This window comes from Biomphalaria glabrata, chromosome 7 (genome assembly GCF_947242115.1).
Source record: "Biomphalaria glabrata chromosome 7, xgBioGlab47.1, whole genome shotgun sequence".
In the NCBI taxonomy this organism is placed as follows: Eukaryota; Metazoa; Mollusca; class Gastropoda; family Planorbidae; genus Biomphalaria; species Biomphalaria glabrata.
This window is the reverse complement of record NC_074717.1, coordinates 11,009,410-11,275,437: the sequence shown is the minus strand read 5'-3', so window position 1 is coordinate 11,275,437 and position 266,028 is coordinate 11,009,410. Positions and strand designations below refer to the sequence as shown.

At 34.5% G+C, this 266,028-nt stretch overlaps 11 protein-coding genes and 1 long non-coding RNA gene across 31 annotated transcripts; 6 read left to right on the top strand and 6 right to left on the bottom strand.

Moving 5' to 3' along the window:
- The first annotated feature begins 9,804 nt into the window (after positions 1–9,804).
- Positions 9,805–37,989, top strand: LOC106075673 (b(0,+)-type amino acid transporter 1-like). Of its 2 annotated transcripts, XM_056035099.1 has the most exons (14): positions 9,805–10,042; positions 14,633–14,764; positions 19,803–20,014; positions 20,718–20,819; positions 25,886–26,125; positions 26,984–27,109; positions 28,023–28,122; positions 31,244–31,288; positions 32,387–32,510; positions 33,311–33,414; positions 33,912–34,008; positions 34,568–34,717; positions 35,620–35,788; positions 37,859–37,989. In XM_056035099.1, coding segments are annotated over exons 2-14 (1,536 nt in total). In that variant the 5' UTR covers positions 9,805–10,042; positions 14,633–14,762; the 3' UTR covers positions 37,924–37,989. The 2 variants fall into 2 exon arrangements, with proteins under 2 accessions (XP_055891074.1, XP_055891075.1); XM_056035100.1 differs by lacking the exon at positions 9,805–10,042 and having other exon boundaries at positions 14,528–14,764.
- A 543-nt stretch (positions 37,990–38,532) lies between these two features.
- LOC106062210 (translin-associated factor X-interacting protein 1-like) lies at positions 38,533–63,930 on the bottom strand. Its single transcript, XM_056035097.1, has 16 exons — positions 63,784–63,930; positions 61,507–61,603; positions 60,522–60,761; positions 60,043–60,177; positions 49,401–49,470; positions 46,890–46,990; positions 46,104–46,279; positions 45,594–45,705; positions 44,622–44,683; positions 42,939–43,028; positions 42,002–42,164; positions 41,761–41,889; positions 40,842–41,012; positions 40,131–40,388; positions 39,625–39,731; positions 38,533–38,921 (listed from the first exon to the last, which is right to left on the bottom strand). Exons 1-16 carry the CDS (start codon positions 63,813–63,815, stop codon positions 38,726–38,728), a joined length of 2,139 nt encoding a protein of 712 aa, XP_055891072.1. The 5' UTR covers positions 63,816–63,930; the 3' UTR covers positions 38,533–38,725.
- LOC106058950 (chitotriosidase-1-like) lies at positions 51,581–59,676 on the top strand. The gene is made up of 2 exons (XM_056035098.1): positions 51,581–51,754; positions 55,575–59,676. Exons 1-2 carry the CDS (start codon positions 51,752–51,754, stop codon positions 57,483–57,485), a joined length of 1,914 nt encoding a protein of 637 aa, XP_055891073.1. The 5' UTR covers positions 51,581–51,751; the 3' UTR covers positions 57,486–59,676.
- A 2,512-nt stretch (positions 63,931–66,442) lies between the features above and the next one.
- LOC106056892 (paraplegin-like) lies at positions 66,443–88,098 on the bottom strand. 7 transcript variants are annotated; one of them, XM_056034297.1, is made up of 21 exons: positions 87,998–88,098; positions 83,242–83,397; positions 82,876–83,070; positions 82,338–82,437; positions 81,621–81,746; positions 81,119–81,261; positions 80,900–80,992; positions 80,541–80,668; positions 79,429–79,555; positions 78,823–78,972; positions 77,473–77,617; positions 77,179–77,284; positions 76,869–76,995; positions 76,140–76,302; positions 75,248–75,358; positions 74,185–74,300; positions 73,406–73,489; positions 72,831–72,903; positions 70,356–70,513; positions 69,434–69,511; positions 66,443–67,136 (listed from the first exon to the last, which is right to left on the bottom strand). In XM_056034297.1, exons 3-21 carry the CDS (start codon positions 83,068–83,070, stop codon positions 66,972–66,974), a joined length of 2,388 nt encoding a protein of 795 aa, XP_055890272.1. In that variant the 5' UTR covers positions 83,242–83,397; positions 87,998–88,098; the 3' UTR covers positions 66,443–66,971. The 7 variants fall into 7 exon arrangements, with proteins under 7 accessions (XP_055890272.1, XP_055890275.1, XP_055890273.1 ...); XM_056034300.1 differs by lacking the exon at positions 87,998–88,098 and adding an exon at positions 87,487–87,619; XM_056034298.1 differs by lacking the exon at positions 87,998–88,098 and adding an exon at positions 87,340–87,474.
- Positions 87,501–104,805, top strand: LOC106056900 (ankyrin repeat domain-containing protein 11-like). Of its 3 annotated transcripts, none has more exons than XM_013213816.2 (14): positions 87,501–87,635; positions 89,676–89,880; positions 90,517–90,607; positions 91,570–91,752; positions 91,931–92,122; positions 92,484–92,626; positions 92,759–92,960; positions 94,087–95,886; positions 96,830–97,062; positions 99,203–99,331; positions 99,513–99,611; positions 100,409–100,552; positions 100,662–100,757; positions 101,277–104,805. In XM_013213816.2, the coding sequence occupies exons 2-14, from the start codon at positions 89,851–89,853 to the stop codon at positions 101,457–101,459; spliced, it is 3,525 nt and encodes a 1,174-aa protein (XP_013069270.2). In that variant the 5' UTR covers positions 87,501–87,635; positions 89,676–89,850; the 3' UTR covers positions 101,460–104,805. The 3 variants fall into 3 exon arrangements, with proteins under 3 accessions (XP_013069270.2, XP_013069272.2, XP_013069269.2); XM_013213818.2 differs by lacking the exon at positions 87,501–87,635 and adding an exon at positions 87,897–88,032 and having other exon boundaries at positions 91,958–92,122; XM_013213815.2 differs by lacking the exon at positions 87,501–87,635 and adding an exon at positions 87,897–88,032.
- Positions 104,806–107,213: 2,408 nt separating this feature from the next.
- LOC106056899 (ran-binding protein 9-like) lies at positions 107,214–118,814 on the bottom strand. The gene is made up of 12 exons (XM_013213814.2): positions 118,598–118,814; positions 116,294–116,405; positions 115,566–115,618; positions 114,417–114,584; positions 114,286–114,308; positions 114,074–114,175; positions 113,894–113,976; positions 113,302–113,414; positions 112,231–112,980; positions 111,073–111,224; positions 109,630–109,741; positions 107,214–108,888 (listed from the first exon to the last, which is right to left on the bottom strand). The coding sequence occupies exons 1-12, from the start codon at positions 118,794–118,796 to the stop codon at positions 108,758–108,760; spliced, it is 1,998 nt and encodes a 665-aa protein (XP_013069268.1). The 5' UTR covers positions 118,797–118,814; the 3' UTR covers positions 107,214–108,757.
- A 14,792-nt stretch (positions 118,815–133,606) lies between these two features.
- LOC129927182 (uncharacterized) lies at positions 133,607–143,092 on the bottom strand. The gene is made up of 4 exons (XM_056034523.1): positions 142,838–143,092; positions 138,754–138,822; positions 134,496–134,585; positions 133,607–134,252 (listed from the first exon to the last, which is right to left on the bottom strand). The coding sequence occupies exons 1-4, from the start codon at positions 143,081–143,083 to the stop codon at positions 134,157–134,159; spliced, it is 501 nt and encodes a 166-aa protein (XP_055890498.1). The 5' UTR covers positions 143,084–143,092; the 3' UTR covers positions 133,607–134,156.
- Positions 143,093–144,371: 1,279 nt separating this feature from the next.
- Positions 144,372–146,019, bottom strand: LOC129927333 (uncharacterized). Its single transcript, XM_056035865.1, has 2 exons — positions 145,641–146,019; positions 144,372–145,518 (listed from the first exon to the last, which is right to left on the bottom strand). Exon 2 carries the CDS (start codon positions 145,515–145,517, stop codon positions 144,372–144,374), a length of 1,146 nt encoding a protein of 381 aa, XP_055891840.1. The 5' UTR covers position 145,518; positions 145,641–146,019.
- A 15,367-nt stretch (positions 146,020–161,386) lies between these two features.
- On the top strand, positions 161,387–164,541 carry LOC129927107 (uncharacterized). The gene is made up of 2 exons (XR_008778758.1): positions 161,387–161,695; positions 164,006–164,541. It is a non-coding gene; the product is annotated as an uncharacterized LOC129927107 (long non-coding RNA).
- Positions 164,542–167,943: 3,402 nt separating this feature from the next.
- Positions 167,944–191,772, bottom strand: LOC106069520 (ankyrin repeat domain-containing protein 50-like). 5 transcript variants are annotated; one of them, XM_056035971.1, is made up of 4 exons: positions 191,652–191,772; positions 183,803–183,932; positions 183,303–183,441; positions 167,944–171,950 (listed from the first exon to the last, which is right to left on the bottom strand). In XM_056035971.1, exon 4 carries the CDS (start codon positions 171,923–171,925, stop codon positions 170,474–170,476), a length of 1,452 nt encoding a protein of 483 aa, XP_055891946.1. In that variant the 5' UTR covers positions 171,926–171,950; positions 183,303–183,441; positions 183,803–183,932; positions 191,652–191,772; the 3' UTR covers positions 167,944–170,473. The 5 variants fall into 5 exon arrangements, with proteins under 5 accessions (XP_055891946.1, XP_055891944.1, XP_055891945.1 ...); XM_056035969.1 differs by lacking the exon at positions 183,303–183,441; XM_056035970.1 differs by lacking the exons at positions 183,303–183,441; positions 183,803–183,932.
- Positions 191,773–200,623: 8,851 nt separating this feature from the next.
- LOC106056891 (xanthine dehydrogenase/oxidase-like) lies at positions 200,624–227,206 on the top strand. Its single transcript, XM_056035096.1, has 37 exons — positions 200,624–200,881; positions 201,695–201,777; positions 202,314–202,371; positions 202,874–202,970; positions 203,657–203,765; positions 204,514–204,640; positions 205,089–205,150; positions 205,514–205,597; positions 205,823–205,885; positions 206,257–206,401; positions 206,605–206,678; positions 208,227–208,320; positions 208,843–208,919; positions 209,094–209,187; positions 211,359–211,471; positions 212,065–212,246; positions 212,843–213,008; positions 213,359–213,527; positions 214,010–214,182; positions 214,281–214,400; positions 214,713–214,931; positions 216,139–216,202; positions 216,698–216,767; positions 217,947–218,034; positions 218,424–218,510; positions 219,240–219,431; positions 219,800–219,945; positions 220,074–220,155; positions 220,370–220,465; positions 220,640–220,768; positions 221,431–221,499; positions 221,846–221,898; positions 222,018–222,132; positions 223,826–223,912; positions 224,543–224,710; positions 224,798–224,965; positions 225,586–227,206. Exons 2-37 carry the CDS (start codon positions 201,730–201,732, stop codon positions 225,637–225,639), a joined length of 3,942 nt encoding a protein of 1,313 aa, XP_055891071.1. The 5' UTR covers positions 200,624–200,881; positions 201,695–201,729; the 3' UTR covers positions 225,640–227,206.
- A 3,561-nt stretch (positions 227,207–230,767) lies between these two features.
- LOC106056890 (xanthine dehydrogenase/oxidase-like) lies at positions 230,768–265,818 on the top strand. 7 transcript variants are annotated; one of them, XM_056035092.1, is made up of 38 exons: positions 230,791–230,884; positions 232,090–232,376; positions 234,549–234,625; positions 237,363–237,420; positions 238,371–238,467; positions 238,712–238,820; positions 239,300–239,426; positions 240,324–240,385; positions 242,385–242,477; positions 243,642–243,704; positions 244,010–244,154; positions 244,386–244,459; positions 244,631–244,724; positions 246,003–246,079; positions 246,332–246,425; positions 246,566–246,678; positions 248,082–248,263; positions 248,397–248,562; positions 248,961–249,150; positions 249,253–249,425; positions 249,527–249,646; positions 250,018–250,236; positions 251,340–251,403; positions 252,217–252,286; positions 252,475–252,562; positions 252,815–252,901; positions 253,666–253,857; positions 254,338–254,483; positions 255,208–255,289; positions 256,319–256,414; positions 256,887–257,015; positions 257,219–257,287; positions 257,846–257,898; positions 259,288–259,402; positions 260,612–260,698; positions 261,836–262,003; positions 263,571–263,738; positions 264,875–265,818. In XM_056035092.1, exons 3-38 carry the CDS (start codon positions 234,578–234,580, stop codon positions 264,926–264,928), a joined length of 3,972 nt encoding a protein of 1,323 aa, XP_055891067.1. In that variant the 5' UTR covers positions 230,791–230,884; positions 232,090–232,376; positions 234,549–234,577; the 3' UTR covers positions 264,929–265,818. The 7 variants fall into 7 exon arrangements, with proteins under 7 accessions (XP_055891066.1, XP_055891067.1, XP_055891068.1 ...); XM_056035095.1 differs by lacking the exon at positions 230,791–230,884 and adding an exon at positions 230,916–231,003; XM_056035091.1 differs by lacking the exon at positions 232,090–232,376 and having other exon boundaries at positions 230,768–230,884.
- Positions 265,819–266,028: the final 210 nt, after the last annotated feature.

Sequence of the window (266,028 nt, the reverse complement as noted above, 5' to 3'; positions counted from 1 at the left end):
TCTTCAAACGTCTTTTAATATTCCAATTGCGGACATTTTTCAACAAAACATTAAATTAAGTCACAAATTTCTATTTCATTTCAATACAATTAGTTGAAAATAGTTGACAGCAAAAGAATGCAGATTTTTACAGGTAATTGACTAAATCGTTCCCATTAGGAAGCATCAGAACCATCCTTGGCACTAGCCAAGAAGAAAAATCCCCTTAAATATTCAAGTTTATCATTCGACTGAAACACTGTAACTTTTCCTTCATCTTGGCTAGAGCTTCTTTTACAGAAAAATGAAATAAAATCATTATCTTCAAAATCTCAATGACACTTATTTACTTTCCGAGTCTAGAAAATTTGCATTAATTAGATGTGAGATTTCTATAATATTTTATGCCCAAAGAATGTCGTCATTTGTTAAACAGTGACTATTGGCTGGCATCCTGATATTATGGTGCTAGCTACACATTCCATAGATTCGATTAAAACATTGTTTTGAATCAGAGCAGTGCTCATATACATACATGCAGCTGGTAAGATATCACGTTTTCCTTAATATATTAAGTATGATATAGCATTTTAAACCTTTTTATAGAATTACATTAAAAAAATTAAAATAAGTTTAGACCAAATGAAAAAAAGAAGTATATAAATCTATTTATTACTTGTGAATAACATGTTCTATTTGGCCACTGTCGTTTACTTTTTTAAATGTCAGTTATTCACAAAGTACATTTTTTTACTTGGGTTTCACTCCCCTAGCGGGTGTCACCCGGTGCGGGCCGCATCCCCCTAGTGATACCACTGACTTTACCTAATAGCCTGTGTTTGTTACTATTAATACTGAATAGTTGTAAAAATGGTTTATTTTTGTGAAAAAACTGCTTGCATAGTTGATTTTTAAAATAAAATTTTATTACTTTCAGAAAAGAAAAAAGTAGCCGTTGCATCAGAACTTTGAAAGGTCTAAAATATCATGATGTCGGATTTTCAATATCTTTTCTAGTTTACGAGATCTAAACGGGACGGACGGACGGACAGACATTCCACACAAAACTAATAGCGTCTTTTCCCCTTTCGGGGGCCGCTAAAAAAATATTCGTAAAAGTTTCAGAAATGGCTAACTCTTTAAATTGGTAGTGTAAAATAGTGTTAAATACTACCTCCCCCCCCCCATTCCTGAATTTTTTTTTAAATGGGCCCTCGATAGAAAAAAAGTTGCCCACCCCTGGTTTAATATGTTGATTTGTATGAGATTTATATTGAATCGTTATGTGCAAATGTTAACAGTATGAACAGCAATGAATGTTACAGTGAAGTGCATCCCTTTATTTATCTTATATCACAGTGTTTCCCAAACTGTGTTCCGCGGAACCCTAGTGTTCCGCGTAGCCTGAATAGGTGTTCCACAAACTACTGAAATTATTAACTTGTAGGCTAACATGTGATTTAATTTCTGTAAAAAAATTAAGCAAAGTGTTCCGCTAAATACTCAGAATGTGCGAAGTGTGTGTATAAAATAGATAGCACTGAATAATGTATGTGTGTGTGTTTTAGAAAATGTTCCCATCTAAAAAGATAATAATTACGCCCTGCGGATGTCCATGTGCTAATCTAGTCGTGCATGTTAATGTCTGCTAAGTCATTGGTTTTCCTGGTTGATACAGGCAAGTCAGGAAATAAAGAGCACTTTTACGAATTCGACTTAGTATATGGAATATGTGTCTTTTCGAGTATTTTATTAGGTTGTATATTTTTTTATATTTGTATTTGTAAATATTTAAGTTTTAACTTAAAATGACTTTGACCAAATTTTAGTATATCACAACCAGGAGATACAACTAACTTACAAAGTGCTCAAAATGTCTTCTGAATCGTAAAAGTTCTATAGAAAGTGATTGTACACAATACACATTAACATGTAGACTTTCACCCAGATTTACTGTAATCAGAGATGAGTTAAATTTTTCGTTTTGTTGTATTAAATCAAACCAAATTCATTAAAAAAGCTATTTAGCTAATAAACTAATATCTTTAAATTATATATTTAACTTAATTCAGCATTTTTTCTACTAATTAATTCAAATTAACAATTCTTAGCTTAGGACTATTTTGTCTCACTAATCCTTATAATTTATTAGATCTAGATTAGATCTAGTCTATATTTATTATTATTTTTAATATCCTTAGATTTTAGATCTAGTCTGTCTAGTGTTAGACTTAGACTTTAATTAAGGCTTTAGATCTACTAATCATCTACTAATACTACTAATAATAACTAATAGTAATATTCTATGTAGTTAGTTATACACGTAAATATATTGATCTAGAATTAGATCTATAATCTAGATCTAGTCTAGGTCCACATTTTGAATTTAATAAACCATTTGATTTGATTTAATTGTCATTGTAAACTAGCTTTCACTTTAGATTTAGACTTAACTTAGGCATTGTAAACCTTAAACTAGATTTAGACTAGACTCCTTTAAAAACTAAAATCAAGAACAGTCATCATGAAATTGCTCTGGCTATTTATCCTAATAATCACCAAATGCACACTAGCTGAACACAGAACTAGATCTACCTTTGTCAACACTAAACTTAAAAAGGAAACAACAGTCATAATCAATCATCACACTTTAGAACAATGCAACTTCAAAAATAACCTAACATACACATCTATAACATTAAAGAAGATTACCCATCACAAATGGAAGTTCTCAATCAGACACAGCAGAAATAAATACCTATCACTGTTAATATTAATGGCAGGAGATGTAGAGTCAAATCCAGGGCCTAGATCTAAAGATAGATGCAACATCTGCAAAAAAATATGCACCCTGAAACAGAAAGCCATTCAATGTGACACCTGCGATGAATGGTACCATGCATCATGTCTCCATATGAATACACCTGTGTATTATGCCTTAGGCAACAAAGACGCATCATGGCACTGTGTACCGTGTGGGTTACCTCAGTTTACATCAGGACTGTTTGATTCCTTTGATGCGGACACTTCTAACCCATACAACATCCTAAACACCATCCCGAACCAAACTCACCAACCACTAGCCAGATCCACTCCTGTTAAACCTAAATCTACTAAAATTAATACAACAGCCTCACTAAACAAACCTACTAAAGAAGTAATACCAAAATACCTTAAAACCTTAGTTATAAATTTTCAAAGCATTAGGAACAAAACAGCAGACTTAGAAATTGTATTAGAATGTGAGAAACCAGACATAATTGCAGGAACAGAAACTTGGCTGCATCCTGAAATTTATAATGCAGAAATTTTCAATAGTAATTATGAAATTTTTAGAAAAGATAGGGCTGATAATCATGGAGGAGTTCTTTTAGCAATAAAAAACACTCTTATAGCAGAAGAAATTACCTTACCTAACTCAAAAAATGTAGAATCAACATTTTGTAAAATTAATACCACCTCAACATCCCTAATAATAGGCAGCATTTACAGACCACCAAATTCTAGTTTAGAATACATGCAGGAACTATGTAATCAGATTACTACACTTAAAGAGACAAATAAAAATGCAGTTTTTTGGATTATGGGTGATTTCAACCTACCTGATATAAATTGGAAAACACTAACCATAGATAAACACCAAAACCTTAAGGACATAAATGAGCTTTTCATAGAAACTTTACACAACCTAAGTTTAGATCAAATCATTAAAAAGCCAACTAGATTAAACAACACATTAGATCTCTTCTTAACCAACAGACCTGGATTAGTAGTTGATTATGAAATTATCCCTGGTCTATCAGACCATGAGATCATAAAAATACACAGTCAGATAAAAGCAGTAGCCAATACAAAACCCAAAAGAAAAATCTTACTCTGGAATAAATGTAACCTAACACAACTACACCAAGCTGCACTAAACTTTCAACAAACATTCTTATTAGAAAAAGACATTAACCAACCAGTCGATGACCTCTGGAATTTCATTAAAAACCATCTTAAAAGCATAATAGAAAATCATATACCAACTAAATACACATCAAACAAAATAAATAAATGCTGGTTTAATAATAGACTAAAGAAGCTTTGTAAACAGAAGGAAAACCTATATAGAAAATTTAAAGAAACTAATGCAGAAAGAGTTTACAAAAAGTATATAAAAATTAAACACTTAACCCAAAAAGTAAGCAGACAGCTGCAGAGTGAATACATAAACAATGTAATATCTAAAGATAACAACAAAAACCTATGGTCATACATTAAGTCTAAGAAAATGGAAACAACAGGCGTAGCGCCATTAAAAGATGAACATAACATAATACATAATGATAATGAAACTAAAGCAAACATTCTAAACAAATACTTTGCATCAGCATTCTCAGCCCCAGGAGACAAAGACATATTACTGAATTTGAACCAAGTAGACAACATAGAAGATATAGTAGTACAAGAAAATGGAATTCAAAAACTATTAGCCAACACCAAACCAAATAAAGCTTCTGGACCTGATGGTATTCCAGCTAGATTACTCAAAGAACTAAGTAATGAGCTAGCCCCAGTGTTCAAAATACTCTTTCAGGCTTCACTTAACCAGGGCAGAGTACCAAAGGACTGGAAAGAAGCTAATGTCACCCCCCTATTTAAAAAAGGAGAAAAATCTGACCCAGGGAACTACAGACCAGTATCACTTACCAGCATCACATGTAAAATCCTAGAACACATAATATGTAGCAACATCATAAACCACTTAGACAAACATAATGTCCTCACACCATACCAACATGGCTTTAGGAAATATAGATCATGTGAAACACAACTAATAGGACTAATTGATGATTTTTCAAAAGGTTTAGATAATAGTGAACAAATAGATGCTATCTTACTAGATTTTTCTAAGGCTTTTGACAAAGTTCACCACCATAGTTTGCTTAAAAAATTAAAATATTTCGGCATTAATGGTCCACTGCATCAGTGGATTAAAGACTTTCTGATAGGGAGAGAACAAACTGAAATAATAAATGGCTCTAAATCAACACCGATAACAGTAAACTCAGGTGTACCTCAAGGTACAGTCTTGGGTCCACTACTATTTTTAATTTACATAAATGATTTACCAAATTGCATTAGTTCAGGAACAAAAGTCAGATTATTTGCAGACGATTGCATAATATATAGAACAATAAAAACAACACAAGACACAGATATTTTACAAAGAGAATTAGATGAATTACAGAAATGGGAATCAAATTGGAGCATGTCTTTCCACCCAGAAAAATGTCAGTTGTTAAGAGTAACAAAAAAACTAAAACAAATTAATTCCACTTATCTTATTCATGGCAAACCAGTATCACAGACTAAAAACGCAAAATACCTAGGTGTTATAATAAATGAAAAACTATCATGGAATCCACATATTGATGAAACTACAAAAAAATCAAACAAAGCATTAGGATTTATTAAAAGAAATTTCTATAAATCAAATAAGAACATAAAACTAAAATGTTACTTAACCTTGGTTAGGCCAATAATAGAATATGCATCCTCCGTTTGGGACCCCTCAACTCAAGAAAACATTAAGAAACTGGAACAGACACAAAATAGAGCAGTGAGATTCATAACAAACGAATATTCACATTTGACTAGAGTAACACCTTTAGTAAAATCACTAAATTTAGAAAGCCTTCAGGACAGAAGGCTCAAAAGTAAAGTAGCAATCATACATAAAACACTGAACCATAATCTTCAAATACAAAAACAAAATTTAATAAAATACTCTGAAAGACACAAAGATAAAGGCACATTCCTCGTCCCATATGCTAGGACAAATTTGTACAAATACTCCTTCTTCCCTAGTGCTATTAGAGCATGGAATGGGTTGCCTGAGCTAGCCAGGAAAACCAGTGACTTGGCAGAATTTAAGTCATTGGTTAATATGCATGACTAAATGCATGACGCGTAGGACGTAATCATCTTCTTTTTTGAAGTAACGTCTGTATTATATAAGATAAGATAAATCAAAATATAAAATGCTACAATGTATTATTAATTATACGAGGGGGGAAGGTGGCTTATAGTGACATTTCTTGAGATTTCATTGAACAAACTAGTTCGGAACCGACCATGTTAAGTCAGTTTGTAATAGTGATCCCTTAGCACAGCACCAAGATACATCACTCGTAAATAAACACACCCAGTTCGCCTATATAAGGTTGATCAAAGCTAAGAAGGTATAAAGCCTGTAAAAAAAAATAATTCACCAGCCCTTGTCGCGTCTCTAATTACCAACCAACCTTGTTTTGGCAAGATCTTTGGTCAGGACATGCCTATTTGTATTTTTTAGACACTTTTTTATGCATGTAAATGTAAATGTACAGAAATAAGGCCAGAAACGTGATCACTAGATACTACACTGGTAGTGCAAGGGACGTCACTCCTGTCTTCGCTCGTGTCTGTCCCCTGAACAATATTTCTGACAATAATGTCTAGCATCGCAGTGATATAAAATACTAGGTAAAGTGCCCGTCTTTACAAGAATGTTAAATTATACAATATACATACAGTAAAATACTTAATAACTGAATTTAAAAAATTAAATATAAAAAAAAACAAGTAACATAGATAATTATATATGCATAAGATAGGATAACGATATAGATGCACATACAAATCACATATTTAAATATAAGAAAAACATACCACATACTTGTGACACATAGCAAAGCTGATATTAAGCGTAGTTGTATCAATTAGTTTGGATCAGTCATATAATTAAAATGTGTAATGTAGACTAACAGCTCTAATCAGTGCGATTAGAAATATTTTTAAATATTGTTTTTCATGCTTTTAGCTTTCTCAATATGCTATGATCCTATCACTTGTCTGAACCTATTGGAAAAGGGTAGGGTGAGAAAGAAGGAGGTATCTGTCGTGCACATCTGGAGTTGCTTCTTTGCGTGATGTTTTCTTTTCTGCACCATAGTGATTTGTGCGCTAGTTCCTAAGGACGCGCTATATTGGTGTCATTGCTCTGTTTGTTTTTGCTGGATAACAGGCCTTTATATGGAGCTCTGTTGTTGTTTTCTTCCCTAGTGTTAGGGACGCAGGCTTGTGACTCTGCTGGAGTCAAGCCTGATTTGTAGGCTTTGTTATGGTATGGACCCTACTTTGCTATCATTCATGGCATTGGGTTGTGGGCTTCGCGAGCCCTGATTGAAATGAGCTTATCAATTTTGAATAAATGGAATAATGTGTACTTGACCTTCTAAATGCTATTGGTATTTATTCATCATTCATGTCATATTACATCATCTATTCATTAAACTGATGTACTTTAACTCTTGTTGTTAACTGATATAGATTAACTTATCTTTATTACTTGTTTGTATAATTATCTAACATGTTGACTAATAAAATGTCAGGTGTGCCCGGGCAGACGAGCCACGGCAAAATTACAACCCCGACAGGAAGTTAATAATCAGCGTTGAGGTGGGGAGCCCTGGTAATTATATCATACCCTAGATAGACCTGTAAACCTACTTCAACAGTATCTTGGTGGTCGCTTTTTAAATGCATTTTTTTTACATGAACGACATGCTCCTCATGAACAGTCACCTCAGCCTCCTCAAGCCAATACACCAACCACTGTGCCAGCGAATTGCTTATGAAAATAGGTTTTATAGTTATCTATTAAAACGGGGACCTCAAAGTTTAAAGGGGGCTAATTTAACTTATACCACCACATCAGCCAATTGCATTTTTCCCTTGTTCAAGATACCAAACAAAATGATAATTACCAATAGTATATTAACTAATTGGTTAAATGTTAAAATTGATTCTTGTTTTGTCAGGTAAAAGAAATAATTGTGCAAAATTTCAGCTTGATCCGAGACTAAGTGTCGGAGAAATAACGTGTACAACCTTTTACCAGACAGACAGACAGAGTGAGTTGATATAAATTTTGCAAAATTAAACAACATAATTATTCAAAATAATTAATAAAATTTCCTTCATTATAAGCTTTGTTTTGTTAAGTATTTGTTACAAATATTTTACTTGTTTAAAATTCCTCCTATTCAATGCACGTTTGTGGACGTGTAGGGGCAGGGGTTAATTGCGAGAAGGTTTCCGTGCTGCCTCGAGCTCTCTAGATAGCTATCCTAGCAGTTTATACCACTCGGACACATCATTATACTATTTAAAGGCACATTTCTTATTTCATATGCTAGGACAAAGTCATACAAGAGCTCCTTCTTTATTACTGCCGTTAGAGCATGGAACGAGTTGCTTCAATCATTCGAAAAAAACAACGAATTAGTAGTGTTTAAGTCACTAATTAACATGTATGACTAGGTCTACACATGAAATGCATAGGACGTCTTTTGAACTCACGTCTGTATTTTATTGGAAATTTTCATGATAAACAACGACCAACAGACTTTACTTTTATCAACTAATGTCATGTACCCATTAGAGCTGGGTGGTAAAAAGCCCAGTCTTCACCAGGATTCGACCCCCGGTTCGGAAGCCAAGCACTTTACCACTAAGCCACCGCGCCTCCGATTTTTAGACCAGCACTAAAGTAAAAGGCGGTGAGCAGTTATGCTGGACAAATGACATCCTCGTTACCGTTGGTCATAGAAACATCATCTGTGCCCATACAACGCAAGGTGTGAAAGGGTTCCTTTACCTTTGTTATCATCTCTTTCGCTTTTAAAACAAAGTAAAGTTTATTATTTAGATGGAAGTTATATTTCTATAAAACGTCCTTGAGAATATTTACTTTATCTATTCATTTTATAATCATTTCACAATCTCTCTCCACTTCACTCATTCATTTTTTTTATTAGGTTCCTTACAACGCCTTCTTCTCCATCCTCACCCCATTTTTCCATATCGCTTTCCCTTCTTTTTCTATGTTACTATGCTTAGATAATGAAAACCGGATCTTAAAACTAGAAAAGAAACGGTGAGATAACTGTGTTTAAAGTACGAACATCTCCAAAGCCACTCCAACCTACACTTTTGTTTTGCTCCCCATGACATGTACACCAACTCTTCTTTGACATTTACGGGCCTTTAATATATACTTCATCTTTTTATCGTGTCAAACATTTAAAATCTTTATATCATCCCGTCTTTGGTAGCAGCCTTTCACAATTAGGGCCTACTAACAGCCTTAGTTTTCGCAGTGAGGCATTATGGGTAAGAATGAGGCGAAGACGGGATATTGAATTTGGGAATAATTAACCGTTAGGAAGACAACAAGGAATGGACGGGCCTGTTCGTGAAAGAGACTCGAATAATCCTGGCAAAATATTTCACAGATCATGTGTGGTGCACTAACGGTTCCAATTGTCTATTGGGTAGGTCTAATAGATCTATTAGGGGAGTCATTGTGCTGGTTTTACAACACCCTCATTCACTCTTTCTCTCCATAATTATTTTCCTCGCTCCGATAGTATTATTCATTTTGCTCATTTGTATTACCCTCTCCAGATTAAACTTTCAAAAACTATCAGAAAATGTTATATTTGGTATCGATATATAGGAGAATGCGTGCTCTTTTTACACAGCACAAATTTATGTTTATAAATCTAAAAATCCATTAAGTTTAATGTGTTCAAATCAACGTTGGCATCGACAATTAGGAGAGAGAGTTAATCGTCGGCTGTACATCATCTGTCCCGCGGTCAATTGTCTTTCAAACCGGTTTTCTAATTCTCTCTCTCTCTCTCTCTCTCTGCTCTTGTTACCTTTCAGGTCTATGCCCTTCTTAATATAACCCTGTCACGTCCTGGTCCCCCCTGGTGTTAGTCTAGTCAAAACTGTGTGTGCGTGTTTATATGAGAGTCGAAGTGGTATGACGAAGGGAAGTGGCTAAAGTTGACTTCCCTCAAAAGAAAAGGCTGTGAATAATGTATTAGCCATGGATATCAACACATAGATCTACTAGTAGTCTGCATGAACGATACTAATACTTCTAGACCTATACGCTCGATTTGGTTACTATAGCATTGTTTACATCTTGGAGGACATGGACATTTTAACATTGTTTTATTTCAAGGTAAATTTACTAATGTGACAAAAATGTATCTTTTGTTAAACAAAAAAAAAAAAACAACAACAGCTAAATGCATTGAGCTCATTGCCTTATTCTTATGTCTTTATGTCCCCGATAGCTACAGAGTTTCAGAAAATAACATCATTGTGGAGTGGTTCTTCGTAAACATGTTTATCATAAACTTGAATCAACTTACAGAAGTACATGTATTGCGATGGCAAGAAAATATTTTTAAAATATAAAGAACCTTTCAATGTATCTTTTTTTTAACCGACGAAACAAAATATATATATAGATATTCATGTGGTCAATGTTTTTAATAATTTAATATTTTATTAGTTAATAGTTAAAAAAAAGATCAAGGATGTCCTAATGAAGAATGTTTATTATTTTTTTTTATTAATAAAGAGAAGGATAGATCAAACATGTCACATAAATTTATGTTTCCTAATGTTCTAATTGATTTGGTCTTATACTTTAAGAATGTTAATTTTAGCCAAGTATGTGTTGTTCCAACATCATTATTTGTCATATATGTAGAATGTCACCTTCACCTTTCCCTTAATATGTTGGATCGTTGGGGCACCATAAAGATCTGTTGACCATCTTTCTCCATGACAGAAAATAATGTTCTTTTCTAAAGGAACGACTGAAAACAAGTCAAGTCTAATAAGATTTAAGGTGGTCGAGTTGTTAGGTGTTTGGCTTCAAGTTTGAACACTGGTGAAGAATTTTTAATTTATATTTATAGATCATCTCCCAAGTGATACTTTCATTTCTGGGGGGAACAATTTGATCATTTTTCTGAACACTTGAAGACCTTGTTGAAGACTCTAGTTTATGTAATCTGTCATAAAAACTGCTTGATTTTTATGAAAAAAAATATACTTTAGAAACCAAAAGTATTACGTCCTAGGACTAACTTTATGCACAATTGCAGGGGATAGCGGAGGTCTTCGAAACCCGACCTCAGTAAAGAGACTCAAGCCAATGAAACATGTATTGGTTACATAAATTTTAAATACGTCTATTCGAGTTACACTCTCACGGAGGAATCTAAATAAACATGCCAAAAAACGGTTCTAATAATTTTCCTAGAAATTTTACTATTGTTGCATATCGTTTAGAAAAGAATTAATAGCTCGTTGAAAGGGAGTAAACTCTAGTTGGACCGTTATCATTTTTCAAAGTATAAAAAAATAAAATAATTGGGCTATAAATTTGATTAGAAAAAAAAAAGGCGTACTCAGCCTTAGTGCATCGATAACTGAGTTGTTTATTAAATTACATAAGTTACTTAAAGTTTATTGATAGATTATCTGAGATGTGTTTATATATTTTATTTTTAAATCTAATATAGATAACGTCTAGATTCTAGACCTAGCAGTTGATCTAGATCTAGAATCGATCTTATGAGTTATAAATCAGAAGTCTAGATCTAGTACTATATATCTAAATAATGAAAGTATCAATAAATCATGGGCGTAGCCAGGGGGGGGTTGGGGTTCAAACCCCCCCCCGAAATGAAATCCCCCCCCCCCCCCGAGGGGGGGGGAATCGGAATTTAGTGACTGATTTTTTGCTTTGATTTTGTTTATTTTAGGTGAGATTTTAATACTAAACCATCACTTGCCCCAGCACAACCAAAGGGGTTTTGAGTTTAAAACCCCCTACCAGGGGTTTTTTAGTTTAAAACCCCCTACAAGGGGGGGTTCGAGTTTTAAAAACCCCTTCCAGTGGGGGTTCGAGTTTAAAACCCCTACCAGAGGAGTTCGAGTTTAAAACCCCCTACCAGGGGTTTTAAGTTTAAAAACCCCTACCAGGGGTTTTGAGTTTTAAACCCCCTACCTGGGGTTTTGCAGTTAACTTCCCCTCTTCTATAAAACAAAACAAAAAAAAATGCAAACAAAAATCCCCTAATTCCAAGAGCACAGTTAAGAAAGATTTTGATTATAAAACCCCCTCTAAAATTTACGATAAACCCCCTCTTCAACATAAAAAAAAAAACTAATTACGCACTCAAAATGTTATGAGCGTAGCTAAATGCTCAGTTTTGAGTTTAAATCCCACTTCAGCGGGGTTTGAAGGTAAAAAATACCTCTTTAATAATAAAAACAAAGCAAATTATACACTCAAAATGTTATGAGTGTAGTCAAAGGGAATTTGAGTTTAAACTCCCCTCCAGTGGAGTTTGAAGCTAAAAAGTACCTCTTCAATATAAATAAAAGCAAATTACTCACTCTTAAATCTATGAGCGTAGCCAAAGGGGTTTTGAGTTTAAACCCCCCGCCAGGGGGGTTTGAGATTAAAAAATACATCTTCAGTGTAAGAAAAAAAGCAAATTACGCACTCAAAATGCTATGAGCGTTGCCAAAAGGGGTTTTGAGTTTAAACCCCCATTCAGAGGGGTTTGATGTTAAAAATACCTCTTCAATATAAAAAAAAAAAAAGCAAATTACACAATCCAATCCAATCGGGGGTTTTGAGTTTAAACCCCTCTTCTACAGATGGCTTTTTTTTTAGTTTAAAACCCCCTCCAGATGGTTTTGAGTTTAAGATTCCCCTACAGAGCATTTTGAGGTGGAAAACCCCCAACAGATTATTTTGACGATAAAACTTCTCTTTTCGATATAAAATCTAAAGCAAACTACAGTCACTTAATTCCAAGAGCGTATTCAAGAGAGGTTACACATTTTTACCAGTGGCAGGGCTCCATTAATAAACTGCTGTGAATAGTCATCTGCCGAAATTGAAAAACACTAAATGAGGCTCAACAAAGATGGCTAAGACAGATTTTAGGAGTCAGTTATATAGATCGTGTCTAAATCAAAGAAATCCTATGCCGAACTGGTAGTCGACCCCTTAGTAAGATTGTGAGAGAGCGACGCATGAGGTTTGCGGGACATGTTCTCTGACAAAATGAATTACGCATAAGAAGAGTTGCAATGATATCCTAGTACAACTTGACGCCACTCATTCATGGAGATCCTCATGGCAGGTGGGAAGAGGCTTCAGACATTACCAGTGACAGATTTTTATGGATACAGCTTGACGGCAAATGCGCCGAACGGCGCGGTAGGGTCTAAGTCAGTAAGAATAGCACATTAGGTTTTTAAAATAAAACTTTTTAATAGCAGGAAAATGCAGTGTAGATACCTCAGAATATGGCTTTCAATACCAGAAATAGTGCTTGGCGGCGGGGCTTCGCCCCGCGATGGGGAGCTCCTAGCGCTCACCCAGACCACCTTGCTAGTAATGTCGGCGAGTCTACACTTTTATGGAAACAGCTTGACGGCAAATGCGCCGAACGGCGCGGGAGGATCTAAGTCAGTAAGAATAGCACATTAGGATTCTAAAATAGAAATTTTTAATAGCAGGAAAATGCACTGTAGATACCTTAGAATATGCATTTTGTTGGCTTTCAATATCAGAAATAGTGCTTGGCGGTGGGGCTTCGCCCCGCGCTGGGGAGCTCCTAGCGCTCCCCCAGACCCCATTGCTAGTAATGTCGGGGAATCTACAATTTTTCCACTAACTCCAGGAAGAACCTATTCTAGGGCACATTAAACGTCTTCCGAAAGAATGGAGGGTCAGAATGTAATAAAGATTATGTACACACACACACATAAATACATATGAAAACAAAATTTCAACGAGGGGGGTGGGGGGGGGGAAATCCACCCCCCCATAACCCCCCCCCCTAAAAAAAAACCTGGCTACGCCCATGCAATAAATAATTGCTCAATTATACACGCCCGCTGGCCTAATTGGTGGTATCGTTACTACAAGTAGCTGACAGTGTCAAAATCACAAGTTCGATACCCAGTTTGAGCTAATGAACATTTTAATCATTTTTTTTTATATTTTTTTAAATTTGTATAATGGAGGTATTGTCTTTTTTTTTAATGTACTTTGTGAATGTTTTTCTTGTCTCAATAAGAAAAAAAAACATTTGTATACTAACAACATATCGAAAACTGGAGTCGTACAAAGAAACTCAAAGCAAGCTTCACCATTCAGAATAGCTTGATTTCGTTCTTGTCTTGCTATTTCATTGAGTGTCAACAAATCGTCCCATCATTTCTCGTTTCATTGTCTCTCGGGGGCCAATAAACGAACTCATCTGCGTTCGTCTGCTGTCTTCAAGTCTTATTTCAAAGTTGTAAATTGTTCATTTTATGATGCTGAGTGAAGAGTCAAAGCTCTGTCACGTGTCTCTTACTAAACTATATAAGTCAAGTAGTTTGATCAGTCTAGGCTCGAATGAAAAATAAATGACCAAGGTTAAGGACGTATGTAGACATTCATCGGGAATTCATTTGATATGTACTCGTTATTGACCACCCATTTAAAAACAAATCAAATCAGCAACCACATACACGCGTCTCAACTATTCTGTCTTATTATTTAATAGCTTTTCTCTGAGCTTACATTTAGAAATGTGGTTAAATTTAGTTTTTTAATTTTCTTTATAATGTTTGTTAACAGTAAGTTGAGTAAGAAGAAAAAAAGAATACAAAAGTGCTATATCTAACTGGACTGATCTTGTCTAAGTCTAAATGCCGAAACAATTTATACGATTTTGATTACCAGGATAATGTTTTTAAGGAGAAAAAACACGGACCATAAATTCAAGTGGTGGTAGGGCATACACTTGACATATATTGTCAGAGAAAACATAAAGAAACAAGAGAACTGAAGAAATAAGAGAATTATTTTGTAAATGTAAGTATTTATTTTTTACTACAATGTTTATAGCAACTCACTCTGTACACGTTATTTCTCCCACACCCAATTTTGGATCAAGTTGAACAATTTTCACAACTATTTAGTTAATTAACAATTAATTAGTTAATTAACTATTAGTTATTTTGTTTGGTTCGAACAAGGGAAAAAATTGTACTTGACTTATGTGGTGATATAAGCTTAATTAGTCCCCTTTATAGGTTATTTCTTCAAAGTTTGAAAATAACAATAGGTAACTATAAACCTTGTATCTTTATAAACACTTCAATAGCTCATTGGTTAGTGTGTCGGATTGAGCAGGCATAAGCCCAGAGTTCGAATTCAGGTCGTTCACCCCTTCCCTTTTTTTATAAATGCTTTTAAAAAAAAGCGATTACGTTAGCATTCAAACAGACTGCCCCTTCTCCCCCCCCCTCCCTTTTGCCAACTGGTCCAGACAAGTGATAGGATCATAGCGTAGTGAGAAAGCACAAAGCATGAAATAGCGCTAAATAAAAACAATTGTTAAAAATATTTATAAACGCTCAGATTTACGCTTGTTAGTCTAGATCTATTAAAAATATAATTAGCCTACATTACTGATCTAAACTAATAGATACAACTACGCTTGATTTAAGCTTTTTTTTTTGCAAAAAACTTTATATATATATATATATATATATATATATATATATATATATATATATATATATATATATATATATATATATATATATATATATATATATATATATATTATTTCCTAGTCTAATTAGGCCTATCTTTTTGAATGAGAGCATCAGTTGGGTTTGATCCGTTCTCAAGGTTATTTAACCTGTTCATTTGTTTCTATTTCTATTTTGAATTGGATTCTACGGTGTACTGGAAACTGCATTAAAATCACACAAATAATGTTTTTTGGTTTTTACAATGTGTAAGTCATCCAACTTTCCGTATTCCATACACCGGATACAGCCAAAAGTGTGCTACTTATAGATTAGCCTCCATTTTATGAAAACCTCCATTTGTTTATTTTTCGACTATTTGTTTTCTAAATGTTAGATATTAGAGAGTTTCGTTTCGGGCGGAAAAAAAACTATAGAGAGAACTAGCTTTTTTTGGTGTATCCGGTGTATAGAACTAAAGGAAGTGTTCATACTCTAAGGAATACGATGATTTGTGTGTGTGCACTTTTTAGTTCTGCATACTTAAATTTTCTAAGCCTTCGTAGCACAAAATAATTTCAACATGAGGCTTTCACTCTATGACTTACAACTTATTTCAGAACCAATGGGCCACTAACTAGCAGTTATAACGAGAATTCATACGAAGATCCGTTGCTACGCTTGGAGATATTTTTGAAATTATTGCTCAATTTTTTTTTAAATTTACATCTAGATGGCAACAGTTTTAACATTGTTTAGTTTACCCCCACTAATTTTTCTTTCTATACAAAATAATCAAGGTTGCTTTTGTAAATAGACTACGAGCGACATGCTGTATCTCTGATAGAAAGGAAACATATACAGAATGGAAATAATAATAACGGTTGCCTTTGTAAAGATAGTAAGGAAACATTCACAACAAAAATAAACATAGAGTTTATATCTTGTTAAATATAAATCTCTTTTTCATTCAGTTAGTTGGATGTCAAGTACTGGTCCACCTGAAACATAATCAAAAACACCGAGAATTCGTGCCACTCCCCCCTTCCTAACTACACACACACGCACACAATGGGTTAGCGGCGTTAAAAAAAATAATTTACCTACTCCACGGTTGTCATTGATCCGAATCAATGGTTTATTTATCTTTTCTATAAGCCTTGTTATTATAACATTATATTATTATTGGCATACATTAGCATATCACACACTAAAATCTGTTTCTGTAAAAAGAAAAAAAAAACTGTAGATTCATGATACATAAAGCTCCTTTGCAGATCTGAAAGAATTACTCTCCATGACTTGAAAACAAAAAAAAGTTTTGTTTTTACTTTGTTTTCTTGACATAACAGGAAGACGCCCACTTGGACCTCATTCACCAAATCGTAAATAAACAACATTTAGCTACGGGATTCTCTATCTCTTCTATACAAATTACGATCTAATTTTTTTAATACACAATGGCTATCACGTGACAGTTTATTCCGTTGTTTTATCAATATTATCACGTGACTCAATGTTGTTTATTTACGATTGATGAATGAGGTCCACTGTATCCACATCTAATTCAAACCTATAGTTTATGAACATTTGTCCACATATTAGGCCCAGCTTATAAAGATGGGTAATTGCTAACTTTCGACAAAGTTTTTAGCTAAGCCCCTGAACATTAGTCCACAAGGCAGGGGCGGACTGGCATATGGGCAGTTGAGCAAATGCCCGGTGGGCCGGTACCCAAATGGGCCGGTGGGGCCTCTGAAATGGCCGCACGGATGCCACTATGGCAAATATCAAATTGTTAAAGGTTTTATAATATTCTCTTATAAAAAGGCTCTCTGGGCGTCGGGTTTAAAAAGAAATATTTCACAGACTCTACAGTGTAATATTATTTTAATTTAACACATTTGCCGAAATAATGTAATTATTCGTAGACAGTGCTATTAGTAAGCTTCATCCTTTTAGGGCCTACGTACTTAGCGATTAAAAAACAATATAAGTCCTATATTTCTTATAAAGATATAGAGTTTACTACTGTATTCATTCATATCGATACATTATCAAACTTAAAATAATGATTTTGAGGACAGGTAGTCTTTGTAATTGATGCCCATCATATGATATAGAATTTGTGGGTCGGATTGTATAGAAATGCCCGGGCCGATTTTGACAACCAGTCCGCCCAGGTCCCCCACCTCCTTCTCAGACATCTAGACATACATGTCTATCATTAGAGCCAGCATTGTTCTCAGCGACACATATCTACAAAGCACGCGTGACTAAACCGGGCTTCAGGTCATTGTATGTGGATACTTGCGGTATTCTGACCCATTTCTATAAACCAAACAATCTAAGATCCTTACATAGGACTAGTTTAAACACAGTCTGGTCAAAGTATTGCGAAATAATAGTATTTAGCTAAAGTGGAACAACTTGCTCTTACTACAATAAAAGTAAGAAAGCATACAGATAGAACTAAGAATACAGTTAGAACTACATAGCAATATTTTAAGTTCACTTATATCATGGTAACTTATTGATTTCTTTTGTAATTTAGGCCTACTAATGAAAACAAAAAGGTAACGTTGCATCTACAAAAACACATTCAATTACATTGACGAGTTAAAAATTCTAGGATTTTAAGCTGCCCCCCCCCCCCGAAAGGGGAAAAACGCTTTTAGTTTTCTGTGGACTGTCTGTTCGTCTGTCCGTCTGTCCATCCGTCCGTCCCGTTAAGATCTCAGAAACTAGAAGAGAAAATGAAATTCGGACATCATGATATTTTAGATCATTCAAAGTTCTGATGCAACGGCTACCTTTTTTCTTTTCCGAAAGTGAACAATCTAATTTTTTTAATTATATATGCAAGCAGATTTTTCAAAAATTACAACTCTTTTCAATGAAAAACTTCAGGGAAGGTAACTTGTTTTTAAAAGGGTCATGGACTTATTCATTAATAAATCAAGCTTCATTCATAGATTCGCTCATTGGTACAAAAAATTTGCATCTAAGGTCACAATGATAAAAGTGTCAATGGATCATTATAGAATATATTTTCCATTTATTAACTAACTCATTGAATAGAATACTGATTCAAATGCTTTTTTTAAAAAAAGAATATTGATACGAGCTTCGTTTTAGTTATAAGTTAAAAAAATAACGAATTACTTTTATAGCGCCTAGTTTTGACATATTCTCATTATAGGGGCCTACACTTTACAGTCTAAATAACACTAAATATAGCCCAGATCTAGATATATTTATAATATTAATATATATTATTATATATATTATATTATAAATGTATTAATGATTTGAACAAAATTTTAATTATTAAGGCAATAACTTATCTTCTGACAGCTTAGTGGTGCAGATTTATTTATTATGTAAACAATAGTAGCCACATTAAGAAATGAATCGCATACGAACGGCATAGTACACCTTAATAATAATAATAATAATAATAAGGCTAGTCTTCGAGTCCGAAGATCAGTGAGGTATGCAGTATTTGCCGTGGCTGCGCAGTCCCAGCTGTGACCTACATATTTTGCCAGATCAGGGCAAGCATAACCATTGTCCGCAGGTGGTCGATTTAGATTTTCTTTTCGCCATCTGCGTTTGTCCTCGGCAGCAGATTTTCTTTTGGTCTCAAATGTGTATCCCGCGGCCTTCGTGAGTGACCTCCAGCTGTCTCGTTCTGAGGCCGCATGCAACCAGGTACTCTCTTCTATGTCAGCCAAGGAAAGTTGACGCCTAAGCTGGTCTTTGAAGCGTTTCCGTGGGGCGTCTCTGTTACGTCGACCACCTTTTAGCTCACCAAAAAAGACTGCCTTTGGCATACGTTCGTCTCCCATACGGGATATGTCCCTACTCAGCGTAACTGTCGGATCAAAAGAAGTCCCTCTATACTGTCCATACCGGCGTTCGCAAGGACATCGTTGTTTGTAGTGCGGTCTTGCCACCGTATGTCCATGATGGAGCGCAAGCATCTTTGGTGAAAGCGCTCAAGAAGTCTTAGATGTTTCCTGTATAGTGTCCATGCCTCAGAGCCATACAGAAGGGTTGAGAAAACCACCGCCTGGTAGACACTGATTTTTGTAGGCAGGTGGAGCGATCTGTTCCGCCAAACTCTCGCCTGAAGGCGTCCAAAAGCTCTACTGGCCCTGGCCAGACGGTTATCAACTTCCCTTGAAAGTAAGGCGTCATTTGACACTATACTACCTTGTTTATTATTTGTGTTTATTATCATTAAGCGTATAGGTACCGGTTTGCAATTTTTTTATAATACGCTTAAACTTTAACGACTCGTTACTATTTAAAATTTGGTTTTATTTATTAGACTTGGTATATGAACTAATTCTTTGAATTGTCTTTAGGCCAAAGTCAAAGTTTGTTTTGAAGCCTGTGGTAGCACCAATATCAGACACGCAGAATGGGGAGTGCGACGGTGCTGCAGATTCTCAAATCGTTAAAGATGTGCCTTTGCCTGACGATGGTTTGGTGACAGAGCTAGATGAGAATGCTGTGGAGTTAAAGCGGGACCTTGGTCTTGGAGGAGGAATCTCATTCATTGTAGGATGCATTGTGGGTACGTGTTTCATTTTGATCTGGGCAACTCACTGAATTCGTTGACCTTGTCAAACCTATTTGGTATGTTTTCTGGCGCCCTAGCGCCTAGCACTCTTAAGTTAAAAAGAAAGTTCTTTGGCTTTTACAATTTTTTTTTGCTTTTTGAAATCAAGTCGAAAGTAAACTGTCTTTTAATATAATATACATATTTATAAACATTTATATAAAGCTACTTCTAATCGGTACTTTTATAAAATATATTTAAATTGTCTTAAGATACAAATAGGCCATTTAATGGTCAAGTATACATTACTTTCAATCTTGTTGACGTGTTTCACAGGAACGCTGTTAAAAAGGTAATTAAAGACCTAAAACTAAAATGTTTATGTACATGTCTAAACATATTGATGATATCATACGTACTAAAACTAAATAGTCCTAAACGTAATTTACCTGTTAACGTAGTTTTTAAAATGATTAAAACCAAAGTGCTATAATGACCGTCACGTGGTAAGTTCGAGCAGCCTTTCAAGAGACAATCGTTTTAAGTACAGAAAATGCACGTTTTATTAAATATTTCTCTTATTAGTAGCTTCACATTCTCTCCATCGGATACATAGTCTATTTATATATTGACCACAAGGTATGAAAATCTCAAATAATAAACTGTCCGCTTTTTTTTTTCGCTTTAAAATTATTGTTCTTTTTTTCTTCATCTTTAGGTTCAGGTATATTCGTATCGCCAAAAGGTGTTCTAGATGGAACTGGATCAGTCGGACTAAGTCTTGTAGTTTGGGCAGGCAGTGGTCTCATTTCTTTGATGGGTAAGTACATTGACTTTAAAACATAGAAGACGCTGCTTTTCAATCCTTTTTTTATACATTTACCTATCCCTTAGTCTGTTGGACCGTTGGGGCACCATGCAAGAATTGTCGACCGTCTTTCTCCATTCCTCTCTGTCTTTTGCCTAAATTAGAAAATATTGGAATGGCAGGCCCGTCCATTCTTTTATGTGTTTTCCCATCACTTTCTCTGTCTGCCTCTTTTTTCTTTTTCCTGGTAATTTTCCCTGAAGGAAGGTCTTTGCGATCCCCGAAGACCGTGTAATATGGCCAAATGGCCATAGATTTTTAGCTTGCGTTTTTTTAACGATAGTTAGCAGGTCATCGTGGGGTCCAATTGCTGTAGTAATCCTGTTTCTAATTCTTTGGTTTGTGATGCGGGCTTTAAATGTAATACCTAGAATCTTTCTGTAGCATTTCAGTTTCATTGCTGGATCCTCCTCTCTAGCTTTGCAGTCATCGTCCACGACTAGCAAGCATATAAGAATGTGACCATGACCAGGGAGCGCATCAGTCTCATAAGCTTTTCAATCCAGTAATGGTTTAATACTAGTATCTGTTACTTATGTCCCGCTTCTCTCAGACCTTCAAAAAAGAATGGGCTAACTATTAGCTGGAAGAAACAAACCTGCTATATATACAACAACAACCTCCATCCTCACTGAAGAAGAAAACAAATTAAAAGACACACATGAATTCTGGGATATATAAAGTTAGAAATATAGAATTGATTCCTCTTATTACTTTTTGTAATTCTGTTTTTTCTCTCCCACTTGCCATTCTCGGATCAAGTGAAAATTTTGCACAATCATTCAAGTCGATGATAATACTTGAATCAGTGAAAGAAAACATTAACCAATTAATTAAACAATTAGTGGTAGTTATTTTTTTTATATATAAAAGGGAGCTTATTCCTGCAGTCTTAAAATATATGGCTTAAGCGGTTCTTCCCCTTATATAACATTTGTTTTTAAAACAAGATTTTTAGCGGCCCCCGAAAGGGGAAAAGACGCTATTAGTTTTGTGCGAAATGTCTGTCCGTCTGTCCGTCCGTCCAGTTTAGATCTCGTAAACTAGAAAAGATATTGAAAATCCGACATCACAATATTTTAGACCATTCAAAGTTCTGATGCAACGGCTACTTTTTTTTTTTTCTGAAAGCGAAAAATCTCATTTTTAAAATCAGTTATGCAAGAAGTTTTTTAAAGAGAAAAAGCTAATTAGTGTGCATTATAAGTTAGACCTAATTTAAAATGAATAGTAGAATAGTAATCTTATAAACTTCATTTTTCTAAAAAAAAAAAAAAAAAAAAAAAAAAAAAAAAAAAAAAAAAAAATCATTGAGCCTTTTCAAAACAATTAGATCAATTATAAGACATCAGTTAGGCCAGGGGAGGCGCGGTGGCTGAGCGGTAAAGCGCTTGGCTTCCGACCCGGGGGTCCCGGGTTCGAATCCTGGTGAAGACTGGGATTTTCAACTTTGGAATCTTTGGGCGCCTCTAGTCCACTGAGCTCTAATGGGTACCTGACATTAGTTGGGGAAAAGTATAGGCGGTTGGTCGTTGTGCTGGCTACATGACACCCTCGCTAACCGTAGGCCACAAAAACAGATGAACTTTACATTATCTGCCCTATAGACCACAAGGTCTAAAAGGGGAACTAGTTAGGCCAGGTTCACATCTAACTTTACATTTACTTACACCTATCCTTTGATCTGCTGGACCGTTGGGGCACTACACAAGATCTGTTAACCTTCTTTCTCCATTCTTATCTCTCATTTGTCTTTGAAATAGGCCTAATTTCATTTTGATGCTCTTTCTGAAAATATTGAAGCCTGCCTGGGTGGACCACTTCGGGGGCCGATTTTGAGTTGTGTTTCCATACAAACTGTCTTTTGTAACCTTGTTTTTTATTAATTTACTTGTTTTCGTCTTAATTGTGGATGTCTCTGTTCCGGATACTTGTTTTCTACAGTTCCCTTCACTCCTTGCCATGTGGCCAACCAGACAAGATATTCTTGTATTATTATTCTCGTATTATTATTTCATAGCTATGCTATTTACTTTACCTCTCCGACGAATCTAAGCCATGACATTGTCCTAGTACTACTTTACATTGTAAGGCCTAGTTAGACTTTAGAGCCTAAGTAGCTCTACACCTAATTTATAACTGACACTGACAATAGCATTTGTGAAAACAACATTCTGAAGTTGTGTACACTTGGGGGGAAAAAAAACAACAAGATAAGAAACTTGACTAATTTTGAAGCCAGAAACGTAAACTCTCGATCATGTTACGAAGAATTATGGTTCCTTGATTTATGATTCTAGGTATCCTCCTTGTCTCTGCTGATGGAGTGGTTACACCTACTTAAATGTAGGCTAAGGTGAAGGTCTAGTATTTTTTTTTTTTGTTCGTTACTTCTTGACCCAGTTTTTTTTAGGGTCTCTAAGTACGCAATGAAATTTTTTGACCGCTAGTAAGAATAATCAACTAAAGGTATTTTAGTCAAATAAAGACACAAAGAGTTTAAATTAACTTTAACATAAGGATGGTTAATATATAATTAAATGAGAGAGAGAGAGAGAGAGAGAGAGAGAGAGAGAGAGAGAGAGCTCGGTGATCATATGATATGCGTTTGGTTTGTCGAGACGAAGGACCGAGTTCTAATTACATGTGTCAACGTCTCTGGTCACCCTTTAGAAGATTTTCGAGTTTCTATCGGGATGATACTGTGACGGACAGAAAACTTTCAACTCAACAAATAATAGAAATAATAGTGATAACACTGTTTAGATAGCTACAAAATGACAATTATCTATGTTCTTCATTCCACTTGTATCAAGATGATAGCCTTAGGTAATCGAGGCCCTAGGCTGCTGCCTAGGTTACCTATGCCTAAGGCAGGCCCTGATGATAGGATAACAAGATGGAAACACCTGCCAAGAAAATAAACTGTAAAAATTGACTTGAAGGAAATAAATTGTTCCCTCAAATCAAACAGAAAATGTTCATATACACAAAGAAAAAAATATTATTAACCTATTCGGGGCCTGGTGGCTGAGTGGTAAAGTGCCCTACCGATCTCAAGGGGTATCTTTTTTTTAAAACCATTTCACACTTGTGAATGTGTGATGGGCTCCGAACCATAAGGCGACACGTTCAGATCCCAATTTACAATGCCATAGGGCACTAGGATTTATAGGAGTTCACCCAACTCCACTGATATTTGTTGGGAAAGTAAGCCTACAGAGGCTCAGTGGTTGTGATGGCCACATGTCACCCTCGCTCTCTACTTGCCATGAAACAAATGTGCTATGTTACAACTTTTGTTCACATTTTATCGATATCTTGATATAGTTTGCTTTTTATTTAAATTTCGGAATGCATGTGTTGTCCATCAATATCAATACCTTGGCTCCATCATATCCAACAAGCCCCTACTGGATAAAGACATAAACAACAGGATAGTCAAGGCAATTGCCACCATGTCACGGTTTTGCAGAAAAGAGTCTGGGACAACATATTGTTTACTAACAGTACTAAAGCCCTAGTCTACAGGACCTGTGTGCTGAGCACCTTGCTATACGGAAGTGAAACATGGTCAACCTACTCATGGCAGGAAAAAAAAGCTGAATGTCTTCCACCTCCGATGCCTAGGGCGGATCTTTAAAATAAGGTGGCAAGATAAGATAATCCAATGAGGAAGTGCTACGAAGAGCAGGGTGCCAGGACATCCGCTCTGTTATCAGCAGCAGACGCCTTGGCTGGCTTGGCCACGTTCGTAGAATGCCAGTAGGTCGACTTCCACAGGACATCCTGTATGGCGATCTAATAGAAGGCAGGAGAGCCGCTTGTCGCCCACCTTTACGTTATACGGATGTATGCAAACGCGACATGAAGCTCTTCAAAATCGACACTAACAGCTGGGAAGAGGCGGCACTGGATAGATCCACATGGAGAGAGAGCATAAAGGAAGGGTCACGGATTGCAGATGTCATACACAACAGCAGCAGAAAGAAGGGTGAAAAAGCAACGTCGCCTGGTGATTACATATGCCCAACCTGGGATCGCAGCTGTGTATCAAGGATTGGCCTCTTTAGTTGCAAAGGGAAAAGATCGTCTCTCGAGACGTAAAATGCCATAGACTATCAAAATTCAATATTCGGAATATATGTGTTGTCTATCAATAGTCAATAATATAATCACTTTTATTTTTTTAGTTTTACAAATAAGCATCAATAAAATACGGGCTCAAATCCAGGTGAAGACTGAGATTTTGAACTCAGGGATTTTACGGTGCCCTTTAGTCCACCCAACTCTATTGGGTACTTGAAATTAGTTGGGGAAAAGTAAAGATGGTTGATCGTTGTACTGAACGCATTACGTTCTTGTTAACAGTAGGCGACAGAAACAGAGGATCTTTATCATCATCTGCCCCAAAAAGATCGCAAGGTCAGAAAGGGGTACGTTTTCTAGTTCATTGTAGACCTACATATTGTAAACGTTTGTCATGTATGTTTAAATAGCAAAAAATAATAATAATAATAATAGTAATAATAACAATCTTTATCATCCATAAAGAAATTAGTCGTACACATTGGCGAAGCTAGGGATTAGCCATTATTTGGGGGCCGAGGGGCTTGATCTCTTTAGGGACCCTACATTTTGACATTCGACATCATGACATAAGATAATGACGTAATACTTCATATTTCGAACACTCATTTCTCCCTCCCCCCCCCCCCCTCAAATTGAATAGTATTTGATGATTCAATTGCCAGAAGAACGAACGAGTTTCTGGGTCTCTTTGTCTTTGTAATCGGTGTCTTCTGTCCCATGTGTGATGGTACGGCTATTATAGCTTTAGCATTTTGTGCTCTAGTTTCTTCGATCGCTTCACAAACGAAGTCCGCGTGCATACTTGATAGCATAAGATTTAAATGATTGTCTAAAATATTCGATACTCTCCCCTTTTTATTCAAATGTTGAAATTTGGCATGAACCTAATCATTGATTTCTTGTGGTACTTAATGTTGTATCCACAGGGTCTCTGTGTTACTGTGAACTGGGAACAATGATTCCCAAGTCAGGGGCGGAGTACTCTTACCTGCGGAAGGCTTATGGTGATTACTTGGGCTTTTTATACGTCTGGGTGGCAATCATCCTGATGAGGCCCGCCTCCTTGGCCATCATGTCTTTGACTTTTGGCACCTACTTTTCTACGTTGTTTGAAATCTGTGGACCACCGGAACTTCCGGCCAAAATTGCTGCTATAGTCTGCCTCCGTAAGTTTATATATAAGTATATATATTTAGGCTACATTTCTAATACAAGTCGAAATATAGATTTTACACTTTATAATTCTATACAAATTTAAACAAAACGGTAGCTAATTTATATATCCGTCTATAGAAAATTTATCAAAATTGTGCTTTATATCAGTTTAACTTAGTTATATAATTTTAATACAATTTAAAAAGTAAAATATATTAAGTTTGTATTTCATAAATTAAAAACTATTTTTTAAAAATCTCATTGTTCTTATATAGTTTCTAGTCTAAGAAGAATGAAGATATTCATTTTATAGATTTAAACAAAACAAAGAAATAATATACATTTTAAAAATGAAATTCCTACTTTATATTCAAATAATAAAGCCATTGAAAAGATAGACATTCATTGTTATTAGCGTCTTGCTCTATCCATTGGGCTTACCAGCTATACTACTATGTGGGAAATTTTAACTTGAAATAAATGATTCAATGTTTCTGTCTTTTGACATAGACTTGTGAGTGTGAAGAAAGTTTGAGCTGATTGGAGGATTTGAAAATAACACGGACTTTGTGAACTACGTTAGAATATTTGTACAAAATTGTAATGGACGTCTAAGTTTCAGAGATTTTCAGAAATGAAGCTTATTACGTCCTAGCCCAAACCTCCCGCAGGACGGTTTGTCATGGCTGCTGGTGGGGTTCTAGCCCGGGACCATCCTTCGTATTGACAGTCCATAGCGCATACCACGAGTGACCACAACACGACCAGGCAGCAATATCTAAATAACAGTAACATTTTTTTACTAGAATAAGTGTACGTTTGCAAATAATAAGACAAGATGATAAGAATGTTTCTATTCCGATCCCCAGTTACTATCATGTTGTTAAACTGCTACAGTACACAACTCTCTGCACGAGTTCAAGTGATCACAACTATTGCCAAGGTGTCCGCTCTATTTGTTATCATTATAGGCGGACTCTATAGAATAGGTGTTGGTAAGTTTAATAGTATTTAGTTTTACATTGTATATCTGTGATGCTAAATTTTACATTGTACATCTGTGATGCTTAATTTTACATTGTACATCTGTGATGCTTAATTTTACATTGTACATCTGTGATGCTTAATTTTACATTGTACATCTGTGATGCTAAATTTTACATTGTACATCTGTGATGCTTAATTTTACATTGTACATCTGTGATGCTAAATTTTACATTGAACATCTGTGATGCTTAATTTTACATTGTACATCTGTGATGCTTAATTTTACATTGTACATCTGTGATGCTTAATTTTACATTGTACATCTGTGATGCTTAATTTTACATTGTACATCTGTGATGCTTAATTTTACATTGTACATCTGTGATGCTTAATTTTACATTGTACATCTGTGATGCTTAATTTTACATTGTACATCTGTGATGCTTAATTTTACATTGTACATCTGTGATGCTTAATTTTACATTGTACATCTGTGATGTTGGCGCGATGTAAAGTAAAGTTCCCTATTTAGATCTAGAGATCTATGGAGCAGAGAATGTAAAGGTCATCTGTAAACGAGGGTGTCACAACGACCAAACACCTTTACTTTTCCCCAACTAATGTCAGGTACCCATTATAACTGGGTGTACTCAGAGGCGCCCTAGATATCCCGAAAGTAAATATCCCAGTCCTCAACAGGATTCGAACCCGGAACGCCGGTTCAGAAGCCAAGCACTTTACCACTCAGCCATCACAGGTGTACAATGTAAAATTTAACATTGATGAGTTTTCTAAGGATGTGGCAGGTCTGCACAATACGGCCTTCAAGAATCTACTTGTTTATGTTCTTGGCCTCAACGATGACAGTATTATTGATATTAGTTTTTTTTATATTAATTGTATATCTAATTGTTTGGTCAGGTCATACCGAGGTTGTGTCCACTGGTTTTGATGGCTCAGCATCAGACCCATCCACTATTGCTTTGTCTTTCTATGACGCTCTCTGGGCGTACGACGGTTGGTATGTAACTGATATAAACCTAGTGTATATAAACATACATATATAGAATTTTACATGATTAATTAGGGTGTAAACATTTTTATGGATTTTTAAAGATTTAATGACAACGAATCTTAGCCTTTCCTATATCCTCACTCCATTATTACACAAAGCATTCTTTAATTTGGTTATATTGGTTTACCTATTCTTTTTAAAGTTTTTCTGTAATTAAACAATAAGTTGGCATGGATATATTAGGGTTGAGCCTAATCAATTAATGCTACCGTAATAATACTTTGATGAGGACCCCTTGAGAAGATGGTGACTGATATTTAATCATAATGTAATAGCCTATGCCGTGAACTTCAAATTGCTGTCTCAAAGAAATTAATGATGACTGCCTGGTCGTGAGGTTTGCGCGCTGGACTGTCGTTCAGATTTATCGATGGTCCAGGGTTCAAACCCTGCCCGCTCCCATTCCCCGTCGTCCTGCGGGAGGTTTGGACTAGGAAGTAATCATCTTCAACTTTGAAGGAACATCGGAAACATGTAAAACATTTTACTACAAACAGACAACACAAGTACCTGACGTGATGCTATGTACCAAACATCATCACTGGTCTCTGGGAACAAAACAAAGAAAAATGAAGACTGGTTAGAAGCAAGTCCGCCAGAAATGAAAATTGCCACTAGAAACAAGAGAGTAGCCATGCTAAACTACAAGAAGGAGCCCACCCCAAGCACCTTACAGATCTACTCGAAACGATGCCCAAAGAATAACAAGACAGTACGCAAACAAATACTGGCAGGACCTATGTGAAAACATCCAATCTTGTGCCGACTGTGGTAACATCAGATAACTATATGAGGGCATGAAAAAAGCCTGTGGACCTCAGAGCAGCAAGTGTGCCCCACTCAAGTCAAAAGATAGCTCAATCACCAGTGATCGTGCACTGCAAATGGAGCGATGGGTAGAGCACTATGCAGAACTTTACCAGATTGAAAATGCCATCTCGCCAACTGCTTTGTCTAACTTCCCACCACTTTCAGTTTTGAGCGAATTAGACGAAACACCCTCTGTAAAGGAACTGAGCACAGCCACGTGAAAGCACCCGGAGGAGATGATATTCCTACAGAAGCCATTCAGGCTGGAAAGCATGCCCTAATCAAGCCACTCCATGAACTGCTACGTTTGTGCTGGGAGCAAGGAATAGTCCCCCAGGAATGGAAGAATGCCAACATAGTAACAATTTACACAAATAAAGGCGACCGCTCCGATTGTAATATTTATAGAGGCATCTCACTTCTTAGCATAGTTGGGAAGGCTTATGCCTGAGTATTACTGAAGCGGCTGCAGATCTTGGCAGAACGAGTTTACACAGAATCGCAGTGTGGCTTTAGGGTCGGTAGATCTACAACAGATATGATCTTCTCCCTGCGGCAGCTACTGGAGAAAAGCAGAGAACAAAGGCAGTCCCTCTTTATAGTTTTTATTGACTTGACCAAGGCGTTTGACCTTGTCAGCAGAACCGGCTTGTTTGCCGCATTACAGAGAATCGGCTGTCCAAACAAGCTACGGAAACTAGTGTCAGCTTTTCATGAAAATATGCAGGGCACCGTACAGTTTGACAGTTCCGCCTCTAGGCCATTCTCCATCAAGAGCGGAGTAAAACAAGGATGTGTTCTGGCTCCAACACTATTTGGCATCTTCTTTTCACTTGTACTCATCAGTGCTTTTAAATCCCTGGAAAATGGAGTATATATCCACAGTAGATCCGATGGAAAGCTATTTAACATGGCACGCCTTAAAGCTAAAACAAAGAGACGGCGTATCTTGATTAGGGAACTGCTGTTCGTCGATAATGCCGCACTGATATCTTATTCACAAGAAGGATTGCAGAGGCTTGTGAATGCTCTGGCAGCTGCTTGTCTAGAGTTTATCCTTACAATAAGCCTCTCCAAGACCGAAATCCTGGTACAAGATGTCAGAAATACCAGTGATACATATTGGAAATCACACGCTTACGGTGGTGCAGGAATTTACATATTTGGGAACAACAATAGCCAGCAACCTAGATTTAGACACTGAGCTGACAAAAAGAATAGGAAAGGCTTCTGCAGCAATGGCAAAACTCTCCAAGCGTGTGTGGGAAAATACCAAATTGACTACAGCAACAAAAATCCTGGTCTGCCTGCGTTCTTCTTTATGGCAGTGAGAGTTGGGCAACTTACATGCGCCAAGAACATAGATTAAATAGCTTCCACCTGCCTGCTACGCATAATGTGCATATCCTGGAGGGATCGTGTCACCAACCAAGAAGTTTTGAAACGAATCAATATGCACAGCATCTATGCGCTCCTTCAACAGAGAAGACTACGTTGGCTCGGTCATGTCACTCGCATGCCAGATGGAAGAATCCCTAAAGACATCCTATACGCTGAGCTTGCAGAAGGATTCAGACCCAAAGGCAACCCAAGACTAACCTACAGAGATGTCTGCAAGCAAGACATGAGAGCCACGGGCATTGACCAAAGTATGTGGGAGGAGATAGCCCAAGACCTGACAGCATGGAGACATGAGAGCCACGGTCATCGACCAAAGTATGTGAGAGGAGATAGCCCAAGACCTGACAGCATGGAGACAGACTGTACGTGATGGTACGAACTTCGCCGAATGCAAAAGAAACGAAGCTGCGTCAGTCAAGAGCAAGAAAAAGAAGCAGCCCTGTCAGCTAGCCCTAGAACAGATGCATATACATGCACGAGCTGTGGCAAACTATGCTGCTCCTGAATTGGCTTGATCAGTCACGCCAGATTCTGCTCCATCTCAAGACGTCACCAAAGACAGTGACTTATCTGGGCGCATCCATTGTCTTCCGAGACAGACGGAGCCATATATAATTAGTCTTGTCAGGCCCTAATTATGCGTCATCTTCAATTTACACAGACATACAGTCAAATAGATAAAGAGTCGGTTGCTTAGACAAGCAGAAAATCAGACAATCAGACAAATAGTCAAATAGATAAATCATTCAGACAAGCAAACAGACAGGCAAATAGGATGATGGACTGATGTGAAGTAGGTCTAATGAAAGGATAGCTTAAGGAATAACATTATTTTGGATTACTTTGTATTCTACAGGAATAACTTAAATTTTGTTACAGAGGAACTGAAAAACCCATCCAAGTAAGATTCTATTTTATGTTGTTATCATTTTGATTACAATAAGCCTACGTTACTTTACACATTTGTAAGTACAACTTGGAGTGAAAACTTACTGAAACGTGTGCATTTAGCCACGTGATTCTCTATCTCTTCTATACAAATTACGTAATACACAATGGCTATCACGTGACAGTTTTTTTTTCGTTGTTTTATTAATATTATCACGTGGCTAAATGTTGTTTGTTTACGATTTGTGAATGAGGTCCATTTACGAGAGAAAATGTATTTTCTCTAACAGGAGAATGAGGGTATCGTTTTGTTTTAAAAAATTTAAAGTTTTTCTGTTTTTGCTCATGCAAAGTTTTATATCTGGTTTTGTTTTGCCTTTAGACTTTAGAATGTGTGTCAGTAGTTATCACTAAACAATATATATACTGTGGTTCTCAGTAATTCTCACGTCTAAGAGACATCATGATTGTTGAAACGATGGTTCATGACAGTCTGACAGACACATCCATACTCCCGCTTACACCTAAACAAACAGTGCTTGATGTCCCAAAATAAAAGAAACATAAAGCACAGACACATTAATATTTATTGTAATTAAAGGTTCACACTAAGATCCGTGTACAGTTCCAGGATGATCGTAGCACTGCGTGAAATTAAAAATATGGTGTAAACTTAAACTAGTGTATAAACCAAGTAGATGAATGTTACATACAATGTTCTTGTCTACCGATTTAATAATATAAGAGTAGGTGTTTAAAGAAGAATTTTATATTTCTCTCTCTCTCTCTTTCCCCCCTCTCTTTCTCTCTCTCTCTCTCTCTCTCTCTCTCTCTCTCTCTCACACACACACACACACACATCCCTGTCACACACACATAATGATAAACATGCACAGTCTCTCCCTCTTACTTTCTGTCCCTTACTATCTCTCCCCTACCTGCCCCTCTATTTCTCATATCAACTTATTTAATTGTATATCCGATCTGTTGATTTAGCAATGTGGAAGTCTTTTTGTCTCAATTTGAAATCGATGTATATCAAAGTATCTGAGTAGCAAATCAATGCCTAGAATTGTTTGTGACAAAAAGAGTTCTTGTTGTGCCGTTTCAGAAATTTGCCCAGAGCAAACATTATCAGTATACTTATTGTTATCATCATCTACTGTCTCACTAACATCGGTTATCTGACAGCGATGACAAAGTCAGAGTTGTTGGCGTCTGATGCTGTAGCTGTGGTGAGTTACTAAACCTAATCATCCTTTTGTCTATCAGTCGTCTGTCTCGTCATGTTTTTCATAGGCTTACATTTAGTCTTTTCGTATTCAGATTCAGTATCCAAACTTTAACACTTCTATTTCTGTTTTTTGTTACTTTTTTTTTTTGACCCTGAACTAATTAAACAGCGTTCCATGCAATCTTGTTTATGAGCTTTTAATAATAAAGTTGCAGAGAGCTTTTAACAGTTTTTCGAATAGTTAGTCGCATAGTATTTATGTGAACTCATTTAGTTTACAATACAGTTGACTCTTGATAGCCCGAGACTTCATAATCCGACACACTTAGTAATACGACGCAGCGCCGACATAAATTCCTGTAATTAATCTATACTGAGGTAATTCTATATTTTTATGATGTAGGTAGACTGAATTGTAATTTAGTACAGTTTGTGAAAGCTGAAATCTTGTTTTGTATTTTTAGATCAACATTTAAAAAAAAATTTTTTGTCTGTTGTTTATTTTATCCTCTTGAAAGTCAAAGAGCAAATCTTATTTCAACATAAACATAATGTTCTTGACTCTTACGGTCAAATTCTTTGAAGTACAGCTAACCTTTGGATAATCTGACGTTTTCGGCAATCCGACACTCTCCCGATCCCCGTCGGCTATCAAGAGCCATCTGTATTTATTTTGACATTTATTTGTGTGTTTAAAAAAATATCAGTAAGTTAGAACTTTGAGCAATGAGTATTCTCCCTGTGGCATATATAAAACTGAAATGTTTGATTCCCATTCTTTTCATTGATTTTGGGGTGCAGCTGTGGGGTGACCGAGTGTTAATGGCAGCTTCCATAATCATGCCTTTGTCTGTGATGGTTTCAACACTAGGCTCAACCAACGCCACGGCATTCTCTGGTGGAAGGTGAGTCCTGGTTTTAAAACAGACAACATTCACTAGATACATTAATTATTGGTATACAAATGACTATGTTTATGTCATTTAAATTTATCTGTTAATTATAGGCCTATTATTTATGAGTTTTTTTTTTCACTTATAGCATTATTGAAGCTATGCAAATGTATAGCGGAGACCATTAATTTTTATATTTAATTCTTAATTGTAAGTCCTTTAACTCTGTGTTTTCTTTATTAATGAATTTCTAGTAAATGTTTTATGTTTGAGATGAAAGAAAATGCTTGTTAATAACAAAAAGTTATTTCAAATATTTAGCCTACATTATGATCCTAAGAAAGGCTATAAGATGGTATACTGTTAATGAATTTAAATATTTATCTTTCGTAATAAAAATCTAATTGGTTTCTCCTAAAACATTATTGCTATAATCCTTAATTAAGAGCTATATATTTGTGTGTGTCCATTAACAGTTACAATTGAAATATCACCAATATTTTCAACAGGTCGACATTTGCAGCAGCTCGAGATGGTAATTTCCCTGAAGTTCTGAGCTTTATCCATGTGAAACAACTCACACCATTGACTTCTATGGTTTTTACAGTAAGTTCCTGTGTGTGTAACATTTTAAAGTACTGGCATAACCAAAGTAGGAGGCATGGTGGCTGAGCAGTAAAGCGTTTGCTTCTGAACTGGGGATCCCAGGTTTAAATCCTGGTGAAGACTGTGATTTTTTATTTCGGGATCATTGGGTGCCTCTGAGTCCACCTAGCTCTAATGGGTACCTGATATTAATTGGGGAAATATAAAGGCAGTTGGTCATTGTGCTGGCCACATGACACCCTTGTTAACAGTGGGCTGCAGAAACAGATGACCTTTACATCATCTGTTCCATAGATCGCAAGGTCTGAAACGGGAACTTTACTTTATTACCGAAGTAACCTGAAAGTATAGCATTTTCTTCATAGTTATAACATATTTTATTTCTATTCTTGTTTTTGGACTTCAATGGTATTTAAGTTCCTTACTTTTAAGTATGAAAATGTAGGATTATAACATAATCTGTACAAGTGTCAGTACAAGTATTAGTCAATTTAGTGAATTGAGTGTGTCCAATTAATATTTTCAATCATATTCCATGCTATATTGTTCTCTTCCACAGCTTCTGATTGGTATAATCTTTGTTTTAGTTGGTGACATTGCAAGTCTTATAGATTTCTTCAGTTTTGCAGCTTGGGTCTTCTATGGACTAACATTTTCTACAGTCATATTTTTTCGCTGGAAAAGACCTAATGACGATCGACCATACAGGGTAGATTACATGGATAGTCTATTTTCAAATTAATTTACCTGCCAGCGAGAATATTGAGAATGTTTGATATATTGGCTCACGTTTTCGTAAAATATATTACTTAATTATGTCAGATAAAAAATTAAATAAGTACTAGGCCATTTTAAATTTTAAACAAAATATTTTAAAAATCCTTTTAAAAAACAAGTATCTAAGGGAAAGAACTGCACCCTTAAAACTATATTTCTCAATATGTAGAAGTTATTTCCCTTATTCAATGACATACTTAATAATAAATTACCAATAATTAATTAACAAATTGGTTGATTTGTTGATTGTTAGTCGCATTTTGATAGATGCAATAAATAATTATTTGAAGTTTCAACTTGATCCAAGAATGGGTGTGATAGAAATAATGAGTACAAACTTTTTACCAGACAGACAAGAGTTAGTTGATATAAGCTATGTAAAACACTCAGGTATCTTAAAGTTACTTTCAATCTTTTTATCAATGTTGCAACAATTGAACTGGATACAATCAACTGGCACAAAGCCAAGATACTGAAGACCATTACATAGGTTTTATCACCTGTAACTCTTTTGTCTTCTTCCATCTGTTTTTTTTTTGGTGCAGTCTTTAAATTTATATTATTTTAGGATTTTTATGTAAAAACAATTTCCTTTGACTTTATATGTCTAGATAGTGTTCTAATGTAAGCATTTATTTAAAATAAAGAAACAATCTATTTGAGAAGAAATATTAAAATATTAATCAAAATTACTTTTAGAAAATGACATGTTACATGTTCATATGAAAAATGTATGGTTATCTCCACATTATAACGAACTAAACTATATTTTTAAAAAAAGATAATATATTACAGGTAATTAAAATTTAAAGACATTAAACTTTTCATCACCAGGTGCCAATATTTATCCCAGTCATTATGGTCCTCATTTCCATATATCTGATTATTGCACCAATTATTCAAGACCCTAGAATAGAGTTCCTTTATGCTGCAATATTTATTGTAGGAGGAACAGTTTTTTATGTTCCTTTTGTGCATTTTAAACTTCAGATTCCAGGCTTTGGTGAGTAATTCAATAATAGTGTCTTTTTTTTTCTCAATATCATCAATATAATTAATATACGTATGATAGAGCTAGCTAAATTATTTGACTCAAAATAATTTTTTTGAAAGTGCTCCATAATAGATATGAAGATAAAGCACCACTGATGAATCTCTCGTAAAAATGTAATTACTGTTACGTTTTGCTTACAAAAAGAAGTGACTGCAAGAAGTGACTACATAGTGAGTAGTTCTGAAATGAGAGTAGCATGGTGATATGATAGATGTAAAGTGGCTATATGGTGATGTGATAGATGGAAAGTGGATATTTGGTGATGTGATAGATGGAAAGTGGATATTTGGTGATGTGATAGATAAAAAGTGGATATTTGGTGATGTGATAGATGGAAAGTGGCTAAATGTTGATGTGATAGATGGAAAGTGGATATTTTGTGATGTGATAGATGGAAAGTGGATATTTGGTGATGTGATTTATGGAAAGTGGATATTTGGTGATGTGATAGATGGAAAGTGGAAATTTTGTGATGTGATAGATGGAAAGTGGATATTTGGTGATGTGATAGATGGAAAGTGGATATTTGGTGATGTGATAGATGGAAAGTGGATATATGGTGATGTGATAGATGGAAAGTGGCTATATGGTGTGTGATAGATGGAAAGTGGCTATATGGTGCTGTGATAGATGGAAAGTGGCTATATGGTGATGTGATACATGGAAAGTGGATATTTGGTGATGTGATAGATGGAAAGTGGATATATGGTGATGTGATAGATGGAAAGTGGATATTTGGTGATGTGATAGATGGAAAGTGGATATTTGGTGATGTGATAGATGGAAAGTGGCTAAATGTTGATGTGATAGATGGAAAGTGGCTATATGGTGATGTGATAGATGGAAAGTGGATATTTGGTGATGTGATAGATGGAAAGTGGATATATGGTGATGTGATAGATGAAAAGTGGATATTTGGTGATGTGATAGATGGAGAGTGGATATTTGGTGATGTGATAGATGGAAAGTGGCTAAATGTTGATGTGATAGATGGAAAGTGGCTATATGGTGATGTGATAGATGGAAAGTGGCTATATGGTGATGTGATAGATGGAAAGTGGCTATATGGTGATGTGATAGATGGAAAGTGGATATTTGGTGATGTGATAGATGGAAAGTGGATATTTGGTGATGTGATAGATGGAAAGTGGCTATATGGTGATGTGATAGATGGAAATTGGCTATATGGTGATGTGATAGATGGAAAGTGGCTATATGGTGATGTGATAGATGGAAAGTGGATATTTGGTGATGTGGTAGATGTAAAATGGCTATACATTTCTAATGGTTGTAAGATTTAATGAAAATACCTGTATCTAAAAGCATGCTTTATTTCAGAAGAAAGATATATAGTTTTTGTTAATTTAATCTCATTTTCCTTTTAAAAATATATTTAATATGCATATTTTATTTCTAAAAAAAGATTATATTTTTGAGTTTGTGGAGTGTAAGGTCTTTGGTAAACACACTGTTGAAAATCTGGAACAGTATTTACTTATTCTGAGAGTGTTACAAGCATACACTTCTTATTCACAACAATTCTGCCAGCTATATTAAATGCAAAAAAAAAATATTTTAAAAAAATACTTAAAAGATTCTGAAATGCAGAAATAATGATTATTTCTCTCTTTTTGTGGAGGCCCCTTGCTTGTGAAAGCCCCGCCTGCCATCCATTTAATCTGGCCCTGAGCTTAGAGTTAGAGTAGGTAGATGATAAGTAGAAGGATCCATCTTGTTTCTCCCTGTTTACAACATTCACTTTTATTTCTTTTGTATTAGCATTCCATCCTTCAAATAAATGATTTCTAAAACTTTGGACTAGAGTCTAGATCTGGAATGCTGACACAGTTGTTAGTTGATTTATACAGAGTAGGATGTTGTGAGTGGTTATTAGGAATAACTACTAGAATTAATGATTTTACATTCATTATAATAATCACAAACGTTTTGCCACATTTTTCTGTCTTGAAAAAAAGATTACAAAATTCTTCAAGTTGTCTATATGTTTGTGTATTTCAGATTATTTCTCAACTTTCTTGCAGCTGGTATTTGAAGTTGTGCCTCCCAGTAAATATGTTGACTGATTCTTTCTTGATATATTTATTTATATGTTTAGAAATGTAAATAAAGTTTCATACCAAATACATTTAGCCAATTTTTTCTTCAACTTAATATTATCAATTGTGTAAATTAGTTGACAAATAATTATCAGTTATCTCTCTAACTTATATTTTATTATTCCAAAAAATAATTGTTCTCATATTTTTGTTACTTTCTGTTAGGTAAATGCACAGTAAAGATTTAAAAAAAAAGAGAATTTATTTAAAATTATTATATCATTCATACTCAACTTTTATTGATTTAAATAAAATAAACTGACATATTAAATTATATAATTCATCTACCATTAATGAATTCATCATCATCATCATCAAACTCCATTTGAGTAAGGGCTTCAGAGGCTTAAATCCTCTTTTGCAAAAGCCCTGGACAGAAACCCTGCTGTCTTGCATGCATGTCACCATACAGGTCGAGAATTTTTGTTTTCCCAGACCTGTCGAGACGGAGATCAGCAAGTCTGGGGCAGTCAAACAGAGTATGAGGCACATTGTGATATATTTCAAGTTTTACTTGTCATTCTAAAAAGAATTCCATATGTACTTCTGAGCCATAGATTACAGTCAAAAGAAATATAAACAATTATTTTTATTACATTTTTAAAACTTTATTTGTAGTACACATTTTCTTGCTCAGTCATGCTCTGTGCACTCTAAACCACTCCCTTTTTCAAATATGTATTACATTAATGTTTCAACAATATTAATTAATTAAACCTAAGACATTCAATTCCTTGCTACATTTCAATCAGTCAATAGTAACATTCTGTTACTTCCTGCCCAGTCTTGTAATATTTCCATTTATCAAACGCTCAAGAAGAATGGACTGGTCTACAGGGTTCACATCTTTTAAGCCATCTTTGGTATTGTGAAAAGCCCAGGCTAAGTACTCTTGTATTTTGTCATGAGTGATCTCTGGGTCAACTATAGAGATTGCCCTCATCAAGTCATCAACCGAGACAGTGCTTAAATTTAAAAAAAAAAAAAAGAAAAATGCAATAACAATGATATTTTTATAGATTATTAGAATCACAGATGGTGAAAAGTGAATGTAAATCAAAGTCACAGTTAGGTCTTCAGAGATGTGAAATTTTGCTATTTTCATAAATCTTCAGACTCAAAGATATTCACCTAAATAATGCAACCTTTTATATTATAACAATAACATGAACTAGACAAATCATTATAGCTTGAGGCAAAACATGCTAGATTTACACAATGGTATGTCTAATGATAAATTTAGGTGATAATACATCCTATAAGTCATTTAGGTGATAATATGTCCTTAAAGCAATTTAGGTGATGATATATCCTATAAGTCATTTAGGTAATAATATGTCCTATAAGCCATTTTAAGGTATACTGATGTATGCAAACATGACATGAAGCTCTTCAAAATTGACACTAACAGCTTGGAAAAAGTGGCACTGAATAGATCCACATGGAGAGCGAGCATAAAGTAAGGGTCCCAGATAGCAGATGATGCCATACACAACAGTAGTAGAAAGAAGGGTGAAATAGCTATGGCATCTGGTGATTACAGATGCCCAGCCTGTGAACGCAGCTGTGTATTAAAGGTTGGCCTTTTTAGTCACACAAGAGGTTGCAAAGGGAAAAGATCATCTCTTGAGATTTAAAATGCCACAGAAATGAAGTAACATTTAGTACCTGTTGGCTTCCAACTGTTCCTTAATATCATTGATGTACTGCTCCTTTTTAGTCTTTAAAAATGTTTTGACTTCATCCAGGAATGGTCCTGTCTTACCCTCATCATCCTAGTTAATAACAAAACAAATAATGTTTGAATAAAAAAATAAAAGAACATTTTTATATGAAAAACAAAATTCAAGGGTAATAATTAATTCTATCATACTTGTCATTTCATCTATTTCTGTTTCTTTGGCCAATGGTTAACAAGTATGTTATGTGGCCAGCACAATAACCAACTGCCTTTACTTTCCTCAACTAATGTCAAATACCCAGGGGTGTCTTTAAAATCCCAAAATTCACCAAGTTTTGAAATCAAGATTCCTTTGGGTTGGCAATCAAACACTACTCAGCCACCACACCCAGGGAAGTTATTTCAACTTTGAATAACACAGGCAGTAATAACTTGTAATTAGCTGCATAAGACATAAGAATTGAATTAATGGATTAGGAATCTCAATCCTCACCTCAGTAAACAAACTCTTATAGTCTAAAGGCATTTCATCTGTGATCTCTAGTTCAACATTAGCAGCTTTAAACATGGTCATCTCCGCAGAAGAGTCATCCTCATTGTCACCTGACAAATGGAAAAACTCACGCAGGCATTTTTTGAAGTCCTCAGAGCCCAATGTTCCAACATTACCCAGCTCATTGTCCAGTTTGGTCATCTGAGTTAGCAGACCATGAATGGTCAAGAGTTGACTGTGAAATATTTCCTCATCAGCCTAAAATGTTTGCAAAAGCTCTTATTTTCAATTTAATATATACACTAATACAATGTCAATTAAACTGCAAATGGAGAGAGAGACTATTTAAGACTGTTTCTTATTAAAAGAAAATCAATAATAACTTTTAAAAGTTATTTATTTATTTAAATAGTTGAAAACTTCTTGATTAAAATTAAATATTTTTAATAATAAAATGTTCATTCAAAATATAGGCCTACTATAATATTGAATCTATTTATCTTAACCATCTTTATTCACATTAAATTAAATCAGGAAATATAAGAAAAGTTTGCTTTAAATTTTTCTGTCATTTAGAATACTATTACAGAAACAAGAAATTGGCTTATAATAAGATGAAAAAAAAAATTGTAATGTGAAACTGAAAGAGAGGTTTTCATGAATGTATAGTATAGTATTACAGTATAAGTCTATAGATTCTTTATCATTTACCTCTCCATTTAATACTCTGCCAAAGAGACCAATGACATCATCATGAGCAAATCTTTGACATGCATCATGAAGATTGTAGCCCCACTCAATCACAATTTGTTCCAAGGGGAAGCGAGTCTTCAGATAATCAAACAAAAACTCTCCCATGTTTTGACGTGTACCATCTGTTCTCTATCAAAATTGGTTAAAAAATATGAATTATACGTCAGTATATGCAGAGCTAAGTCTAATCAATAGATAAGCATTAATAATAGTTTTATAGGAGTTTTTCAACCACCATTTTCCTAATTAAAGAATCTTTATGTGTACATATTTAATGATAAAGACTGATAATTTGGGCTTTTATATAACAATGTTAGTATTCTTGCAGTAACATTTTGCAAACTAACACTTCTCATTTGTATTTTATTGTTTTTATTTTTGTTTCTGCCATTTTTCTAATTAGTTTCTATTTTATTGTTATTTTTATTTCTGCCATTTTTCTTATTAGTTTAATAAAGTTATTGACATGGTGGGATTGTAAAACAAAAATATCTCTACCATTTCAGTAGGTTTCTTTTATTGTTTATTGTTAGGCGCTTCCATAGATTCTCATGTACATAAACCAAATAGAAGTAACACTCAACATAATATGTAATCCAATAACACCAGCGAAAGGCCGAACAATCAATATAGGTTAGTCGGCGCTGATACTGAATGTCGAATCGTTGAATGTCAGCTAACTCTCTACATTTATCAAAGGCTTCCTATCTCTAATGCATTCTGGAAGTAGTCTGTTTATGTCAGCTGATATTTTGTTCTGTCTAAAACCTATTCTTATTTTTACTAGTCACGCCATTGTCGATAAGTCAAAACGTCCCCTATTTCTAAAAAATAATAAGAATTTTTTAATGATAATTTGCTAAAAAGAAACTGTTACCTCTGCATCTTTAACAGATTTTGTCCTCCAGATGTCTCTGACCAGCAGAGCTGTGTCTCTTTTACTTAGCCTTCTATTTCTGACTGGTTGGTCATGTCTTAAGTAGATTGGTACTTCTGCTCCAGTGCCCTATAAATCATATTCATGTTTATTCACTTATGTCTATTGAGGTACTATATGATTAGCTAGCACAGAAAGCAATATCTGTAAAAAGATTCATTAATTTTTAAAAAATTACTACCTGGGGATCAAAATAGTCAGCACCAACAGTATCCACAAAACCACCAACTTGTATTTCATTCAAGAGAACATCCACTAGCTCTGTACTACGTTTACCTTCTGAGAGTTGTTGCCAGCGTACACTGCCACCTTGGACATAATCAGCACATTTATCCCAATGTGGTCTGCAAATAAATGAAATCTGGTCATTATATTGGAACCTAAAAAACTTGCATTCAGAAAATATTTAGTTTCATATCTTCATGTTTTAAATACATTTTTTTAACCTGAAAAATAACATTGTCATTGTCGTTGTTCATTTATAACAACCTGACTTAAAGCAACATTATCTCAGAGATTCTTAAACTAATACCAAAATCAAATTTCTATACCCAACCAGTCATTATTCTTAAACTCATACCAAAATCAAATTTCTATACCAAACCAGTCAATATTCTTTAGCTGAGAGATTGTGATATAATTTTTTTTTTAATTTATAATACATTGTCTTCAAAATGTATTTATAATAAATTGTCTCCAAAATGTCTGAGTAAAAAACAAATGTATTACTTGAGAAAAATATTAATTTATTGTACACTACATAAACATCCACTTTACCATACTCCCACTAACTTCTGCTAAGAAAGCGTAAAAGGTTCAACACTTAGAAATTGTAAACATTCCTATTCTATGACCCAAAATTCCCTACAAAGTTGCAAGTTATGATGAAAGGGATGGACCACTTGAAGATTAAAAGTTACAACAGAGAAATAGTAAATATTTGAAAATATAGTGACAAGGTTATTTTAGTCTTCACTCCCTGATTCCATCCCAATATATCTCTCACAGTTTGTACAATGATCAGAAAAGAAAATTTAAAATGAAAATATTAAAAGCTCAGACCATTTTGATGCATAAATATATATATGAGTATAATAAAACCACTATGGTAAAGTTACCTAGGTGTTGAACTTCTCTTTAGTGTTTCTAGCTCTATATAAAACTCATCTCTCTTCTGTGTCACTTGTTTCTGTACATCCAGCAGGGCACTTAGAAATGAAAAGATGGACAGGAAAAAACAATGAACAGGTCAGAGATATGAGTTCCAAATGTTGCATAATTATGTAGCATATTAAGAAAGTTTGTAAATGATAAAGATAGTCATATATTGTCAAAAAAAGAGTGAAATATTTAGTTTTGATAATATCATTTGATATGATTGATATTTTTCAACACTTTAATAAGAAAATATTATTAAATTATTTAAAAAAAAACAAAGCTTATATTAAGCAAAATTGTATCAATTAGTTTGGATCAGTCATGCAATTAAATTTTTAATTGATCTAGGTTAACAATAAAAAGCATTTATAAAAAAAAAAAGGAAGGGGGAACGACCTGAATTTGAACTCATAGCTCAAGCCTCCTCAAGCCAACATAGTAACATAGAAGATTGTATAGTTATGTATTGTTTCTTATAGTCTCATCATATTTCATGTTTGTGTTCACTAAGACACAGATGATGACCTATAAAAGGGACTAATTCAGTTTATACCACTACTTCAGTCAAGTACAGTTTCTTTCCCTTGTTCAAGAAAAAATAATAATTACCAATAGCTAATTAATTAATAGGTAAATTTTCTTTATTGATTCTTGTGTTGTGAGGTAAAAGAAATAATTGTACAAATTTTCAGCTTGATCCCATTTTGGGTGTCGGAGAAATAACTTTTTACCAGACTGCCAGACATAGTGAGTTGATGTAAGTTTTGTTTTTAAAAAAATGCTTATTTTTTACATGTACGATAAAAATAATTATAATTATAAATAAATATAACTATCAAGATACTACAGAAGGATTCTATGCATCAACTATAACAACTACATCCCAAATGAGGAAATCTAAACAGGATCACAATGGCAACTGGATCACAAGATGACCTTCTGACCATTTTCCAAAAACACTAGCTAAGACTGTACAGCCATATCACAAGATCCACAGGGCTTGCAAAGACGTTTCTGAAGAGAACAGTTCCAGATAAAAGAAGGAGAGGCAGACAAAAAGTGATGGGGAAACAACATCCAAAAATTGGACAGGCCTATCAATGAAAGAGACTCTCAATCTGGCCAAAAGACAGATAGGAATGGAGAGAGAAAATCAACAGATCAAAAAGATCAAGGGACAGATGAAAATGAAGATGAGAGTATAACATTGCCAAGTTAAAAAGGCAAACAAATCTAAATATAAAATATGAACAATGATCCTGAAAAATTTTAATGTTCCTGAGTGATTTTCATTAGATCTTTAAAATATTTTTAAGGCTAATAATTTAGTTGTTTGCATACACAGTATACAATTTATATATATATATAAAAAAGATTTTCAAATGATGAAGTTCATTGATAAATTTTATAGTTGTGATAGGAAGTGTGACAGTGCACATCTTGAGAGAAATAAAATACAAACTAAAAAGAAATAAAGAACAGTTAGAGTTCCTCTTTGTTTTTAAATGTCTATCATTTCTCAGCTCACAGATCACTCTATAAGATGACTTTTCTTTCCTGTGTAAACAACACAAGAGCCCTTATACGCTACCTAATGTGAGACCTGGTACAGAAAGAACATGAATCTATCTACATCTACTTACTTGTACTCAGCTTGCATTTTTCTAAAATCTTGTTGAGATAACTCATATTTTTCTTCAAGTTCCTGTTTTAAAAAATGAATTTTCAATAAATTGTCTTTTTTCTTTCACTAATTATTAAAAAACTGTAAATACAAAATTATCTTCGTTTTTTTAAAGAAATTCTGTAACATATAAGATAAAATATCAACATAGTTTTGTTCCATAGGAGGCGCAGTGGCTGAGCAGTAAAGCGCTTGGCTTCTGAAGTGAGGGTCATGGGTTCGAATCCTGTTGAAGACTGGGATTTTTAATTTTGGAATCTTTGAGTGCTAGTCCACCCAGCTCAAATGGGTCCCTGACATTAGTTGGGGAAAAGTAAAGGTGGTTGGTTGTAGTGCTGACACCCTCGTTAACCGTAGACCAAAGAAACAGATGACCTTTGCATCATCAGCCCTATAGGCCACAAGGTCTGAAAGGGGAACTTTACTTTTTTTTTGTGTTCTATATAAATGACATCAAGGGCAAGCATAAAGAAGGGTTTGAGGATTGCAGATGATGAACACATCAAAAGTAGATGAAAATGTTGAAAATGCAGCAGTGTCTGGTGATTACACATGCATAAGCTGTGACCATGGTTGTGTATCAATGTTTGGTCTCTTTAGTGACAAGGAAAGTTGCATAGGGGGAGTATAGTATCAGAAGATGTTTGTTTGTAAAATGTTGACATGTTTCAAATGTTCATTCATATTTGAAGATAAATTCATCCTAGCCCAAACCTCCCACAGGATGACGGGGAGATGGCAGCAAGCAGGATAAAAATCTGGGACCATCAATACCATCCAAATGACAGTCCAGAGAGCACACCACACTATCAGGCACAGGTAAATGACATTTAAATGAAAATTTTCACATTACTTGTACAATAAAAGAAGAAATATTTTTTTTACAGCATAAATAATTTCAGTGTTAACCATTTAAAAATAGAATAACAACCTTAAATTTTGCTTCAAGCATTTCAAAATCTCTCCTGGGTATAACATCTCCATAATTGGCAATCATTTCATTCAGCCTCTTTGTAGCAGCAGTTTCTGCTTCTCGAGATTTTCTGTTGAGAAAAAACTCTTCAATGAACTTACTGGTACCATATTTCAGGCATAGGATTTTACTGGTTACTCATCTTAAAAGTAATTAATTAGCAAAACAAAACCTTATCTAAAATATAATAAAATTGTAAAAAAATACTTGCAAATATTACTCAAACTTCTTTTTTAAAAATGGTTAAATGAGTATAAAATCCTATGTAAAAGTTGTGAAAAAGTTTAAAGCCATGAAAATGGAATTGATTTCTTTACATGGCATCTGATAAGTAAGTATGACTGAATGCACAGATCAGCAGAGTACAAACTATCAAGCCAGGCACAGCAACGAGATAATGGAACACTATCAGTCAGATAGGGGTTGATTACAAATACAATTAATAATATATAGAAACATTACACTCACTGTAAAGCTATTTTCATAATGACAGGATCCTCTTCAGTGTCCTGATTCATCAGAGCTGCATTCTTGGAAGCAATGTAATCCTCTTGTTGGTATCTCAAATCATTGACATCTGCTACCAGAAGTTTGCGAGCATCACATTCATCTCTATACTTTTTGTATTCCTCTTCAAGTTTTTTCTGTCAGTGGATAAGATTAGATGAGAAACATACTTTGTACAGTATGGCATTTATAGTATTCTGCGGCTAATCATTCAAGCATAAGTTTTAATATTTTAATAGTTATAGAAAAAGAAATAAAAAATAATAAAAATAAATAAATAGTAAATAGATCATTTCTATCAAAATTATATTTGGAAAGAGTAATACATAAGCAAAATTCTAAGGATTAGATTTATACTTGATAGGCACCAAGCTATATGAGATATGGAACCCTTTATAAGTCAATATATTACATGTAAGTGCCTTATATGATTTTTAGTTACCTAATGCAATTCAGAAGTAAATATAGAAAGTGAAATAATACATCTTTAGCTTTAAATCACTACTATTCGTAACAACATCACTGTAACAATATTCTAGGTGCCCCCAAAAAGTGGGGTCTCTAAGTTATATCCTCTGTAGCCATTAATGTAAATCCTGCACTGACTATACTTTTGGAACAACTGCTGTAATGAAACCAGTTAAAGGACAGAATTTCTAAATATGAATTTTAATAAATCACTTCAAATGTGTATCTAAATGTAATCACTTCAGATCTAGCAGGTTAATATTTTCTAATTAAATGTACCTTTAAATTGTTCACTTGCTCTTTTAAATCTTCTTGCTCAACCATTAGATTTGATATCTGGCCATACAATTTTCTGTTCTCTTTCTTTAAATCAGAAATTTCTAAAATAATTAAAGATTGTTATTTTTTTTAAATATCTGTTTTTGATCAAAGAAAATAGAAAAGCAAAAAATAAAAAAGCTATATGAATTGTCTCAAAAACTACCAAATTCAATAGAGAAACAATGTAGTCCCAATAAAAAAATTTTTTGCAATGTGTAAAAGTACTTAGTCAATGAAACACTACATTGTTTAAGTTTGATTATAATTAAATATTTTTCTATTACATATTATTTTTTCAAATTAAATTTCAAAACAAAAGCGTATAGAAAATTGTTCAAGAACTCATTTCTAGTTTTGTTTAAGGTAAAAATTGGGAACAGCTATTAGAGGAGGATCTTAGGAGCGCCTAGTAAGTAAATAAAGGTTTTGTTTATACGTTTGTGTCTGGCTGGGGTGAGATATTGGTAGGGTAGGAAGTTATACAATACAATTATGTCCCCTCATTTAATATTGGCATGTTTTGTTGTGTACGATGTTCTTTAAGAGTTGTACATACTTGACAAACCTCTCGCAGGATGGCGGGGATGGCGACGGGCAGTGTACCAACTACTTTCCTTGCCAGTGAGGGGGAAATGGCGCCTGAGTTGATCTTTATACCGCTTAAGAGGGGCACCTCAGTTACGCCGTACTCCCTTAAGCTCGCCAAAAAAAGATCGCCTTAGGTATGTGTTCGACCCAGCGCAGATGTGGAATGTTGTGTTTCTATACTGTTCACAACAGCCTTCATCAGAAAAAGATTATTTGATAGGTAGTCCTGCCAGCGTATGCCCATTATGCAGTAGGGGGCACCTTTGATTGAAGCATTTTAGGAACCTTAGACGCCTTCTATAGAACATCCAGGTCTTATAGCCAAACAAAAGTTTGAAAAGTGAGGTGAGAACCACTGTTGGAAGACATAGATTTGTGTAGGCTACTGGAGCGACTTATTCCACCACACTCTGGCTTGGAGGCGTGCTTAAGCGCTACTTGCCTTAGCAGACGGTTATCAACTTCTCTTGAAAATGATGCATTATTGGATACTGAGCTTACCAGAGATGTAAAATGGTCTACAACGTTGAGATAGTGTCCTTTCACGGTGACCGTTGGGGCTGAGTAGGTTTTACTGGGTGACTTCTGAAACAGGACTTCCATTTGTTCATGATTTATTGTTAACCCAAAGGAAGTGGCACGTATACACTAATTTGTAAACGGCAAGCTGGGGATCATGTTCAGTGTGAGCAAGTCAGGCGCAATCATTGGAATAGAGAAGCTATGTGACGACCACCTCTTTTATTTTATTGTGGGACAATGGACGCCCAAGGTTGAACACATTGCGATCTGAGGGAACCTGTCTTAGATGCCTTCGTGCAGTCTCAATGGCGCAATGCATACGGCACTTGCTTAGGGTCCTGAATAATGCAGTAAGGATTGATTTGAAAATAGTTATGCCTTGTCGTAGGTTAAGTCGATCTTCTGGGGGAATGTAAAGTCTTTCGGGGAAAAAAAAGGAGGGAACTTCAGCTTCAACTAGCTTCGATTTATGTTGCCCTAGATTGCATTGTTTCAGATGCTTTCTTGATATTTCCGTCCCCACAGCATGCGCCAGTTTTGACGCGCTATTCATTTGGTAAGAATTTCTGCACTCCTCTGATAACTAAGACTTGTTTCTCCTTTTTTAAAGTTCTCTGAGAAATATAAATCCAAGATTTTTCGAAATACCCAGATATCATATTGTGAAACTGTACAAAAGAAATGTTAAGAAGAAAATTACCCAGCTAAATCCTAAATATAATACATCCTTGTAACAATCTTTTTTTTTCCTCTGGTGTCACACTCTTTATTTCAACCAGTCTTAAACTACAAGGCAAGGAAGGGTATCGTGAACTGTTTGTGAACTGTTTGTTGAGAAGTAGAAGGGTTTTGTCAACTATCCTACTGAAAAGAAAGTGACGATGCGAAAAAAAAACTTACACAGCACACTCCCACACATAAGCCACAGCTTAGGGAAGTAGAATAGATCTGGCATATCTACATTGACTAACATACCCTGCCTGCTGACTATCGAAACATGGAGATTAAAAATACATTGAAAACTTTTTAATTTTTTAATGTTGCAGTTTATTTGCTTTCTAAGGGAGATGATGTCGTAGGGGTAGGGTGGGTCTATTTGTCAACCTTAGCAACAAATACACCAGAGAATAGCGATATTATTGTACATTGCATACAACGGGTTATCTAATGAAAAAAAAAATCTAAAATTATATAATTGCCTAAATCACAAGTCGAGTATATTTTAAATATGTAAAAGTACGTTATTTAAAAGTATTTAAAAATCAAAATAACGCTCGATGCAGAAATGTTTCAACAACATTGTCAAGTTTTAAGCCAGAGCTAGAATAGTTAGATTCAAGAACAAAAACTCTGCCTTACCTCCTTTTTCATCTTCTCTTATAGCCATGATCTTCAGGTCACATTCCTCGGACATGGTCACTAGCATTTGCTGCAAAATATACAAGTCAAAGCATTAGCAATGTTATTTTGGATGTCTGCAGAAAAGAAACGGTAGGCCGCTGATCACACATGGGTCGAGAGGTACCCGTAGGCCTCGGTTCAAGAATATGATCGTATGTGAACCTCCTTCAAAAGTAATTAACGACTAACTTTCAACAGCCCTTCTTCTTCTTAATCCTGGGCACTCCCAGGGGAGCATAGGACTGCAAGCACACCTCTCCACTGAACTCGGTTCTGAGCAGCTTTCTTCATCTGCTCCCATGCCATTCCAGCATCCTCAGCTTCACTAACGGCTGACCTCTTTCAAGTTTGCTTGGGTCTGCCCACTTTCCTCTTTCCTTGCGGATTCCAATCAAGTGCCTTGCAAAATTGGTAGTTGGTTTTCGTATAGTGTGTCCTATCCAGCTCCACTTTCGCTTTTGTTATCTTTCAACGCCTTTGTGGAGCCCTATTCATCGAGTGTCCGGACTTAATGAACCCTCTTCACGCTATGGTTGCCACGACACTGGTATGCGCTTCGGACTGTCATCACTGTGATCGAAACTGCAGGAGGCTAAAACTAGGTCGTAATAATCTTCAGTCCTGAAGGAACGAAACAAACATTTGGAACAGAGCCTTACAGAGGGAGATGACAAAGTCTTGTATAGATATATGCATATAAAACACTGAACCATGATTTACAAATACAAAAAAAAAATAATAGAAAGATCATACCGACACAAAGATAAAGGAACATTTCATTTTCCATATGCTAGGAGAAATTCGTACATATGCTACTTGGGTTGCCTGAATCAGACAGAAAAATAAACGACTTGGCAGAGTTTAAATCGATAATTAACATGTAACTTACAATCTTCGGGCTCGTCGACAAGCCCTGTTAATATTATTATAAGATAGATCTACAATATTTTTGCGCACAATTAATACTGATTTAATTAATCAATTATTATTAAATAATAATATATTCATAATGTGTATTTTTATTTTAAAATACTTTCTGATACGGTATATTCTATTCTATGACGCTAGTTTCTTTCCTTCGTTTAACATGTCGACTTGTTTATTGCTTCATATTGACATGACAGCCAAAGGATTCGACTCCCATTGCAAACATTACTTTAGAATCTTGTAGATCTGATTTACAAATCTATAATTATCTATATTCACATATCTGGTGGAAACACAATAAGATTATAAGGTAAAATAAAAATACAAGTGAGCCAAATTTGTCGATCGAATGGAGCTGGCCAGTTTTGATATGGCACCAAAACATTTAGGTAGTGTTGCCTATAGATATCTTCTAAAGCGCCGCTTTAATATGTTCCACAGTTCAGTATCAAATGCGGAGTTCTTATGATGTAAATAAAATGATGCATGTTAAATAGAAATACTTTAATTTTCTGTTTTTAGTCTTTGCATTAAGGTCAATGTGTAAGAGTATGTGTTTGTACTTTGCAATCGCGTTTTGTGTAAAGCTATTCATGAGGCATTAATGCTTATAGTAAAAAGTTGCTTAGATGTGAATAAATTAACGATAGCTTGACCAAAGCTATTAAATGAGATTGAAAGATTACACTACATTAAAAAGGTGATGAGACCGCTAAAAAAAAGTGTCAAGACTAGAATGCATGAACGAATGAATAACTATTAAGGACAAGAGCATTATAAAAAGATAGTGTCGAAAACATCAAACGAGATGGATTTAAAAATCACTCTCAAATCGCGAGATCTGACTCAAGTCTTCAACTTGAAAGATAATGTCAATAAAACATCCATTTACATTACACGCAAACTCCATCGGTTGAGACCTTTATACGCTGAGCGTCCTTTTAATACAAATATATACTCTATAAAATATTGATAAGTCTATCTGTGCCTTCTCTTCTATTGAAGCTGTGTCAATATTGAAAGTAAAAGAAAAAAAAACTAAAATAATGCTCCATGAACTCCTGTTTGCTGTTCAGTGTTCATGAACCCACAGTTTTGATACCAAGGTGTGATTGGCGAGGGGGGGGGTGGGGAGGGAAAAGGTGATGGGTTTGGGCTCCTTCCCCCTCATTTAATTCATACATACATTAGAGAGGAGTGGATAGGCTTCAAGAGTCAGTGTAAACGTGTCGGTGGTCTGGAGGAGAGCTCAGTGCACTTGGGTTTATTAAATAGCTTGTTTTCTATGCTGAAGTGAGACGTTTGAGTTTCTGGGTCACGCCAAGCTCACCAATAGACTGGATAATTATTTCAATAGATTAAGTAGAGTACACTAGATTAGAATGGTAAGTTATTTTCTTGTGTACGTTGTTAAAATGCTTAATAGCATAACGAGAAGAATGAATAAACAATAAATACAATATTTCTTTTTTTTTTTCTCTTTTGGACCACGCGTTATTTCGCACACGAGTTTAAAAACAAAGTTATTTCTGTATTTGAACAGTTTTAAAACTTGCAACACAAAAAAAAAGCGCTTACGTGGTAAAGAATGTGCTAGACATCCATCAAAGCCGTAGACACGTCAACGGTTTATTGTTAAGTTGATCTTTTTTTTTTATTTAAAAGCCATGAGCTATCCAACTTTTTAAATAATAATAATAAAGGCGAATGTTTTCGGACCGAGGACAAGGAAGAGTGAAGATTTTACATTTCTACCCAGCAGTGACCTACATATTGTGTTGTCTTGGATGGTTGTTTTTCTTTTTCACTATGACATGATTTTTTTGTCTTACGTCAAATACAGGAGCAAAACCTGGACTTGTAAGCTACATTCATCGATTTCACAAAGACATTTGACTGAGTGAGTCGCGATGGCTTGTGGAGAATTCTATCTCGGCTCGGATGCCCTCCAGATTCATCGCCATTCTGAAGCAATTGCATGAGGGTCAAAAGAGTCTAATCAGATATAATGGTATTGGTATCTGTCAGCTCATTGTTCTATTGAGAATGGTGTGGTCCAGGGCTGTATGCTTTTTCCGACACTCGTTGCAATATTCTTTGGAGCAATGATAAAAAAAATCAATGTTTTGTTTATAAAGCAGAGGTTCTCATCAAACTTTTATATGGCTCTGAGACCTGGGTTCTCTATCGAAGGGATTTAAGACTCCTTCGAACCATCAAAGGTGCCTTCGCTTCATAATTGGTATACACTGGCAAGACTACATTACAAATAACTGTTCTGATGGAGGTCGGTGTGGACAGTATAGAAGCACTAATTACCATTGACAGCTGCGCTGGGTCGGACACAACCGGCATGGCAGACAACCGCATACCAAAGGCGATCTTCTTTGACGAGCTTAAAGGAAGACGGCGTAACAGAGTAGCCCCCCGTAAGCGCTATCAAGATCAACCTAGGCGCCATTTCGCTCTCGCTAGCATAGAGGGAAGTAGCTGGCAGCAGATATCATCTAAAAGAAAAAGTTGGAGAGCTCTCACAAAGGCTGCTGGAAGACTGGAAAAAAAACTTAAATAGACCGCCAGCGGACAATAGCTTTGTCTGCACGAGATGCGGGAAAATATGCAGGTCGCAACTGGGTTTGCGTAGTCATGTGAAACACTGCACTCATTCTTAATCTTCGGAATCGAAGACATTACCATTATTATTACTATTATGACAAGTCTATAGCATAGACGTACATCAGCACTTAGTCAGTGATGGCAATGCCTTTGCCTGCTCACTGAGCAAGGGTTTTAATCCCTGTCAATAGTGGATTTTTGGATACGAAATTTTAGGATGGTCACGTGTCCACCCAAATCAACACTTGGCATCAGTTAGCAAAAAAGTTAACCATCGTTCTGGGCACTTGATACCTTTGTAGACTAATGGTCCAAGTGCACCCGCTAAATAGAGCAGAGGATCAAAATCAAAAGTGATTCATCCATTAGTTAGCTCTACATCTCAATAGAAACAAGTAAAGTTAACCTTTTAGACCTTGTGGTACATCTATTTCAATGGGCAATGCTAATGTGGCCAGCACAATCTCATTCCCTTTCCCCAACTGTCAGGTATCCATTACAGTTTGTTGGATTCAATCAATCTTCACCGAGATTTTAATTCGTGATCCCACGGTTTGGAAGTCAAGCTCTTTACCTCGCAGCCACAACGTGAAGATGTTCTTCTAGTTTTTCTTGATGGTGCTATTCAAATCTAATTGAAACATATTTGGCTAGCTCAGGTTACATTTACTTACGAATGTGTTACTCTACTTTGATTATCGGTGCCCCCCCCTCCCCAAAGATCATGAACGTAATTCGTTCAGTTCCTAAAATTAATGGGCAGAGTAGCGCCAACTTTAAAACATTCAAACACAGAAGAGTAGTTAAAGTAAAGTTCCCCGTTCAGACCTTGCGACGTATAGGGCAGATGATGTTTCTATGACCAACGGTTAACGAGCAGATTGTCATGTGGCTAGCACAACGACCAACAGCACTTTACGTTCCCCAACTAAAGTCAAATACCCATTAGATTTAAGTGAATTCACGGGCGCCCTAAAAATCGCGAGATTTAAAATCCCAGCCTTCACCGAGATACAAACCTAAAACCCCAGGTTTGGAAGCCAAGCGCTTAACCATTCAGCCACAGTGAGGGGAAGATATTCTATGAACTCGGGGAAACGAGCACTTGTTTAGCGGTTACACTTTTACTGTCATGAGATTTCAAAGAAGAACAAAGCGGTATAAATATGCCAGATAATGAAAGTATTTTTGATAGAGTTAACCTATCAGAGGACAGTGACTGGATTCTCTCTCTGTGGCATTTTACGTCTCGAGAGACGATCTTTTCTTTTTGCAACTTCTTGTGTGACTAAAGAGGCCAATCCTTGATACACAGCTGCGATCGCAGGTTGGGCATATATAATCACCAGGCGCCGTTGCATTTCCACCCTTCTTTCTGCTTCTGTTGTGTATGACATCTGCAATCTGTGACCCTTCCTTTATGCTCTCTCTCCATGTGGATCTGTCCAGTGCCACCTCTTCCCAGTTGCCAGTGTCGATTTTGAAGAGCTTCATGTCGCGTTTGCATACATCCGTATAACGTAAAAGTGGGCGACCAGCAACTCTCCTGACTTCTATTAGATCGCCATACAGGATGTCCTGTGGAAGTCGACCTACTGGCATTCTACGAACGTGGCAACGCCAGCCAAGGCGTCTGCTGCTGATAACAGAGCGGATGTCCTGGCATCCTGCTCTTTGTAGCACTTCCTCATTGGTTATCTTATCTTGCCACCTTATTTTAAAGATCCGCCTTAGGCATCGGAGGTGGAAGACATTCAGTTTTTTGTCCTGCCATGAGTAGGTTGACCATGTTTCACTTCCGTACAGCAAGGTGCTCAACACACAGGTCCGGTAGACTAGGGCTTTAGTACTGCTAGTCAGCAATATGTTGACCCAAACTCTTTTCTCCAACCGTGACATGGTGGCCATTGCCTTGGCTATCCTGTTGTTTATGTCTTTATCCAGTAGAGTGTTGTTGGATATGATGGAGCCAAGGTAACAAAAGTGATCAACAATTTCTAGTGGTTGGCCATTAATGCTTACTTGAGGTGCAGTGTTTGTGTTTCAGCTACAGTCCCTGGTTGACAAACTATCTGCTGCTTGCCAGAAGTTCGGCTTAAACATCAGTCAAAGCAAGACTAAGATACTTGTCCAAAACACAAACACAAGTGACTGGATTACTCTGTACCTTATTCTATAGCAAGACTGGGGAAAAGGGGACACTCAGAGGCACTAAAAAAGTTTTGATAACGGTTCTCCAGGAGCCTTATTTAAATAGAAGCTCGCTTTGAGAATTTAGATAAAGTGTCAAGATTTCGAGGGCGTGGCGGCGTCTAAAAGTTAAACAAGTATGGGGATCGAAACAATGAGAGTTAGGCTACATGTAGATAAAATTGATTGCAGTGGAGCTTAACTTTTACCTGTATGAGAACCCTGTGAATTTGCGCCTAAAATATATTTACGAGTGGAACCAAGCTTTTGGGGCTTCATTCTGCAAAGTGAGCAGTAGTTTCGGATGGCCGAATAGCGCCGGATATGGTCCGCATGCCTTAATTTTGTCATTATTGTTTTATTGCATGTAACTTGAAAATTGTCTAATTATTTCCACAGAGTAGCACATACCTTGTCCTTGTGATTCTCATTGTGTGTGCTTACACAACTGAGGCAACTCAATCCAGTTTCTGCAATATCAAGGCCTCTGGACTATATGCAGATCCCAAAGACTGTTCCAAGTTTTACAGTTGTCTAGACTCTATCACATTCCAGCTCCTATGTCCTACGGGACTCTACTTCAATGAAGTTCACAAAGTCTGCGACTGGCCAGTCAATGTACAGTGTCCTAAGGCACCCCAAGTCGATTCAACTACAACAGTCACCAGCGTTTTTAGTTCATCTGTATTGCTTTCAGCGTTGACAACACTACCCGAGAGGTCTACTAGGACCGATGCAGACGTCACTGTAAGCTGGACAGCTCCCACCACAGATACAATAACATCTTCTTCCTTATATACCAACATAGGAAGCGTTTCAACTGCAGCTCAAACTATCAACTACACAAAGACTGCACATGGCGATCAAGCAGTCACAACCACCATGTCTGGACTAATTGTCCCCTCGCTAATATTCTGCAGCGACAAAAGAGACAGCCTATACGCAGACCCTATGGACTGTGGTGGATTTTACCAATGCCACAGAGGCTACACATATCATTTCCAATGTGGCCAGGGGCTTCTATTCAATGCACTGTATCAATACTGCGATTGGCCTTACAACGTGAAATGCGGGAAACAGCAGACGGGGCAGTCTGAGACACGCGTAGAAACAAACTTTCAATACTCGAGCAGCACCGTGAGAACAGGGCCATGGTCAACTTCGTCAGCACCTAGGGCGTCAGGGAGCTCGTCCCCCGGATGTGGAAAAATTGTCTGCTATGTCTCCAACTGGTCTAAATATAGATTTGGAGACGGCAAATTCACTGTGGATAACGTCAACCCCAACCTGTGCACTCATGTTATTTATAGCTTTGTCAAACTCAGTGGCAACAGATTAGTGCCTATAGAACTCACTGATGAGCCCAGTGAAGGGGATGTTGGCAACTTTGCTAGAATAACACGACTGAAGATGCTGAACCCCAAACTCAAAGTTCTTCTAGCCGTTGGTGGTTGGTCTTCCTCTTCGACAGACTTTTCTCTTATGGCATCCTCTAAGGAAAGCAGAGAAGAATTTGTAACAACAATAGTGCAGTTCTTGAGACAGAGAAACTTCGATGGTTTAGACTTTGATTGGGAGTACCCAGCAAATGAAGCTGAAAAAGAACTTCTCACTCTTCTGTGTGAGAAAATTCGAAACGCTTTCGAATTGGAGAGTCAAGGCGAAAGTCGACTTTTGTTGACAGTGGCTGTGTCGGCAGGTAAATGGACCATTGATACTGCCTACAATATTCCCAGGATGTCCACAGCTGTAGATTTCTTCAACCTCATGACCTATGACCTGCACGGTCCATGGGAACAGAAAACAGGACACCACAGTCCCCTTCTGCCAGGAAGCTGGGAACAAAGCTACGAAGCCTACCTCAACATCGATTGGGTGGTCAAGTACTGGGTCAGCCAAGGGGCACCCAAAGCCAAGCTGGTCATTGGCTCTCCCCTGTACGGAAGAACATTTACACTAGCCGACATGAGCAACACGGGGGTAATGTCCCCTACATTTGGTGGCGGAAGCCCCGGGCCATATACCAATGAAGCGGGCTTTCTGTCTTACTACGAAGTATGTCAGAGACGAGGCGGACAAGCACACGAGTATGTCATAGAAAGTCAAAAAGCTCCATACATGGTCTATGGGAATCAATGGATAGGCTACGACAACCAGGTCAGTCTGAGAGAGAAGGTCAGATACATCAGACAGAATAACTATGGAGGCATCATGTTATGGGAGCTATCTTTCGACGATTTTAACGGCTCGTTTTGTCGAGAAGGAAAGTTTCCATTGTTGACTGCTATAAACGACGAATGCTATAACTAACATTTTCCTTTACTAGCACAATTTTGTTTAAGAATTTACTTAAAATTGTTTTATATCATTTTAACATAATGGCATGTCAACATTGTTGTTTTTTCTCGGAAAAAGTGTTTCATGGATAATTATTAATCGTTTTGTAAACATGTACCCTCTTTCTTGAGATAGTAGGCCAAATGGAGATGCAACCGGATTCCCTTTTTATCCAGAAAAGAAGTCAGGGAGAGGGCTGTAGGTTCCAGCAGCGGGGCCTTTTTCTCGTAGTAAAAAGTGGTTGGACGGGTGGATACTGAAGTGTTTTCTGGCAATATGATGGGACTATTCATCCTGATAAAAAAAAAGTCGTAGGTCAAATTAAGTAGGCCTTTAATACAGAAGGAGGCAGCCGTAAGGTAATCTTTGTAGTAAGTAAGACGTCTTGCAGCGTCACTTTTTTGTTTCTGACACACAAAACCATCAACCTACAACAGTCAAGTAAAACTTCTAATATTCTGTCACAAGAAAATCTAGAAGAATCGCGGTCACGATATCGGAGACGTTTTGAAACGTCTTCTTCGAAAGATTTGGATTCAATACTGTTGCAGACACCTCTCATATCTTAAAAAGTCCTCATAAGAAGATGAAGTGACGTCTCATACTTAGAATATTTTAGTTTTAAACTTGTGATGATATTATCATTTTACTTGATTAAGATTTAATTTGTTTGGCTTGATAAATGTAGGCCTAGTGCAAGTATTACACTTTATTGAAAATTGTATTTCTATGATACAATTTAACATTATTGAGATTATTGAATTAAAGTATTCAAGTTCATTCACCAAATGGTTCCACATGTGCTTATTTTAGTGACAATCTCATATTAAGCTTGAGTGCAATAAAAGATTAGATAAATCCAATCATGACATCTGACATTTACACACATTCAGTAGAACTAAAAGCTTCTTTCTAATTATGGTTGGCGGTAAAAAAACAAACAAAAGTAATAAATTGAGGCCAGTAAACATTAGTAGAAAACACCAAAGTGTGGTGAGTGGACAGAAAAATATAGAAGTGCAGATCTCAGAGAGGAAGTGGAGATGGATTGGTCACACCCTTAGAAAAGATACCAGCAACAGAGCTAGGCAGGCCTAGAGTGGAACCCCCAAACAAAAGTAATAAATTGAGGCCAGTAAACATTAGTAGAAAACACCAAAGTGTGGTGAGTGGACAGAAAAATATAGAAGTGCAGATCTCAGAGAGGAAGTGGAGATGGATTGGTCACACCCTTAGAAAAGATACCAGCAACAGAGCTAGGCAAGCCTAGAGTGGAACCCCCAGGGAACAAGACGCAGAGGAAGACCAAAAAGAACATGGTGACTTAGTGTACTTGAAGAAGCAGAGAAGACCGGAAACAGCTGGGAAACCATAAAAAAACTAGCAAGAGACCATGGAGAGTGGCGTGTTTTTGTCGAGGCCCTATGTTCCATGAGGAGCTCAAAGGAGTGATGATGATGATGAGTAAACAATAGGAATGGAATGATAAACAGAAAGACAACTTCACGCAATTAAAAGCTTAAACACAACCCAGTGACTAATTAGACATTTTACTTGTTAAATAATACAGACAACAACCACACACAAAACAAGGTTACAAAAGACAGTTTGTGTGGAAACACAAACTCAAAATCGGCCCCCGAAGAGGTCCACCCAGGCAGGCTTCAATATTTTCAGAAAGAACATCCAAATGAAATTATATCAAAGACAAATGAGAGATAAGAATGGAGAAAGAAGGTAAACAGATCTTGTGTAGTGCCCCAACGGTCCCGCAAATCAAAGGATAGGTGTAAGTGAATGTAAAGTTAGATGTGAACCTGGCCTAACTAGTTCCCCTTTTAGACCTTGTGGTCTATAGGGCAGATGATGTAAAGTTCATCTGTTTTTGTGGCCTACGGTTAGCGAGGGTGTCATGTAGCCAGCACAACGACCAACCGCCTATACTTTTCCCCAACTAATGTCAGGTACCTATTAGAGATGAGTGGACTCAGAGGCGCCCAAACATTCCAAAGTTGAAAATCCCAGTCTTCACCAGGATTCAAACCCGGGACCCCCGGTTCGGAAGCCAAGCGCTTTACCGCTCAGCCACCGCGCCTCCCCTGGCCTAACTGATGTCTTATAATTGATCTAATTGTTTTGAAAAGGCTCAATCTCTTATTCAAATCCTCAAATAAAATTTAAAAAAAAAAAAAAAAAAAAAAATTTCCGCTAAAAAAAAAAATGTTCATAAAATTGAAGTTTATTTTAAATTAGGTCTAACTTATAATGCATACTAATTAGCTTTTTCTCTTTAAAAAACTGCTTGCATAACTGATTTTAAAAATTAGATTTTTTGCTTTCAGAAAAAAAAAAGTAGCCGTTGCATCAGAACTTTGAATGGTCTAAAATATTGTGATGTCGGATTTTCAATATCTTTTCTAGTTTATGAGATCTAAACGGGACGGATGGACAGACGGTCAGACATTTCGCACAAAACTAATAGCGTCTTTTCCCCTTTCGGGGGCCGCTAAAAAAACAAACATTCACTCACTTTGAGAGGTTCCAGCTGTCTAATTTGTTGTCTCTGGTGTGCTAACATCATTTCATATTCATTTTTTATAGTTGATAACAAAGGTCTGTATGTTTTAAAGTCTTCAATCAGGTATTCAAATACCTCACGATGTGCCTGTTAAGTTTAAAAAACAAAGTGCTTTAAAATTATAAATTTTCATAGCACTTTTTTTTTTAGCTTTTTCAAAATATGAATGAAGAGCACATATTTTATGTCACTAACTGCATGTCTAAAACAAATTGTAAAACTAAAGAAAGCTTGAATTTTTTTATTGAATGATAATTACTTACAAAAAGCTTTATATTATTAAAGGTAAAAAAAAACAACAGATGATTAAATTTATTATAAAAATATTTTTTTATACTATGTTATAAATTGCTAAAATAATCAAAGTGTTAAATGTAAAGTCTCCCCACCAATTACAGAATCAAAATAAAGAAAGTTTAATTTGTATTTACTTGGAGTCGGAGCTCGCTAGGTTGAACATCTGTCACACCCAGAGCTTGTAGTTCTTTCTTCAAGAAGGTCTCAAGCTGCTCCAGAAATCTGGGTTTTGGAGTGATCTTCCCCTTTTCATCTTCTTTTACCAACATCAGGTTTTTATTTTTGTTGAGCACAGCCACAGTTGTGGATGTGGCTAGACTGCTGGCATGTGCTGGCCATGTGTCTAGCTCCCCAGCTTGGGTATCTACATAGGGCTATATAAAAAATCAATAGAATATTATCTTGAATGATAAGAAATATGTTGTTGCTACTAGTATCTAGTTAGCAGGGATACTTATGTGAATGTTTTATAATAAACATATATATATATATTACATCATCTGTTGGTCTTTAAGGTGGTCGACATAACAGAGGTGCCCCACTGAAATGCTTTAAAGACCAGCTTAGGCCCCAACTTGCCTTAGCTGACATAGAAGAGAGCACCTGGCTGCTTGCGCCTCAGAACAAAACAGCTGGAGGTCACTCACAAAGGCTGTGGGATGGGATACACATTTGAGACCAAAAGAAAATCTGCTGCAGAGACAGACAGCGAAAAGAAAATCTTAATCGACCACCGGCGGACAATGGTTATGCTTGACATTGATGTGGCAAAATAAGTAGGTCACAGCTGGGGCTGTATAGCCACGGGAAATACTGCATTCATCCTCGTACTCAAAGACAAGACTTATTATTACATATTATTAAATATTATATAGTTAAATTAATATAATATATATATTAAAGTATATGAATTTAAAACTGTTATTTCTTGAACAGTTTAAGTACCCTTTCCAGACCTTGCAATCTTAGTGTGGATGATGTAAAGATGTTGAAGTTCAGTAACTATTTTATTTATTTTCATTGATGATTAAATATCTTATAGTTTTATAATTTACTTATGATTCACTTTTTTTTTTACATTTAACTCTTTAATATCCTATACATCATATGTTGGCTTACTTTTAGTGCTCTTGGAGAAGGTAATGCATGCAGTTTGCCATTGACCCTGTAAGATGGTCCTTCAAGTCTTTCTAAAAGATAAGGAGTGCTTGTAGAGCTGTACAACAGAAAACAAATTAACAAATAATGATATAACCATTGTATACCATGTAGTTAAGCCAAGAGAATGATAATGAAAACATGTGTCCAAATCTGACCTAAATTAAGGATTAAATGACCAGTCAGTGGATTTGATGGTTTTTATTATGTAAACATTAAAATTAAATAAAGAACATGTATTCTCCACCTCAAAAATGTTATTAGCTTGATAAATATGCTCTTATATATATGTATTGAGCTTGGCATTTTACACATTAACAAACGATAAGAAGAAGCTGGATGAAGAGCGCTTTATATTTTTATTCATAAAAAAAAATGATGCATTCATTTTAGATGACTAATATTGTCAAATATTGTAATATTTTTTTCCTTCACTGGAAAAACCTAAATAGGTTCCAGATTAAGGGGATTTTTCTAGACCCATGATGCATCAGCCAATCATATCCCATATATCATGTTTCTAAGGAAACACATGTGTTTCACTTCTTTTCTGTCAAATAAACCAAAGTAAAATAAATGAGAGGTGAGTGATCAAAGTTATGATTAAAAAATAGTTACATAGACAGTCACACACAAAAATCTTAAAATAAATAGAATATTCACAAGACAAGACATTTTGACCAGGATCAATAATGAAATAATTGTTAACCATCTTCACTATCATCCTCGGGCACGACATGGCCTAAATTTTGACGATGTGCAAAAACTCAAAACTCACTATCATCCACCTAAAAGCTCAGTAGGCCTATGCCTGAAATGATGTAATTGATCAGTAATCCTTGTCCATCAGTAGCATACTCTGTCAACTTAAAAAGAGGGAGGCAAATGTAGTGTATGATTACATTTTTTTTTTGGAAACCAAGATGAGAGAGTAAAATAAGAGATCTAGAATCTTGATCTACTTGGAATGGAAAAATCAATCAGCCTGTTAAACAGGTAGCTGTCTGTCAATTGCATTTAGATCTACCTCTAGATAATATATACACATATGACTATAATAGGAATAGTAGCTATGAATAAATGACTTCTGTCTAAAAGTAGATGTAGTCCATCCTGTCCTGGTCCAAATTAGAGTTTACATCAAGATCGCATATCATCTTTTTTTAAGTAACGTCTGTATTATATAAGATCTAACAGAAAATTACATGAATTTAAAAAATAACACTTTTAAAATATGATTTATTGATATGAGTGGTCCATGTTAAAAGCTGCATATCATCTAGAAAAACTAGAAAATGATTACAGTGATAGTGAAATGGAGGTTGACTACGACGATCATCTAGATCTAGATGAAATCAGTACAGTTACAGTAAATGAAGACATTATAATGACTAGGCCCTATATCTACATCTGTACCAGCACCAGGCCCATCGAAGGAAGGAGGGGTCTACATGCTTTGAAGACTGCCATACCAAGAAAGAATTTAGGAAATATTCAATTAAAGATACTACTACATTTAAAAAGTTTTAATACCAGTAGTTTGTTTTTGTTCATGCTTGTGTAAAGTGTAATTTTTCCTCAGGAGCCAAGGGGAGTAGGAAATTAAGAGCAGGAAACTGAGAGTTCAAGGGGTTAATAAACTTTTATAGGAGAGTGGAAGTATAGTTGTTTACTATAGAATAATTTACTATATAATATATATATTACCTTTACTATTTTAGCATTCAAAGTGGCCGGGGGTCGATCTCCACTTACTTAATACTTAATTCGTTATAAAGATTTAATCTAGATCTGTTGTAGGCCTACTCATCTACTAATCACTCATGTACTCTACATTATAGTATATCATTATAGATCTATAATTTTGTATCATCTATCAATTTTATGATCTAATTTTTCTATGTTAATAATTAATAGTATTAATATATGATGTATGATCTAATCTAATCTACTAGACTCGAAATAAGAGTAGATCTATTCTATGTAGTCTAGTATAAACTTATAATAAACTACAGACTATACTATAGACGTATAGACGACAGTATAAATTATAAATTAATAATAATGATAAATAATGTTGTTTATGATTGTTTTAATACTATTATTATTATACATTATAGTTATAGTATTAAGTAAAAGAACCTAGATCTAGATCGAGACTAGTCTAGTGACAGTCTATAATATTCTAGTCTCGTAAACTAATACCAAAATGTTAAGTTGAGCTAGATTTTCTATTACCCAGATAATGGTGGGAGCCTTGCTAAAGCCATTCATTGATAGACGTGCTTAAAATGTAACCATTCTCATATTGTTTACACGAAAAACCCGACTGCCATATTGTTTTGCTATGGTAACTTGAATCGAATCACTCCAATCATTTGAGTACTCTGTTGCACTGACATATATGTAATGAAATAGGTCGAGTAGATGTAGAAGTCTAGATTAGATTTGATTAGATTTGTTTTTCTATAATTTATATCCATGTCTAATATAGATCTATCTAATAGGTCTTGTTTTTTGTCAAAGTGTAAAATTTTCGATGCAACTATGTAGATCTAATAGTCTAATAAATAGGCCTACGATAAAACTATAACAAGTAATCAAGGGCCAGGAAATTTATGAAAGCTTAACCTTAACCCATACACTTAGGCCACTCGTTAAAGTATTTCTGTGGCATTTTACGTCTCGAGAGACGATCTTTTCCCTTTGCAACTTCTTGTGTGACTAAAGAAGCCAATCCTTGATACACAGCTGCGATCGTCGGTTGGGCATATCTAATCACCAGGCGCCGTTGCATTTTCACCCTTCTTTCTGCTTCTGTTGTGTATGACATCTGCAATCCGTGACCCTTCCTTTATGCTCTCTCTCCATGTGGATCTATCCAGAGCCACCTCTTCCCAGCTGCCAGTGTCGATTTTGAAGAGCTTAATGTCGCGTTTACGTATAACGTAAAAGTGGGCGACCAGCGGCTCTCCTGACTTCTATTAGATCGCCATACAGGATGTCCTGTGGAAGTCGACCTACTGGCATTCTACGAACGTGGCCAAACCAGCCAAGGCGTCTGCTGCTGATAACAGAGTGGATGTCATGGCTCCCTGCTCTTTGTAGCACTCCCTCATTGGTTATCTTATCTTGCCACCTTATTTTAAAGATCCGCCTTAGGCATCGGAGGTGGAAGACATTCAGCTTTTTTTCCTGCCATGAGTAGGTTGACCATATTATGTTTCACTTCCGTATAGCAAGGTGCTCAACACACAGGTCCGGTAGACTAGGGCTTTAGTACTGTTAGTCAGCAATATGTTGTCCCAGACTCTTTTCTGCAACCTTGACATGGTGGCCATTGCCTTGGCTATCCTGTTGTTTATGTCTTTATCCAGTAGAGTGTTGTTGGATATGATATATGGAGCCAAGGTAAATAAAGTGATCAACAATTTCCATCGAAAAAGGGGGGGGGGAGGCGGACGAATTTTAGTATAGAATTCACACAAATTGTATACGAATTTATTACTTATGTCAATAATATATACTAATTGTTTATATTTCAACCTATTTTTAGATTATTTCGCCCCCCCCCCCTTCTCTAGTATGTTGGCATCAATCTCGCGGCGGTCCAATTTATTTGTAGAAATCACAGCTTGCTAACAGAATCAATTAAATGTTTTAAATGTTTTGGATGTTCCTTCAGAGTTGAAGATAGTTTACTTCCTAGTCCAAACCTCCCGAAGGACGACGGGGGATGGGAGCGGGAAGGGTTTGAACCCTCGACCGTCGATAAATCCGAACGACAGTCCAGCGCGCAAACCGCACGACCAGGCAGCCATCTATATCTATATGATTTAAACTTGTTATTGATTTGGGCCGATGGGGGGGGGGCATATACCTCTACTGCCCTTCCCACCTAAACCCTTTGAGTTTGTGGGGGGGGGGGGGAGGGGGGGCGGTCCTACTTTTATGAAGAAATTATAGTTTGTGAACAAAATTAGTTGAATATCTATATAATAAAAACTACGTTTGGAACTCGCTCACCATCAAAAACAAAATTAAGACTGATCTGTCCAAAACATATTTAGATTAGTTTGCCCTTTTAACTTTTTTTTTCTTCTTTTTTTTTTTTTTTGGTCATATTTTCATGACATTATTATATGTTTGTTAATAACACTATATACATTTATTATAAATTCCAGGCCCAGGTATTAAATTGTTAGTCTCTTTAAAAAAAATCTCTTTTTTTAGAGTATTCTAAGTGTCCATTTAAGTCTTTTTTATGTTGACATTTATTCACATCCTGTCTTAGCAGCTTTTCCTAGCTAAAGCCTATGTTGCAATGTTAGCAAGGTATAACACTTTTAGATTTTAGGCATCACTTTTGGGGAGCTTGTGACGTGAAACAAAAAAATTGTCATACTTATTGACTTTCAATCATTTCAGAAGGCCATTCAAAATGAAGCATTGTTGTCCAAAGACTGTCCTTATTAATATATTGACAGCACCATTCAGGTTTTTTCTTGTTGATGCTGCCTGTTGAACACAAGGTTGTTGTTTTTTGTGATTGAAATGTAAAAATAATGTAGATTTTGATACTCCCAGCTCATTCACACAACTCCATTTCCCTACTCCTCTGAGAAAGCTTTTCTTGTTTACAAGTTGTTACATTTATAAAAATTCTATTTACAATTTTAAAACTCATGAGAATATTAGAAAGACTTCATGACACTATAGTTCATTACATTGCTATTGCAGCCGTGTAAAGTTTCAAAACCAATACATGTGCCTAGCTTATCATCAGATTTTAAAAGAACTAAAGCATCTGGCTGTTCAAAACGATTGTCAACAGATTATTTTTTTCTTTTACAATTTTTGTTAATATTGAAAAAAAAAAAGACTCTTTAGTTTAAAAAATCAGTGGAGCTCTCATTTATTTCAAATTATATATTCACAATAGTACAGATATGACTTTAAAAAAACTTTCTTTCCAAATATCACTATTCAAACCACATAAAATCTGTAACAATGAAAAACATCAACTATGTCAAAGCTATCAAAAATAATTCATAAAATAACATTCATATGCACACTTCTAATAACAGGTATTAAATTAACTTCTTCCTACTAAAATATGAATGCCCTAGTTAAAATAACTTTTTTTTTTCTATCTACAGCTAACAATTTTAATTTTCAGAAGTATTTGTTGAAACAGTCACAAAGAAAATAAGGTGTCTAATTATTTAGATAAACAGCTCAAGAACAAGCAGTCATATCACATTCAATACAATAAATCAGAATAATGATCTCTACTTTTTATTTACAGAAAAATATTTTAATACCAAGTATAATCTTTCAATGCTTAAATTGTATTTAAACAAACAAATTTCTTTATCATTTAAAACAACAAATTGAACATCATTTATCTATTTCACTCTTTGCATTCACTGTTGTTGGTACCCGGTATTGTTGTTATTTGAAGAGCCTGGCATTATTCCTTCCCAACCATGTGGCTCAATTACATTTTTCTTCCCATGTATAGGTGGACCTAACAGCTTCAGGATATCTTCATAGGTCAAAACTTCCTTTTCTAAAAGAGTTGTGGCAAGCTGAGGAAGTGGAAATAATAAATATCTAATGCAAATAATAGTAATAAAAATTACATTTGAAATATACATTACTAACTAAATGTTATAATTTCTAAACTATCAAAGCTATTATATCCCAGTAAAACTTAGAGTAAGGAGATAAAAGTAAAAAGCATTTATTTCTGGAAGGGACAAGTCTATGAAGAGTTAGTGGATAGATGCTTATACTGAAATGGTAAATAAGAATAATAAGAATATTAGTAAGAACAGGGTTAAAATAATAATATTTTGATTTACTAAATTGAACCTCCAGCTTTTTCCAAATAAAACTTTGAATTTATATGTATTCACTAGTTGTTTTAAAATACTCAGAAAAATGTACAGGTTTTCAAAAACTAAAATTTGTAGATGATAGAGTATTCTGAGTCCACCAGGTTGGTAGATAAAGTGATACATACATATATTAGACATAAATGAATAGCAGCACCAGGGACCAAGTTTTTAAGAGAGAAAGTAGTGAATTAAAATGTTATGAAAATAAGGGAATGCGCCAACCGAGGCTCAAACCTGTGACTCTGGATTCGACACCACTGCCTAGCGATAACGCACTAAGCGAAATTAACCTCTAGACCATCGGAATGTAAAAAAAACATTTTTCTGATCCAGAGTCATTTTGCCCGTATGCAAATTACTACCCCAGTGGTCAAAAGTCACAAGCCCTAGCTAGCACCTCCCCCACCTCGCAGCATCCATTCATTAACAACTTCAATAGAGCTGACACAGACAGCCATTAGGCATTCTATATTTAGATAAAGTGAGCAAGACCTTTTAAGCTCTACAAATGCTACAGAATGTTGAGTAAATGCACAAGTCAAGGCAGTGAGGTAAACATCAGAAAATATGAACATGTTAATAAGAGGACAACTTTTTCAGTGCCAGTAATTTTAATACCTAGGAACACGGCGGGCCTTGCAAACTGCGGTGCCCCTCTTACAATAATAACTATTACTATTAATTAAATTATTATATCAACATTGCATAGGAAGCAATAGGTGCCAGAGGGTTAATTTGAGTTATGTCAATTGTACAATATGCTAACTATGTTAACCCTTTCTTTAAGTCCTACATCTTTAAAGCCATGACTGATATATGCTAAATGATGGGTATTAAATGACTGAAATGGGGTGAAGGGCAATATAATCCAGGCATCAGAGAATAAATATGCCAAGTAGCTTATTTAAGGTCTCACACAATATGGTCATTTAATGAGAATCCCAATGAATCAAACAGCCCTGAAAGCAGACGAGCCATGAGATACTCAGAATATATGTCAAAAGGGAAAGCCATAACTATGATGGAAAAAAAAACAGTTTTGACATTTGTCTTATGCTTTATTAGGCATCATACTTAGTAAATTACTGACGACTTCACATTCCTGTAACACACACACAGTCAGGGTCGGTCTTAGGCCACTGCAACCTATGAGGTCGCAGTGGGCCTCACACTTTCATAGGCCCTGTGCTAATTCTAGGTGTAATTATTGATTGCAAAAAATATACGAAAAATTCCTGAATTTATTAAAACATCCTGAAAACTCATAAAAATCTCCTGAAAAATAGACAAAATTGTCATTTGTGGGTGTCATTCATTGCGGAAAACACCAATCCGACGCATGATAAAAGAAAAAAGGCATTGTCAACTTTCATGTAATAATAAGTAATAATCTGGCAAATTTTCACCTTAATCGGAAGTTCCAATACCTAATTTGCTTTTATAGTCACTGATATCTAAATATGCCAGAGGTTGCAAGGTTCGTAAAGTAAAGTTAATTTGATGGCAATTTTGTACTTGAATAAAATTCAAAGTCGAATTTTTTTTTGTAATACAAACTCCTTATTTTCAATTATTATCCTTATTCCCACCCAGGCTAGGCCCTGCAAATGTTAGGACTGGCCCTGCACCAAATAAAAGAATGAAGTAAAATAAGTTTATGTAAATTATAAGATGGGACTAAGAACCTCGTCAAGAAAGCATAATGTTGAATAAAGATAAAAAGATATAGAGGGGGCTTCACAAAACAATGAGTACTTACCTTATGACACAATATTTATTGTATTGATGATTGCAGTGTATAATTTAAGTACTGGTACCCATAGTATGAAATACATGTTCAAGTTTATTTGGTTTCATTGTTTTATCACCTTTGAAATGTGATATCATCAAATATCCAAGACTCTGAAAGTCATTGGATTAAGTCCACTAACAACTATACATAGTCAACACATCTGCTATTAGGACAGAGCTATGCTATAATTTACCTTATGTAATTTTTCTTTATGCTCTTGTAAAACTGCCTGAGTATGAAGAAAGGCACGAGTTACCAGCATTCTAGCTTCCTGATCAAAATAGACCAAACATTTACATCAAATATGCAAACATCATCATTAAAAGCTTGACTAATATATTTTCTTAAATATATATATATTTAAATATATATAATATATATATATATATTGCAAACAAAACTTGTTTAATTTGTTTTTCTAGTTTTTTATATAAACTAAAGCATTTATCTTATAAATTATAGACATAATTACATTCTACGCACTTCAATTGTAAATCTAGTCATGCAGGTTAATCAGTGACTTATGAAGGACTTATTTTTAAGGACTTTGTAGTCAAAATGGGAGAATGTGAGGTTGAATTTTAATGGATACAAGGATTTGTCTATTCAAGATTGTTTCTGACTTCACTTAGCTTTTGCTAGAAAATAGAAGTTGATCGTTGTGCTGGCCAAATAATATTGTTTATAGATGTTGGCCATGGACTCTACTTCACTGGACCCATAAAAGGAACCATGTAAATAGATCTTTTGCAAAATAATGACAGTATTAATTCTTGAATGTTTGTTTACTGGTTGAGTTCTAATAGACAATAGTTCAACAGGCAAGTGTATCTAGGAGGTTAATGAAAGTGATATGCAAAAGCATTGTGTGGTTGGCACAATGACATGCTGCATTTGGTGTCAGATAACCATTTAGAGCTAGGTGAATTTAAAAACTTTGTAGATCAACAACCTCAAGAAATGTCACATGTTCTATTATACTACCACTATTTATAATTATTTGTCTCCTAGGTTAGGTTTAAATAAAAAGTAAAATTTGTGTTCATTTCTTTTACTTTTCAAGGATACATTTTTATTGCCATGGCAAACACTATATCTACTAACAGTCAAGTTACCTCATCAATGGTCGCAGCTAATCTTTGGCTGTATGGTTTCAAACCTGGATTTTCTTCATTGGAAGGGAATGACAAATGACCTATTTTGGGACTCATGCCAAATGATTTAATCTGATCATACGCCATTTTTGTAACTCTCTGTAAATCATCATGGGCACCTAAGTAACAATACATTTAAATTTCAAAGAAAAAAAGATAATCCATGGATAGAGATACATCAGCCACAAAGTATAAAATGTACATAATGAACATAACATAATAATATCCTGTATTATAATATTGAAAATGAAAAATAGATTGCTGTTAACTTTCTTTGCATATATTTCTAGAGCAGAGGTTCTCAACTTTTTTTCCTGGGACACCTTTAAACAGTCAAAACGTGCCCATGGACCCCTAAGTGAAAAAAGTTTCATAAATGCATAGTACATAAGTTAATATAACATGAGTTACAAATAATTTTTAAAAAAGACATTTTGTTGAAGGATTGTTTGAGATCATAAATTTGTTTTAAATAAAATTGTAAAAAAACTAATGACTTGGATGATGTTTTGGGGGAGCTAATCACAACATCCTGAAAAAGACCTATACCAGTTACATAAGACCTGTCCTAGAATATGGTGCCACAGCATGGGGCTCAGCAGCCCAAACCAACCTAAGAAAAATAGACAAGGTTCAAAAATATTGGTCTAAGGATAATGACAGGAGCAATAAAAACAACACCCATAACAGCTATGGAGGAAATCGCTGCCCTGATCTCTCTGGATGAAAGAAGAGAAATAAAAATCCTTTCCCAATTCACTAAATTGGAAACCTTGGAGAGGCACCCAGTCAGAACAAAAATCCACTAAAAACCGTCTCAAAAGGACCAATTTCATACAGGAATCTCTAAACCTAAAAAAGAAACACCAGCTTGAAAAAATAACTCTGGAATCCACGATACATCATAATGAATCTCCACCCTGGGACAAAAGCTCTCTTCCTACTATAAGAGACCATATTGAAAATATAACCAAAAAGAAAAGGGCTACATTCCAACAGAGCTCAAGGAAATAGTGAACTGCTTTCTACTAACTCATTATCCTAGCAATCAGTAGATCAGAGTGTGCACGGATGGCTCATCCCATAAAGCCATCACAAATGGAGGAGCTGGAATACTCATTGAATGGCCAGATGGAGAAAAACTAGAAAAAAACATTGCAACTGGAGAGCTCTCTGACAGACACAGAGCAGAAATGGAAGCTCTAGCATTAGCTGCTACCATGCTAGCAAATCATCCAAGTACCCCAAACAGTCAGATTGTCTTTCTAACCAATGTTAAAATGACCCTCCAAAGCTTGCAAAACTCTGATTCCTCTTATATAAAAATTCTCAGGACAGCACTTACAAAGCTCAACAACAACAACAAAAAACTGTTACTGAATGGATACCAGCTCATATACAACTAGAAGGAAATGAGAAGGCTGACACACTTGCCAAGAGTTAGGGAACAAACAATTAAACTCTGCACTCTATCCAGAAGAAATGAATAAACTAATAGTAAATAAAATAAATGAGAAATGGACAAGCTCTCATCCAAACCACAAGAAAGATGATGCTTATTATAAGCTATCCCGACAAGATCAACGTCTAATCTTTCGACTTAGGACCGGACACAACAGAATGCGACAACATATGTACCGGAAGCTCAAAATTGGAACCAGTGAAATCTGCCCATGTGGAGTGTCACCTGAGAATGCCGACCATGTCCTCCAAAACTGCTCTCTTTACTAAGAGGCCAGCACAAGACACTGGCCCCAAAAACACCCCAATAGATAGAAAGAATACTATATGGAGAGCTCCCTGATTTGGAAACCACTGCACAGTTCATCTCATGTATTGATCTGAACGCTCCGCAATAAAAATGAGAACGAAGAAGAAGAAGGATGATGTTGAAATTTTATTAAAGTATTTATGTTTAGCTTAATATTTGTAAGTAGCAAACGCAAATCTTTACAAGCAAAAATTTCTAGTCAAATTCTTTCATCTGTGGAGAGGTTCATATTGGCACTGAATCCACATTGTACTAAATAAGAAGGGAAAGCAGTCAACAGCTTCTGTATAATGACCCATAATGCAGGATATAAAATTAGAATCTGTTTTTCTAACCAGAATATGTGGTCTCCTTGTTCAAACATTGGTCTAAGTTCCTCAGTTGTGAATATTTCAATAGGCTGCTCCTGTATTTAAATCTTTTGTTTAGGTCATCATAGACATACAAAACAGTATTAAGGGGTGAGATGATTATTATTAAATTATCCATTAGGATGAACTCTCTTTTAGTGGACAAGTTATTTTAATAGTATACAATTTCATATTTCTGTGGATCCTCAATGATCATCTCATGGACCCCAGTATGAGAACCACTGCTCTAGAGCAACATAACACTCATTCTGTATATCTGACTTAATAAACAAGAACTTCTGTTACTTCCCTTACCTGTTGACACGTGGTTAAAAATAAGACTTTCAGCAGCTCGACCCCCTAGAGCCATACACATTCTTTCAAACAGCTAAGGAATGGAAACAAAAAGAGTTTAAAGAGTCATTTACTAGCAATGTGCCTACCATTTCACTACCAAAGTCTCTATCTAAAACTTGGCATAGCAATTTTTTAAAATCTTAATTTTTTTTCTATTTACAAACAAAACTAATGCACTATTTTTTTAATTTATTTTTTTGTGTAGGCCATTTGGGCTACTCTCATAAAACCCTTCAAATAACAAAAAAAAAGAACAATAATGATCTAAAAGTTGATATCTTTGTATAAAAAGCATGTTTACTACAATTCACTGTGACTGGTAAAAAATTGTTTACTCGAATAAGAGAATTGAAATGTAGCATACAAATAATAGAGATCCTTTCAATGAAAATTTCTATTTAAAAAAATTATATTTTAAGATAATTTTAATTTTTAAAAAACCCTCATCTACCTTGACACTCCTGGCTATTAACCAAGAAACAATAAAATAAAAAATAAACAATAAAAAAAAAAAAGTATCAAACAATATTTACTTCTTCTTGAGAATATAGTTTTTGATCTGAAGGTAGATACTGTGCAAATCCCAATACACTGTTGGTTCTTGGGATTATTGAAATCTAAAAATATATAAATGTATGATATGCTATATATATGTTGTCAGTGGTTTGACAATTATTATTATGGTTTTCAATGGATATAAATATGAGTTATCATGAAAGATAAATAATTAAAGCAAGCATAAAAAATTGTCATTTTTTAATATATTTAAGAGTTAATATATTTTAGAACTCAAAGACAGTGATAATAAAAAAAAAACATGCATTTTTTTTTAAAACTGCTAATAATAAATAAGCTTTTAATCAAACAAGTTTGGGCTGGCTCTAATTATTAAACTTGATAAAAAGTGAGACAATGAATTTCTTTAGTTTATCTTTATCTCTTGGTTTATCCCGGGTATGCCATTCTGCCTCAACGTGGCACTCGGGTGGAAATGATTACTTGAGGCTAAATGAATAGCAAAACAAAACTCATGTGGGAGTGTCCAAGGGAATGCAAGAGCTTTCCCATTGCACAGTGAGGAGTTGAAAGAGAGCTTCCACGCCCCTGTCGATAATCCATGCACGCTCCTCAAGGGCAGGGGTTCCCGGTGTGCTCGGCCTTCTGCCATGCATTCTAGTCCATGCGCCATGTTTTACATAGACATTGACTTGGACCTCTTCCAGATGGAACGGTTTGTTCAAGCAGGCTTACACGCCTAGAGTTCAAAGAGCTTTCGGCTCAACTCTTTTCACAATCACAAGGGTTATCTTACTCTTAATAAAGCATCTGTGTACTTAAGCATCCATCCAACCAGAGCATGGCCAGATTCATGGTAAGCAACCACTTTCTTTTCTGTAGGGGACAAAAGTCTGGTTTTCTTTTCTACTCCTACAAAAAAAAAAAGACACAACACATCAATGTCAGTTTTATGTCTGTTTTCTTTTATACTTGTATAAAAAGAAAGATGCAATGTGTAAATGTAAGAACTAGGTCTATTATCTAGTTGTAAAAAACAAAGATCCTACACTAACTGGAAATGCTTAAATATTAAATAATTGTTGTCTAATGTTAATGGCTGATAATATAAGTGAAAGACAAACAACCCAAAAGTCATGTGGGGAGCAGTTTTTAATAAAATTTTATAAAATTAAGCTCTTCAGTTAAAAAATGGGACCACAAGGTCTGAACGGGGAACTTTACTGTACTTTTAGTTAAAAAAACATAAAACAATTAAAATAATTTTTCATCAAACTGATTTCTTGATTTATATTGGTTCCTTGGACAGAATTTGGAATTTAATGTTTAAAAAAGAAAAATTTCTAAAATATTTTTTTTTAAACACAAAGCTTATATCAAGTCAAGTACAATTTCTTTCCCTTGTTTGATACCAAACAAATAATTAACTACCAATAGTTGTAAAACCTCAATTGCTACAGAAACGTCAAACTTCAAACATAAAAAACTTTAAACAAAAGTGATAAACTAATTTTTTTTTTTATTGATTCTTATTTTGTGAGGTACAAGAAATAATTGTGCAAAATTTCAACTTGATCCGAGATTGGGTGTGGGAGAAATAACATGTAAAACTTTTTACCAGACAAACTAACAGAGTGAGTTAATATAAGTTATGTAAAAAGGTACAGCACTGGAAGAAATGAAACTTAAAGTTATTTTAAGAATTAAACTTAGCTGGATCTAAAAAGGAGGTAAGAAGCGGAGGATAAATATATATATGTATATTTATATATATATATATATTGTTAAAGAAATGTTATTTAATAAACACTTAATGTTTAAAAAAAAACTAAGAATAATTAAAGGAGAAAAACAATTACCTGCTATAACCCTTTCTACAGCATATTCAAAATTGTGTTTATCTACAAACAGGCTCTTTTCCCTTGCAGCATGAATGGCAGCTTCATTACAGATGTTGTTAATGTCAGCACCTTAAACATGAAAGTTTACTGTAGCTACCACAAGGCCATTCAAAAAGCGTAATGTTTTAGTAAATAATAAAGTTCTTGATACTGTATTGCTAATATGCACAGTAGATATTTTGTTGATTTATTTTAAGAAAAACATTTTAAATGGATTAGGGTTTTCAAGATATTTAGGAGCTAAATCAAACTAATAAGTACAAGTTTAAAACCATTAACCAACCCAATAACACACAAAAAAGAGAGTATTCTATGAATCAGACATTTCAAGAATTTGTAAGATCAATGTTTGTAACATTTTCAGACCTGATCAACATTTTAAAGTGTTGTAAAAGAAATGCATTGGAGCAATCCACCTAACTTTTAAACAGCCCAAATAGTTTGAATGCTGGGATACATTCCTAAAAGCTTATCAAGCCTAAGAGTTCACAAAACACCTGAAATGGGCCATGATGGAGGCTGTCCAGGTCTGAAAAAAATATTAAAACTCAATGCTTTACCCATTACCCAATTCTATTTTGCAGAATTCAAGTCAAACTTTGACTCATGGCTTCAGCAGAAAAAAGCTCTAGGAACTTTCACAAGGGAGACTAAAATCTCACTCAAATTAAGTTAGATGATAATGATGAGGTATATTAGTCTGTAGGGGAAATTTTGAAATTTCCATTTTGAATTAAGCTTTTCTGGTCTAAGAAGGTAGTGTTATGATTTTATTTCATTCAATTATGTTGTATGAACATTTTTCCATACCTTTTCTATTACATTCAAATAAAGAGAAAAAATTACCAACCACTCATTCCAGGAGTGAGTCTGGATAAAGCTTTGGCATAGGCTTCAGCAGGCTGAGCTAATTTCAACTTGTTTAAATACACAGTAAATATTTCCTCTCTTTCCTTTAGTGTCGGTAGATCAATCATAATGTGACGATCAAACCGACCAGGACGAAGTAATGCCTAAAATAATACAAATATTATCTTTTCCTTTCAATTTGCAATAATAAAAATATAAAATAAAAATAATCATGTTTAGTAATTGGTGTATTTCCTAGTTTAATCCTTATAGGAAACATGACATCAAATTATGAGCTGTTTCTAAAAATTAATTATCCATGATGTCATATGTCTAATAATGTCAGCCTCCACATTTTAATAGGTTTAAGGTATTAGATGATGTGGACATCATGATCTATACAGGATGCAATTTAGAACATAACAGTAGCAAGTGAATTAGTATTCAGATTGTTATAATATGAACAGTTTTTAGAGCAGTTTTCAGTGTTTTAATACTGACAAAAATAAAATAACAATTTAGATACATGATCCTATAGACTGAGTCCAGACTTGCATTGTAGAGTAAAATAAAACTTAGAGGGGACCTAAATTTAAGACCTATGGGTCATGAACTCTTTAATCTACCATTTTGCCATCCCATTGCTTGTAATAATATACAAGCTACTGGGTCAGTACTATAAAACATCACAAATCCAACACAACACAGTAAAGCAGCACAGATAACATACTTTGTCCAGAATATCAGCTCTGTTAGTGGCAGCCAACATGATAACTCCTTCCTGGGTTTCAATGCCATCCATTTCCACCAGAAGTTGATTCAATGTATGCTCATCCTCACCCCCAGCACTGGCAGAACTGAGAGTTTTAAAAGAAATCATTGAAATACTAGAAGTGAAGCATTTGCTATATTCTTCTACAAACCCTAAAAGAGGTGTTAGATAAAAGTGATGCAACACTAAGCATTCTCATTATCTTTTTTTTCTATGTTTATCTCAGACAGAACATGGCACACATGGTAAATTAAATGCAAACACTAACCCTCCTCTGCTACGCCCAATGGCATCAATTTCATCAATGTAGATGATACATGGAGCTTTATTTCTGGCCTCTTTAAAGAGATTTCTGACTCGTGCAGCACCAACACCTAAATACATAGAATGATTAATTGTAATGTATAAATTATGTTTAATATAAGCTATACATTTCTATATAAACAGCAAAATTAATGTTATACAAAATTAACCTTTTTATTTATCAAATTTAAAATCATTAAAAAATTTCCAACTGTATATGTTGCAAAAGCTAAAATGCACACACAGAGTTTATGTTTACCTCCAATCATTTCAACAAATTCTGAGCCAGCCATGGCTAAAAAGGGTACTTTGGCTTCTGAGGCGAGTGCCCTAGCCAGTAGTGTCTTTCCACATCCAGGTGGACCAAGAAGTAATGCTCCTCGGGGAGTTTTTGCTCCAAGATTCTGGTCAAATTAAAAAAACAAGTGTTATATAAATAGGACGACAGTGTCAACCCCAATAATTAACAGAAGAGATTTATTCAATAAAATAGTCTTTTAATATCATTTGACTTTTCTGTCCTAAAACTAAATTATGTGTTTGATAAAGAGACATATATGCACTTTGTGATGATGAGATGGTAATGGTAAAATATGTTATTGGACTACATGCATCAAATAAATCATGTTCTACTTAGTGTTGAAACTCATATATTACAAACAACTGTATACCAAAGTGCATATACAGCTCAATGTGAAAGACAAAGAGATTTCAGCGTAAATGAGTCACTAAATAAAACAAACAAACTTTGGCATGATGGATGGGTTAATATTTGTTTGAGCCATGGTTTATGATATTACAAGCAATCGATTGAATAAAAATTTGCAATTGCAAATTCAATGGTAGTCTAAGTTTAAATCTTGGGGCAATACTTAAATTTTCTTTTTTTTTCCCTCATGATTTGAAACAAATAAGCTTTTTGAATTGGTGATTTTTATGCATGGCAGAAAAATTATTAATAGCTAACTTATCGGTGTATCTGATGTACAGCTAATTTTTAAAGAGTATATGATAATTTGTGTACCCTTTTAACAATGCAGAATCAAATTTTCTAAACGCTTCCATCTCAAGCACAAAATAATTTCAATACGAACGAAGCATTAGACTTTCCCTCTATGGCTTGTTAAAAAAGAAGTAGCAGTAATAAAAGGGATTAATATGAAGATTAGCTGCCATTAAAATATTGTTACAAATATAGCTCAATTCTTTATATTTAGATGGCAATCATATAGTTCAATTTAGTGTCCTTGACATTGTTTAGTCTATCATGTTTTTTAAATCCAATAGATAAAAATCTGTGTTTGATTTAAAATATGCTACTAATGTGAAGCAAATTCTTTTTTTGTCTGAGAACTTAAGCAACATTAATTAAAATATGTTGTCAATTTTAGCCTACTTAGAAAGAAGCATGGATAATTATAAAATAAACAATATTATCTAATTTATATTGTATATTATATAAGCTATTTCAAAGCACATCAAATAACCCCAAATATTTCTCCAGAGTTACACCTGCCATGCTTTTAATTTCTAAATACGTTAATAGAATTTCCCAATTTTCTGTTAACACTACTACTATGTGTATAGAGAGCACAATAAAAAGACAAACCTTGAATCTCTGTGGGTTGGTCAGATAGTCCACAAACTCCATCAGTTCAATTTTGGCTTCCTTCAGCCCAGCTACATCTTTGAAAGTCACCGCTTTTGAACCTTTAGAAGCAATATCAACACGTGTAAACTTGGCTTGTCTAATACCACCCTATAATACACAATTTAAAATGAAATTAACACATGGCAATGTGGTATACACTAATCATCAATTTAAGATACACTATGTTAAGAGTAAGAGAAATGCAGAAATTACTCTACAAACAGTCAAAATAAGTCATAAGTTACACCAAGTAAAATTGGTAAATAATCTTAAAGGTCAGAAATTATTATTTGCTTATATTCATTTTCCTTAACCTTTTAAATATAAAATTATCTTATTTACTTGAAAGATAAACCTTTATATTATTAATTTTACTTAATAAGTCAAAGGAGTTAATGACTGAATGTCTTTAAATTAATGCTAGAATGATTTTTAGAAAATCATCCCACAGAAAAAATCTTGATAAAAAAAAATACTATTACAACATAATTAAATGGTTTTATTTGAAAGCCTGAAAAAAAAAAAGACTTATTTTTAAGACATAAAGGATCATAAAAGACATACAGATAAAAAGTCCATCATGTCTGGCACATTTCCATCCTTGCCTTTCATCATGGAAGTGAAAATTTGACGAATGAAGAGGAACAAAACTAGACCAATGGCTAGTTGTAATGCCAACATCACCCAGGAGCTGAGGAAAGATTATTGTTTTAAAGCATGCATGAAAATCAATAAAAACTAGTAATCAAATTAAGTAACGGTAATAAAACAAAACTAAAGGTAAGTAAATAGAACTAGTAGTAAAAACATCATAGACCACACAACAACTCATCGAAGACATTTTTAAGCAACTAGCACCAAACAACTTTATTAATAAACTACAAGCCTTTATATAGAACCTAGAGCTACATGTCCCTATCATTCATTTAAATATAAACAACCAGACCTCTAACAAACCATGTAATCAACAACTCTATTAGTCCAGCCGCTTAGTCTGTCATGAATAGTCCAGCCGGTTAGTCTGTCATGAATAGTTCCCCCTACAGGTCACTAAGGTCAAACAGTATACATAGATTTTCATGTCTATCATCAATAATGTTTTTTAAATCAATTTATTTATTCACATAGAAATCTTAAATGAGATTCAGAAAGAAAAAGAAAATTTTTATGTTGTAAGAAACAAAATTAAAATGTAGTAAAAATCTCCCTTCACAAGCAAAGATCAACAAGCATTTAAATTTTTGTTTTTACTGAAGTGGATAAGGAATTCATTTTTTGCTATAAAAACAGATTACATTTGGATCACAGTTAGCTGAGCCTATTCCAATTTAATTTACAACTGCCCTGAGCTTTCGGCATGTCTTTTTTTCTAAGCTTACACATTGAACAATTTTTAACTCAATAGTTCCATGGCAAAATAAAATCAATTTTGAGTCTTTTTTTTTCACAGGTAAAAATTTTAATTTCATTTTCAATAAAAATAAACAACTAGCTTAACTTTTTAGTTTGTAAATGTTAAGACCACTTGCTACAATAAGCATCATATTACCTTATGTTAAATATTAATGTTTGAATCTTAAACTGTATCACCATGCATCAAATGATTCAAGGATATAGGTAAACAATTACGAATGCAATAATATTATTTTATTGATTTAACAACAAAACATCCTTACTTAGAGTAGCCATATCTGATTGGTATTCTGTCATTCAGGGGCATGTTAAGATCATCTTCCACTTGCCTAATTTTCTCCTCAAAATTAAAACCTTTAGGAATTTTTATTAAAAATCGTCCTCGTGCTGGCTGAAAAAAAGGTGCATATAGGTAAGGTTACTTATAATAATAATAAGGCTTTTCATTGAGTTTGAGATTAAAGAGGAGAGTGGTATTTTAAGTCGTTACTTATAATAGAAAAAATATATTGTAATATTTATATATTTGAACAGGGGAGTTAAAACTATGTAATTCAATGGGCGTTTTTTAAATAGTAAATCCAATCATTCTATTTCTACTTATAGTTAATAATTTGTATACCTGTCCTTTAATTATAGCACCTTCATGAACTTCAATAATTGCAATATCCTCTTCACCTTCTTTAGCAGCAAAATGAATATAAATGCTTTTGACCTTTGTGAAATTGAAGAAAAAAATAAAAATAATTTCAGTTCAAACATAAGTTACTTACTCTTTCTGTAAAACTATTAAAAACTATTTTAAAGAGAAATCAGATTTTTTAAATATTCAGTTTATTACCTCCCCTTTAAGTAAAATGTTATGATAAAATTCACTCCAAGAGATATATTTGATATTAGAACTCTGGTCATTGCTGCTAGGGGAAAGAATCCAAGCAAGGACTAAGACAGATATGAAGGTGAACAAGGAACGCATCAGCTCCACTGAAAGACAAAAAATATATATATTTTTTTACAATATTTACAGTCATGTTGTACCTGGCATCAAAGATTGAAAGAATGAAACATTTTAAACAGAATGTTGCTTATCACTTTCATAAATTAAGTGCATCCTGAAAATTATGAACTAATCATTTGATTAATCTAAAACTTTGCTTTTAAAATTGATACATCTTCAGAACTTTGGCATAGATTATAGTACAGTAATTTTAATGCATAGTTTCAAGCAATCAATAGATAAATATAGTGTTTTTTTTTCTGAATGTTTGCTTAGAATCAGATCTAAAAACAATTTCTATTATTTCAATCAATCAGATTTGTTTAAAATTTACAGCAAAACTCACTTTTCTTTCTTGCTTCCTCTTCTTCATCATCTGGCTTCTCTTGCCTATTTGCCTTGTCAGATTCATCTTTGTTTTCTTTTTTCTGGTTTTCATTCTCAGATGATGAATAAAGATATTTGTTTATATCTGCAACACAAACCTTTCAGTTTTATAAATGTTTCAACTCAATTAATAGAAGCTTAGTTCCAGCAATGGTTATTGTAAGGGCATCAGCTATTTTTATTTGACAAACAAAGAGATGTTCCTAAAAATAATGCAGATTGTTCACCATGATTCATTAATAAGGAATATCCTTTAAGATATCGCTGATAGGGGCAGGTATGATGACAGTGATTGTGTTATTTCTTTGTACTATTTAAGTATGAAAAAGAGTTATATCCCTTTGTTTATTTCTTGAGGCGCCCACAAATTCGAATTCAGGTAGTCACTTTTTTTTAAATATAAATACATTTAAAAAACGATCACCCAGATAATCTGCTCTTTCTAACCTACCCCTTTCCAACTGGTCCAGACAAGTGATAGGATCATAGCGTATTGAGAAAGCTAAAAGCATGAAATTGAGCACAACAATTGGTAAAAATATTTCTAATCGCAGATTTATTAATGTTAGTCTAGATCTATTACAAATTTAATTACACGACTGATCCAAACTAATTGATACATTTAATATAAGTTGTTGTTTTTTAAAGTATTTTTTTGTATTTTGCTTGTTAATACCTGCATTTATCCAACTGAAATGTACATTCGATGGAAATCTATTTGATTTGATCAAATAATATGAAAGCACTTGAATATATTTCTTTAATGCTGGCAATATCTGTGAAAACATGTTAAGTTGATGAAAACATTGTTCAGTAATTCAAACCTTACTGAGGAAAATATATATAAATCTTTTATTTCAAAGTTAAACTTGTGCTTCCATTAATAACATGCAGGCATGTTAACATAGTTTTGTGGACTAGGCTGAAGTTTTCAGCACATGTATCATGTATCAAAAAGAAAATTCAATTATATTTACATTGATGAAAAGGAAACTAAACTGAAGGGTTTGCAAGTTAAGACAATTTGTAAGAAAAATATTAATAGAGCCCCCTCCTAATTAAATATTTGAATAAAAACTGATTTTCAAACAATGAACTTTTAATTTCGAATAATTAGATGGATTAACTAATAATATTTTATTGGCTGTTGTTTTGTTCATTATAACAGGACAAAACAGTTTGTGAATATGGTGCTGAATGAAAATAAGATAAACCTTAGATTCTGGCCTCTGTGTTAGTACCAGCTGTGACTGTACTGTAGTTAGTTGCGAAATCAGTGTCTTAGATAGCTTCTTTTTTAAATATCTGTTATGAATACACTCCTCCACTAAATGTCGATGGTGTAGTAAATTTATAACCTTCTTTATCAAACATTCAGGCCTTAGGGTTTTACAGAGTAGTTTATCCATCTGTAAGTAAAAGACTACATTTTCAAAAATGGGTTTTGATTTTTCTTAATTAGATTTAAAATATAAACATAACAAACACTGGAAAGATTGTGTGTTAATCAATATTGAATAGCTTGGAAATGGCAAGAGTTTGAATGCTATAGAGTTTGTTTAAACTTATTTTAAAGATACCTCTGCTTTACTCCTTTCACAAAAGAATCCAAAAGAAAAGCCCCTTTCCACAATTTACTGCTCTCCACTTACAAACTATTTGGCCTTTTTATCTTTGCTTTGTCTACTCTTCCATGAAACAGTCTGAGAGGACCATCCCTTCCAAAATTTAAAACCCTGAGTTTATGATAAATGAAGATGTAATAATAATAATAATAATAATAATAAGATAACATAATTTTATTAATGTAAACAAATGTAAACAGTTGTTAACCTAAGCATTACTACTATAACAATACATGCAAAAACATGTGCCTTCAGCTTTAAAAACATTAGAACAAAACAAAAATATTGTTTATTTTTACTGTTTACTATGCCATTATAAAAAAAAGGAATGGACATTCAGTTTCATAATTCGTACATGTACAAATTGTGAGTCTACATGCCGAAGAATTTAAAAAAAAAACACTATTGTATTCAGCCTTAAAAATTTATTGAAATGAAACAATGAAAAAAAAAGATCAATTTTGGAACATTGACAGCTGGTAATTTTCAAATGTGAAAAGTGGTAAGGTAAAATAAGATAAAATTATTAGTTATCTAAGTCTTAATTCTAATGTACTTATTAGATATACTGTTTATACTGTTATAACTTTGTCCTGCACATCCACATCCACATAGTACAGAAAGTGCACACTATCTTGTGCACTATTCTAGAAGGAACAAGATGCAATGTTGCAATGAAGTTCCCCCCCCCCCCCCAAATATGGAAGATGACAAGTAAAGGAACTGTGAGTTAAAAGCTGATCTTTATGTGTGTTTGTCTAGATATACTTTCAAATTCATTGTATAATTAAACATCCTCATCTTTTCTAACTCCCATTCATTGAGTTATTTGGCTTAGCTTCACAGCAATACTGTGACAATGATCTAAATCAAGTAAAGTAGTAGAAGTCTAGGTTCCTACTACTTTTTCTAGTATTCTACACAATTATATGAATATTAGACTCATACACATAAAAATGAATTAATCATCATCATCATCATCAAACTCCATTTGAGAGAGGGCTTGAGAGGCTCAAATCCTGTCTTGCAAAAGCCCTGGACAGAAACCCTGCTGTCTTGCGTAGTGCATGTGCATATATGTCGCTATACAGGTTGAGAATTTTTGGTTTCCCAGACCTTTCGAGACGGAGATCTGCAAGTCTGGGACAGTCAAACAGAATATGAGGCATGGTTTCCTCTTCCTCCCCGCAGCGGGGGCACAGTGAATCAAAATTTGGCCATAGCCGTGAGAAATATGAGCCAACAGGACAATGGCCTGTCCTGCACTGCGCTATAATAGCTTGCTCAGGCCTGGACAGCCTCCACCACGGGGAAGTGCAGTCAGGGCGACTCATGCGCTCCTAGACTCCACGGGCTTTTGGGGAATAGTCCCAGCACTCAAACCACTTTTTCATTACTGTTTTTTGAATTGTAATAATGTTTATATTTTAGGATTAAAGATTAAAGCTCTAATTTTATTACATCACTTCCTGACAAGTAGTTTTCACAAAACAACAACAATGATGTAATATTATAAAGGATTTTAATTTCTCTTCTTTCATCCAGAGAAATCAGGGCAGCGGTTTCCTCCATAGCTCTTATGGGTGTTGTTTTGATTGCTTCTGTCATTATCCTTAGACCAATATTTTGAACCTTGTCTATTTTTCTTAGGTTGGTTTGGGCTGCTGAGCCCCATGCTGTGGCACAATATTCTAGTACAGGTCTTACATAACTGGTATAGGTCTTTTTCAGGATGTTGTGATTAGCTCCCCAATCTGTGCCAGCTAATTTTTTCAAGAGGGATAGTCTCTGGATGCCTTTACTCTGTGTTTTATCTATTTGGTTTTTCCAGGTTAGTCTCGGGTCATAGGTGACTCCAAGATAAGTAGGGCTGTCATTTTTTTCTAAAGCTTCCTTATCTAATGTTAATGTTAATGTTAGATGTTTTTGTGGGGTTTTTTTAGAGTTGAGTAGTACTCGAAATAACTATATCTAGATTGTAGGAAGTTAATAATTATAAATATAAAATTATTATAAAATGACTAGATCTAGAAGTAGTAGAAGTAATCTAAGTAGATCTAGAATAGATTCTAGATCTAGTTCAGTAGTTGAAAGTGGTTAGCCCTATTAATAATACCACTAATATTAGTACATATTACTAATTAATATTGAGAGTCTTGTAACTACTAATAGTGTCGTACGAACAGTACACTCTATACTCTATATAGAGACTATTGTCACTATTATAAATTCTAAGACATAACAAAGTTCAGTGATTTGAGTGATAACTTCATGATCATCCAACATCAATCAGTCTTAAAATTAGTGTCAATGGTCATTAGAATTGATATATTTAATATATTATATATATATATATATTTATATATATATTATTATTATAAATTATATTAATATTATAATTAAAGGTCTGGTGACTCATCTACTCTAAGTTAACTCTGTCTCTAGATCTAGATTCTAGAAAGACTCTAGAGATTCAGTCTAAAGTCTAAGATTGACTAGATTACTCCGACTCTTAGTCATATCTTAGAGTAGAGTATTCTAGACTGTCTAGATCTAGATCTAGTAGATGTAGAACTTTTTCTAGAGGCTAGAATGCCTACATCTAATCATCTAGTTATATAGATCTAGAGTCTAGACTAGAGAGTCTACTAGAGTATTCTATAGTGTAGAGGAGGGGTTCTAAACCTGTGGACCCCCTTGGGCGATTTACCAGGGTCGCCTAAGACCATCAGAAAAATATATTTTTCTTCTAGAAAACATGACATTCTACACATTTTTTAAAAAGTTATTCACTTTTTTTAAAAACTATAATTGTAATTCGAGGATAGATGTTGAGAAACAACTGAATCTAAATCATTTCAAACACTATAATGTTGCTGCATAAACATTGCAATATAATAGATTCTATATTATTTCAATTATTTATAGGGTGAAAATTTACAAGAAGCACATTCGTTTATAATTAGCAATATGCCATCATGTTGATGAAGGAAATATTTCCATTATGGAACAAACCTTGAAAATTGATATTGAACAAAAGAACGTTAAGAAAAGAAAATATATCAATTGAAAATTTCTTACAATTTTGTTTTACTTAAATAGTTAAAGCAGGAATTGAAAAAAACGCATCATTTGTAATGAAGTTGTAATGAGTCAATAAGGCTGTACAAACTGAAACATCATTTTGTTAACAAACATCCCAGCTTTGCCTACAAGGACAAACAGTATTATAGTATTAAAGATGACAAGAAAGCCAGGATATACAAATGATGGCAGTTTTAAATATGAGTTCTTTCTTTATAAGCCTATTGAAACGTCTACTACAGCACTTTTATGTATTAGACAAAATAGTTCATTCCTGTAAAAAAATAAAATCTTGTCCAAAAATATTTGTAGTTTCTGCAAAGATGCTGGTCAAAGTATTCTTGGTTGTTGGTTAGGGTGTTCACTTTTGGTACAGAATGAATCAGCCAAAAATAATCGGAACTTACTATTTAATTCATCTACGAACATAGTAATTTCCACATGAAAACTATGTTAGCCCTGAATTTTGTGAATATAATATTTATATTATTAATTATTATTCAGACTAGCCTAGAATCAGAGAATGACTCTAGAAATTTAATATTTTATAAAATAATGATAAATAATGTTAATAATATTGTTAACAATGTTACAGTTAATTAAGTTACTGAGTTATGAACTGTACTGTTATGTCACATTACTGTATTAGTTACTATTAGTCTGTAAGTCCTAGATCTAGAATCTAGATCTATATATATATCGACTATCGTATCTAAATTCTAAATCTAGAGTTAGAGTTTAAAGTTAGAGAATAGAGTTTCAATAGAGTAGAAACTACTTACTAGACTCGAGTCTATTAGAGTTATTAGTAATATTAGTAGTATTAGTATTAGTTATTAGTATTACTAGGAATCTAGTCTCTAGTCAGTCTAGTAACTCTAGATCTAGTATTAGTTACTTAAGTTATCAGAATTGAAGTTATTTATATTGTTCAGAGTTTTAATTAACTTTCGGTAACTAATTCCTAACTTTTTGTGATCTACTAGACTAGATCTAGATATTGTTAAATTCTAGACTAGATTTATTGTTGCATAATCCTAAATCTGGACATTCTGCTTGTAGATGTAAGTTCAATGACAATAACAAGAAATAATGATATTTTAATTTTGAAGTTACCTGTCTTGGTTTATTTTTAGTTTAGAAAAAAAATGTCATCCACTCGATACAAGCGTTACATATGGCAAGGAAGCGGCATTCTTTCGTTCGTTCCACCAATCAAATTCGACATTAGATTCTGTTTTAGTCTATGAGATAGTCTTTAAAAGGTGGGTATCATAAACTAATGAATTTATCATTGTTTTGTGCACTTCTTAGCATTGTGACATATTTTACAATGTGTATACGTTGTGCAGGGATTCGAAAATATGCATGAAGTTAAGATTGTGCTGATATATTCATCTTGAAAATTCGCTGAAATCGGGAAAGTTCGCGGATGTCACTTCCACAATGGCGGCCATGCTTGTATTGAAACTGTAGCAGTGAAAGCCGATCCAATTGTTTTCGAAATGGATGTGGATATAATTACAAATGTTGATGAAATTCAATATCCCATGTTGTGTGTTGTATGCATTACTAAGTCTCTAATATCACAGTAAATGTGTTAAACTTTCGGGTCAAAACTACTTACACTCTTGATTAGATCCATGACTATTCATTATTGTGGTAAGAAACTGAATATAGGTCATGACCCTATTTAGGCTATTACTGTACTATCACATAAGATAAGTTACTATGCTAGTATGCTACTTGGCTAGTACACAGATCGATCTGGATTTGTATATATCTTTATTATACTTGTAATGTACATCTACATCTAGCACCAGTCAATAGTCTTCTACTACTTCTAGAATAGATATTAAACACATTTAATTATCTGATTCCAATACCCCTAATAAGGCCTAATAACTAATTAATGGTAAAGTAGTAATCTTAGTGTCTTAGACGACTTACTATGACTTAGTATCACTTTGACTTTAAAACTTTATCAGTAATGATAGTAATCTGAGTAATGTCCACTAAGTCTACTAATGATTATTAATGATACTTATCAGTAGCTAATGATTATGATGTTATGAATTGTAATATAATGAGTAATGAATGCAGTCAAAAAACTAGCAAAGTCTCAGAACTGAGAAAAGTGAAAACTCAACAAGTCTTGATACTATTGATAGCTAGACTGTATATATATAGTTATAGATCTAGATTTTCACTTATTTAGTTTTTCTGTATCTAGTAAAATCTAGAATCTAGTTACATTTAGATTTTAGATCTAGAAATGACCTCTTTCAGTTGCAAAATGAGATGAAATGAATTCCTGGGCATTATAAATAAGCTAGTGAAGTGTTTAGTCCAAACAATGTTACCCAGACAGCTGTTCCCCCACTCCACACAGCTGATGTGTCCACCGCCCAAAGGAATAGCATGTGCTGATGGAGTTTGCTATCAGCTTGGGTTGTAACACTGTCACTGTGTGCTGCCTAAATGTTGCGGCTCCTAATTTTTCCATAGGGTTGACTCCTGCATCCTTACCGTATATGGCAGAAGAGGTATTTAAGAGTTTTCCTTCTCCTATCATCCTATGTGGGTTGCCCGCCATGGGGAAGCTTACTGGTTTAGCACCAGTTACTCGCTTTTGAGTCACATTGACTATGATTGACCTTTCTCATGTCTGTGATAATAGCTCCTTCAGGCTAGATATGGACTTGTTGTCAGAGGCTATTTGAGAAGCATGCCATTGGAAGCATTAGAGTGCAAGTTATTATAATCCATTTCCACTTCTGGCAAATACAATCTTATGAATCTTATGTCTTGTGGAACCTAGATCTAGATAGTAAACTACTATACAGGCCTAGGAAAGGTTCAGTCTTATGTTAATACTTTTGACTAAGGAGAATGTATAAAATAATAACATATAATTTTAATGAAATGGTCTTTGTTGACACATGACATGGGATGTAGGTTAGCCAAGATAATTGACTTGAATCAAAAAGAAATTTAAACTAAAATCAGACCAGTTAAAGAATATTGCTGGATCCATTGCACTGTTTTTAAATTTATGTGTATTCGTTGTGCAGGGATTCGAAAATATGCATGAAGTTAAGATTGTGCATACATTTTAATACTTATAAAAATAACATTTTTGGAATAATCAAAAACAAGTATAAAGACGTTTATAAAATAATTATTTATTGGTTAAATCTTGTTTATTTATCATAAAGAAATAAAAGGGAAATTTATACTTAGAATGCTTTTATAAATTTATACAAGTAAGCTGAAATGTACCAAAAGAATTTTTTTTTTTCCAGATTGAACGAATTTTGCAACATGACACTACTAATGAATGTTAAATTGTATAGTCTTTGCATCAATCCACCGGAAACCTAATGTTTTCCAGCATTCAACCCTTTTTGTTTTGTCTGTTGTTTTGTAATATATACTACCCATCGCCATTACTGAATTCAAAGGGTAGGACAAGTGGAAATGTCAGAGAAAAAATCCCCACCTCACAAGGTGAGTTTAAAACTGGTAGTACAAAGAAAAAATCAGAAGCCATTTTTAGCGGCTCCCGAATGGGGAAAAGAGCTATTTTATTTATATTAGTTTTGTGTGATCTTTTTCATTCATAACTCTAGCTTCATTGGTGTATTCACTTATTGATATAAAAAAAATAGCATTTTTTAAAAAAATCTCCCAAAATTTATTACATAGTGGTTCGTGCAGTGGGATGCCTTTTGTTTACACAGAGGGCTATGTTAGTCTCAAATCTCTTTTTTTTTTTTTAGCTGCTCTTATAAGATGAATAGGGGGCTTTTAGTTTCGTGCTGTCTGTCTGAAAAAAAATTGAAAAGCCGATTTCTCCTTTTAACAGTATAATTAAAAATAAACTAGAAAGTTAATTATTGATAATAATTTTTTTTTTTTTTTTTTGGATCAAAAACACCCCAAAATAATTATTTGAAATTTAATTTCTTTAGATACTAAAAAAAAACATGGCATAAAATTCCTTGTCCATTGGCAGATACAGTGGGGGCTGTCTCTGAGTTTGTGTGATAAGGCAAACTCTATTCAATCTTATTTTTTAACAGTTACTTCTAAAAGCAATATAATTAATTCTTAATTTTTAAATATTTTTTCTTTTCAAATTAGGACAAATCTGCCTTGAGCAAACTTGTACCAAACGATGGCAAATTAAACAAAAGGAAAGTTGTGCCTCCAACATCTCCCACAGAAGAGGATGGTAAGTGAATAAATATATATAGCAGATTAAAAACTAGCCCTTCTTTTATTGTGTGGAGATGTTTAAATTTTTTTTTTTTTAATTGAAAATAAAAACCTTTTTAATATAAAATGTATTGGGTTTTCTTCTTTTTTCTCATTTTTATGTTGGAGCGTTCAGATGACTAAATTAATACATGAGATGAACTGCACAATGGTTTCCAAATCAGGGAACTCTCCATATAGTTTTCTTTCTATTGGGCTGTTTTGGTGCCAGTGTCTTGTAGGAACCACCAGTTCGCTTGTGTGGGCTCCTTCAGTTGGGGGGGGGGGGAGAGCCCGGCCCCCTACCTGTGCAACGGGATTCCACAGTCAGGATGCCACACCTATTAGAATCATTACTAAACTCCTACATAGTTGAGGTTGCGTGTCAATGTATTATGTGCCAGGAGGCCCATTGACTCTGACTTCAGCATGATTTTCTTTTTGAGTGTGCTCCCATAGCCTTTGATCACCCAAGATCATCTGCATGGCAGCAGGTGTTTATTTTTGGAGTTTTCTCTCCTAGATGAACTGCTATCCCTAGCTAAAGAGCTTCATCTACCCAGGTTTAGAGTTAGGAATGATATATTAGTAAATATTGTAACCACAGGAATACTCCACCTCATCCTCCATGACTGCAAACCAGTTGGTCTGTGGCTGTTTATTTGGTATTCACAGCTAACCCTTAAATCTAAGAGTCCTTCCCCCATCCGCCACCTGTGGAAGCACTTGGTAGAAGGTGGTAGCTCCCCTAAGTTGTATTGAGTGATTTCATTTCTCATTGTGAAAATGTTTTCTATAAAAGGGAAAAATACATTTATTTAGAATAAACGTGTGAAAAAAAAACTTTTAATAGTTTGCCATTAAGTGTATCACTTTTTTTGTCGCCAATTAATGTTTTCTCTATATTTTTGTATTATTATTATTATTATTTTTACACAGCGGAGAAAAAAGCTCAACAACAGGTAAAACGTAAGCGTCTAACTATGCCAGAAGGATCACCTGAACATGTGGGGATAGGGTCTCCTCGTGGTGCTGGCAGTGTTTCTCGTCTCAATGTGCCTCTGTCTGAGAGACAACAGATGGCGCTCTTAATGAGAATGCAAGATGAGTCCACTGTAGGAGGTAATTAAAAAAAAATATTGATAAATCAAATTCCCAACAGTGTTATATTAAAGATATGTTTTATTAAATAAACTTTTTTTTTTCTGAAGCAAGATGATTGGTTAATGTCTGTACTTTCTACCTATTTATTATTAAATGAATTTGTGACATTAAATTTAACAAGTAAAAACTGCTTCAGATGCATCACCCAAGTCTCCTTCTTCAGGAGGTCAGGTTAGCTCTACAAAGCGCACTCCCGCTGACAAGAAAGTCAATAAAAGAAATGAGCGTGGAGAGGCTCCCTTACATATGGCTGCCAAAAAAGGTGACTATAAGCAAACAAAGCGTTTGATAAAAGCTGGAGCCAGTGTCAATATGAAAGACTATGCAGGTAGGCAAGACAGTAGAATTTTTTGTTTCATAGTTAAATACATTTTGAACTTATTTACTTATGCCTATTCTATTTTTCTATTTTTAAAAAAATCTGTTTATGTCCTTGTGAGATACAGTGCTCTTTTTCTGAAGCTGTTCCCTTATTTTCCCAGCAGTCATAGCTGCTTCCTCTTTTTCCTTTCTCTACCATAACTTCTCAAGCCATTTCTCTTCTGCCATCTCAAGATGGAAACATTTTATTTTTAATCCATTTTTTGGATTTTTTTAAAATATAAACTTTAAAAGTGAAAAACATGACATTAATTAATATCTCATAATTTAAATATCATTATAAAGCCTATGTTTTTCTTCTATCGTAGGCTGGACAGCTCTACATGAAGCATGTAATTCTGGCAACTTGCGAGTTGCTCGTTGTTTGCTGAAAGCTGGTGCAGATGTAAATGTTCAAGGTTTTGATGATGACACCCCATTACATGATGCCTCAAGCAATGGACATAAAAAGGTATTACATTTCAAAGAGGGGAATATAGTGTCTAAGTTACTAAAAATTAAGGGCTACTGCACATTTCATTATTATAACTTTCAGAATCTCTGATTATAAATTTCATGTAAATATAACTTTTTTTATTCTTAGCTTGTCCAGCTGTTACTTAGCCATGGGGCCAATCCCCATCAACCAAACCTTAAAGGCAAAACTGCCATAAATGTGGCTTCCAACAGTGAAATAGAGGCCCTCTTGAAAGGAACAAGCAGTTACAGTGATATTGAAACTGAGGACTCGTCTTCGGATAGTAATACTTCTAGTAAAGATGATGATCGCAATAACCTTGATGATGGTATATTATTTTTGCTGTTGTTGTTTTTTTTGTTGATTTTTTTTTTTCAAAGTCTGTTGTTTTTTTTTTAAATTTATTTATTTAAATTGAGACAAGCAATAATGATTTTAATTTAAATAGGGTACAGTTTGTTTTTTTTTATTCTCAGCTTAATTTTGATAAGTTACTATATTTAAAGTAGGTTTCTGGTTCTTGCATGTGATCCTAACTTTTAGTAGTCTTCCAGTAGAACTGTATATCTCATGAATGGCTTAGTTGAACCAGTGATGGGCAAACATTTTTTTTAGAGGGGGTCAAAACTACAAGTAAACATTTTGGTGGGCCTTAAACAAAATTTGATTACAAAAAAATACAGCGAGTGAGTAAAGACATGTTTATAAAATCAAAATAAATGCTATGTGATTTATGATGCTTCAAGTAATTTTTGTAACTATACTTCATAATTTGATTGAAATGGGGCATAGAGTAATTGTAAAACTAATTTGTAAACATTTAGAAATAATTGAAATGGTAATTAAAGTGTAGTTTAATTCTAGCCTGTTAGTTTTGTTTCATTATTTCACATGCCACATTAAATGGCACTCTGGAAATAGCTTAATCTTTTTCCATTGCACTGAATTTTGAAATCTTTTCAATTCACCAATAAAGTCTCCTCTAGTTATCTCGAAAATTCATAAGCTTATCAGCATTCAGTGAATTTAACCTTGTGAAAAGAGACAATCATTTTTAGTCAACTAATTGCATTAAATAACTTGTCAACAAATTTATTTTTTTTAGATCAACTCTTATTAAAAACTTGAATCTATACTCTGTGAGTTATTTTTTATTATTATTATAAACTATTTAATGATTGAACCTTTTAAGGGCAAAGTTGGCCTGTCGGATGTAGTTTGCCCATCACTGCATTAAAATATAATTAGAAAGGATACTTCATATTCATAATTTTATAATAAAAATTTAAATGAAAAAAGGTTTGTATGTTTTATAGTATACTTTAGAAGGTTTAAGTAGTACAATTTTCAAATTAGAAAATTTAGCGTATCCATAGTTTATTGGTGGAACTAACTCATTTTACAGTTCAAGACAATGTTTCTGTAACAAAAATTTTTTTTACATTTTTCTACAGAGTTTAAACCACATGGTACACCAAATAAGCAAGACCTTGCTGGTCCACTCCCTTCAATATCTTCTACTGTTGGATGTTCTACCTCTCTTAGTGTGGTAGGAAACTCCTATGTAAGGCGGCAGCATGTTCCTCCCTCACCTGATAAATTAGCTGCCTCTACTCGGCTGCTTATGAAATTACAGACCAAAAAATCTTCAAATGTGGACGATCAACCCAAGACAGAGTGGGATGTCTTGACGGTTGACCCTGGCTGTGAGGTGTCTTCAGAAAGTGATTCTAATTCATCTAGACTTTTGTTTGATCGGCAAAAGCCTCCAAAATTAGAAGACACTAAACTGATACAGTCAACATCCCTTCGAATTGGTAGAGCTCATGTTATGGATGATGGTTGCCCTGATTCAACAGTCACACCGCAAGGTGCTTCGGTGTCAACTTTTATTCCTTTAGAAAGAACTGTTACTGAACCATTTACGCCACGTGGGATTGATAATTTAACTACTAACAGTGATGGTGAAGAACTTTGTGATGTGTTTTCTAGTACTCAAAGCGGTAACCCTAAAACCTCAAATATTTTCAATAGCACATCTCTCTGCTCAAACTTAAGTCACCCTAGTGACACCAGCAAGCAAATTTCTCTGCAGACATGTCAGCCACCTCGGCCGCAGCTACATTCATCTCTTTCAGTGCAGCAACAGCATTCTCAGCAACACATTCCTGGCCAAAATGTCACACATATAGGGTCTCGGCACAGTTCAAAGTTACCAAATGCAACACAGACATTACCCAGCTCAAGTATTGGCTTGGACCAATCAGGTGTTTCATCTTCATTTCAACCTTCGTCCACATCATCACATTCTCAGCGTATGGGAACATCTTGTCAGTTTTCTTTAGTGTCATCATCGTCTTCTTTGCCATCTTCATCATTATCATCCTCTACAGTATTGGGCTCTGGATTACCCCATCATCCACTGCACTCTTCAGCATATCAGACAGGTCACAGCACAGTTTTAGCTCCCTCCAGCAGTTCACATGTGTCGTCAGACTCTAGACCAGGGACAGTTCCTACCTCTCTACCATTCCAACCTTTCTCAGCAAGAGGAAACAAAGGTGGTGGTAGCATTGTGACTGGTCTAAGTGACAGGGCTATCGCAGCCTCAGGAAGTGCAGTTGTCTCATTGGTGTCAACAATGCCATCTGCCAGTCACATCACCTCCATGGAGCTTAGCAGGGGGGCTCGCTTGGAAGAAAAATCAGACACTAGCAGCTGTGATTCTCCCCTTAGGGTTGACCAAGATGATTCTAATCCTGTTTCTTCTGAACAGGGCAGTAGACCTTCAACCCCCAAAGTTCCTCCACTCAAAATCATCATGCCACCCAAAGTTGGTGGGCCTTCTGCTAATGTTTCAAAACCTTTAACCAAACCAGCACTTCCATATGTGGTGAATCCCATCACAGAAAGCGAAGGCTGGGATGTCTCAGATGAAGGGGAACAAAGAGCATTACAGAGTTGTTCCCTTACATCTAATCAGGATGGTGGGGATGTCTCAACTTCTCGACCTTCTTCTAGATCTGGTGCTGGAGTTTCCTCATCAGATGTGAAAAATGAACAAAATGCTAGGAATTTAGACAATGATGAGACAGCATCTCGTGAAAGTGATCTGCGTGCTGAACAGACAGACGGATCAGGTGGTAAATCAGATGAAGGCAAGGAGAAGAGGCCAACCCGTACACTACGCTCACATACAGCTATGATGCAGCAACAGCAAAAGGCTGAGAGACCCTCAGAAAAAGAAAAAAATGGTAAGTACTTAGAGCAAGATTCCCAAGGGAACCCTGAATCATAGCAAAGTCCTGGATAGTTTTTTTTATTTAACACATTTATTCCTATTGCAATAGAATGCTGTGTTAACAGTTAACTCTTTATAAGGTACAATGTTGTTTGAACAGGAAGAGCTAGTCTACTCTTAGTTTTGTACAGAACGAAAAAATACTCTCAACTTTTTTTCTACAAATTTCTGCTAATGAGCATTTTCTGTCTGCCCTAAAGTTATTAAAGTAGAAATTTGAAACTAGATTTTTTGTTCTATTTTTAATTTTCTGTTGTTTTTTTAAGTTATCTCTCATCTTTATTTTTCTTGAGCTATAGAGCTCAATACTATAGCACATTTGAGGATTCTTTTAATTATATACTGAAGTAACTCAATATTAAGTTGATTGGAGTTAAATCCTTTCAAACTTAATCGGCAGAAAAATAACATAGATGTCCAAAACTTTGAACAGAATTTCAAATAAACAAAATATAAACTTAATTAATATTAGTACAATTTCTCTGATAATAATATAGCTTGACTGACTTGAAGAATTGATCTAAACTTCAATATTTTTCCTTGTCTTTCTTTTTTATATTATAGTATCTTGAAAAGACCTTTCCATAAATATTCATTTTTACTCTTTATTTTTGAATATTCTTTTCAATATTTGTAGTGTATCTGTTGTCAAAAAAGTAGGTCTTGACTTGAACATTCATTGAGAACATTTATTTCAGTGTGACAAATGAAATGTGTATTGTGCTTTATTGTATAATATTACATATACAATTTTATTAGTAACTTTAAAAGCTTAAATTTTAATTTTTATTGAGTCGGTAAAGTTTTGAAACTTCATTTGTTGCTGAAAAAATTCCAAATACACACATGGCTTGCTGAAACTTTAACATATTTTCTGTATGTATTGTTATCTTTAGGTGGTACAGATGTTAAAGAAGAGGTGGATAATTGCAGTACAACACGGTCACAAAAGGGAGATGAAATTGCTGCTGATGACTCAAGTTTCCCACCAAGAAAAAGAAAGTTGCGAAATAAAACAGAACAGCAGACTCATTTGGTTTCAACTGGTAACACAACATCATCAAAAACAAATCAACCATTGGAAAAACCACCAAACCCTTATGAAACATATCTGAATCTTCGGAGAAGGGTAACTCTCAATGCCATTTTTATCTTTACTAAGCACTATTAACGTTTTCTAATCAAAATAAAATCTTTATAGTCTTTATAGTTGCCTCCCAGGCGTGCCACTATTTTAAGATATAGCTGCCTCTTTTTATCAATCTACACCTATTAGTCATCGTTCATTACTACAAACTATCCTCGTCGGTCATAACTTCTACACATTAAATTCTCAAGTCACATCTACATCCTATTAAATCACATAAAATCTACACCTAGATCTAGATATCAAACACATGTACAACTCAATATTCATTATTATAGGCTTAAAAATATAATTTATTAAATATCAACCAGTGTTTAAACCAAAGGTTCCTATTTCCGGTTAGAATTTCCTGTTTGAAAAATCCTTCCCATACCCTAAGAGGAGGTAACTCTGAATTTAAAAATTCTTTACAAAATAAACATTTTGAAAAAAAATATTAAAAAAAAAAACATCTCAGACTAATAAATAAATAAACTTTAAAAAATAGAATGATATGACTTAGTTAAAAAAAAATATATTAGTATTTGTTTTTTTTTTTTTTTCATTCTAAAGATATTAAAAGTATATATTTTTAACGGCCTCCGAAAGGGGAAAAGACGCTATTAGATTTCGCAAACTAGAAGAGAAAATGAAAATCAGACATCATGATAATTTAGATCATTCAAAGTTCTGATGCAACAGCTACTTTTTCTTTTCCGAAAGTGAAACATCTAATTTTTTAAATTATATATATATGCAAGAAGATTTTTCAAAAAATTACACCACTTTTCAATGAAAAACTTCAGGGGAGGTAACTTTTTTAAAAAGGTCATGGACTTCTTCATTAATAATTCAAGCTTCATTCATAGATTTGCGCATTGGTACAAAAAATTTGCATCTAAGGTCACAATGGTAATCAATGGATCATTATAAAATATATTTTCCATTTATTTACTAACTCATTGAATAGAATGCTAATACAAATGTTGTTCTTAAAAAAAATTTGATACGAACCTCGTTTTAGTTATAAGTTTAAAAAATAACAAACTACTTTTATAGCGCGCAGTTTTGACATATCCTCATTATAGGGACTTACACTTAACAGTCTAAAAAAGACTAAATAGAGCCCAGATCTAGATATATTTATAATATATTATTATAAATGTAATGATAATTTATTGAAAATTTTAAGTATTAACGCAATAACTTATCTTCTGACAGCTTAGGGGTGCAGTTTTTTTTGTTATGTAAACAATAGTATCACATAAAGAGATGAATTGGATTAGAACAGGATAGTACATCATTACTCCATTACCCGGTAACAAAAGGCCTACTATCCAAGATCAAAACATTGGCCTAGGTCAAGTAATTTTAAGATTAAACGTGTAAATTCATACGAGTTCTGGTCTAGATATAGTAGATTCTGTATCAAGATTCTATATCTAATTCTAGATCTAGTTCTAGACCTAGACTTAGATCTTGAATCTAGATTTAGATCTAAAACTAGGTCTAGATCTAGCTAGATCTTTGTCTATTTTGTATGACAAATGACAATGGGGATATTAATTTTTATTAGCGAGGGGAAAGTCTTGTTGTTCACAATTGTAGCTTAAAGTAGGTCAAGAATTTTTTTTTCGTGTTGCCAATTTATCTAATTTTGTTAGAAGAATAAATCTTTTTTAGTTTCTCTTTATTACATGTAACATGTTATTAATTTTGAATGTATGAATAAGGTTAATAATTATTATTTAAAAAAATATAAGTGTACGCTAAAGAAATATATGGAGATGCTGTAGCTGAGGGGTAAAGCACTTGGAACTGGAAGTCCTGTGTTCGAATCCTTATGAAGACTCTAGGTGGACCACTTCGGGGGCTGATTTTAAGTTAGTGTTTCCACTCAAACTGTCTTTGTAACCATGTTTTAACTAAGACATATCATTCTATTTTTCAGTTGGGGCAGGGCTTATACAATCGGGCTACCAACCTGTTCGTTTTAAAAACTAATAAATAGCGATACACATCTAGTTTTCATTTTCAAAAACTTCCAATTTTCAAACCTTTCTTTCATAATAATAAGATAATCCTAAGTGATAACTCTATCAAAGATGGGTTTTCAGAACTAATTATTTCCTTCCCTCTTCAGATAGCTTCACGGCACCGGACACTTTGTAATGTTGCACCCAAACCTCCAACTGGTTTTAAAGATTTTTTAATGGTCAACTGTACTTATATTTTACAAGGCAATTCTACAAGTACTTTGTCAGTTCCAATGGTAAGTTTTTGTGTAGAACCTTTTCTCTTATGGCTTATCTAGATAGCTATAAACCTAGAAAGATTAACATTTGAAAATATTTTAAATAATATATTGTTCAATTTATATTAATTTAAAAACAAAATGAGAAAAAAAAATCTCTTTCAAGAAAACAAACACTAATTAGCATATTTGTTAATAGCTACCTCCACCTAATCTGGTCACTGAGCCTATGAGAGAATTTTTCATACAACAAGAAAAAGAAAGATACAGATTAAGGCTGCAGCATGTAATTGAAAGAGTAAGTCTATTCTAATTTATTTTCCTTTATAATTCTGTTAAACCATTTTTGTATTCCTCTATATGAAAATTCTGGTTAAAAATTCTTCTTTACTATCATCATATCTTAACAACATTATCATCAAATTCCATGTAAGGGGTGGGGGCTTGAGAGGCTCTAAGAGCAAGTGGCTTCCCAAACTTAATCATACAGAATATATATGGCAATTTTTGGGATAGTCAAAAAGGATTATGAGAAACTGTTACCTTTTCAAAGGATGCAAATTTGGCCTGAACCATGTGAAGTACAAACCAGTTGGACTGTGGTCTGCCCTGCATTGTGCTTTAATGATCAGGTCTGGTTGTGGGTCAGTCTTGGCCCTCCTTTGTTCCCAGACTCACTTTCTGTCATTGGTCCCATTTCATAAAAGAATTTAGTAGAAAGGCTTTTATGGTAATGTCATTGTATGTTTTTTGTGTTTTATAAATTTAAAGTGTCCTTTTCCTATGCACATGTGTATATGCTATATATACCATTTTTGAAGCAATGTAAATAAGGAACTATGTGCTATAAAATAGCTATTTGGTATCCAGATAATCCATAACTAAAACATGGCCGTGCTGCTAGAGCCATGGCCAATCAAACATTACCATTCAGTGTTTGTACAATAAGTAGTCAAAAAAGATCTTCATTTTTGTCCTGCAGAATCTGCTAACGATAATGGTCTTATAATTAAACAAGATAATTAGATATGTTTTAACCAGAGCTTAAAATATAATTTGTATTTTTTGTTCAATGTTTTCTGTCTTTTTCACTAGGAAAAACTGATGTTGTCCATTGAACAAGAGATTCTGAGGGAACATGGCCGTGCTGCTAGAGCCATGGCCAATCAAACATTACCATTCAGTGTTTGTACAATTTTAAGAGAAGAAGAAATCTATAACCAGCAGGAATTAGAACAAGTAGATAAAAATATTTATCTTTGTAAACTATTATCAAGCTAATTTAGCAATTATTAAAAGTGTAATAATTTCATTTATCTTTATTATTTTAATTAATTTTTTTTTTCAGGTTGAAGACAGAGATAAAAATGTCCGGTCTCGATACAATGGTCGGCAGTTTCTTTCTTGGCTACAAGATGTGGATGATAAATATGAAAAAATTAAGGTATGTGTATTAATTTTAAATTGGAATGTTTATAGCCAGTCTTGAAAGTAATTGCTGCTTCTTCCTGAGTTTGAACCTTAACTCATACAAGTTTATTTGTGAGAGAACATTTTTAAGTAGAAAAGATAGGGTTTACTTTTTCAAAATGAGAATTTTTTTTATTTTTTTTTATAAGATGCCAACTAAGACAATGGATTTTTCTTTTTTTACTCATGCTGTTCCTCTGCTTTTATTAGATCTAGTCTGTATTTACATCATTTAAATTAAGTAGTGCTTTCAAGACATTTTTGTTTCTCTTTTAATCTAGATCTATTTAAATGTGACTCTCAGAGAAATATTTACAAATGAAACAAGAACATTTAACTTAATTACTAACACCTCAATCGAAAATACATAAAACACAAAAAAAAATATTGAAGGCACATAACCCTTCTTTATCTAAATTCTTTTCATTTGTATCAATTTTTTTTTTTTAAATAACTGTAAAATAAATGAGCAATGGTTTTTACTTTGTTTTAGCAACTTCTTCTGCTGCGTCACCACCACGAGGCAGAATCTCTGTATGCTGTTCAGAAACTAGACTGGGAATGGAAGCTGAAAGAGTGTGGGCTGTGTGACCACAAAAACACTCCAGTTATTGATGACCTCCATGTACCTATGGTGACAGTTAGCGATGAGTTTGAACTCCTACCCAACTCCTAACCCAGGCCTTTTGTTTTCTTCTTGTTGTTGTTTTTTTCTGGTTTGGTTTTCTTGTTGTTTATCATCATGTTAAAACAATTTTTTCATGGACTTGTATTTTATTCTTTTAGCAGGAAGGGCTTTCAATGAGAGATTGTATTTTTTTGTAGCTGATGTTGTGTTTGCTTGTAGCAGATGTTTTGTTTGCTTGTGCAGTGAATGTAGAATTTTTTTTTTTTCATTAAGGAGCTAACTTAGAACTTTTGACACTATAAGCAAAATGACTAAATAAATGTCATGTGACCAAAATAATATGCTAGAGCTTTATATTTGTTGTTATAAGCTACACTTTGAGGATTTACAATCTAACCTTGCTAGGCCACTTCACACAGTTTTCTTGCAGAACTTAAAAGGAACTATATATGTTGACAAAGTCATGACTAGTCATGAGTTTTTGGTATATAGAATTTGGTGGAACCATATTGTCATTTGTATTTGCTTTATAGAATTTGTTTGATCCACATCATTCAGATTTTGTACAAATTAAAAAGATTTGCTTGGAAAAGTGTGAGCGTGTGATTTACTGTAATTGCTAACAACATTAATTTGGAAAAGGGGGGGGGGTATACAAGTTGTAAAGACTCCATTGAAGCTCTAGATATTTTCTTTAGACTGACATTTCTGAGTGATGGTGTATGGATTGAATTTTTGTTTTAATGTCAACTATATGTATAATCTTTTTATGGGCATTAGCAGCACTAGTACAGTTCCAAAAGATGATAATGACAAAGGATATTGAAACATAGTTTATATTTAAATCTTATTAGAGATGATTGTTAGCAGTCATTTAATTATTCCTTATGTGCATATTTTATTGGAAATCCAGCCAATTAATAAAAGTTACTTACATTAAAAAAATGTATAAGCCCAAATATGTACACTCTCTAATTTTATGAATGTTGGCTTTTTAGCTACTAGACTAGTCTAATAATTGGCTGTATGTTATTGAATTCTAAGCCTTTAGTCTCAACCTAGATCTGACTCTACCAATAGCTGAGTTTGACAGCCCTCATGTTTTAATCTTGTTTCATATTGTTTATGCTTGTACATACATCCTTGACCAATTAGCCAAAGCTAGATCTTCTACTTAACCTTTTACCTATCAGTGATATATTTTCAACTCAAATTATTGTCATTTAGATATTTTTTTTTTTTTACAATGTTGTTGTTGTTAAGGAAAAAAATTAGGACAAAAAGTTTTTTAATATTTGAGAGCATAAACAGATGTATTTAGAATCAGCAGGAAGACAATACATTTTTTTAAATGTATTTTTATTGTATGTATAATGTGTAATAGACAGTGATATTTTTGCTGAACTAGCAGGTGTAAAAGCTATTTACAATTATGATCTTTTGAATTGATTTAATCTGAAGAAATTTTTTTGAAGTTCTAAATAGTCGTAGGTTTTGAATTTTCCACCATTTTTTTTTTTTTGTTTTTTTGCTGGAGGTATTGGCTACAGAATCTTTAGACCTTATATTCAAACAAGCATACAAGTCCAATAGAGGCTTCAAATCAGGGCTTAGTATCGAATGTCTCCAATGAAAATAATTTCACAATGGGTCTGTGTACATGTTGTAATAATATTTTTTTAATGAGCAAATTCCTTGTGTATGATTGTAAACAATTTAGCTATGTAAGTTGTCATAAAAAATGATGACTTTTAACAAAAGTGTCTAGTGGCTGCAGTCTTGTAACCCAATGTTCACTCATGTTCTTGTCTGTCTCTACCAGTTTCACATTCACCAGTGCTCATGGCTTTGTTGTTGCCGCCATTTTTTGTTTTGTTTATAATACAAAGATGTATATAATTTTCATGATTTACATTTTATATGTATATTTGTGTGAATGTCTTTGTATATATATTATATATATACATACTTTATATTGAAATATGTATAAATATATAATCTCTATATATTTATATATATATCTGATATGTAAAGTAGTGGCTTGTTGCTTTGATTGATTTACCTCAAATTTATAGATATAAAAGAAATATTTTTCTATTTAACACGTTGAAAAAAAACAACAAAAAAAAAATGTTTCATTCACAAGTCACTCTTTTTCTCTCATCATTAGTTGTATTATTTGTTTGTTATCAGGAGTCCTTTTTGTAACAATTTATTGTTGAAGTGTTGTATGAACATTGTTTTCTAGATATTCTCTACACTTGTCTTGGGAGTTTTCAGTAAAAATCACACTTTTTGCCATTTTGTCAGTCCCCTTTGTTTTGTTTTCAAAGCAAATGTGCTACTTTGTTTTCACCCTCTCCCCTTCTTGTCTTACCCTTTCAAATCACTTCTTTATCATCTCTTCATCAGTATGGCTCAGTACTTTCTTGTGTGCATTAGAAATTAAAAGATTTGGGATAAAGTGGATTTCTTGAGACCAAAAGCTTCTGTTGTTAGTTAAGTGTTTTTAAATTGTCATTCATTTAGTAATTATTGTTGTCCAATTAATTGGTGGGTTTGTGTGTGTGTGCTGTATTATTTGAAAGCACTGTCCCATTTTGAACTTTAATTATTGGTAATTTTCATTAAATAGACAATAAACTTGTGATTAATTTTTTTTTTAATTTAGAGTTCATTGCTCATAGTTCTTCATGGGAAACATTATCATTATTAACTTTTTTTTATTGATTTTAAATTTATCTTTTGTTTAACTTCTTTTATTGTTTCAATAAGCTTTAAAAAAAGAACATTGGATTTTAATTTTAAACATCTTGAAAACTGTCAATTTCTTTTGGTGTGCTGTAAACATTATTAGTATTAAAACATGCTCTGCCTATTAGGGGCAAAAAATAAGCCTAAAATGTTTCATCTGTTTATTTTGTTTAACCACTTGTGAACTCAGTAGAGCTTGTTTTTTTGTTCATTATTATTATTTTGCTTTAATAATTTTTGATGATTTAAAATCAGTTGTACAAGCTTTTAAATAGATTTTCTCAACCAAATTGTGTGTGCGGTTTCAGTAACTTGAGAGAGTTGTGACCTTCATTTGTCATATGTTTCATATCATTTTGTTATTAGTTTCCACTGCCAATTCTGGTTCACCACATCATGACATACAGTGTTGTACAGTGTCAACCAATGACTTATGTTTGTGTTAGATTCTAATTTTGTTGACTTCTTACTTGATGTACAGATTAGTGTGTGAGTGTGTGCAAGGCTTATTGGAATAGTCAACAATTTGATGTCTCTTTGTTGCTACTAATTCAATGTGTCCAGTAAATCTAGAGTAAACCAAACAAACAAAAAAATAAATATATTCATGTGCTTTTATGTAGAACTTGACTTTCTTTGAGATCTTGGTTTCATTTTTTTTTTTTTTTGTGTTGGTCAATACTTTTTGTTTAAAGAACATTTGTTACTATTTATATATTTATAAGGCATTGCCCTTCATTGCCAAGGTTAAGGAAGACAATGCAGACCAGTTATTTTGTCACATCTAATGTAGAAATAACCAGTGGACCTCAACAGTTTCTTTTTTTACCATTTCATCTCATTTTTCCTATGTCATCTCAAGAAGTTTCTGACCTTACTCTATCTGTATTAGTTCTTGCGCATATAAATAATTTTTTTTAAAAAGCTAATTTTTTTCCCTTCTTAGCAATGCCAGAAATGGTTCAAGGCAAGGTTACTTGCACAATGCTATATCTGCTTGTGACACCTATGCAGCCCCATTATTGTGTACTGGCATAATTTGTAAAAGTGTTTTTGGATCCTTAAATGCTTCCTATAAGGCAACCAAGTTTCAAGAGATACAAAATGGATGTGAGAATGATTTATAGATATGGATCAGAGATGCATTTGAACATGAGTTCCCCCCCCCCCCTCAATAGGTAGTCAAGCAATTAGTGTGCCACCCAACTACACCTTGCACACTATCAAATAACAGGTTTTTGCGTAGTCTTTAATTTCATTTTTTATGGGGGTAGACTAGAAAGTATGTAACATCAGGAATACAAATGTCCAGTCTAGCTAGTTGGTGTACTTAATTAGAAGACTTTCAATATAAGAATTACCAGTTATCAACTGCTTAAACACAGGGTAATTATAATTAAAAAAGTCTGAAATAATATTGATCAAATATGTTGAAATCAACTTTACAAGACTAATTTTTTTAAGCATCCTTTAGCAGTTTAAATGGTCAAACATCAGTTCAAATTTACATATTAATCACCTACAATTTCTGTTTGATGAATGTCTGCAAACCAAGTTAAAAGTAAAGTACCCATGTCTAGAGTAGTTTATGCTATTCGGACACATATACGCTCAAATTTGAAAGTTTGACCTTGACAGTGCATTATTTTACAATGGTTCGACATAGAAAAGAAAATGAAATATCAAAATCTTCTTTACTTTAAAGAGAATAAGGATGACTACTTAAATTAGTACCCCTTACCTATATTTGTTATATTTAAGGTTAAATAGGCCGTGTGTTTTCATTTAATTCGGACAAATTTGACCCACATTATTTGATTCCTGACACCATATTTTATTTCGGGCAGTCTCTATATTTAGGCATCAATAAACAATTCTATATTAACATCAACTAAATTTTAAGATCCCCGGCATAGCCCCTCACATTAAATCATAAAAGATGTTTTCAAATTATGAACAAATACATACACAAAAAATAAACATATGAACACACTTATTCTACCTAAATTTGGTCACTGGGATACCGACTTTTTATGTTTGCATGATTAGATGTGTGTTGAATGTTGGTGTTTTTGGTTTATTAATTTAATAAATTTCTAATACAGATGAAATTTTGTAGTATAGTACAGGTAAGGATATTCTCTCTATATAATTCTAGATCTATCTAGTAGGTCTAGATCTAAGCATTTAACTTCATTCAATGTACCAAGCTCACTCCAAACATTTGCCCAATATAAAAAAAAAAAAAAAAAAACAAATATAAGGTTGTTAACATTGATGTCCAAAACTGGCTGTCTGAAATAAATTTTGGTAAGAAATCTTAATTTAATTCGGACACCCTATTAATTTTTTTTTCTATGGAATCAAACAACTTGGCTTATGAATCAAATCAGCTCCAAAAACAGAATTAATATTGCCGGATTCATTAGTATAGACTTAGCCAATCAAAAAAATATAGTCTTAACCCTAGGAAGAGGTAAAGTCATCCTGGTAACAGGAAAAAACAACAACCTGACTAACAAATTAAAAATTCGTTTTTCTTACATAAAAAGACAGCTAAATGGAAGGAAATTGGGTCAGAATCATTGGAAAACGGACGTGCACATTATACAGTCTGAATTCATGCAATGTCCGAATTAAAAAAAACTACTCTATAGGTCAGACAATATAAAATATAAATGTACATGTTTCTATGGCTGACAGTAAATGAGTGTTGTGGTTAACACAACCAATGACTTTACTTTTTTCAACTGTCATAACACGACCAATGGCTTTACTTTTTTCAATGATGTCAGGTACCCATTAAAGGTAGGTAAACTCAGGGGAGCCCTTAAAAATCACTGCTATTCCAACCAGGGACCCCTTGGTTCAGATCCCATGTGCTTTATCACTATGAAACTATGCTCCCTACGTTAAAAGTAATAGCACAAATATATTTTTTTTATTACTGCAATAAAGAGGCATGAAATCATGCACAGGACATTTAGTAAATCACAGTTCACAAAGTTTTATTAGTTAATTGGTGATAGCCAATGACAAAGCAAACACTGTACTGAAATCATCTTTTAATAAGAATTTCTGATGTATGAATACAAACTTGACCACCCTGCCACTTGTGTTGACTAAAGGCAGCACTAAAGAAATTACAGAATATCATAATAGATATTAGGGGAGTGCAAGTCTACAGCAGCAAGCACACTCCTGGGACAAAGCCACATGAAGAGTGGTAGATGAAGACTTTTATTATGCTGTCTTGAAGTTTGTTGTCAAACTCAATACTGCTTAACGGTCAAAGTATGTTCAGTTTTAATTCAGTTGTTTCAGCTCATTCAACAACTTCAGTTTTGTCTCATCTGAAATCATTACATTAACTGTAACATAAAAAACATTACAAATAGTACAGAGACAATTTGATTCAAAGAAAAAAATCAATGCACTATTTATTCAAGGTATCTTGTGAATTGTTAATACAAAGTGTAGAGTAGAATAAAGATTATGTCACACCTTATAGTCCAGTGGTAAATTCATACAAAATCAGTTCACAATGGCAAATAATCCACCGAGAATTTTCTTTAAACTTGTCAGAAAAAAGTGTTAAACATGCACACATTCAAAATCTATCACATTTCATCACATTGCCACAGCAACAACTATTCTATGGCTCAAAACTGAGTCAATATTACAAAAAAAAACCTGCAAGTCAAAGTACCACTAGGGAGGAAAACACAAATTCATATATGAACCAATATGTTACGAGTCAATGTTATAATGACACAGACTGAAGTTAAGTATTGAATGTGTCTTTAGATTCATTATAAACATTTCCAAAATTACATATATACAATCAGTTGATTTTAAATCTCTAGGTATTGTAATCACCAGACTAAATAATTGTAGGCAAGAAAACTAAAATCTAACAAAATTTGACTCTAAATTACTATGTAGAGAAATTTCTGCATGCATTTAACTATTGGAATGTACAGAAGTTCTTTTTTTTTTTTTTGTTTGCTGTTTTTTATATTGAAAAGTCAGAGAAAACAAAAATTATAGCAGCATTTTTGAGTTTAAAAAAAAAAGACTTGAGAAAATGGTAGGTCATACTAAACTATTTATAGTTTTTTTTTACTGAATGCTAAGATGGCATCAACTCCGTAGTCCTGAATAATATTTCAATACACAAATCTGAAGATCCATAGAATAGAGTTCTAGCAGTCAGTGTTTGTACAATTTCTTACACAAAAAAATGGTATGAGGTTTCATGCTAATAATATTGTACATAATTTTAAATTTTACTTATAAGTCATCCTCTAAGAGATTTTCAAAACTTAATGACAAGATCGCCACATGCATAATCATTATAATTTGTATAGCAACATTGACAATAAACTCACACAAATATTTCATAGAATGTCCACAGAATGGAGAAAATGCACATTAATTCTCAGTAAATAATAATGGAAGTTATTGAAAAAGTTTCTTGCAAACAAAAATATGTCATTACAAACTGCATAATAAAATGCTACCAGAAGTGGATGAGGTATGAATGACCATAAGGGAGCCACTTGTGACACTCTATAGACATAGATTCAGGGTTAGTGAAGATAATCCGACACACTGGCAAATGCACAGGCTCCAATCCCTGACTTCGACATAAGGCGCATACACTGATTTGTATGTCCGATGGTCAGTTCTAATGGTGGCTGTTTCGATAAACCTTTTGATTCTGCCAAGCAAGAAAGAAGTAGTTTTTGTTAAGAATTTAAGATAAAAAGACATGAATTTATTTTTAAGAGGTACCTAAAAGTACCTAAAAAGGGCGGAATAGTAGAGGGATAATAAGTTTTGAAGAAACTAACTTTACTAGTTTATTTTAAAAAGATGGTGGATCTTCACTCATCAGAGAACTGGTAATATGGATTACCACAACATTTACTCACCAAATGTTTTTTGTTGCTGTTTTTTTAACATAAAAAAAGCTTTTATTATGAATGCCCCTTCACATGTCAAGTAGTTTGTGGAACTACTTGGAGAGTCAGGTTTCAGACTAGGATACAGCAATTCTGAACTCATCCCAAAAATAATTTGGGAAACTCTATCATGGGTTTAAATTTCAGGAATCACTTAGACATGAATCATTCAGGCCAGGTTGAGAAGTATTAACAAAATTTAAGTAATTTAGAATCTATATGACCAGCTACAATAGCAGTATGTTTTAAACAATGCACTCGAAAAGTAAATAGGTTAAATTTTCATATTTTTTCATCCACCGCAAATGGGAGAATTAGTGATGAGTGAATGGGGCCCTTGCGCATAGAATTAGATATTGCATCATTTTATCAATTTTTTCACTTTTGAATCTTGACCCTAAGTGTTAACCAACCAACAAGAGTAACAAAAGTAATTCTATGTTTTGTTTAAATATAAATGCACATAAAGAGGCCAAATGATAGAGACAGATACTAACCTAAAATAGCACTATTAAGTGCTGCACAGACAGGTTCTCGTTTGACTGGTAAAAGTTGACTGCCTATGGGACTGTTCCATGGATCAGAGTAAGCCAACAAACTGAATGCATCCTTTACACACAATGAAAAAAATATTTTTTAAATAAATTTAATCTAATAGTAAAATATCATGTTCATCCATCAAATCTTGATGAAATTTGGCATAATGCTTAAAATCAAACGCCCTGAGGATTGTTAGAACCCCCTCCCCCAAACTAAATTCCCTAAAATGTAAAGTGTAAATTAAAAAAAGTAAAAGTTAATATTGGCACAAATAATCCTTAGATCTAGAGGAGGTCATAGAATATTTTTCAACCATTTTTCCATAAAAGTGTCTTAAATTCTCTAAAATGATCAGACCTTAGAAGGGAAAATCCAGTTTCAGATCAATTTTAATTTACACATCCAGCACAGCCAAACAGGTTTTGTTTAGGGGTCCACAGTGTTCTTAATATGTTTTGTAAAATGTTTTACATGTTTCGGATGTTTCTTCATAGTTGAAGATAATTACTTCCTAGTCCAAACCTCCCGCAGGAGGTTTCGGATGTTTCTTCATAGTTGAAGATAATTACTTCCTAGTCCAAACCTCCTGCAGGACGACGGGGGATGGGAGCGGGCAGGGTTTGAACCCTGGACCATCGATAAATCTGAATGACAGTCCAGCGCGCAAACCGCACGACCAGGCAGCCATCCAATAAACCGGGTCCACAGTGTTTTTAATAAACAATTTCATAAAAAGTTTTAAAAAATAAAAAAATAAAGTTATAAAATTTGGCTTCTGCTGTAATTTAAAAAAAAAAAAAAAGGGGGGGGGGGGGGTCCTTGTTTCAATTCTGAGTGGTGACTGGTCGACCAGGATTTTGAATTTTGGGATTTTTAGGACACCCCTGAGTAGCTCTAATGAGTACCTGACATTAGTTTGGAAAAGTAAAGTAGGTTGGTTGTTATGCTTGCCAAATAACACCCTTGTTAACAATTGGCCATAGAAACCAATGACTTTTATATCATCTGCCCTACATACCGCAAGGTCTGAAAGGGGTACTACATCTAATTATTATCCTATAATATTTTATTTTGATGAAAATCTGGTTTCAACTGGTATGAACAGAAAATAGACCTGTGCTGAGGCATAGACCAAAAAGGGCTTGGCAAATTTGAAAATGGACAAGACTAGCTTTACTTTCAAAATGACATTAGCCCAAATTCTCTATACATTTATTGCATGTGCCCATAATTTGTTCAAATTATTAAAATCTAGAAAGGCCTACATGTGGAAAAATATAACAATTAATGATGATCTTTGATTTTACTTTTAGAATCCTCCCAGGCAACACTGGGTATTTCAGCTAGTATACATAAAATATTTGTTTCTCCATGTACACAGAAATAATAGAAGAATGAACCTGTAATGCTTTCTTGTTGTTTTCATTTTTTCCAAATTCTTTACGTAAACGCTGGCTCATCATTTTCAGCTCCCTACCAAATGCCAACATTTTCTCAATGGCAGCTTCATTACCACCACACATTTGGCGTCGATGAGATGGCACATCAATGTCTGAGTAAGCAGGTTACAAAAAGTAGATACACATCATTAGTCAAGTGGAACTCCACTTAAAATGTCATTTCAAAGTTACAATCAGCTTGTATATACACAAAGTTGAGTTTTATATAGCAGAAATGATCAAAAAAGTAATTATTGTAGTTGGACTGGAATGGATTTGTGCAAATGACCAAACCATCATTATGAAAAAAAATTATAACTAAGATTAATTTTTTACATTTTTCTTTAAATACATCTATAGTACTCTTGTACATTGGCTATGATTCATTTTAGTAATCGTTACAAAATATTTTTTTGAGAAAATATTGTAAACATATTTACACACCCAGTATTAGCCAATGCTCAAAACTTGCACAAAATAAAAACTTAAATTTATTTTTTATTCTTTTATCTCACAATTTTTCTAAATAATCACTGATAACAAAAATAATCTATGCCAAGGTTTGGAAAAGGAAAACTTACCAAAGATCTACCTCTATAATTAGTACAAAAGTATTATAGGTATACAATTATGTCAATATAATATATATATATACAATTGTGCAAAAGTATTATAATAACCAACAAATCACCATTGACACCAAGTATTTTCTAAAATAGCAACCTAATCAATCATAACAAACAATAGTAATAAAAATCTTATTCTCATGTTCAAACTTTTTTCACATTTATTTATATTAGGAATTATATATTTTGTGTTTGAAAGTAATGGGGATGCAGACTTAGCCCCCCCCCCCCCCCCAAGCAGCTTTTCCGACACAGATAAATGGCAACAAGTATTGCTATCAGTTGGAAAAAAATTGTAGCCAAAATATTTATTAAAGTAAAATGGCTGATGGTCTTCAAAAAAAAAAAAAATACAATAAAAATTCAATAAATAACAATAAGTTATGTTAATAACAAATATAATAGATAGATAGATATACAGTAAAGTACAGTAATAGTAAGAGAGATTGCTTTCAAAATATAAGTGAATTATAGAAAAAAAATTTAATCTTACCCATATCCTCATCATCATCATGAACCGAGTTGCCATTTATGTGAGAGGTTCCATTAGAGTGTGGACTATGATTGTCACCTTCATCAGATAAATCCATCTCCTCTGAGTCAATAAGTTTGGACAGCCCTGGACCACCATTGATTGCTATGTGATCTGTGTTGGTTAATGTGTTGCTGGAGTTCAGCAAGTTCTCTCCAGAGTGACCACAGTTTAAAGAATGGTTGTTTTGTAAACCACTGCCACCATCACTGCTGTTGTTGTAGCTGCTGTTATGATAGTGGTGCTGCTGCAAGTTCTGGTAAGAGGATGGACTTTGGTGACCCTGGTTTTTACCCACTGACCGACTGGGGCTGTTGCTAATGGTGCCCCCACGTTGATGGTGATAGGGTTGCTGCTGTGTCTGCTGATGATAGCTTTGGTTATAGTGGAGTGAGTGAGGGTGTTGAGAAGATGGTGGTGTCATTGCCCTGACGTGGGGATGAGGACTGTGAGCAGGACTGGAACGGTTGCTACCGTCACTGCTATGGTAGGACTTAGGGCTGCGGCTTTGAGTCACATTTCCATTTGAATGAGTAAAACTGGACAAGCCACCTCTAACTTCACTGTCTGTGCCATTCACCATTTCCACAAACTGACGACATTTGAGCATAAACAAGAGATCAGGCTTGGCATCTAATAGATTAGGGTACAAAGCTTGTGTTGTTTCTATGGCTTCTCCCATTCTTCCTTCTAAGACTAACTTTTGTATACCTGGTATTTAAATCAAAAACAAAAAGCAAAGTTAAGAATCATGAATTTTAGCCCCTTCACCTAAATTCTTTTCTGTAAAAAAAAAATATACATTTGACAAATTGTGCTGATAGCCCACAAAGCAGATTTCCAAACAAGTATAATACAAATATATTTAATAACAATCCGTACCCTGGTGCATTATTTTCATTTCATTGCTATGATATTAGTACTTGAGTTCAGATTTCTTTTCTCCAATTTAAAAGTACTTGAAATTTCTACTACATCACAATATGACAATTCTGTAGGCTACCACCACAAATAATTTTTGTCCATACATACGTTGTCTATTCTTTATAGATTCAATAGTTTCCACAATAGGCTGATCGGTAGATTTTGAAAAAGCTTCTGCAGCAGAACAGTACCCATGGTGAACAAGATATGTTGAAACAATTCTGAAAGGTTAAGTTTTCATTGTCATGAACTAGTTTTTAATGTCTTAAAAGAAAGAATAATATGGTCCAATTAGCATTCAAATCAATTTCCAATCCACTTTATGTAATAATTCTAAAAAAAAATTATCTTAAAAATCTTAAAGACCAAAAAAAAAACAAAAAAACTAGCCAAATAAAACCTGAAGCATAGTTTAAGTTTAATTTATAAACACAAAACTAGGTTATTTAGTACCAGCCATAGTTATTTGTGTTTCAGCCTCTAAGCATTGTTGTGAAAAAACTTTTGTTTATTAAAACTACAATACACTGATATAGAAATTCTTGTTTCAAAGTAACACGAATTACAATATTAAATTTCCCTTCCCTTTCACACACACACAAAAAGGAACATTTTATAAATGAACTATTTGACTTTACTTGTAGCAAAAAATACTGTCTTGGTGTCTAACATTTATATTTCAGTCATATGTAGAACTCACCTGTGCAGTGCTGATTGGAACTCCCCCTTACGATCTGAGACAGGAAACCTTTCAATTGTAAGTTTAGTTTTATGTTTCCACTCCTGTGTACAAATAAAGGAGGACTCATTCATACTAATAGTGAAACTAGCAATAATTATGAACAGAACAATTTTACAACACAAATCATCTACAATATACCTTTTTGTAGTCTTCAATGTCAAATACAAATGGAAACTGGCCAAAATTGGCTTCTACCACTTCACCAGGAGTCTGCAGACCAACTGTTGGGTACAAGCTAGGCTGTAGAAATGAAATATATTTGATATTAGCATGCCTTCAAATGTAGACTTAAAAAAAAATATACTAAAACCAACTTAAAATATTTATGCTTGTTTTTCATACAAACTTACCGGTAGGTCTGTGAAAGCAATACCTGAATAATAAAAATATTTTGGAGAAGAAAAAAAAGATGAGTATTAAATTACAAAAAAAAAATTTAAAAACAAAAAGCAATGATAACTTAGGATGTAAGTGATTATACCAAGGTTAACTCCATTTTTAGTGTAGAAGCAGGTGTGCTCTATCAGATTGACACAACAACCAATAGTGTCTCCAGTGGTAAATGTAGGACCATAAGGCTGGCCAGCTCCAGAGGAGCAAAAAGAGTTGCCATCATCTCCATGGTAACCATAAGACTGCTTATCCCATCCTAGGATGAGAAAAGTAATGTACAGGTAAATACAGAAATCAATCATTACAAACATTATAATTTATGTTAAGATAGATATTCTTTAGCTTTAAAAAAGACTAACGCTGTGTACAAGGTTAATTTTTAAAGTATATCCAAATGATCTTGAGCATGTGGCTTAATCCTGATTAGGTATCAAGTTTCATACTTTCAGCAAACTTGAAAAACATATGGTTTTATCATTTCTCTAAGGTACAAGAGCATTTTATTATTTTGTATAAAATAAGCATGATGCAACACACAAACAAAAATCAATATTTTTTCTTCACAGTGACTCAGTTGAAGAACACACGAGAGCTGCTGCAGATCTCCACTTTGACTTGTATGGCAAAATTGTAAAGAAGAGATAGCAGAAAGACAGCACATTTCCCAGCTGAGGATAGATAATCTGACCTATTCAGCAGAGCTCTGCAAACATGGAGCACTTGCAAAGATGACCTAAACATGTCTCATAAGCAAGTATTGAATTCTATTTTAGTGAGATTCTTAGCTTTATCAAGTAATAAAATCTGGCAGTTCATTTGGATAAGTGAATTAAAATCCTCAACTTTCAAAATGTACTTTTAATGTCCATACTGAATAACCATGGGTTTCTTTTAATTTATTTTAACTTGCTAGAATGCAATTTGTGAGATGTCATAAAATAAAACCAGTTCCAGGTTATCCATTATTAAACATTGACCATGCTGAGATACACCATCTACTTTTAGTGCTATTTTTAATCATATACAATATCCTGCTAAACACTAACTTAGGTGTTGGAAAACAGAAACTGTTTCAAGAGCAACTGTCTCTAAGTGAAACTGAATATGCCCCTGAAACTTTAAACAGGAAAGGTAGGCTCAAGCCAAGCAATACTTGTTTGTGAACGCATCCTAAGTTTTTCAAATGATAAATTTATTTGTAAAAATGTAAATCAAATAATAATATTAGCGCTCTTACCTGGAAGTCTATTCATATTGACTCCCTGAGCAGACAATCCAATGCCCATATAGCTGAAATATAAATTGATGTAGCAAAAATAAAGAATAAAAAGGAATTGTCCCATTATACAAAGCTTATATCAACTCTGTCTGTCTGGTAAAAAGTTAGTACACTGTACATTATTTCTCCAACACCCATTCTTGAATGAAGTTGAAACTTTGCATAATTATTCATTGGCATAGACAATACATGAATAAAATAAAATAAACCAATTTGTTAATTAATTATTGGTAATTAATTAGTTTGTTCAATATTAACAAGAAAAATTAATCCATCAGTATTCACAGATATCACTAAATATTTAGAGTTTTGTCCCCTTAGATCTTTGTACATGCTATATCTTCTCGGATCAAGTTGAAAACTTAATTTTTTATTCTAACAAAACATGAGCCAATTTTAAAAATTAACCAAATAGGCTATTAATTATTAGTAATTAATTATTTTGTTTGATATCAATTAAAGGAACCAGCTAGTACATTATAGAGAGATATATTTGTAAGTGCAGTTATTCCCCTTAGAAAAGATAAATGTTTTAAAAAAGGTTTTTTATGCATGGTATTTTCAAAGCTGCTAATCCTCAGGGTGATCTTAAGTATTACAAGATATTTAAAGCTTAATGTCTCCTGATTCTTGTCCTAATAAAAAATTCTATAAAAACACAATTAGTAATCTCTTTAATCACTTACCCATCACGACCTTTACTGATGACTTTAACTTCAAAATAATAAATACCGCAAGCTGCAGGAATGGGGTGGGTAGCTCGGACACTTGCAGCATCTTTCTGTTTTTTGCCTACACCTGTACAACGATATTATATTTAAATGAACAATTTTTTAAAATTGCTTTTGTATAGAGTATCCTTCATGCTATTGCATGCTCAGTGCACTATGGTCCAATACTTTGTAGACATGTGGGGAAAGGGGTATCTGGGAGAAAGTTTCTGTGCTGCCTTTAGGTGCTCAGCAAACAAACACAGTTTGAGTTGGATAAAAACTTGAGTCCCTTTGGGTAGTTAAGCTATTTATACCACTCTGTCACATAATCAACATGTTTTGATTAGGATTTTGACAGGACTAAGATTAAACAATATTACCAACAAAATACACCATTGGCTACAAGCATTAAAATCATTTAAAGTTTACTAGATTACAATGTCAAAGCTAAAGGCTTATATATATAAATACTTGGAATACAATTCAAATGATTCTTTAATCTTGGGTCCCACAAGAAATTTTATGAACTTTTTCAGTGTGTATTGTTTTGATCGAAAAAATGAAGTTTTCCAGGATGAACCATGGCGGGGGGGGGGGGGGGGGGGGGGGGGGGGGGGGCGCTGGAGTTACTATTGTTGATGGTCTATTTTGTTGATGAGTATATATGTTAATGGTGCATGCGAGTCCATATGACACAACAACAGAATGAATCAAGAATATACTTAATAACGCAGGCTGATAACTTCAACAATTTAATGAACAATAAAAAGGGCACAGTCCTCTGTCATCGCTAGCCTAACGTCGTCTCTAAGGCGTCTTGTCCGTTATTCTTCTAGTTCGTAGTCCTGCTCTTTTATTACTCGTCACATTACTTAGGAAAAACCCGATTAACATCAACTTCTACGCATCTTGTGTCATTACACTATATCTAACGCAACTTCTTAAATTTTATTATATAATCTAACATAATTGATTTCATTTCAAAGGAAAATGAATTGGCTACAAATGAAAATATATTAAAAAATTCTTTTAAAAATCTGTAAGCTGAAAAATTTAACCTTTTAATTATAAAATACATTTATCCATAAATATTGAAAAATAACAAAAATAAACATTTGAATGTATTAAAAATTGTATTATTTACATTATTTCAGGTTCTACAAAAAAAAAACTAAAAAGACAAATTGCTAACACAATGTTGATTTTTTTTTTTTAAATGTTCCTGCATCCTAATTACTACCAAAAGTGGCAAAACATGTTTTCACTCTCACATTGGAATAATAAAAAGAAGAGAAATAAAAAGTTAACAAATTTAAAGATATTAAAATAAATATATTTTTTTATACCAAGACCAAGTTACTCGCTGAAAGTAATGCTGCACTCGCCAGAGCTAGCCAAGTTACTCTCAGAGTAACGCCGCACTAAGACTGCTTTATTGATCCATATGGATTATGGAAATTTGTTGTGATTACAAGGACTCTTTTCTCATATAAAGACAACACAACAGAAACATACACATAAATAGAACAGACACAACATAAAGAGTTCATTCAGCAACTACAAACAGGCATCTTGATCCTATTCATGTTTCCTGATCAACTGCTGGCATTGATATAGTCTGACCGAGTAAGGTACGAACAAGTTTTTGTACCGCTCTGTTCTTGTCTTGATTGACAGCAGTCACCCGCTTTGCGACGACTTGACGTAGCTATAATGGAGCGGGTGGCTTTTGTCTTCCAAGATTTTTCTTAGATATTTCTGTTCATAAAGTTCATTTAAATATGGTAATGTTGTGCATGTGATTTGTGATGCCCTCTTTATGTTTTCTAGGCGGTGCAAAGAAATTAAGAAAGAATTAAACTATTAAACTCTGACTCTGCTACTTATAGTTTTGAAAAAAAGATGGAATAAGTGAGACAAAATTTAAATAAGTTCTCAAGTGAGTGGGCTTTACTAGGTTTGTCAATTTGAAGTCAATCTTTAACTTTGAATTGATCTTTGAAAATAAAAATAATCTTCACAGACAGTTCTGAGATAAGACCATCATAAGTCCATAAGTCAAACATTTTATTTTTAAAACAAATGAAACGAGTATACTTGCATATTAGATCTAGACTTTATATAATATGAAGAAAAAGAAATAAAATGTACAAGGACGTAAAAAAGAAAAAGTAGTGTACAAGAATACCAAAAAAGAACAAAACAACAACAAAGACAATTTTAGACAACAAAAGAAAGCATCACATTGATTACGATACTATTTTACTGTAATCACACCTTTATAATGAACTCTAAGGTTATTTTGACCTAATCCGATAAAATTGAATTTGTCTTTAGGACTCCATGATCGCGGCAATGGTGTTTCGTCTTCATCAACAGCTGGGTATAAAACTTTTAACCTATCGAAGTTCACTTCTACAGGACCAGGTGAATCACTTTGAGACGAAGTGCCCGTCGCCATTTTGTTCGCTGACATCACAGATGGATTCTTCAAGCCCGGATGTGACGGAAGAAGAAAAACAAACTATTTTGGGAAAGGGGACGTTCATTGGTCATGCTAGTAAATAGTAACCAATGGTGGTTTATATAACATGAAAACAAAAATAGTAACAAAACAACAATTATCTAGGTCGACAGGCCTTAGGCCAGGAGTTCTTACGTTTTTTGCTTCTTTTTAGCAGAGCCGCACTGTCTTACATTTCAACCCCCCCCCCATTACAGAGAAACAAAATATAATTTTAATAATTAATGCTATACCTAGATCTTGATTGTATGTTATGGGCAGGCATGCTTGCTATTCTGCTATGACTTTTAGAAAAGATCATTCCGGCCAAACATTTTTTTTTTCTCTATTAAATAAAATGGAGCCAAACTAAAGCTAGAAATTTTATATTTCGTAATTAATCAAATACATTTAGGAGGGTCAAGACAAAAACGTACTTACAAAAATAAATTTCACCCGGTGGGGTAAGTTCGGCGGGTGTCACCTCCTCCCCCAACTTTCCCTTCAAATCTTCTCAATAAAAAATAATAATATAGTGAGCTAATTGCCTACATTCGATGATATTTGTTATTGAACTTTAAAATGAGTGTCGATTTTATTTCAAAACTTCATTGTTTCTGACATTTTATCATTAGTTATTGAAAAGATTAAAATTTAAGATTAGAAAAATATTTAACATCAACTGAAATGCTTTCATGAGTAGATTTGTAGATTCTAAAGAGCTCCTAATGGAAACAGTTAAACATTATAGTGCTAGCTTTGTACCGACGACGATTAGCATTTAAAAGCGTAGGCTACAATAAAACTTTTTCAAGATTTCAAACTTGAAAACTTATAAATAACTTTAAAGTCAATATCTTTTGGAATTTTGTTTTCAATGGACAGAGTTGCCCGATTTGAAATTCATGTCTCAATTTAAATGTTCTTAATTAAAAGTTTTGTTTTTGATATTGAGAAGTCGAAGAAAAGTAAGAGATTGTACGCGCGTAGGACACATTTTTTTGTCGGGGGGGGGGGGGGGCGTGACAGTAGAAGTGAACTTAATTCACATGCCAAATATATATGTGTGCGTGTTTGTGGGAGGGGTGTTGTAAAGCAGGTCGTTCCAATTCAAGTCAAAAATATGTTAGAGAACATTATGATGCATAGAGTGAAAAAAAGAGAGGAAGAAGGAGATATATAGTGTGTAATGGTAATACTGGTAACATAATCAATGAGTCCCTTCATGAGTAACCTCTATACATTTCTTTGAATAATTTTAAATTTTGTAATTATGAATTTTTTTTTTATTTACTGAGCTCTTGAGAATTATGAAGAGATTATAAGCACTAGAGTCGTTAGACTTAAATTACAAGCACAGCACCTGACACCTTTTTCCTTCTTCTTTATTTAGTCATTGTAAAAGATTTCCCCATTATTCTCCCCTATCTAGGCCTATCTATATATCTATCTATCTATCTATCTATCTATCTATCTATCTATCTATCTATCTATTTATATGTCTGTATGTCTGTCCGTCTGTCTATATATCTATCTAGCTATCAATCTATTTATCATGGGCGTAGCCAGGGAAATTGGGGTTCAACCTCCCCCCCCCCCCCGAAATGAAATCTCCCCCGGGGGGGAAGTCGGAATTTAGTGACTGATTTTTCGCTTTGATTTTGTTTATTTTAGTTGCGATTGTGAGCTTGCGCTCCCAGAGCTATATTTTTATATATTTTATTTTTATAGGCTAGTGCCAAACTTATTATTTCTACTTCCGCTTTTTGTGTATAAAAAGTGATGCCACGCTGTTTTAAAACAGTTCAGTGTACAGTTGACCAGTGGTCAGTACCATATCTGTCTGTGTGACAGCTGAAGATCGTTGTGGTCTGTCGTCTAATTATATTTTTTATTCCTGTACCTGGGACGGCCTGCTATTGTTACTGCTGTGTTACTGCTTTCAACTGCTGCTTTTAACTGCTGCTGTTGAATATTACTGCTAATAGCTGCTGTTTATAACTGCTGTTGTTAGATCTATTCTAATTCTAGGGAATCTAGAATCTAGTGTTATTTTGTTTCTGCTATTGATAGTTTTGTTATTGTTTCTGTAGATCTATTCTAGATCTAATTCTAGGGAAGCTAGTGTTACTTTGTTTCTGCTATTGATAGTTTTGTTATTGTTTCTGTAGATCTATTCTAGATCTAATTCTAGGGAAGCTTAAGCTAGTGTTATTTTGCTTCTTTATTATCGCCTTAGTAAACTTAGTTATATTTATAGTCTGTTTCTCAGTTCTGTTCTTAGTGAATAGTAAGGTACTGAGCCTAAGGATAAGATATTCTTGTTTTAGTGTTAGTGTTATGAGTGTAATAGTAGGATATTGTAGATCTAGACTAGTTTATTGTAGTGTGTCTATTGTAGATCTACGTCTAGTGTAGTAGTTTTAGTGATTTAGTTAGATAGTTGTTTTGATCAGTTTGTGTCGGATAGTTGGTTTGGTTAGTTTGGTGGTGTTTGTAGTGGTGTAGATTTAGAGGATAGTTTATAGTGGTTAGTGTATATATTATATTTTATTATTTGATTCCATGTAAATAAAGTTTCATTTTCTTTATGTATACTAAACTAAAGTTTGTTATCTTGTTTTCGTTTAGTTTAGTATGTCTGGTTACTTAGGTGACTCTAGCCCCTTGGTCGCAGACTGAGGTGTCACAGATGAGCCCACCCAGTAGCGCAAACATCTGCCTACTGTTGGTAAATTTTAATGTTGAGCAGCAGAGAATAGGTCCTCTCTATCCACTCGCGCCTGCCTGACCTGCTCACACGATCTTAATACTAAACCATCACTTGCTCCAGCGCCTCTAAGGGGGTTTTGAGTTTAAAACCCCCTAGCAGGGGGTTTTGCAGTCAAAAAGCCTTCTATAAAACAAAACCAAAAAAAAATAAATAAATAATGCAAACGCCAATCCCCAAATTCCAAGAGCATAGGTAAGGAAGATTTTGATTTAACCCCCCCCCCCTCCGAAATCTACAATAAAACCCTCTCTTCAATATAAGACTACCCATACATCAGTCAACAGATTCTATGAGCGTAGCCAAGAGGAGTTTTGTGTTTAAACCTCCCCCTCCATCGGGGTTTGCAGCTAAAAACCACCTCTTCAATATAAAAAAAAAATTATACACTCTTAATTCTATGAGCGTAGCCAAAGGAATTCTTTAGTTTAAACCCCCCTTCAGCGGGGTTTGAAGCTAAAAAAAAATACCTCTTCAATATAAAAAAAAAGCAAATTACGCACTAAAATTGTTATGAGCGTAGCCAAAAGGTGTTTTGAGTATAACCCCTCCCCTCATCAGCGGGATTTGAATCTAAAAAAATATCTCTTCAATATAAAAGAAAGCAAATTACACACTCAAAATTCTAATAGCGTAGCCAAGCCAAAGGGGGTTTTGAGTTTAAACCCCCTCCTCCAGAGGGCTTTTTAAAAAGTTTAAAACACCTCCAGATGGTTTTGAGTTTAAATACCCCCATACAGAGAGTTTTGAGGTTGTAAACTTCTCTCTTCAATATTATTCTAAAGCAAACTACAGTCACCAAATTCTATGAGCGTAGCTAAGGGGGTTTTGAATTTGTTAAAAAAAACTCCAGAGATTTTTAGTTTAAAACCCCCAAACAAATGATTGTGACGATAAAACTTCCCTTTTTGATATAAAATCTAAAGCAAACTACAGTCATCTAATTCCAAAAGCGGAGCCAAGAGAGGTTAAAAATTTCTACCAGTGGCTGGGCTCCATTAATAAAGTGCAGTGAATAGTCATCTGCCGAATTTTAAAAAGACTAAATGCGGCTCAACAAAGATGGCTAAGACGGATTTTAGAAGTCAGTTATAGAGATCGGGTCTCAATCAAGGAAATTCTATGCCGAACTGGAAGTCGACCCCTTAATAAGGTTGTAACAGAGCGTGGCATAAGATTTGCGGGACATGTTCTCCGACAAAATGAACTACGCATAATAAGAGTTGCGATGACATGGAGGCCATTACGAGAAAAGCGCAAACAGGGACGTCCTAGTACACCTTGGCGCCACACTTTCATGGAGGTCCTCAGAGCAGGTGGGAATAGGCTTCAGACATTGCCAGTGACAGATTTTTGTAGAAGCAGCTTGAAGCCCAATGCGCCAAACGACGCTGGGGGATCTAAATCAGTATTAATAGCACTAAGACTGCTTTATTGATCCTTACGGAAATTTGTTGTGATTACAAGGACTCGTTTCTCATATAAAGACAACACAACAGAAACATACACATAAATACAACAGACAACATGAAGAGTTCATTCAGCGACTACACACAGGTATCTTGGTGCATTTCATGTTCCCTAATCAATGAGTGGCGGTGATAGAGTCTGACCGAGTGAGGTACGAACGAGTTTTTGTACCGCTCCGTTCTTGCTTTGATTGACAGCAGTCGCCCACTTCGCGACGACCTGGCGTAGTTCTGATGGAGCAGGTGGCCGTTGTCTTCCAAGATTTTTTCGATTTTCCTTAGGCACGTTTGTTCAAAAAGTTCCTTTAAATGTGGTAATGTTATGGTAATGGTAATAAGGTTTTTGAAATAAAATTTTAATAGCAGGATAATGCACTGTAGATACTTCAATGAAACAAGAAACTATCTTCGAAAAAGTAGGTCAATAAAATCTTTTTTCTTTATCTTTACAAATTCATGGCATTTTAATTAAAAAGATTGGATGATGATTTAGGCCTACTTTTTTGTCCAGAAATATAGCCTTTTGAAAGTTGTTGTCACACGATCTTTGCTTAAGTCCCAAATAAATCAAATTGTCTTTTGCATGCTTCAATAGATATGGGTGCCCAATCCATCCTTATTTGTTAGATTTGTGTTATCCGAGTTGTTTCCCATAGGCAGTTATTTGAAAGTTTGTTAGGCCATCTGATACCAATTATATGACGCAATTATTTGTTAGTGATATGCTTGGAGCTTGCCCGTATTTTTATGGTAAAAACATAAGTCTCTGTGCCGTACAAAAGAAATACTTCACACCACTAGTGGATATAAAACTTTTGATGGTGGGAATTTTTTCCCAAACCATAACCCTAACCTCATGTAAGCCCTAACTCTATGTATAAACACACACTCATATATATGTATTCAGAGCAAAGTTTCTTGACCTTCGGTGGAAAAATTTGTTATTGGTGACCTCCTTTTCGACATCAAGGGGGTCTGGGGGGAGCGCTGTAGCCAAGCACAAACGCATTTTCCTCACGTTTGCAGCTCACTATCCATCCTTTTACAAAGGCAGATCAAAATAAGTAAAATTGTGGATGCACGGGTGCTTCAATAGCAAGGGTTTCTGAGGGAACTCAGAAAGCTCCCAAAGCAGGATTCGGGGCTGAGCCTCGATGCCAAGCGTTTTTTTTTTCATTCTTAGATGCACACACGCATTTTCCTCACGTTTGCAGCTCACTATTCATCTTAGTAAAAATGTCAAATTGTGAGCAATTAAGTAAGGTGTGGACAAGAGCGGATACTGTGTGAGTGACAATAGAGGCACTTGTGTCGTAAGTATGTCTTTATTTGTCAAAGTCATCGTAAGATTATCTACATCTTAAGAGAAAAAATTATTAGTAAGGCTGTTTTGGTCAGCAGAAGACATCCAACAGAAAGATTAAACGCTCTGGGGAAATGCGACCGTTTTTTACGAGCGAAAAACGATAGAAATGTTTAGGCGGATACATATTAAAATGTCTAATTAGAAGAACCTTTAGAATAATGTTTTATTTCACAAATATTCAAACATGAATTTATAGGTCCTAAATACCTACACTGTAAATACAATTATTTTCCCTAAAATATAAAATATACCCCCGATAGCAAAATGCGCCCCATAGGTCGAGAAAAGCTGATCCAGTTTAAGAAAGTTTAAGGGTCGCCCCCGAAAAAAAATATTATCTGGAACAAATATTTTTTAAAGACTTTTATATTAAGGTAATTAATTTTTTCAATATGTCTATATGAAACTTCGTTTTCGTTACAGAACTATATTTAGTCTTGAAAAGCTATGAAAAAAAAAAGGTTTGAGAGACGCTGGTGTAGGGACAGTGCTTCTGACAGCCAGAGGCCAGATCAGCCGTTGGGTGTTAAAAGCATGCATAGCCTTGTTCATCCGATTTTTGAGATCTGCATCTGCTTCCACGTCTATGTTTATCGTGCTTTCAAGATAGACAAAGTTTTCGGTTTTGAGTAGAGATGGGAAATGAACCGAACCCAACTCGAATCTCACGACCGAACCGAACACGATATTTAAAAATGATCCGTCCGTACTGAACGAACTGTCCTTACCTCAAATAAACTTAATCAAGTTTTGGTGTAAGAGAAAAAAAAAAAGTTTTCATTAACTTGTTTGACAGTTATTTTTAATTCCTGGAAAATTCCGCTGCTTTCTTTAGCTAGCCGTGTCCTTGACATCTTATGTGTGCATCTTTCCTGCATCGCTTCTTTTAATACCAACTTTTAGCACTCATGGGCGTAGCCAGGGGGGGGTTCTTGGGGTTCAAACCCCCCCCGAAATGAACCCCCCCCTCCCTGCGGGAGGGGGACGGAATTAAGTGACTGATTTTTGCTTTCATTTTGTTTATTTTAGGTGAGATTTTAATACTAAATCATCACTTACCACAGCACAGCCGAGGCAGTTTTGAGTTAAAAACCCTCTACCAGGGGGTTTTGAGTTTAAATCCCCCTACCAGGGGGTTTTGAGATTTTAAAAACCCCTATCAGGGGGTTTTGAGATACAAATCCCTCTACCAGGGGTCTTTGAGTTTAAAACCCCCTACAGGGGGTTTTGAATTTTAAACCCCCTACCAGAGGTTTTTGCAGTTAAATCCCCCTCTTCTATAAAACAAAACAAAAAAAAATGCAAACAACAATCCCCAAATTCCAACAGCACAGTTGAGGAAGATTTTGATTTTAAAACCCCATCCAAAATTTACGATAACCCCATCTTCAATATAAAAAAAGCAAATTACACACTCAAAATTCTATGAGCGTAGCCAAAGGGGTTTTGAGTTTAACCACCCTCCCCCTTCCAGTTGGGGTTTGAAGCTAAAAAGTACCTCTTCAATATAAAAAAAAGCAAATTACACACTATAAAATCTATGAGCGTAGCCAAAGGGGTTTTGAGTTTAAATCCCCCTCCTCCAGATGGCTTTTTCTATAAAGTTTAAAACCCCTCCAGATGTTTTTGAGTTTAAAATTCCCCTACAGAGCGTTTAGAGTTGAAAACCTCTCTCTTCGATATTATTTTAAAGCAAACTACAGTCACCAAATTCTATGATTGTAGCTAAATGGGGTTTTGAATTAAAAACAAAACAAAAAAAAAACTCCAGAGATTTCTTAGTTTAAAACCCCTCAACAGATGATTTGACGAAAAAACTTTCCTTTTCCATATAAAATCTAAAGCGAAATACAGGCATGTAATTCCAAGAGCGTATTCAAGAAAGGTTACAAATTTCTACCAGTGGCTTGGGCTCCATTAATTAAGTGTGAATAGTCTTCTGCCGAAATTGAAAATCATTAAATGTGTCTCAACAAAGATGGCTAAGACAGATTTTAGGAGTCAGTTATAGAGATCGGGTCTAAATCAAAGAAATCATATGCCGAACTGGGAGTCGAATCCTTAGTAAGGTTGTGACAGAGCGTCGCATGAGGTTTTGAGGGACATGTTTTCCGACAAAATGAATTACGCAAAATAAGAGTTGCGGAAACAGCTTGCCGGAAAATGCGCCGAACGGCGCGAGAGGGTCTAAGTCAGTAAGAATAGCACATTAGGTTTTTGAAACAAAACTTTTTAATAGCAAGATAATGCACTGTAGATACCTCAGAATATGCATTTTGTTGGCTTTCAATACCAGAAATAGTGCTCGGCGGCGGGGCTTCGCCCCGCGCTGGGGGAGCGCTGCTAACTCCCCCAGACCCCCTTGCTAGCAAGGGCGGGTAGTCTACAATAAACATTAAACGTCTTCCGAAAGGGTCAGAATGTAATAAAGATTGATTATGTACACACACACTCTCTCACACACACACACATAAATATATATATATTATATATATATATATATATATATAATTTATTTTTCTCGGGGGGGGGGGGGGGGTCGGAATCCCCCCCCCCCCAAAACCCTCCCCGAAAAAAAATCCTGGCTACGCCCATGTTAGCACTGTTCGATTAAATATTTGAGAGTTAATGAAATGGGAGATTAGAAGAAACGAAAAGTAGACTATAAATGTTTAAACTACCAGAAAAAGTGGACAGATCTTGACCTTTATGTAAAGCGTGAAAATAAGCCAATATGTTTTATTTTGTATAGAGCTGTTTGTGGCTGTTTTAATAGAACGTAAAGTTAAACAGAATTATGAAATGAACAAGGTTACAAAGACAGTTTTTTGTGAACACAAACTCAAAACCGGCCCCAAAGCACTGGTAGATCGGGTGGGAGGGGGAAAGTAGGGGCGATCGCCCCTCCACTCGGCCGCTCCCCCCCTTAAAGAACCCCAAGTGAGTGTTTTTTATATTAAACATTAAATATTACTCAAAATCCAGGGTCCCCATAGAGGTCAAGCCCCCCCCCGGGCCCCCAAACGATGGGAAATTCCTAGCTACGCCCCTGCTTATAGCGTCGGGCGTTGTCCCCGATCCCCGATCTTTATATTATGTCGTTCCCCTGTTAGCCGATTAAGTTGGGTGGTGGGGGGGGGTCCTGATGAATCCTGATGAATAATGAGCTGTAGATGTCAGGAGAATGCGTTTCTGCAATGAAGAACGCAAGAAAACGCTTTTAGCGTCGGGGCTTCGCACCGTACCCCACTGAGGTGGCTTACAGCGCTAACCCAAACCCCCAAGCTATCAAGAGAAAGGCGTCAACATAACTTTTTTTTTCGCCGAATGTTGAGAGAAACACTGCTTTTTTTTAAATTCTCATATATATTGTAATAACTGAAGGAAGGCAACTCAACGAGGACATAGACGTTTATTTACATAGAGACTTGACAAACACAAAGGGGCATCTGCCTTGAGTACAGCATCTCCATATTGGCTCTCTACTTGGGCGGAAATCGTTAGTCTCTTATGTCAACATCCTACTTGTCTGGTCACAGATAGTGCGCACCTCTTTCTGCACTAGCTTGGATGGCGGTGCGCATGGCAAAGTCATAACATTGCCCCCGTCTTAGCTCTTTTCGTCTCGAAAAGAAAAACTGCAGCTGAGGTTTGACAGTTCAGGTGGAGGTCGATCAGTGGGAGCCACAGGCGGCAGGGAGCGTGTTCCCCACGAAGGCATCCGCACTGTTTTCCTCCAGTGCCGCTTTCTCTTTCTCCAGTTGATCAGGCTGTTGTTGCAACGATGACGTGGCCGTTTGACACACAAAGAGATAGTGTCGAGCATTGTTTTCTTTAGCACAGCTGTTGGACACGCTGTCTCAGCAGACCTTCCCGACAGACGCCTCTCAAGGGAGCTGCAGGTTCACATGCAGCCACGTTGCAAACAAAGTCCAATGCACCGCAGTCATCCTCAGATAACAGTCTCACGTCCAGAATATAGGTCTCTGCAGGTTCAAATGGATAATGTCTTCCTCTTGACAGCTCAGATTTAGAGTGGTTTGATTGACATTCATCTATGCCAATGTCGATGATGATGTTAGAAGTACATATGCCCTGTTGGTGGTTTTCTTGGCATCTAAATTCTATGTGTGATGCGCCGCACGTACAGTTCATGCTAAACCTCTTGATGCAGTTGTCAAGCTTCGAATTTCCCTCGTGAGCACCGACAGATAGGCAGAGGTCTTTAAGGTCCATAGCAACAGGCTTGAACGCAGACTCAACGTTGTCTTCATCTGTCCGGCTCATTGTGTTACTGGTAACAGGTACAACAGGAACAAACGCTTCAGGGACATAGCAGACTCCAGTTAAGGTACTGGTAACAGGTACAACAGGAACAAACGCTTCAGGCACGTAACAGTCTTTAGTTTCTTCATTTGTCTCTTTCCCTTCGATTCGGTACATCTCGTTGAGATCATCACAGCAATCGCCATCACGTTTCTCGTCTTGAAAGTCACAACCACAAGACTTGCCCACAACACAGACACAGAGGGCGCTCCAATCCCCAGCGTCTCCGTCACCACTGTTTGTGCAGCCACAGTCTTGACCACGCAACTTCTTTACCAACGCGTCTACAGGCAACTGCTCCTTTACCAATGAGTCTACTCCTTCTTTCAATTGAGACACCATTTTATCTACCTTGTTCCCCATACTGTTAATTTGTTCACTCAATGCATCAATACCTTCATTTATCTTGCCAATAAGCTCAAAATCTCCGGTTTAATTTCAAATAGGTAGGTCTCCGGATCTTCGTCTTCATCGATCAGGGGTTGCTGGAGACGAGCTGTAAGCACCTGCTTGCTACCACCAAGCTTCAGGCGTCTGTAACGAAGTTCCTGCCTTAGCTCTTTAACTAAAAGCTGGTCTAGTTGTTTCAAAGATGCCATTGTGCTAGAATCCTACCTCCTCTCGTTGAGTCGCCTATAATCCCACTTCTGACACCAATTGTAATAACTTAAGTGAGGCAACTCAACGAGGACATAGACGTTTATTTACATAGAGACATGACAAACACAAAGAGCTTCTGCCTTGAGTACAGCATCTCCATATTGGCTCTCTACTTGGGCGGAAATCGTTAGTCTCTTATGTCAACATCCTACTTGTCTGGTCCCAGATAGTGCGCACCTTCTTTCTGCACTAGCTTGGATGGCGGTGCGCATGGCAAAGTCATAACAATATATATATATATATATATATATATATATATATATATATATATATATATATATATATATATATATATATATATATATATATACTGTACGCACGTTTATGCATAGGGTTGGGGTTTACTGGGCGTTAGGGTTTTAAAAAAATCGCCCCCTCACTCCAAAGTTCTGGATCCTCTAGTGGCGAGAATTTCAGAAACTATGAACTACCAGCTATCAACAACTACAACCCTATCTCGATACAAAAAGAAAACATGAATGTTTTGAAAGTGTTGCTAATACTGTTCTGTTGTTAGTTCGACTAACGACATGATACCACTTGATATTGGGATTTATTAGAGTTATTATTACTATATTGTTAATATTCATATGCATTCAATGAACTGATAGTTCATTGTGAACCTGGGGTGACTGATGTTATTGAATGATCATCCTATTGATTTAATTGTGTTGTAAAAGATCAATTGCTCATTCAAGGCCTTTGGTTAAATGTCTAAGTAGGAAGAGAGGTGGCTGTGGCAAAGCGCTTTGATCCGAACCGGAGGGTCCCGGTTTTGAATCCTGGTGAACACTGGGATCTTTAAGGCGCTTCTGAGTTCTCCCAGGTCTAATGGGTACATGACATGAAAAGTACTGGCCACATGACACCCTCCGTAAACCGTCGGTCACAGAAACAGATGAGCTTTACATCATCTGTATTATAGACCGCAAGGTCTGAAAGGGGAACTTTACTTTGTGAAACAAGTGTGGCATTGCGTTATGGGTAGTGACATTGCACTTTACATGTATACTATGAAACACTGCTCATTAGTTGTTGTAATAAATTATATTCGACTTATATGCATACAAAATAGATTTATTATATTATAAAACTAAGTAAACATAAAGAACATCTTTATGAAAAAAAAAAAAAAAAGAAATCGTTGGCATAAATGTGTTACAAGTTTGCGGATAACTTATAACTTGTAGTGATGTGTTGTTAAAATGGTTATTTTTTTGTGAAAAACCTGCTTGTATATAATTTACAGTGTTAATTAAGATTAAATTATTTATAAACAATGATTTTGGTGATGTATCGCTTAAGAGTCTCATTACATAATAAAACGTAACAAGGTATAAACTGTAAACACTATTTAGTTTATATTCCTCCATTTTGGTTCTCCGCCTTTCAACACGCATTCGCACCATTCCACATTTACTCTACGATGCGCACGTAACAATCATGTTACCTCATTGGTATCCTGCTGAATAATTGTGCATGTCAAGTCAGTGTTCATTGTAAAACTCCTAGTGCCATTCGAGCATGGAACGGGTTGTCTAAATCAGCCAGGAAAACAAATGACTTATTAAAATCTCTAATCAACATGCACGACTAGATTAACACATTGTTACGTGTAGGACGCAATGATCTTCTCTTTTGAAGGAAGGTCTGCGATTTATAAGATAAGAACTATAAGCTTGATAAAAGAATAACATTGTATCCATCCATTGCACGCTTTCGTATTGCATTCTAGGCCAAACAATTATTTTTTATTTAACGTTATCATTAATTATGTCGATATTTTATTAGAAAAAGGTCATCCTAGAATGTCGTTTCCACAACCAAATCAAATCATCGCGTCTGTGAACCAAAAATCAAGAATCAATTACAAGGTGGCCATAAGATGTCTATATAGACTTCTTAAGGAACATTATCAGTCCATATGTCGTGCGCTGCAATGACTCATCTTTTCTAGATCTAGTTGTCTAGTTATGCTGCAATTTCCCCTAATAACTTTTATCCATTTTTAGTCATTGCACTGATATAAAATTGGGAACTCACTCTTCATTGAGCTTAAACAAACTATATGCTTCCCTAAGTTTAGGAGGAACATTAGGATTTACTTAGATTAATTTGCGACTTAGATTAATTTGCGTTCGTAGCTCTGTTCGTGCCAATTATATTCTCAAATTGCTTTAGATTTTCAATATGATGGTTACAATTACGTTACTGTAATAACTCTGGCCCTGCACAGTCGCTTATGGTGCGCAGGTATGCGCAAAGTTTATAACACTGAATATGGGCAGAGGAAGGAAGAGACAGTTGAGATGAAGTGATAATAAGCATTGAACGAGATGGAAGTCTGGAACTGAAGAGCCATCCTTCGAGCCGCCTGAAAGTTGGATTAAGGACCTGAAGCGACACGGTGCAGAGTGTTGTTGGTCTGTATTAAGGTATTGGTAGAACTGGAACTAAGGACCTCCTTGTGGATTGAAAACTGAAGTCACCGTGTTGCTCATTGTTAATGAACACACATGATTTATTACTGTTAACCCTCGTTGAGTTGCATCCCTTAGATTTATTACACTATTTAAATTATTTTTATTATAAATTCGTATACGATTGTTACACTCTGGAACGATTAGTTTTTTATAGAAAAATTATAGCAGCAACAAAAATATATTGATTTAATTTTCAACAGAATATAGACAAATATTTTTTTTATCCAAAAGTGAGATGTTTTATTGAATTGTTCAGATTTATTAGCCGGGTTATTGAAAGGAAATCTCCCGTTTACTGAGACTTAATAGAAATTTCAGAAAACATAGTCCGGGGGTGGGGAGGTAAATTACAAGGAGATGAATTAATGCACACTAAACGATTTTTAAACAATTTAAATCATTATTTCTAAAATAATGAGCATACAACACAAAATATGCATGCATTTATTTCAATAATGTGACATAGGCTAACGGGAAGTCTGGGGCTTGTAAAGAATTAATTAATTTTTTAATTGATCATTTTAATTGAAAAGGTCCAAACAATCGTTATTTTATTTAATACATTCCACGTCCCGCATATCCAAGTCCCATTTGCTTTCCACTTTGATTTTTTCCGCCACAAATACTCTTGACTCAAAATTAATTATTTTTATATTCTCAGCATAAAAAAACAAGACAAACCTAAAAAACATTTTTTTAAAGAAAACAAAGATTATACAAAGTGTAGTAGTATCAATAAATTGTTTGATTCAGTAATATAATAAACTTTGTAATAGATCTCATTCATTGGCCTCCTTCAGTCGTAGAACGACTATGGTTCATCTCAGAGCACACTTCCTCATGTGGCTGTGGAGCCCTATTTTGGAGAGACACTCCCGTCCACAGATAGCGCAGGCTAAGGTGGCTTTTGCTTCGGTGGTAGAGGTGCTGGCCGTTTTTCGGATTGTACGTTTTTCTTTCTGAGCTGAGACCCATGTACTTTCACTGTCCATAGCTTTTTTGGTCACTGTCTCTCTCCATCTGTTGCGGTCTAGAGCTATGTCTTCCCAATTGTCAGTATCGATGTTCACTGATTTGAGGTCGCGTTTTTTTACATCCATGTAACGGAGGTGGGGGCGACCAGTTTTTCTTGTGCCAGTCGCGAGTTGACCATAGAGGATGACTTTTGGGATGCGCTCGTCCTTCATCCGGCGAACATGTCCAAGCCAGCGCAGACGGCGTTGTCTGAGGGCTGTAAAGATGCTGGGAATACCTGATCGCGCAAGGATCTCAGTATTGCACACTTTTTCTTTCCATGTGACATTCAAGATGCTACGGAGACATCTCAAAAGGTTGTTAACGCCGGAAGTGGTAATGGTCTTAAGCCCATCATTACATATAAAGTGCTTCCAATGGCATGCGTCTAATAGATCTAGACCAACAACAATAAATCTGTGCGATTAGAAATATTTTTACCAATTGTTTTTGTTTAGCGTTATTTCATGCTTTTAGTTTTCACACTACGCTATGATCCTATCATTGACCTGGACCAGCTGGGAACATGGAGGGAGGAGGGCGGGGAAAGGATATCTGGGTGAATTTTACGTAATCGTTTTTGTTAAAGCATTTAAAAAAAAAAAAGAACCGGGGGGGGGGGGGGGGGACGATCTGAATTTGAACTCATATGACTCAAAACTCGTCAAGCCGAAATTCTATGAAAATAGAAGATTGTATAGTTATCTATTATTTGTTTCAAACTTACTTTAAAGCGGCGAACTATTACCTCGGTCAAGTACAATTTATTTCCCTTGTTCTAGACACCAAACAAAATAATTAATTATCAATAGTGAATTTAATTGATTAATTTAAAAAAATTGATTCTTGTGTTGTAAGGTAAACGAAATAACTGCAGCTTGATGGGCTTGATCTGAGATAGGGTGGCGAATAAAGAAAGCGTACACAAATTGTATCAGACTGATAAGTTTTTTACACAAAAAGTTGCTCTACTCCTTGCAAAAGACATTTCTCGAAGTTTTTTGGAAATAAAGAGTTTTTTTTTATGCAATTATCAAAATGTGATGTAACAGAACTCTATAAAAGTTTATTTCTCTCTCTCTCTCTCTCTCGCTTTCAGTTTCTTTGTCCATGTTCTCTTCAACCATATAAACAATTTTTTTTTTTATTTCTAGTTTCGTTTTCCATGGAAAACCAAAAGCTCATGTCATCTCTTTAGAAGCGTTGCACTGCGGAACGTTTCTTTGTATTATGCTGACTTTCTGGTCATATTGTGGCATTGTAGTGACACTTGTTGAAAGAATCTTTATCCAGCTGAAACTGCAGCACGACGATCCCATAAGTGATAAGAGTTCCAGTCACCTGAAGAAACAACGTGCAAAATACTGCTAGTAATCTACTGGATGTATTTTTATCTTTTAAAAGTCTTACTTAATGTTTGTTTTATAAGTTTCGGATGATCTCGGATTCTGATGTATACTTTTATCTCTTAAAAGTCTGAATTGATGTATTTGTATTTCTTAAAAGACTTAAGTGTCACGGTGATTAATTACCTACAATGGCTAGTCATGGCTGTCAGATATTGGCTAAATAGCTAGTACTTACCATAAGTGGCGTGGAAGTATCAATAATAAACAGACCATAAACATTGATGCCTACTTTAGTTGTACAGCACTGAGTCAGCAGAAGACTCATCTAAGGGAGATAATTTTAAAAATTTGATAAATGCAATATCAATGTTTATCTCCCTTTTTTATTTGCCTAAAATAAAGGTAATTGAATTGTACATAATAAGTGCAAGAGTACATGAGTAGAGTAGTATGATTACTTTAAAAAAAACAACATAGTTCTATTGTTAAAAGGCGTAAAAAAATAATAATAATTACAGGAAAGAAAGAAAGAAAAACATGAAAAATATATTTTTAAAATACTTTGAAAAAAAACAAAACAGCCTCTATAGCATATACACAGTTGTATCAATTAGTTTGGATCAGTGTGTCACAGCCACATTCATGTACCGGTATGCTTGAGAATCTAATCGCAGAACAAGAGAGATGTCAGCGAGCAGGGTATGAACCCGGGACTGTCGAGATAATCAGTCCAGCACACTAACCGAACGAAAAGCCTGTTATTGATAAAGCCTATAATATTATTGATAAAGAGATATATTACACATTACGGCATGACATCTACCGGATATGTAGGCCTACAATATGTCAGACAAGCGATGTTAGATAATCTTTCAGCATTGATTTATAATTTTTAAAAAAAGAAGAAAGAACAGATATCGTGATTGTACTTCGATGTCTCAGCACAGTTAACAAAAGAGCAATTGGCATTTTCATTTAAATGGAACTAGAATGAGGATGTAGATCTACCCAAACTAAACTTCTGATTTAGCACTCTTAAGATCTATATCTACTAGATCTAGATCTAAAATATAAATTAAGAATAATTTAGATGTAGTTTAGAACAGATCTCTGCAAAAAAAAGCCAGATGATCTATCAATAGACTGAATGCAACATTGAATTTAAAAATAGTAGATTAGCCTAATTTTAGCATATTGTTATGACTTTGCCATGCGCACCGCCATCCAAGCTAGTGCAGAAAGAAGGTGCGCACTATCAGTGACCAGGCAAGTCGGATGTTGACATAGGAGACTAACGATTTCCGCCCAAGTCGAGAGCCAATATGGAGATGCTGTGCTCAAGGCAGATGTCCTTTGTGTTTGTCATGTCTCCGTGTAAATAAACGTCAATGTCCTCGTTGAGTTGCCTCACTTAAGTTATTACAATTGGTTGTCAGAAGTGGGACCATAGGCAACTCAATGAGAGGAGGTAGGATTTACAATGGCAGCTTTGAAACAATTAGACCAACTCTCGGTTAGAGAGCTTAGGAAGGAACTTCGTAACCGATATGAGATAATTGGTGGTACCAAGGAGATGCTTACAGCTCGTCTCCGGCAAGCCCTAATTGATGAAGACGGAGACCTACCTATTTGAAATTGGACCGGAGATTTATGAGCTTATTGGCAAGATAAATGAAGGTATTGATGCAATGTGTGAACAAATGAACAGTATGGGGAACAAGGTAGATAAAATGGTGTCTCAGGTGAAAGAAGGAGTAGACTCGTTGGTAAAGGAGCAGTTGCCTGTAGACTCGTTGGTCAAGAAGTTGCGTGGTCAAGACTGTGGTTGCACAAACAGTGGTGACGGAGACGCTGGTTATTTGAGCGCCGTCTGTGTCTGTGTTGTGGGCAAGTCTTGTGGTTGTGACTTTCAAGACGAGAAACGTGATGGCGATTGCTGTGATGATCTCAACGGGATGTACCGAGTCGAACGGAAGGCGACAAATGAAGAAACTGAAGTCTGTTATGTGCCTGAAGCGTTTGTTCCTGTTGTACCTGTTACCAATACCTCAATGAGCCGGACAGATCAAGACAACGTTGGGTCTGCGTTCGAGCCTGTTGCTGTTGACTTTAAAGACCTCTGCCTATCTTCCGGTGCCTACGAAGGAAATTCAAAGCTCGGCAACTGCATCCAGAAGTTTACCATGAATTGTACGTGCGGCGCATCACACATAGAATTTAGATGCCAAGAAAACCACCAACAGGGCATATGTACTTCTACCATCATCATCGACATTGGCATAGACGAATGTCAATCGGACTACTCTAAATCTGAGCCGTCAAGAGGAAGACATTTTCCACTTGAAACTGAAGAGACCTGTATTCTGGACGTGAAACTGTTGTCTGAGGATGACTGCGGTGCATTGGACTTTGTTTGCAACGTGGCTGCATGTGAACCTGCAGCTCCCTTGAGAGGCGTCTGTTGGGAAGGTCTGCTGAGACAGCGTGTCCGATCAACGGCTGTGCTGAAGAAAACAGTGATCGACCCTATCTCTTTGTGTGGCAAACGGTCACGTCATTATCGCAACAACAGCCTGGTCAACTGGAGAAAGAGAAAGCGGCACTGGAGGAAAACAGTGCGGTTGGCCTCTGGGGAACACGCTCCCTGCCGCATGTGGCTCCCACTGATCGACCTCCACATGAACTGTCAAACCTCAGCTGCAGTGTTTCTTTTCGGGACGAAAAGTGCTAAGACGGGGGCAATGTTATGACTTTGCCATGCGCACCGCCATCCAAGCTAGTGCAGAAAGAAGGTGCGCACTATCAGTGACCAGGCAAGTCGGATGTTGACATAGGAGACTAACGATTTCCGCCCAAGTCGAGAGCCAATATGGAGATGCTGTGCTCAAGGCAGATGTCCTTTGTGTTTGTCATGTCTCCGTGTAAATAAACGTCAATGTCCTCGTTGAGTTGCCTCACTTAAGTTATTACAATATTATAACATTGCAATATTGATCTAGAAGTTTGGAAATCAAAATCTACACTTTAAGTCTTGAAATTGAAATTCAATATCTTGATCTAGTCTATATCATTTTAAACTAGACCTAGAAATTCTAGATCTAGAATGATTTTAATTATAATATAACTCTAGATATAGGCCCTACTATACAAAATCTAGATATATTTTAAAAAATCAAAATCTAGTTTTAAACATCTAGATAAGATCTAAATCTAGCTATTAAGTCTTTTTTAAATACGAGTCACATAATGAGGTTTAATAAACATTACTATACCGAGTTGTTTTAGTATTTCATTTAAAGAATTAATTCCATATGACGTCAAAGGAAAAAAAAATCCACTACGTCACACGGCCTAGCTGGACTAAAAATGTCATCAACAATACGAGCAAGTTGTCGAGTGTACATAGACATTGGTGCACCGAGTTTTTTTTTTTTTTTTTTGCATTACATTTAAAAAATTCATTCATTAAAAAAATCAAAGGAAAAAAATTCCATTACGTCACAATGGGCTAGTACCAAAAAATGTTTTTATTAACACGAGAGATTTAAAGAGGGTTCATAGACATTGGTGCACTGAGTTCTAATAGAATTCATTTAAAGAAGATTAAAGACCAACTGAAGAGGTTTTGGGGTCAGACGCGGAAACCGGTGTAATACCTTTTTTTAGTTTCATAATGCTTAAAAAAACATACGTACGAAATATTAGACATACATTCTTTGTAATTATTTAGATATAAGCAATTTAATGTGCGTTTTAGGGACTACTAATTTTCACAATCTCGAAGCCATTCGAGATCAGTATTTCCCAGGCAACCAAGGTCGATGACATAGTTTAGGGGAAATTAGGTCAAATTTTTCAGTTTATGGCTTAGCGTATTTCCCTATTCCTTTTTACAGGAATGTCAGTTTCTGAAAACAAAGGCGACTAAAACAGACCAATTTATAAAAAGTGCATGTTAGAGTTGGGGAAATTAGGTCAAATTACGCAATTTATGGCTTTGCATGTTAGATCTACTGTTTGTCGGCTTATTCTTGATCTAGTCAAGCGAACAGCGTTTCAGCCCACGCAGTACCGCGCGCCTAGTTCACATATTTTGTGATAGCTGATAGTTTGTTTCTGTGATGTTTGATAAGTTCCTTGTGATAGCTGATAGTTTGTTTCTGTGATGTTTAATAAGTTCCCTGTGATAGCTGATAGTTTGTTTCTGTGATGTTTAATAAGTTCCCTATGATAGCTGATAGTTTATTTCCGTGATGTTCCTTGTGGTTCTTTTTTTCAAAAGCTCACTAGAAGTTCTAATTTGTTTGCAGCACTTTAAATTGTAATGACTTTTATCTAGTCAGCCTCAAATGAGCAGTTCAATTTTCTTGCTATTCTAGATGGCCAATGGAAAGATGATAATATTTAGTTCAAAAAGAAGAATCGTTATAATACGTAAATATAGCCATTCATCAATTCATCAAATTGAGTCTCTTAATGAAATTTCAATTTACCTTTTGTAGCAGACGCTTAGATTTTCGATCCCATGAAGCATTGTTGACTGCCTGATTTACTGAATGGGCCTGGATTCAATTGGAAAAATAGAGATATTTTTTAAATACTACTATGGCAAATATAAAAAAAAAAAAAAAATTAGTAAATTACTTTTCAAATATCTCATCATTTCAAAATCCTGATTAGATGTCTTCTACAATAGGTAGTGAAATAGAAAAAGTTTTTATTAAAGACATACACAGTACACTATCAGAATTTTAAAAAAAATTAATCGCTATCGTTTCCTAAAAAATATTTAAACAGCAATCCAGCATTGGTATTAGCTACTGGTACTGATACATTCTTTGAATGTTACCTTTACCTATCCTGCTAGGATCCTCCTCTCTAGCTCTGCAGTCAGCGTCCAAGACTCACAAGCATATAAAATGTAGCCATGACCAGAGAGCGTATCAGTCTGATTTTGGTGCCGAGGCTAAGCCTTTGTCTTTCCATATTATTTTAAGTTTTGAAATGGCTGCTGTAGACTGTGCAAATCGGGCCAGTAGTTCAGGCTTTGTTCCCTCATCTGAGACAATAGCTCCGAGGAATTTGAAGCTGCTAACACTAGTCAGCTTTTCACCTCCAATACTGATGCCTCTTGTTGGCTATTGGTCATAATTTGTTTTTTTTTACGCCATTTATTTGCATACAATATGCTGCGGAAGTCTTCGAATGTTAAACATTTCGAAATGATAGAACTCAGAATCTCATCATCTATCTCACCAATAGTAAGTCTTCAGTTTTAAAGCTTGCTCCATTTTTTTTGCGACATTAGCAGCTGAATCTAAGTAGACCTACTTACCATTTGACATTCAACAAATGATAAGAGACAATAATTAGTTCCAGGGCCGGATTTAAGTATGTGGAGGCCCCTACAATTTTTTCGAAAGCTTTAATAAAGATCCACGTATGAATGAGAATACTTATAGCTAAAAGCATGCTATATTTAGAAGAAAGAAATAGAGTTATTGTAAATTTAATCTCACTTTCCTTTTTAAGAAAATATTTAATATGCATACTTTTTCGTTTAGTTTACTGTCGTAAATCCGGAACTGCATTTACTTGTTCCGAGCATGCTACAAGCGTACACTTCTTATTCACAACATTTTTGCCAGCCGTAAAAATGCGAAAAAAAAAGTTAAATTTTGTATCTCGTTTAATGAAGCCCCTTTCTTGGGGAGTCCCCGTGGCTGTAGCACCACCTGCCCTCCCTTAAATCCGGCCATGATTAGTTATTTCTAAAGCAGACGTATTTCAAACACTTACCGCTGGGAGAAGCAGACATCAGGATATCATGAAAGGCAACACTTACCGCTGGGAGAAGCAGACATCAGGATACCATGAAAGGCAACACTTACCGCTGGGAGAAGCAGACATCAGGATATCATGAAAGGCAACACTTACCGCTGGGAGAAGCAGACATCAGGATATCATGAAAGGCAACACTTACCGCTTGAAGAAGCAGATATCAGTATACCATGAAAGGCAACACTTACCGCTGGGAGGAGCAGATATCAGTATACCATGAAAGGCAACACTTACCGCTGGGAGAAGCAGATATCAGTATACCATGAAAGGCAACACTTACCGCTGGGAGAAGCAGACATCAGGATACCATGAAAGGCAACACTTACCGCTTGAAGAAGCAGATATCAGTATACCATGAAAGGCAACACTTACCGCTGGGAGGAGCAGATATCAGTATACCATGAAAGGCAACACTTACCGCTGGGAGAAGCAGATATCAGTATACCATGAAAGGCAACACTTACCGCTGGGAGAAGCAGACATCAGGATACCATGAAAGGCAACACTTACCGCTTGAAGAAGCAGATATCAGTATACCATGAAAGGCAACACTTACCGCTGGGAGGAGCAGATATCAGTATACCATGAAAGGCAACACTTACCGCTGGGAGGAGCAGATATCAGTATACCATGAAGGCAACACTTACTGCTAAGCGAGACTTTAGTATCTCACGAGAGGCAGCACTTACTGCAGACTGACTCAGACATTATTATATCAGGAGATCAGGACGGAATCGCCCCTGGCATTACCATATAGCCCGGCCCTAAATGGTTTGCCAACTGATGTGCTGACTGGTGGTGCATTATGCGCGTTGGACTGTCGTTCGAACTTCTCAATGGTGCAAGGTTCATACCCAGCCCGCTACCAATACCCGTCATCCTGCGGGAGGATTGGACTAGGAAGTAAATTATCTTAAACTCTAAAGGCAACATCGGAAAAATATAGAACATTTCACAAACAAGCCGCCATTGGTTATCTCAAAATATGTAATGTTTGATAACGCATGCGTGGGTTTATGCCAACGTTGGCTAATGTATTTTAGATAAAATCGCGACGAGAAAAACAAAAGCTGTCAAGATGGTTTTATATCTTAGTAAAACATCTTTGAATACCACGTCTTTTGTTCCAGTCTCTGCTTACGATGCGCTTCTCTCTTCAATTTTGTCAAACTCTAGAACAATGCTGTCGTAAAAAAAACGAATCATTGCCTGAGAGCGACTCGACGACGTTTTTCTCCCCCGAGCCAGAGTGACACACACACACACGATTGTACCGCTGGCTTTTGTCTTTTTACCAAGAAGTTAAAGACATGTGTGCAGCAACACACAAACATGCTTGGGGAAGGGGGGGGGGGTAGCGTGGTGGCTGAGTGGTTAAACGCTTCACGTCTCTGGTTCAAATTCCGGGAAAGACTGGAATTTTGCGATTTTAGGGCGTCACTTAGTCCAAGAAACTCTAATGGGTACCTGACATTAGCTCGGGAAAAGTTAAGGCCATTTTGTGCTGACCACATGACATCCTCGTTCACTGTGGACCGTAGTAACGCAAGGTCTAAAAGGTGTTTTTAACTTTTTATTTTTTTTACTCTTTTGATAACCATGCTAAAATAATTCATTAAATTTCTCTTGCCTGTTTGCTGCATTACGTTAATATTGCGGGATGCAAGTTCTTTCAATCCGACATCAGCACTCTTTAAGTCATATTGTCATTATGAATATATGAAGAACCACAAAAAGGTCATAGATCTTTGCATGTGATATCTTGGTTAGTGTCAATCTGCAGTACAAATATTCCCGCTTCACTTACCACTCTGCCTATAGCAGCCTTAATCAGCTTGTCAATGCTCTGTATGACATGGTTAACATTGTGTTTTTTTTTTTATTTTGCCAACATTGAATTCCTTCGGCATTTTGTCTTTGTAGAATGCCGCTTTCTGCTTTTGATTACGCATTCACTAATATGCTCTTGTAAGCAACCATTATATTTCCCGACAACCACAAAAGCTCTCAAAAAAAAGAAAGGTCATCTAGGGTATAAACAACTTCCCTTTTGCTACTTTGATAGCTTAGTCCACATTTTACTAATAATCTTTTAACAAAATCAACAATCCGTTTCATTATATTTCTTCTCTTTCAGATTTGACAACATCTCAAACGTATCTGATTAAAAAAACAACAACTTTTAAACTCATATAGTTTGTTGTCAAAAGATGCTTCTCATAACAGTTTTTTATGGCCATCAGACTTTTCATGTTTTCGTTGATAAACATGCCGTCTTTCTTTCATCAGTAATCACAAGAGACAACATTGCTGAGTGAAACAGACATCAGAATATCATGAGAAGCAACACTTACCGCTGAGAGAAGCAGGCCTCAGTGTAAATAGACATAAATATATTAAAACAGGCAACACTTAACGCTGAGTGAAGCAGACATCAGTATTTAAGAAAGGCAACACTTAGGTCTACCGCTGAGTGAATAGACATCAGTATTTAAGCAAGGCAACACTTACCGCGGACTGAAATAGACATCAGTATTTAAGAAAGGCAACACTTACCGCGGACTAAAATAGACATCAGTATTTAAGCAAGGCAACACTTACCGCGGACTGAAATAGACATCAGTATTTAAGCAAGGCAACACTTACCGCGGACTAAAATAGACATCAGTATTTAAGCAAGGCAACACTTACCGCGGACTGAAATAAACATCAGTATTTAAGAAAGGCAACACTTACCGCTGAATGAAGCAGACCCCACTTGGCAGTCAGAAAGAGAATCAGCAGAAGGTTGAAAGCCATGCCAGCGAACACCTGGTAGGTGGCTATGTCCGCAGACATGGTCGAGCTACTCACGCCAAATATAGACACAAACATGCTGGTCATGTGGAAAAAGAAACTAACCACTACGTAGCCTCTGGTCAGCTGACTAAAGACGACAACTATCTGGCACAAACTCTGGTACCTGTGTCTACACAAGAACATTTCATTACATTACTTAAAATAGAATCTAATACACTGCGTACACATGTCCTCTCCCAATCGTCTTACAATTTTCTTTAGGTTTCCTTAAGTCGCCCTATTATTTCTTCATATTCTTTTTCTACTTTGTCTGAGATTTGTTGCTTAAATATGTAAACCTCACTAATCTTCGGACTCGAAGACAAGCCTTATATATATATATATATATATGTAAACCGGAACTAATAAACACAGAATATATGGACTGACCATTAAAACCTGAAGTATTTGGACACTGCTGCTACAAATGCTCGCATTGCTTGGTAGATACTATACATCATGGACTTTGATTTTGACGTTCAACACATAAGAGGTACAGAGAACTTTCGGGTAGAAACATTATCTAGGCTGACGGTTTAAATTCAAACTATGAACGTCTCTTCAAAACCATACATAGTATTACCGAGTTTAAAAATATTATCGATATGTTTTATTGTTGTTAGCGAAACAATTTTATACTTTTTTTCAGCTTCTATATTCTGTCTTTAATTAAGTCATAGTCCCGATGACGTATGAAGTCTTTATGATTTTCATTTATTTCAACTAGCCATCTTTTATACTGGATATCTTTTGTTGTATATTTTAAGGGTTTGTTTCTTACTAGGGGATCAAACCAAAGACGAAACAAAACTTTTAATACTAGACTTTTTTTTTCCACTTACCACTCTACACATTAATACTCACTCCGAATCTCCGTACTTTTTTTTTTTTGGTTTACCTAGGATGGGGGGGGGGGGGCACTGAAACGAATGTTAAAACCGGCACAGTCTACGACCTCCTAGATTTCTTTACCTGTCACAAGATAAGAATAGGTTTAAAATATCAATACGCAGAATATGTGATTTTAATTATAAACATTTATCAAAAAAAAATATTCGTCCTATTCCGCCCCTCCTTTTCCCTATATTAGCCAGTGTTCTACCATGTTGAGCCATGACTTTGTTGATTACTGTGTCACCAACCATCAATGATGATGATAATAGTGAAATAATGTAAGGCCAATGCCAATGGCATTTCTTATTCTGTAGTAATTGGAAGTCTGCAGGAGATCAATCATTGACGCGTGTGGACATGGTTGATGGGAAAGAATAAAATAACTGAGTTAACGTCAAAATAATGTTCATAGCAACTAGTTTCTATATCAAACAAATTGAGATTTCTCAAAGTTTCGCTTGAAGCAAAGAAACTCTAAAATGTTGCAAACCCATCTAGGCCCTTTAATCTACATATATTATCCAGAAGTTACACATAATTACCTGCAATGGTCGAATTGAGCTTCTGTGACTTCATCACTATTTCCAAGCACCTCTGCTATGACCTTAGTTGTAGATTTAAATTCAGCTCTAAGAGTGTCCAAAATGGCGGTGTAGAACATTAGAACACCATAGACTGGTATACATACCAGGAACACAAATGCGCAGAAAAGTATGTGGACCAGAACCTTGCCAGGAAGGCGCATGTGACCGTCTCTGAAAGGGAAGCTGACGAAATTGTCAGAGTTCTCACTGCCTAGAGCGTCCCAGCCTGCTGCTGTGAACATATCACATGCCATGACCAAAAATGTAATACATTTAAGCCTCCGCTGCCTCTTCCCGATGTCATTGATAAAGCCAAAGGTAGACTCATAGCTGGCGAGACACTCTACAAACTTGGGGAAGTGCCTCCTTAGGACAATCTGCTCACTCAAGAAAATGACCGTACCGTACAGCATCCCAATAGAAGCAACCAAGTAACGGGCAGCGCCTGACTCGCTGGTCTTGGGCACGATAGTCAAACAATAAGCTAAGATTCTGCCTAAGTTAGAAATGTGAATGGCACCAACTATTAACCTGTACAGAGTTGGCAGGTAGGATAGCAATACGTGCTTTATTTGGAAACACATCTGAGGCTTCCTTACACTTTTCTGCTTTGACGAGACTTTTTTTTCGAGCGCGATTCTGAACCCGCCAAGGGTTAAAAAAAGAAGCGGGAAGTAAAACACTTTGAAAAATGTATTTTTGAACTTGTCCTCACTTTTGGATCTGCGAGTTTTGTTGGGGATATCGTCTAGGGTGATCATTTCTTTATCTTTGACTGAACTTGTATTATGATTCTCGGCATCCAACGCGTCAATCTCAGGTAAGTCTTTACACGTGTCGCATGACCCAGGAATAGAGCTGTTGAGATCGGGGAAGGAGCCAATGTCCTGGACATCAGTGGCAAGCTGAACGCCGAATCTGCTGTTTGCTTTGCTGTTGAGCATGCCAATCAAATTATCATTTTTCAACACAGACCTTTTGTTTGGATGTATGATATTTGTTTCTCTTAAATGCATTTGTTCCTCGTTTTGACTACGTATAATAATGTCATCAACTAACTGTTTTGACAAGAGTTTGGCACACGAATTCTTCCTGTTCATTCTAAATACAAAACGTAAATTTATATATAACAGTAAACACTATTATAAGATGTATCTGTAACAGTAAACACTATTATAAAAATTCATATAAACACTATTATATCCACTTTGAACACTATTTACTTTTCATTCGATTTCGAAGCACCCTGTGCGCAATTTCAGAAAAGTATCCAATAAGTTTTTTGGTGGCTTTTAAGAAAGTTCAAAATCACTGCTATATTTGACACACCATTTCCACTTCACACTAAGAATAAATCACCAAGCCATTCATGTCTCACCCACTTCACACTAACCATAGAGTCAATTAGATTCTGTTTAGTTTTTCACACCATTTTTTTCTCGTTCAGCCAACATGATCCATTTGAATGTACACTCAGACCAACCCTCATCAATCTATTGCGATGATATTATCACCTAATGAAATCTAACGGGCGTGATTTATCTGATAGTTACTCGATTACACGTGCATTATGCGCTGAGGTGAGTTAAAAACTCACCCTCTTTAAAGTACCTCCGCGTCAATAATGGATCGAATGTATATAAATACTTTGTATAAAAACAGATCCGAAAACGGTCATAAAATGTGAACCTGTGACTTTTTTCCTTTTTATATGTAATGGTTTTGCTTCTCCAATCAGAGGCGGCGCTACTTCTTATATGGGAAAGGAATAGATGCTGTAAACTGAATCAAAAGATATGATTATAATCAGCAAAAAAAAAAAGATTTGTAAAGAAAAGAGCATTTTCCTAAGACTAACATATATTCCTATTATAGCTACCATTTAAAACTTAAAAAAAAAAACTTCTCTGAATCCATCTTAAATTCCTAACAAATGAAAAGTCGATTCATAATAGATGTAACATTATCCAAAGCCAAAATTTAAATTTTACTAAGAAAACTTGATTTAGTTTTTAAATTTAATTTTTCCTTAGTTAAAGATTGGAACATATTTATAAATGATTTTGGCACTACTTTTTAGCATTAAAAGGTTGTGTAAAATTAGTTCAATTTCTTACACAGACCTGAAAAGTATTCAATCGAAATGAGTGTACGTGTTTTATAGAGCTTCTGGACGACAACGAGTAAAAAAAAGATTTGCACGAAACTGGAGTGAATGCTGAGAGAACTGGGTCAGGTAGAACTAGGTCAGATAGAACTGGGTCAGATAGAACTGCGTCATGTAAAATTGGGTCGGATGGAACTGGGTCATATAGAATTGGGTCAGATGGAACTGGGTCAGGCGGAACTGGGTAATATAAAACTGGCTTAGATGGAACTGGGTCAGACAGAACCGAGCCAGATGGAAGACTCTGGAATATGCTTTGCTTGACTTACACATTTCAGACGTTGTTTCAGGAACACACATTTTTAACCTGAACCTCATCCAGGAAGGCTGGGGAGGACTGGTGGCAGGGTTCGAACTTGGGAACATCGTGTCAAAATACGAAACGGTTTCCACAAGACCAGTTCTTCCCATAGAGCCAGGCTACTGTCTGCGACTAATATAAAGGACTTGATCTTCAAAACAATAAATTCGTAGATCTGTTTTTCCAGCATCTTTTTCATACTTTAGTTCACTGGCTGAGACGTTGACTTATGTTCTTTGTCCAGTCCTATCCCCTCTTCTGTCTTCCTCTATTAATGTATATTAGCTAAATTGTCATTAATTTTAATTAAACTCTTCTATGCAGACATTTTTTTAACACGTGACTTCTTTTAGTCTCTCTCATTGCACTAACAGACTAGGGTAGCCAGACACCTGCATGCCCTACTTTTAGCAGTTGTTCAGTACTCGCGCCAACATTTAACATTTTCTGTGTTGTTCAGCGCCAGTAATCTTGTCTGTATTTCACCAGCTTTACAATCAAAGTACTGAACTACTACTTGGAAACGTTTCTCTGCATCATGGTTACTTGCATGTGTAGTGAATCTAAAACAGCTAAGATCACTTAACTGCTGTAGTACTTTCCCTCTGGTTTTTTTTTTTTGTTCTTGCACAAGCAATGTGTTTATCAGTTTGTAAATCTTAAAACATCTTTGGTATTAGCCTAGCAGTACAGTCCATCGACTTATATAAGACTGATAAAGTGTGACAGTATGATTAGCTAATGTTTCAGCACGAGCCTTCATGGATTTTAAAATGTGTTTGAGTTGAATGAAGTGGTGACTTTAAAAGAAAAAGCGCATCTTCTTATCATGTTCCCGTGTTTTTTCGCTGACAACATTATGTTCTAAATTAGTGCTGCCTTTTTTTTTTTTTTTTTGCAACCGACAGGTACGAATCATAATGGACACTTAGCTTCATTTTCTATGCGCCCATTACCAAAACACTGACACTTGTCTTCATTTGATCTGAGAACTGACTTCCTATCTTCTTTGACTAACATTAGTCGATATTTTAAAAACAAATTCTAATTATTAAACATATAGGCTACGCGACAACAGAGAGTAAGCCAATTTGATTTTGGTTGATTTTTTATATTATTGGCCATTATCAAATGAATTTATCATATCATCATTAAATAAAGGTTATCTTATACAAATGAACACAGAGAACACGCGTCTTGTTGAGAAGCTTTTTGCATCTATTTATGCTTAGGGAGTGTTTATATATATATTTAAACCAGAAGATATGAAGTATTAAATTCAATTGCTAGATTATATGTGAAAAACTGTGAAAAAGCCGGACATTTTGACACTTTAGGGTAATGCCGGCTGGAGGAGGACACGACCCCCAAAAGGAGGACAAGGCCTCCTTTTGATGGAAGTTTGGTAACTTTACTAACAAACTAAATATTTGGTAAAAAAGAAAAACGCTTAGGTTATTGGTAGTAAAAGTAATGGCAAGATTTTAATCCAACCAACTGATCGAGCCAAAAAATAAGCTTAACATGTGAGAATAAAATTTAATACAATAAGAAATAATGGTTCCTGTTGCTCATTGATTTTTAAATTATCCAAATGTCTAAAGTATCTGACATTCTCACATTTTCCAAAGATATTAATCAAGTCATTTTGAGCTGCCTTTGAATGTTAAGAGTCATGTTACAAATAGGCACATTTTTTATTCCCTGCAATTGTCCTACTTTGTGGACAAAAAACAATAATTTTTTTTTTCCAAAAATAATGAAGATTGCAGAATTTAGCGTGACAACGAAAAATCAGCTGAGACTGAGGCTTACATATTTTTCAAAAATCATCTGAGACTGAGGCGTACATATTTTTGAAAAATCAGCTGAGACTGAGGCTTACATATCAGCTGAGACTGAGGCTTACATATCAGCTGAGACTGAGGCTTGCATATCAGCTGAGACTGAGGCTTACATATAAGCTGTGACTGAGGCTTACATATCAGCTGAGACTGAGGCTTACATATCAGCAGAGACTGAGGCTTACATATCAGCTGAGACTGAGGCTTACATCTCAGCTCAGACTGAGGCTTACATATCAGCTGAGACTGAGGCTTACATATCAGCTGAGACTGAGGCTTACATATCAGCTGAGACTGAGGCTTACATATCAGCAGAGACTGAGGCTTACATATCAGCTGTGACTGAGGCTTACATATAAGCTGAGACTCAGGCTTACATATCAGTTGAGACTGAGGCTTTTTACCCATTTTAATAACGATGAAGTAATTCTCTTCTGGGGATGGATTCTAATCATAAAAGTTAAAACAAAAATGTTTTAACTAACAGAGTCTAAAACGTTTTAATTTCTAAGGTTGTTTTTTTTTTCTTACAAGTTTTGTTAGAAAGAATCATTTGAAATATTTGATTTTGCTTTGTGTGACGCATACACACGCATAGATGCAGAGAGCTAAAGTTCAAAAACTTATGGGAAGTAGCTTGAATCCAAACTGTTGGCTGCTGAGCAGAATTTTAGCCTATTTATTTTCTTCTCATTTTACTGCTGATCAATAATTTTTATTACATATTTTAACGTCAATTTAAATAAATCTATAAATCCTTTGAGTTTAATTAACTTCTATTTTTAAACAATTCTTAGTGTTTCTACAGATCGTGATAGCAACCACCTGACTGTTGATAACAATCACATGATCATGTAACAACATTTAACGTTGTACTGTATGGTGATAAACTTCTCTATAAACATTCTCTTTGGTGTGATTTATGACACTGTCAATGTGGAAAACATCATTTTATGATTAGAGTTTAATTGATCTAGGTCTAGTTTTAGAAAAAAACTTGTGCTCTAAAAGCTTTATCTCGATCAGAGAAAAGCAACTTAAGAAGCTAGATTTTGGTTTTATTTGAAGATATGGACCAAATGTTAATGTAAAAAGTCAAGAATAATGATAATCAGCTGGTTTGCATAAAGAGATAATGACCTAGACAAATGACACTTTAATACGTTTTATCGAATGAACAGTTCAAGGTTAAGAGCGTTAATCTTCATTTTAAAAATACCGATTTCCCCTCCTTTCCAAAGATTACTTACTATAATAATTGTATAAATGTATTTTTATTAAACTTCAGTTCTACTTTGACGCGGTGGCTTCTGAACCTGTGGTCCTGGGTTCGAATATCGATGAAGACTGGGCTTTTAAATTTCGGGATTTTTAGGGCGCCCTTTATTTAGTTGGGGAAAGTAAAGGCGGTTGGTCGTTGTGCTGGCCGCATGACACCCTGCTCGCTAACTGTTGTCCAAAGAAACAGATGGCCTTAACATCTTCTGCCCTATAGACTGCAAGGTCTGAAAGGGGATCGTGACTATACTTTGATTGATAATGTTAAACTAGGAAATAGTTTAAACGTGAGCCATCGTCTACCAAACTCAGAAGGCTTGGTTCGAATTCTGATGGAGGCTAGGAATTTGTTATTCAGGTTTTAATTTAAGCTTGTTCAAATTTGTTGAGCTCCTGAAGGTAATAGGAAAACTTTGTCCATATTTTATTACACCACATGTACGGTCAGTGGCGTAACTAAGGGGGGGGGGATGGGGGGGGGGGAGAATTTAAAAAAATGGGTGTCCGAAATTTATTTTTAAATACATAAATTAATATATTTGATTGACAAATAGTGTCAACGGGTGTCTTTTTTTTGCAACATTTATGGATTAAATTTATCACAAAGAGTAAACCTAGATCTAGGTCTATCAGTACGTTGACTTTGTTGACATTTTAAAAATATTTTTTACCACAGAGATCAAAGTTTTTTTTTAAAGTTCGTCTTACATTTTAAACATTGTTGCCACGAATAAAACTGCATGATATACAGCGAATTCCAGGTATCTTGTTACCTTTAGGCTACTAATAATAGATCTAAATGGCGAGCAAAATTTACAGAATCTAGTATAACAGATCTAAAAGCAGTGGCGTAACTAAGGGGGGGGATGGGGGGGGAGAATTTTAAAATCCCCCCGGGCCCCCACCTAGGGGGGGCCCCCAAATGGGTGTCCGAAATTTATTTGTAAATACATAAATTAATATATTTGATTGAATAATAATGTCAACGGGTGTCTTTTTTTAATCAACATTTATGGATTAAATTTATCACAAAGACTAAACCTAGATATTTTAAAAATATTTTTGCCGCAGAGATCAGTTTTTGAAACATGCATAGGTCTTCCACTTTAAACTTTGTTGCCACGAATAAAACTGCATGATATACAGCGAATTCCAGGTATCTTGTTACCTTTACTAATAATAGATCTAAATGGCGAGTATTATATGGCTACACTGATTAACCTTGAAGCAAAATTTACAGAATCGAGATTAACTAAAAGTTATTCTTAACAATGCTAAAATTGTCCATTATTCGGGTTTGGCGTCTATAATTTCAGAATTAAACTTCACACTCGAGTTATTACCCCTTTATTCATCTTTCCTCAATTCAATGGAAACTCTCTCTTTTTATTTACATCTAATGATCTAATCCTTTTGCTTTCGCACAAAACATAAACAAAAAATAATGACGTAATATCATATAATATTAATACATCCTTCCTATTGAAGTTATTATCACATCCTTCCTTTTAAAGTTCTTAATAGTGATATCTACTAGCAGGGCCGGCCCTAGCATTTGCGGGGCCCTATGCGAAACGGATCGTCTGGGTAGGGATAAGCATAATGTCAAAATTATTATTTTTTGAATTAGAAAATAGGCCTACTTTCGTCTTTGCAATAAATTTTTATCAAATGAAAGCTCGCAATGCCACTTTTTATTTATTGGCACCCCAAAACGTCAATTTCGTCGAATCTTCAGGAGATTTGAATAAATTCAAAAAAAGTTCAGGACTTTATCGTATATTTTGCCTTTTCATGAAATTTCCTGGAGGCCCTGAAAAATCAGGAGGTCCCGAAAACCCTGTTATTTTATATACGTTATAATTGTTTAATTTAATAATGTACACTTGGAATTAGCGCGGGGCCTATGAAAGCGCGGCGCCCACTGCGACCGGCACTGTCTACTAGGAACTTTAACAATTCGTCCACTTCTGGTTGTCTTGACTGAACAAGTTCTCTAGACGTTGGTCTCGTTTGTAGCAACAGTTTGCAGTTCATTGTCTTCATCGGTATCATAGTACCCAGAGAAGCATCCACACAATCCTGATGCAGTCCCAGCTGCGATGGGCAGGTCACGTCTACAGAATGGAAGACCACCGCATCCCTAAACGACTCTTGTATGGCCAACTAAGCGAAGGAAAGCGCTCGCAAGGTGGGCAAAGAAAGCGCTTCAGGGACACCCTCAAAGCTTCTCTGAAGGCATTCAGCATAGACCCTGGCACCTGGGAGACAGAGGCACATGACAGAGCATCATGGCGTCGCGCTGTGAAAACTAGCGCACAGGTTGCTGAGGAAAAAAGAACAACGCAGGCAGAAGAAAAACGCCAGAAAAGAAAAGCAAGACAATTGACACTATCTCCAGCTGGAATAACCTGCCCAGTGTGCGGCCGAACATTCCGGGCTCACATAGGTCTCACCAGCCACATGAGGAGGCATAAAACCCCAGTGCATAGCCCTCAGCCCCCTGGATGACAAAGTGGTCATCATCGAACCACGATGGACGAACTATATATCATAGTACCCAGAGATGTCTTCATCGAAACTCTTATTTAAAAAGCGTTGATTTCTTCTGTATGTTATTCCATTGTTTGTCTTTATGATGTAAGATCTGGGTGCTGAATTTTTTTTTATGACAACTGCTTTCTGCCATGTTTGACCTAGACGAATAATCTTTAGGTAGTCTTGCTTTTGCATCGTATTTCACTTAGCTTTTCATCTGTCGTTCGTTGAGTAATGTCTCTGCATTTTCAGCTACCAATGGTTTCAATAGTTTGTTATCAGTTGGAATGATTCCCTGAGTCTTCTACTCGTCAGCAGTTGTGATGGTGATTTCATATACGGCAGTCCACTTATCGGAGTATATTATATACTCGAGCATAACGAGATATGGATCTTTCCCACTTTTGTATACTCTGAATCCTTTTGCTTTCGCACAAAACATAAACAACCAACAATGACGTAATGCCATATAATATTAGCACAGAATCTTCTTCATGCAGTGGAAAATTACGAATTTTTTGCCTATCTTGAATTCTGGTCAAAGCTCCTGTGCCCAATTAATATAGTTCGGAAGAAACTACAAAAGTCTGGACTGCATATACGGGAATCTGCTAAAGAAATTAGTACCCTTTCATGCTTTCTGCAAAATGATGAGAAACTGACAAAAACCCAATCTATCGAAAAAGCAAAAGAAGGTAGTGAATACTATGGATTCACTGTAATCAAAACAACCATATGAAAGAAAAGACTTGATGGGAAGTTGAGTTCTAATGTAGGACTGTCAATACAACTGCAATTCAAACGTGTTGCGACAGAAGTGCTGGACAGATTTCATATGGAGATGAAGGGCAGATTCCAAAGGCTGGAAAGAAAATGGATACCTTTGGGTTTCTTCTTGAACCAAGACACCTGTTAGAAGACACGCTTGTGACAAACTGTGTTACTTTTCCTGTTTGTATGATGAAATAAATGGAAAATCGCTTTTTCAATGATGTCATTGATGCACGAGCACTTTTCATTAACAAACAGTAATACAATTACAATAAAAGAGTCTTGATGATTACTTTTTGTTAAGTTTACTGATATACTGAACCAATTTGATTTGGGGCTTATATATTTTTGCTTACATTATCTCATGTCATATGTCGAATGTCAAAATGCAAGGGGCCCCCAAAGAGGTCAATCCCCCCGGGCCCCCAAATCCCTAGTTACGCCCCTGTCTAAAAGTTATTCTTAATAATGCTAGAATAGTCCATTATTCGGGTGTGGCGTCTATAATTTCAGAATTAAACTTCACACTCGAGTTATTACCCCTCTATTCATCTTTCCTCCATCCAATGGAAACTCTCTTTTTATTTACATCTAATCCTTTTGCTTTCGCACAAAACATAAACAACAAACAATGTCGTAATATCATATAATATTAGCACATCCTTCCTTTTGAAGTTATTATCACACCCTTCCTTTTAAAGTTCTTAAGAGTGATATCTACTAGCAGGGCCGGCCCTAGCATTTGCGGGGCCCTATGCGAAACGGATCGCACGGGGCCTAGTCTGGGTAGGGAAAAGCATAATGTCAAAATTATTTTTTTTTTGAATTAGAAAATAGGCCTACTTTCGTCTTTGCAATAAATCTTTAGCAAATGAAAGCGCGCAATGCCACTTTTTATTTATTGGCACCCCAAAATGTCAATTTCGTCTATTCTTTAGGAGATTTGAATAATTCAAAAAAAGTTCAGGAATTTATCGTATATTTTGCCTTTTCATGAGATTTCCTGGAGGCCCTGGAAAATCAGGAGGTCGCGAAAACCCTGTTATTTTATATACGTTATAATTTAATAATGTACACTTAGAATTAGCACGGGGCCTATGAAAGGCCGGCCCTGTCTACTAGGAACTTTAACAATTCGTCCACTTCTGGTAGTCTTGACTGACACAACAAGTTCTCTAGACGTTGGTCTATAACTGTCTGTTCGTTTGATCCAACAGTTTGCAGTTCATTGTCTCCATCGGTATCATAGTACCCAGAGATGTCTTTATAGAAATTCTTATGTAAAAAGCCTTGATTTCTTCTGTATGTTTTTCCATCGTTTGTCTTTATAATGTAAGATCTGGGTGCTGAATATTTTTTTTTATGACAACTGCTTTCTGCCATGTTTGACCTAGACGAACTCTCCGACAGAATAATCTTTAGGTAGTCTTGCTTTTGCATCGTATTTCACTTTGCTTTTCATATGTCGTTTGTTGAGCAATGTCTCTGCCTTTTCATCTACCGATGGTTTCAATAGTTTGGGATCAGTTGGAATGATTCCCTGAGTCTTCTACTCGTCAGCAGTTGTGATGGTGAATACGGCAGTCCACTTATCGGAGTATTTTTATACTCAAGCATAACGAGATGTGGATCTTTCCCACTTTTGTATGCTCTGAATCCTTTTGCTTTCGCACAAAACATAAACAACCAACAATGACGTAATACCATTATAATATTAGCACAGAATCTTCTTCATGCATTGGAAAATTAAGAATGTTTTGCCTATCTGGAATTCTGGTCAAAGCTCCTGCGCCCAATTAATAAAGTTCAGAAGAAACTACAAAAGTCTGGACTGCATATACGGGAAGCTGCTAAAGAAATTAGTACCCTTTCATGCTTTCTGCAAAATGCTGAGAAACTGACAAAAACCCAATCAATCGAAAAAGCAAAAGAAGGTAGTGAATGCTATGGATTCCCTGTAATCAAAACAACCATATGAAAGAAAAGACTTGGTGGGAAGTTGAGTTCTAATGTAGGACTGTCAATAAAACTGCCATTCAAACGTGTTGCGACAGAAGTGCTGGACAGATTTCATATGGAGATGAAGGGCAGATTCAATAGGCTGGAAAGAAAATGGATACCTTTGGGTTTCTTCTTGAACCAAGACACCTGTTAGATGAAGACACGCTTATGACAAACTGTGCTTTTTTTCCTGTTTGTATGATGAAATAAATGGAAAATCGCTTTTTCAATGATGTAATTGATGCACGAGCACTTTTCATCAACAAACCAGTAATACAATCACCAATAGACATATTGAGGAAACAGGCTTCATATGGTAATTACGTGTGCTCAAACTTTGCAACCTCCTCCGAATACTGCTAACTCAGGCCACTTCCATTACGTCATGTGAGAGATCATTCTCAAAGCTCAAGTTCATCAAAAGCTATCTCAGGAGCACAATGACACAAGAAAGGCTTATCATGGCTTTAATAAATAATTTAAAAAATAAATGGAAAATCGCTTTTTCAATGATGTAATTGATGCACGAGCACTTTTCATCAACAAACCAGTAATACAATCGACAATAGACATATTGAGGAAACAGGCTTCATATGGGAATTACGTGTGCTCAAAGTATCAATGTAGTTGATGTTATAGATGTCTTTGCTGCATATAATGCACGACGTGAAGCGATATCAATTGAGATTTGTCACTTGTGCATTATTTAACTAATAAACAACGGTATTATTCATTAAAAGAGTCTTGATGATTACTTTTTGTTAAGTTTACTGATATACTGAACCAATTTGATTTGGGGCTTATATATTTTTGCGTACACTATCTCATGTCATATGTCAAATGTCAAAATGCAAGGGGCCCCCAAAGAGGTCAATCCCCCCGGGCCCCCAAATCCCTAGTTACGCCCCTGTGTACGGTAAAGATTTAACTAGAGCACAGTAATTATGCTATAGTGTCGCCCAACTTTTTGGATCCGAGAATTTTCGGTACGCGTGGACTAGTCCAATGGAATCTCTGTGACTTCATTATCTTTTGTGTGCAGATGTTTTAAGGAGCAGGATAGCACAGGCCGGATGTAGAATGCAGGTCGAAGTTTTGGCATCATTGTTCTACAATAGATTTTGTTTGCAGACACTGAAGTCAATGATTTTAGTCCACTTGTCATGTCTATCAATCAATGTAACCATTGTATCTCCATCATCTCAAGCTTTGGTAATAGTAAATCTAAATTTGTGACAAATGTACACCTCTATATTGACTCTGGCACCGCCAAAGCTATGTTACCATGGTAATTTTAGTAGCATCCATAAGATTTTCAATGTATCGATTGCCGCCCGAGTCAACCGATGTCACGTGAGATGTTCAACTGACAACACTTGTGAACGTTTAGATAACTATCAACATTGGTGACAGAGGCGTCACTTACGGAGGATGTTAGGCGGTTCCCCTTAGTTGAAATTTTTGTCATTAAGCATGCCAACGAATCGTTTAACTCTTTCTCTCCGTAATTGTTTACCACATTCTGGTGGAATTAACGTTGGTATCGTCAGTTAGAAGAGAAAGAGTTAAAGTTATTGTATTACGTTTTCGTGTAGGGGGTTTTAAGGTAGGGCACATGTGAAACCAATGACTCTTTGACGGGTGGAAGTTGAAAAGAAATGTAGTATGTTTTTTGTGTTCTTATTTGTCAAGTAAAACTAAAGAAGTAAAGTAACGAAGGTCAGGTACTTTCCTGGACACTATTCTTGATACAAACTCTATTGACACTAATTATATTGACACTTGATTCTGCTGTCAGTTTTCTAATGGACTTGCCCACTGGTGCATGCATTTCTTCATATTGATCCATTTACGGTGGCTCTTAAGTGAGCAGAAATTTAGCTGCGCAATGAACCATTAAGTCTAGCCTAAGCATTTTTTTTAAATTGATACTTTTACAGTGAGTGACTTTTCCAATAAATCATCACTAAGTCTAAAAAGAAAATATGCTTGTTTAGAGATTCTTTTTTCTTTCAGTCCATGTATCCATTGGGTGTATAAGAACGTTCAGTTTGTTTAGAACTTCGCGATTGAAGAAATATTTTTTGTGTTTGGATCTGTGAATAGGCTTCTGAAGCGAATGAGCGTTATTTTACAATTTGACCCTATATTCTTTGTCTAGAACTTTATGATGTGTATTGAACTGTTGATGTTCTATACATCTCTTCTTTTTAAAAGTCAAACAGCTTCGATTATTATTGAATGTTTGTTCCATTTATTATTGTCTGCATCTCTTAAAATCTAATTCTGTTCTATATTTGTACCAGTGTCTTGAACATTGGGGTAAAGGGAAATGGCCAACATGAAAATCTTATGAAAAATATACGTTCTAGTGGCGCAGTAGCTGAGTGGTTAAGCGCTAAGCTTCCGAACTTGGGGTCCTGGGTTCGAATCCCGGTGAAGACTAGGAATTTTGAATTTCGTGATTTTTAGGACGCCCCTGAGTCCACCCAGCTCTAATGAGTACCTGACTTTCGTTGGGGAAGTAAAGACGGTTGGTCGTTGTGCTAGCCACATGATACCTTACTCCTTAACGGTTGGCAAAAAAAAAATAGAACAGATGATCATCAGCCCTATAGATCGCAAGGTCTGAAAGGGAAACTTTACTTTTTCTTTTAATATACGTTGACTGTTCTTTTTTAATGCACTTTCTTTCCCCACCCCATCCCATTGATAATAGACCTACATAGTGGGATTAATAGAAAAAAAAAACAAGTATAAGAGACTTTAACTATTTAGAGCTTACAGCTCAACTTAAAAAACAAACAAACAAAAAAAAAATAGTTTGGTTTTTAAATTGTTCTCAAACCTGAACATGTTTCTATTACATAAAAACTGATTAAATAAAGCTGAGCACACCCCCCCCCCTCTTTTATACGTTTTTAAATGCACTTGTGTATTTTAGTTCATTCTTAAAATGATGGAACTGGTCATGACATCAACATTTAGTAAAGCACATAATCTTTTGATACAGCGCGCCGCCTCTGTTCGTAATCCATTTCTTGACAAGCAAATAATTCAAGACCTTGTTAGACAATGGTCAAATAGTCAATAAACATTTATGACTAGAAGATCGGGTAACCGCCTGCTTAGAAGATTCGGATCTGTGTTGAAAAACACAGGTTTATCCAGCAACCTTTTTTTTTGGGGGGGGGGGGGGGGCAGGAGGCTATGGGGTATCTATGAGAGAGGACAGCTTTAAAAAACTCACGATAAAGAAAATTAATAATATTAATTAATATTGATCTTTTTACAAAGTTTATTACTGATTTTTTAAAAATATTAGTTTGTAGTGTAAGTTAAATGGTAATTGTGGTTCATAGTTTGTTTTTATACTTCCTGAAAATATTGAAATCTGACTCTACCCTTATTGCTTATCAAACAGATGACACATGTTGGGCGGACCCTTGGGCGGGCAGCCTATGACATTGTGTAATGGAACCTTTTTTTTTAAAAATGTTTTACATCCTATGTTTGTTTTTTGAGTTAGTATATTTTTTAGTAAGTTGCAAAGGGAAAAGATCGTAAAATGCCACTACAATGCCACTACATATTTTTTAGTATCATTCTTCTATATCCTCTCAAACCCTTCCCCCCCCCCCCCCCTAAAATTGTATAATTATACACAGTGCTTTTTTTGTAAAAAAAAAATAGGTGCCGGTACTCAGTGATGAATTGCCTAATTTTTAACTACCCGGTACTAATAATAAGGCTTGTCTTCGAGTCCGAAGATTAATGAGGAATGCAGTATTTCCCGTGGCTGCGCAGCCCCAGCTGTGACCTGCATATTTTGCCATATCCAGGGCAAGCATAACCATTGTCCGCAGGGGGTCGATTTAGATTTTCTTTTCGTCGTCTGCGTTTGTTCTCGGCAGCAGATTTTCTTTTGGTCACAAATGTGTATCCAGCGGCCTTTGTAAGTGACCTCCAGCTGTCTCGTTCTGAGGCCGCATGCAACAAGGTGCTCTCTTCTATGTCAGCCAAGGAAAGTTGACTCCTAAGCTGGTATTTGAAGCGTTTCCGTGGGGCGCCTCTGTTATGTCGACAACCTCTTAGCTCACCAAAAAAGACTGCCTTTGGCATAAGTTCGTCTCCCATACGGGATACGTGCCCTGCCCAGCGTAGTTGTCGGACCATAAGAAGTCCCTCTATACTGTCCATACCGGCGTTCGCGAGGACATCGCTGTTTGTAGTGCGGTCCTGCCACCGTATGTCCATGATGGAGCGCAAGCATCTTTGGTAAAAGCGCTGAAGAAGTTTTAGTTGTTTTTTATATATTGTCCATGCCTCAGAGCCATATAGAAGGGTTGAGAGAACCACCGCCTGGTAGACATTGATTTTTGTAGGCAGACGGAGCGATTTGTTCCGCCAAACTCTCGCCTGAAGGCGTCCAAAAGCGCTACTAGCCCTGGCCAAACGGTTATCATCTTCCCTTGAAAGTGAGGCGTCATTTGACACTATACTACCTAGATATGTGAAGTGGTCTACCACGTTAAGGGGCTGTCCGTTTACTGTGATCCTTGGGGCTGAGTATGTTTCATTGGGTGACTTCTGGAACATGACTTCTGTTTTCCCGAGGTTTATAGATAGACCGAATGAGGCGGCAGCGTATGCAAATTCGTTTACCGCGTTCTGGAGGTCATGTTCATTGTGAGCTAGCAGGGCGCAATCATCGGTACTAATAAATGAATAATAAACGTTAAAATACAAGAAAAGGAATAATTTTTCCCACATTTAAAAAAGGTGCCGGTACGCCGTACCGGTGCGTACCGTCACAAAAAAAGCACTATACATACTATAAAAGTGCGAATGGCCAGTATGGGGGAAGCCTTCAGGTTTGAATAACAGAAAGTGCCCTAATATTAAAAAAAAAATACAAATATGCTTTGAAGATTTTTATATGCAAACTACACAAACAAAAGCTGGACTTATTAAAAATGTCACCCAATAAACATCTATGCAGCGAGATGGGTACTCATCAGAATCGAAAAAGGAGTTTAGTATATGTTATTATTTGGACAACGAAGAAGTTGTAAAAAATATAGACTTTCATTGAAAACAACGAGTGTCTAGCACTATCAACACTTCACGTCCATAACTTTATAAAGAAAAACAATGTCAAAGTTGTTTCTTCAATAAAGCCATTGGAAAATAACTCTTCATGTGTTCTGAAATTTTGTTATGATCTCTACGGTTTGAAAATTTAAAAAGGTTGTTCCGAGTGATGCATAGCTGGCCTTTGATCTTTTTGTCATTGCCGGATACGTGACACCCACACTACATTGTTGTCTGTAGGGCTGATGATGTAAAAGTCACCTGTTTCTGTGGTCTACGGTTAACAAGGGTGTCATGTGGCCAGCACAACGACCAGCCACTTTAACTTTTCCCCAACTAATGTCAGGTACCGATTAAAGCTGTGTGGACTCAGGCACCCCAAGATACCGAAATTAAAAATCCCAGTCTTCACCAGGATTCGAACCCGGGAACCCCGGTTCGGAAATGAAGCGCTTTACCGCTTAGCCACCGCGCCTCCCTTTCTTTATTAATTTTTTTTTTCAGATTTCAAGTTAAAACCCAAAAAATACAAACAAAAAAACTTGTATCCTAGAACTGAAAACAAGAGTTTTTGGATCAAAACAACAATGGAATTGGGTTAACAAAAACAGGTGCTAATTTTCACCAGAGCTGTTATTTGTTGACATGCAAAAGTGACACTTTATTTTGGAAGATCCTTACGTCACGTCAAATTTCTAAAAAGAGATGATTCAGAACAAAACTCATAACAAAAACAATCTCCGAGACTTTCAAAAAACCAAGATGTTAAACAAAATACCACTAGATCTCAATTTTCAAAACAAGCAACTCATTTTTTTTATTTTTTTTTGCAGTGCCCATGTCTTTAACGAAGACATTCTAAATGTTCCCAGTAAGTTGACAGGTTGAACTAACACAGGTAGTGTGGAAAACAGACCGGATGTCACTTGTCCGGGAATGACAAAAAGATCAAAGACCAGTTATACATCACTCGGAACAAACCTTTTTTTTTAAAAAAAGAATCTTCAAAACGTAGAGATCATAACAAAAGTTCACAACACATGGAGACTAACATGGGAGAATTTCACACAATAATAAGGAAGCCGAAATGATTGTAACAGAAAAAGTGTGTTTATAACCTGAACTGAAACGAAATGGATGTCATTATTTACAATAATATTTGTGAAATTTGCGATGAAACTAGGACTTGGGAAAGAGTATTTAAGCCCAGAAATAGAGAGTAGTAAGTCACAGCTAACTTTGTGAAGAGAAAGCAACTAGATTACTAACAATACATTAACTACGGTAAGTAAAGCATTTATTTAAACTGCCTGTCTTAGATTCTCTTAAGTAATAATAGTGTTTTATTTATTTAGAAAAAAAATCATAGAATACCGTAGCTGAAAAAAATCTGAGCCTTGGAAAGTACCAAACACAACAATGGAACCTAAAACAATTTATTGAACAAATACTATAAAGAGGGAGTGGTGACTGAGTGGTGAAGCGCTAGGCTAACGAACCGGGGATCTGTGGTTCGAAACTCGGATTTTGAATTCTGGGCATTTTAGGGCGCTTGGTCGTTGTTCTAGCCACATGACACCCTCGTTAACTGTAGGCCACAGAAACAGATGACTTTTACATCATTTGCCCCATAGAACAAATTTTTTTTTTTTAATTAAAGAAATATGATGCCATTAAAATGTGCCACTTTAACACAAAACATTCCGATAATCTAGAAAATATTTATTAGGGCTTCATGGTTAATGGCAACTGAGTTTCCCTTTTTGCGAGAAGAACAAATATCTCAACTTGTCTGCAGCTCGAGGTGCGAATCTTTCAAAAAGAAATACGCACAAACATAGAATTGTAAAACTATAATTTTGTTATTCCTACTAGAAAAAAATAGTTCTGGAAATAGTGTTAAAGAGATATAAGATTTAGCTAGGGGACTCTGGAGGAGCGGTGTAATCTCCCTCTCAGGAGGAGCGGTGTAATCTCCCTCTCAGGAGCCATGCGTTAGCATTCGTTCTGAGCTTAAGAAATGTATTCTCTTGGCGAATGCAACGCACTTTTTGTGATACTAGTAAATAAATTAATAAATTATGGCTTTTATATAGCACTACTTTCATGCTTATAGCATGCTCAGAGCACTTTGGTCCAATCTCAGTTGTGGACCAGTGGGGGGGGGGGGGGTTTATCTAGGAGAAGGTTTTTCGTGCTGCCTTTTGGCGCTCAGTAAACACAACTCTGTCCGAGTCGGGTGTCGAACCTCGAGCCCCCTTCATAGTAAATAGCACTTAGCCTCTCGACCACGCTAGTAATAAGAGTTCATGTCGAAATAATTGTATTGAAAAGGGGTGAGACGAGTATGTCAAAGTACTGAAGGTGGCAGCGCTGACCAACACCATTAAGTGAGGGACATTCGAGGTCAATGTAGTGAACATAAGTCTGTAGCCTAGTAGACGTGGTCGTAGTAGATCCTCTTCATGAGAAGTAAGAGGTCGCAGACTTTGTTATTGTTGTTGTTCTGATACGGAGAAATGCGACCTTTCTGACTAAATAAAATCGGGCAGAATTGCGTCTTGGAATGTCTTGAATCGATATTCTTGCAGGTGCCTCTTCCGAAAATGGTCTTTGAAGCTGAAACAACTTCTGTTACATCAAATATTATATTTTTTTAACCATTGTCATTTCACTTTGTTAATATTTAAATCTGGCAGCGGGCATGGTATGAACCTGTAAATGAACGTTGAATGGTGTAACGTTGCAGCATGCGAATGTCGTGTAATACTGGGTTCTTGCTTCCTGAAGTACTCTTGACACGTGACAAGACAAATATTATAAACTGACTGAAGTCCGTTTCAGCAGACAAACATGAAGTTTATTTACAACACAATAATAATAATACTGCACTCCTTGTTAGTGCTACAAGTCACGAAGTAATAAACAATCCTATCCGCATAACAGCGGTATCAAATGTATCCAATATATGTTAGTTACAAATCACGTCCGCATCTCAGCGGGTAACAATAAAAACAATTACTACTCGTGACACTGGAACTCCAACTATAGATATCCATTGAAATACGAATAATACTTTAATATTCAATAAGCACATAATGAAATCACCTCTCAAATATTATTAAGCAACAATCACTAGTCCATCGACTTTCATGCTATATACATGTATATACACCAGTCCAGGAAGCAACGTCCAACCTTCCTGGACCGGGAGCAAGACCTCACTGACTTGACTTGACTGAACTCCAAGTCAACTTTATTCATTCTACTTCCTGTTTTCTACATCAGGAATTCCACGTGTCTTTTAAACTCTTAACATGACGTGAACTTTAGATCATGCAATGTCAACTAAGACTGTGACAGAACCCGAGACAACCTAACGACAGTCCAGCGTGCATGCCGCACGACCAGGAAGCCATTGACCGGCCTCACCCCTTTTTTTCTGGACGTTTTGCCCCCCAACCTTTCTTCCCTGGCAAGATGTCGAGCGCCCCACCCCCTTTTCAGTTTGAGAAACGATACTCTAAATAACTTCATGTCTATGTTGGACCAATTTAATTTGTTTTTCACATTATCTCTTATCCCTTTCTACAGACAACTCGAGTCCAGAACCTCCAATCCTCAAGTCTCTTACAGCCAAGATGAACAGCCTTCTCCTTCTCACCATCATTGTCTTAGTCTCTGTATACGCCTTCTCAGTATCAGAGGCCCAGTTTCCCCAGTTTCCTTTTGGCGGCTTTGGTGGTGGGAGCGAGAGTACCAGGAGACAAGCCTGCTTTCAGTGCATTATCAGCAACGGCACCAACCCAAACGCCTGTATCGTTTGTTCATTTGGATCTTTGAGTGTGGATGATTAAAACGTGAAACTATCAAAATAATAAGCTCAGAATAATGTGAACATTTGAAGTCCTACACATATAGCGAGACTGGGATTGAACTGAAATCATCTAGAATCAAGAGGTGCGTGCAAAGACAATGAGAAAGATATGCTATAGACATGAATATCTTCACTATAATGTGATAAAATTTTCAAAAAAATATTTTTTGTATGTATAAACCTGCCATGTACTGTCAGAGAATTTGTCTATAGAATGTACATAGAGATAAATAAACAAAGTCAACAAAATAACTATGTTGTTCTTAGTTGTCTGTGTAGTATCAACGTGTATCAATGACTTATCTCTAATTATAATTGAATTGACGCCTTCAATTGAGATCAAATGAACAGAGTCTTTTTTTTTCTGTCCTCCTAATGCACAGGATCACTTGTATCTATTGGGAAACTTTAAGACTGTCTCCGTTCCATCACGAACCAGAATAAGTGACTTGGTATTTGTGTTATACAATCCATCTCTTCTCTTATAATATTGTTATTACATCAGTGTAGATAACTAAACTGGCACCTACAAGTCAAGGAGTTTATTAAGATAGCTGCATTCATAACCGTGTCCATTCTTAGCACACTTGACCAGATTCAAACCATGTCTGCTAGTTTCTGTCATTGCCATCTACACTCTTAGCACACTTGACAAGATTCAAACCATTTCTGCTAGTTTCTGCCATTGCCATCTACACTCTTAGCACACTTGACAAGATTCAAACCATTTCTGCTAGTTTCTGCCATTGCCATCTACACTCTTAGCACATTTGACAAAGGATTTCAGCAGTTTTTACATTTATTCAGCACGTTACCATTCTAAGAGGTCAATGGTCGTGAAGTTCTCCTTCGTGATCGAAATGTTAAATGTTATGTACTATATTAGAGAGTATGTTAGTGGCTCAAATCTTGAAAAGGTCTACGTACAATGAGTAGGCCTACAACTTCAATTTTTCTATGTACCCAATGATAAACATAATCTCATTTCTGTCTTTACAGAGATGACCGAAAATACATTTCTATGTACCGGTACTAAAAATGAACACAATCTCATTGCAATATACCTACTAAAAGATGACAGAAATCTCATTTCTATGTACTAAAAGATGACCACAATCTCATTTTCTATGTACTGAAAGATGATTAAAATATCCTTTCTGTGTAGACCTACTAAAAGATGATCAAAATCTCATTTTCTAAATGGTCAAAGATGGCATCCTTCTCATTATTACATCTATTCAGCACCTACCTTCTTGGAAACTTCTAAAACCTGGACACGGATCTCGAAAACGGCTTTAACGATTTTCCTAGAAATTTGACAGCTCATTATATCGTTGGAAAAAGAATTACTTGCTCGTTAAAAAACTGTAAAAAAAAAAATGTACATTATCAATGTTCTCCGAGATTACATTTCAAAGCAGATAAAATTGTGAATAAGTTGAGGCCTTAATTTACATCGGTTAGCTTCGAACTGTTTTCATGCGTATGCGTATATAAATGAGGCTCGATCTTGTACTTTGGTTTGGGTGCTAAGTGACTACCACTAGCACTAAATGCTAGTACATGTACAGTAGCCTACTCTGATACGAGCAATCTCCAGGGGTGATAACCGTTTCTATCCCTGTTAGGTGTATTTGTTGCATGGTCTCCCTTGATACCGGTATGTTAGGTTGCTTGTTAACATGGTTTAACACGTTTTGGAGCCCAACCTTTTCTTCTGTGACAATCGGTACAAATAGTACAATGTACTGGTAAACACTTACGTATTGAACTTCTTTTTTTGAATTGGTGAGGAAAGGTCTTTTCATAAAGGAAAGAAGCAGTTGGTTCTCAGAGAGTTAGTGATCAGGAGGGGGGCAAGATGCCCGGGCGCCATCCTCAGGGGGGCGCCAAAAAATTATTGTAGTTATTTTAGTTAGGTAATACATTCTAAGGTTTTTTGTATTGTATTATTATTAAATACTTTTTTATTTATAAGCCTAAATTTCTATGTGATGTTCATGGAAAATGGGAGGGGGAGGGGAGGTCGCCCATAAAGTACCTTGCCCCGGGCGCACGTTTTGCTCACTACGCCTCTGGTATAACTAAACCTTTTTTTTTCCTATCCTCATCTTCCTAAGGCTCAAACACCATCAATAATAATAATAATAATAATATCGGATTCAACACACAGGATAAGGTGCAGATATAACATCCAATGTCCGTGCCGTAAAGCAGAATGAGTGAAAATTTCCAAAATCTTGATTAGAAAGCAAGCTATATTTGACCCAGGGCTTTCTTTGTCTGCAGCCAAGCTTTAACCGGTTACTTTGTTTTACTTTAAAATGTTGTCTTGGTCTACGAATACATTTTGCTCTTGTTTACAAATCATCTTATTATAAAAAATTTTTTTTAGCCTTTCTTCATTCATTGAAGACTTTTACATCAAAATAATTTACCAACGAAGATGCTTCACTGACAATTGTTTCACAAGAAGGCGGAATAATTTGATACGGTATTGTATAGAATACTAGGCCTTTAACTCTATAGATCTTATAAATTCAATGGTATCGTTTCATATTCAACTAGCTCCTCTTGCATTATACGGTACCGGTACATTTAAACTATTTACTTCTTTGATTCTTCTTTTAAATCTCTTTTTTAAATATAGAGTACCGGTATGGATTGTTAGCGCTGCACAGGATTGTTCTCATTCGAGGTTTGATTTTCTTTACTTTTTTTTTTAAAGGATCATAAAAGTATAAGATTGAACAAACAAACACATATACTCTGAAATAAAAAAAACATGGGAAAATTGGGAAAAAGGGGGGGGGGGAATTTTATCTTTCGGGTAAACTTCAGTGTTCCAACTACTTTTGTTAAAATGAATGCTATTTTCCAGCAAGTTACAACCTAATATAGAAATTACAGTCCAGAAAGCCATTAATCATATAACGAATAAGTAAGAGTCTATAAATAATTATATTAATTAATCGTACTATTTACAATTAGAACAATTTAAAGATGTCTTATTGATAACTGATACTGGTTATAATTTTTATATTATTAACGAGAAATCACTAAGCTGAAGAAAATGATTAAATGTTGGCTCTACAGTAATCATAATTTATTTTTTTCTTAATAAATATACATACAGATGTAGATCTAGACTCTTATAAATTATCTAGATTTACATCTACATTAAACATCTCTTTAAAACAAAACAAATCTTACTAAGTTTGGATTTTCATTTTCAACACCAGTCAATATCGAAACTTGAGATGTATGTGAAAATTGTAACCTAGGGCGACGTTTTGTTTTACTAGCTCATCAGAGGCAGGGTTTATTTGTTTGACATGTTTCGGGTGTTTCTTCAGATGAGGAGATAATTACATTCTAACGTTGGCCTAAACCTTCCGCAGGAAAAAGGAGGATGGCAGTGAGCAGGATTCGAACCTAAGGCCATCGAATTCATTGAACCACAGTCCAGAGCGCATATCGCACGACCAAGCAGCCATATGTCTTTGATAAAATGGTCTATTTTTTTTAAAACTATTCAAATTATAATCATATGCTTTCAGTCTTGTTATACACCAACAACATTAGTTGTAACAATAACAATATTATTAATTACATTAAAGAGTATGAAATAAATACATGGGGAAAAATGTCACCATATTTTTTAAAAAGCATTTATTTATTTAACTCCGTTTGACAGTAAATTGTGATAATGTCATGAGTGAGAAATGAAAGTTGTTTCGTTCTGTTATGGAAATGTATCACGTGACAATGAACTGAATATTGACATTTTGATTAAAGTGTAGTACAGCTGGTGCAGGTTTACCCAATTAGTACTGTCTCCAACTGGACACACATTTCAAGGATTCATTTTACAAAGGTGGCCAGTGCATTGTCATCTACTGGTCAGTTATTAACTAGCTGTCACAACAAATGATAACCGTCACCAGTGCCGGATTTAGACTTGATAAGGCCCTAAGCTATTAAAGATATGGGGCCACTTGTGAGGTTTTTTTTTTCGTTTACTCATTCTCAAAAATGTAACCTGTAACCTTTGCTGCCCCCCCTCCCCCTCAAGCGGGGGCCCTAATCTATAGCTTATGTTGCTTATAAGAAAAATCCAACACTTGATCTCACACTCAAACATTATACTTCGTTACAAAAGAGATACAATGGCGTTAAGCTGAGTCCACTTCGAACATAATAGTCAATACAAAACGTTACACGATCGACATCTATAGACATTTTATAAAAAACAATTCTCACATGATACATTGATGTTTAGAATCGTCAAAGTAAAACGAAAGGTTCGTACTTCTTTGACGACACTACTGGCACAGATTGACTAGTAGAAACGCGTTTTTAACAATATTTATAGGGGTCATCAGTTATCCACAGTATGTACTTATACATTACATGTCATTATTTGTTAAGTAATTTGCATTAGCGAATGACAACTGTTGTGCTCACTTAATAAGCTACCAGATCCAATTCTCGTGGTTTATTTTTCATGATCTAAAATCAAATGGTTTAAAAAGGGAAAGGGGTGGTAGAAAGGTTACCGGTACGCTACCGATCAAAAGGTCGCGACCGAATCGTAGATCTAGACTCAAGATCTCTTAAAGTGGCACACACATATCATTTCTCGGGCTTGTAGGAATGAAATTGAGTTCACCCGTCTCCCAAAAGGTTCCTGAGGAAAATAAATGCTGATGGTCGTTGTTACCTACTGGTCACGTGAACACCACCTGACTTGACCTGGCATCACCAGGGAGCTAAATCTATATTATCTTTGTATGAATCGAATAATAACCAATATTTTACGCTTGAACTAATAAACAGCAGAAAACTATTGTAACTATAAATTTGTAATTAAAATACTAACAATGAGTAACAGCCCCATTATTCTTCATCTTAGTGATGTCTAGAATAATGCGGGTTTAACAAAGCTCAATGTAATAGAATTGTTAAAATACATAAATAATTTGATAGATTTTTAAAACTAAACGTTTAAATGAACTAGTAAATAGCTAATCCCTCTCTATGGACATTCCGCTCTGATAAATTATGCACTAATGCTACCCAGATTAAAACAATGACTCAATGCTGGAGATTACACCAGATGTCAACTTTCAGTTGAATATCTTCACACAGACATGACTAAACTAGCACCTTGTGGACGAGACTCTGTGGCCACTTCACGACAACTCTACAAGTCTCACAAGTAGAGTCTAGGCCCAATGATTGGACAGTAATTGGACCAGTTGTGTTTTAACACACACACACAAAGAGAGAAAAAGGGGGCGGTGACAAAAAGTTGTGTAAATACAAATATTTCTAATCAATTCGAGGCCCAGGCAAACCAAAATTTACTGTACAAAACCATTTTTTTTTTTTACTTAGTGAGAAAAAGTAGTTTAGACACCGAACATAACTGATAACTAGAAATTAGAAAGTTTGCATTTTTCTTACAACTTTTCTTTTCTATTTTTAGAGTATTTTAGTATATATGTCTTTAAATTCTAGACTTTGGAATGAATCTTAGATCGTGCATCTAAAAGATTCCACTTTTGTACATATATGTAGGCCTACTAATGTATGTACATAGGTAGTCCAGAACTAAACATCAGATCTTCAAGGTGAAAAAACTTTTTTTTCCTTATCAAGCTATCTTTTGATTAGATTAGCATAGGACTTCTTAATAAATACATTCAAATTATATCTATTTTCAGATAGTATCATAAAAACTTAATGAATAGATCTATTTACCTATAAATCTATCAAACACAACTGGCACTGTATAGATATGGTTGCAAAAACTTCAACATTTCTTTGTTTTGTTTTTTTTTGATTTAACTCCCTTTGCTGATCAAACGTGAAACTATCAGTAGGGATGTAACTGAATTTCTAAAACAACATGTAAACTTGTAGTGGAAACATTGTAAAATGTTAAAATAACGATATGAAAAGAATAAAACTTTCAAAATGAAAAGCATTTAAAATGACTTTGCACATTGTAAACACTGTAGAAAATACATTAGCATCAAAAGAAGTTGAAAGAAAAAAAAAACGTCATATAATAATATAATTTTTATGAGAATGACTTAGACTTAGAATGTTGTTTTTTTTTTTGTTTAAGTTTAGAGTGCTTAAAGCTCCAGTTGAGATAGGCATCACGTTGAGGGCTTCTATGAAAGAAGTAGTTTCTGAAAGACACGAGGTAATCCACTGCTCTCTACTTTTAGTTTGCGAGACTTTGATTGGAAACCAATGTTTTTGGAAATGACTATCAAGCAGAGTCTTTCTAGTGACCAAGGTCCAGCAAGGTTGTTGTTCATGAAATTTACAGATTCTGACTTGGCGTTGTCCTTGAGGAAACACTTCAGTTTGTCATCATAAGGCAAGCATCGGAGATCAAAGTCTGTTAAGAATCCTATGTCCATGAAATTACGGGCAATATCCAGCCTCTGGGTTAGAAGAGCCACGGTTAGGGGTGAAACCTGTTGAATGTGCACTGGGAATGATCTAATGCTGAGCTGAGACAAGTTGATCAAACGTGGGGTAGCACCATGTTCAACAAGCACCTTGACCACGTGCATCAAGCCCACGGTGACAGCTTGGTGAAGCTCGGAGCCTATGCAAGCCCCAGATGCCAGCAGCAATCGCAGGCAAGGGCTGTAGGATATCACAGAGTGGCAGACGGCAAACCACAGCGCTGATTTGTTGTGCACGTTGACCTGGTTAAGGAAAGCCCCAGATTCGATTAACAGTGTCATGATTTTGGCCTCGTCCAGCCTGGCGGCATTGATAAGGGCGTTGTTTCCGAGGTAGTCTACCGCGTTTACTTCCGCCCCTGAGTGGATAAGTTCCCTGGTGATGTCTAGACTGCGCTTACACACGGCTTGCATCAAAGCCGTCTCGCCTGACTTGTTGACATGGTTGACACTAGCTCCCTCTTGCAGCAGAAATATCACTGTCTCTACCTTTTTATACTGGGCAGCACACAACAAAGGCGTATCCATGTGAGTATTGGCCCCATCGATGTCGGCCCCAGATTCCAGCAGTAGCTGCACGATGTGGGTATGCCCTCGTCTGGCAGCGTGGATCAGGGGCGTGTCCCCGTCTTTCCCAGGATATTCCACTTTCGCGCCAGCTTCCAATAAAAGTTTAACATGGGTTATATTCCCCATAGCGCAGGCCAGTATGAGAGGGCTGTCATTTAAAGCGTTGACGCAGTTAACGTTGGCGCCCGTGACTATCAAATGGGGCACGGGGTCATCACTAACATCTTTTAACTTCGCAAACATCAAAAGACTCTTTTCCAGTATGTTGACGTGGTTGATGTTTGTTGATTGGACACAGCACCGAAGAAGCAAATCTTCCGGTTCGAAGTGAGTGCGGCGGGAAGCAGTAACCGGTCTGTTTCCATTCTCGTCATTCCTGGCAACCCTCTCAAAGTGAGCACTGAGGCACTCTATTGCGTCTTGAACTGAGATAATGAGAAGCGTGTCTTTGACAAGCTCGTTGGCATTCCTTTGATTAGTGGGACTGCTGTCGATTCCCTGAGCATCTTTGGCGGCCACAATTTGATTGCCGTTAGTCTCTGAGACAAAGTCGGGACGATTGTCTAGTGGCTCCATACTACCTCGCCACCTCCAACTGGTCCTGGAGAATAAATACATACATCTATTAGCAAGTTTGAAACGTTACGGAAAATAAACATTAAAAAAAAAAAGAATTAGAACTGCGGTAAATGGGACACCACCAAGATCTGATTTTTAGTGGCTAGGATCGGTGACCAAATGCGTTATCACAGACCCATTCTCCATGCAGATATTAATATTAGTAGGCATCGTCACCGCAGTTTAAATTCTCTTCAAGCAATAAGATATGCTATAGATAGGAATTAATTTCTTTCCGCCTCACGACAACCAAGTAATAAATGCCATATTATAACAAAGACAGTTTGTGTGGAAACACAAACTCAAAATCGGCCCCCGAAGTGGTCCACCTAAGCAGTGATTCCCAAAGTGGTCTATATAGACCCCCAGGGTTTACGAAGACTTCCAGGGGGTCTACGAAAGTGAAAAAATAAATTGGGGGTCTACGGTAATAGATTTCATTTAAGCAGATCGTGACTTTAATTTTTACATTCATTTAATGTAATTATTTTGTAGACTAATATATGATGTGTACCTTGGTAAATCCTTTAAATATTTATCCTGCTAATCAAACCAAAGAATTGTAGTATTTAGTCTCAATACATATTTAAAAAGCTTCATTTTGTCTACATGTAACAAATGTTTAACAACAAGAAATGTACACTGTCCAGTGTTGGTTATTTAAAACTGGGATTCATTCCTTCCTTGTCAAACAAGCGGTTGCCTAAGTGACTTTTTTTTTATAATGATACGAAACTATTACGCTGTAGGATCATCTGAGACAATGTCACCCTGACAAAATAGATAAAGATTTGAAAAATTTTCTAACCCTCAAAGATAAAGTTCTGAATAGACCCACACAATCTCTCTTCAACATCATATAGAGAAGATGTTGGTTTGTGAGTGTCTTACAATATCTCTTAACTTATAGCAAAATACGGAAAACACTATTGGTAAAACATGGATTTTACCAGCCGTTGTAGTTCTGAAAACAGTTTTACACACACCTACATCTGATATTATTAAAATAATTTCTTTAAGCAACAGTTCTATGGCACATCGGTGGCATGAGTCATCAAATTAAAAGCTTCTTATGTGATTCTTTGCAAAGGAAATATATATAGGTTGGGATCAGTGGCGTCACAGGCTGTGACAGGGTGTAGCGCTGTGTGCTGCAAACTGCCTAAGGGTCGCCAGCTCCTTATTTTTCCTCAGGTTAACCCACGTACTGGATTCTCAGACAATAGACCAAGTAGAAAATTTTATATACCTTGGGAGTGTAGTCAGTATATGAGGTGGAACATATGAAGACATTAAACGCCGTATAAATCTAGCGCGTCAGACATTTACACAGCTAAAACCAACCTGGAAATCTCCTCACATCTCAAACAAGACTAAACTATGAATCTTTAACTCTAATGTCAAGGCTGTCCTACTGTATGGTTCTGAAACATGGAGAATTAAGGAGGGGACAATAAAAAAGTACAGACATTCATCAACAGATGCCTGAGAAATATCCTTGTTGATGTCCAAGAGCTGAGCCGAAGGCTCTTCGAGCTCTAAGTTTGAAAAAAAACCTGTTTGGACGACAAACAGTAAAAAAAAAAAAAACCTGTGAGAACACAGTTCTGTTTGAGAGAGACCCGAGTCAATGCCTATATAAAACATTGCTGTTTCCAATGCCTTTGGCCCCCGACGCATGCTTGGCTGCACATGGCCGAAGGCCGAGGGCACCGGGAGCCTCCGCCATTTTCCTTCGTTGTACCAAGCTAACTGTGCGGGACCCGCCATTTATGTAACGGTCCCTTTGAGGAACAGCGCATGGATGTGGGACGTGTTCGTGGGGACTTTTTTACAACCCCGCCCGTGCAAGAGGTTGACTCTCGTCTACCCGTGGGCATCCCCACGGGAGTTATGTTTCGCCATTCATTTAGCCTAGCTACCCCCTCAAGTAGCCGTTTCCACCCAGCTGCCACGATGAGGCAGAACAGCGTACCCGGGTGAGAAATATCCTAAAAAATACACTGGTACGACAAAGTAGAAAACACCAAACTGTGGGAGATGAGTGGACAGAAAAATATAGAAGTGCAGATCTTAGAGAGGAAGTGGAGATGGATTGGTCACACCCTTAGAAAAGATTCCAGCAACAGAGCTAGACAGGCCTTTGAGTGGAACCCCAAGGGAACAAGACACAGAGGAAGACCAAAAAGAACATGGCGACGCAGTGTATTAGAAGAAGCCGAGAGGACCGGGAAGAGCTGGGAAACCATAAAAAACTAGCAAGAGACCGTGGAGGGTGGCGTGTTTTTGTCAAGGCCCTATGTTCCACGAGGAACCCAAAGGAATGATGATGATGATGAACCCACGACAGCTTTCCCATGTTTGGGTATAGTTGCAAGGCAGCAGCGTTTTGAATTCATTTTTCCTTCTGCTATGTGGCTAATGAGCCCTTCCTGCTTGAAGCCTACTGGCTAAGGCGCCAGTTACTCACCTTCACCCTTCTCCTTTAGTGAAAAAGGTTACGCGGACACGTGAAAGATCAAGAAATACACGAGAAACTCTTTGCGAAAACTTTTACACTGATTCTTAATACAAATAAATGAATTAATATTTAATGTTGGAATGTCTTCTTCATAGAATGTATGAAACATGACATCCGTAGGAACAGATGATAAGCCTGGGTAAAGAAACATTTCCAGTGTGTTTGATGACTCCAGCAATACATATTAATTGCTAATTTAATTGGTTTACATTTCATTTGAATTTAATCAATAAAAATTTGTTATTATTTAATACTTAATTTGTAGCTTTAAATTGCATTTTCACTCTTCAACTCACTAAAATTAGAAATTAGTTTTTTTTTAAATTGCAAAAAAAAATGCAATATAAGTTAAGCAGGGGGTCTACCGAAAAGCAGAAAACATGGCAAAAAAACGAGACAAAAAAGTTTGGGAACCACTGAGTCCTAGAGTCTTCACCAGGATTCGTACACGGGACTTCCGGTTCCAAGTGCTTTACCCCTCAGCCACAGCATCTCCATATATTCATTTAGCGTACATTTATATTTTTAAAATAATAATTATCAACCTTATCCATACATTCAAAATTAATAACATGTTACATGTAATAAAGAGAAACTAAAAAAGATTTATTCTTCTAACAAAATTAGATCAATTGGCAACACGAAAAAAACAAATAATTGTGTATAAATGACTTAAGACTTTCCCCTCGCAAATAAAAATTAATTAATAATTTGACAACATTACTTTAATGGCCTGTGCATGTTACCCAAAATTGTGGATTATTTGACTAGTGGGACTACTGTCGATTACTTAGACTGGTCTCTAGCTTGAGACAGCCACGATAAAAAAATATTTTTTTTATTACAAAGCCCTCTGTCTGTCTGGTTAAATGTTTGTAGGCCTACATGCTATTTCTCCGACACCCATTCTCGGATCAAGCTAAAATTTAATATTATTTCTTTTATCTGACAACACAAAAATGAATAAAAAAAAATTACAGCAATGAATAATTTTGTTTGGTATCTTGAACAAAAGAAAGACATTGTACTTGACTGAGGTGGTCGTATACGCTGAATTAATCCCCTTTATAGGTTGCCGCTTTAAAGTAACTTTAAAAGAAAAAATAGACACTCTTCTATTTTCATTCGCACCTCACTAGCAGAGTGGTTAGGGTTTCGGCTTGAGTCAGTGAGTTCGAATTCAGGTCGTTACCGCATTTTTTTAAAATAAATGCTTTTAAAAAACGACTACGGTAGATATCTCTTTCTTTTTCCCGCCCCCTTTTTTTCCCAACTGGTCCAGATACCGTTCAGACAAGTTATACTGTATCATAGTGTATTTAGAAACATAAAAGCTTGAAATAGAGATACACAAAGACAGTTGGTAAAAATATTTCTTATCGCACATACTTATTGTTGTTGATCTAAATCTAGTATAAACTGAATTACATGACTGATTCAAAGTAATTGATACAACTAAACTTCGTAATTCGTATAAGCTTTATTTTTTAAAAGTATTTTTTATGTTTTTATTGTTAAATATCTACCTTTCTTACAACAATAAAAATTATTATGAAAGTTTGTGTTTAAAAACGTTTCTAAAAGAGACAAACATAGTGTGCTGTACTATTGAGTACTTTACTTACTTCTAATTATACACTGTGGCTTGGTCTATTTTTAATCTATTCTGAACTAATATTTTAGTATCACCACACCTTCCCTCCTTCCTAAAAGCAAAAAAAAAAAAAAAACATGTCAAGGTGGCTAGCCGAGAATGCACTTGGAAGTCGTGGTAAAAGTAGGTCACTGCGGTACTTCAAAGGTGATCAAACCTTTGACTCATGCTTCCACTTCATTTACCAGCCCATGCCCTCGTGCTCCGATCTCCCGCGGCCTAATTAATGTCTAGTCACGACAGCTAAACCTAGAGGAATGTCAGTATTTTTTTTCTTTTTTAAATAGATAATTAACTATAGTCAATCTCATTAACTGACATGGCCAGTACGAGCCAGGGGTCATAGACTAGACATCGTCAAAGATGGCATGATAAGTCATAAGATAACAAAAATGGGGCTAACCTAATAACTGTTACTAGACATAGCCTGTATATGGAAAGTACTTCAAAAAAACTGAATGGCGAGCCTCTGGTAGCAATAAAATACAATGAAACCGAATTAGTTCAGCCATAAATGTCTTGTCACAAAGAACGCGTTGATTTTGTTTATAGATCATAAACAGAAACCCCTTTAATTTGTTTATAGTTCATATACAGAAACACGTTGATTGTGTTTATAGTTCATATACAGAAACACGTTGATTGTGTTTATAGTTCATATACAGAATGCGTTGGTTTCTAACAAAGAATTCGTTGGTTCTGTTTTTATCCCCTATATTTGGTAACATAATCACTAACAAATAGGAACAGCTCAATATACTCATGAATGACCTGTGAATCGCGACCCCATAGTGAGTCGATTGACTATTTGCCAGTGGTCGGCTAAAACCATCGAAAACATGGATATTTTTTTGTATATTATAACGTTTAAAACTTAATATTGTACTAATTTTCCTCCATTTGGAAATTACTTTTTTTTATTGCCATTCTAGGATCGATATTTTAGACAACTGAGACAGAATGATCTCAATGATTGTAATTGTCTTAGAATAACTATGTTTAATCATTTAAATGAATGTCAACTAATGCCTCCCTCGACGTTACACTATTGTGGAAACAGAGATATTATTTCAATGGTGACGTCGTGACGAAATTAAAATGAAATTTCGTTTACGTCAATAATACGCCTTGTTTAATGGTGAATGTTAGTGAAGGTAATATTTTCAGTACTCACTAAAATTCACTAAGACATTGTTTTAGGCATTCTCTAAAAAAAAAACAAAAAAAAAACACCTCAATTTTAAACACCTTGTTTTTTTTTTTTTATAGAATAATTAGATCGCTAGTGTGTTTTAGATAAATGCGACGAATTTAAATATGCAACTACATAAACACAATCATTTGAATCATCTCACTGAGCACTGTGAAATAACATCCGAAGAAATAGATCTAAATCTAGGCCATCTAGGCTATATTACTCTGTATCTATACTTATAGTATAATAGTATAGTCATATATCTATATGGTAACGTTTATAAGTACAATACCTGTCTAGTGATTCCATTATGCAAACGTTCAGTCTAACGATACTCTATATAGATCTAAATATGTTCAGATCATAATTTCCGTTGTAAGAGAAGAAACACAATTCCTAAAACAGCTCTGGATTACAAGAAGCTACGACGAGGAACACCCTTCCCTGTATTTGTAAACAAAACGCACTTCGGCTCCGAACTGACCCAGCAGAAGCAGCAACCACGTGAGCGACGAGTGATCATCGCTGCTTTGTCCCCCCTTGTTCTACTTCAGGAGGAAGGAACGAAAACTAGGGCGGAAACCCAAATATCTGTGTCAATGACCTAAATAGTGCTTCGTGCGCACGTGCGCTTCACGTGCTCGTAGTGTTTGTGTGAGGTCACAACTTTTTCCTCGAATCGCAGTATCAAACGATTTGGCTGTAGTCACGTAGATTTAGTAAGTTTGATATTGATGACAAAGAAAAATTAGGGATGACATCTCAGTATTTCACTTACTGTATCTTGACCATTCGTCTATTAGCAATAATTATGTATGTGTCTATGTTTCCCAATATTCGGTTTAAATGAATAAAAGGTGTTAATTTATTTTTTTTACTAGTTACAGAACAAATGTTAGTATTTTAACTTGATTACACGTTGTCTCGATTGTTGCAAACTGTTACAATGTATTCAGTTAGTATTAATATATCAGTGTAAAGCTCATTGAAGTTAACAAATAATACACAGACGATGCAGTGGAGTAGTTAGGGTGGGTGGGGGGAATTCAAAAATCCCACCCGGGCCCCCTCACCCCAAATGAGTGTTCGAATTTTTTTTCACATTAAATATTACACCATTATCTTGTCATCATGTCGAAATGCAGGGACCCCTAAAGAGGTCAAGCTCCCCCCCCCCCAGGCCCCTAAATGATGGTAACTTCCTAGCTTCGCCACTGAGGCGATGACACAATAACATGAGCTTATATGGTTGAAACACAATGTGTAATATGAATAGGCACACTATTTTGTTCCAATATGTCACAACGTGTGTTGTGGTGCCGGGGATTTCACTTGAATTAAAATAGTTGAATAAATGACGACCTAGGATTCACAATAAAAGATTCTTTGTTAAAACACAACTCTGGAACTTTATTTAAATATAAAACGTAAGTACAGCTTATGTACAAGTTACAGATCAATAAGCATAAATAACATTACAAAGGCTTTAAATCAGAGCTCTTGGAAAACGCGACTGTCTACTAGGACATTCTTTCATCGACTGCCCTTCTTTCTCTCTCGTCAATTCTCTGGCGCTAACTCTTTTAAAAGAATGTCTTTATTTATTTTCAAATCAACCAATAGATTTGCAACATCATAATTACGTCTCGGGTAAAACCTGAGGCGCTGTCAAGGATCTAGATTTGTGGGGTAATTCCTGAGGCTCAGTCTTACTTACTTAGGTCCTCCCGCGCCGTTCGGCGCATTGGGCGGCAAGCTGTCTCCATAATGATCTGTCACTGGCAATGTCTGAAGCCTCTTCCCATCTGGTGTCCACTGTTCTGAGGTCCTCCATGAAGGTGTGTCGCCAGGTAATACGAGGACGTCCCTGTTTGCGCTTTCCTCGTTTTGGCTTCCATGTTATCGCAACTCTTGGTGTGCGTAATTCATTTTGACGTAGAACATGTCCCGCAAACCTCATGCGACGCTCAGTCACAACCTCACTAAGTGTTCGACTCCCAGTTCGGCAAAGGATTTCCTTGTTTGAGATCCGGTCTGTGTAACTGACTCCCAAAATCCGTCTCAGCCATCTCTGTTGAGCCACATTTAGTCTTTTCTCAATTTTGACAGATGACTTCCATGTCTCACATGCATATGTAGCAGTTGGAATGACGATTGTGTTGAGAAGGTGTATTTTTGTCTCGAGTCCAATGGCTTGGCTAGTCCAAATAGGCTGCAGCCTTTGGAAAATGCTCCCTGCCTTTCCTATTCGGCACGCTACATCATGGTAAGCATCTCCATCATTTGTTATGATGCTGCCAAGGTACGTGAACTTGTCCAGCTCTTCAAGCTTTGACTCGCCAAGTCTGACGGGGACACCCTTTGCCTTATATCCCACTCGCATAATTTTAGTCTTATCCAAGTTTATGCGGAGGCCAATTTTGGGTGCCTCTCTGTCTAGGCTCTCCGTCATTTCTTGAATGCATTTATTTGTAGCCCCGAGTAGTGCAACATCATCAGCAAAGTCCAAGTCCGTCAATTGGAGTTGTTCATGCCATGGAATACCAAAGGCAGTCTGGTTCATTGCTCTCCTCATTATGTAGTCGATGGCTAGGAGGAAAAGGAAGGGAGATAAGATGCACCCCTGTCTCACACCTGTCTCGATTGTAAAAAACTCTGTTGTTCCCTCTTCTGTTTTAATGCAGCAACTAGACTGACTGTAAAGGTGTCGTAGGATCTGGACGAATTTTTCTGGTATACCGTATTCTCTAACTATTTTCCATAGTGATTCTCGGTGGACACTATCAAACGCTTTTTTGAAGTCCACGAAACTGATCGTTAGCCGTTGTTGGTACTCAAGACTTTGTTCTATGATATTTCGTAAAACGAAAATCTGCTCTGTACATGATCTGCCTCTTCGGAAACCTGCTTGTTCTTCTCTGAGCCTTTCATCTACAGACTGTTGAAGCCGTCTCAACAAAACAGTGCTGAAAACTTTGCCTGGGACAGAGAGGAGAGTAATGCCCCTCCAGTTGTTACAGTCTGCCAAGTTGCCCTTTTTTGGAAGCTTTACAATCACTCCCTTTTGCCAGTCCTCTGGGACTTTTGAAGTTCGCCAACAGAGATTTAAGAGATCAGTCATTCGAGGCTCAGTCAAGGGTTTATATTTCTATTTACACACAAGCTTTTAAATGTGAAATATACAAATAAATCTATAATGTCATCTGTGACACAATACAAAAAGCCACTTATTTCACTATTGTAAAGTACGATTTCGTAATAATAATAAGGCTTGTCTTCGAGTCCGAAGATTAGTGAGGATTGCAGCATTTCCCGTGGCTGCGCAGCCCCAGCTGTAAACTACATATTTTGCCACATCCTGGGCAAGCATAACCATTGTCCGCAAGTGGTCGATTTAGATTTCCTTTTCGCCGTCTGCGTCTGCAATGGCAAGTTGGCGTCTAAGCTGGTCTTTGAAGCGTTTCTGTTGGGCGCCTCTGTTACGTCGACCACCTTTTAGATCACCAAAAAAGACTGCATTTTGTAAATTTTGTAAAGATACACTATAAACCTCTAGCTGGGTCCACATTTATCAAACAAAACGATGTCTCCTCTTTGCCACTTATTTCACTATTGTAAAGTACGATTTCGTAATAATAATACGGCTTGTCTTCGAGTCCGAAGATTAGTGAGGATTGCAGCATTTCCCGTGGCTGCGCAGCCCCAGCTGTAAACTACATATTTTGCCACATCCTGGGCAAGCATAACCATTGTCCGCAAGTGGTCGATTTAGATTTCCTTTTCGCCGTCTGCGTCTGCAATGGCAAGTTGGCGTCTAAGCTGGTCTTTGAAGCGTTTCTGTTGGGCGCCTCTGTTACGTCGACCACCTTTTAGATCACCAAAAAAGACTGCATTTTGTAAATTTTGTAAAGATACACTATAAACCTCTAGCTGGGTCCACATTTATCAAACAAAACGATGTCTCCTCTTTGCTAGTGACACCCAAATTGAAATTACTCGTGTGAAATTATTGCAGTATACAATGAACATTATAGTGTTACAAATGACCAGTGAAAGCAGCGAGTGTTCTCTGGAATGTACATGTATAAACAAAGACAGGATGTGGCGTGTCCTTACGTGTTGTTCCAGAAGGTACTAGCAGTGTCCAGAGGCAGGTAGAGGTCACTACGTGTGACCCCGGCAAGATGACAATGCAGCGGATGTTCTCTGGAATCTACGCGTATAAACATAGACAGGATATGACGTTTCCTCACGTGTTGTTCCAGAAGATACTAGCAGTGTTTGTGTAACTTTGGAGGAGCGATAGGGACTCTATATTAAGCCAGAGAGTTAATGTAAAAAGTTAGTCGTATGGAGTCGTAGGTAGAATCGTCGGTACAGTCTTCGTTACTGTTGTCTACTGTGCGAGACAGTGAAAGAGAAATGTGTACGACTCGATGCAAGTTAACTAGGGTAGAGTTAACTGGAGTGGACTACTGTCGTTAAAGTCTATACAGCGAACTACAGTGGACTGGAGCCGTTACAGTCGATACAGTCGATGTAAGACGTGTACGGCTCTTGATTCGGTAGACTTGAGTACGACTTGCCACGAAGTATAGCTAACTGTAAACTGACAGATATTGTACAGTCTTCTACGCTACATGTTACAGTGACGAATTGGTAGAGTTAATAGTCAATAAAGTTATATAAAGATGAAAGTTGAGTCGTCAAGTTCTTTGCAGTGTTTTTATTTTTTGTGCCTACTAGTACATTTAGCCAGAAGATCAGAAATACGTAACAATAATGTAACAAAGTTTGGTTAGTTGACAGAAACAATGTAAAATGACTTAGCGAAATAGTCCCTATATGAGTGAAATAAGTACATAAATTACAACACTACAATAGCTTAATTATCATTTCGCGAGTCAATAATAACTGAATTTTTATGGCGCTATACACAAACATAATGTAATCTCAAGGTGCTTTGTGGACAAAAACGGTGGATGCAGAGATCAAAGACAAACTAATCTAAGTCTTTATGTTCTTTTTGTAACGTTTGGTCGGTTTAAGCAGAATGATGAGCGAGTTTTAAATCCTTATTACATGCATTTTATAATGTAAGTATTTACTAAGTCTACACGCCAACTCTGGCATACAGATCAACGTATAATTACTATAATAGTTTATGCTTACACAGGTCAACTTGTATTTAGTGCTTACGAAACGCTATGCATAGACACGTCAATAAGATCTAGTAGTTTATCACCAGTCAATTTGAAGTTAGTTCTTGTAATTAGCTAAGCCCAAACATGTCTATTAGTACTTAATATTTTACATGAACTGTGTCGTATACAGGGCACCAGTTTATTTAGTGGCCCCCGAAAGGGGAAAAGACGCTATTAGTTTTGTATGGCCTGTCTGTCCGTCAGTACAGTTTAGATCTCAGAAACTAGAAGAGAAAATGAAAACAGGACATCATGATTTTTAAGATCATTCAAAGTTCTAATGCAACGGATACTTTTTTTCTTTTCCGAAAGTGAACCATCTAATTTTTAAAATTATATATGCAAGCAGATTTTTTAAAAATTACACCACTTTTCAATGAAAAACTTCAGGAGAGGTAACTTTTTTTTTAAAAGGTCATGGACTTCTTCATTAATGACTCAAGCTTCATTCAAAGATTCGCGCATTGGTACAAAACATTTGCATCTAAAGGTCACAATTGTAAAAGTGTGAATGGATCATTATAAAATATATTTTCCATTTATTAACTAACTCATAGAGTAGAATACTGATTCAAATGTTATTTTCAAAAAAAGAATTTTGATACGAACTTCGTTTTAGTTTAAAAAATAACGAACTACTTTTATAGCGCGCACTTTTGACATATCCTCATTATAGAGAAATATATCAATTGTTGAAAATCTACCCCGGTATATATATATATCGGTAACAATATAATGTTTACATTTAAATCATCACTTACCTAAAAAAAGTAGTAGTGATTAATATTTCATTCGAGGGAAACTAGATGAAAAGACACCTAAATCGTTGTAGCTCTATCTTTCTCCCCAGAAAACGTTTTTCTAGCTCTTTCAACAGGCAAACAACAGGCGCACGATCAGCTAAAATATAAGAAGAATTCCCTTTTTTTTTTTGTCTTATATGGTCAAGCGACAAATTCCTTTGATAAGGCTAATCTATCAACCTGTGTCACCTAAATACGGAGATAAAAATGGAAAGGTCACGTGATATGCCATGTCCATGGGATAAGTTTTGAGGTATATTTTTTTTTTAAACTAACAAACAAACACAAAATCTATTTGATAGGATTGGATTTCATTTCTTCGTCTTGATTTTGACCAAACTAATCCTTAATGTTTGATAATCCTTAATAATAAGTTTTAAATCATAAGAGACTAAAGTTCTTTGCACATAAAACAAATAATTTAATCAATAAATATAAAAATGACATGCTAAACTTACATGTCATCAACAGTGTTGTTGTTGAACTGAACAGAATTAAGTTTATTTATAGGCTATAGCACGGCACTATATACAACCCGATTTGAATTCGTTTCTATCCATTCAACTGCAGTTATTGCTGCAACGGCTCCTGAAAATATGCAACTGTTTTTCTATAAATCTTTCAAAACAATATTCAAAAATATATATATCTTATACTGCACAATCGAAAGCTGTTTTTTTTTTAAAGAAAATTACTTAACACTTAAAAAGTAGGTTTAAAGATTAAGTAGCTAATAGAATAAAGGGAGGAAGATAATAAGATAGTTGAAAGAGACTTTTTTTTGTTACTTTTAAATAACACCAGCTAGTTACTTCTTTATTATTATTTATTCTTCTGTGTTGACATTGTTTTGAAAACAATACTTACAAAGGCTTGAGAATGCTGTGGTGAACCAAACATCGCGAGGATGAAAGTACTCGGCGAGGTAAGATATAGCTCTACTTGGCCACGCCTAAGTAGGGCGGTTTAATTTGGTTTCAGACATTTTGTTACAAAGACGCTTGGACCGGGACCCTCGCAAATACCATGTCGAGGGTCCTGCATGGGCACGTGGGTCAGCCCACACTGTCTTTGCTTTGACGAACCGGTTGTTGACCTCTACAGATAAAGGATTGATGGCTGATCTGGGACTGGTCCACGGAGAGCACCCTACTGGTCACAGCGCTGGTGGTTGGGTTTGGATGGACGGTAAGCTGTTAGCATTCAGTGTCCAGGTGGGATTCACGCTGTTACCTCACTAGCCCAAGATGGCATGTAGGTGACTTACATCACGTGATTAACACAGCGGTACCGCGTGAATTTCAATATAGGTCTATGTGGTTTAAAAAAAAGGAGGAAGGGGTGGCTCCGACAAGTTTAAACCGGTAAAATACCACAGAAAATATGTCATAGTTGAAACTGAGAACTTTGAAAAATGGCGTTGTTAAAAAGGTAAAAATGGTTTTGTTAAAATAGGTAAAATGGTTTTGTTTAAATAGGTAAAATGGTTTTGTTTAAATAGGTAAAATGGTTTTGTTTATATAGGTTCCACGACAAACGTTCCCAGACTATTCGTTCGCCGACAATTGGTTCATAACAAATGGTTCATACGACTAATGGCTCAATGACAATAATTTGCTCACACACAACTGGTTCACCGACAATTGGTTCACTGGATAGTAGCATATTGTTAATATTCTCGTCGCGTGGTTTAATTTGTTCACATTTATACATTGAATTGATACATCATAAGCTTTATTTCAATTATTTCCACACAAAAAAAAGTGTGATTGCTAGAATACTCAATCGACCTAGTTCATCATGTCCATGTCCTAACTCCAATCGACCATTCCAACCCACCGAACCAGAAGGAAATAACGTCAATAAGTTGTCCATGCTATGCATTTTTTTTAAGATCATTATACTTCGAAGTTTTAATAAAGAAAATACTTGATTAAACTGGTTAAACACACCAAACTTAACAAACTAAACGTTTTGTTTAAGCATGCAATTGAAATTCTAGCATCTTTACAAATGATCGCCTGTATTATTTGCAAGGAATAGGTTTAAAATGTCTCTTTTAAAGGTGTTAGACATTGCTTCACCCATAAAATACAGAAAAAAATAAAGAAACTAGAAAAGACGCAAAATAAGAGACTTGAAATTTCTAACGTTTGACTAGAGTAACACCTTTAGTAAAACCACTAAACTTAGAGACATTTCAGGGCATATTATATATAAAATCCAGAAGCATAACATATCGGTCACTAGATAAAGATAATGGCATATTTCCTATTCCATAGACTAGGACAAACTCATATAATATAAGAGCTGCTGCTTCTCTTGTGCCATCCATGAATCACCCGGGAAAACCAACGATAAGAAGCTTAAATATCTAATTAACATGTACGACTAGATCAACACATGGGTACGCGCAGGACGTAATGGGGCCACGAGTACAGCAATCATCATTTATCTTTGGACTCGAAGACAAGCCTTATATCTTATCAAATACAGACGTTACTTCAAAAAGATGATTATTCCTTTAAGTCAATCTAGTCACGCATGTTAATCAATGACTTAAACTCTGCCAAGTCACTGGTTTTCCTGGCTGACTCAGGCAACCCATTCCATGCTCTAATAGCACTAGGAATAAAGGAGCATTTGCACATGGAACAAGGAATGTGCCTTTATCTTTGTGTCTGACTATTTTATTAGGTTATGTTTTTGTACTTGTATTTGAAGCTTCAGTGTTTTATGTATAATTGCTAGTTTACTTTTAAGTCTTTTATCCGGAAGGGTCTCTAAATGTAATTATTTGTCTAAAGGTGTTAATCTAATCAAATGTAAAAATTCGTTTGTTATGAATCTCACTTCTCTATTTTGTGTGTGTACTAGTTTCTTAGGCCTATTGTTTTCTTTAGCTAAGGGGTCCCCTCCTAGAAGCCTGAACGCCATTTTATTATTACGCTATAGCTACACATTTTTTTTTAAATATCAGGCATGTATTCGCAATGTCAGGACACGTAGTATCAGCATTGTCTATTGTGTTGTATTGTGTGTTTATAATTTATACATTGCAGAACTCTCCGGCACTATCGTGTTGACAAACTTTAGTGCCTATTGGGTGGCAAAGAAAGCCTTCCTGTAACCGGCAGCAACGTTACATTACTTACACCGCATGCCAATACACAATTCGACATTAATTTGGGTTTTATTGTCTGGTGTGTAGGCCTACAATCTAAGTTTTTGTTTTTAGAAGTAGAATCAGGGTTTGAAAAACATGGTTAATATGCACGACTAAAAGCATGACGCGTAGGACGTAATCATCTTCTTTTTGAAGTAACATCTGTATTATATAAGATATAAGGTTAATGAATGACATAAAGCTTAAAAAATAAATGGGGGGGGGGGGGGAGATAACTCGGTCGTCTTGCAAGCCACATTGTTGTAATGAGGACGTGACGTGACGGAGATGAGGAAGAAAGCGGAGCAGGTTAGGGAGCTAGGACTCGTTTCACACATTAACTTCTCTTTACTATTAAAACTAGGCTTACTATTAGGGTTAGCATATTATTATGATTGTTCGAGTGGAAGAGCCTCCTCTGCTCCCAAGACAAAGTATTCTGTTGTAGGCGTTCTATTGCAATACAATTTCGAGGGTGGGGTTGCTAGCGCTACTCCCTTCGTTCCTCTTTTAACTTGGCTTGGGACAGAGTGGCCATTCATTATGACCTTTCTGATGGAGTTGCACATTTCTTTTATAATGAACATTTCATTTTACTTATATGTTTCTAACATTGCATACATATATGTTTCTTGAACTTTGCGGTTAAGACAAAGTATTAAAAAAAAAAAAGATTAGTAACAAAATGAAGACCACATAGGCCCTATCGTCTAAACTTTTTTTTTTAAATACAAATTGTGAAGATAGATGTAGATCTATATGAGAGCAAAAAAAAAAAAAAGTATATTTAATATTTATTGAAAACTTTTTTGTTTTAATATAAATTTAAATGCTTTTTGTTTTGCACACCTGACATCTGCACATTGGGGTCAACACAATAACTTATGGTCCACCGCAATTTATCGCGGAGCTCTTGTAATCCGGTTAAAACTCACCACAGAGAGCTGATCCAGATAATTTTAAAACAAATTAAAAAACTTTTTAACACCGAAGCCTTGGCCTAAAAATGCCATGCTCTTAGTTTTAAAATAAGCAGCCAGTGGGACTGACATAGATTTCAACCAATGACAGGTCTTGTTGATCGAGTCAAGGCCCTCATTCTCTTTCCCCTCTCTCTCTTTGATTCTTGTGTATGCGCCATGCATATTTAGGCCTAAAGAATATATATGTGGCTTCAAGGCAAAATTAAGACATTAATTGTTTGTGAATTACACAATTTTATAGCATTATAGTCAATTGTGGCGCCAAAACGTTTCTAAATTTTGTGAATGTCATTTCAGAAATTCAGTAGGCCTATGAATTTCTGACATTTTCTGATGCCCTGTACCATTTTCAGGCAAACAATGAAATGAGACATAAAGACTGTTGACGATTCAGACATTTAATTCGGTAATGAAGATGAACACATCTATGTCATCGCTGGTGCTAACCAAAAACTTCTCGATTAACATAAATTGAATGTCTCTTCTAACGTTGGAATTGTTTTCTTTATTCCCGAACTAATTCTAATCTTTGTTTTTTAACATGACAGTTATTGTCTGTATATGAAACATAACCTGAAATAAACAAAACAATTTTTCGCGCCAATTCCTTATTGTAAACTAGTATAGCTGAACACCATATAATTTGCAATAAACAGTCAAACATGAATATATGTTTTTCTAGATCTATAATATATATATACATATTTTTTGTTTATTATAGCTTTTATATAGCGTTACTTTAATGCTTATAGCATGCTCAGAGCGCTTTTGGTCCAATCTCATTTGTGGACCAGTGGGGGGAGGGGGGGGTATCTAGGAGTTGGTTTCCCTTGCTGCCTTAAGGCGCTTAGTAAACACAACTCTGCCCGAGTCGGGTGTCAAACCTCAAGCCCCCTTCTAGGTAGCCAAGTTCAAGCGCACTTGGCCTCTCGACCACGCTTCCCACCATATATAACATCTAAATGAATGGAAAAAAATGAAGATAATATATTTGACATCTAAATGAATAGGAAAAAAAAAAGATAGGCCTATGCCACGCAGCACGATATTATGTGCGAAATTTCATCTCGATAGAATAATAGAAGGTTGCAAATGTCTTAACAGTGAGATTTTATAATAGAATTGACTCATTTGACATTTGAGTAACAATCAGTAAGAGTGGGTAGGCCTATTGTATTGGTTCAACAAAATTAAAGTAATATATATCATGGGCGTAGCCAGGATTTTTTCCGGGGGGATGGGCGCGAAAACAACAACAACAAATATATGTATGTATGTGTGTGTGTACTTAATTAATTTTTATTACATTCTGACCCTTCATTCTTTTTAGAATATGTTTATTGTGCCCTAGAATATGTTCTTCCCAGGTCAAGGGGGTCTGGGGGAGCGCTGGGAGCACTATTTCCGGTATTGAAAGCCAACAAAATGCACATTCTGAGGTATCTACAGTGCACTATCCTGCTATTACAAAGTTGTATTTAAAAACCTAATGTGCTATTCTTACTAACTGTTTAGACCCTCCCGTGCTGTCTGGTGCATTTGCTGGCAACCTGTTTCCACAAAAATCTGTCACTGGCAATGTCTGAAGCCTATTCCCACCTGGTCTGAGTTGTACTAGGATGTCATTGCAACTCTTATTATGCGTAATTCATTTTGTCGGAGAACATGTCCCGCAAACCTCATGCGACACTCTATCACAAACTTACTAAGGGATCGACTCCCAGTTCGGCTCAGGATTTGCTTGATTTAGAAGCGATCTCTATAACTGACTCCTAAAATCTGTCTTAGCCATCTTTGTTGAGCCACATTTAGTGTTTTTCAATTTCGGCAGATAACTATTCACTACACTTTATTAGTGGAGCCCAGCCACTGGAAGAAATGTGTAACCTCTCATTACTACGCTCTTGGAATTAGGTGGCTGTAGTTGCTTTACATTTTATATCGAAAAGGGAAGATTTATCGTCAAAATCATCTGTTGGGGGGTTTTAAACTAAAAAATATCTGGAGTTTTTTTTTTTTAAATTCAAAACCCCATTTAGCTACGGTCATAGAATTTGGTAACTGTAGTTTGCTTTAGTATAATATTGAAGAGAAAGGTTTTCAACCTCAAAACGCACGGTGGGGGGATTTTAAACTCAAAACCATCAGGCAGGAGGGTTTTAAACTTTAAAAAGAGCCATCTGGAGGAGGGGGGTTTAAACTCAAAACCCCCCATTGGTTTGGCTAAGCTCAAAGAATTTTAGTGTGTAATTTGCTTTTTTTTCATACTGAAGAAGTATTTCTTAGCATCAAATTGCCATCAAGCCCCTCTGAAAGGGGGGGGGGGGTAAATTCAAAACCCCACTCATAGCATTTTGAGTGCGTAATTTACTTTTTTTTTTATATTGAAGAGGTATTTATAAGCTTCAAACCCCGTTTCAAACTGGACTCATAGATTTTAGAGTGTGTAATTTGCTTTTTTTTATATTGTAGAGGTATTTTTTAGCTTCAAACCCCACTGGAGGGGGTTTAAACTCAAAATCCCTTTCGCTACACTCATAGAATTGCGAGTGCGTAATTTGCTTTTTTTTAATATTAAAGAGGTATTTTTAGCTTCAAACCCCGCTGGCGGGGGATTTAAACTCAAAACCCATTTGGATATGTTCATAGCATTTTGAGTGCGTAATGTTTTTTTTTATATTGAAGAGGGTTTTTTTTAGCTTCAAACCCCGCTGAAGGGGGTTTTTAACTCAAAACCCCTTTGGCTACGCTCACAGATTTTCGAGTGTGTAATTTTCTTTTTTTATATTGAAGAGGGGATTTATCGTAAATTTTGGAGGGGGTTTTAAAATCAAAATCTTCCTTAGCTGTGCTTTGGAATTTGGGGATTGTCATTTGCATTTTTTGTGTGTTTTAAAGAAGAGGGGGATTTAAAAGCAAAACCCCCTGTTAGGAGTTTTAAACCCAAAACCCCCTTGACAGAGCTGGGGAAGTGATGGTTTAGTATTAAAATTTCACCTAAAATAAACAAAATCAAAGCAAAAAATCAGTCACTATATAAATTCGCCTCCCCCCCCCCATTGGGGGGGGGGGGGAGAGTTGAACCCCCAAGCCCCCTGGCTACACCCATGATATATATTATATATATATATTAATATATTTAAAGAAAGTTGATGGTGAGGGGTGGCACCCTATAGGCTGAGCTAAATACACCATCAGGTTACACCGACAAGAGACAAGAGTGAGTGACGTCACTGATTATAATTATAAGTAACTATATTATAATTATTATGATAATATCTAGATTAATCATCGAGTCTAGCCTATACATATAATTAATATATATAAATAATATATATATATATATATATATATATATATATATATATATATATATATATATATTATCTTAAGTATGCTACTAATTTAGTCTAGATTTAAGTAAATTTCAATAATCTAGATCTAGTCGCAAGAGTCTAGATTTACCATTACATTTACTATCATTTATAAAGTAGGCCTATTAATTAAACCTGTTTTAGTGATTATATATATATATATAAGAATTCATTAATTAATAGATCGACTATCTAGTAGTAGGTATAATAGTACTCAAGTAGGCTGATAGTAGTAATAGGGCCTAAGTAGTATTACTTATAGAGGTCTATTCAGATTTTATAGATTCTATTTTAGATTCTATTATAATCTATTAATCTAGATTGATAATATATAATTTTTAATCATTATTAATAATCTATAGCCTGATGGTGATAGTAATAAATAGTAGGCCTATAGGCTATACTATGCTATAGGACGTAATCATCTTTCTTTTTTGAAGTAACGGTACCAGTGTATTATATAAGATAAGATAAGATAGAATATATATATAGATAGATAGATCTAGATCTTCCATAAATTTAAATGAAGAAATGAAGATCTATTCAATACTATTCTAGTAACAATACTTAGTTTAGTCTTAGTCGAGTAAGTTAGAGTAATTAGACATTTACATTACTCAAATTACTGACATAAGACATAAGACACTTACTTAGTCAAGACTGTCTAGATTCTAATCTAGATTTATAGTTATACTATATGGATCTATATATATATTATATATAAATTACCTATATTTATATCTAATTATTCATATGTCTTATGTGCATTGCAGTGATTACTTACGCTAATAGTGTTCCTCGTTTCTATATTTATTCCAGATCTATAATAAAGCATTTCAGCTTCTTTATATATTTATTATATCAGATTGTAATTGTAAAGAATAATTTAACGAGTGAGGTCAGAGGGCAAAGAACAATTCAACCAGTTGTATTACGTTCTTGAATGTCAAAGTTCGCGTTGGTGGCCTTGACCTAGCAATCAGCTGTAAGAGCCACAACTTCACAACATGTACAGTTTTCTCACTGGAACTGATCGTTTGTGTAAAAGAATAGATGTAGATTGTAGATAGATCTACAAATTATACATTTTCAAATAGAACAAGATGTTAATAAATAAAACATATCAACAAGTAAAAAATAATGAAGTATTGTTTTTATAGGTCTCTTACCTTCCCCCAATTTACAAAAAGAAAATATAATAATAATAATATAATATAATGCTATACTATAGATTAGTATAGATCTAGCTAACATTAAACACCGGCTATGTATATAGCTACGTCCAAAGTATACAATTAAAAAAATACAGGAAAACCTATATAGTAGATAAGGACTATTTGTAATACATGTATGAGCATATATTGTAAGTATTTTGAATTTGGTAACACAGCTAATCTTTACATTAAACTGGCTAGACTAGATCTAAACAGGTTTAACTTATAAATAAGAATACATTCTATTGTTATGTTTGATATTCTTAAAATTGAATGCATTCTATATATAAGCTTATATTACTATATGTGTTAAAATTGTGTCTGAAAACGACTTTGGTTCTACGCAGTGGCGTAGCATCCTTGGCGCGAAGGAATTCAATGAACCCGGGCCCACGACCATTTGGGGTCCACAGACCACAGCCTGTGGCGTAGCAATAATGGCACAAAGGGGTTCACTGCGCTAAGGCCTTGGGCACATGATTCTTGACCAGTTGTGGCCCACATGAGAACTTGGATGACACCGAAGTGAAGAAATAATTACGTGCTTGTAAAAAAAAATATACAAAAACAAAACGGTACAAATAGAATCTAAAAAGCCCCCACAACATTTTCTAAACGTTACACGAAACTTTATATTAATTTTAAAGCGTTAACCCGTGTTTTCAACTAGATCGGATTGGGGGGGGGGGAAGAGAGAGAGATTGCTTTTAATCATGTAAAGAACCGCTTTTATCAAGTTTATTGGTGGCTAACCCTAATCGTGTGTTTGGGGTGACAATTTTCTCCTGTCTGTTGATAAACCAGATAGATATGTTACAGGAATTGGGGTGGGTGGGGAGAAAGTTTGGTTATGAAAATATTACTGTGTTGTACACATTACAAAAAAAGGGGGTGGGGGCGACAATAACAATTAAGGTTTATAGGGATAGTCCTGATGGTCACGAATTAAAACACAGCTGCTAATTATTCAACTTTCTCAAAGCTCATTCTGTTTCTTTTTTTCCCTGCATTAAAAAGTTTCAAGGAGCGCATATAGCCACACTCGCATAAATAATAAAGTTACAAAGACAGTTTGTGTGGGAACACAAACTCAAAATGGCCTTCTAAGTGGTCCTCCCAGGTAAAAAGGCAGGTTTCAATATTTTCAGAAAGAATATCAGAATGAAATTCTATCAAAGGCAAATGACATTTCTCACCTTCCTTTTGTTCAGTTTCTCTCTCCATTGTCACTGCACTACAGTTCATGCGATAATATGAAAAACTACTTATTAATTGTTGTTTTAAATTATGTTCCACTTATAGGCATACAAAATCGATTTTTTCTCTTCAAAATAAAAGTAATTTTTTTTTTTGTAATTGTAGTAGTTAGTATGACAGAGCATATTTAACTTAGCAATACACATTTTTTTGAAAACAAATCTAAAACCGTTTGTATAAATGTGTTAAAAATATGTTACATTGTCATCTCCCTTACTAAATAGCCTCTAGTGTTTGTTACTATTAATAGTGAATAGTTGTAAAAATGGTGTAATTTTATGAAAAAAAAAACTGCCCACGACTACCTTGCTACGCCACTGGTTCTAGGTATAATTGTGAATTTTCGAAGGCTTCTAAATTCCTTACTCTCTCTCTCTCTCTTGAGAAATAGACAGTAGATGAAGGCTATCTTTTTGATGCAAAAAAATTGTATTTTAATTTAGAGTGTGTCTAAAAGGAAGCAAGGCAAATAAAAATAAGTTGACTTAGGGAAACAATGAAACAAAATATGCTCGTGTAGTTAGCACCTATAAAATATATATATAAGAGGCATGGGCGTAGCCAGGGGGGGGGGTTCTTGGGGTTCAAACCCCTCCCCCCCGAAATGAAATCCCCCCCGGGGGGGGGACGGAATTAAGTGACTGATTTTTGCTTTCATTTTGTTTATTTTAGGTGAGATTTTAATACTAAATCATCACTTACCACAGCACAGCCGATGCAGTTTTGAGTTAAAAACCCTCTACCAGGGGGTTTTGAGTTTAAATCCCCCTACCAGGGGGTTTTGAGATTTTAAAAACCACTATCAGGGGGTTTTGAGATACAAATCCCTCTACCAGGGGGCTTTGAGTTTTAAACCCCCTACCAGAGGTTTTTGCAGTTAAATCCCCCTCTTCTATAAAACAAAAAAAAAAATGCTAACAATACAATCCCCAAATTCCAACAGCACAGTTGAGGAAGATTTTGATTTTAAAACCCCATCCAAAATTTACGATAACCACATCTTCAATATAAAAAAAGCAAATTACACACTAAAAATTCTATGAGCGTAGCCAAAGAGGTTTTGAGTTTAACCCCCCTCCCTCTTCCAGTTGGGGTTTGAAGCTAAAAAGTACCTCTTCAATATAAAAAAAAAGGAAATTACACACTATAAAATCTATGAGCGTAGCCAAGGGGGTTTTGAGTTTAAATCCCCCTCCTCCAGATGGCTTTTTCTTTAAAGTTTAAAACCCCTCCAGATGGTTTTGAGTTTAAAATTCCCCTACAGAGCGTTTAGAGTTGAAAACCTTTCTCTTCAATATTATTTTAAAGCAAACTACAGTCACCAAATTCTATGATCGTAGCTAAATGGGGTTTTGAATTAAAAACAAAACAAAAAAAAAACCCAGAGATTTTTTAGTTTAAAACCCCTCAACAGATGATTTGACGAAAAAACTTTCCTTTTCGATATAAAATCTAAAGCGAAATACAGACATGTAATTCCAAGAGCGTAGTCAAGAAAGGTTACAAATTTCTACCAGTGGCTTGGGCTCCATTAATTAAGAGTGAATAGTCTTCTGCCGAAAGTAAAAATTATTAAATGTGTCTCAACAAAGATGGCTAAGACAGATTTTAGGAGTCAGTCATAGAGATCGGGTCTAAATCAAAGAAATCATATGCCGAACTGGGAGTCGAATCCTTAGTAAGGTTGTGACAGAGCGTCGCATGAGGTTTTGCGGGACATGTTTTCCGACAAAATAAATTACGCAAAATAAGAGTTGCGGAAACAGCTTGCCGGAAAATGCGCCGAACGGCGCGAGAGGGTCTAAGTCAGTAAGAATAGCACATTAGGTTTTTGAAATAAAACTTTTTAATAGCAAGATAATGCACTGTAGATACCTCAGAATATGCATTTTGTTGGCTTTCAATACCAGAAATAGTGCTCGGCGGCGGGGCTTCGCCCCGCGCTGGGGGAGCGCTGCGAACTCCCCCAGACCCCATTGCTAGCAAGGGCGGGGAGTCTACAATAAACAATAAACGTCTTCCGAAAAGGTCAGAATGTAGTAAAGATTAATTATGTACACACACACACACACACATATATATATGTATATAAATTTTCCGCGCGGGGGGGGGGAGGTCGGGGGGGATCCCACCCCAAAACCCTCCCCGAAAAAAAATCCTGGCTACGCCCATGATAAGAGGTAAGAGGAACTATGTGTACGAAATTTCATGCGAACACGTCAAAAGAGACCTCTTGATATGTATATAGCCTACATACATAAATGATTTCTTGTTTTTATTTTTGCAAATATATAGGCCTATATAAGATTCCTATCGATTTTTTTTTAATAGCTTCCAGACGATCCTTCTGAAATGAAGATTATATCCGCTAGCCCAAACCTCCTGTAGGACGGCAGTGTTATGGTTACCTTCACTCTCAACTTAATGATGCAAAAAAAAAAAAAGGGAGGACAGAGCCTTATAAAAGTGAAAAAAACTAAACCAAAAAAAAAAAAACAACAAAAAAACAAACAAACAAACAACAAAAGACAAGAGTGTATAAATTTTAAAAACTAAGCACAGGTCTACTATATCCTTACGCGACATGTTTGTATTTGGTAATAAATCAAATGCATTAAAACTATTATTTATTTAGTATCGTATTTCTTAAATGAAATAACTTTTCGCAAAAATTCATCATTTTTGCAAATAATAATGATAATAATCTTTATTATCCATAATGAAATGTCTTACAATTTGTGCATCACACCACACTAGCATTATAACTATAGAAAACCAAACTATACATTCACTTCAGACTCACTCATAATTTACAAGTGAAAAGTTTATATCAGATTGTTTCTATTTAATGATTTGATTGCCAGGAAAACAAAAGAAATTTTGTGTCTGTTTGTCTTTGCTATCGTTGTCTTGTGCAAACATAGGGTGCGTTTGGAGCTCTATCCGTGACACTTTCTTCAGATCCAACTTTCTGAGAAAAAAAATGCTTCTCATTGAGTCACTAGCGTTAATTTTTCTCTTGCCCTATGTAAGCATTACTCCAGGGAATGTGAAATAATAAGTCTCAGATTTAAAGAGCTTTTTTCATAACAGCGTTAAATCTAAAACCACGTGTTCATAAAGTAGGCCTAACTTGTCAAAACACGTGTCACCTTTCTGCTATTCAACCAGAAGATAGAAGTGTTGTTACCGGTCGTTGACTTAACGTACTGCTGGTACACAACTAAACCGTTGAAGCCGTAATATATTTTATCTAATAAACCTTCAAATGACTTGAATAACTTCCTTCTGTGAACAAAACTAAATAACACTTCATTTATTATATAGACAAAATCAAGCTGAAATGAGATAAAATAACTGTAGTAGACTTTAGTAAGGATATTCTTTAACAAAATCTAACTCACTACAATAGCAAAACCTTTCGGTCTTACGTTCCAGAGTCGTCTCCTCTAACTAAGACCAAGTGACGACAATGCCACCTATGTTCCATCATTCACAACAAATCGCTAACCTCTTACCACTATCATCATATAAACACACACACACTCAATAACAATAAGGGAATGAATTTGATGATGAATAGAAGGACATCTCAGTAAACAACAGAGTGAAACACGGACATGTTCACACTTTAGGCCAACGCCTGCCAGACGGAGGACTCGACCCCCAAAAACGAGGACATGCCCTCTTATTACCGGACGTCTTATTATCCTAAGCAGACAGGAATCGAACCAAGATGACTTCGAGGAGCGCATATCAGTAAATCTTTAGTCTGTGTTTTACACAGGTCATTGTATTGCTCGAAAACTGAAAAGTATTTTAACAAACAATTGAAAAAAACAAAAAAACAACTTATTTGTGGGAAAGAACCGCTAATTACTGCCATTAATCTGAAAATTACAGGATTTAGCTCACTTTCTATTAAATAAACATAATTAAATAAGTAGTACCAAATGATAAACTAAGTGGTTAATTTTTGGATAGATTCGTGTAATTTCATCGACTATGAATAATAATGCAAAATTTCAACTTGATCCGATAATGGGAAGTGAGAGAAAAAAAAGTGTCAAAACGTAATAAAGTGATTAAATCCATACGTACATCCACATCTCTCATTAAGTAGCATTTATTCCCTTTATTTCCACATCAAACAAATTAATTAATCATCAACAGTTAATTAGCTAATTGGTTAATTTTTTGATTGATTCATGTCTTGTTGGGTTCTATGAATAATTGTGCAAAGTTTTAATTTGATCCGAGAATGGGAACCGGGAGGAAAAACGTGTTCAAACGTTTTACTAGACAGACAGAGTGAGTTAATATAAGCTATGTAAAAATTAAGACAGTAATTTTTGGAATACCCGTAGATAAAAAGTAATTTAGCTTACACTCATTTGCAATTCGCATTTGCATTATGTAAATGTCATGTTTATTTCTTGGATTTATTCTTGCAGATTGACCTTGAAAAAAATATGACTTTACATAATACTAGTTGATATTCCTGCTTCGAACCACCAAGCTACATTATATGTTGTTTAATTTGTTTTCAGTATTTTACAACCCCACTTTCCCAGGCACCTACTGGTCCGCTAGTTAAATTGAAAGTGTTTCAGTGTCTTTTTATCATAAGTAGGCCTATGTTTTTGGTTTTTCTAATAATGTAAATATTTTACATTATGTACTCTATCCAAAATTGTTTCAACTTCATGATGCAATGTTATTTGAGAACCATCCATACAGAATCATAGATCTTATAGATCTGAATATGGAACATGGAATAATAGTTGGTTAAATCGTTAATGCATAAGTTGTAAGACAAGATTATCTCAATGATATATTATTATTATTATTAAAGTGATGATTTATGCACGTTAGATATGCAATGTCAGCACTATCATCAGGAATTGGTATTTTGTCTTTAAAGTATTGAAGACACGCACCCACTAAGAAATACAACATTTAGTTCTTTGGTCTTCTATTTCACTCGTTTCTGTATCAATCTTTATATCAATGTGTGTTAAGATTTTCATGTGTACTTAACCTTACACCAAGTTGGACTCAGCTGATTTTCATTTTGTATTTATAGTGTAGTAAGTCTCAATAGTGAACTCATATTTAATGGTTGTTACTTAACTGTAAGGTAAGTTCTGCTATAGACAGGGTCTCTCTCTCTCTCTCTCTCTCTCTATATATATATATATATATATATATCTATATGTATATATATATATATATATATATTTAAATAGTAACTTGTGCATAAAAAGTAGGGAAAATTAAGGCAATAAGGCAATTAAATTATTCCACCTATGGCTAATTTTCCAATAAAAAGGTTGCAGCGTAATGTGAAGGTGAAACTGTTTAGATGGTAATGCAGTGTGTTTGATGATGTACTGCAGTATGTTTGACATCCACATTATTTGTTTAGAATTAGTTTGTTAGTATAAAATTAGTGAGGAACGAGTCGCTTTAAATGTTCTATTTTGTGGCGATTTTCAAATGTTAATGCTATATAGAAAGATGTACATTTAAAATCATGGGCGTAGCAAGGATTTTTTCGGGGAGAGGGGTTCCCCCCGCCATCTCTCTTTCTCTCTCTCTCTATATATATATATCATGGGCGTAGCCAGAGAGGGATTTTTGGGGTTCACCCTCCCCCCGAAATGAAATTCCCCCACCTATATGTATATATATATATATATATATATATATATATATACGTGTGTGTGTGTGTGTAATTAATCTTGATCTTGATTGACGTTTATTTTATCATAGAATAGGAATTAGTGGAACGACTGCAGACACCCCGCTCTTACCAGCCAGAAGGAGCCCCCGGCACAAAGCACTATTTCGGGTATTTAAAAAAAAAAGCATATCCTGAAGTATCTACAGTGCATTATCCTGCTGTGAAAAAATTTTAGTTCAGAAACCAAATCTGTTATTTACTGCACTTTATTAATGGAGCCCAGTGACTGTTAGAAATTTGTAACCCCTCTTGGCTACGCTCATGCAATTTGGTGACTGTAGTTTGCTTTAGATTTTATATCATAAAGGGAAGTTTTATGGTGAAAAACCATATGTTGGGGAAGGGGTATTAAGCTAAAAAAAATCTCGGAGTTTTTTTTTTTAAACAAACTCAAACCACCCTTAGCCACGCTCATATAATTTGGTGACTTTAGTTTGCTTTAGAGTAATATTGAACAGGGGTTTTTAAACTCAAAACCATCTGAGTGGGTTTTAAACTTAAAGCCCTCTGGAGGGGGTGGTCTAAACTCAAAACCCCCTTGGCTACGGTCAAAAATTTTGGAACTGTAGTTTGCTTTAATTTTATATTGAAGACGTGGTTTTTAGCTTCGAATTCCGCTGGAGAGGAGTTTTAAACTTGTATACTTTATTCTTATATTGAAGAGGGGATTTTATCGTAACAGGGAGTTTTTAACTCAAAATCCCCATTGGCTCGCTCATGTGGTGACCGTTGTTTGCTTTATTTTTTTGTTTTATAGAAGAAGGGGGTTTTAACCTCAAACGCTCCCTGGAGGGCATTTTAAACTCAAAACCCATTCGCTGCGCTGGTGCAAGTGGTGATTTAACATTAAAATCTCACCTAAAATAAAAATCAAAGTAAAGAATCAATCATAAAATTCCACCTTTCATTTTTGGGGGAGGTTTAAACCCTCCTCCCCCCCCCCCCCCCCGCCTACGCCCATATGTATTAAATACCTATCAAACAATCATCAAATCCTGCCCGTGGCCGTGTCTATCCACTATTTTTATTTTTTTTTTACATTTACGACACTGGGCTAAGATATATAACTGTTTTCAAACTTCAAGGAACATCTCCGAACCATGTAGATTCTAAAACAATTTAGAAATGGTTCACAATTTTACAAAAAAAAAAAAAAAAAAAAAAATTGTTCTCAGACAACTGTTTTACAGACAGACAACATGCTCGCCGACACAACTTTGGATCTAAAAAGTTTTTAAAAAAGTAAATAAGCAACTCAACGAATGTTTTGTGAAATGATGACTATACAAACATAAATATAATAAAAGATCTGCCTTAACACATTTCCGTTACTTGACAACTTCCATACTCAGGATGGAACAGTGCGTTTTTCATAACCACCATCACTAACTTTTTTGACCGATATTCCTAACTTCACTAGAATCTAGTAGGCTAGTTGTGCGTATGCGTTCACTCTAGCCGTTGCTAGGTCTATCACCTGCCGTAAGTAGATTTTTGGGTCATTCGAAAATTATATAAACTTCCGGTTCATAGGTGAATTTTTAAATGTTGACAAGAAGACACACTGATATTAGATCTAGTCTCAGACTCTCAGTCGACTCAGTCTCAGTGATACTGATAATAATACTAGATCTAAATCTAATAGTAATACTAGATTTAGATCTAGATCTATGAGTATGGCTGTCACTATGACATAGAAAATAGATCTATGCGACTGAAGGCTGAAGGCGAAGACCGAATCTAGATTTATCAATCTATCTTTCTCTATACTGACTATACTCTATAACTCTATACTAGGTAACTAGATCTATATAATATATACTAGATCTAGTAATACTCTATTTCAAGATTTCTTACTAGATCTAGTTCTAGATCTAGAAAGAATAATCTAGATAATTAATAGTAAATAGAGTCTAGATCTAGTAGATTTAAAATTAGATTCAAGACTAAGACAAGACTAAAATAAAAGTTTAAATAGAGCATGCAAGAAGACAGAAGAAGCAAGAGCTTGCACTTTGACTTAGAAAAGAACTTTGGCCTTAAAAAAATCCTCCTCACCAGCAGTCTGGATTCTGTTGTTGTTAGATAGCAACAAGTTGAAGATCTAACTAGATCTATAAGTCTTGATCTATAGTATAGTAATTTTTTTTTAAATACTGTTTCCTTTTTAAACATGGTTGCATGGAAAGGAGAGAAATGCTGATATTACTAGTGATATGTGGGGTGACATTCCCACCATAGCTAATACGTAATACCCAGGCTTTAATCTCATTTAACTATGACTATAAGATGAATCAGTCATTCTACCATTGAAGAAGGCCAACAATAAATTAAATATCTTTACCTTTTTATCCAGACATTTTTTTAATACTTTTTTTTTAAGCTTACGGAACTTTTCCAATAAATGGAGTATTATATAAGTGTTTAGATGTGGAAAAATATGCAACTTGCAAGAGTTTGTGCAGTCTTGTGAAACACTGCACTGGCCCTGCACTCATCCATAATCTTCAAAATTAATGTCCTTACCATTATATAGTAGTATTAAATTAACATTTTTTGATGAAAGTTAAAATATTTTATATATAATTATATATATATATACCCATTCAGATTTGCAGACAAGATAAAAAGAGTTCAAAGTGACAATGAATACAATCTCTGATATTCTGATATTTTTTGTCAATGGTGTAAAGGTCAGTCACATCTTCTAAACTATACTTATTTGTTTATCTTTATTAACGTATTAAAGACTTTAAAAAAAATGTAACTCTAAATGTAGACATTAAAGTGGAATAGTTTACTAGTCTTGTTGTTTTAAAACTAAGGAACTTAAACAAGCTCTTGTATTACCCTAGGCTAGTGACAGCTAATATAAGCTTTCTGGTTTACAAGTATTCATGAAAAGTATAACAAAAAAAACTGGATCTAAATAGAATTGTTTAGTTTCAAAACAGTTCATTGCTAAAACAAAACTGGTGGGGGATTGAAATGGTACACATATCTAGACAATGTGTATGGATATTATCAAACACTTATTAATTCAGAATTTAAAATTATAACCATAATTGCATACAAATAAATAACAGTGGCTTGGAATTTAGGGTTGATCAAATTCTCTAACATATTTAGCTTTAAATAGACTTCAATTAATCTATGAAACTGTATTTTTTGTTATCATTAGAAAAGTAAAATAACTCGTTTAGATTTATTATTCTTATTTGTATTTCAGACAGAGCTGAAGAATCCAGATCCTGAGCTGACTCTTCTTGAATTTCTTAGAAAACACAGTATCCACAACTTTTGTGTGTGAAAAATATAAACCTTTACTTTTTATAACAAAAATTTATGAAATGTGAACATGAGATTTATAAGGATTAATAATCATGAAATTTTGTTTTTCATTTTTATTTTTCTTCTTTATTGCCTTTTAATTTGATTTTTTAAATAATGTTCCACTATTTGATTTCATCATCAAAATGCATGAACAGCAGGTGGGTAAAGACTACTATATTTACACCTATATTACCTTCAGGTTATACAAGTTTTTACAAATGAATGGCAGCTGTTCGGGGTATTCAAAGGTCAGGTTTTTACAAAATTTATTTACTCATAAGCACAAAAATACAGTAGCTATGTCAAAATTGTAAGGCCTTAGACAAATGACTATTTGATGTAACATTAAGTTTCTTCTGTGACTCACCTACATTTTATGCTATACATGTCAGACCTTGGAAATGTAATGTTTTTTGTTACAAAGATTTATTTGCTAATGACCTTAACTTGATTAAGAACGTTTGACTGGAAGTAAACATGGATGTGGTCAAGGAGGCTGTGGCGCTTGCACTGTGATGATTTCAAAATATAATACTGTCACTGAAACTATTGAGTATCCTTAAAGATCTGCCAACATTTGTTTAAATATTAATATCAGTTGCTTAAGTTTCATTATGTAGTCTTTCATTTTAAATGTACTTTTCTTTCTGACTGATGATCATGACTGAAAATTTATTAGTTTTGCATGACTTTGGTTACTATAATAGGACTTGGAAATTCTTGTGGCCTTAACATTACATTTTTAATTTATGTATATGTGGAAGATTTTTCAAATAGAAGTCAACAAACTAGTGCTATCTCTATAGGGATTATCAAAGGTTTGCGACCTTTGCTCATAAAATAATAAAAGAAGTTTTCCAATGCCTGTCCATTTCATAAATCTTTTGTATCTCTAGTCTACGGATGTTGTGATGTTGCATAGAAATCTAGATAAACTAGGGATATGCTGTCTTCAAGCAACACAAATTAACATGAGATATTTAAGAATTATTAGTATTTATTCATCTTTTATATTTAGGTAAGATTATCAAACATTAAAAAGTATTTCAAGTTTTGTCTGAGATCTTTTCATTTCTAGTACTTGAACCCTGGACCTTTGACTCTGTAGCAAAGTGTTTTAGCTTGACTACCACATCAAATTTTATCTATCAATTACAAATATATCCAGGAGTATCATGAAATAACACATTTATAATATTAATTTACATTTTTGTCATTATGCTTCCTTAAAATGTGTATACACTGGCCAGCTAATGCCTGTATAACAACTGTCTGTAGTCTGCATGGACGTGCAGTGACCACAGTAGAAGGTGTTGGTGATATTAAAAGGAAAGTCCACCCAGTGCAAGTAAGTAACATCAAATACAAAAATAGATGTATTTTCAGATATTTTTTTTTTTCATTTTACATGTTAAACAATAATTTTTTTTATATTAATTCTTTCATCAAAATGACTTAAAATGTTTATTGTAATATAGTGCTTTTTAAAAAATCTCTTTTTGTTCAATCTATGTCAGGGGTTCTCATGAGACCTGTGGGTCGCGACCTTGAGGGGTCGATTGATGATTTGTCAGGGGTCGCCTTAGACCATCAAAAATATGGATTGTATTTTGTCTATTCTTCTATTGCTATATGTGTGTGTGTGGGGGGGGGGGGGTCGCGCAGAGTGGGGGAATAGTAAAAAGGGGTCGCCGAGCTTAAAAGGTTGAGAACCACTGATCTATGTTGTTGAAGCTTTCCCATCAGTATATATATAAATATAAATACTAATTTTTACTAAGTGAGATTGGTTCTCTTTAAATTTAAGAACACTTTTAAGGAGTCATGTGGAATAATAACGTGAACAGTAAAGTACATGCACACACTGAGCTTTTTATTGATTTAAATTGACTTTTAAATAGTTTTTAGTGTGGAGCTTCAATTTAAAGCTCTAATACTAATTTGATTTTTTTTTTTTACCTTCTATTGGTAAACTGACATTTTTTAACATAGATATATATATATATATTTATACTATTTACTTCTCACTTCTGACATCTTTTAAATAAAGATTTATTTTAACAGTTTTAATGTTATTTTTTTCTTTTCTTATTTAGAAACAGTTGGTGGAAAATCATGGGACCCAGTGTGGCTTCTGTACTCCTGGTTTTGTTATGGCAATGTATACATTACTTAGAAACAATCCAAAGCCTACACAACGAGACATTCAGGAAAATTTTGATGGTATTTTTAGTTTTCAAAACTTTAAACTATAGATGCAATTAAGTATGATTATACTAATGTATAGATGATGACTAGTTTTTAGTTGGAAATTTGGATTTAAAACTGTACACATGTAGTTAACAAGTGATGTTTATAGATTATACAATTTGAATTTAAAACTGTACACATGTAGTTAACAAGTGATGTTTATAGATTATACAATTTGAATTTAAAACTGTACACATGTAGTTAACTTGTGATGTTTATAGATTATACAATTTGAATTTAAAACTGTACTCATGAATTAACTTGTGATGTTTATAGATTATAAAATTTGATTTAGGCTAAATTTTTAAATTTTGAATATTATGCTATCTTTAGTTGTCTACACTCTCAACCTAGTTTTATTAACTATTTGAAAATTAGTGTAACAGAGCTTTAATTCAATTTGTATTCCTTAATATTTCAGGAAACTTGTGCAGATGTACTGGATATCGTCCCATTTTGCAAGCATTTAGTGAATTTTCACAGGTAATGGTTTTATAACATTGTAAGTGTATACAGATAATTGGATTAAAGAAATGGGACATCAACAACCGTTTCTTTTCTATTATGACATGCTTAAACATACTATTGGCCCTTTCATTATTTTGGAGAAACAGATGCTAGAGACAGATTCATTAAGTCTAGTAACTTATTATATGTTCATGTCTAATTAAAATGAGAAATAAATTGCCTGTTTGATACTTTTTCTTTTATTCTTTTTTCAACAAAAACTTGTACCCTTTCTTGGTTTAAATATTGTTTAAATATTGTATTTTGAATGTGTTTTAATATTATTTTGAAGCAGTGGACCATCTTTTTTTTTCCCTACTATCATGGTTTCATCCACAGGAAAGAGCTCAAAACAATTGCATTATGGGTAAAAACTGTTGCAAAAATGGAAAGCAAAATGATAATTCAGTCTGCAATGGCAGTGTGAGCATTATTATTTGTTTATTATAATTAGTTTATTTCATAATTGTTAATCGTTTTCTTTCTTTCTTTTTTTTTTAATTAACATTTGCTTATTAAAACTTAGGTAAATCTACTGTGACTTGACAAATTTCATTAGACAATTACTATCTTCACTAATCACAACTAAATAGTCATATTAAGATTACAAATACACAATCTCTTAATACTACCTTTCTTTTTCAACAGAATGAGATGAAATTTGAGATTTATGACCCAACACAAGAGCCAATATTTCCTCCTGAACTTAAGGTTGGTAAACATTTATAACAGCCTTACTTAATAATTAGCAGCACCCCAAAACCTAGTTGGTAATTCCTGGGTGGCTGACTGGTCAAGTGGCATGTGCTCTAGACTGTTGTCTTCATGTTCATAGGTTCGAACTCTGCCCGCCACCATCCCACTCCATTCAGCAGAAGGTTTGGGCTAGGATATAATAGTCTTCAATACTGAAGAGACATCTGAAACTTGTAAAATAGTTCCAACCTAGCATCTATAATATGTATTTGATTCATTGTAATGCAGGTTTAACCTACCTTTTAATGTAATTATATCATATCTAATTAAAAAAAACACAAACCAAATGAAACTTACAATTGCTTTGAATTATGAATCTCTGGCAGATAAACTCTACAAAGTTAGACCAAGAAGTTTTAAAGTATGTGTCAGAAGAAGTCACCTGGATGTCTCCAACATGCTTAACCCAACTGTATGAGATACAGAAGACTCACCCAACTTGTATTCTCATTAGTGGAAATACAAAACTTAGTAAGTATTAAGTATGGTTTGATATATTCTACATATAGCTTTTTAAGCTTTTTAAAAAATCATTTATTTCCTAGACTTTGGAATCCTAATGTAGTAATTTTTGTTTATTATAAATATAAATTATTTATTAATTTTCTATATTAAATATAAACTTAATTTAGAAAGTCTCTCTAACTTTCTCAATGTGATACATTGTCTAACAGTCATGGACACAAAGTTTGGTAATGTTAAGTATCCTGTGCGTGTCTCCACTTCACGTATCCCAGAACTTAATCAGGTTGGTCCCAAGAGATGTTCTAAGTTACACTATTTTTGGTTGTATTTCATTTTAAAAACGTGAGCATCTGACTTATATCACTTTCTATCTTTCACTAACTTATGTTGTATTGGTTGTCTGTTAAATGGAAACTCTGATGGTTTTGAAAATTTTTTGATATAATAGGCCTATGTGTTTTGATTAACAGAAAATGAATACATTATTCTTTTTATTTTATTTTCAATAATAACTTAGTAATGGATTTTATTCTGACATGATTTTTCTGTGCACCGGGTTTCTATGTGACGTCATACAAACCTATTAATTTAATCTATTAACTTACTGTATTATGGAAAACCATACAGTGAAGTTTACAATCTCGTAAAAGAAATAGATCTAGGTCTATGCAGTTAATATAGATCTTGTAAGCAAAGAAAAAAATATGTGTTAAGAGTAGATCTACTTGCTTGAATAACCATGGCAGTGTCTATTTCTTGCCTGACCACTCAATACACAACAAAACACTATCGCTTGCTTGGTTGTCTTGTCTAGCCTAGGCTAGCCTTACACTGACCAGTTTGTTAGAATCAGTAGGACACACAATCTATTTACTTTTTGGAACAGGGAGGGTTGTAGAGATGAAAATGTAACTTTTTTTTCTCAAGTTGGTTATCCTAATGCTTTTATATATATATAAATTTATATATAAATATATATATTTAACTGTACCAAAGCTAGGCCATTACTAAGCCTAACAGCAACTGCAAGAATGAAGTGGTCAATTGGTTAGATTTAGCTTTCAGTATTGTTGAGGGAAGTGATATATGGCTAACGTATCAACAAAATCTCAAAGAACACCCATTAGTTTTTTTGAGATGTCAATAATTTACTGTCAAATTTATTAAATATAAATGTTTCTAAGCATTTAAATAAAAAATAGTAAAATGTTTACTATCACAACTTTTTACACAGAATTTAAGTATGTCAATAACTCAAATTTGAAAAACAAAGAGTTTCCCTTTAAGGTGCTGTAAGCATTTGTGACTGATTTCCTTCATTTCTCTCTTAGTCTTGTCTTCCTAAGAGTGAGGCACATTCACTCTTTCTTTGTTTTGCTTGTTTACATCCAGGGCTGTACTTTTTTTTTTACTTCACACTTGAACGTAACATTCCACCTCTAAAGGAAGTCACTAATTCTTTTAACTTTGTTGTCACCATGATACTTAACATTTTGTAGAAATTGATTCCTTGTTTTGTTGTTGCTAACTGTTGGGGTGAATAAAAGTATACTGTTAAAAAATTTTTCCATGCCTCTCTAACCGTAATCATCTTTAGGTCCCAGAGTGACATCTCTCAATCTATAAATGCTATGTTGCCTTTTTTTATTTTTTTTGTTCTGTGTTCTTACAAAGTTCAGGCAATAATAAGACTAGCAAGTTAATATTGTAAAAAAAAATTAATTCTCTAAGGGGTCATCAGCATGAAAGAAAAAAAATATTTTTGGCAACATTATTAATATTAATTGAGTGGTCTCTATATCCAGAGTATTATTTAATTTAACTAATTTAGATTAACGAGACAGAGCATGGAATACAAATTGGGGCATCAGTGAGTTTAAGAAGAGTTTGTTCCTATTTAAAGACAACTATATCCAAGCTGCCAGGTAAGTTTTGTAGTCAAATGTAAAAGAAATATTCATAAATGATGTATTAATCTTCATACTTTTAAGCACTATATAAACATTGACCTTGTTTTTAATGTTAACTAACAATTGCATGCTAATTAATGGGTTTTCTAACTAGTACAATAATAGTATATATGAAGTCAATAATGTAAAGGAAAGAAATCTGGTTTGACTGAGATATTATTCTGTTTGAAGCATTAGATTGTTAACTGTTAGGTTTGCAACCTTAAAATAGCTTTGTAAAAGTTAATAGAAAATGTGAATTTATTTAGTCATATTTTATTGTCATTAGTTATAAATCTAGCCTTGTCATGGAATAATCTTTTTCTGGTGGTTTTTATCCTTATGAGTTTTTTATCTTTGAACAATAGTTTCAATTAATGCTTTTAATATGTCTTCTGTTGTTTTTTTGTGTGTTCATTTTGGAAAAAAAAAGGCCATCGTAACTGCTTAATTCATTTGCCTTACAAATTAATTACACAGATAAGGATTTTTTTTCAGACTTCAAGACTAGAGTGTTCACTGCCTTTGTTGAGATGTTGAAAAGATTTGGCAGTCATCAAATAAGATCTGTTGCTGTAAGTTAACACATTGAAAACTAATCAATAATTTTTTTATGTACTGTAATGTCAATATATGTTTAAGTCTCAACATCCTATTCATATGTGGCTGTTTTATTTTAACAGTGGAAACTTTTCTTTTGTTTAATTCATCATAGCACTATTCTTTAAAATCTTGCATTCTATTTTTAGAGTTTGGCTGGTAATATAATGTCAGCAAGTTCAATATCTGATCTATCTCCTTTGTTGTTGGCTAGTAGAGCTGTTGTGACTGTTCATGACATAGGTTAGTACATAACGTTTTACTATTTTTAAATAACATTCTGTGGTTTTGTGTCAGAAAGTAGAAAATATTTAACTTTTGAATAGAGGCTGTTAAGCTCAAATCTTGTTTATATATTTAGAATAATAGGCCTACCCCGGTGTAAATCCAGATCTGTTGTGTATCTGACACTACTTAAGGAAACTATTGGTTGTTTGTTTCTCTTTGTGATTGTCTAAGACGCCCTTTTAAACTTTTTGATGTCAGAAACAATTGTAGAGAGATTAGCTGCCTCTTTTTTTGTTATATGATAAATAATTATCATGGACCTTATGCCAAAATCAAATGAATGCTACCTTTCCAATGTTAATTTGACTGCATGGAAAAATTAATTTAGTTACAATAAATCAATTTATATTTGTGAACTATTTATGCCATGGGCGTAGCCAGGGGGGGGTTCTTGGGGTTGGTGGAACGGAATTAAGTGACTGATTTTTGCTTTCATTTTGTTTATATTAGGTGAGATTTTAATACTAAATCATCACTTACCACAGCACAGCCGAGGGGGTTTTGAGTTAAAAAACCCTGTACCAGGGGGTTTTGAGTTTAAACCCCCCTACCAGGGGGTTTTGAGATTTTAAAAAACCCTATCAGGGGGTTTTGAGATACAAATCCCTCTACCAGGGGAGTTTTGAGTTTAAAACCCCCTACCAGGGGCTTTGAGTTTTAAACCCCCTACCAGAGGTTTTTGCAGTTAAATCCCCCTCTTCTATAAAACAAAACAAAAAAAAATGCAAACAACAATCCCCAAATTCCAACAGCACAATTAAGGAAGATTTTGATTTTAAAACCCTCTCCAAAATTTACGATAAACCCCTCTTCAATATAAAAAAGCAAATCACTCATTCAAAATTTTATGAGCGTAGCCAAAGGGGTTTTGAGTTTAACCCCCCCCCCCCCCCTACAGGTGGGGTTTGAAGCTAAAAAGTACCTCTTCAATATAAAAAAAAGCAAATTACACACTATAAAATCTATGAGCGTAGTCAAAAGGGTTTTGAGTTTAAATCCCCTCCTCCAGATGGCTTTTTCTTTAAAGTTTAAAACCCCTCCAGATGGTTTTGAGTTTAAAATTCCCCTACAGAGCGTTTAGAGTTGAAAACCTCTCTCTTCAATATTATTTTAAAGCAAGCTTCAGTCACCAAATTCTATGATCGTAGCTAAATGGGGTTTTGAATTAAAAAAAAAAAAAAAACTCCAGAGATTTTTTAGTTTAACCCCTCAACAGATGATTTGACGAAAAAACTTTCCTTTTCGATATAAAATCTAAAGCAAATACAGGAATGTAATTCCAAAAGCGTAGTCAAGAAATGTTACACATTTCTACCAGTGGCTTGGGCTCCATTAAAAAAGTGTGAATAGTCTTCTGCCGAAATTGAAAAACATTAAATGTGGCTCAACAAAGATGGCTAAGACAGATTTTAGGAGTCAGTCATAGAGATCGGGTCTAAATCAAAGAAATAATACGCCGAACTGGGAGTTGAGTCCTTAGTAAGGTTGTGACAGAGCGTCGCATGAGGTTTTGCGGGACATGTTCTCCGACAAAATGAATTACGCAAAATAAGAGTTGCGGAAACAGCTTTCCGGAAAATGCGCCGAACGGCGCGAGAGGGTCTAAGTCAGTAAGAATAGCACATTAGCTTTTTGAAATAAAACTTTTTAATAGCAGGATAATGCACTGTAGATACCTCAGAATATGCATTTTGTTGGCTTTCAATACCAGAAATAGTGCTCGGCGGCGGGGCTTCGCCCCGCACTGGGTGAGCGCTGCGAGCTCCCCCAGGCCCCCTTGCTAGCAAGGGCGGGGAGTCTACAATAAACAATAAACGTCTTCCGAAAGGGTCAGAATGTAATAAAGATTAATTATGTACACACACACAGATATATTTTTTTTCCGTGGGGGGGGGGGGGGGGGGAGGGAGGGGGGGCATCCCCCCCAAAACCCCTCCCGAAAAAAAATCCTGGCTATGCCCATGATTTATGCTACATACTATGTGAAAAACTTGTTTCCAAAGTTAATTTGATTACGTGGGAACACCAGTTTATCTGTGATAAAGATAAACAAAGCAAGGATTGGGTATTATTATCTACTTTCAACTAAAATTAAAATTTTCCTTTTGACTTATTAATATTTGCAGATGGAACCAATAGAAATATAGACATGGATGAGAATTTTTTCACAGGCTACAGAAAAACTTGTTTAAAAAACACAGATGTTATTATTTATATTACTCTACCTTTTACTAAACAGGTAGGAGAATAGATTGCACATATCAATCATAACTATTCTACCATATTATTGCTTGTTAAATGAAATAACTTTTGTTTACTTGCTAACCACTATGTTATACAGCTGTTTTAAAAAATTTTTTTCCTAAACCTTTATAAAGTCAATAATGTCATGGGTTCTATGACTTCATACAGCATTCTTCCATTTTGTAGGTATGAAACCTTGGAAACAATGCTTTTAATTCCACCATATTATAGGTATCAACTCATATTAACATTTAGCTTGCTATGATAAATATTGTTTCTAGATCTAATTTGAATTCTGATATCTTGTAGCCCTATCCCTGTCAACTCATGTCAACAATGCAGAATTGTACCGATAACAAAATTATATCATAGAACATTCGATCTGTAGAATTTTCACTTTAAAAGTTTCTCTCTTCAGCTTGACAGACAAACATAAATTTTTTTTTTAAAAGGGGGCGCGGTGACAGACAAACATATTACCTTTAAACCATCCACAACTACTCCCCTTTTTATCAGCATTTATTTATTATTTTTAATTTGCTTTTCTTTAAATTGTACGGATATATTTGTTTTTATTGATTGCCACAGACTGAGTATATTGTTGGCTATAAACAAGCTTATCGTAAAGAAGAGGACTCGTCCATTGTGAATGCTGGTATGTGGGTACAGCTGACAGAAGAAACTCAAGTTGCTGATATAAGACTTGTGTTTGGAGGAATGGCGGACAAACTTGTGTTGGCAAAGAAAACTATGGCAGCATTGATAGGGAGGTGTGTTAGTCCTCTTTTTTATAAGCCTTATGTATTTTTGTTTACACTTAATTTTTTTTCCTTTTCACTTTCAAATCAGAAAATAAAATGTTTTTTATTTATTATTTACACTGTAAATGGCTCTTGCAGAGAGCTAAAGAAACAAAGCTGCCTTAGTCAATAGAAAGAAAAAGAAAGCTGCCCTATCAGCTAGCCCTAAAAAGATGCATATACATGCACAAACTGTTGCAAAATCTGCTGCTCCAGAATTGGCTTGATCAGTCACTCCAGATTCTGCCCCATCGTAAGACAAAACCAAAACCTGTGACTCATCTGGGCGCATCCATTGTCTTTAGAGACAGAAAGAGCCATATACAAATGGCTAAACTAAGTGGGACATGTTATACTCACTGGAACATTCAAAATTACTATTCGGTATTTGACTCTTACTTAATATTATTATTTTTAAAAAAAATTGCTAGGGTCCAATAGTAAAAAAAAACAGTCTGAGCCTACCAGATAAAATATTTCATTTTTGTATCAATGATCTTTACCTACAAATTTTATTAGTCAATTGATTTAACAGCTTTAACTTTTAATGATTTTTTTGTGTGCAGAAAATGGGATAAGTCACTTCTAGAACTGGCATGTTCTCAAGATCTGCTTCCTGCTGACTTGCCATTAGCTCCTGGCTCAGTTGGAGGTTTAATTGCCTACAGAAGGACTTTGACTCTCAGCTTCTTCTTCAAGTTTTTCACTACAGTTAGAGACAAGCTCAAACAGGTCTGATACCAGTCTTTATATTTTTAACATCTAAAAAAATTAGATTACTGTAGCATAGACAATATTTGTTTTCATAAGAATAAAAAAAATCTTTGTCAAATTCTAAAATCTATTAGCAAACTGGTTCAACAATAGGTACCTTAAAATAGCAAATGCCATTAGATCAATATATTTACTGTTTTTACCGTTCATTATTTATACAACTCATTTTTCTTGACTAAAAATTTGTTCTATAAATTTTGTCTATTGTTTTTTAGTAGGTCTTTGTAGTGACAGTAGCATCCTTCAGTCTTTAAATGCTAAAATATTTATTATCAATAGAAATACTAGGAATTTTTTTTTTCTTTTAGAATGTTGTGCCAGAAAATGAAATTGTTTACCAGGCAAGTCAGATCTATGACATTACTAGTCCAGGACAAAGTGAGAATGGTGCAGTTGGCCAGCCAATAGTTCACATGTCTGCTTTCAAACAGGCAACTGGCGAAGCTGTATATGTTGATGATGTACCTAAAATGGAAGGTCAGTATTACTCAGGGCTTCAAATCTAACCTTTTTTTTTTGTCCCATTGCAATGATTTAATCTTTTTCCATCCTACCTGTTATCTTTTGGAGGAGAATAAAGAGGTTGGTTCTGTTGGAAAATATCTTGCTTATTATTAGTAACAGAACTTTATTTGCTAAATGGGCTTAAAAGTCTTGAATACAAACTTTTATCCTTTTTAAATTAATTGCACTTTTGCAGACTCAACTTTTGAAAAAATAGTTTTTTTTTGTTAATGAGGATACTGACTAAAACAGTTAGTCTCTTGTAGCTCAGAAGAAAAAGGAGCAAAAAACTTATCTTTTTTTTTTTTTTTTTTACTTGACTATCAATGCTTTCTGACCTCATTTTATTAGCTTACTTTTAATATTTACTTTGCTTAGTTTTACTATATGTTTATTTTACAAAGACTTTAACTAGCAATAGAAAGACTTCATAACCACAATTTTTCTCTTTTAAGGTGAACTTTTCTGTGGAGTTGTTAAAAGCTCCAAGGCTCATGCAAAAATAACCAGAATAGACCCATCTAAAGCCCTGGACTTACCAGGTGTAGTGGACTTTGTAACCTACAAAGATGTTCCCAATGATAACACATGGGATTCACCAAAAGACTTTGTTTTTGCAGAACAAATGGTATGTGTATAATATATTATATATGTGTGTGTATATATACCATAACAAAATTATATGGGTGCACTAAGTTTTCTAAACATATTATTGTTGTATCTTAGGTTGAACATGAAGGACAAATAATTGGTCTTATATTGGCTGACAGTCTCACACTGGCTCAGAAGGCAGCCAAACTAGTGGAAGTAGTTTATGAGGAACTCCCAGCAGTTGTTACTATACAGGTAAATAATCAATCCTCTTCTTTAAGACTGTTAAATTTTTAATTTAAATGTTTTAATTTAATTATTTGAGCCCTTTCTGGAAAACAAAAATCAGGGGGTCAATTTTCAGTGTACAATATTTTGTTAATATTTGTATATTATCACTTCCTGTGTTTCACTATGTTTTGAAGCTAATGCACCCTTTTGTTAAAATAGTCTTTTTGCAATAATTTGATTTTATATGTAGATGTACTGTACCATAATCTTTAATAATATTTGATGTTTAAACCAAGTATATATATTGATAATATTTAAATTGTTTCATTTATTTAGGATGCCATTAAAAGCAATTCATTCTTTGATAAAAGACTTGTAATTGAACAAGGAGAAGTGGAAAAAATTCTGTCCTCAGCAGAAACTTCAGTGAAAGGAGAGTTCCACATGGAATCCCAGCAACATTTTTACCTTGAACCTCAAGGTTGCATCGTCTACCCGCGTGACCATGATGAGTTTGAAATTGTCTGTATGGGACAAAATATTGATCTGATTCAGGTATGATATTAAAGATATTTCAAACTTATATTTCAATGTCTTTCTAGATTGCCAAAAAACAAACCCCTTTTGGGCAGCTGTTTGAGAAAAACATTCATAAGAAAACTAAAAAGTTCTTAGAAATAAAAAATCACCCTTTGGGTCAGGATTTTGTGATCACAAATGATATACAAGACACCAATAGCAAAGACAAACTGACATAAAAACTCTTTTGTTTCCCTGGCAATCAAATCAATTACAATAAAACTATGAGATATAAACATTTCACCTGTAAATTATGAGTGAGTAATAATGTATATTTTGGCTTTCTATAGTTATAATGTTTTGTATGGTGTGATGCACAAATTGTAAGACAAATTTCCCTATGGATAATACAAATAATTATTATTATGTTAAAAATGAACGAGTATTCATTCTCTGGCACTGCCAGGGTCAAGCTTCTTAAAAGAGAAACAAATTCATTGTAGTCCTTTTTCAGTGTCCACTGAGGAATTTTCTGGTGATGTGTCAGGTCTGCAGCACTATTATTATTATTATACTGAACTATGCAGCAAGTTTTAACAATTTAATAAATTTCAGTATTTGTTCAAAAGTTGAACAATTAGGTACTTTATCTACTAAGAACAAATATGTTCAAAAGAAACTGTGGCGTAGTCATAATTTCTTTTAGTTCATAACTTCAAAATGGTCAGTGAAATTTCTAAAAGTCTATCCAAACATGTTCTTATTTACTTGTTATTGAAAAATTAACATTGCAATTTTTTAAATATTTTGAGAATAAAGAGATGTGTCCACATTATTTATAATTTAAAAGAGAAAAGATAATTTTTTTTTAGAAAGAATGAAAAGAAGTAGTAAGAGCTAAATGGACTGTATTTGATTTTTTAAATCTTTAAACTAAAATGCAGCTATATAGTGTGTTCATTATAATTTGATTAGCTTAGTAAAAATTTAATGTAATTAGTCATAATTTTGTTTTTATGGCTAATGCTAAATTTAAAAAAAATTTTTTTTTTTGCTTAAAATATCAAATTTGACAATTTAGTCCTTGATTTGTATACCTAACTTTGATAAATGAATCATAGTCAAGTTGTCTCTTCAGTGTAATAAAAAACTAATATAATTAATAGTTAGCCTGAATTGTAAATTGGTGTGAAATCACCTTTTTTTTTAAACTTGTTAAATTAAAAAAATATTTATATTCCAGGTGGCAGCTTCAAGAGTACTTGGTCTTCCAGAGAATCAAATTACAGTCAGGGTGAAAAGAATAGGTGAGTGATTTGAACTTTATTTTTTGAGAAGACATATTCATTATGGAAATTCTCCAATGCAGCAGTTGCATTGTTGTGTACAGGAAGAAGAAGAAAGGGAGATGTTTTTTTTTTAAAGAAATAGAAATCTTTCAGAATAATTCAAATAATTATACAACACAATTAGTGTTATATTGGCATGCAATATATTTGTAACTGTGCAGAAATAATGGCTAATTGGTGATTTATATATATATATATAATTTTATTATTAAGTACTAAAAAATAATTATGAAGCAAATAGTGTTTCTAGTGTTAATTTAATGTAACTTTCCTTAGAAAATGCATTAAAATATATGCAGATTTAGATTAAATATTTTAGACTTCTAAAATAAATTGCTAAGCTGTTCATTTTTATTAAGTTTTTTTGTTTGTTTGATGCTTGAAGTATAATTTATACGAATCAAATACCATTTTATATTTTGAAATTACAATATTTATAAATCTCAACTCCAGGTGGTGGATTTGGTGGCAAAGTAGCTCGCCATGCTTGTGTTGTTCTACCTACAGCAGTTGCTGCTCACAAGTAATTTGCAGAACTTTTTAGTTTAACAAGAATTTTGTCAACTTTCATTTCTTCTAAATGTATTCTTTTAATTACGTAGCATGCATTAATAAAGATAAATCACATAAGAGATATAAAAAAAATCATAGTATAAATCAAAAGAAATTAATTAAAGCAAGGGATTCTTCTTCTTCTAGCCAGCTTTATTGCTGCTGAGCTGTGAGCTCTTTTTGCAGACTGTGCAAAGGAAAAAAAGTGTGCTGTTTTCTTCAGTTGTTCAGCACTGCCGTACAGGGTGTTGGTTATGTTGGGCTGTAGTGGAAGTAGGGTCTTCCTAAGGAGGGTTAGGAAGGGGCATTCAAATAGGATATGGTTTAAGGTTTTATAAGGGTGGGCACAGTGTCTGCAAAGGGGGAGTTGTGTGGAGTTTATTTTGTTCAGATGGTAATTTAATAGAGGTGTGTGTCCTGTTCTTAGTTGAAAATTGTAGACTATTCTTTGCGGGGTAGGAAGGTAATACTGTCCAGTTTGTTAGGCATAGTAATTTCTTTGTACATGGCTCTGCCTGTGTTTCCTGATGCCCATGGTTGAGCCACTTTTCTTTGTGATTGTTGACTGACATTGACCTTCATGTGAGGTAGTTAACAGGTCTATCTGGTTGTTCCATAGATAAACCTGCCTTTGATAGCTTATCTGCCTTTTCATTTCCCATGATGCCAATGTGTCCAGGAATCCACTGTAGTGTGATATTGATATTTAATTTTGAGATCATCTGATGGACTATCACAATTAGTGTTGTCAACTCTCTTGGGTTGTTTAAGGTGCTGCTGTTAAGTGCTTTCAGAGTGGATTGGGAGTCTATAAAGACAACAATATCTGATGGTGATTGCACTCCTTCATATTTGTTTTCCGCTGTCTGTAGTGATATGGTAATTGCTTCAATTTCCACTTGAAAGTTTGAGCAGTAATCACAGGGTGCAAGGGATAAATTAAAGACCTTTTTATTAGACTTTTTTTTTGAGTTATCATTAGAGATTAAACAGTTTTATTTTAAACTGTTTCATCTTTTAAAAAAAGTGAATATTCATTTTTAGATCTTATTATAATTAATATGTTTTAAGATTTTCATATTTTGTTAATTAGTCTCTTAGCTTTTAAGAACTTTTATGTAAAAAATTTACTCAATCTTTATTACCTTAGAACTGGTCGTCCTGTTCGTTTAGTTCTTGAGAGAGATCATGACATGAAACTAATTGGAACAAGACGGGCCATCTGGGCTCAGTATGAGGTAGTAAATGCTTGGCTTATGATTAGAGAATCTTAAGTTTGAATGTTGGTGAAGCCATTGCTTTTTAATTCAGGAGTTTCTGTCCTCACTTTACCTAACTAGCAGTAATCAGTACCTGATATTGGGAACAGTAATAGTAGTTGCTTACAAGTTTGTTCAGTATGACACTGATGATAATAGTTGAGGACAGATTTTTTTTTTAGCATTGAATGAAAAAAAGAAAACAAGTCATCTTGAAATCTATAACTTTTAGTGCATTATTGGCTTTTTTACAACTAGAAAAATAACATATACTAATAGATATGTAAAAAAAACTATAAAAGATTACTGATTTAAAAAGACATATTGTTATGGGAATGATTGAATTCCTTCATATTTCTACAAAACAGGTTGGTTTCACCAAAGAAAGTAAAGTGACAGCCTTGAAGTTGACAATTTATTTCAACTGTGGTGCTACTCTTGGAACCTCCTTAGCCGTGAGTTGACTAATTAAATCTGAGTTGACTAATTAAATCTGAGATGACTAATTAAATGAGTTGACTAATTAAATCTGAGTTGACAAATTAAATCTGAGTTGACTAATTAAATCTGAGATGACTAATTAAATGAGTTGACTAATTAAATCTGAGTTGACTAATTATATCTGAGTTGACTAATTAAATCTGAGATGACTAATTAAATCTGAGTTGACTAATTAAATCTGAGTTGACTAATTTAATCTGAGTTGACTAATTTAATCTGAGTTGACTAATTAAATCTGAGTTGACTAATTAAATCGTATATGTGTTTAAAAGTATAGAGTATACACAGTTGGTTTAAAAAAACAGCCAGTGTGCATGTATTTAAAGTATTAGCTTCTATACTTTTAAGAAAAGACAATGCTTAGCTGCGTGAACTCTTTCCTCAGTCCATTTGTTACCACAACTACATTACACAATGTTTATATCCATGGGGGAATATTTTAAAAGAACCCTTACAAACTTGTTGGCTTGCATGTATTAACTTTATATTAACTATTCTATATTTTAAAAAATTGAATCAAAAATTTGAAACCAAAACAAAGGTTCAAAAGTCTGAATGGAAAGATCACGAAAACAGTTGTTTCATGAAAAAAAACAGAGTATTTTTTAAAGAAAAATATGGTTTAAAATAATTATTTAAAATATTGATCTTGTATACTGTATTGTATATACATTATCTACTAGTGTGCAGAGCGTAGCCTGCTGTCTCTTGGAAGTAGCTGTAAAATCCCTAACATCCAAGTGACAGCCATTTTGTGTAGGACTAATATTGCGCCAACTTCACCACTCAGAGGATTTGGGAATCCACAGGCTGTGGCTGTTATGGAGACAATCCTGGATCATGTGGCTATGATCTCTGGTCTGGATCCTGAAACAGTGAGTTATACTTAGACTAAACATACAACGCATATAGTTCTTAAAATTTATAAAAACTGAAAAACAAAATGACTTTATGCCACGGTTGGGCAAGCTTTTTCTATTGAGGGCCGCAATTTAAAAAATTGTGAACTTAAGGTCGAATATAAGTACTTACACCAGCACCATCTTTACTTCCCCAAGGTATGTTAGGTACCCATTCCTGAAGCTCAAAATGCATCTGGATTTAAACTAGAGATCCCTTGGTTTGAAAGCCATACACTTTATCACTTGTACACCATTTCCCCTGTCTTAAGAATATGTCTTCTTTAAAAGAAAAGAAAAACTAAACTAAACATTTAAATTTTTTATGTGATGTTGACTAACAGGTACATGCACAGAATTTCTTTTGCCAAGGAGACACAACTGCATTTGGTCAAGTAATAGAACAGAGTTCTCTACAAGATTGTTGGACTGAATGTCAAAAACTGAGTCAGTACAATACCAGGAAACAAGAAGTGGAAGAGTTCAACAAGTAATATCATTGTTTTACTTTGAAACATAGACATGTAATGGAAGAGAAGAAAATGTTTTGACATGAATGAAGAGTAGTATCTAATATATTTATCTGATATTAAATTCGGCTACTATTACCATCTTCAGGTGCAACAGATGGAAGAAACGAGGTTTAGCAATGGCACCACTCACATATGGGATTGGTTACCCATTTCAAGCTTACAACAAGGTAAACTACATCAATGTACATCCATTATTGTAGTTCATTTTAATGTAGACATTTTTTTTAAAGAATGTAGCAAGTTATCATTGAGATGGGATTTCTTATGATTTATGGTTTATAAGGCAAGAATCCTAAATTAATGAGATTTTAATTTCTATAACTTTAATATTTTTTGACTTATTTAAAAAAAAATGCTTCATGTTAATTTTTTCAATTTTAGGGTAGTGCCTTAGTGAATATTTTCAAGGATGGATCTGTTGTGTTAATCATTGGAGGAGTGGAAATGGGTCAAGGACTCTTCACTAAAATGATCCAGGCAGGTGATAATTTCCTTAAGAATTTTACATTTGACTGTCTATTCTTCAATTTGTCTTCAAAAATAAATTAAAAGTATCTGTCTGGTCTTACTGCAAAATCAAAGTGTTTTACTCTTCAATTTATTTTCTAATTATGTTTTAATTGGTTTAAATTTTTTCTTATCTTACCCCAGGTGGCCAGCCAAGTTTTAGATGTCCCTGTAGATTATATTAGAATAGCTGAGACCAGAACTGATGTTGTACCAAATGTGGCACCTACTGCAGCCAGTATGACATCTGACTTGATAGGAATGGCAGTTGTTGTAAGTGTCACACTATAACATCAACTAGTCCTTTTTTTTTGTTTTAGTGACATGATGGTTATAGAGATACTATGAAGGCTAAACATCATTCAAACATCATAACACCTACAGTATTTGATGATACACATTTTTTTTTTCAAAGTACTTTAAATCATTTCAGTTGATTTTTTTTTTTATACTTTAATACTATAACTCTACAGACTCATAAATATATGATATTGGAAATATACCTATTGCAAACTTCTCTTATAAAATATAATATATGCATAAGGCATTTTTATTAAGTGTTTTTAATTTACTTACAAGTTGATTTTTAATTATTTACGAATACTTGTTAACATCTATATATATATATAAATCTAATTCAGATGAGGACTATGTATAGTGTCTATTTGCCATAAACATTTGAGATTTAAAATGAAAAGAAAATAATTTTTTTGTTTTTTGTTCTAAATATTTTTAGGGTCTAGTGGTTTTCAAATTTAATATTTAATTTTCACTTTATAATGTTGGTTGATCTGAACTATGTTTACTTTACTTACCTTATTAATTCCATGATTTGAATAAATGTGCAGTCGTTATTTACTGTATTAAAGAGCGTTTTTTGTTTTTGTTTGTTTTGTTTTAATGTATTAACAAAAAGCTATATGTCTATCTAATAGGATGCCTGTGAGCAGCTCTGTGTGAAACTGAAGAACTACAGAACTTCAAACAAACCATGGAAATCTGTGGTAGGTTGTATAGATAGGGCATCTATTTAAAAATTCTCATTATTTTTTCAATCTTTAAAAATATCACACATTTTTTTTTGGTTACCTTTATTGAGATCTAACAATTTCTGGTTACTTTTACAACTCATACATTAGTTTTCAGTACATTATTGTAAAATTGTTTGAAGAATTTGATGTGTCATAGTTCACTGCTGGGTCGGTTAATTAATATGAACAGCTGCATTCTTACAGTTAAACATTTATAGAAATATATTGAAAGTCTTAAAAAGCTTAATCTTCTACAAATTAATTTGCTAATAAGAATATAAATTTTGTTTGTAATCGTCTCTATGCATTTCTCATTTAGATAACTGAAGCCATTGGAAAAAGAGAATGTTTGTCAGCATTTGGTTACTACAAGTAGGTTTCTATTTTTAAACATGCTGTTAACACTCTCACCAAAATTAGAATTACTGAAGCAAATTACTTAATGATAGAATTATTTTGGAATTATCTGATGTCTCTTTATTCTCTCACAGACCTGACATTTTAGGGATGGACTGGACCAGGAAAATCAACTGTCCCTTTTTCTACTTTACTTTTGGTGCTGCCTGCTCTGTTGTGGAGATTGACTGTTTGACTGGTGACCATATGGTAAGGCATTGGTTCACTAACATATTAGGGATTAAATGATTAGAAGGGAAAATCTGGATAGGCTGTGATTCTTTGAGACTAATTGGTTTGATTTGGTGGCTAATGTAATAACAGTTAATCCCTTCAATTGCTAGCTTTCTAAGTTCCCTGTCATGTCAACTCTCCCAACCTTCAAACAGCACAATGGAATTAGTTGACTGAGGTTAACTAGTCTGTTTCATTAAAATCATTAACTAGACTGTTTCATTAATATCAGTGTATACAAATGACAAGCAATGATTGTTATGGAATACATAATGATATATTTAATTACTGGTACTGAAAGATCCAAGTGGATCCCAACCTAGATACTGTTATGGCTCTTCCGCGGTGTTGAATGTAATCAATGCAATGATCATGAGGTAACCTTCAACCAAATCAGGAACACCAGTGAAATGTCAAACAATCAATAAATAGTAGTCGACGCTAATATCAAACAATCATGAATACTTTAATACTTAAGAAGGGATCCGTCCAATGTCTTTCCGTAAATCCGTATATCTATTCTTTGTTATTTCTACTGCTCTACATGAAGCGTCTTCTTTGTAGCGTCACTTAGAGCGTTCTTGTTTTTTAAAGATCTGTCACGTCACTTGTCGCTAAGTAAAACTTTCCCCTTATTCCCGAAACAAATAACTAAATCCTAATCATGTCATAACAATACACTGGTGGGTTCTATAACAGGATTTCTGAAAATTATAGAATGGGCACTATCCTTTCTTCTGTATATCTATTGTAGCATCAATGTGATCTCAAAACATTTGAAAATCTAGCCCTAGAATAAAAGGATTTAGAATTCATGGCACTGCATGCCCATATTAATATAGATTGACCTGCCCAAAGTAGGCACAGCTCTAAGAACCGGATAGCAGTCTAATGATGTAAACATACATAATAACAACAAACAAGAGAGAAATTCCATAAATTATGTTAGACTTGACAATGTTCACAAAAAAATTATGGGTTTGAACTTAAAAGCTATATACATCAGTGTTCAATAAAGTTTACACCATGTTGATGCTTTTTATCTATTGTTTGATTACCTGATTACCTTTATCTTAAATCTGACTCTTTTTTTTTTTGTCAGTTTCTTAATTTTTCTTTTCATTTTATATAATACTGTGCAGATTTGATCTTCATACCTATCAAATAAATATCACTATTATTTTATATTCTGTTCATGTTTTGCAACAGATTTTTATTCAGTTTTAACACAATCTTATTAAACTTTACTTCTTTATTATTATACACGATTCCAATTTTTCAAAAGTCTGTTTTATTTGGAAAGCTAGTGCTATAGGACAGAAAAAGTAAAGTCATTGGTTTACCAGAATGTGGTATAGCCAATACAATTACTAGCTTTCAATAAGCTCAACATTGATTTATCCAACAAGGAGGGTCAGTTACCATTTCTTCAGTAGTTAAATGATAAAACTCCATTTAGAAACTTTAAGGTCTTTGTGGCAGGTGGGCTAGGATAATAAACATGGCCCAGAATTTTGCAAGCTTGCTCTAGATAATGCAAGTTAAAATTGTGACATTTCATCTTATTATATTGTTTTGTAACAGAACGTATGTGGCTTAACTATAAAATGTATAATTTAGAAACTGTAAGTTATAATTGTTAAAATAAAACTGTTTGCTGTCATCTCAGGTTCTCTCTACAGACATAGTCATGGATGTAGGTCACAGTTTAAACCCTGCTATTGATGTTGGTCAGATTGAAGGCGCTTTTATTCAGGTGAGTAGTATTTTAAATGGCAGATCACTATGGTTTGATCAATGCATTAACATTTAGTAATGTGGTAAAATGAGTCCCATGGGAAAAATTAAAGTGTCAGCTTCAGTACAGTATATACTGTAACACTAGCTTAGTGTAAAGTGTAAACACTTAAACCCAGTTTTCACTGCTGTCTAGGCTTCTATAGAAGGAAAACTCTGAATTCAAATCTCTGCTATACCCAAACATGGGAAAGGGTTTGGGAAGCAACCCTAAGGAAAAATCAGGAGCCTGTTACCCTTAGGCAGTTTGCAGCAGACAGTGCTACACCCAAGCAGAGCCTGTGATGCCCTTTATCCAAATCTGCAAAAGCATTTTCTGTTCCTTTGGATAAATCAGCTGTGTTAAGGGGGAGGGGAATGCTGTGTGGGCAAAATCCTTCCAACCAGGCATCTCATCTCTAGAGATGATCCATAGTCGCTTCATTATTGAAGAAGGCCAAAATAATAATAGACTAATGGAGATAGCCATTGTTACTCATTTATTACTAAGCCAACTAATCAAAATTACTTTTATTACATATTTTTTGTATTAACCAATTACAAGTTTCTTCATTAACCAAGTATGTAAACTAAGTAGTATTTATTCCAGGGCTATGGACTGTGGTGTCTGGAACAAGTGAAGATGACGAGCCAAGGAAAGCTACTCTCAAATGGACCAGGAAACTACAAAGTTCCTTCCCTCTCTACAATTCCTCGTAGTTTCAATGTCTCCCTGTTAAAAACTGCGGGCAATCCAAAAGCTGTTTATTCTTCTAAGGTAATTTGTGATACAATAACTTATATTTGTTGATTTATAATAATAAATATATTTTTCAATTGCTAAGAGATGATTTGTTTACCTTAGGCCATTGGAGAGCCACCTCTTTGCCTGGCCATCTCCGTCTTCATGGCCATCAAGTCAGCTATCAAAGCCGCCCGCTTTGAGTCTGGTCATACTGGCTACTTCACATTGGATTCACCTGCTACACCTGACAGAGTTCGCATGGCCTGTTTGGACAGATTTACTGAACAGGTTGGGATATTTTATATTATAATCTAATTATTCAAATAATAATCAAATAATCAAATTATTAAATAAATACAAATTGTTTCTCTTAGACATCTCTTGATTTTAAAGGCATATGAAATTAATTACCCTGTTTCTATGATGAATTAAGGGTGTTATTGTTGCTAAAACAATGTCCAATCACTAGCTGAGGTCAGATACCCATTTAAAGGTAAGGTTTGGGTACCCCTTTCCAACCTTGTGATCTATGGGGCAGATGATGTAAAGTTCATCTGTTGTTTTTTTTACCGGCGGTTAATGAATGTGTCATGTGGCCTCACAATGACCAAACGCCTTGACTTCCCTAATGAATATCAGGTACCCATTAGATTTGGGTGGACTCTGGGGCATACAAACAAATTTGATGTTCGAACTCTAGACCCCCTCAGTTTTAAGGCCAAGTGCACAACAACTTGGTCATCACATCCCCAGGCACCCAATCAGAGCTGCATAAACTATAATTATCCCAGTTTTCCAGAAACACTTAATCTCAAAATCTTCAGCCCACATCGCTTCAACTCTTTGTTATCTTTCACATAAATGATTAGAACAATTCAGTGCATGATGTAACAAATTCAATCTTGCAGTTTGTATGGGATGAACAACAAGACAAAGCTAATCCTTATTTTGTACAACTCTGAGACTTCAGCAGCTTCCTTTTCAGACTCAGTGGCTTGAACACCGTTACACCTTGATTTTACATCATTATTGTTTTTTTTTGTCTAACTGAAACTAGCTGATTGTATTATTATTTTTTCTCTTAAGTTTGTGTTTTTGTAACCAGTTTTACAGATTTGGGTACAAACTCATAGTGAACTATCACTACCATTTTAAAATAGTGCCTCCTTAGCATCCAATATATAAATGTCAGTCCTAAATAACGTGTTTTATTGCTAAATGTCAGTTACTATTAATGTTTATGTTTAAATTGCATTGTACCAGGTCTATTCATACATAATATACACATTTATATTAGAATGGTACACATAATGTACCAAAACCTAAAATAGTTTGGGCAAGCTGTATTTGATCCAGAATTGGAATTTCCTTTACTTTAAATTACCTTTAAGTATGCAGAAAATTAGATGTGAAGCTGCAGATTCATTGACAGAATATATTTGCAAAATTATCTGGCTATAAGCAAAACGATATACCATGTATGGTATGTATCAGATAATGCTCTGTTATAGCAGATTACATTAATTCCTTTCACAAATTGTTTCTGGTTTTCTAAAGGCGTCTAAAAATACAGTTATTCATGCAAGTTGTATTTTCTGTAACATTATATATAGGGGGAGGGCAAGGTGACTGAGTGGTAAAGCGCTTGGCTTCTGAACCAAGGGGTCCTGGATTTAAATCTCGGTGAAGACTGTGATTTTTATTTCAGTATGTTAAGGGTGCTCCTGAGTCATCCAATTCAAATGGTACCTGACACTATTTGGGGAAAGTAAAGCAGTTGGCCATTGTACTGGCCACATGCCACCATCGTTAGCCGTGGGCCAGAGAAACAGATTACCTTTACATAAGCTTCCCTATAGATTGCAAGGTCTGAAAGGGGATTTTTACTTATTTTACTTTACATTATATAGAGCTGTTATTGACTTGAGTGATCAGTGATCCTTCTATTGAATAAAGATGGTAAAAATAAATAAAACCATTAGCTTCTTTCATATATCTGTGATGATAAAACAGGGAAAGTTACCATTTTTACTATTTTAATAGAATCATCATCATTTTTCCTTCGCGTTCCTCATGGAACATAGGGCCTAAGTAAAAACTTTTCAATATCCCTGGTCTCTTGCTAGTATAGTTTGTAGTGTATCAGGAATTAATCTTCCTTAAAATGGCAGATGAAATTTAGAATATATATATATATATATATATATAAGCTTATATGAATATGGGGCAAATGACTACTATATAAATAGGTATAAAAAATTTTCTAAAAATTTATTTTTTTTGTTGTTGCATAAAGCCCGGTGAATAATGTTGATTACTATAAACAACTTAACACGTGCCAACATATTGTATGTTCATATTTTAAAACACTGCTGAAATGTTATTGTTATAAATAAAATTATCTCAAATAACTTTATTTATATTGTAACCTATCTGGTAGCTTTTTCTAAAACATTGTTTACCCTTTTCTGTGTTTCTTTACAAATTTAAATACTAGATTTATTAACCAGATAAAATATATATATTAAATGCTAATGAGTTGTTTTTTTCTTATTGAGTACTAATCAATACATTTTCTTTAATATTTAGGCCTACATCTAACAGCTATAAATGTGTCTTAATGTTAGTTAAGTTTGCCTCTTTGAAAGTCTCCTGCAGAAACAAACGACATCTCTTGTGATCTGGCTCCTATCTCAGATCATCTCTTCCCCTTTTCGATATAAGTGTCAGTCTGTTTTGCCCAATCCCACGCATACGCCTAATGATCATTGATACTTTCGCACCATGGACAAAACAAAAACACCTTTAGAGCAACCTTGCAATGTTTTAGCGGCACAGCTACTTTATGTGTTGACAGTTGAGAATCTGATTTCATTATTGCCTGGAATATGCTCGAATTAGACGCAAAGCGAATTTTTCGTATTCTGAAATCGAACCCTTTTTTATGAATTGGGTAAACATTGTACAGCTTTCATACTGGGCAATCCAGAGTTCAACATTGGGATATTTAGGACGCCTGAAACTAGCTCTATTGGGCACACGTTGGGAAACTTCAACTTAAAATCCTCTCTTGGCTACGCTCATATAGTCTGGTGACTGTAGTTTGCTTTATTTTCATATTGAAGAGGGGGGGGGGGTTTAAACTTGAAAACCCGCTGGAGGGGGTTTTAAACTAAAAAAAACTCGTGGCTTCGCCCATAGAATTTGGTGACTGTTTTTTCTTAGTATTATATTGAAGAAGGGGGTTTTAACGTCAAAACCTCTGAAGTGGGGTTTTAAAAACCCAACGCCAGGCTACACTCATGAATTTTGGTTACTGTCGTTAGCTTTAATTTTTGTTTTAATGAAGTGGGGGGTTTTAACCTCAAAACCACTTGGAGGAGGAATTTTTAGACTTACCCCCCCCCCCCCCGGGCTGCGCTGGAGCAAGTGATGGATTAATATTAAAATCTTACATTAAACAATATAAAAAAAAACAGTCACAAAATTCCATCATCCATCCTTCCTGTGGGGTCGATTTCATTTCGGGGCGGAGGGTAGACTCCGATCCCCCCGGCTACGCCCGTGGTACACCCAATTCTAATGGGTACCTGACATTTGTTTGGGAAAGTAAAGGCGGTTGGTCGTTGTGCTGGCCACATGACACCCTCGTTAACCGTCGCTTGTAGAAACAGATAACCTCAACACAATCTGTCCTTTAGGTCGCAAGGTTTGAAAGGGTTAATTTACTTTACTAATATTCTCATGGGAGTATGGCCTAAAAAGTCATCATGGGCATGTTTCTTCAAACTGTTCTAGGCATACAAGTTTTCTTCAACAAAGTCAACTAATGTATCTGACAAGGTCCTACTTAGGCCTACATGTTTTCGACTATAGTCTAGATTTACATTTATCTGTTTGTCTAATAATCTGGGATTTCCTCATTAGGTCTACTATTTTGAGAGACAACTTATTTGAGTATATGTCTGATTTTTTAAAAAAAGAGAGGGAGTGGAGACACAAATCTATTCACACTTTGGGGAGGGGAATAGAGGTTATCCATTTATGACGTCCACTCGAAAACTATAAATGAAAGACTTGGGGATGTAAGCCAACTATACAAAATTAAATTATTTGTGCATGTGTGTGTTAATTAAAAGCAAATTAATGTCAATATAATTTTAATTAAAATCGTATACATTTTCATGTCAAATGCCTCCAATCTTGACTATATACCGATACTGCTGTCCATAAGAAAACACTTTTTGAATTGTCACATTCAAGACTCAGAAACGTAGACTATATGTTGTCTATTTATCACCTTGTCTGTATAAGGGATTGAAGCTTACGGGAGCACATGTGTGTGTGTGTGTAAGGGGGTGTTAGGCTCTTAGACTTATATATACTATATCTATAAGTCTATAGTTAGGCTATTCCATTATATCCGTACGTCTTTATTAGAGTACATGGAAATGTGTTGTTTTTTTTTTAATCAAAATAATTCAGATACTCTTTTTTAATGTCAAAGAAATAAAAAATAATATCCGCTTGTAACGATGTACAATTTTCTACTCTCTAACAAGCAACTTTTTTCCTGTTCTATCTTTCCTTATATTTTTTGAGTGAAGAGGTGGCGAAGTGCTTGGTTTCTGGTTTTAAAATAGATTTTATTAACAGCAGAAATGCTACATCAGACATATAAGAAGTGAAAGAACTAACAATAACATTTAAATTACATTCACAGGATGAAAGTAGTTCGAAAAAAAAAAAAAAAAGATTTTGTGAGGACGTCGTAAATGGATGTATCCTGAGCTCTTACATAAACATGTAGGCTGGGTCAAGGGAGGTAACTTTCGGTGCAAGAGAATCAGGCTGAGTTCAAAGAACTGCCCTACTTCTTGAGGGTATTAATGCAATGAAAGTAGGTTAAGTTTCACAAACTTACTTGAAATGGACTATGCATGTTTGTAAATTAAAGTAGACCTATCTTGTAAACATGAACACTCGTGGACATCAACACCACAAAAACCAATTGCATTAGTCTACGAAGTGAACACTTAACCACGGTTTCAGTCAGACATTAAACATTCACTTCACATCAGAAAGTTGGCTTTTATTCACTCTTTCTTCCAGTTAAACCACATGAATAACATGCATTTGTAGGCCACCGGAGTGAGACGTTTTCCGTCTCCTTACACGGCAATATCCATTCAACATTAGGCCTACTCCTTTCTGAAATAGTAGGCCTTTTTTTGGTCCTTTTAAAAGTATTTTATTTTAATCTGATATACTTTAAGAAAAAAAAAAGGTTTTATTGATTCATGTCTTGTTTATACCAATGAATAATTGTGTAAAGTTTCAACTTGATTCGAGAATGGGTGTGGGAGAAATAATGTGTACAAACTTTTGACCAGACCGGCAGAGTATAAACGAGACACAGAAAAGTGACTTTCTCAATGGTAGAAAAAAGAGGTTGTCACTGGACGTTAACAGTTATTTCCAATGCATTCAAATAAACTGTTTTATGCTTCATACATAACATCGTCATTTTAATGAAAAAACAAACAAACACAAAAACAGGTCAAAAAGGGGAAACCAAAAAAACAACAAAAAAAACAGGAAACTGCGGAGAGAGAGAGTAATGACAATAGTATATTTTGGTAACTATAGTTATCAAGGATGAAGAAATAGTTGTACTAATAGGTATTGATACACACAATCACTTGGTAATGTTGCTCCACCTATAGATAATAACGTTCAAGACATGTACAGACAGTTTAGATTGACAGAGATCTCTTTACTTTCTGAATGCCGTTGGTGTTCGCATCTATATTGTTTTTGTATTAGTAATGCAGAGGTGAAAAATTAAGCCAAACGGAATTTCCATAGATAGATAGACAGACATATAGATACATAGATAGATAGACAGATAAAGATCACATGCTGATTGAATGACTTTACCAACACGCTATAATTCATTGTGAGATCATTTATAAGAAATACAATTTTATTTCTCATGTTTATATCGTAGTAAACTTTATTCCAGAATCCACAAATGGCTTACAATTTGACTATATTTAGTAACGTGGTCTTTCATCCTGGCCTCTTTTTATTCTGCAAAGTCATTGAAGTTTGCACACGCGAGCAGGGGAGTGCATTTTGAGTTTTTCTTTTCTTTCAATTATTTATTTTCCTAGCGCGCGCTGCTGGTTGAGACTTCAGGTTCAGGTAAGGAGAGTTATAGCGCTTATCAGTTGTATAACCAGTGTAGGCCTTCCCGTTTGTCCTATCATCTGGTTTAATGATAAACTTGAATAATTTAATGTTATAATATTGTTTACGACTACGTATGCTTATTACATTTTTTTATGCCTTAATATTTTCTTTTATTTTTGTCTTTATTGATTTCTAAATACCTTCTCATAACTTACGAATTGAAACTCTCATACAAATGCCGGCATTGACAATTTAGTCACAGATATAGATACATATATATGTTAGGTCTCTATCTCTAATTTGAGCTGAATTTGAATACCATTTCTTGTAACACTCTTATTGTCAAAGGGTATCAATACCTTATTTGAACTTCATTTATTCTCGTGTCAATAAAATAAACCATATCTTGTGTCAGTCTTACTGTTGATAGAGTTTTTTTTTTCAAAGTCACAAAAAATATTTAGAGACAAAAAAGATAATTAGGCCATTCAGGCACATACCTTCTACCCATATCTAACCTATTAATGTTTATAGTGAATTTGGGAAGCACCATATTAAATGCCAATCTAGCTCATGAGTAGGCTATTGCGCGTGCTAATGCCGCTGTAGCAGAAGTCAAGAACAAGTCTGACCAAGGGAGGAATAATCATATAAAATAATTGAAGGTCTACACTCTGCAGAAGTAGCCTATATTTCTTCCCTTACTTTTATATACTTATGGGTTTTATATTCCGACCACTATATAACGGCTGAAGTCTATCCACCAATGCTGCCTAAGAAAACTACACCAGGGATTTTAACACATATTGGGAGAGATAAACTATAAATCAGTGGCGTCACGCTAGGAACGCACCGGGTAACACTCACCAGTAGTGTAACACCTTTGCGGAAAAAATGCTCTTTTAAAAATGCACTTTTTGCAGACAACTTTTTAAAAATAAAGTAAGCTTAGTAAGTGACTGTAGCTAGTTATCCAACTATACATATGCACGTTTAGTATCTATTGCTATAATTTTTTTTTCGGTACTGTTGTATAAAACGTTACTTGCTTACAAAAAAGAGAGGGGGGGGGTGCGATTTTTAATGAAAAAAATCTATTTACTCGATTCAAAAAGTTGTTTTCAATGCGTCTCTCCAAAGGCATTTATATAGTATGCAACCATCTTATGTCTGAACAAACAAAAATTCTACTTCACTTGTAATTTTAATGCGTATAGACGCCAGGAGAAAGAGTTTCTGAATCTCAAGACAGCAGAAAAACGTTTGGCGCCCGGGGCTTCGACCCAGAGATTTCTGAGTGAACTTACAGCTCTACCCTAGACATCTTCTCTGACCAACTAGGAGCCGAATATAGCATTTCTGGTTACAAAAGTTTGAGAAACACTCAGGCCCTCGAACGCCGTTCTGTGCATAGGTAGCAAGCTTTCTCCATAAAAATTGATCTAAGGCTACTTCCAAAGCCTCTTGCCTGTTGGTACCCACGGATTTTAGGTCTTCTGAAAAGGTACGATTTTTTTTTTATGGATCGCCTTGTTTTTACTTTCCTCTTTTCGTGTTCAAGATAAAGCTTTAGTAAACATGTTTCGTCTTAAATGTACCATGATGTTCGGTCACCATTTCTCATAAAGGGCGAATGCCCGTGTGTGAAAAGATATCTTTATTGGTAACATGATCTCGCTATGGTATCCCTAGGATGCTTCTCATCCATCACTGCTGAGCCACGGTTAGACTCTTATCAACCTTCCAAGTCTCGAAGCGTTGGTGGCCGTTGAGACAATGATGGCATCTAAGAGGTGGATCTTGGTCTCCAGGCTATATGATTTGTTTGTTCTGATACTTTTGAAAGACGGCTCCTACTTTTCCTACCTAACATCGTGATTTGCATCTCCATCGCTTGTGATAACTCTACCTAAGTAGGTTCACGTTTCTTTGTGTTCAATATCTGTAGGACCAATGTTGACTGGGGCATTGGTGACCTTTGGCCACTACGCATACATTTGAGTGTGTTTCTATCAAGGCTGTCCGTCATCTATTGTGTACATTTCATTGTATTCCAAGTAATGCTATGTCTGCTTGGTCCAGATCCGACATTCGGTTTGGTTCTTGAATGCCGAATGCAGCCTGATTTGTGTTTTTTATGACACCATCGAAAGCTAGCAGAAAGAGAAATAACGAAAAGATACACCCTTGTCTCACACACATTTTGATGTTAAAGATCTCCGTTATACCATTCTGTTCTAATACAACAGCTTCATTTGCTGCAGAGATTTCGCAGAATCTCGACAAATTGTTGTGGGATACCATATTCTCTTGCTATTTTTCTTAGTGATTGACAAACGCTTTCTGTTTCAAATCCACAAAACTGATCATCAGCCTTTGTTTGTATTCTATGTCTTGGTCAATGATGTTTGTATTCTAGGCCTTGGTCAATGATGTTTGTACTCTAGGCCTTGATCAATGATGTTTCGCAGGACGACAATTTGATTAGTGCCTCTTTAGAAGCATTTGAGAAACATTAGTATAATGTAAAACCGTTTCCGTAAGAAGCTCTTCAATAACCTCTAGTAAAGAAAACACGTTTAATTCAATGTTTCTAATTTCAATCATTTTACAATTTTAAGTTATGTAATCACTATTGATTAAATGTCTTAAACATTGAATTCTAGAATTCAATCGACAATCATTTTCTAGTTTAACAATCAATAAATTAGCTTACAGTATTATGGTTCAACCAAAAGAAAAAAAGAAAAAAAACTAGCGATAGTTAGGTTAGGGTGTTAAATTGTTTCGGGGGGGGGGGGTGACACACCGACCCTAGTTACGCCACTGCAATAAATAGCAAGCTTTTTGATCTATTCTGTGTACAAAATGGGAAGCTTGATTCGTTTCTATTTTTAAAATGATAATCGTTGTATATAATTTTTAAGCACTTTCGGTTGTAACTTTTATTTAGCTGGCGACATTGAAGTTAAATTTAGCGACCTTGACATTGTTTACTTGATAGTGAAACTCTACATTTAAGATATTGGCCTACTCAATGAATGCGGGATTAAAACTAGAGCTGGGTAGGCCACAAGGCAAAAGATTTCAAAAAATAAAGACACGCCATAAAACTCATAGCTAATAGTACCAACCAAACCAAGACCTTGCATGTAGTTGACTTTTCAAAGATCGTACTCCACTTCGAAAAGAGATTGTTCTCATCTTCGAATAGATGAAAAAAAACCTCCCTATTGACGAGTAACATTTCGTTACTATAAGTGCCAGACGGTTAAACACAAAAATAGTCACTGAAGATTAATAACAAATAGGCCTAGAACAACGGCGGACAACGGCTTAGTTTGCATCAGATAGAGCAAAATATACTGGTCGCAACCGGTCACGTTATATATAGTCCTACCGTATTCTTCGGAATTGGAAGACAGTGCCTTATCAAAACATCGTTTGATTTAGGATTGAAAAGGTTAAGAGCAAGGACTTTCCCGACCTCTCATATCGGGATCTAGCATTATGTTGTTTTTTAATTTTTATGTCAGTGGCTCATTTTGTCCAAGGTATATTCCCACAAATCTTCCTTTAGTCCTCTGAAGCTTTCGTTTGTTTTTTTTTGTGTTGTTTTTGTATATGATTACATATTTCCATAAAAGTTGACTTCTCTGTTATATTTATTTTATAGAGTTAAAGAAAACTATTTTAAAAAAAAACATGATCAAGACGTCTGATGTGTTGATTTTTTTCGTCAATGGTAAAAAGGTCAGTGATTAGTTTCGCTCACTAGACAATTAAACCTAATGTTAATTATTGACTTAAAACAAATGAAAAGTGTTAACTTCTTTAACTTTTGAACTTCCTCATTGAATGACGAAATCTTTTAGATTTCAAATACCAATAGAATCTAGCGATGTTACAAGAAAGATATATATATATATATATATATATATATATATATATATATATATATATATATATATATATAACAGGCCTAAATATATTTCTATCAGGGCTGGCCTTACGAATTGCGGGGCCCAATTCAATGGATTCTTGCAAGGCCCATCTTCTTTTTTTTACAATAACAACTAATACTATTGATTATATCATCATATTGCATTTTTCTTGTAATTGTCGCAGAAAAAATATGTACCTCTACTGGCTCTGAAGCCACATTGGCTCTCAGATAACACCTCATCCACTAAAGAGTGGGTTAGTCGGTCGAGCCACACAAAGATCTTTCCTGCTACTGACAGAAGTGTAATGCCTTGATAGTTGGAGCAGTTAGACTTGTCCCCCTTTTTGTATAGGGATATGATTACGAAATCTCGAAGTTCAGTTGGGGCCATCACGCACTTCTCCCAGCACAGAGCGAACAAGTCTGTTAGCCTCTCGGTTAGAGCAGAACCTAAACCTATACGCTGCCTTTGTAGACCTCACCAATGCTTTCGAAACGGTCAGTCGCGATGTTTTTTGGAGGATTTTGGCCAGGCTGGGATGCCCACCTACATTCCTATCCATTCTCAAGCAGTTTAACATGGGACAAAAAAGGCCAGATCAGACACAATTGTGACCTGTCTGATCACTCCCCAATAGAAAATGGCGTGAAGCAGGGCCGTGTACTTGCTCCTACTCTATTCGCTATCTTCTTTGGCATAATGCTGGGTCAAATGAGGCAGCGATGGCATGAAGGCATCTACATCCGGATTCGTTCGAACGGCAATGTGTTCAATCTTCAACGTCTACAATACCATACAAAAACAAAGGAGATGGTCATAACGGAGCTTCTCTGTGCCGATGATTTCGCCCTGCTAGCTCACAATGAACATGATTTCCAGGATGCGGTAAATGAATTCGCATACGCTGTAGCCTCTTTCGGTTTTATCTATAAACCTCGGGAAAACAGAAGTCATGTTCCAGAAGTCACCCAATACAACCTACTCAGCCCCGAAGATCACGTAAACGGACAGCCCCTTAATGTGGTAGACCACTTCACAAATCTGGGTAGTATAGTGTCAAAAGACGCCTCACTTTCAAGGGAAGTTGATAACCATCTCTTGGACGCATTCAGGCGAGAGTTTGTCGGAATAAATCGCTTCGCCTGCCTACAAAAATCAATGTCTACCAGGCGGTGGTTCTCTCAACCTTTCTGTATGGATCCTGAGACATGGACACTATACAGAAAGCAACTAAGACTACTTGAGCGCTTTCACCAAAGATGCTTGCGCTCCATCATGGACATACGGTGGCAAGACCGCACAAACAACGATGTTCTTGCGAACGCCGGTATGGACAGTATAGAGGGACTTCTTATGGTCCGACAGTTACGCTGGGCAGGCACGTATCCGTATGGGAGACGAACGTATACCAAAGGCAGTCTTTTTTTGGTAAGCTAAAAGGTGGTCGACGTAACAGAGGCGCCCCACGGAAACGCTTCAAAGACCAGCTTAGGCGTCAACTTGCCTTAGCTGACATAGAAGAGAGCACTTGGTTGCATGCGGCCTCAGAACGAGACAGATGGAGGTCAATCACAAAGTCCACGGGATACACATTTGAAAAAAAAAATCTGCTGCCTAGGACAGACGCAGACGGCACAGGAATTTTCGGACTCAAAGACATGCCTTATAATAACATTTCTAATACAACATGCATAGGAAGTAACTAAAGAAAAAACAAAAACTCACAAGCTATTAAAAAAAAAACAGTTACCATTGACATATTTAAATTTATAAGTGGATCTTTCTTCTTAGCAAAGTCTGTTAGAAATTTTTCTTAGTTAATGTCTCTGCTTATAGGAAATTATAGAAGTGCTAAATTGTTCTTGATGAATTACTGACTTAAGGTAGGTTTTGATCAATTTGAGTTTGGAAAAGTTTCTTTCACCTGAAGCGACTTTGGAATTGTCATCAATGATCTCTGAGGAATGCAGCAGACCCTATCATTACAAGCAAGATATGAAACAGTTCCTTAAGCTTTTGTTTTTTGTTGCTGAGCAGGCAGTTTACTTATACTAGCTCCATCCTTTTTCTCTGATGTTTTTAATATCTGGTCCCAGAATTTCCATTTCTCTTATAAGGGTGTTAAATAAGTTTTCACCAGTGCTACTCTCAACTATGATAAACTGATCTGTGTGCCAATGATATGTGTTTCTGATGAGTGATATCACTGCCATATCAGGAGTGCAGTCAAGAATCACTGCAAAATACTTTACCGACTTGATTCTAGCAGCAATTTTCTGCAGAACAGCTTGACCCATGGTATCAATAATTTCATTTTGAATGTTCTTGCTTAAGTAATGGTCTGTATGTCTTTGTTAACCATCATTGTACTTTTTTCTCTATAAATACAGATATAATAAAACGATTGAATAAATATCTCTGGTCAGTCTATATATTTTCTATATCCATAATATGAACATAACAAACTAGATGTACGGATTAGTTTTTCTGTGGATGTCTTTTAAGTTATAGACGTTTAACTTTGGACCCTTTTTTTTTTTCAGATCGAGCTAAAAAATCCAGACCCTGAATTAACTCTTCTGGAGTTTTTAAGAAAACAACGTATCCTATGATCAAATAGTTATTGGAGATTTTCGTACATGGCGGGAAAACTATTAATACTATTAATACCGGTAGCTTTTTTTTTTTTTTTGGTGTATCGGGTGTACAAAAAAAAAAAAGGAAGTGCTGATAAGCTACTTTTTTTTAAAGGTATATAATAATTTGTGTGCACTTTTTATACTGCAATTTTCTAAACTCTTCCTTTATAGCACAAAATGATTTCAAGTTGAAGGAACATTTAGACTTTCACTCTAGAGCTTAAAACTTATTTTTATTTAAAAACCAATGGGCAACTAACTAGTGGGAATAAAGGGGATTTGATATAAAGATCGATGCAAAGATAAACTGCTATGCATTAAGATGTTGTTAAAACTATAGCTCAAATCTTTTTTCATTTATTTGGAAACAATGACATTCAATTATGTTTCCCTTAGATTTAGTTTATTGTAAAAATTTTCAATAGCAATTTTTATTCAAGTATTTTAAAAACTTCAATCTTAATAATAGTCTAAAATATGGAGACAATTGTAATCAGTGATGGGCAAACTACGGAAGTTTCATCTGGCCAGACACATGTTTTGTAATAAAAATTCCAATAAAAAAAATTCAAGCTTAAAATCAAAGTAATATTGCTCAAATCAAGTGTATCTTATTTGCAATGAAATTGAAGTCATTCATATGCATACTGGTATATCCCATAATTTCACTTCTTAATAAACAAAAAAACACTATGCATAAACAATCAATGGCAAATCTATCTATCTATCTGCTGACTGTATGTAGTCTCTCTGTCTGTCCATCTAACTCTGTATATGAATATATAATAAATAAGTAAATACAAATATGTGTGGGTCAGAGAGAAAACAAAAAGAGAGTTTGATAGGAAAAAAGATACCAAGGGAGTTGAAATGTTGTTATGTATAAGTAAAAATGACCTTAACTTGATTAAGAACGTTTGACTGGAAGCAAACTTGGATGTGGTCAAGGAGGATGTGGCGCTTGCACAGTAATGATTTCAAAATATAATAGTGTCACAGACACCATTGAGTATCCTTGTCACTTTGCCTACTTTCTAGTGATTTCTGGCCAAATTTCTATTTTGAAGATACACTCTAAATATATTTTATATATGTTTTTAATATCTCTTCTTTAAATTACCTACAACAGTATTCTGTTTTCTAAAACATATACTGGACCTGAACAAACACATAAAAACATTCTAAAAAAAAAAAAGTGGTTTTCAAGTATTTTTGAGATGTTCTTTCTTGTTGGCTATTCCTTAACATTTTATACACTGGCCAGCCAATGCCTGTTTAACAACTGTCTGTAGTCTGCATGGACGTGCAGTGACCACTGTTGAAGGTGTTGGTGATATCAAAAGGAAAGTTCACCCAGTGCAGGTAAGATAATAAATATTTAATGTCGTATTTCTACTCAAGTAAAAAAAAAATCATTAAAATTATGAACTAATAGTGCATTGTCTTCAATTCCGAATATTTAGAATGAGTAAAGTATTTTTTCACAAACAAACAACACAAACCCATTTGCGATCTGCATATTTTACCATATCTAATGCAAACAGGATGGCTGCATGGTTGTGCAGTCTGCGTGCTGGGCTGTCATTTGGCTTTATTGATGGTCCCGGGTTCAAACCCTGCCCGCTCCCATCCCCCGTCGTCCTGCAGGAGGTTTGGACTAGGAAGTAAACTATCTTCAACTCTGAAGGAACATCTGAAACGTGTAAAACAAACAAACAAAAGCTGTTGTCCACATAGGGTCTATGTATTTTGTCGTCTGCACCTGTCTTTGGCAAGTGCTCTTCTTTGGGTCTCAACTATGAACTAACCAATCGAATTAAATTTTCTTTCTTGTGGTACAGAAACAGTTGGTTGAGAATCATGGAACCCAGTGTGGTTTCTGTACTCCAGGCTTTATTATGTCGATGTATACATTGCTCAGAAACAATCCAAAGCCAACATTACGAGAAATTCAAGAAAATTTTGATGGTAAGCATAAATCTACTTATTTATAGTTTTTTAATCTTTGTTTTTTTAATTATTTTATTTAAAATGCAGATTGGGGCTTTAATAATTTTAACAATATCCCAAAATATGTGCTTTGAATAGTGTCCACAGTTCCAGATTTTAGTAAGTGGAGACCCCTATTATTATAATAATATAATATTAATACACCTAAAAGCATCTCAAATTTATGAAGAAAGAAATGAAGTACATGTAAATTTAATATAATTTTCTCTTTAACATATTCAGTGTGCAAATTTTATGAAGTCCTAGGACACTGTAAAATAGTCTTTCCCTACCTGGTTATAATTTAGGTGTCACTAATTGTGGCACTCTACCTTAGACAAAACGTGAAAGATGAGCAAAGATAAAGTTTTTAAAAGTTCTAGGTTTTTGTTGGTTGGCTTTCACTGAAGAAAAAAAAAAGATATATAGGGCCTATATTAAATGTAATCCTGCATTTCAATAATTACAATTTTTAAAATACATCTTACACCACAACTAGTGTTAATAATATAATAAATTTCTACCTTCAGACAGCTGAAGTAGAATCATAATCACTTTATGGACAATATTGTTTGAAAATATTTTTTTTTAAATGTAAATTCAAGGATACATTATGGCATTTAGAATTAAAAGCCTTAAATTCAAACATTCAGTAGTGAAAATTCACAGTAGTCCCTACTTGGCTGACCAAAATATCTGTGAACAATAAGCATAAGTAATGTCCACTCACAGTGACTCACTCCCCACACACACGCACTTTTTTTCAACTGCCATTACTGTGAAAGAAGGTCTACCTAGATGTAGCATCTAGTACAAAATGTAAATGTAAATCAGAATTTAAATTAATGTTATATTATATTTGTATCAATATTTTAGGAAACTTGTGTCGTTGTACTGGATATCGTCCCATTTTACAAGCTTTTAGTGAATTTTCACAGGTAGGCTATTGACTTCTAGAATCTAGAGTTTAATACCTTCATATTTAGTAATCTGTTAAAATATTTTAGCTTTTAACATAAAACTTACAGAGAAACATTTTGAGTTAACATCCCTTCATGCTGCTTGTCCTTTGCAAAAAGTTATTTACCACCAAAAAATGGCTGCATATACCAAAGAAACTTTGATTTTTTTTTATCAATGTTAATTAGCAAGATAGGCAGCTATAGAACTATATCATTTTCATATGTTCTGAAAATTTATTGATCTAGACTAGATGAAGCCTAAATATAAATCAGTAGTTTTCAAAATGTTTCAAACATGTAGGTCTACCACTTTTCAAGAACCAGTGAACTGTCAATGACTTTGTTGGTTTTGACCCATGTTCTTAAAGAACAAGTCTTTATACTTTATAATCATTAAAATGCAGACTTTAATGTGATATTGAAGTTATTCAACTTTAATTATTGTTAAAAAAAAAGGAGGTGTAGTATAGTAGATTTATAATATCAACAACTGACATATCATTAGCACATTTATTTGACATCAGATCCTTGCTCACATGAAGAATTTTAACTGGTCAACATTATTCTTCATCATCACCCACCCTAACTGCTGTGTTTACTATGAAATATGCTTCTAACTCTTGTTATTAGGCCCCAGATCCATATAAATTGTGTTGTAAATGTTGGATTTCTTGAATTCTGTCACTTATTTTTCTTGCATATTTATTGGAAATTCTGATCATCTGTCATCTCAATTAATACTTTTTATTGCTCAATGGAAATACCAGCACTCATATTTTCCATATTAAATGGCGAAGTAATCCAGTGCTTTTCAGTGTCACTTCCCAATGTCTAGAACAGAAAATATTACAAGAATTCCAAACCGAGCCTCGTCAGATGATTGGTAATAGTTTTTATATTACCCTTAGAACTATATAGATCTAGGTCTATATCAACAACTGAGACTCCATTTATTAGAGACAGCATTGCTAGAAATTTTGGGAGAATCTGAAACTCTTCCAACTTTTTGAATTTTTTTCCAAGAAAAGATAGACCTACACTTCACAGTCATCACAGAGAGCAAACTGTCTCATCAGAATGTTTCTTTTTAAAAACCATAATACTTCTGTATGGAAACGCAATGTCTATTGGTACAATCAATAGAATAACCAAACATTCAAAGTGTGGTTTCTACAACTTCATTCAATATCTCATGCAAATTTCATTCATTTTCTTTAATGCTAATGTGTATATTTCGGATGCAGTGTCTGTGTTTTCAGCATTTAGGGAGTTTGCAGGACACAGTGCTACACCCTTATAGAGCCTGCGGTGCTGTTGGTACCAAGCTGTATCAGCACTTGCAGTTCCTTTGAAATGTGAAACATTTAAAGATTCTGCTTGGCTTATTTTGCATTTTTCATAGATCTTTATGTCGAATAAACAAATTAAATACTAAGCTACAAGGATATCCGGGGCCATGGAATACTTCAAAAAAGTTCTGTTTACAAACCAGCTATCTAAAATTACTTCTCTCATTTGATAAGGTAAAATTCATTATTTTCTCAATCACCCGCAATATGATGAAACCCTCCCATATATTTTGATGTCATTTTTGCACACTGTAATCAGATCATTGAAAATTTTTAAATATGCTGGCTTTTTTGTTGTTGAACATGATTGATGCTCTTTCTGTTGGTAATGACATTATGATGTTTATTTTGTTTTGACGCTAGCAATGACAGAGACCTGCTAATACCTATCAGGCAAAACAGTAGTTTTTTTAAGCACTGCACATGCCTGCTGCTTCAAAAACTTAACTTTCTTCCTGACAAAAAATGACAAAGGCTCTCTGTCCTGATTTATACTTAATTGGTAAAATGTTGAAATAAAGCTTTCTTTATACACTGGTTTGACAGTACCTCATTGCTGACAACACATCCTCTGAAAAGTAGATCTAGTCATAATGTGCTGTATTGTGTTGTTTTTTTTTCAACAGGAGAGAGTTGAAAATAATTGTGTTATGGGTAAGAACTGTTGCAAAAATGGAAAGCAAAAAGATGATGCTATCTCAAATGATAACAATGGAAAGGTACCACTCACATTTCCTCTAAGACTTTTGGCTTTGATTATGATAATTTTAACAACTTAAGATTGAAAGGTTATTGTTGATTAACTTGTTAAGTATATACAAATATCAATTTAGAGAGTCTAAACTTTGTTTTATTATTAAGATTAACTTAAGCAAAGATAAAAGTTGTTAAATATTAGAGTTAATTTTTATTAAATAATATGCTTAATTCTAGAGTAGCCTATATATTTTTTAAATTTCTATTGACATGGGAAGAAAAATAGAAATGTTGACTGACTAGTTTTTTAATATTTTTATCCTCTGCCTAAGTTATTAGAATAGCATTGGTTCTATGAAGTTCTTTTTGGAACTTAATAAAGATGCTTAGAATAGTTGAAGAAATTTTAAATTATTTAAATATAGGCCTAGAGTAATTTTGTAATTGGCTAGTCTGGTAACTGCCTTATGTTATTAGCTAACAGGAATCTATATTAGTCCAAACATATTAAGTTTATTTTGTATTAAAATACGATGTAGATTCAATGTCCATCCAGAAAGTTAACCTTTTAAATAATTTTTCAAGATATTTTAAGTCACCTGAAGCAATGGAAAATATAGTTCAATTTTTTTTTCTCATAAAAGTTTTGGTTGAAAACTAATCTTATCTAATATAATACAGATGTTACTTCAAAAAAGAAGATTACATTTGACGCATCATGCATCTAGTGATGTATGTTAATCAATGATTTAAATTCTGCCAAGTCACTGGTTTACCTGGCTGGCTCAGGCATTTTAACCCATTACATGCTCTGATATCACTAGGGAAGAAGGAGCATTTGTACAAATTAGTCCTAGCAATAGGAATGAGGAATGTGCCTTTATCTTTGTGTCTTTCTGAGTATTTTATTAGATTTTGTTTTTGTATTTGAAGATTATGGTTCAGTGTTTTATGTATTATTGTTACTTTACATTTAAGTTTGGTAAGAACGTAAGGTCAAATCTAACAGACATCTGTCTGACTCCAGGAACTGTCTGAAAAGTGTTCCTAAAATGTCACTTTAATATTCAATAAATTGTAATCTTATAGAAAGGCAAATTTTAAGTAGATTACATTATAGTGAACAAAGTAATTTTTAAATGGCTTTGTAATATTTTAACACAAAAATAAATACCTTTTTTTAACAGGATGACAAACAATTATTAATATATGATCCAACACAAGAACCAATATTTCCTCCAGAACTAAAGGTTTGTTAATTACATTTTAAATTAAGAACTAAAATTAATTTGTCAAGATTGTTAAAAATGTCATATAGCCTTTTATAGCCTTTGCTGTCTGCAAAATAGTTCACTGCTCAGCAGCAAAAAGCTTGCTAGAAGAATATAAGCTGTACTCTTAATATTAACATTTTTCATGAAGTCTTATATTGTATCTAAAAGAATGTAATCAAAATTTTCACAATCCACTTGATTTGATTTACCCAACAAACAAAATTAAATGGACAGCCCCAATAAATCCACATGATTTGCATTATTACAAAATTTTATGACAGATCAACTGCACAAAGTTGGATCAGGAAGTTTTAAAGTATGTGTCTGGGGAAGTTACCTGGCTGTCTCCAGCATCTTTACCAGAACTTTATGAAATACAGAAGGCTCACCCAACTTCTGTACTTGTTAGTGGAAACACAATCATTGGTGAGCTATAATTAGACTGTCAGTTATGAAAATAATTTATGTTACCCATTCCTATTGCTGTGCCTGTAATGGCATGTTAGCATAATTTATGGTTTGTTACATATTTCTTCCAAGCCCATAATTTAACCTTAGAAAACTTTCTTTGAGATGGCAGGTTATTAAACCATAAGATAATGAAAACTTTATTTAAAAAGAAACATTCACTGATCACTTTAACAAAAATCAAAACAGCCATGGACACAAAGTTGAGCAATACCAAGTATCCAGTCCGTGTACATATTTCACGTATCCAAGAACTTAATCAGGTTTGTGAAATAAACTATTTCTTATTAAAATTTTTTACATTCTATAATCATTTTTACCAGACTTATAAAAATGAACTACATTAGAAAATTCTTTCTACAGTAAACATTTAATGTAATGTGTTATCTATACAGTAATATTTATGTAATTGTGTCCTTTACTTACATGCGAAGATAACTGAGACAGACTTTGGAATAAAGATTGGTGCATCATTAAGCATTGCAAAAGTGAATTCATTCTTCAAGATGGCCATAACCAAGTTGCCAGGTAATAAAGTTTGTATAACATTTGAATAAGTTATATTCTCAACCATATGCATTTTATTAAAAATAAAGTAGCTTTGAAAATGCTAAACAAATTCTTTAATTTTTAAAAATTAATAATTAGTCTAAAAATTACCACAGATTCTTCTTATTAAGAAAACATTTCTTGCCGTTTTAGCTCATGAGGAAGTGCTTTTCAGATTGTTGCTTAATTTGTATCAACTTAGTATATTTAACCCTAAGTTTAATGAATTTTACATTTTGTAGTTGGGATTTCCTAATTTTGCAATTAGCAGAGCTTTCTCTGCTCATGCTTGTATCTATTCATATTTATTGTATTATTTATATTTAGTTATAATATTGCCTTTAAGCTCCATGAAAAGTAAAAAAAAAAATTACTCAATGGAGAGGAAAGTATTTAATTTTATTAACAAGGTTTCAGCAAGCTAACTATACCAAGTTGTTCAATGCCACCATTTTGCCAAAGCATATTTTTAAGGTGATATTATTTAATAGTTATGAGCTAAAATTATGGGGGATGATGCAGCTATGAAATAAGTAAAAATTAGAATAAATAACCCATTTGTTAACTAATGAAATCAAACGATAACTGAAAAAAAAACACTATTTAAGAAATGGACTAATAAATGTTATGTACAAGTTATTCCAATCCATTAAGTTTTGAAAGTCCCTTAATTTTTGTAAGCAGTTATTTGGATAAAAAAAAAACATTGATAAATACATTTAGTTAAATAACTGAACTTAAGATGCTTCATGACAGAAGACTAAAAAGCAAAAAACATAAAACACTAAACCATAATTTGCAAATACAAAAACAAAACCTAATAAAATACTTAAAGGAAACATATAGATAAAGGTTTATTTCTTATTCCAAATTCTAGGAATAATTTGTACAAATGCTACAAAGAGCATGGAATGAGTAGCCTGAATCAGCTAGGAAAACCAATGATTTAGCAGTTAGTCTCTAATTAACATCCACAACTAGATTGGCACATGGACAGGACATAATTATCTTCTGTGAAGAAGGAATGTCTGTAATTTTAAGAAATAAATGCTAGTATAAAACTTATATTTATCTATATATCTAAATCCATAAAGATTTTAATGTAATTTTGTTTTAGGTTTAGAATAGATTAGAAATTATTGCCACTTGAACAACTTTAAATTAATTCCTCCTGGGTTCAAACCCTGCCTGCTCCCATCCTGCTAAAGAATTTTTATCTGTAGAAAAAAAAAAAAATTTTTTAACTCGTCTTAACAGAGTACAAGACTAGAATACTTGTTGCATTTGTTGAACTCTTTAAAAGAATTGCCAACCATCAAATAAGATCAGTTGCTGTAAGTGGTGGACATTGTTTAAAGTAAAACTCTTTCAAATGACTTTTCTTGTTCCTTACTTAAACTCTTTATTGATATCTCTCTTTTGTATTTATATACTGATACTATACTAATACTAAATACTATATAAACTAAATTCTTAATGTTCAATGTTTAACTGTTAAAAGGTTAATATTTTGTAACTGAAACAATTATTCTATGTATATTCTTGCCTGCTTTTTTGTACTTGAAATGTGAATCTTTTTTTTTTAGAGCATTGCAGGTAATATAATGTCTGGAACACCAAGTGCTGATATAGCCCCTCTTCTATTAGCAAGTAAGGCAGTGGTAACAGTTCATGAGATAGGTCAGTCATGAGAAACAGTTTTTTAAATTATTTTTTTAAGTTTGGTTCTACAGCATTTAAAAAAATTGTTTATTTTCTTAATAATTTATAGCAGCAGTTAATTGTAATATATTAACTTAATCTAAAATGTAAATTTGCAGATGGAACTAACAGAGATGTAGTTATGGATGATAATTTTTTCATTGGCAACAGAAAAACATGTTTGAAAGACACGGATACCATAATTTGTATTACATTGCCTTTTACTAAGCAGGTAGGAGGTTATAATATATAATTATAAACTCTCTGATAATTCAGTTATTAAGATGTGTAACTTCCTTCAAGGCTAATAGATCCTTATAATCTTAAGTGAAATAAAGTTCTTTTTTTTTCTGCGACCATTGATCTATGAAAATACTATGTGCCCAGCATTATCAACTACACACCTTGACAAAAACTTTCATTCTCTGACTTATAACATACTCATGAACAAGCTGAATAATCAACAACTTTTAAACAAAGGATTTCCAATACTCTGGTTGGACTCAGCAATTTATTTTAAAATAGCTAAGCTGAATAAATCAGATAAATAACAATATACTAACAATAAAATACATAAAAAAAAGATTTATTGCTGTAGGGGTGAACAACTATATAGAAAAAGCAATAAACATACATATATCCCTGCTGGAGGAATTAAAAACAAAGCATGTTTGGGCTATGAGGCCTTCAGTAGCAACAAACAAACAAAAAAGTCAAACAACACAAAATAGGCTTATAGTTAAGATAAGTTGTATTGTAATTTCTATAATAATAAACTAATAATTAAATAGAATATTTTTTTTTAGTGACCAACAATAGAATTCTTATTGATGAACATCATAAGATCTATAGTAGAAGTATTAAAAGTAAGATTTGTAAACACTTAAAGGCAACAAATTAGATTTATATCTATGACAGATCACCAGTTTCTGTGATCATGAGAGAAGAATTAATTCCTTGTTGGCAGATTTAGTTATAGTTTATAATGTACAAATATTTTATCTTAGTTTAAGATACTTACTTTATCTCAAGGCCACGTGGTGGAGGTTCATTAGGTGGTACTGTCGAAAGTGTACAAATTTTGTTTCTTCATCCACACATTTATAGCCTACTATGTTTTAAATGGATGAATATTTACAAGTTAAATAATTTGAATTGTTGATATGTTGTCTAGGTTCTAGGGTTTAAATCTTGACTGTAAATATCTCTTGATTCCTTGCAGTTTTTCTTAGTTACAGCTTGCTGCTCTCTTTAGAAAAAAAAAACTTGTTGTAGACAGAAGATGCCATGCTTAGGTCACTCAGTTTATTTCACAAAAGTGGGATGTGTGGCTGAGAGGCTTAGTATGCTTGAGCCTTGCTTGGCTAGCTATCAAGGAGGCTCGAGATTCGATACCCGACTTAAGCCAGCCAAGTTGTGTTTACTGAGCACCTAAAGACAGCATGGAAAACATTCTCCCAGATAGCCTCTCCCCCACTGCTCCACAAATGACATTGGACCATAGTTCTTTGAGCATGCTTTAAGCATGAAAGTTGCACTATATAAAAGCTATTTAAAAAAAAAATGTCAGTAAAACATAATCTCATAGAAAATTAAAACTCTTGATAATTAGAGAAATATTTGTTATTGCTACAGATTGAATATATTATTGGGTATAAACAAGCTTATCGTAAAGAAAGTGATTCTGCCATCATAAATGCTGGTATGTGGGTGCATCTAACAGAACATAAAACTGTTGCTGATATTCGGCTTGTATTTGGAGGAATGGCTGATAAGGTTGTGTTTGCTAAGAAAACTATGTCAGCCTTGAAAGGAAAGTGAGTCTTTCAGATTGTAGTAATAAAATTTGTTATTCTTTCTTAGTATGCAAACACAGATAACTTAATTAATTACTTTAATTTATGCCAGATTCTTTTTTAGGATAAGATAATCTTCAATTTTTTAACATAGAAAATGGGATGAGTCACTTCTAGAACTGGCATGCTCTCAAGATCTTCTTCCTGCTGACTTGCCATTATCTCCTGGCTCAGTTGGAGGTTTAATTGCCTACAGAAGGACTTTGACTCTCAGCTTCTTCTTCAAGTTTTTCACTACAGTTGGTGACAGGGTTAAACAGGTTAGAAGTCAGCTAGTAGTCATCCAGTCTTTGACTGTAAAATAATTGCATAAAAATAGTTATTATCTCCTTGTGCATTTACATAAATATTGTATATTTTTTAGTATATAGTAACATCTTATTGTTACTATTATTATTATTATCATTGCATTTTTTTTTGCACAAAAATCTATATATTTACAAAAAGTTTAATTTAAACATTAATAATACAAACATGAATAATATTTATCCACACACACAAATGGAATAATTTTCTCTACAGATTAATAGTTTAATAAATATAAACACTGATTTATTCTATGTATTAAATTTATGGAAATGTTTATTATTATTATTAAGTCTTTTCCTGTAACAAAACTTTTTAATATAATTATATTTAAATGTTGGTCTATTTCTAGAATGTTGTTGAAAACCATAAAGAGTTGTCTATAAAACCAGTTAGTATTTATCAGGCAAGTCAGATCTATGACATTACTAGTCCAGGACAAAGTGAGAATGGTGCAGTTGGCCAGCCAATAGTTCACAGGTCTGCCTATAAACAGGCTACTGGGGAGGCTGTATATGTGGATGATGTACCTAAAGTAGAAGGTCAGTAGTACAAAGCACTCATTCACATTCTTCATCGGAAGAGAATTATAAAAGCAAACCAATAAAAAAAAGTTAATTAAATATATCCATTTCTTTTGTTAGGTGAACTGTTTTGTGGCGTTGTCTGTAGTACCAAGGCTAATGCAAAGCTAATACAGATTGATCCATCTAAAGCTTTGGACTTGCCAGGTGTAGTGGACTTTGTGACTTACAAAGATGTCCCCAATGATAACTTTTGGGACTCACCCAAGGACTATGTCTTTGCTGAACAAACGGTATTTATGTATTTACACTACTTGCTGTACATGCAGTAATATAACATTGTGCGTATAGGTTGAAGTTAGTCAGTTTTCTGAAACATATTGTTGTATCTTAGGTTGAACATGAAGGACAAATAATTGGTCTTATATTGGCTGACAGTCTTACACTGGCTCAGAAGGCAGCCAAACTTGTGGAAGTAGTTTATGAGGAACTCCCAGCAGTTGTTACTATACAGGTACACAATTATTTTTATGAATAAATAATTGTAAATAATAGGTATTTAGGCTGTTTGTACAAAAATATTTTGATAAGAAATATCTATTTTTATATTGTCACTTTGATTTTTTATCACAGGCAGGTAAAAAGTGATATGCTGAATAAGAAGCTTTTTTATGTTTTAATTTAATTTCTGATTCAGGAACTGCTAATTTAGAAATACATTTTTTTTATAAAATGTATTTTACAAATACCATTTTCCCTTTGTACAAAAGGAATTTTAGAATATCTTTAAATTTTGTTCACAATGCCAAGTAAATCCTTGTTTTTCTTTTTTTACTTTATGAGCTGTAAATCCCCATATTATTTTTAATCTTGTTTTTATTTTAGGATGCCATCAAAAGAAATTCCATTTTTGAGTCAAGTCTTGTTCTTAAAGATGGAGATGTGGATGAAGGTTTATCCACAGCTGAAAGTTTAGCCAGGGGAGAGTTTCACATGGACTCTCAGCAACATTTTTACCTGGAGCCTCAGGGCTGCATTGTCTACCCTCGTGACTCAGATGAGATTGATATAGTCTGTATGGGCCAAAGCATTGACCTGATTCAGGTATATGTCTCTATAAGTGAAATGTGTAGATGATAAATTATAGCAACTATATTTAGAGCCAGTAATGTTCAATATTTTCATCAGAAAGCATATTTTTGATAAATTGTTCAATAAAAAAATATTTAAAAAAACAACAACAAAAAATCAATGAAAAAAATCTAGAATTATATCCACATTTTGTTTTACTCTTTGTTTAAATATAATAATAATAATATAATAATAATAATCTTTATGGAAATTAGTCTTACAATTTGTGCATTACACCAAACAAAAAACATTATAACTATAAGAAACCAAAGTGTACATTCACACCAAACTCACTCATAATTTACATGTGACAAAGTTTATACAAGATTGTTCTTATTTAATGAAATAATTTAATGTCAGAAATAAGAAATTATATCAGTGGTTCAAAACAAATTATCAAAATTATAACAATCTTTTTATGTCATGTGGTGTGTTAAGTTATGCACATATATAATATTGTTCTCTAATTGAAAGCTTAAGGTGGATTTGTGTATATTTGTTTATTATTATAATCAGGCCCTATTGTCTTTTAAAATATGATTATTATATATCCAAACATTTACACTCTACAATATATACTACAATATATACTGGTAAATACCTGACAATATTATTCAAGTAGAAAATTATGTATTGATACCATGTGGCATCTGGGCTGGATTGTCATTCAGTAGTCTTGATGGTCCCGGGTTCATATGCTGCTATCCCCCATCAACCTTTAGGAGGTTTGGATTAGTAAGTAGATTATCTTCAACTCTAAAGGAACATCCTAAATATATGAAACACTTTTACAAACATTGAAACAAAACATGATTTACAGATTATATATGATATATTTACTAAATTAGAATTTGTAACATATTAAAAGTAATAGAAAAAATGGAATGATTGATCAAGATTACAAACTTAAGTAAAAAGTCTCAAATATTTACATTCTGTTATGAAATTATTTGGCTATTTCCTATGGATCACACGCTATTCATTTTAACATTCCTTCTTGGCCTCTGGCAGGCTACATTATTTTAAATCAGTTGAATTGAGAAAAGGGGATTATCACTTTTCATCAATATTTTTAGGTTGGGGTCTCCAAAGTACTTGGTATACCAGAGAATCAGGTTACAGTTAGAGTGAAGAGAATAGGTGAGTAAGACTGGAGTAAAATTTACAGTGGCAGCTAAATATTAAGTCCTTAAAAATAATCATTTAATTTTCTTATTACAAAATTAAATTTTTAAAAGTTTTAAATCAGGGGTTCTCAACCTGTGGGTCGTGACCCCATTGGGGGTCGATTGACGATTTACCAGGGGTCGCCTAAGACCATCAAAATTGTGGAAAGTTATTGTCTACTCTTCTATTGCTGTATGTGTGAGGGTGGGTGGGGGTTGCAGCAGAGTGGGGGATTGTAAAAAGGGGTCGCTGAGCTTAAAAGGTTGAGAATCGCTGTTTTAAATCAATTCAGTGTTTGTCAATAATGTGGGCACAAAGAGCTGTCGAGGGGGGAGGGGTGGAGTGATGGATTTGTTCTCAAAGACAATCTGTTGTATTGGCATTGTAGATATAAATACATAAATCCATCCATGCAACAAAGTTTGATTCAAAACATTCTTTTGAAAAATACATTTCAATATGTCTTTGCCAATATGATAGTCTATTCATCTATCTTGTATCAGAACAGTCAAATTTCTCCATAATGGTGTATCATCATTCATCAAGCCCATTACACATTGCTAGTGTTACTACCTCAGATGTCTCTCACACTTCCTAATTTAACTTATAGAAACTAGTAACAAAGTAAATGAATTTTTAAACCTCAGAATGCAGGAAAACACTTGAGTCCTCAGACAAGCATTTTTTGGTGTAGGGGGTGTCATTAGTAAAACTTGAGTCTATCAATTTAAATCTATTCTAATTTCACATACATTGATTTCCACACTATTTTTTTTAACACAAAAGGTGGTGGATTTGGTGGGAAAGTTATCCGCCATGCTTGTGTTGTCCTTCCTGCTGCAGTTGCTGCTCACAAGTAAACATTTTTCTTACATTGTTTGTAATGTGATTGTGATACATACTAATTCATTTGGTTAAGCCCTTAATCTGTGGAATGATTGTATGTGGTATTGACTTTTTGTTTATACATTTTTTTATATTAAATATGGCCCGTTTGGTAAGAAATGTAGCTTTTTAAATCTTATTTCATCTTAATTTTATCAGAACTGGTCGCCCTGTTCGTTTAGTTCTAGAGAGAGATCATGACATGAAGCTAATAGGCTCAAGGCGTGCAATGTGGGCTCAGTATCAGGTAGCAGGAAAAATTAATTTCACCAGTGGTGTAGTTGTATTTCATTAATAGGCTTTTATTTAAAATATTATAGATATTGTTACATACTAAAGATTACTATATGTAAAATTAGATATTGCGTACATATTTAATAAATTTTGGAATTAAATTGAAGAATACATTTCTTAACTAACTTTAAGAATTGTACATGATAAAATATTAATGGCTATTGGTAAAGTTTTATTTTTTTAATACTTTTAATTTGTAAATTAGGTTGGTTTCACAAAAAATGGTAAAGTGACAGCCTTGAAGATGACAATTTATTTAAATTGTGGTGCAACTTTTGGCTACTCCTCAACTGTAAGTTACATTTAATGTTTATTTTCTACATTGCGTCCTTTGTCTTTTAAATGTAATGATTATATAACAAGGGCTGTTGCTGCCATTTGTGGGGAGTCAGTTACTCTGAGATAATTTGGCTGTCAAATAATTGGTTTTGATTTCAAAGTTTATTTTTTCTAGAACTTTTTGATTACACAAAGTCTTATAATTTGACATTTGTTGTTCAAAGTAATGACATCATAAATAATATTTTGCTACAGAAACTAGTAACATTACAACAACAGCACTATGATGAACATTTTGGTTACTAGCTGTAAAACCATTTTAAAGCTTAATTGATACATGGTACATGCCTATTTCCGAATTCCTTCTTCTTTCATACTATTGTCTCTGGCTTAGATAATTATTGATTGGGATAGTAGTGTTGACAGATCCACTATTTGTGTCCTGGTCAGAGGTTGTCCTTATTTCACCAGATGGAGCACTTGAACACATTTTTTTTGTAGCATATGGAATAAGAAATGAGCTATATTTTTGTATGTTTTTTAGTATTTTCTTAGTTGATCCCTGGCGTATTAGAGCTAAGCTAAAAACTTTTCAAGTATATTTTAAGCTTTCATTAATTGTGCTTCTTAAATTGTATTTATTCTGCTTTATGTATTTTTGGGGATTTTGTCTTTTTCCTTGACTTATCAATAACCATCTGATGTCCTTGATATACCAACAAGAACCCTTCAAAAATTAAATAATATTTGCATGTAACTATTGATATTAACACACAGTGTGCAGAAAGAATTCTTCTGTTTCTGGGAAGCAATTGTAAAATACCTAACCTCCAAGTCGATACTGTCCTATGCAAGACGAATATTGCAACCACTACACCCTTCCGTGGATTTGGCAACCCACAAGCTATTAGCTTATTGGAAAACATTTTGGATCATGTTGCTGTGGAGTTGGGAATAGAGCCTGAAGTTGTGAGTTTGAAACAAAATATTTTTGCTTTTTTTAATTTCATGAATGACACAATATTAGATACCAGTACCATGCTGCTTTTCAACTTATTATTTTTAAATAAATATTTAAATTTCTTTTTTTAAATAGTTTTTTGTAGTTATAATTATTTTAGTGGTACTATTTTTTTATATTGTCAGAAATAATTGCTGAATACTAGTATATAAGAAAAGAGGACAAAAGCTTGATTTGATTTTTTAAAAATCAACAGCTGTGGTCATTCTATAGGGTCTATATTATGTTTTTGATTTTTCAGGTTTTCTATTTCTAACACAAGGCAACTTTAATACATAAGTTAGCTTGTCCTATTTCTTTTGTATTAAACACAGCAATTAGAAAACCTTTTATTAAAAAAAAATTTCTGAAGCTTGTTTTAATTCCTATCAATGATCAGGCAGTTAATTGGTATAACTTTATTCTTAAGAAGCTTTGCATTAACACAGGTACGTAAACAAAATCTGTACAATCAAGGGGATACAACTGCATTTGGTCAGCTGATAGAACAGTGTTCTCTACAAGATTGTTGGACTGAATGTCAAAAACTGAGTCAGTACAATACCAGGAAACAAGAAGTGGAAGAGTTCAACAGGTATTGTGTTTATTTATGCCATGATGAAAGATGCATTAGTAGAACTAATTGCAAATTGTGTATTGGCTAGTAAAAATGTTTTTAGTATTTCAGCACTATTATAAGTTTTGAAACAAGTGTATTTTGAGAGGTCCGGTCTATGTTTCATATTTTTACCTAGTTATAAAACTGCATTTTAGCTTCTTGTGCTGTTTTTTATCATTCTATATATTCTGCAATCATCTACTAATGATCTAATTTTTGTTCCTAAATTAATTGTTTATCTATATCTACTATGTTTTTGACTTAGTTTATAAATAAAGCAATATGTCCTTCTTGTTAGTTAAGAAAATATCTAATGTGTTGTTTAATCTAGTTTTTTTTTATATTATAATTTGATCTAAACTTAAATTGTGTACTATTTCTAAAAATAGCTCATTTTTATCCTTAAGGTTTTGATGTTTGTCTATATTTCATATCTATGTATTGACCATATCATGTCATGTTGCATATTTGTTGCCAAATGCATAATGTACATATTCATATGAAGGCAAAGTGCTGGCATCACATTGAATGCCCTTTTTTTTTTTGGTGCTTATTTTACAGATGTTACTTTTATTATTAGATCTAGGTCCTGGGTTTTTATTCTATATACCCAGTTATCAATATTAAAAGTAAAAAATGTTTATTTTGACTTTAATTGTAAAAATTTCCATTTGTAAAAAAAATGTCCTTTATTTTGTAGATGCAATCGATGGAAGAAACGTGGCCTATCTATTGCACCTACAGCCCATGGAATAGGCTTTTCTTACCCAGTTCTCAATAAGGTAGAGCAAAAAAAAAAAAAAATTTATTGTAGTGATTAAAGCATAAATCTTTCTTTGCTGGTTGTAGACTTTGAAAGAAGGGGGAAAGAGGTTTAAGATTCTAACCCCTGGCCATTGTGTTAATAGTTTAAATAGCTATTCCCTTGGTAAGCCAGTGAAGCTTTAATAGCTTCATCATAGATTTGTAAAATAAAAGATGCTTTAGTAAGATGAAAAGGTCATATGAGCCATCTAATAATATTTAAAAAATCATATGAGCCTTGTATAATAATCAAATAATTTGAATTAAGGTGATAATGACTTGTCTCAAAATCTGTATGACATTCAAAGAATTTAGTAGTACCAGGAAAAAGGAAGAGAAGAATGCAAAAGAAAAGAAATATCAAAAACTTAGTTAATTCATAGGCATATTTATAACAGCTTATGTCTAACATATTAAAATTGTTTTTGCCTAAGTTTGAGGTAAATGCTAAAAATTTGAATCTCTTGTTTGTTAAATCAGTGTTAAATCACATTTAATCACTGGTTCTGCAATTTGATAAATTTAGAATTTTCAGGTATACATAGAAAAATTATGCAGTATCCAACTAGATATTATTTGCTGAATAGTATTTGGGCCCACTAATTATCAATTATATTTTAACAAAACATTTTAAGTAAAGCTTAACAAAAGAAAATAGGGATATTTCTTTTCAATGCGATCAGATATATCTTATATTTGCTGATAAGAGGGCTGAAAATATTGAGGTCACTTTCTGTAGACCCATGTTTGTCATCTCAAATAGAAAACAGGATTTAGCCCTTAGTTATTTTTTAAATCTGATATTCTAGACCTACTGTGTTGGTCCATGAAGTTTGATATGTAATAAAGTTTGTCTTAAAATTTCTTTTTGAATTTTTTAAAATCAAAGCATTAGCTGTTATTTAAATAAAAAGAAATTATAGGGTTTAAATGTTTTGATTTTACAGTTTTTACAGTTTATATTGATCAGTTATCATTAAAAAAAATTTTTTGAAATTTTATCATAGGGAAGCGCATTGGTGAACATTTTTAAGGATGGATCTGTGGTATTGATCATGGGAGGAGTTGAAGTAGGTCAAGGACTTTCAACTAAAATGATCCAGGTTTGATAACACAATATGTAAAACTATAATTTTATAAAACTGACAAATATTTAACAAATAGTGCAGAGTTCTTATTTTTACCTTTTTTTAAAGGATAATCATGGGCTTTGACAACTCTCTACCACTTCTTTCAGTCAAAAGCTATCTATACTTTATGGTATTGTGGATATTGCTCCTAATTTGCTCTCATACTTGAACTCACTAAGTTTCATTCAGCTTTAATTTTGAAGGGTCATTTCTTACAGCTCATTTAGTTGTTTAAATAATTATTTTATAACAATGTAAAAATGCATATTGTCGGCCTACAATGAACAATCTATGATTTATTGCTTGTTATGTGAAAACAGGCTTAAAAACTTAAAGTTTTAATAAAGTAATTATATTAATTGTTTCTCTCCATTATCTGTACATTTTTTTTTCATGATTGATTAAGGGCTTTACTAATTGAATTCTTTTTTTTTTATAATACAAGGTGGTAAGTCAGGTTCTAGACATCCCTGTTGACTATATCAAAATAGCTGAGACTAGAACCGATGTTGTGCCAAATACACCCCCCACTGCTGCTAGCATGACATCTGATTTAGTGGGAATGGCAGTTGTTGTAAGTTGTACAGTTAAATATGTTCAAATACTGTATAGGTTTTGAAAAAAAATTGATATATATATATATTAAAACCATAATGCACTGATATTCTTTAAAATTCAATATAAAGGGACTATTATCTTATAGGGGCTATTTATAGTAATTAGTAAATGCTTTAAAATATATAGCTTTTAACTAAAGGTCTTTTAATTTAATATTAGGATGCCTGTCAGCAACTCTGTGAGAAACTAAAAAACTACAGAACTCCAAATAAACCATGGACGACTGTGGTAGGTTATTCTTACCTTTTAAATACTTTTATAAACATATTTTAATTAATCTTACTTGCTATGGTTCATAACTTTGCTCCTTGCAGTGATCTACTAAAGTTATTAGCTAAGCATAAAATTTGATGGTGACATGGTGAAACCCTTACTTCTGTCTTAACCCAATAACTCCCATTGTGATAGAAAGTATATTCTTTTTTAAACTACAAACGAATATTGTGCTAATTTTTTTTTATATCTTTAAGGACATCTCTCTTTACTTAAACTGTAAATAGAAGCTATTAGATCTTTATCATGAGAATATCCTAAAATTTGTACATGAAAATTGTAATATAGTTATCTAAATTAGGCTAAATAAAAAGGAATTCATCACCTGGAATGTTTTTCTACTGAAACATTTTCATATTTAAATTCTAAAATAGTCAGCAAATTAAACATTTTCCTCAGAGTTCAATAGCTATACAAATGACATTAATTAAACTTATGTACAGTTGAACAAAATAAATATATTCGAAACTTATGAATATTTGTTTGATATAATTACATTTTATTTTCATATAGATTGGTGAAGCCATTGGAAAAAGAGAAAGTTTATCAGCATTTGGCTACTACAAGTCAGTTAACATTTAAAGTATTATCACTTAAATTTTTTAAAATATATTTTACCAGTAAAGTGCAAAATGCAGGCATTCTATAGAATGCCGAGGAAAATGCTAGAATGACTAGATCTATATCAGGAAAAGTAGAAAATGTCTTATTTAGAAAAATATTACAAATGAAATATAAATGAATGAGGGGGAAAAACACAAAATGAACAACAGGATTTCTTGAGATTAAATTTTAATTTTCAAATAATCAAATATTTTTTTAAATTAGTGAATCATATTTTAAAATAGTAATAAACATTAGTAAATATAATTTTGTTTACTTTCTTCTAATTAAAATGAGAAATTAAAAGATGCAGAACCATTTTGCGTAATGTGCAGGGAAAACTGTCTACAAACAACAGCAGTAGAGGATCAGAGTAATTCATGATATTCTTGAAGAGTGATCATTATTTTAAAATATTTTCATTAGTTTCTTCTTAAAATGCAAATGTTAAAAACAATATTAAAATATTCCAATCATTTGTCTTAGTTTATAGAATGAAATGTTAAGTAAAAAATCTTTTTATCTACATAACACTTAAAGTCAATTAGATCATCCTGACAGCAAGAATTATTTAAATGAGAAAACATCTTATTATAATTATTTTAAACAGCATTTCTTTTTACTAACATAGACCACAGAGCTGATTGTTAAGTTCAAATTGAAGATAAGAAAGCTATTGTCTAAGCTATTTTTTTAATACCAAAATCTCTGTAAATATATCAGAAAAAAAAATGAATTGCACTGAAACCTTGCTTAACATGATAAATTAACTTGTGTGTTCCATGATTATCACAACAACATGTTTGATACAGCTTAAACATCAAGATCTAGTCAAGTGGTTCCTTCTTAGTAGTCATATTTTCTTTCATCTTTCATACAACACAATATGAATCATTTTTAGTATCAACAATTTACCTAGCATTATTATGACCTTTATTGTATGACATAAACATGTGGAGAACATACAGATAAAGAGACACAGTTGCTTATATATTTTGTTAACTAAAAAGATAAAAAATTCTAAATTTTAATGTCTTTTCTCAGTCCGCATGGCAGGGGAGACACAGTTCAGTGACTAAAAGTGTAATGATGAAATCTTGGTATCTGTAAACAATAACCATGATTAACAGGGGAGATTTTCTTTCAGGGGATGCTAGACACTTTTGTTTCTGTTTGCCTTCATTTTCTCCAGGAAAGGGAGATGATCCTAGAGTCAATAAAAAAACTACTAACTATTAAAGGGCATGTTGTGTTCTATTTTAGTTAATGCCATATTTTTGTATTCGAATCTGATTGCTGTGGTAATTAGTATAGGTTACTTTAAATTATTTGTTTCTATTTTTTGTCATCAGGCCAGATTGCTGTGGAATGGATTGGACCAAAAAAGTTAATTCTCCATTTATGTACTTCACATATGGTGTTGGTTGTTCTGTGGTGGAGATTGACTGTTTGACTGGAGACCATCAGGTGAGGCATTAGATCAAAGTTCAGTTTTTAATAAGCTATATGTGTACTGTATGACATCTTGTTATTGGTGAAACAAAAAAAAAAATATTTTGAAGACTTATTCTTTTCTTAGTACAGACAATAACAGAAATTAAGGTAAGAACAGCAGCAGGTAACAACACACTCCTCACCACATGCATCAAAAATTAAACAATATCAAGGAAAACAAAGAAAACTATCTACAAAAGTATCAGAAGACTAGTAGTCTTGAGACCTGGACTCAGACAATACAACAAAAAATTTGTTAAATATTTGGGAAAGCAGAATATTAGGAAAAATTATGGAGCTATACAAGATGAAACTGGATGGCCACTAAACAGGAGATATATCAATTTTTATGAATTCCTATCTAAAGTGACAGAAACAAAAGAGAACAGATTATATTTGAGCAGGTCAACTTGAAAGAATGTCATAAAATAGATGGCAAAAATAGTATACAAGCAAAAACCTTAAGGCAAGCAACCACAGATAAGATGGCTTGTTCATGTAGAGGCATATTTACAACAATAGATTGGATTTGGAGCTGAAAATCTGAGGAGAGATCTGTTGTCTAAAGGTCTGTTGTGAATCTTACTAACATATGGACTGAATATATATTTTTTTGGTTTGATTGGGGCTTTTTATTGCCAAGAATTGGCTCTACAGGCATCTTTGTGTACTAGAAATTTATGGTATTGTGCTATCTTCAATCATTTAGGAGGACCTTCAGTGTTTTATTACTATTTACTATTACCATTACTTTTTTAAGACTTAAATTGTAACTTTGATTGTGTCTTTATATTACAAACAAAAGACAGCTTTATAGTGTTGTGTACTAGTTTAGTTAGAGAGTATGTTAGGTTTGCAGATAACTATATCAGTAAAAGTTGTGACATAGTAAGACCGACTAATGACATAACAGAATAGGTGAACCAAGAAGAACAATATGGCAATAGCTTAGAAGAATGATTAGTATTAGAGATACATAAGTAGCGATGGATAAGAAGACTAAGAAGATGAGACAGATCTCCCAGTTATTAATAAATGCATCATTTACAGCAGTAGAAAGTCTTGATCAAGTTAATATTGTTTACTATAATGTTCTTTGGCTAATGTGGAATAGTTAATGAAATAGCAGTGAAACTGCACAAGATACTAGCAGAACAATAGTGTCTATTATATTCTCCTCAGGTTCTCTCTACAGACATTGTCATGGATGTGGGTCACAGTTTGAATCCAGCTATTGATGTTGGTCAGATTGAAGGAGCTTTTATGCAGGTTTGTGAACATGCAATTTTTAAAAATATATATTAAAAAAAGCTTTTTATTCTGAATATCACCAACTTTTAAGAAACACATTATGTTACAAAAGAAAGGTAACAGATGATGTTCACATTAATTATAGTTTATTAATTATATTTAAAATGCTTTTATTTAATTTTTAGAGATTCTTTTTAAGGATAATGAAAAATTTGGCTATGGAAAGTTTTGCATAAAAGGCTATTGAAACTGTACACATTCAAAAGAACATTAGCATCTGTTTGAGAAAAAGTGAATAGCCTAGTGGCCTTACTACTTTCCCTTTGTTACTCTGTAATTACTTGTGTTCTTGCATGCTTTAATTTAGTAATAAAAAGAAAAACAATAGTGACAAAAAATAAGCACAATCATTTGAAAGTGGAAAAAAAGAAGAAATCTTTATATATGCTATACAATTTGTAAAGCTTTTAAATAAATTAAACTGTTTTATTTTTAATGCTGTTAAAAACTTTATTTCACCTTGTGGGCCCTAATACTGTATCCCCCATCTAATTATTCCCATCTAATTATCCCGACCCTATAAATAAAAACGTGGAGGCAAATGTTCTGGAGGTAAACATTTTCATTTCCTGTGAACTCAATGACGGCCGCAGAATCCAATCCTCGCTTTAAAAAGCTTTTCACACACACAGCATGGGCAAGTTGGGTCCAATGCAGACAAGTCTGCCTTCCCCACTCAGCCCCCTGTTAGCTCTGTGCTTTTTCATCCTGGCCGCCGCACTCCCTGCCTTGCATCTTGAGACTCTGACACCCATGATCACAAAGAGCAACCGAGAGCTGTGAATGCCTACACCACATTCCCCCGACAGAGCTTCTAAAGGTGTCCCTGCATTACCTGCAAAGACCCCCCAGAGTGACGCACACACATAGCAGCTCTCCCAAAAATATGTTGCCCAGCAATATATATATATATATATATATATAATTACTCTGATTCCCTCCCCAGCCCATTCTGGATCTGCTTTTGATTTCAATCTATATAATTTGTTTGTTCTTCATATTTGATCCTCACCTCAAAACTTTGATTCTTATATTTCTTCTTCATCACTAGTTGTCATAAAAAAATAAACAAATATAGCTCTATATTTACTCTAGGGTTATGGACTGTGGTGTCTGGAACAAGTGAAAATGACCAGTCAGGGGAAACTACTCTCAAATGGACCAGGAAATTACAAAGTTCCTTCTCTCTCTACAATCCCTCAAAGTTTCAATATCTCACTGTTAAAAACTGCTGGCAATCCAAAAGCTGTTTATTCTTCTAAAGTAAGATCAGAGCAACATTTGTTTTACAACTTGTAATTTAAATACTGTCAACTACTAGACTGAATATATTTTTGTATTGGGTTTATTGGATGTTTCAATTTATAGTCCATTAATAATGTGAACAGCATGATTAACTTTTCCCAATACGCAAGCACACCAAATGTTACATTTTTCTATGCACCATGATCCTGATCAGTCTTGAAAAAAAAAAGGAGACACTGCAAGAATAACAAGTAGATTCAGATAACACAGACTAAAAATGAAAAATACCTAGGTGTTATAATAAATGAAAAACTGTCAAGGAATCCCCATATTGATGAAACTATCAAAAGATCAAACAAAGCATTAGGGTTTATTAAAAGAAATTTCTATAAATCAAATAAGAACCTAAAATTTAAATGTTATTTAACCTTGGTAAGGCCAAAATGGAATATGCATCCTCTTTTGGGACCCCTCAACTCAAGAAAACATTAAGAAACTGGAACAGACACAAAATAGAGCAGTGAGATTTATAACTAACGAATATTCACATTTGACTCAAGTAACACCTTTAGTAAAATCACTAAATTTAGAAAGCTTTCAGGACAGAAGACTCAAAAGTAAAGTAGCAATTATACATAAAACACTGAACCATAATCTTCAAATAAAAAAAAAATCTAATAAAGTACTCAGAAAGACACAAAGATAAAGGCACATTCCTCGTTCCATATGCTAGGCCAAATTTGTACAAATACTCCTTCTTCCCTAGTGCTATTAGAGCATGGAATGGGTTGCCTGAGCTAGCCAGGAAAACAATTAATCACTTGATAAAACACAGAAACTTTAATAAACTTTACGGCACATATCACATGCTGGTCTCTCTCCTTTCTTACAACTAACATACTTCCGGTCATTCGCGCATTTGTAAAAATAGATTATACATACATACATACATTCATCCATGACAATCTGTAATAAGAGATAATATAAATAAGATTTTCAAGCCATTGTGCTATTATAATTTGAGGTCTTGAGATTCTTTTCCTAGTTAACTGATATGAACTTGAATGATGTTGTTACTATGATATTATTAAATGATGTTGTTGTTACTATGATATTTTAAATAAATCCAGATTTAATGACTTGATCAACACAACTTTAGCTTAATGCAGAGAACAACAACAAAAAAGAACATTTGTAGAGTTGGTGGCTTTTTCTAAATTGCTTTTGTATAGGGCCAAAGCAAGCTCTGGTCCAATAGCTTTTTTGGACCTGTGGGGAGAAGGTTTTAATGTTGCCTTTAAGCACTCAGCAAGCCCAATTCAGCTTTAATCAGGATTCATCCTCAAGCCCCCTTGATATATAGCCAAGCAGGTTTAGCTACTCAGCCACAGATCCCTCTCTTTCATACTGAAAGTTCAAGTATTTAAACATGTTGATGAAAAATAAAGGTGGAATAAACTTTACACTAAATATTACCTTAAACTAAAATATATCCTTATCTCAATAACAATTATATACGTAACTAAGAAATATTAATAATTTTTGCAGATGACCCTTACCATTACTTTCACTATTTTATTTTTAGGCCATAGGGGAACCATCTCTCTGCCTTGCCATTTCTGTTTTCATGGCTATTAAGGCAGCCATCAGGGCTGCCCGCTTAGAATCTGGTTATACTGGCCACTTTACATTGGATTCTCCTGCTACACCTGACAGAGTACGCATGGCTTGTTTGGACAGATTTACAGAACAGGTGGGAAAATTTTGAATTATACATAATCAGCCATAAAATAATAATAATCATAATAATAATGGCAATGTCTTCAGTTCCAAAGATTAGATGAGTGTTTCACATGACTATGCCAACCCAGTTGCGACCTGCATATTTTTCCACATCTTGTACAATTGAAATGAGTATTTTTGCTAATGGCTCACAAAGCAATACAGAAGTGATGTCTTGCAAGAAGCCGATTACTTGTTCTCCCCCCCTTCTTTTTTTTTTGCCGCCAAATTTACGTGGGGTAACTCTAGTTTGACTTGCAGAAATAAAAGAGTGATCTTTCCATTACTTCTTGGTGTCCAAACTGTTGAGCAATGAAGAGAATTATATATATATATATATATATATATAGATTAAAGTTTTCTTATAAATTATTAGTAAGTTCTTTTTATGCATATTAAGAAGCCACAATAAGAAATGCAGCCCTAACATCCGATTGTATTCCTTAATTTTTTGCTTATTTTCATAAAATTCACATAAGTTTAAATCATCTATGAAAACTCTTTTAATATTTAAAAAATCAGAAAACATATATATCATATCCTATATCCCTGTAATAATAATTATGCTTTTCAAATAGTTTAGAGGACAGCAGTCATCACCATGCAAAAGTGCTTATCATCATTTAGTTACATTCTTTATTTCATTTGTTAGTGCATAATTGTGTGCACTGGTCTAGATTCCATGTTTAAAATTTAAATAACAGTACAATTGTTATTCTATTATAGTGGAAACCATTAGTTGGTGTATGTTTAATTACCTTATATTCAATTCAACAATGGCTAACTAACACAAACACTAGCAGAGTGGATGGGTGCCTGTTCATGCGGTTTGCGGGCTGGACAGTTGTTCGGATATATTAATAGTCCTAGGTTCAAACCCTGCCCAATCCCATCCGCCATCATTATGCAGGAGCTTTGGACTGGGAAGAAAATTATCTTCAACTCTAGGAACATCCGGAACATGTAAAACTTTTTCTAACATTTTTATAGAGAGTTGAATTAAAAATTGCAAAAATACTACCCACTGGCACTAAATTAATCACACATTTTCTCTAGCCTATATTTACAAATAATTAATTTTATCCTTATTAATATTTCATTCTACAGTTTCTACTGGATGATCAACAAGACAAAATACAACCTTATTTTGTTCGTCTCTAAGATGCAGAGTTGCTCAGTTGTGTGAAAAAAATGGCTACTTTTGATCTTCTAAAAGTATAACCTTTTGATTATGAAATTAAATATGCATAGTGTATAATGAAGTAATTTAGTCCTTCTTTTGTAATTAGTATTAATATATATGTACATACTTTATTCATTGAAATAACAAATGCAGCAACATGTATTAACATTATGTCACAATTGCCTAACAACAAACATGAGATTTTCTGTGAGTTTTCAGAAGTTGAAAGAGAATTTATCAAATATAAGAAATTTTCGGAAGGGGGGGGGGGCAACATTGTCACTTCATGATACCTTGTAGGCATACCAGACAACACAATCTTTTTCCCTCCTCTGAAATATTACAAATATTTAAATAAATTCACATCATCTGGGAAGATGAGTAGGTCAACAATAAACAAGTCCACAATCATAATGTTGAGACCACAATAATAAGGTTGAAGTCCACAATCATAAGGTTGAGACAAAAATCATAAGGTTGGGAAAATGGAAAATCCAAAATGTTTTTTTTTAAATAATAACACAGACATGATATGGAATTATGGACCAGCAAAACATTAGATTGATCTACAATATGTTGCAGACATCTTTATAAACTTGCGAGCAAACATTTATACAAAAAACAAGAGAATTAGCCTTTAGTCTTAGTTTTGGAATGATAACTACAAAAAAATAAAACAAATTAATCCCTGACACCAATGTAAAATGTGCTAACATATAAAAAAAAAAAAAAGAAAAAATATCTAATTTTAGATTGCACTTTGTTCATTACCTATTAAGAAGCACTGATACAATGTATTTTAGTTGCAAATTGTAAAATATTCATTTATCTGTTCTTTTAAATAAAGTTCCCAAACTTACTACTAAAACTTTGTGATTCTAGTCTTGTTATGTTTGAAAATTGACATTTGTCTTAGAACTTGTCTTAAAGCAGTTAATGAAGTATCACATTATTAGAAGTTGTAGTACAACTGTCAAATTTAGAGTGCAAAAAGTCATTGTAGTTTAACTAGAGTTGATAATTTGTTTTAGTCTGCGACTGAATTATTGGTTCAAGATACTTAAACTAAATGTTAAGT

Bases quoted from the DNA above. Each gene is read 5' to 3' on its own strand.
- LOC106075673 (XM_056035099.1), top strand. The intron at 20,015-20,717 runs GTACGTGTTTCA...CTTCATCTTTAG, and splicing joins CATTGTAGGATGCATTGTGG to GTTCAGGTATATTCGTATCG. The intron at 31,289-32,386 runs GTAAGATTCTAT...GTGCCGTTTCAG, and splicing joins GAACTGAAAAACCCATCCAA to AAATTTGCCCAGAGCAAACA.
- LOC129927182 (XM_056034523.1), bottom strand. From the start codon at position 143,083: ATGTTCTTGTGTAGACACAGGTACCAGAGTTTGTGCCAGATAGTTGTC. The intron at 138,823-142,837 runs GTAAGTGTTGCC...AATTGAATCCAG, and splicing joins GGGGTCTGCTTCATTCAGCG to GCCCATTCAGTAAATCAGGC. The intron at 134,586-138,753 runs GTAAATTGAAAT...TATCTCCCTTAG, and splicing joins CTAAGCGTCTGCTACAAAAG to ATGAGTCTTCTGCTGACTCA.
- LOC106056899 (XM_013213814.2), bottom strand. From the start codon at position 118,796: ATGTCAGCGAACAAAATGGCGACGGGCACTTCGTCTCAAAGTGATTCA. The intron at 114,176-114,285 runs GTAAGTTTGTAT...TCATTTCTACAG, and splicing joins TTGCTTTCACAGACCTACCG to CCTAGCTTGTACCCAACAGT. The intron at 112,981-113,301 runs GTATGTATGGAC...TTTAAATACCAG, and splicing joins ATCTATAAAGAATAGACAAC to GTATACAAAAGTTAGTCTTA.
- LOC106056900 (XM_013213816.2), top strand. From the start codon at position 89,851: ATGTCAGAGAAAAAATCCCCACCTCACAAG. The intron at 92,123-92,483 runs GTAGGCAAGACA...CTTCTATCGTAG, and splicing joins CAATATGAAAGACTATGCAG to GCTGGACAGCTCTACATGAA. The intron at 92,627-92,758 runs GTATTACATTTC...TTTTATTCTTAG, and splicing joins CAAGCAATGGACATAAAAAG to CTTGTCCAGCTGTTACTTAG.
- LOC129927333 (XM_056035865.1), bottom strand. From the start codon at position 145,517: ATGAACAGGAAGAATTCGTGTGCCAAACTCTTGTCAAAACAGTTAGTT.
- LOC106056890 (XM_056035089.1), top strand. From the start codon at position 233,910: ATGAATGCGGGATTAAAACTAGAGCTGG. The intron at 253,858-254,337 runs GTGAGTTTGAAA...GCATTAACACAG, and splicing joins TGGGAATAGAGCCTGAAGTT to GTACGTAAACAAAATCTGTA. The intron at 263,739-264,874 runs GTGGGAAAATTT...TTCATTCTACAG, and splicing joins TGGACAGATTTACAGAACAG to TTTCTACTGGATGATCAACA.
- LOC106056891 (XM_056035096.1), top strand. From the start codon at position 201,730: ATGAATACAATCTCTGATATTCTGATATTTTTTGTCAATGGTGTAAAG. The intron at 214,932-216,138 runs GTATGATATTAA...TTTATATTCCAG, and splicing joins AAAATATTGATCTGATTCAG to GTGGCAGCTTCAAGAGTACT. The intron at 219,432-219,799 runs GTGAGTTATACT...GTTGACTAACAG, and splicing joins CTGGTCTGGATCCTGAAACA to GTACATGCACAGAATTTCTT.
- LOC106062210 (XM_056035097.1), bottom strand. From the start codon at position 63,815: ATGGCTTTAGCAAGGCTCCCACCATTATCTGG. The intron at 61,604-63,783 runs GTAATAGAAAAT...TCTGTTGTACAG, and splicing joins AGGCTCCCACCATTATCTGG to CTCTACAAGCACTCCTTATC. The intron at 39,732-40,130 runs GTGAGGATTGAG...GTTATTAACTAG, and splicing joins ATAAGAGTTTGTTTACTGAG to GATGATGAGGGTAAGACAGG.
- LOC106056892 (XM_056034296.1), bottom strand. The intron at 82,438-82,875 runs GTTTATCTTATT...ATGTTTTCACAG, and splicing joins CACAGAGGCCAGAATCTAAG to ATATTGCCAGCATTAAAGAA. The intron at 76,996-77,178 runs GTTAGTGTTTGC...TAAAACTCTCAG, and splicing joins ATTGGGCGTAGCAGAGGAGG to TTCTGCCAGTGCTGGGGGTG.